This window comes from Anthonomus grandis, chromosome 1 (genome assembly GCF_022605725.1).
Source record: "Anthonomus grandis grandis chromosome 1, icAntGran1.3, whole genome shotgun sequence".
Classification (NCBI taxonomy): Eukaryota; Metazoa; Arthropoda; class Insecta; order Coleoptera; family Curculionidae; genus Anthonomus; species Anthonomus grandis.
The window spans coordinates 27,135,009-27,423,366 of record NC_065546.1 but is presented as its reverse complement, the minus strand read 5'-3'; the positions used below and the strand labels follow the sequence as shown (position 1 = coordinate 27,423,366).

Sequence of the window (288,358 nt, the reverse complement as noted above, 5' to 3'; positions counted from 1 at the left end):
TTCCATGCACTACGATAGCCCAGTTAGTGAATCTGGAATACCCGAAATAAGAGAATTTTGTAATTCTACGAAGTTTGGTGTTATATAGCTTAGACCAGATGTGTGCTAGTTATTCATGCAACGAAGAAGTCGCAGATGGTCTTTTACTGTGGTTTGCACCTTGCTAAATATCTCGAGGGTAAATTCTTATGATATTTTTATACTGGGTAACCTGGACGATAAAAACATATGAAGAACATTTAATATTATTATTATGAAAATGTAAATACGTTAATTATTCTCCTAGTTTTTGTACAATATTATTAGTATTCTGTAGTTAAAGTTGATTCGTAGGGTTTCTTTAGGGTTTTACTTACGTTTGGTTTGTTATTTTTATCTATAGTGTTTAGTTTTTAAGTAGTTCATCTTGTTCGAGAGCCCCAATTTGGGTTATTTAGGTTATATTATTGTAAATCCCTGTAGGTCTAATTTTCTAGAATTTGTATACTTGCTTGCTTTGACTGTCAGTATTCTCCTAAAATTATTGGTCTCTTTGGGCAAAAACAATGAAGATAATTCTAAATATTTCGAAACTGTTCCATCGGGTTTTAAAAAGGACGCGCTTCATGATAATTCATTCAGTCTAATTGTTTAGTCAGTTTTTACCTTGGAAACAATTAAACGACAGTCAAGGCGAGTTAGGTTAGTGTTTTTGACGTTGACAATAAAAGTGTGTTCCCGAATTTCGTTACATTATATTAGTAGAAGCTTTGATAAAAGAACCTCTACTTGAAATGCAGAGTTTTTGTAACGAAAACCGTGGCAACTTTAATAGTCCTTCATAGATCAAACAATGTATACATAATTTAAATAAGAGTGATCATTTTTACAAAATAAGACATTTTGTCTGCTGGATATTTACCCGCATAAAACATAAACTTGTAACACACTATCAACATCTGCAAACTACGGAAACAATGAGAACAATATGAGGGTGGGTTTATCTAAATAAGCCGTAAATTTGCGTCAGAAAATTATATTTTAATGTAGTAATTTGGTCTATGACAAAGGTAACGTTACATTAGGGAGTAATTTAAGTTCGCCTCGTATTGTTCGTGGGGGTCACTTAAGCCCGCCGACACCGCTACGATTTATTTTAACTTTGACTCCCTTTAGGCTTGAGTGTTTTTGCCTCCCTATTATACTCATTATCTTGACCAACTTTTACTGGTTTACCACCTGAGAAGTTCATTAAGGGGTTATTAATTGTACAGAACTTTCTTAAAATGCATTCAAAAGAATCAAGTTAAATTAGTTTCCATACGCTTTGCCGCGGTTATTAACTGTCACTGAGCTTACTAAGTTGGAAACTATTTTAGCCAACTTCTATATATCAGCTTAACCACGTCAGCCGCCCTTAATGGAGCTAATTTGACGTGGATATTGAATAATTTCTTCTTACCCCCTCACCTTCTTTTTTACGTAAAAAAAAGGAGTTGGGGAAGAACTGATGTTTAATTAATTAGCTGTCCCTTTGCAGTGAAATCCAATCGACGAGCTGTAAATTATTTAATTGCCTTTACAGTAAAGGGCGCAATTGATTGATAACTGAAAGTGCCTAATTAGTTTTAAAGAAAATCTGCTTTTTTTTCTTTTTTTCATTAAAACGGTGCATAATTTCAATGGAGGTTCGTTTCCTATAAATTTCTAAATTCATTTTTAAAATCTCAATTTAATGAAGTTTAACATTAATGGTCCTGTAGGGCCAGGGAGGGAATTGTGTAAATCACGATAGAAGGCAATAAAACCGTGATGCTTTTAATGCCTATAAAAAGGTTATTGATGTATCGTAAAAGTCCTTCGGTTTTGTTTTCGTTCAAATTCCTTTTTATAGTTGACAAAAGCGTCATTCGATTTATTTATTTTGCGGAAATAATTTACTATTATGTGAGGGTTTTGTCCCGATAACGGAATTATTTTTCAAAGGCCATTTGACATACGTTGGGAATAAGAGATTTTTATATCGCAAGGAATTGTTTGATTTATGAGAAATGTTTATAAATAAAATATGGAAAAATTGGGTATTTTAAATTTAAACTTACGTTCGACAAGCGAGCTCCACCATATATACAGCAAGAGATTGAGAGTACCATGAAACAAAAATGTTTACGATTCTCTAAACTAACCCATCTAATAAAGATTAAGTTTACTCACCGGGGAACCTCGATCCCCTTGATTCAGTCATGCCAACAAACATCAATATAGTTACTTCATATTTGCTAATAATTCAAGGTAACTTTTTGAAGAGACCAATCTGGCAAACTCACGTGCAAAGTTTCAAAAAATTTTAATAAGCGAATCTTGAATTATTCAATTAAATGTAGTTGCAGAATTAGCAAATTTTCGATTTAGGTAAAACCAAACGTGCACCAGTAAAATGAATATTGTCATTGACGTGAGGAAAAGTGTCAATAAATCAGTGACAGTCGATATTTGAAAACAAGTATGAATTATTCAATCGACGAAAAAATAGCCAGAATTAAGTGGCCATAAAAAGTAATGTTAACGTGTCTTACTTTGAATGTATGGTTGTAAGATTGATAAAACAAAAAAAACATTTCTTGTATTCGGCTGTACGTCAGATTTGACAAAGCCTTATAACAAATTGTTTGCTGGTGTCTGGTTTTACCTAAACCGAAAATTTGGTAGTTTTGCAATTACATTTAACGAAATAATTGAAGATTCGCTAATTAAAATTTTTTGAAACTTTGCACGAGGGTTTGCCAGATTGGTCTCTTCAAAAAGTTATCTTACATTTGTTCTGTAAAATGTACAGGGCCAAATATATTGACTCCTCTAAAATTTACATGGAATTTCCTATGTTCCGCTCGGCGACGCACCACCCGGTATATACATATCTTCTTACCTAGTGGCCCCTAAAATAGTTAAGACTACCGCAGACGCTCCACGCTAAGCAGTAAGCATCTATAACTCACAAGACCAACACGAAGGAACTGCGCGCCAGAGTGAATCCCAGTCGATTGCTACATAATCGGTAATAGCTCGCTAAACACCGACAAACTCTGGTATACCATAAGACTCTAGCCATTTACTGATACAATAACAATATAAAATATTACCCACATGTCTACATGATTTACCTGTGCACAAAACAATCACAATCATCCACCTAGTGGACAAACACCACAACGCATAGTAAACTACTCTATATATATGATTCTTTATAAACCATAGTTTTAGCACTCACTGCCCCTTTTACCTTTTGAGTCTCTCTCAATCTCTGCTCATATTATTATTTATGTTTAGGGTATAGATTTTCAAGGATTTAAGATCACTCTCGGGCGGTTGAGATACTTTTAAACAAAACAAAAATAAACAATACAAAGTGCTTATAAAATATACGTTTATTAAATTACCCTAGGATATTTTACAAATATCTATATTAATTGCCTGAATATGTATTTAAAAAATTATTACTTTAAATCTTACAGGTGTAATACATAGCTTTTTTTATATAATAATTTCTTAATAGATTTAAGATTATGGTCGAAACTAAAACCAATAAATAAAGCCCAGACCATTTATTAGCTATGCAAAGTCGCACCAAACCCATATAGCACAATGATATCTTAAAGAAGTGTAAAAGATATCTTATTCAGAACATGCGAGACGTCTCTAAGATGCCTGGTATTTCCGGAAAGATGACTTTAAGATATCTTAAGAGGACGGATGTTAAAAAGCCGAACATCTTTAAGATTCCTTTTTAGAGTGCCTTTAAGTTGTCTTTTTTATAGTTTTATTAAGACTATGTATAAGTATAAGTATAAGTTTAGAACTCACATTCAAATTAAAATAGCATGTAAATAAAACGAAAAAATATTTACACATTTTTTAATGTTTTTCAACATACACCGGTAAAAAAACTTTAAAATATATTTTTTAAGTCTAAAAAATAAACGGATATACAGAAATTACACAAAGTATATATTAGTATAAACACAAGTATCATATTAATATTCATACCAGCAATTTTTTTCTTTTCTTAACCAACTATATTTTAGAGCTCACTTGTAATTGATGACTCTCGATATAAAGTTATTTATATAGAGTCATCATAGTTGTAGGGCTTCAAGCCTCCTACTTTAACAAGTTTAGTTACGTTATAAATAAATCAATTATATAAAGTTTCCTTGATCAAAATATGGAAACTTACTATATCATTAAAATTTGTAGCATTTTCAAAATATTGTTTAATTTTAATTGTTCTCAATGTTTCAGTCTCAAAACTGGACTGGACGGCTGTATTATTTTCAGACATATCAACATTTAAATGAATTAAATTTGAGTTTAAGTTAAAAGTTGCTACTTTCCTTAAATATTCAACACTCATTTCACCAATTTTTCGTGAACCACCTTCACACTCTTCATTGCCTTTACTTGTTTGATTTCGCCCTATAGCCTTTTTAGCTCACATGTAATATTTCAGCACATTACTTCTCTTTATTTTTACTTAAGGCTCGTTTTCATGCGACATAATAATGTCATGACAGTTAAAGTCATGACAATATGACATTTTTTGTGAGTGTTTTCATGTATTCAATGTCTTGACTTTTGCATTAAACTAAAAATGGCGTCGGCTGAAGTGATTGCGGCAGCTGCACGAGTGTTAAGTTTAATTATAAGTGAAAATAAAGAAAAAAAAGGAAAAGTGAAAAAAAAATCTGGGTAAGACAATGGATCCAACGAAGAAATAAATTGGGTGCATGTAACACGCTTATACGAGAACTTGCTGCAGAAGATCCTTCAAGCTTTTTGAATTTCATGCGCATAGACCAGGCTATGTTTAATATTCTACTTGGGAAGGTTCAAACTAACATTCAAAAGAAGAATACTGTTATACGAGACGCATTATCAGCTAAATTGAAGCTTCAAATAACTCTGAGGTACTTGGCTACAGGAGACTCATTATCTTCTTTACAGTATCTGTATCGAGTCCCGAAATGTTCAATAAGTATATTCCTACCTGATGTGTTGGTCGCCATATATGCAGGATTGAAGGAATTTATAAAGGTAAGTAATTTATTAATGTAACCAAATGTAACATTGAAACACGCTAATATGAAAACAAAACATTTATTCTGTGATCCCTCATAATTTTTATTATAAACGCATAAAAAAAACACTAACTCATAAAAATGTTTATGTAACATAATTTGTATAAGCGCGATAAAACACGTTGCTTACACTATAATTGCTGAAGTGACCAATTCGAAAAGTATGTTTGTAGTGGAGAACTTAGTGGTGGCGCTATATGTGTAGAGTCTATTGCGACTGATTGATTGGTTACACCGCCTTCCCCAAAATTTTGTGCATATTGGGTTGTAGCTGGAGTATGCACGCTACTTGTGCTAAAGGATGAACTGGGACGAGAGAAATCTGATAAAGAATTCTGCTCTAAATATTGTAAGCGAGTTTGTGTAATCAGATTTTGGATTTCACTCTGCAATTTTAATGCTGCTGGTAACGGTAGCTTTTCCAGTTGCATACCAACGGAAGTCCCAAATGCTATAAATTCGTTGTTTGCGTGAGCATTTGAAATTTTTTCTAAGGAGGCTACAGCATTATCGATTGATGATATTTGCTTTTTGCGACATCGAGATGTGAGTGGCCGTTTTGTGTCTACTCTTGCTGGATTTGACTCTGAAGTATTGCTAGTTGATGGATTTAAGATACCGGTGGTGTTTGCATTATTTAGAGTAGCATTGTTGTCCATAGACGGATTCTCAATCGCTGTACGAGCAGCTTCATCCTCCTCCTCTTCTTCATCCTCGTCATCATCCGGTTGCTGTAAAAAAAAAATATTTAGAATTGAAAATTAGAAAAATGATTTTTTTAGTTGAGCTTTACAGTACCTAGTATAATAGTTGATTATTGTTTTAGATACCAAGGGACGAAAACGAATGGAAGAATATAGCACAAGGATTTGATAAGAAATGGAACTTCCCAGGCTGCGTGGGAACATTAGACGGCAAGCACGTGGTAATTCAATGCCCACCCAATACGACATCTTTGTATTTTAATTACAAGGGAACATTTAGCATTGTCCTGTTAGCACTAGTCGATCACGATTATTGTTTCACATTAATAGACATCGGGGGATATGGAAGTCAATCAGATGGCGCAATTTTCGATCATTGTGCATTTAAAACTGCACTTGAATCAAATGCACTAGAGATTCCACCAGAATGTGTTATCTTAGGAGATGATGCCTTTCCATTAAAACCGTATCTCATGACTCAATACCCTCGACGTCCAGACATGCCATACGAACAGAAGATCTTTAACTACCGACATTGCCGTGCGAGGCGCATTGTAGAGAATGCTTTTGGTATACTAGCCAGTCGATTTCGTATATACAGGAAACCAATATGTGTAGCTGAACGTACTGCAGTTAAAATAGCAAAAGCTACTTGTGCCCTACACAACTGGATTCGAAAAACCATTGGACCCGCTAATGATAGCATAACTTGTGATGCAGAAGACTTTGTGCAGGGTAAAATTATACAAGGATGTTGGCATAAGGAACCTTCTGAGGGATTAGTTAATCTAAGGGCTACAAAAAATCGAAATTACCGCAACGAAGCCCGTGAAAAAAGAAAAAATTATGCGACATATTTTGTTGGAGAAGGGGCTGTAGACTGGCAAGATCAAATGATTTTGTGAATATTTCTCATTTTGTAATAAATGTATTAACTATAGAAAAAGTATTAATTCACTTACCAGGTTTGATTCCGAGAATATTTCTGTTGTTGGTCTTAGGAATCTATCAGCAACTTCAAACCAAAAAAGCTTTGGGACATACACATCTCCCGTTCCACTTCCAGTTTTTCTACTGTCTTTAATTTTCCGTACTTCTGTATTGTATGTACCACGAATACTCCTTATTTTTTTGCGCAATGTTTTTACATCTTTAATTCCAGTTCTAGCTAATAAATGTTCTTCTGCTTTGCTTCTTGCGATACCGGAGTAATGTTAGCAACGGAATACCAGCAACGGCGGTTGCCGGGTGGTCACGAGTCGCGCGCTATGTCGAAGCGGCGCTTATGAAAATTTATAGTTTATTCAACACATGCAAAACTTTAGATGCATTATAACTTCCATTAGATGCATTTTCTCAACGAAAAATAAATCCTCTTTACTAAATTTGTTGTTACGGCACAATTAAAAAAATTATGAAAAATTTTATCGGAAAAAATTATTTTAAACTCGATATAAGTCGTTTAAAAAGCAAAAAAACACCGTTGTTATGGTCGCAAATAGAGGATTTTTTTAGGGATGACAACTCAATATCTCTACTAACTTACTGGATATACCGTTTGAGAAAGTCAACCAATTTTAATAAAACTATAATTTTTTTACTATGATAAAAGAATAGACCAAATTCGGGGTTTTCGACATTTGAAGGGTAAAAAAACACCGTTGCTAGGGGTAAAAAATTATGATTTTTTTAAGAATGATAACAGAGTATCTATAGATACTTACTATATATGCCGTTTGAAAAAGCCGACGTATTTTAAAAAACTAGAATTTTTTTAGTTTGATAAAAGAATATCCAAATTTGGTATTTCCGACATTTGAAGGGTAAAAAAACACCGTTGCTACAAGTAAAAAATTATGATTTTTTTAAGAATGATAATAGAGTATCTATAGATACTTACTATATATGCCGTTTAAAAAAACCCGACATATTTTAAGAAACTAGAATTTTTTTAGTTTGATAAAAGAATAGACCAAATTCGGGGTTTTCGACATTTGAAGGGTAAAAAAACACCGTTGCTAGGGGTAAAAAATTATGATTTTTTTAAGAATGATAGTAGAGTATCTATGGATAATTACTATATATGCCGTTTGAAAAAGCCGACGTATTTTAAAAAACTATAATTTTTTTAGTTTGATAAAAGAATAGACCAAATTCGGGGTTTTCGACATTTGAAGGGTAAAAAAACACCGTTGCTAGGGGTAAAAAATTATGATTTTTTTAAGAATGATAGTAGAGTATCTATGGATAATTACTATATATGCCGTTTGAAAAAGCCGACGTATTTTAAAAAACTATAATTTTTTTAGTTTGATAAAAGAATAGACCAAATTCGGGGTTTTCGACATTTGAAGGGTAAAAAAACACCGTTGCTAGGGGTAAAAAATTATGATTTTTTTAAGAATGATAGTAGAGTATCTATGGATAATTACTATATATGCCGTTTGAAAAAGCCGACGTATTTTAAAAAACTATAATTTTTTTAGTTTGATAAAAGAATAGACCAAAATTCGGTATTTCCGACATTTGAAGGGTAAAAAAACACCATTGCTACAGGTAAAAAATTATGATTTTTTTTAAAAATGATAATAGAGTATCTATAGATACTCTATTATCCGAATTTGGTCTATTCTTTTATCATAGTAAAAAAATTATAGTTTTATTAAAATTGGTTGACTTTCTCAAACGGTATATCCAGTAAGTTAGTAGAGATATTGAGTTGTCATCCCTAAAAAAATTCTCAAATTGCGACCATAACAACGGTGTTTTTTTGCTTTTTAAAAGACTTATATCGAGTTTAAAATAATTTTTTCCGATAAAATTTTTCATAATTTTTTTAATTGTGCCGTAACATAACAAATTTAGTAAAGAGGATTTTTTTTTCGTTGAGAAAATGCATCTAATGGAAGTTATAATGCATCTAAAGTTATGTGTTGAGTAAACTATCAATTTTCATAAGCGCCGCTTCGACATCGCGCGCGACTCGTGATCACCCGGCAACCGCCGTTGCTGGTATTCCGTTGCTAACATTACTCCGGTTCTTGCGATTCTGTCTTTCAATTCACGATTAATCTTATTCCACAAACAAGGAACTCTCTCATATTCCTCCAAAAAGTGAACGATATCAAAAAAACCATTTCCTTTTTCCATTATTTAAACCTTGTAAACTTATTCTTTTTAACCTCACTTTCACACGCGGGACTCGTAAAATTGATGCCACGTAATCACGACAATGCGGAATTGCAGTTTTCACAAGGTTTGTTACTTGGAACTAACATAAAATGTCACAAAAATATCAACATGATTTTGATATCGCGACACTAATGCCACGGCGTCAAATTGTTGTCACGACGAGTTGACTTTGAAGTTTACATGTTTTAAAATGTCGTGACTTTTAGTGTCATGGCACTAAAGTCGCGACATTATCGCCACAAGAAAACTGACCTTTATACCTTTCAGTAGACAATTCAAAAACATCGTTGTCCAAACTGGATAAAGTTAAGTAACAAAAACACGCTAAAATGTTGGATAACTTCTAATAAACCACAAACACCGCACTCTAAACAATCGCTACACGCGAAAGCAAAAATCATGGGTTAGGTTTTGTCAAATTTGAGGTTAAGATGAAAATATTGTGGCGAATATACATAACATGTTAATCCCCTAAATCTGATTGGCTGCAGAAGTCCGGCAACAACCAGCTGTTATCTGTCTTGTCAAAGGTAGACGGCAAATTCTCCCGCGCATTCCGACCGACGACACGTGTCGAACATTACTCGTGTTCTTTTTAATAATTTAAGATAGTTTTTAAGTGCAATTAGATTATTAGAATAGATTTCTTATTAAATTTGTTGGCCGTTTAGTTTAATGTTTGTCTTTGATCAGTAAAATGGCTATTCAGTGTTGCATAGCTAAAAAGGGATTCTAAAAACTATCTATTTTTAAGGCGTGACAATCGAAAATCTGATCCAAGAGTAGGATTTTGGTGACTTCCACTAAAGTGCCAATATCTCGAAAACCATCGATTTTTTACTAAGGTCATTTTATGTTTTTCTGGGTGCTTATGAGTTGCTCCATCAGCCCCTTTAGTATTATCGTTGACTTTCCGGACACCCTGTATAAATTGTAATGCATTAAAATTTTTACATTTACTAATTTTTTTTGGCAGCCAAATACACTTTAACAAACCTTTATTCCGAATAGTGTTTTTAACATCTGTGTGGTATTGGCTCGACTAACTAAGATGAAATCAGTACGGTTTCTACAAAAAAAGTATAATAGTTATGAACATTCATAGAGCAATTAAACCTGTCATAAATGTAGGTAGATATCATTCTATTTTTGACCTATTTTTGATATACATATATATATATATATATATATATAAATTATTTTTTTTATTTATTTATATTTTTTTTTTCACAGAAAAACTTTCTAAGACATTTAACATCGTTTTCGCAGGTGTATATTTATTGCAATTCAGGATTACGCTCATTGATCTATTTTGTACTATCTGAAATTGTGTGATTCTATAGTTGGATGTATAATAAAGTTGAACAATATTGCAAATATGGGGACAAATCCTGAGCAATTGTAAATTAGCAATTTCGTACACGTTATTAAATTTTTGTGTAATAAAACCCACCTTTTGCGAAAATTTTTTCAATATATAATCACAATGAGCATAAAAGTTCAACTGAGGATCTGATAGAATTTAAAGGTATTTCATATGTTTCTCATACGGTTATATTGTTTGAAGTTTAACGCCATTTATATTGTCATTAAAACGTTATATATTTCACAAAACTTAATCTATGTTTTTTGCCCTACACACAGAATTTCGGTTGTGTGATACTAATGCTAAAATTATTTTTACACAGCCATAACAACACTCGACTCAAGTCATTATTGATATCTTGCTGCATTTATTCGATATTGTACCCATATTCTCTAACTTATCAATAATTAAAATACCCCTATCAACAGTCTCAAGAGTTTCTTCTAAATTCTAGAAACACAGCTGAAACTAGATTAGTGTTATCAATTCGTTATCGTCTCATTAGAATGTCCTACTCGAAATTTCGATTGATCATAAACAACTTGACTGTCTAGAGAAAACCTGATTTGATGAGGTAAAATCTATTATTTTTGCTGCCTTATTTTTTTTAAAGCAAATATAGCAGGAAACACTGCTACCACAAACTGAAAAGTGACTTTCAATATCCGAAAAACGTTTGCATATTTTTTATTTTTTCTAGATAGGTGATAGAAGCCAAAAAGAATAGAAGAAATCAACAGTAATTTTGGTTGCTTAAAATGTGACTTGTTGTCTGAAAAAAAATTAACTTTTCCAAACATTCGAAGCCAAAGGAAATTACTTCCAAGAAACAAAATTGGTTTTAACTCCCTAGGATAAGCAGACCATACATAATAAATACTTAAATGGATATGATACAGTATATCCTATAAAATTTAGTTACGTTCCTAAGTACTGATAAGTAATTAAACGAAAAAACCACGCTTTCAACTTCAGAAGTGAGTAAAGTGTCCTTAGGGCGACAAATTCAGCAAAATGCCAGGATATGAGGACGAGTCGAAAATGTCACGAACAAAAGCAGGAAAAATTGACGGGAAATAAGAGACGACGCTGTGAGAAAAAAAAAGGCGGCGTCAAGATTTTTAATGGTAACAATTTCGCTAGATGAACTTATCAGCAACGAGTTGACACAGTTAAAGGCGAAGTACGTGGAAAAAGAGGATCCCGAGGATTTTCCACAGGAGACGTTTCTTTTCTGAGTTTCACGCTGTTTTTATTCCTTTTCTGGAACTAGGATCTAAAGCTTCTTTATTTCAGGATATAATAATATAAAAGCAAATCTTCCTTAAGTGGGTCAAAGGATGTTTAATTTATTGCTGTAGCCTAGAATATTTAACCGCGATGTTCACGTGATTATCGACATAACGAATGACATTTCCGTGCTGGAAATAATAGATTGCCATCACGTGCATTATTGGGTCATTGATTCGTACTGAATCGGTAAGAATTTTTGATTGCTAGGTTTGATTTTTAAAATAAACGTCAATAAATGCAATTTAATTCAATATGGTACACTTTTTCTTATATAACTCCTTAAATTCAATATTGTACTTCAGAAAGAATCTACAGAAACAAGCAAGCTATTTTCTTTCAAATAAAGTTTATCTCATCATATCTTTGCTAGATAATGAGATATGAGCTGTAGACTTCCAGGTGAATGTCGTAAGGTTAATAACTCCTGCATGGCGAGTCTTATATAGATAAATCTGAAAAGATAATCACGTGATATACATCTATCCATAAATCAGGAGGAAAAAAAAGTTATTTGCAAGCGTTAAGGAAAACAAATAAAGTACCGTTTGAATAACCCGAGTAACAAACCGAAGCCGTGTCCCTTTTTGATTCATGAATGTCACGTGATCTAATAGTAAACTACCGGTCACGTGATGGTTCCTTCGAAATTGAAGCTTCACCCGCAATTCAAGATAACCGCTCAAACTTACCTACCAGGGACTTACATAAAGTATTTTTCTTTTCTTTTTCTTCCAGGCAATAGAAAAATATTTAAGCTGCCTGGAAGGAATAATAATTATATCAGCGGATAGACACTACCAGAAATATGTTGGTTAATCTTTGAAAACTTGTGGCCTATAGCGTACGAAAGCCGTACTACATAGTTCTCTAATTTAGTGATCTCGAGAACGAAGCGCCGAAAGATAATTAACTTATAGCTAGCATTTTAACAATATACAGGTTGGCGAATAGAAGACTACACATGGCATTATAAATGGCACCACCGCTTCTCGTTTACTTTCTGGTTGGTAAGCGGCGTGGCGGATTCAGATCATCTGATTTGCTATTTTTGGCACTTACTCTGAGTAAATTTTGAAAATAGACCGCTTCCTTGTGCTAGAACTATTTTAAATATCGTGTCAAATTTTGAGACATCTTTTTGCCTCCAAGAATGTAGAAATTGTCACATCAAAGCTCCATAACCACCTATTGACAGGGTCCAGGAGATATAATGGCGGGAAGAAATGGTTCGTAGTGCTTTAGTTTTAGATTCAATACGATCGATCGAAGTGTTGGAGAGGAACTGGGTATGCACCATAAAACTGTGACGAATATTTGGAAAAAATATGGATATAAATTTGAAGAAGTAGTCCATTCTTGCAAGGGAGTTAATAGATCAATGGGTAACTAAAGGTATTTCCGTCATCCTCCAAAAAATTTATTTAAAAAATATTAATCCGACATGTTTCGGACATATAACATATCCATGATCAGGGATAACAAATTAAGGGATTCTGTCAATACATCTTATAGTTCTAGTGCCTCAGACAAGGTTAAAAGAATAAAACGAAATAAGATACATGAGAATGGGACCAAACATGGCTTTACAAAAACTTTTATTACGACAATACGACAAACAACTACATAATTACGACAATAGGTAAATAATAATAAATAATAATGTATTATTATTATAGTTTCACAAAAGTTTTAAGTTTCCGGACTCAGTACCCTCAAAAGTTGAAATTTTGGGCGAGCATATTATTGGGCCATTTTTTATTGATGGTACTTTGAACGCCGAGAAATACCTTAAGTTGCTACAAAACAAAGCTCTTTCTACCGTTCAACTCCTGCCTGATATAGACCTGGGATCAGTCTATTTTCAACAAAATGGCTGTCCTGCTCATAATGCGGTTAGAGTGCGTAATGAATTTTTAACAAATATTTTTCTTAACCGCCTTATTAGTGGGACTGGCAATATTTAATGGCCTCCAAGATCTCCCGATTTGTAAACAGCATAATATTAGAGCAACGAATTTAGAGGAGTTGAGAAACAACATTGTTAAATGTGCCAATTCCATTTTACCTCAAACTCTTTTGGAGGCAAGAAATAGCTCTTACTAACCTTCGTTTGGCTAAAGAAGGTGATCTTTTTGAGCCTCTTAATAGAATTATTTGTTAGGTTTATTATTTAGAGTTTTACTTTCTGTTTTTTTATAATGTTTACATTCTATTTTCATTAGAGTTCATATTTTATTTTAATAAGAATGCATAAAAATGAACAGCATAAAGAAATTGTAACTACGAATCTATGCAAGTTTTACACCTGTAATTCCTGCATTAGAAAAATATACCAACGCCGCGTAATATTTTTTTAAAATTTTGCCGCAAGAGATACAGCCCCCATCAACGTCAGACGATTACTAAAATAAAATTTAAAATAATCAATAATTGAGCTTCAACCTCGAACATCAACGTACTATTACTGCGCCGGTGTTGCAACATCTCACCTATTAGGAACTTTATATGTGTAGTGATCCATTCGCTAATCTGTATATTATAATGAGGACTTAATTTAATATTAGACCCACAAATATCGGACCACTACTTTATGTCGTCTGTCAATGTTAAATGTCATTTGGAAACTTCATTTACTTCGTACGTCTTGCTGGTATATTATTGATTATTCGTTGGACGTTGGCAATTTGCATTTGAAATTGTAAAGAGCATTTTCTGACTTTGTTTTCTGAACTATTACTTCTGGATCTATTATTTATCTATAGATAATATATATCTTGATGCCTTAATTAAGTCCTAAAAATGAATTATACTATACTCCATCTACAAGTAAAACCAAATAATAGTCACTTATAATGCCAAAAATTAAGTAAAAACATTATCGAACATTATCGAAAAGCTAGAGAAACTGTTCCTTCAAAATGTCTTGAACCTTCAGACACTGCTGTAGATAGTTTTGTTTGTTAAGAAAAGCCTTCTGGGAGTGGAAGTAGTTACTAATATCTCAAATGAAATATCACATACCCCAGTAGTAGCAGTATTAGTGGTTTGATGGAGATAAAAGTGATGAAAGTGAAACTAGTGACACTAATAATAAGTAAGTTAATAAGAATCTTGATTTGGGTCAGGTTTCGGATACTGAATAGCAGAGCTTCAATAGATCCTACATTATCTAAGTCTTTAGCAAATTGGGCTGTTCTTTATAAAATTCCTCAGGTTGCATTAAATCATCTTTTAAATATTCTAAAACCAGAATATACACATTCATGAGGTACCATTGGATGTTCATACATTGTTAGAAACTCCTAGAAATTATGTGTTTAAATGAGAAAGAGGTTGTACATTTCATTGCTCTAAGTAAAAAAAAAACAAAAAAGATAGTAGTTTATAATATCTTTTCTTGCTTTCTTATATATTTTATAGTATAGTTTTTTTTCTCTTAGTAAAACTTTCACATTTGCACAATTATATAATTTTCCTTTCTTTTAAAATTAATTTACAACCACTTTTTGACTGTATAAATATAGAAGTGGAGCTGTTTTCATGCAGGTAAATTTGTGAAGAGCTTGAGCTGCTGTTTTCTTTTATTTATATTTTTTTTCTTTGCTTTTGCCTTTTGCAGTGGTTAGGTGGGATTAACGTTTGTAAATTTGTTATAATATTTATTTAATTAATAATTAAATTGACAGCTACTAATTTTGTAAGCCTATCTCTGGTTCAGTATAGATATAAATAATATTGATAACATAATACTTCTTTTATATTACTTACATATATACTTACATCTTTTATATTACTCTTATATTACTTCTTTTAAAACATATAACATTTCTGTTTTTGTTTTGATCATTTTTTTTAATTTAACGCATTTACTCCTTTAGTTGCATAAGTTTCATTTGGTAATGAAAAATGTCACTAATATACTTGTATATACCTATGTTCTCTTATAAAGCATGAAGGTTGCACAACTCAATGTAAGATCGCTTTTCAATGGTTTTCAAGAGTTTACCTCATTGGTTGTTGAACATGACTTCGATGTTGTTATGTTAACCGAGACGTGGCTAAACAATAATTTATCTGTTAATGCACTGAATATCCCTGGCTACTGTTTTTATCACAAGGATCGATCTGGTAGAGGTGGGGGAGTTGGTGCCTATGTAAAATGTAATCTAAAACATACAACTATTCGTTTTAATTTTCAAACATCTGATCAACTAGAATACATATTTTTAAAAATTACACTTCCAAATAAAAATATAATAATTTAATATAATAAAGGAGCTTTTTATCGACCACCTAACACAAATATAAACAATATGATAAATGATTTTGAAAACATAATATCTGAGACATTTCTTCAGGCAGATATACTTTTGTACCTGGGAGATTTTAACATCAACTTTTTTAATTTATCTAATCCTATACTGGATACTTTTGAGTCTTATGGTCTGCAACAGCTTATAAATGAGCCTACTAGAGTGACGGAGACCTCAAGCACTCTTATTGATCCTATATTTATCAATAATTTTGACATAGTAAAACAATGTGGAACGATATCTTCAAATGGAATTTCTGACCATAATTTAGTATATGTTAATATGTCTCTTAATATTAAAAAAGCACCTCCTAGAATATTCTCTTTTAGATCATTTAGAAATTTTAATCAACTAAATTTTGAAAATGATCTTTTAAATATGTCGTGGCATCAAATTTTATGGGAAGAGAATTTAGAAAGTAAACTAGAACTTTTCAACCATTTCATTATAGAACTTTTTGATAAACATGCTCCCATAATAGAGGTCCGAGCAACAAAACCAAAAGCTCCCTGGTTAAATGATGACATTCGTCACCTAAAAGTATTGAGAAATAAAAGTTGGCAAAAGTATAGAAAGACTAGATCGGACGCTGACCATTTACTCTATGAAAATATTCGTAACCAGACATTATCTGCCACTAGAGCTGCAAAAAAGAGATATATTATAAATACTTCTCAATTAAACAATACAGCTAAACTCTGGAAAACTCTTCAAGCTTTAAATGTTCGCTCACAAAAAAAACACATTATACCAAGTAACCTCTCAAATCTTAATGAAATTAATAGTTATTTTACATCCTTTTTGCAATCCATATCAAATCCTTCAAATAATCAAATTTTATATTATAACACCCATATATTCAACCCAGAAATAAACTTCAAATTTTCTTTAGCTACAATAGATGAAATACACTCCGCTCTACATAACATCCGAACTAACGCTGTTGGTACAGATCAAATTAATGCAAAAATGCTAAAAATATGTAGCCCTTTAATAGATCATATAATTTTACACATTATTAACACGGCCATAGAGAAGAAACAAGTCCCAACAATCTGGAAGACCGCTCTGGGAATCCCACTACCAAAGAATAGTCGACCCTCCCATTTTTCTGAGTTAAGGATCATAAGTATTCTTCCCACCCTGTCCAAAATTTTTGAGCGAATCCTTTATAACCAAATATTCACTTATTTCACTGTTAATAAAATCCTGCCTGATAATCAATGTGGATTTCGAGAGAATTTTAGTACAGTATCTGCTTTAGCATCTGTGCTTGATGATATATTCAGGGCCTGCGATGAAGGCTACATAAATATTTTGGTACTTCTAGACTTCTCCAAGGCCTTTGATACTCTGGATCACCGTCTCCTATTAGCTAAGCTAAAATATTATGGGTTCGACGCGGACTCTGTTCAATTAATTAATTCATTTCTAAGCAAACGGTCGCAAAAGGTGGTCTATAACAATATTACGTCGAATGCATTGGATGTTCTGTCGGGTGTGCCACAAGGAGCTATTTTATCACCCCTTCTATTTATTATTTACACTATTGATATACTTCTCGCACCTAAATACTGTAAAACACAAGCATACGCGGATGACACACAAATCTATGTCTCTTTTGATTATAACAAATCGCAAGAAATGGTCGATAAAATAAACGCTGATCTTCAGGTAATTAAAGAATTATCTGCTGAACATAACCTAAACTTAAATTCTGACAAAACTAAACTATTATGTATTGGCAGCAAAATCAAAAGAAACTCTATTAAAAATAACTTAAAATTAAAAATAAATGATACTACATTAAAATTTGTATCCAGCGCAAAAAATCTTGGCTTAACTATCGACGAAGATCTCAGATTTAGTGCACACGTTCAGAATATAACAAGAAAAAGCTTCTGTGCGCTGAAATTATTATATAATAATCGGCACATTCTTAACTACTCGTTGAAAAAAAGTTTATGCGACACATTAGTACTCTCACATTTCAACTATGGTGACTTTATATACGGTCCATGTCTTACTGCTCTCGACAAACAAAAAATACAAAGGGTACAGAACGCATGCTGTCGATTGATATACGGAATTAGGAAGCATGACCATATTACTCATAAAATTGTAGAATCTAACTGGCTAAATATGGAAAGCCGTAGAAAACTACATCTTTCAAATTTTGTGCATAAGCTTCTCAATACCACTAACACCTCGAATACTCTTAAAAATAAATTTCTGCCAAGGACAAGCATGCCTGGACAAAATATTAGAAACAAAAACAAATTCTCCATCCCGTTACATAAAACATCTATGTATAAAAGATCCTTTTCATATAATGCAATCACCTTATATAATTCCATACCTGATAATTTTAAAATATTTAATATTAACAAATTTAAATACAAAATGCGTTTGTTTTTATTTAATCAACAAATTCGCCATGAATAAGAAAGGATTTTTTTCTTTCTTTCTTACTAAAGACAAAAAGACACCTAAAATGAGCATGTTGAGGCAATACTTAATAAAAAAATAAAGGGGTAAATTAAAAAAAATGGGAGAATAACCAGGAAAAGTGTATCAGACTTGTGTAATAAACCAACCTTATAATATATTTGAAGAATTTATAAACAGGTATTGGCATTGTATGCTGAACTGGACTAGGCTTTGAAATTATTTCAAAATATAACTATCTACTTTTTAAAGAAAATCTCTGCCTGCTACTGGATAAAGCTATATTACGGTCTTTTGTATCGCACAGTTTGTCGTTGTGTATAATAATTCTTTAAGTAACTTTTCTTTTCTTTCTACAATATGTGCGTACATTTAAAGAGCTATTCGCTAATAAGTTGCATGTATTGTTTTATTTTCACTTCAAAGGGATTAGGTAGGTTAAGTAAGAGTAGCCACATGGCTAGACTTCGCCTCTCTTATATCTCTATAGAAATGTATGTATAATAATCACAACTGTAAACTATTTGTTTGTTAAATAAAAGACGTTTATTATTATTATTATTATTATTATTATAGTACTGTTTTATTTAGTTTACGGGGATATAGCAAGTAATAATTAATAGTCAATTAGGCATTTTTTAACAATCCTTCTCTCCTACACAACAAATGATTAATGGGCTTTTATATTAATAAATTTGTTTTGGCTTTATATATTTTTTAATACGACAACCTATTTAAGAAAATTTTCCCAGTTTTAGATTTTCATAATTTACATTTTCTTAATGCATCAATCCTAATCCAAATAATGTGTCCATTACGGGACAAAGAATGGACGTCCAATAGTGTGTCGTTTGACTGTCCGTTGGACTTCATTTCGATCATTTTTGGATATCCATAGAATAGACAGTATATCCAAAAGAGGACAGCCATTGGATATCCAATGGCTTATCAGGTGCTATCTATTTATCTGCAAAAAATTAATAACAGTACAGCGAGATCATGATCAAATTATCAGCCAGAATCGGGACAACTTGAGATCCACAATTTATAATCGCGTCTAGAATAACGAAATCCTGAAAAGGAAAATTGAACAAGCGAGCAAACGCTCGGATAACCGATGTCATCGTCAAGTCAGCGAAAAGCCAGAAACTTTCGCAATAATTTCTTTATGTACGTAACACGTAGCGCCAAAAAGTTTTATTGGATCAACGGCCAATTACCACGGAAAGTCTTTGGGGGGGAGGGGGTTTACTACCAACTGACTTTTATTGGAATGTAATTGGAATATTATCTGAGGGAACTGAATTAAAATTATAATTAAAGTTATTTTATTTAAAATCTCAATTTGACGACTTTTTGGGTGCTAACACATTCCGGTTCATTTATGCGAAATGTATGGATTCAAAAAAAAATTACTCGAGTCAACCCAAAATTAGGATTTATTGCTACCAGCCATTACGCGTTATACGAACAAATGAAGCATTTGATTAATACATCAGTTTAATTTTGATTACACTCACACCTTTTGAATAATACAGTTCAAATATTCATCGAGTATTAATACGGATTAGATTAAAACTACCCTTATATGAATATTCATCATAAGCGTAACCATAAATGTGATTTTTGTCGTTTTGTGAATAGTTTAATTTGAACAAACAAAATGATATTGTTTGAATTAAACGCGTGTTTTGAATTAATATGTTCGAAATATATAGAATTGTTAAATTTATTATTTATTCCAGGCTTTTGAAGGCAAATATGGTCAGTTTTTATCCCTTTCAGACAGTTAAAGTCTTTCAAACTTCCGAGTGAATTCAAGCAATTTCTTTTAATGTCCAAACGTCAAATTCATTTTTCAAGTTACTCTAGGTGATTAATTTTGGGTATTTTAAAGGCAATTAAATAATTTCTTACTCCTTATAGGGACTTAAAGATCAAAGTTTTTAAAACTGGTAAAAGCAATTTGTATTCCTTTCTCAGAATCTATCGATATTTTAATGATTTTATCAAAATTCTTCTCCTGCCTATTTATCTTATAGCGTTCCATACCCCCTGGAAAATGTATCGAATTGAAAAACCGAAAAAACTTCTATTACAGGGAAACTTTAAAGCTCTCAAACGTACTGATAAACTTTATTTAATAACATTTTCATTTTAAAACCGCATTTATATATTCACTGATGAATAAAGATTTTCCATATCATATTTCCACCAGGATAAACGGATAAACTTCAAAGGATTGGGAAATATTGTAAAATTAACAAAAAATTCCTTTTTAAATTCATATTGGGGACGCATTATATGACCTTTTAGGGCCTAAAAATAGATGTCTATTATTAAAAATAAATTGGGGCATAATTTAATATACTATGTCCAGAATAAAATATAGTTTTACCTAAGGGCATATCTAGGTCGAATTTATTAAAGGTATTAATTTACCGATATCATTCCCAGAGGGCGTTTTATTGCTTACCCAAAACTGGCAAGTATATAGAAAATTTAAAAAAAAGGCAATTGTGCTATATCCAGAATATTCACCATTCGGGCTTCCCTTACATACATTTCCTATTATGGAAATTTAAAATAATTTGCAGGTGCTACGCTCTACCAGAGGCACAAGGTGCGGAAATGATTAGATCCATATTTCCACTAAAATGGCTTTTATTCTACGTAAAATACAGTTAATCTTCTGCAAAGTACATTCTTGAAAGTTAATAACTTAATAACTTAATTGGATACAAATCGTCAATAAATTAAATAAAAATTTAATTTAGTAAAGTTATAATGTAGTTTTGCATACGTTTACGGTTTCGCTCGCATGCATGTAATCGAGTGCATTTTGGGAAAGTGCTGCTGGAAACCTTGGAAATTCCAGCAGCCCTTAACGTGGCAATAAAGGCGTGCACTACTCGACTGAATGTTGATGAGGGGTTCAGCTAACGGTTAATATTATCGTTTAAATTAAATGGCTTTCCAGAGAAATGTGAGTAATAAAACCATTGTTGTTGCCTGATTTTTCAAGAATTCAAGAATAGTTGAAGGCTAAAGAAACTATAATTTATAGTTACCAAAGGTATAAATGGTCAGCATCAAATGTCTAAAATATTGTTTTAAAAAATTAGATTATTTATTTGGTTTGAAAAAAGGAAAAATTATTAATCTTCAGTGTTTAAAGGAGGTTAAATTTCACCTATGCCTCGCAAAGCAACTTCAGTTACCTAAAATGAACAAGAAATGCCTTTAATTGCCTTGGCGGTAATAATTTTTTTGAGTTACTTATTTTAATGGGTATTATGTCACTTATAGCAAAAATGAATTTAGAAATTACTGTCTCACACGCTCAAAAAATTGAAAAGAATAAGAAAATAGACTTATTCACGTATTTAAAAGAAATATGAAAAGAAAAAATTGCCAGATTATTTCTTGACAAACTCTTTAACTGTTGTGAAGCCCTTGTGTGTGACTTCTAGACGATTAACTCATAGGGGGTTTTAGCCCGTAAGGATATTTAGATGAATACTACTGCGGTCAGTTTAGTACTGTCTTTAATAACGTAATTTTCTCCTATTTATACAAACTTAACTATATACAATATGTGACATAATTAGTAACAATGATTATAATGCAATAGATAAAAACTGCTGACTGCTGCGGACTGCGTACCTGGCCTCGTTCGGTTTGCTATGTTATAGGTGGTTCTATTTTTCAAGTTCAAATAATAATTATGGTATAAAATATTATTGAACTATTGTATAGTTATCCCGATTTTATGTCTAATATGAGATTAAACAAATATGAACTCAAATCTGAAATGATACCGTTCGATATACTTAATTTAATTTAAGTTTAATAAGTTTTAAATACAATAATTTACTTGAGGTATAATAGATTTTTTATATACCTAGGAGCTGAGGTTTAATATATTAATCTCTGAGCTTATTTCTGACCCGGTGCTTTGCCACTTTTTACTAAATTAATAGCGTTTTTGGACTTCTGAAATTGTTATAACCATCTATGACAGGATGTTACACCTCGTGTAGCTATGGCATGGTTAATTGAGTCATATGACGTGTTGTGATGACATGTTGTGTTTCCTTTAATGTCTAAGAAGACTCCTAGCGCAATTTCTTTGTTTTTCAAGGATTGCTCGACCCTCTGGGTTATCTAGTAGTTCACATTCTATAGTTCCCATACCCAAGACTCAAGCCGAATTTAGACCAATTAATTTACTACCTGTAGTTAATAAAATTATTGAAACTATAGTATGTCAACAACAAAGAGAAGATATTTTGAAAGTAATCAACTATTATTTGTGGGACAGTCTGAATTTAGGAGTAAACATTCTTGTGAATTGGCTCTACAATATGTGTGTGCAATGTGGCGTAAGTACACAAATAAGGATAAAGTGGTACTTAGCATGTTTGTCGACTTGCAGCGTAACTTTGAAACAATTGATCGTGGTTTCCTTATACGAAAATTAGAATTGTATGGTGTAAGTAGCAGTGTATTGGTTTGGATAAAGGATTATCTAAGTGACAGGTATTTAATGGCCAAAGAGTGTGCTGGGCCATCTACTCTTTATTGCTTATGTTAATGACATTTATGTAGCATTAAAAAATCATTTGTTAATTTATTTGCAGAATAATTTATTTGTGTAGCAGGCAATAATTTTAGATAAATATCAAATACTCTTAACAACGAGTTGAAAATCATGTATGACTGGCTTTGCCAAAATAAATTTAAACTGAACACATCAAAAACAAAAAGCATGGTAATAGGTTCAAACAAAAATTGTAAAAAATATGCCGAGTTGGGATTAGTCCTCAACATAAATGGCTCTAAAATTGATTTTGTTTCTGAAATAAAGTATTTAGGTATTTTCTTCGATCCCCAACTTAGTTTTTCTAATCAGGTTAATTATATATTTAAGAAACTTATTGTATAAAATAAAAAATGTTTTTTTTTGTCGTATTTCAAAATATTTGTCACAATAGACAAAAACACTTGTATATAACACAATTATTTTACCACACTTTATTTATTGTTGTTCGTTATTAATATCTTGTACTCAGGAAAATATAGATTGCAAATACAGTAAAATAATGTAATGCGCATTATCCTTGATTGTAATAAATATACCCCAATAGTAAGCATGTTACAGGTATTAAAATGGTGTATCGGGCAGGTTATTAAAAAGGCGAACTTGGTTTTAATATATAAAATAGAGCATGAACAATCGCCAAGATATTTTAACGATTTTCTAAAAAAAAGATCAGGTTTTCACGACTATAATATTCGTTCAAGGCAAAATGATAACCTACAGTCGGTTAAAACGACAGCTGATTCTTATTGGATTGCTGGACTGTATGCTTGAACTTGTCTAGATAAATCACTTGGTTCTTGTATAAAATAAATAACTTTATTAATCAAAATTGACAAATCAAAGTGAAATTATTGTTCCGACCCGCGCACACGTAAAGTCGTCGTTCTAGTCTCGCTTGATGCTTTCTTCCTACTACGTAATTTGATGCTGGGATCGAGCGTTTAGTTAGACAGTTTTCCCGGTTGTATCATAGTGTCTCTTTATGAAGAGTCCATATGAAATTAGGCAGGAATAATCATATTAACCGTTTGAAGAAGGTAAAACATAATTTTGCCTTGAAATATTACTTTAAATGTCTGGAATAAATAAACAAAAAATTAAAAAAGGGACTTTAGAATCTTAGAAAGTTATTTCAAATGCCTGGCCTTAACTGACATTAAATTGACCATATTTGCCTTGAAGAATGATGTCAAATGCCTGGAATAAGTAAAGAATAACTAACCTTAGTAATTTTGATAAGTGAATTTAAGTGCCAACAACTGACCTTACCTCATGAATAAACTACCCCAAATGCCTGGAATAATGATTTCGTTCCTTAAGGAGTAATAATGCAAAGACACTGCCTGCAAAAATTGATAAATTCAGAAATATTTAATGTTTCCTCTTAAAAACATGTAATTTTCTACCCTCTAAAGTCTGGTAAGACGCACTTTATTTAATAAAGTTTTTTTTCAGATGGATGAGCCCACCCAAAAACCGAAATGCTCCCTGGGGATTTTATGTGGGAAAACCAGTTTATTCGTGCTCACGTTTGGTTACGCCCTGTTGGGCGCCATTTTATTTAAATATCTCGAGGGTGACGGCGAGAAGCATCAGGTAACAGATTTCCGGAGGAGTCGCGAAGATTGTCTTAAGGAGTTATGGATAATTACTGGTGAGTTTTATAAATATATATTTTTTAATAAATAAGGGTGGTTTTGTTACATCGCAGGGTGTAATTAAGGTTTGCGTGCCGTGCAATATGCCTATTTTATGTTTCGTTTGATATGGTTTTGTTGTGAAGGATTACATATTATGGTCGGATGTTTCTGGGGTGTAATTTAATATTTAAATTAGATGTATATTTTTAGTTGCGTTAAGGAAAATGTAGTTTAAACTAAAAAGTGTATAAAAAATAAAAAATGTGCAAATATTGACCCGATTCCTGCAATTTGTTTGAAAATTTTAATGAATATACAAGTTAACATTTTATTTTGTTTTGTCTTTCTTTAGGTCATTTCGGAATCCTACTCAATAAGTACTTATTAAACATAATAATTATATTTAAAAGTCTTTTTCTTATTGTATAGGTCAAGTACGACACTCAGTTTATTAACTATTTCGATTCTGGTGATGTGAAACTAGCTTTTTACAATGTAAATAAGCAGATCGATGCAAAATATAAATCGGAAATATCGCTCTAAAACTAAACTGTTTTTTATCGCAATTGTGTCAACGGATTTTGATGTTCTTGCGATATCGGAAAATTGGCTGAATGATGAGGATTTTTTCGTTGGAAATATTTTAGTCTATATAAGTTGGTTTTTGAGTTCTCTATCTTGTTTATTATTTTATTATACAGAGTGTTATATTCGATTCGAAGCATTCGATTTTTTTACAGTGTGATTTATTATTATTATTATTATTATTATTATTATTATTATTATTATTATCATTTACAGCCAGTTAAGGCGGCTCACACTCCCTCTAAGGAGAGGGGGATCATTTACTTATCCCAGATACCTCCGATATCAAAAGGATTAAGCTCTGTGGTCTGTGGGGGGGCCTTTTCGGTGCCCTTAAGTGACCTGAAATGTAGAGTTATCTCCTAGGAATTTTCGGGTGCTGCGAGCAGTTGCCAGTAGTACTGCCTTTTGCATGTGCTTATATAGATGTTCGCCAGTTCCTAGTTGTTTAAGGTATTCCAGTAGACTCTTTGGTATTACACCCGTTGTCTCAGTGTGTTTCTCTTGCAGATTATTGTTGGTCGGTATGGCTACGTCAATTAGAGTTGTTTTCCTGGAAATTTTATCTATTAAAATAAGATCTGGTCTATTATGCCTTACATGTTAATCGGTAAGTACACTGCGGTCCCAATATAACTTATATCGGTCATTTTCCACTACGGGTTCTGGAGTATATTTATAATACGGAACCTTCTCTGTTGTAATAAGTTCCAACTTCATTGCCAGCTCTTGATGTAAAATTTTCCCAGTTGAGTCGTGCCGTTCTTTGTATTCTGTCGCTGCAAAGGCCTGACATCCTCCTGTTATGTGTTGGATTGTCTCTGATGTTTGGCATCCATACCGGCATTTGTCGTTTTATACGGACGGATCTCTGACGATGTGCTTGAGATAATTTCTTGTTGGTATAACCTGATCTTGGATGGCGAGTAGAAAGCCCTCGGTTTCTGGAAACATCTTGCCTGATACCAACCAATAGTTCGACGAAGCAGTGTCGACATGATTTTGGCTGATCTCATTAGGATGCTGCCCATGAAGGAGCTTCTCCATCCAGATGCGGAGTTTTTTCTGGTCCGTATAATGGTAGCTGCGCACTTCGCTCTTAAGTTGTAGAGGAGTGGAATCATCTATTTGATTTATTGCGCGATGCAGCGTGGAATTTTCTCATTGCCTGTAAAAATAGGATCTTAAGTTAGTGATTTGTTTTTCAAGTTGTTTACCCAGATCTATGAATCCTCTTCCTCCAAGGTGGCGGGAAGGCATTGTTCTTTCAGTGGCACTTCGAAGGTGGTGGTTGTGCGTTTTAGTAAGTAGGGTCCTCACTTTTCTTTGTAGCCTTTGTATGTCGGTCCTACTCCAATTAATTACCCCAAAAGAATAACTAAGAGCTGAAGATGCGTAGTAGGTTAAGTGCCTTAAACATATTTTTGCTGTTGAGATTGGTTCTCAAAACTTGTCTTACCCTTTTCACAACTCGTTAGTCAGTTAGCATTTCATTGTTTGTTGTTTAATCGTTTGTGATTGTTTCATCCCCAAGTATTTGTATATTTCGTGTTCGCCCATGGCCTCGATGGTCTGGAAATTCTGCATCTGATATTCTCCTGGCTGAATTTTTTCTCGGATTGTATTGAGAGTACGGCATTTATCTAGTCCAAATTGCATGCCGATGTCGTTGGAGAACTCTTCTACTATATGCAGCATTTGGTTTGGCTGGTTCCTAGTTGCAGCCATTATTTTTAAGTCATCCATATACAGTAAGTGATTTAACTTTGCAATCTCGGTGTTATTATCTCGGATGCTAAACCCATAGTTGGTAGAGTTAAGACGGTTCGAAAGAGGGTTCGTAGCAAGGCAGAACCATAATGGGCTCAGTGACTCCCCTTGGAAGATTCCTGTTCGAATTGGAATGTTGTTTGTACTTACTGCGCTTTTACCCTGTACTTCGAGCTGGATCGTTGTTCTCCAACTTGTCATAGCGCTCTCTAGAAAAGACAAAGTATTACCATCAACTTTATATATTTTTAAAATGTTTATAAGCCATTCGTGTGGTACTGAGTCGAAGGCTTTCTTATAGTCGACGTAGGCAGTAAAAATATTTCTCTTGTTGTGATATGCCTGGTTGTTGATGACAGAGTCGATAATAAGTTGTTCTTTACAGCCCATAGAACCTTTAGCGCATCTTTTTTGTTGTGCGGCTATGATGTTGTTTTCCTCACAGTGTTGATAAATGCGCTGTGTTAAACATGAAGTGATAATTTTATACAAAGTAGGTAGGCACGTTACCGGTCGGTACTTAGACGGATCTTGTGTGTGTGTTGTTCTGGTCTTTAGGCAGTAGATAGGTTACTCCTTGCGTTAGGAACGCTGGTATTTCCTGTGGGTTAAGAATAACGTGGTTAATTAATTCTGAGAGTTTAGGATGCATACTCCGTAGTTTCTTTAGCCAAAAGTTATGAACTCCATCTGGGCCAGGTGATTTCCAATTATGCAGTTTTTGGATAATCTGGTTGACTTCCTCGATAGTGAATGGTCGATGTTCCATCTGGCTATATTTATTACTGTTTTGTTTCTCTTCAGTAACCCAGCTTGCGTTGATATTGCATGTTGTTTGAGTTGCAAGTTGTTTGGCCCAAAAATCTTGAATTTGTTCTTTCGTGGGGTATTGCTTATCTGGGTGATCTGATTTTGAATTTACCTCTCTATAAAATTGCCTTTTAAAATTATTATTATTATTATTATTATTATTATTATTATTATTATTATTATTATTATTATTATTATTATTATTATTATTATTATTATTATTATTATTATTATTATTATTATTATTATTATTATTATTATTATTATTATTATTATTATTATTATTATTATTATTATTATTATTATTATTATTATTATTATTATTATTATTATTATTATTATTACTATTATAATTATTATGGTTTTTTATCTGCATAATTTTCTAAATAATGCCAATTTTTGAACGAATATTGGTTCCGTGGGCTTTATTGATATGAGAAATTTGAATTTCTTCTTAATTTAGCTCTTACTTGTAGTAAGAGCTAAATTAAGAAGCGTATTTTGGTATTTTTTCTTGGCGTATTTTTTATGACTTTTTCTACAACCTTGTTAGATGTCGCTTGGGCAACCGTTTTCGAAATATTTGAGTTTAAAATAGTCGATGCAGGTGTTTTAAAAAAGTGAAACAATTTTAATAAAAAAAAGATGAAGTAGGCTAGTTAATGTTTTTTTGTTTCTGTTATCATGTAAAAATTTAAACATAATACAAGTTTGGCGTATAGTTAAGTAGTAGATAATCGATAAGTGAGATTATTTTTTTTTAGAACATTAAATGCCTAGAATAAGCCTAGCTGCAAATCATAGGCGAGGTTGTTTGAGTTCACCATCTCTCAGGCAATGATGTTCGCAACCATCTCAAATCCGTTTATGTCATATATTACAGAAAAAAGTTTAATACAAATCTTTTGGAAGTTAACCTTTTAATTATTTTTTACAAAAAAACTTTAGTTTGTCCCGGTTTATACCCAGTATAAATCGATTTAGTTATCTATTGTTAATATCGAGACAAAAAATTATTAAAACTCCTTTGGAATTCCAGGAGATACGGGCATTATATTGATTAAATAATAATGGGCGCCGACTATAAATATGTTGCTGGCAAACGACATATGATGCGTTCTCAATTTTGGTTCCTGGATATCCAGCGACGAATAGACCAGATACCACCTTCATTTTTACACACATCTGGGAGCATTTCGGGTTCGAATAAGCAATAAATTTGCTAGATCATAATAATAAACTTAATTACACATTTTTATTAATATTTTGGTATCCCATACTTGATAGATACTTTACAAATATGCCGTCTTTGCGTCTTTTATAATATTATAACCTAGAATAGCATACGTTAAAAGACGAATATGCCCAGCCAATGAGAATAGAGGACGGGACCGAAAACCGATTGATCCCTTCCTTTACGTCCGTAAAATTTGGCGCGCGAATCGAATGGTATATTACTTTTGTTTTGTTTTCCCTAACCTAGATTGCAGATTTTATTTGCTTTGCTTCCTGAATGATTTAATTATCATCGATAATTATTATTGTAATAATTTTGCGACTATTTGAGTGCACAACAATAATAGTGTTTAGTGCTGACTCCGTTGTCTATTATATTCGGTTCGACGCTAATTTTGAGTTCAAAAACACACATTTTAGTGTTTGACTTTCAATTTCTAGTAAATTTTCCAGTGATTTTTTTACTGTATAATTTCTTTTTTAGCTGCTGCAATATCTGTTTACGATAATTATGGCAAGACTAAGCAAGAGTAAGATATATTTTTTGTAGTTCTAATCTGAATTATTATGTATTTTCTAGTCGATAAGAAGCAAACATCTTAAGAAGTTTCACATCATTATATTTCATTACATATCAAATATGTACCAAGAGTACCCAGGCATTTTCTTATTTTAATAGTTGAAATAAACATTTGCTTGATATTTACAATAGAATCATTAAACAATCATTTTTAAATTTTAGTTATTTTAAATAATATACCTCTCGGAGGGCGCAAGTAATAGGGAGATCGATTATGATTGTCAGACCTGAAATAAATTTAAGAATGGAGAAGAACATAATATATTATACAATTGTAACAGGAGCGACGTCAAAAGTAGTATAACCTTTTAGTTCTCAGACATAATTGTATATTTTGTTATTTACTTTTAGGATTCAGTAGCTCATGTAAAAAGAGAAATGACGCAATAGAAAGGCTAAACTTGCTAACAAGAGGTAACCTGGCATATTTGATAAGGAAATATAATGTTGACAAGAAAAGAGATGGGTTTGATATGGTAGCCACTGCTTTGAAAATTAATGAATGGAATAGCCAAGGGAAAAATTATGCATTTGTTTTCAAGAGAATTGGTATGTGTATATGTATGAAGATTACCATTAATACTACTAATCACAAATTAGAGAGTTTTGGGTGTTTTAATAATGATGTAAATAATGGAAGTGCTCATGAATATGGGGGTGATCCATCATAAAGACAATTTTATTTTAGTTTGTCAGAATTCAAAAATTACTACATACAAATAATTGCATGAAAAATTATTTTCATGTAGGTTGTCTTTTTAAAAATTCCATTTACACATTGATGTCACAGTTTTTAAAGTGATTTTTTTTGCAATAAATGTAGCAACTAGTCAAACTAATCAGCTTGTATCAACTTCGATTGAACTTGTTCATTAAGCTTTAATTTTTAGGGGATTCTTATCCGGGACTGAACAATTTTGCTACATGAATTGAATTATGGAGAAGAAATTAAAATAATTTAAAAGGATTATTGTATAGATGGAACAAATATGAATTGTTGTTATGGCATGGCTATATTTTATCTTTGTAAGTATGTATGTAACTAAAATATGATGGTGTATTATTTAGTATTTAGTGTTCTATTTAACTGTAGTCGTTAACGGTTTTGGTGCAGGGTCAGTAGATATCAATTTTAAAGCAAGATTGTAAATATCAATTTTAAGAGATTTGAGATTAGGTGTTTGGTTTTTACCTATATAGGTATACCTATATTTTATCTTCAGACTATTAGTAGAGTTAGCTTATTTTATTTTATATTTAAATTTTTAAGTGTACTTAAATTTGGATTGCTATATAAGTATAATATTTTTAGAGCGCCGAAAACCTAACTGAATTGCTTCAAAATGGAGATGGAATGATAAGGGACTATATATTCTGTGAATATATTTAATTATATAAAATGTATAAAGAACAGTAATTTTTTTTCTTTCAGGGTACTACAGAAAAAATCTGTTGAATGGAAGATGATAATGCTAGCTAAAGAAGTGCTAATCTACAGACCAAGCATGATGGATTTAGTTTCTTCTCTACGGTTTTAGTTTTAAGATGTTGATATTATATAATACTTTTGTCATAGTGTTACCTAGTGTCGATAGTATAGTTTATTTTAAAAATTATTATTATAAAATATGTTATTATAAAGATAAGATTAGATATTAAGGTATTTGATAAATATGATAAGAAATTTTTAATTTCAAAGTAATATCACTGTCATCACAATTATTTAAATAATTTTCAAATTATATATATTACACACATATTTTTTAGGATTATTCGTTATACATATTTTGATTTTAATTTTTGTTAAATAAAAGTTTATATGTTATTTATATGTTTTTTTTTAGCAATTCATATACTTTTAGTTATTCATCGCCTAGCAATCTTTATCATCTACCCACTTGATATTTTCTGATCCACATATTTTAATCTCCTAAGTAATGATTATTATATTATGAGACTTATAAATTATAGGTACCTATCATAGGAATATAACATGTAAGAGGTTTTTTCACACTAAATCTTAATAAAGGGTGATTCAAATTGAGCTTCCACATTAAAAATATTAAAAAAAAAAGAAGAAATTGAAAATTATAGAAAAATATTTATTTTCCTCTTGAAGGTAGTTAATTACAATTATGTATGAAAGATGACATCATGTAAATGACCGCCGCGGCTCATGTGGCATGACGTAATCCGTTTGGAGAAATTTTCGACTACTCTGTGGCACAAATCAGGACCTATGTTGGTAATTTCGCGTCTAATCTCTTGTTTCGGCTCCGCAATGGTGTTCGGGTTATTCTTGTAGACTTTGCTCTTAAGATACCCCCATAGAAAATAATCTAAGGGAGTTAAATCACAGGATCGCGGCGGCCAATTGATATCACCGTTACGTGAAATAACGCGACCTGGAAACTTGCCGCGCAGTACTTGGATCGTTTCTCCTGATGTATGACAGGTGGCACCGTCCTGTTGAAACCAGAGATCTTCGATGTCCATATCTTCCAACTGTTCCCAGAAAAATTCTGTTATGATGTTCCGATAGCGAACGCCATTAACCGTAACAGCGTTCTCCGCATGATCCTCGAAGAAAAATGGACCAATTACGCCTCCGGACCAAAAGGCACACCAAACAGTCACCTTTTGAGGATGCATTTTCACTTCAACAATCTGTCTTGGATTTTCTAATCCCCAAATACGGCAATTGTGAGTATTTACGAAGCCCCCAAGGTGAAAATGTGCCTCATCGCTAAAGATGATTTTCATTGGAAAATTTGCCCCTTGTTCTCTTATCCATTCGGCAAATACACGGCGCTGTTGATGGTCCCTAGGCTTCAATTCCTGCATTATTTGGACTCTGTATGGGTGTAACTGCAAATATTTTGTTAAAATCCGCTGTGTAGTGGAATATGTAAGGTCCAGTTGCTGCGATCGATGACGAATCGATGTTCTTGAATTTTCGTTCACACTTTCGGCAACAATAGCAATATTGTGTTCCGACCGACCTCTACGAGCATGCCTAGGAGTTTTGATGTTAGCGACGGATCCAGTTTGCTCGAATTTTTGTACCAAATTCCAAATTGTCTTCTCACAAGGCCGATTTTGTGCGCCAAAAAATTCACGTAAAGCACGAAATGTATTTTTCCTTGATCGGCCGTTTTCATAATAGGCTTGGATAATTTTAACACGTTGTTCGGTCGTATATTGATCCATGACTGTTTTGTTTATATTTTGACGTTAGAAATGTCACGTTGCCGTTGACAAATTCAGTAGCGTTTCAAAAAAAAAATTGTAATGTGGAAACTCAATTTGAATCACCCATTATAATACCATAAAAAGGATCTTTAAAACAAGCTAAAATACGAAACAAAAAATACAAACTTTGAAGTGTTATCATTAATAATAATGCCATATTTTTTGGATTGTTTAATGTGTTTTATATATACAGTACTAACTCGTGCACTTGTACTTATTTACTAATTAACACAGCAGCCCCACCATACTCGGTTCCCTATTACCCACGTTTAAAATTCAACTAAAGAATCCTAGAAATACTTAGTGTCCTGAGGATGACAGATTTCTGTTTTTTTTTATTTCTGACCCCATCCAACAACTATCTCCAGTAATAATGGCTATTGCTTTCATATCGCTATCATAATAAAATGATTTCAATAAGGTACTAGATATCTATAAAAATCAAATTTGGCAACTATTTATAAATTACCCATTTTCATATTCTTACAAATCTTGATTACGCTGTAAATATGTATAAAAAATCATTAATTTACTAATTTATAACAGCTACATATTTATTTCTTTATTTAATATATATTTCTTTATTGAGCGTCTTTTATATGCATATCGCATTTTCTGTTTCCATCTAAAATATAAATACCTAACAAAACAAATTGCTATATTAGCAAATATATAAGTAAGAGATGCCAATTCTCGCTGTTAAACTACATGCATTGAAAAATTCGTGTTTTGAATTTTGGCGGGACGCAAGCCACGCCTCTGCGGTGCCGGAATGCTCTCATTGGCTGGGCATATTCGTATTTTGACGTATCCTACCTAGAATGATGACACCATTGACACCTAAAGGCCGATTTACACGATGCCAATAACTGGCGCCAGTCTCACTGGCACGCCAGCGCTGGTATCGTATAGACACTATTCTGTGCCAGTCCAGTGCTGGCCGACTGCACTGGCGAGAATAGAGGGTTCGCCTATTTTTCATGCCAGTCGATTTCACCTCTATGCTCCGCAACACCCGCGCCAGTACTTAGGCAGCGTCTAAACACGTTGCCGCCAGTCAGTAGCATACTTAGGAAGGCTGTCTTGAAAGTTGAATTATTTAGTTTATTTTTTGTAATTATTTCTGGGTGTTTTTGAAAAAATGGCCCGTAAGTTTAGTGCAGATGAAACTATAAAGCTTCTATAATTGTATAGAGAGCATGAATGCTTATGGAATATTCGATGCCAGGAATATAAAAACAAACAAAACCGAACATCGGCTCTTTAACAAATTCGGACCGAAATTGGTATCGAAGATATTACGATTGAGGACATAAAAAATAAGATAAACAGTATTAGAAATATGTAATGTAATGTAAATTATTCCGAATATATTAAACATACTTTGCCTTATTAAATTGTTTTAATGCTCTAAAAATTGCCCGACACACTTCTGGTATTAACTGTGCTATAGCAGATTTGGAAACACGATAAAAGTGACTTATGCTTCGGTAAGACATTCCTGTACCTAAATATGTCAACGTTATTTCTAACTTTATTTTTGCGGGTAGTGCATCTCTCATTATGGTGTCTTGACGCTGAATAGGGTGTTCTATAAGAGAAAGTAACTCGTCAAAATTTTCGGCTGTAAGTCGTAACGCCAATCTGTACTTAGAGGGATCTTCTAATCTAAGCTGTTTTAACAGCAAAGCCGAACCTCCTGTTATTGATCTCTCACTGATCCATTTTCTCACCCATAGTCGCTTCTTTTTTTTCAATTCTCTATTTAACATATTACTCAATTCATCTTTTAGTAACATAATTACGGTTCTTATTGTTCTTTTTTTGAAAAGTTCAATTTTTCTCGAATTCATTTTTAAAAACAACACAGTACAAATTCACAACTGACTTGAACTTACTGACATCGTGTAAACAACTTTAGGTACAACACTTGGCCAGTAAAAAACTGGCTTGCCAGTGAGACTGGCGCCAGTTACTGGCATTGTGTAAATCGGCCTTCTCTTTAATACTAATACTGTATGAAAGGTGCACCATTCAAAAGTAAACAACGAGCGCAGTTGCCAAATATCTTTATAGCGAGAATATTTCTGGGCAAAATCTACAGCGTTGCCGCTGTATGTGGAAATTTGGTGATTTAATTATTATTAGTGTAAGTATAGTACAAAATAGTTTTGGTTATTAAACGAGTTTCACTCTTTCTTTTGCTTTATAATAAAGAATGTAACTCAGTTTCTGACAATTATAATATTTTATTATATCACTTTCTTTTCTTCTGTTAAAATTGAGTAATCACTAGTAATATGAAATACTAAGCATGTTTATACCCTCTGTTTAAGTTTTTTTAAATGGTAAATTTTACCAATGCTGAGTATGTTGACATACATTCTACGTACGGGCTTGCTAATGGAAATGCTTTTAAAGCTAAAGACCTGTATCAGAAGCGTTATCCGAATCGCATAAATCCAACTTCAACTTTTTCAAAAATTCACATTTGGTTAGGAGAAACAGAAACATTTTTGAAAAAGCTAGTCACCTGTCGGGTGCAGCTTGGGCGGTGAGAACATCAGGTATCCTAGAAAAAGAAGAAGAAGAAAATGTGCTAAAGGATGTCCCAATAGGAACGCACGTTTTAAATTACGCGGCATTTTTTTTAATGGCAGTAGGTCACAAAATAAAAATTAGAAGAATAATGTAAACAGGTTGCGATTAGTAGCCATGGAACGATATACGGCCGAGCAACGCGTTATTATTATTAAAACACACTATAAATATGGAGAATGTTTTGCAAAAGTTCGTATATTGCGTGGGATTTTTGGTCGACACAATGCGCCAAATCACACGACCGTTCAAAGACTACTTGAAAAATTTGAGCAAAAAGTTAAAGTTAAAAAATTTGGTTCAGTCGTAGACGTAAAAACACCAGTGCGTCATCGTACTAGTCGGTGTGTTGAAAACATTGGAGCTGTGCGTAAAAGTGTTGGCGAGAATCCGAAAACATCTATCAGCATCGTGCACAGCTTCAAAGAGCACTACCCATCAAATTCTCACAAAAGACCTTCACTTCCATAAATATTAGATTCAAATGACTCAGGACTTAAAGCCATTGGACCATGCGACACGCCGTACATTCTTTTCTTGGGTATTGCAAAAAGAACAAATGGATGTTGATTTTACAAAGAAAATTCTGTTTATCGATGAGGCACACTTTCACCTTAATAGCTTTGTTAATAAACAAAATTGCCGGATTTGAGGCGAAGAAAATCCTAGAGTTATTCATGAGAAGAAAATGCCTCCATTAAGAGTCACTGTTTCGGGCGCACTTTGGACAGATGGTTGCCCCATACTTCTTCAAAGACGAGGCAGAAAATGCAGTTACTGTCAACAGCGAATGCTATCGTAACTTGCTAACTGAATTTGTATGGCATCAGTTGGATGGTATGGATATAGAAGCTGTGTGGTACCAACTGGAGGGTGCGACATATCATACTATGGGCGAAGTTATTCAGTTATTGCAATGAAAGGTTTTCGGTCGTGTCATTTCACGGAATGGAGACCAGAACTGACCCGCAAGATCGTGCGATTTAACGCCTTGAAATTTTTTTCTTTTGGGTTTTTTAAAATTCCTCGTATATACTAAAATATACGGTAAAATAGAAGCAAATAAAATATAAATCCAAATATGCTAAAATATAAAGTGATTTTAATTTGCGTTTGAACTTGTTAATATCAAATGTTTTTTTAAAATGAAGAGGATAATAACTTGTAAATTTTTTTACTAAGGTATATGATCGAGTTTCCGGTAAGGGAGGATGTAGCGATTGGTAGGCGAAAATCATTTACCTGGTGAGTCATATATCTAGTGTCAGAGGAAGATTTAGGATACTTATGAATAAGAGTAGCTGTTTCCAAGGTAAAGAGAGCAAATAGAGTTAAAATTTTTTGAGATATGAAGAAGCGTTTACAGAAATCTCTTAACCCAGCAGAACATTATTTTTTGAATCACAAAAAATACCTAACCCCTTGTTGTTTAAGTCCCACAAAGGCATGCCATAACGAAGATGAGACTAAACAAGAGAAAAGTACACTGAACTCCTCCCAGCTCATGTCTTGTCATTTTTACTGTAAAGTATCCAGAGGATAATTTTGATGCAAGATTTAGGATATTGCAAATAATCTTAGAATCGAAGGCGACCATCAATGGTAATACCAAGGAACTTGCAGTTTTCTTTGTTTTTCATGTTGCCTTGGACATCGCACTTAAACCCCAAATAAGTAAATTCAACATTCAAAAGCCACATTTAACACAAGCCTTTTTAAAACACACCACCCCGATGAAATCTTAAGATCCTCGAAAACCTAAGCTCTAATGTAAACAGAAACTTTATGACTCCTCAATATGGTAATATCATCGGCAAACTGAACCACTTTGCCCTGTAATCTCAATGAGCCAAAGTCATAGAGGTACTCCAGACTTAAGGCATCTAGAACCAGACCAACACCCAGATACTGTAACTCTCTGAGTACGATTTGATAGATAGTATTCCAGCCATTGCAATGCCACACCCCTCAAACCATATTTATTGAGCTTAGACAACAGTAGTCCATGATCCACACAATCAAATGCCTTGGATAAATCACAAAACACTGCCGCCGTCTCTCCAGAATCCAAGGATACACAGACACTTTTCAAAAAGCTAAAAACGACATCATGAGTTCCCAGTTTGAAATCCAAATTGATTTGTAGGTAAAATGCTATTATGTTGTAAAAAGGACAAAATTCTGCTTTTTACAAGTTTTTCAAATATCTTGGAGAGGTTGGATAAAATAGAAATTGGACGGAAATTACAAGGCTTATTAAAATCCCCAAACTTATGAAGAGCGATAATCATTGCCTCTTTTAAACATGAACCAAAAATGCCATTATGCCAGGAATTGTTTATGACAGAAACTAAGGCATTCAGTGCTGAGCCAGACAAACAGAGTAGTAACTTTGATGATATTCCATCAGCTGCATTCGGTAAGATCAACAGGAGCAAAGTAAAAACACCTGTTGGACTGAAACTTGCTGAATATAATGTAAGGGTACATATATATAATGTAACAATATTACTACTCACATCCTTGAGCAAGAAATGAGAAATATTACAATAAGAATCATTAAAAATATTTGGTCTCACCTCTGGTTCAGATTTTTTTATGAGAATGCCTAAAATGATTAATAATTGACCAATACTCTCTCTACCTATTTGATAACACATTTAAGGGCATCACAATATTTAGCCTTTGCTGCTTTATGTGTCTTTCTGTATAGTGTTAGAATTTAGAAGAAAAAAAAACTCGAATACAGTCTATAAACAAAGTTTCAACAAGTCGGATCACTCTCATGTTCTCCTCGAAAAGCCGCGATTTTTTGCATGGAGTCGTAGATCATGTTTGTGTGCATCCATCGATAGGATACAAGATGCGCAAAGATTTCATCAAATGTATTTACCGAGAAAAGTAATATTATTTTAAAATTATTTACACAAGTTTAATTTTGGTTAATTTATTACTGTAATTGTATTGCAAATATGGTTGGTATTTTTAATGCGCATCCTCAAACAGCACAAATGTGTCGTATGGACATCCAAAGATTTCCTTTTTGGAAATATAAATGTCCAACAGATATCAGTTAATTTCTTTAAAAAATCCTCGGATGTCCGTAGGATGATACAAATGTCACAAAAGTAGATCGCCATAAGACCGTTGTATAAAATTTTAGACTGGACAAATAATTTGTCAATGCAAAGATATATATAAAATAGCATGTCTAAAGCCCTTTTAGATGAAGTTATTCAGTAAATGAGGTAAACTTTGTCATATCCATAATATAGGGTATTCAAAAAATTTAGTTTGTATATCGACATAATTATGAAACAAAAAATGGATGGAGATCCTCCCGGATGCGTATTTACATACTATACTATAGCACAGAGCACCATAGAACTCGACGGCTTCGCACCGCAGTGTAATATGTAGTTGAGAAATGCGCTTATTTATCACTACATACTATACTACGCTATAGAGCATTAGAAAGAAACATGTTTTTATGTGATTTATTTGGTACTGTAAAATTGGTAGTATCAGAGTGAATAAATGTGTAATTATTTATCTTATTATTATTATTGTTTCTTGTTTCATTTTTGTTGATGATTTGAATATACAAGATGAGGCATGTTAAAATTTTTAATGAATATATATAACGAAGGTGTGTTGTATTTTGGGTTTTAGAAATTCGATAGTGCTTTGTTTTTAAGTTTCTAAGGTTTTTTGTTATTATGTATATGAATACAAAGTATTTATCTAAATAAGTACATATAAATTGTTAGATTATAATAAAGTACTACCTATTTAGTTTAGATTTGAAATTTAAAGGGCCTAATGAATAAAAATAAAGCAATTACTTTTGCTTAAAATATTTGCGGATTAGAAATGGTAGAATTAGAAGCATATTTTTGTGTGTTAATGAGACAGAATGTATAGGAATATACAGTTTTTTTTTTATTTTACTCATATACTTAATATTGTCTACCATAGATTGAACATGTTACCTATCTATAGACAATATAACCGAACTTAAGGAGTTTCTACGAACACCACTTAATCAGTAAGAAAAAGCTGTAAGAAATCATTCAATATTTTATTAGATCTATTTTATATAAAAAAATAAAAGAGATGATACCTAGTATTCATTCAACAAAAATATTAAATTCAATAGTACCTATCTTAAAAGAAAAAATTGAAATATTTAATGATATATTGCGTTTTGACAATTGTAGGGCACAAGTTTATTTAGTGACCTTGGAACCTTAACGTCTTCAAAAACATATTATTTATTGTCTTTAAAGTTAAATTAAAATTGCTTGTTTTTACCAAAATAATATAAAGCTAAAAGGTGTTTTTTTTAGAGGCGGAGAACTTTAAATTGAAATTAAACACAAAATATTTTATAGATATGAACGAATTTGCTTTTATATCAAAGAATTTTTTTTGGCATTAATATTTAAAAATGATTTCGGGCAGGTGACCCCCATGGCTGGCGCGTACGTGGCGTAATCTAGAGGTCCAATTTTTATACACTCTTTCCAGTACTGCAGGCTGTATTTCGGCAATCACGCGTCGTATGTTGGCTTCCAAGTGCTCAAGTGTTAGCGTAGACATGCAACTTAACATAGCCCCAAAGAAAATAATCTAATGGCGTCAAGTCGCACGAACGAGCTAGGTCCATTCCTTGAAATTATTCGTTGCTCGAATGTCTCTTGCAGTAAATTAATTGTTTGGCGCGCTGTATGGCACGTGGCATCGTCCTGCTGAAACCACATTTCTGCAACGCATGCAACGACTTCAGGCACAAAAAAGTTGGTTATCATGTTTCTGTATCGCTCACCGTTTACTGTAACGTTCTGACCATCAGCATTTCTGAAGACATAAGGACCAATGATTCGACCGGCCCATAAAGCGCACCAAACGGTTAGTTTTTCTGGATGTAACGGTTTTTCGCCAATAGCTCGTGGATTCTCATCCCCCCAAATTCGGCAATTCTGCTTATTTACATAGCCATTTAACCAAAAGTGTGCTTCATCACTAAACAAAATTTTCATATGAAATCGTGGATCAACAGCAATCTTTCCTTCCGCCCATTCAGCTAATGTACGGCGCAAAAGATGATCCTGGGGTTTGAACTCCTGGACAAGTTGAATTTTATATGCTCGCAATCCGAGATCTTTGCGCAAAATTTTCCATAAAGTGGATGGACATAAGTTCACTTGTTGAGAACGACGACGAATTGACACATTTGGATCATTATCAACACTATGCTGCACAGCAGCTATCGCTTGTTGCGTGCGCACTGTACGGCGTCTTTCGGGATGCGTATTGTCGACTAGAGTAAAAGTATTGCGAAAACGATCAACAGTTCCTCGAATTAATCTCTCTGAAGGACGATTATGAGCACCATAAAACTCACGTAATGCCCGATGTGTTTCTCGAGTAGAACCATGTCTTTCAAAATAAATTTGAACAGTTTGGAAACATTGCTCCGGCGTAAGTCTGTTCATGATGAATTGCCAAACCAAACTAATTTAAAAATAACCCAGAACTGTCAGGTCGGCTGTCATAAAAAACAGTGTTGCCAAATGAAAGTTCTCCGCCTCTAAAAAAACACCCTCTATATTATAATAAATTCTTGTTGTATTTACTAAATGTATGTATAAATATATTTTTCTAGAATCAAAGTCCTTATAGAAGTCTTCAAAAAGCATTTTAGTTTGGATATAGAACAATAGTGGACGTAGCGATAGAATTAAGACTAAAAAAATCTAAGGAATAGTAATAACAGCAAACCACTTGTTAACAGATGATATTTATATTCAATAGTCGATTTATTTCCCACACAGTAAGCTAAGTTTACACCGCGAGTACCAACTTATACTGTGTTAATTTTAATAAATTCTTAGGCTTTTACTCCAACAAAGTCAAGACTATTATTTTAATCCCTTTGTTTGGCCCTAGTTATCAGCTTCAACTTTAGTCCTTGAATAATGTTCATATACATTATACCTATATGTTTTCGCCAAAAAAAACTAAATTTAGTCTACCCTGTTTGGCATTGACTAAATTCCTTTATTAAATTTTAGTACGCGGTTTTTTGCAAGGAAAAAATACAAGGTACATCTTCTAATTCTAAACAGTTTGCAAACTTTTCTGAAATTGCAAAAAAATTTAAAGCAAACTTCAGAAGAATACTTAACGTAGTCAAGCTTAACCACTGAAGGGGTTTTTAATTTAATTTTTAATTCATATGACTTGCAGAATAATATAAATCAACTTTTGCGGTATTACTATTTTGTGGTTCAATATGTGGCTACTTTGAACATTTCTACCAACATAAGGGCATTTTTCGCTATTTCAGGAAAGTTTACCCCAATGTAGTATCCATACAAGCAGGTTAATGATAAAAATATAAATCACTACATTCTGAAGCGAAACCTATATTTTAAAATTAAACCAAATTTAGGAATGGACTAAAAAATTACATTTTACGCGTACGTATTTAAAAGTTGAAAAAAACCTTTAAAAGCCCACAAGCACATAGTACAACACACCTTCACAACATTAGGTATTTGTTTTCAAATTGTTCAGTCGCAACATATTCATTAAATATTTAAACACCCTTTATCTTGTATATCGAAATCGCAAGCAAAAAAAAACAAAATTCAATAATAAAAATAATAACAACATAAATAATTACACAATAATTAAATGTGTTATTACCACTTTTACAGCACCAAACAAATCACATAAAACATTTTTCGTTCTAATGCTCTGTACCGTATATAGTATGCAGTGATAAATAAGCGCATTTCTCAACTACATATTATACTGCAGTGCAGAGCCGCCAAGTTCTATGGTGCTCTGTGCTGTAGTATAGTATGTAAATACGCCTCCCGGATAGCACAGAGATATCTTTTAAAAAATCTTAAAGATATCTTCTAATGATTTTTGTAACTTTAATTAATTTTTTTTCCGAATTAATTAAAATTATAAATAAAAACTAGGCGATTTAAGAATGTTAAGACCTATTATCTTAAATTTTAATACGTATTTGATATTTACTCAGTTATTATCAACAAATTACTATTTAATAAATTACAAAATACTGCTTATAAAATGGATAAAAGTTTCTTCATTAATTCAAATTATGTTTTTAAATTTCACAAATCAATCGTACGCCGTGTATATTTAAGAAACATTTTTCGACGAAAGATGAACATCTTATATGTATCGTTAAAAATAAAAGTCCACAGATCTTCAGAAGAAAATTGATCCACTCGACTCCAATAAACTAATTATACTTTTCAAAGCATCCTTTGGAAGGCAATAAAATTCCATTAGACAAAATTATTCTTTACGTATAATTTTTTCATATGCTTGGAATAAAATAAAAACCTTCTTATAATACCTAAAATGCAAGAAAACTTCCTTGCAGTACCCCAGAGACAAAAAATTACATAAAAGAGCCTAAAATAAAATGAAAAATAAGTGAAAGATATTTTTTATACTTTTCAGCCTTCTGGTTTCATAATCTTGATGTCTTCCAGGCAATGTTAATGACGTTAAATGACTGAAACAAATAAAAAAATATGTCAAAGCCTCAAATAACATTGAAAATGTGTTAAAAAGTTGAAAGGTTACTTACAATAGCTGAAAAGCTTAAAAAATATTTTAATACCCACAGATATAAAAAATTATTCTTTTACTACCGTGCGTAAATAACTCGCTTTACACACTTCCCAATGTTTATAAAGTCTTTTTAGGCACTAAAGCGTAAAGTACTTTGGTATTTCTTTATCTTCGATAGTAAAAAAAATTTTGTATGTGACACATGTGTAAAATCCCCTTTTTTATTCATGAAAATTGTGGAATTTCACATTATTTCGTCGTATTATTCAGGGAGGTTAAGCTAGAAAAACTAATAGCAAAAAAGGACGATAATTTATTCAAAAGCATAATTTAAATGCGACTAATACACTTTTTAATAAATAAAAGCAAATTTCTACCGCCGATGGAAATGGCCTTTATTAAAAATGGGATAAATTTAAAATGATTTATGGGCGGGTATCATGTTATTTTCGAATTGCATTTGTATTATTTTGTAATCGGAAATATGAAACAAATATCGCCAATATGAGCGGCGGGTTATATAGTTTTCGAGTGGAAATTCTATAAAATAATAACACGAAATGTCATTTTAGAGTTCAATTAATACTTGCCAATTCAACGTTAAAATTCGATCTGATTTGGCTTTTTTTTCGGCTGACGATTTAGGTAAAAAAATGGGTGTCATACTCGTTTAAATTACACATTACAATTGGCAAAAGGCAAATCGAAAAAAAGATCACGTTATATCAACGTCAATCGTCAGTTCAAACGGCATGCACGCACACCCAGATTGTTGTTCTTCTAACTGACAAAACGTATTACCACCAGAAAATCAAACAATTAATCACTGGGAAAAGCACGTCCGTTTTCCATTTCGCGTGTTTATCAATCATAATGGAATTTCACCCGAAATCCTGTAATCTGCACCCAGTTCTTCTAATTTTTTCGGAAATGCCCGTTAATGGACTATTAAAAGCTTTATGTTATTGTTGTCGCGTTTAATATACATTTGGCATTTTATTTTTGACATTTTTATGGAGTTCTGAGTCATTGTTGCATGGATGGAAAAAGAAAATGGCTTTAAATACTTAATACAAAAAATATAAAAAGTGCATGGAAAAATGATTTAATTTTTATGAAAAAAAAACGAAAAAATAGTTTTAAATATATGAAAGAAACAAAAAACAATTTTCTGGAAAATATGAAGTCCCTGGAAGAAAGAAAAATTAAAAAGTATTTGAAATTACTGTTGTTGTTGCCTAGAAAACTACTAAAATTATTTTATTCCCAGATTGAGAAAATCACCGTAAATACCTAGGAGAAATATAAAATGATATTTGAAAAATTATTAAAAAAGAAAGTGCCTGAAAAAACAACAAAATAGATTAACTTCCATGGAAGAAAAAATTCACATTTATGTGTCTCTAAATATTACGAAACAGCCACTAAACTTGTCGAATATAACTCACATCAGTGCATAAAGCTTAAGCTTCCTTTAAACGCCGTAAGCGTTGTGATCCAAGCCATAATGATGCTAATAGCAAGCAATCTCGCTGGTTATTAGACTTTGAAACACATAGTCATTACAGGAACTGTTTACCTATATGAACTACCGGTAAGTTCCTTACGCCCTGAAATTTTCCTTGGATAATTTAATTATTTTTATTGGCAATAGGGACAATCTTCAATAAACCTCGTAATACAATAGAAACCTGAAACAAAAGAGATTCATTCCCCATATACCCTGACAGCAGCTTCATGTATAATGAATACTTGGTCTGGGGAAACGTGTCGGACGGTTTTGTGCTAGGACAACCCGTCACCGTCGGTTTAAAGCTTATCTAAGCTTAACTAGCTTCGCTTATGTGCTACGTAAATTGCCCTGTTTAAAAACTGTTTAAGAATGGGGGTAGAAAACTGTCCCGGGAGTCCCACTTAACATTTCGCAGCTGAAATCTCGTCTCAATTAGCCAGTCTACTAGCAGAAAATAATGGTAAGGGAGAACTTTTATAAAATAAGGAATTCACGGGTTTTTTTGAAAAAATTTTAACGCAATTGTATGTTATAGCGTTGATTGAATAATAGGTTTATTCATTCAACGGTTATAGCTTAATTGTCCTTCACACTATTCATACAAAAATTGAGTGAAGAATTTCAAAATTTGATAGTACATAACAGGAAAACTATAGAATTTATAAATATGGAATTTTTGAAGGGGTCAAAAAAATTGTCAGAACACTTTCTTCGGTACTGTTGAGTTTTTACCGTTCGTTACGTGTGAACTAAATACTCGATTGCACAAACATCATCTGATATGATCACATATCAGTTAAACCTCAGCCAATATCCCGAACTTTACCGCACTGAAGCATCAACTAACTCCCAGCGGCGACGCGGCTCCTTATACAGTGTGGCCCAAATTGAGTGTACATGTATGGGTGTATCTTGGAAACTATAAGATAAAACTATAAGTTCATCTTATAGTTTCCAAGATACCCATACATGTACATCTAATTTGAGGAAGATTCGCTGACCTTCGAGACATCGTGCGGTGTGCCACTTGGGTCATTCCGGAGTGACGGAGAATCACCTAGTTTCTCGGTGTTTACAATATCGTTACAGTACTTAGTTTTGTTTTTTTACGAAATACACTGGCACAAAAAGGACAAACCCTATGGTATTTGAGTATCACGAATAGCGCCAGTGCTAGGTGTCTGTAGATATCTTTTTTTTTGTGTATAAGTACTGCAAATTGTAATGTTTAGGAAAGACGTGTGTGCAATCTCATGGAAAACACACTGAAATTCAATTCGCTATTTCTCGTACTTACATCTTATTTTCATTTAACGCCCAAATAAAACCCCAAATGCTAATTTTATACATTTATTACACCACTTATTTGTACCAATACTTATTTACATTTATTTCAATACTTGGAAACCCCATTTAAATGCAATTTTTTTTGCTATTGAGCCCTAGAAAAGATGTGGGATCGACTGACATGTAGATTCCGCCACCTCTAAAAATGAACTAAAAAACATCAGGGTTGCCACTTATACAAAGACGATAGGTGGTCCGGTGGGGCGGGAGACGGTTCCTAAAATCTTAGTTCGGCAGTTTTGCCTAAAGAGGTCGAATTGTATTATCTGTTCGCCACAGACGGGCAGGGGCGTACCAAAATATATTATTATATTAATTTTTTTTTTAAATAATTTAGTAAAATTACGGAACAACGTGCTTTGGGAGTTCCGATATAGCGACGTTTTAGAATGATCCGGGTAATTCGGAAAAATATTTACCATGCTAGTAATGGTTAAACAGAGTAAGTCCACCACCTTCCTTCTATGCGCCAAACTGTCCAAGGTTCAAGTTATCTCTGGATCTCCTATAAGATGTTGGCTGTGCAACTCTACTGTATGCTTCTCACCCGTATTAACTCGTACAGGGACTGTTAACCTATCCAGAGGGATATAAACTTATTGATTAAGTGGTGAACATTAAATAAGTCATCTATGAAGATTAATAAATGTCACTTAATATACTCATTAATAAACTTGGAGGCACACAAGACACTATGAAGCATCTAAGAGCATGCGATTCCTTGTCAGACTGGCCAAAACATTGTACTTCGCATTTGTGAGTTTAAAGTTGGAATGTGCCTCAATATTTTGGTCTCCATAATATAATACTCACATAGAGAGCCTTCAAAGTGAAAGCAAAGGCTCTTAAAATTCTTTTATTTTAAGACTCACGGATATTACCCTTCTCAAAGATATCTACAGGAGAAATTGCTTTTCATGTTTCATATGCAATCCCTGGCAACAAGAAGAAACGGCTTTTCGCAATTATCTTTGTTTAAATTGCTGAATAGTCAGGTTGATTGCCTTGATCTCTTAAATGAAATTTACTTTCATGTTTCACGGCCTGCTTCACATCGCTATTAGTTTTTGCTTTGCCAAGAGCACGAAGTAATAATCTCACCTAAGTATAATAATAATAAAAAAGTAGTCTAGGGGTGTAAGATCTGCGTTTCTTGCTAGTCTAGCGAGTTGGAAAAGTCGTTAGACTAGCCGTTAGATTTAAGAATCTCCTTACATTAACTCCAAAATGAGGAAGGGTGCCATCTTGTTGAACTCATATTTGATTAAAATTAGCATTAGCTATATAGATATTACTATCTGATTTTCCAGCAAATCTAGATATCGGGTGGCACTTAATTTATCCTCAATAAAAAATGGGCCTATTATCCTAATACCAAATATATCTGCATAAACATTTATGTTTTCAGGATACTGGGTATGTGTTTTACTCATCCAATGCGAATTTTCGTCTGACCCATATCTGTCGATTCACTGTGCCATTCAGCATAAATGATTGTTTAAATATTTTGTTTATATCGTTTCTTTTTTTATGGGTTAGTATTTGCATGTTTCATTTATAATAAATTTTACATAATAATTTTTTAAATTATTGTATCTTTTAATTGGTTGAAGCTAGGTATATCATATGTTACATAAGGTTGTGTTAAAAATTTGTGTTGAATCGGCAAATGCGTAAAAAAATATATTCTATTTAAAAAAAGGTAACTGTGATCTCTATTACTGCTGTGACTGCCTTGAAAGAAATCTATAGGACATTTTTACGGCATACATAGATAGAGACTCTCTCCCTCCTCACACAGCCGATCTGGAACCAGTATTAAATGAAAAAAATAAGTATAGAATTTTGGTTAATATTGTTGTTAGGAACCCCAGTTGAATACTATTAAAAAAACATGATTTGTTTTACCTTGGCCAGTTTTGATTTGAAAATTGGAATGATATAGAATGTCTAGTGAAGTCTGCGATGGTTGGTTTAGTAAAATTAGATATTCTTTATTTTAATATATTTTAATTGTAGATAAAATGTAATGCGTTTTCACTTGGACAAAGTTGTAAACAAATTAACTGTCAAATCTGTTGTTTTTCTTTAAATTTTATTGTGTCTGATACCTAGAGATTTTACACTACTACCTAGTAGATGCTAAAGATTTGTTTCGTCGTCACATGCTTAAAGTAATTATAATTATTAACTTTAATTTAATTCTTTACTTGTATTTAATAATTATGCATTCAAAAATGCGCGTTTTGCTAATAACTTATTATATTAACTTTACATAATTTGCCTTGCATCTTTTCCTTTTCCCACCTTTTGTATATTCCTGAACTATACATATCTGTCGTTATATTAAATACAAATGCGCAAAGAGTGGGAGAAAAGGAGAAGAAGGTCGTGCTAAGCTGTGAAAGTGAATTGAGTAGCAGCAATTTTGGCATTGACCGAAGACCCGATCAATAAGTGTCGACACCGTTTTACGCGCGTATTTTTCGGTACGTGACCTACTACTCCCATCCCCAAAATATCCAGGGTAAGTTACTTTACTTACTAGGTTACTCTCTCTTGTTTACGTTTACGAGTCAGCAGGTGAGAGTTTTAGATTAACGGTTGCATTCGAATATTTTGATACATGAGTCAGTGAAACCTGTGTCTTAAGGGTTTTTACTTAATTCCCTCGGGATATACATATTTCGACGGAGTTAGCACAAGATTGTTTAAATTTTGGAAAGATTTTAAGGTTGAGAAATGACTTATACATGATAAAATCTGGGGGAAACTATTTTGACCTATTAAGTTAATTAAAGACTCCAGATGGTTTCGCTAGTTGTAGATTTAAAAAAAAAATGAACCTTATCTCAGCCCATTTATTTATGGACATTAGTTCATACTCATGAAGCTTAATTGTTAAATTAATAAATGAGCTAGAGAGTTAATAGGGTCTCTTTAATTAGTAAAAAAAACAATTCAAGAAAAGCTCACATTCCATCACCGGTAAGTTAGCACATATCACATGTTTAAATTAATTTTTAAGTTTTCTCATTTGCATTACTTTTTATCCACCTACTTCTCGGTTTGTTTTAAAACATAATACATATAACTTTTTACAGAGCAAATTTCATTCAACTAAATTTACTTACTCAAAAGAAAATTCTATGAAACATACATCCATGCTAAATCTCACATGTGGTCCCCATTTTTAGGCCTGCTTTTCCCTGCCTTTTTTATCTTTACTGCTTTTCATTTTCTTTTTTTCTGTTACATTCACCACATCGGTGTTGAGCAACTTAAGATCCAACGATTTTCCAAAAAAAAAGTCCTTTAGAAGAAAGGAGACGATCTATAGAACCTATTTTAAAACGAAAAATATTTTAGGTGAATTATATTTGGTACTAAAAAATAAAAAATAAATTCTTACTAAATGACGTAATTTTCAAAACATTGCTATGCGAAAACTCTCGAAAATGTCAATTTTTAACAAGGATCTTTGGCAATGTTGCCATACTTGACAAAAATCCATCAGGTTTAGGTAAAAGTCGGTAGTTATTAACAAAACTTTTGTAACAATGATAAATTCTGGTTTTCACTTGGTCAAGTGTTATTTTAGGGGAACTTCCTATTGTTCAATTTGTTTGTTAGGCAAGAGACATACGTTACTATTACTTGTATAAATAAATTTGATTTTGAAATGAAACTTTAAACAAAATATATCATCTCACCTGACACCTTTATGTAATAAAATAATATTTAAATAATGAAAAGTAAATAGCTTTACAACCGGCAACGCTGTAGTGATTAGTTTGATTCTCCTGAATAGTTTATGTGCGTGAAATGTCAATATTCTGACAGTTAATAATAAACGTTAACGTTCCTAAATTATACAAGGCAATTTGGTAAACAGCTTTAAAAAAGTGTTGACTTTTTAATCATTATATATTATTTATTTAATATAGGAATAAAGTAAAAATATTTAAGATCAATATAAAAGTGATTAGCCCGTGATAATACCATATAGTATATTTTCAATATTTGTGTTCATAAGTAAATATAGGAGCAGAGGAGAATCGTCATCCATAAATAACATAAAATTCCGTTTTTTATTTAAGAAATTGCTTATCTAAAAATTTTTTTGTTTTAATATAATAGATTTAAGGTATGCTTCCCAAACATACCAAAAAATATATAAAAATCGTTGGGTAATAATTTGCTCAATTACCCATCCAGATATTCAGGTTGTATGGATATCTTTGTATTGGATATCTTGGTAATAATGTCAGCACCAATTTAGATATTAATAATTAATATTTTACTAGTGACATTTAATTTTAATTGAATTTGTATATTAGTTTATAGTTGATACTTATCACAATAAGGAGTATGCGAGATAAAACCTAAGTTATATAATGTTTAATTAAGCGTAAAAGTTGATTTTTTAATGTTTTTGATCCATATTAAAATTAAATTGTTTTTTTTCTTGTAATGCCGGATATTAAGATCAAAGTGAAAATACTTCGACAACTTTGACCTTGTCACCTTTCAAACGTTCGATTGAACCCACGATTATGTATTGCCACAAAAACACGCAATAACCGGTATTATATGAAACGTCAAATTTGTCAATAAAAAAGAACAGGAAAATGGAAGAGAATTTTGTTGTTGTTATTTATATAAAAATAAATCACTCATTTAATAAGATATTGAATTTTTTAAGTCAATTTAGGTCTCAAAATTTCCACTTTGGCACTTGCGCTCCTATTTCTACAGATTAGCACATATGTCGATATAACTTGATATTTTCGTGACCTATAGAGTAAAATCTGCCTCCTCGTGCAGTTCATTTTTGATAAAAATAATTCCCATATATAAGACTCTTTCTATACAGCCAATTTAAAAAAACCGGCCGGCGATGTGGATCCAACTATCATTTGTCAAGAGTATTCGAATATTTTCATGGCTTTGTAAAATTTTATTTGAAATCTAATGCATACAAACTAGGGCTGCCCTTATTCGTCTTAGAATGGCTTGCAAATCGAATTTGGGCCATAAACACCCCTAAGACAAATGATGAAGAGACAACCAGAATTAATATATTCAATATGTTATCACTATAAATACGGTATTGATTAATTATTATTAGCAAGCTTAATTATTACAATTGATTATTATTTGTTGTTGATAATAAGTGTATTACATTGCCGAAATAGGTCGAATATATTACTCGAAAGCTATTATTTGAGTATTTATGTCCCTTATTGATTTTAATATAAATTATTAAAACTTGATAAACGCAAATATATAATCCTCGTCAACTTGCAATTTTTTATGATCATATCCACTTTTCTGTTATAAAATTCTAGGATTATTCCGGATTGAATGCGCTATCGAATGTATTTTTGAAACGCTTATATCTATTTTTAAGAATATACTTTCTCGGTTTTTGAGTTATGAGAATTATAGCAAATTTAAAAAAAAAATCACCTGAATCATTAGAAAATAATTTTTCTCAACTTGTATGTTTTTCAAAAAACGCTGAAATAGTTGTCCGACCATTTTACTTAAGCAATTTTCACTTTGCACAAATTTTTAAAAGTTTAATTTTTTTGGTTCTTCAGTTATGGGCACGTTGACAAGATTTTTCTCGAAAAAATCATCTTTTTAACAAAAATCGTAAGATGTTTTTGTGGACTCAATAAACTTCCAGAATCTGATAAGCCTTTATTTTTACATTTCCCTGAAACATTTAGTTTCCTTGTCAAATAACATACTTTTTCCACTCACCCTAACGTACCGTTTGAATGGGTAAATAACGCCTTATATAAATACAAAATATAATGTCTGAGTTACGTCTCGTTGGTTTTACTGTCCCGAGGGTAACTCGAACAATAAAGTGCCAGTAAAGGGCCATCAAAAAAAAAGAAAAAGAAAAAAGGGAGTAAAGAGGCGCTTTATTTGTCATAGAAAATGGGACACGCATGTGTATTTTTAACAATAAAGACGGATTATATGGCAGCTAAGTTGTTGAGCCTTCAATTTTAAACATAGTTGTTACGAATTCATAATGAGTTGAAATATTTACTTGAAATATAATAAATTTTTTTATAATCCCAGGGGCTGAGGCTTTACCTATAGACCTCTGAGCTCGTTTCTTTTTTCAATATTTTACCTAACTTTATTTTGAATATTGAAATTGAAAATAACGAAAAACCCATTTATTGAATTAAAATACTTAAACTAAACCAAAATTTCGGTAGTTAAATCTACTATTGTTATCAAGGTAAATAAAATTAAATTAAAAATAAAAAACGATTTTATAATTTGGCCGTTATTTGACTTTGACTGTTTGACTAACTATTTTGAAAAGTAACAAAAGAATACAAAGGTTACTTTTTCTTAAAGAAATGGGGTGTGATCCTAATGTAATTTAATGATAGAGAATATATGAACAAAATATATTTCAAATTATCCATTAAATAGCAACATCAAGCAAAACTGTTTGCACAATAAATATTTAAAATAAAAAATTAAATTATGCCAAGCTTAAAAAAATTATAGTATTTAATAAAAAATCCAAATATTGCTGGTGACGCCCTCTATGACATAATTTAAAAAAAGGTTATTTTTAAGATTTGCCATACAAAACAAAAGCTGTTTGTCCAAAGTCTTCTTACTAATGCTCAACTTGACAAAATTATAAATATTGTTAAAAATAAATTAGAGAATGATAATAATTTGACTGAACGCAGAACACTTAATGTTAGTACAATTTTAAAACTTTTAATTTATAGTGTAAAAAGCTACTTATTTCCAATATAATAATAAATTTTATTAACAAAATTTTGGTACTGGGTTCTCCTCTTTCAGAAATTTTAAGTAATATATTTATGAAAAATTTTAAATCTGAAATTATTAACACATTTGATAAAGGATCTAAAATATGGTGGCAATATATTGATGTTTTTTAAGTAAATCACCACAACAAAATACTAAACACATTAACTCCAAATAATCTACTAAAAAATTTACTCTCGAAAAGGAGGCTGATGGTCAGCTTCCTTTTCTTGATATTTTAATAAAAAGAGATTTACAAAATTTTGAAATTAGAATTTACCATAAACCAAGTCATACTAATAGATGTCTTAATTTTAATTCTAATTATCAAATAATGGTAAAGAGAGAAGTGGTAAAAAGTTTATATAATCGTGCACGATTATTTGAAATAATCAACATTTAACAACTGAAAAGGATTTTATTAAAAATGTCTTGATACAAAACAATTATCCAAACGAATTTTTTGAATATTGCCTTACAGAAATTGATAATCCGAGTTAACTTTTTATCATAAATCGTATTTTACCATTTATTCCAAGTTTTTTCTGATAAAATCAAAAGAATTGCTAAAAAAACTAAGTTAGTAAACATTTTTAAGCCGTAAAACTTATTACGATATCTGTTTATAAAAATTGAACCTTTTAATAAAAATTAATTTAGTAAAGATTTAATATATAAAATTCCTTGTACTTACACAACATGCATTGGACAATAACCATAGAATAACCTGGGCTGCTTCCTCAATTTTAGCAAAAGAATCAATTTAAAAATAACGTGAATTGAACGAGAAGAAATAAAGTTCATTTATAATTTTAAATGAAGATAAATGCATAGCTACTGTTATAGTTTTTCTTTACACAACAAAACCTCGACAATTGAATTTTTAAGTTCTTATCATTTTGAGTAGTTTATTGGAGCTTCGGTATTGGAGGAATATTTGCGAAGATATTCGGTATTGCTAAGGTATTATTCGACCGATCACATCCGTGCGTTGCGTTGTGCAGGTGTGGGTTCGCCTTTATGTACTCTTTGCGAAAGGAATTCGTTCAGGAGGGTGCCCGGTAATCGGTACAAAAAACCCCACGTTTCAAAATTAACCGGTGAACTCAGCTGGTTGCGAGCGACGAGGCATCGGGTTAACTGGGATTTTAAGGTGGAATCTCGAATCCTCCTAAGATTCCTAACCTAATCTTGAATTTTTGGCGGTTTAGTCCTTGTCAATTTGTTGTTGCTCATTGATCATTTGGATTTTTTACGGATATTTTAATTTGATAAATTTCTTTTGATAGTCGAGTGAAAAGTATAATAAGTATAAAAAGATAGTAGAAGGATAACATAAAACTTTATTAAATTTTTTTTTAATTTTGTTTGTTTATAGGGATCGACTATACAAGCCACAACTTGATTGCAACAAAAACTGAGACCCTTACAATGGAACCGGGTCATTTTCATTTGGTTTTTAGTTTCTTAAACATCAAAACAGTGGCAACCTTTCTAGCATTTTTCATAGTTTGTTTGGTTTGCTTTGAAGATTTTAAAAATAGGAATATAAACAAAATCCATATTATTAAAGCTGCCAACTGTCAAACAAATTCCAAGAAAATCAACCGAAGCGTTTCCGAATGGTTAAGTAACCGAACACCAACCTGAGATCTACCGAAAAATTTTGATGAACTAGTTAATTCAACCGGTGAATTCTAAAAAAGTGCCCTGTCTAGAATTCTCACTAGTTTTCCGGTAATATGATAATTTAAAAGGGTATTTTTCAAGCCCATTTTTAAGGCCTTTTTCTTAAAAAAATTCCTTTTGAATAGGCATTTGGCTCGACAAACATAGGGGGTTCTCCATCTTACCCCTCAACGTAACCTGAACACTTTAAGGCCTAATATCAATGGATGAGTTAATTGATAAATAACACTATAATAATCATAAAATGTATAGCTGTCTAGAGACTAAATAAGTTCTTCGTTTCATCAGTTTCTAGGCTTTTAGCCTACCACTGTTTCCCGTAGTTTCCCTTCCTCATCTCTATTAAACTTTTTACTTTCTCCATTACCATCTAATTTGATCAAATGTACCTGATGTGTGCCTATGCTTACCATCTTCTGCATTCGCTATACTGGACTGACCTGTACATACTAATAGTTGTTTGGGTGGGTACTGAAAAAGCTGTATTTTACCCTTTATTTTGCGGACAATAGTAACTCTTACGGTTTCCGAGATTCCAATGGTCACCCTCGAATTTGGGACACCCTGTATAATTCTGATAAATAAATAAATTGTGATGACCTTTTAATGACAACAAACTTGTTTTATTGCTGTGGTAACTTGATCACCCCTTCTGACTCACAAAAGATCCTGAGGATGTTAAGAGCTAAAGTATGTTATAACGGTTTTGCTTTATTTTGTATAACTCTTAACTTGTTACATTTTACCCTTTAAGGTTTTTTTATGGAACACTCCTTATTCGGTTGATTTTAATAATACATGGATTCTTTAGCTTAAAAAAGAGGTAGAATGGGCACTCTTAAAATTAACTGATAATTTGAAATATATTTTATTTATATGTCAAATTATAAAAAAAGTCTATTAAAATTAATTTTGAAAAAAGAAAAACAACTAAAAAAAGATAAGGATATTTATATTTTTAATTTATTTTAATTTTCCTCTATCAAAATTAAATGAAGCGCTCGGAAAAACAAGGTACATAAGCCACATTTGGTCTTTATTGAGAATAGTTAAAATGAAACTTTTGGTTAAATCCTGAAATCAGAGATATGTTTTCAAACAAATAATTCTATGTGATCTTTATGGAAGATGGGTTTATTTATTAATTTCAAAGAAAATAATATTTGGTAATTTGTTTTTAAAAAAGAATATATTTCAAAAATGGAAAAAAATTGTGGCTTGTGACCTTTATGTTATCAAAAACATATGCTATATTTTTGCAATAAAAATACATAGAACCACATCATAATAGCAATAAAATATTTTAAGTAGCCACAATCATATTTTTTTTCCAAGTTTTTTAAAATTCCATAGGCCTGTTGGCAAAGCCTATTTCCGCGTTTTCCGATATTTACTGGTTTAAAATTACCGTTTAGTTCATGTTTCACCAACATTACATTCAGATTTTGAGACTCGAAGCGGAAACATAGTACCCTATTAAAATGTGAAGGTTCTTTATCATCAGTAACGTGTTTCTTTGCTATAGAGATGCTTCCAAAAGAAAAAAAATCACTTTGTTCCATAATGACTACTTCCAATGGATTTACCCGTTTGCTTTTTTGCACAGCTTTACACCAGTCTTCTGGAGAATAAATTTGGCCCAGTCTCTTTTATGCTACTCTATGAGCGCAAAGTCACGATCACATGGTAGATAAGTGTGGCCGAAAATAAGAAATCTATGCCCGATGCTTCTAAATTTATTTTCTTTCATGAGCTGCGACCAGAGTGATATGATTTGCCAATTTTTATTCTGGTCCCCGCAATTATCTGTAAAAATCACAAGATCTTTTTGGCCAGTTATGTTTTTGGAAGAAAAATATTTTAGCAGAATACTAGCGATTTCTTCACTACCTCGCTTTGCCCTTGTTTCCGGCCACATGAACATGGCTGCTTTTCCACTTACGCAGTCATGGACACCTAGATTGTAGGTCCAAGCCTTCCGCAGATAAAAGGCAGGACCAACAGTTAGGTTTGGTGTAGGAAGTGTTTGTTGTAAGTCAAAAGTAATCACAATTTTGTCTTTACTAATTTTGGCCGATTCCACTTCCTCTTTCAGGCTGTTCTGCATGGCGGCTACTCGCCTATGATGAAGTTCTAGTTGAGTTTTTCATTTTTTAACTTCATCGTGTTTATTAGTTTCTTTGGTCTTAATCGAAATATTTAGAGAGCCACATGTATGACAAGTATCGCTTTTTGGCAGTTTAAAACCTATATTGTATTCATTACAGAATATCCTTCGATACATATCTTCTTTTACTGATGTAATGTTTTTATCTTGACACCAGTCAATGTAAAAATCTTTGTAGAGATGAGATGGAAATGTCGTGATCTAAATATACTCTGTTGGGATTCTTTTTCCTGCTGTAGTGGCTAACATACTTTGGAAAAGCTTTGATGTGGTCATGAGCAGATTGTACTTGCTCATGTGGAATCCTATTGGGTCTGTTGTGGTGCTTCCCACGTTCGTCATTTTTGGGAACACTTCTTCCGTCTGCAATCTGTTTGCAAATAAGTCGTACCCTTTTAGAGGAGTTTTGTAATCCATGCACTGATAAAAACTCTTCCTTACAGAGTTGTAGATCTAAGCCATTTAATTTTATAAAATATTGATAATTAATTTTTCTGGAGGATTCTTGCCTTTTTGTTTTTTTTCTACAGTGCTTTCATTTCAAAACGATCCACTCCTAATACCTTTCTTAACAAAAAAAAAAAAAAAAAAAAAAAACACGTCAAATTAGATATACAGGGGACGTTTAATTATGCATTTACTGAAGTTCTGTCAATCACCTTCTCACCTCCAGCTAACCTCACTTTAATATGTCAAATGGGAACCCCCATCGTGTGATACATCATAGTAAGCAGCGTAATTCTCTATTCAAGGGTACCAAAAAAAAAAAAAAAGAAATCGGTAAATATATATAAGCAAATAGTTAGCGAAAATGTCTAGAAATATAAATACTTTTAGTGTGGTACCTACATCATTTTAAAATTCTTACATTTTTTATAATAAATCATCAAAAAAAAAAAATACAAGCAATTTAGAAGTTAAAATGTGTGGTAACAAACAGTACATTTAGTTCAAGCAAATTATTAATTTTTTTAAATAAAGAATGTGTACCGTTATTTGCTAGAAAAAAGAGTGTCTTCAAATTTTTTGCAAAAATCTTAGCAGTCTTATAACTTTGTATGTGTATTAATCGAGGAAAGTGGATTGGCAGACGTGGTGCAGTCGAATGGCCTGGGCGGTCTCCGGACCTAACCCCACTAGACTTTTTTCTTTGGGGCTACTTAAAAAGCAAAGTTTATAAAACCCCACCTGAGAGTATTGAGAATTAAAAAAATAGAATATTTCAAGAATGCAGAGAAATTAGCGGGCAGACCCTTGCCAATGTTTCAGGCTTTTTTATTGTCTTGCTAATAACGGCGCGCATTTTGAACATTTAATAAAATAAATTTGTTAAACTAATTAAATTTGTTTTTCTACCCTACCGATTTACACTTTAATTGCTTCTTGGTCAATCAATTTTATTTTGTTTTACAACCATTGATAGCATAATGAATGCCCTTTAAAATAATGTATCACACCATGGGGTAGCCATTTGACATACCAAAGTTTGGCGTAAATAAAATATTCCTTATTTCTAGACATTTTCGCTAACTATTTGCTTACACATTTACCGATTTCTTTTTTTTTTGGTACCGTTAAATAGCAAATTTTACGATAATCTGCTTACTATGATGTATCACACGATGGGGGTTCCCATTTGACATATTAAAGTTTGACATATTAAAGTGAGGTTAGCTGGAGGTGAGGAGGTGATTGACAGAACTTCAGTAAATTCACATATAAACGTCCCCCTGTATATCTAATTTGATGTTTTTTTTTTTTTTTTAAGAAAGTAATTAAGGGTGGATCGCTTTGAAATAAAAGCACTGTACATGAGCGTTTTTTCGGCACAGCTTTAATACATCCAAATAAATAAGTGTTTTGTCCTTTATAAGAACCCAAATTCCAAAAATCGTTAAAAATTTGGTTTTCCTTTCCAACCATCTTTTCTCTGCACTTCTTCTGACATTTACAGGGAGGACCAATCATTCTATCGTCAACTTTCTTTCCTCTACTGCTCTCATAGCAGTTTCCCAGGTTAAGCTTGGTTTTGGCTTTTTCCTTTTTTCTTCTTTGAATATTTTGTTTTCGTGACGGAGTAGCTTTATCGGGTGTTTCTAGGACGCCTCTTGATACATCCGCTTTATTATTTTGGGAATGGGACTGTAAAACAAAATTTTTTTAAGGAAAGTTTTTTTGTCATGCGTTGATTAATATAGGTACCTTTTTAAAAATTAAAATGGGAAAAAAAATTAACATGACAAATACTGAATAATATTTTTCGACTCAAAAAAGTCATAAGCCACATAAAATGGGTAATACATTTTTTAAGAAATAGGCCTAGCTAAATAAGGGTTAAGGTGTTCTAAAATTTTATTTCATTTAAAATTTTATTATTATTTTCTGACAGAAATAAATTACTAGAATTGGCTAAATCCAGAAAAACTAAATTTATTACAGTATCGTAGTAAAAAGGCACATGCCACAACAAAAAAGAGCAAGACGGTCATAAGCCACAATATTGTTTACTTACCGATAAATAAATGTCTGATATTTTAATTTGGCAACAAGAAACTACACTTTTGGTGGCGCCATCTCTTAGCATATGTTAGAGATATTTTCATTGTGGGTTGTGACCTTCTTAAGAAAGCATTCTATAAACAGATCTCATTTTTGTAAAAAATGTGGCTTATGTAGCTTGTTCCCCCGAGCGCTTCAAATATAACGGAAGGTATCCTTAAAGATTTAAGATCATGTTCTAAATATGTGAATAAGGCTATTTTTTTCTGCTTTTCAATATTTGGGCGCACGAAATATTTTTCTAAATTGATTTACTATAACAGTGACGTAATACATAGCAAAATTAATAACTTATAGCATTTGTTAATAACACATCAGACAGGTTGATACATTATATAACACCCAGTTTCCCTCCAGAGGGAAAGAATCACACATCAATTTTTCATCAACATCCCGCGCCGCTCAAATACTTCAAATTCCTTCAAAGAAAATTGCTTTCGGCACGCATCAACGCATTTCCGTATTAAAAATTAATCGTTCAACAATGTAAAAAAACGGGCGCGAAAATCGAGTTATTGTGTAAAATTTTATCCGGTGCGCGCCTCGTGGTTTTCCGCCCGGTGCAAATTTTCCACTCTAGAAATCACCACCATCTCCCCTATGTGAACAATTTCACTTCGTTTACATTCGAAATAGGTCGTTATGAGGGAGCAAATGAGGTTTTTTACAGGGAGAAGCGTGTGGAATCGCGAGTAACGTCTTGAGTTCTCCAAACACGTCGCGTCATCTCTCTTTACAGATCTGGATGGTGTATCGTTATAGAGTAGTAAAATTCGGAATAAAAACAGTCAAATTTATTTACTCGAAAAAGAGTTCTTTTGGCGCAGTTGATAGGAATATGTAGAGGAAACAATATTTTATTACCATCCTTTGTAAGGCATCAGAGATTGCGATACTTTTCTAACTTTTTTTGTATATTAAAAATAATAATAAATTATTTGCCAGTACATTTCAGTTTTACAATATACAAAAAAAAACTAACACAGATTTTAATAATCCACAAAAATAGAAATAGCAAAAAGGAGGTTAAAGATAATTTTAAAAATATACTATGTTTAACCTCCTGATAAACTAAAGTAACTAAGAAAATATAAATAAATTAAGTAAGTATACAAAAAATTACCAGATTAGAATCAAAAGCTTTAATTAAATAACAATTCTATAATATCAAAATATGCCAAAAATAAAATATGCGCTCCACCAATTATTTTATGTGTATTGATTTAAACCTAAATATTCTATTAACCTAAAGTCTACAAAAACGAAATCATAACAAAATGCGGTGCCTCCTAATTTAAAAATTCTCACCTTCTAAAGGTTAGCGCAGCAAACATTTTTATTATGATATTTAAATCTACCCATTGATAATTCTTTCGTTTTTTACCATTCGATAGGTGACACACTCGGTGTCTCATTAGCCAATTGATTTATTTACACACTTACACTACTAGAAATGTTTATTTACCTTGTATTTATTTAGTACCTTTTATGCCCAATTTAAATATCGCGCCAATATTCTGAACTGAATTGTCAACTGGCGCTCCAGCGGTTACGCGACTCCTTATTCAGGGTCTCAGGTTGGCAAATTTCGGACCGGAAGATACAGACCAAAATATGTGAATTGATCCAAACATACCTTACAGTACAGAGTACAGACTCGTTCAAACTCCTAAAAATTTTCAATGAATATAGTTTTAATTAAATTCAAGAGAAGAAAGAATTCAAAAAACTTGAAGAAATTAAATTGATGATATCCACACCTTCAGGGGAAACTGTATCAAATGGAAATCCAAAATTATTGATATATAACTACAGATATCTGGAATTTGAAGAGGTCTTGAAACAATATTGGTAAATTTTCTATTATTTTTTCAACATCTATTTATAGCATCAGTATTTAAGAGATTAATAAGCGCCAAGTTTGCCACTCAAGTAAATCTCCGCCCATTACGGCGGAAAGATCAAAAGGATAAACATTAATGGAAGTTTTTCTTCGTTAGAATCCTTTTACCGAACGCGAGAGTTCTCTTCTTAAAGAAAACCTCGTTACGAAACTTTTCATTAAAGTTTCACCCTTACGTTATTAGCTAAGACTATTTTAAGATCAAGTGAAACTTTATAGAAATACTGACAAAGAAATTCAGGGGCCTTAAAAAGGGGCATTTTAAGGTAAATTTACGTTAAAAGGGCAATTTTGTAAAATGTGAATAAATTCGATATAGTTTGCTGAACTGGTTGGGACCTTTACGGCTTTTTTTTATTATTGATCCTTTTGCGCCTCTTTTCTTTTAGATCCTAAGGGAAAATCACGTATTTTTTCAAATTTTACCCTAATAATTTTCCATCTAGGTTATAGTCGAGAGGCCACTTTCACCCTTAATAAAGCATCAAAAATAAACCGGAAATAGGAAATTAAAAGGGAGTAAATCCCAGCAAAGCATCGCGATCAAACAAATTATTATTATGTTGATTACACAACCCCTTAAGGGTAAGTTGTGGGGCTATTATTCATATGGTACAAACAATACCTCGGGGTCGAAATGAAATTAACCTTCATAATCAAGGCGGTAAAGTGTATTATACGCTTTGGTAGACGACATGGCGAACCAATTCGGAATTGAATTTCGCGAAATTTATGGGCGGTTTTGTGTGTTACGCTCCCCAATAATCCCCTCGTCGATGTTTTGTTCGGGGTGTACCATAACCCTCGGGTTACGTGTAGATCTATGGATCCTGGATGAGATTTTATTTCTTTTTATTGTTTTTTTTTTATTTAGGTTTAATAGTGGCGGTCTGGCTTGGTAATAAAATAAAGAGGTTTCTGCTACGTAATCCTCTGAGCAATCACATGATGTAGAAAAAAGTTAGAAGGATTCAAATTTTATTTACATAAAATAATAATATGTATTTATTTGTAATGATACATATTTTTGGTTCTAAACGATTTTGTTTAAAACGAATGGAATGGTACAATAAACAAGGTGTTTTCTTAATATTGCGACAAAATTAGGAGCGTATTCCTCGGACGAAATCAAACAGAAATAATCCTATGAACATATAACTTACGTTTTAGATTTTACACTACAGGGGGTAAAGTTGAAAGAAAAAAACTTAGTTTTTTTCGATAAATTTGATATTTTTCCTATAGAAAATTTTCTGGCATTGTACATTTTTTGGTATAATGTATCAAGTGTTGTAAAGCTCCACTATACTTTTTTTTTGTTAGTAATATTAAGCAATATTAATATTTCTGGTATGAAAATATGGCAACACTGTCAACGTTGATTTTATAAGTAGTCTTTTGCTGTCAATGTTCAGAGTAATATGTGTCGCGTCATTACAGTTTCGTGTGTCTTTTATAATACTGTTCAGTCTTAATTTTTAAACCATACCTAAAGTGTTTTCCCTAAGCCCTAAACATCACACTGTGTAACAGGTTATGGACCCAGTGAATGTTTGGTCGAAAAATCGAATTTACAGTCGATGTATCTACGACAAAAAAGGAAAAACAAAGAGCAAGCACGAACTTAACAACTATACCTGGACTGCTAATGCATGTGGCCACGATACCCAAAAATGACCACTGCCTGGTGGCCGCCATTTTATAGTGGTTGTGTCCTTTTGATGTTGGTCACCCTGAAAATTTTTGGTATTGCCAACAAAAAATATGTATAACGGTAATGAAGTAGACGACGCTGACGTTTGAGTATAGCGGATTGCCTAGTTTTTGGCGATTTGTAAACGACGTTTGAGTATATCGTCTGCAACAGGCGATACATCTTCCTCCTTATTTAAACGTTTTTGGTTTACTGTTTCTTAAAACCGAATTATTGTGAATTGTCTGTCTGTGTTGTTTATGATAGAATAATATATAGAGTTGTTTATTCTTACTATATAAACCCTTACCAATTACAAACCCTCATAAAATCATCTATATTTTGATTTTTATAGATGGTTGTCACTTTCATTGGCTGGAATTGCTGGTTTAAAAAGAGAAACAAACAAGGAAAGGGAGGTTCTGGAGTTTTGCAAGATGGTGCAATGTCAAATGCTTTTATGGGCGTTCTTGATATTATAAATACACCAAAGGCTCAAATTATTATTAGAAGATGCTAAATTAGACTCTTTAGATTGGTGCTTGGATAGCGGGGCAAGTGACCACATGTGTGCTGATCCAGATCAGTTCCAATCTATGGAAGCAACAAATGGAATCAGGAGAGTAAAAATAAGAGATGACTCAGGCTTGGAGGTTAAAGCTGTTGGTAAAATTAAATTACGGGCGTGTAGAGGAATAGAGTGGATAAACACCGAACTAAGCCAAGTGTTGTATGTACCCGAACTAAAAGTAAACTTGTTCTCAGTATGAAAAGTTTTGGACAAGAACCTGGTGATAAAATCAGACAAAAACAAATGTGAAATAGTAAACAAGAATAAGGAAGACAGGGTAAACTTTTTAAAATGTGGTTTAAAAGTACTGATGTGGGTTATGCAAATATTGTGGAAAATGTTTTAGATTGGCATAATAAGATGGCTTAATATCAGTATTTATTCCTAAAAATAAACGGAAAAAATTGGATCGCAAAAATGCAATGGGAATATTTGTTGTTAACAGTGAAACTGTAAAGGGATATAGATAGGATAGGATATAGATGGATCCGATGGATGGATATAGATGCATGGATGGAAAATAGGATAGGATATAGATGGATATTATTTATCCAAATAAAAACAAGATGGAGATTAATCGAGATGTAGTATTTCTCCGAAATCACGAAAAGTTTAAGCAAAAACCAGAAAAAGCAGTACTATTAAACTTAGAATATCAGGACGAAGGTGAGGAAAATGTGGATGAAGATAGAATTTTTAAGCAGCCGAAAATTGAGGAGGAGAACGAAGTTGAAAGTGATGTTTGGGATGGTGCAGCCAACATAGAACTAGAGGATAAGGAACCCAATAGAACTGAAGAAGAGGAGCAAGTACCAAGAAATGGACGAGGTAGACCTTTAAAAAAAAAACAGAATGGATGGAAAGATTACCATATGTATGACAATAGCTTCTTGTCACTTAAGGAATCAACAGCTCTAGAGGAGGGAAGGAACAGTGAGTGTGAAGTGAAAAATTGTAATTGAAAAGGAGTTGAGTGTACTAAAAAAGAATGATGCGTGCGAATTCTTAATTGTAGCTAATAAATTAGGATTGCGAGTTTTCCATGGATTTGGAATGGATGGAAAAAAGCACACTGTACATCCATTTCCAAATGTACATCAATTTCCATTTCCAAATGGATGTACAGTGTGCTTTTTTATATGGGGAAATAGATGAAGAAATTTATATGTCTTTACCAGTGTTTAGTAAACAACATAATACATCTGTTTGTAAGCTAAACAAGTCAATTTATAGCTTAAAAAAAACTCCCAAAATGTTGGAATAGTAAATTTGATAGACTTATGTTAGAATTAGATTTTACAAGATGGGAAAATGATTTTTGTTTGTATTATAGGTATCAAAACGGAGGTAAGCTTTTCTTATTATGTTGATGATTTACTCATTATGGGAATAAATATTGATGATATAAACAGTTTAAAAAGTAAGGCCCCAGATACATTTTGAAATGAAAGACTTGGGTTGTGTTTCTGACTATATAGGTATATATGTCAATCAAAATATTGATCAAAATTTTATTGAGTTAGACCAAAGTAAATATTTATTGCAAATTTTAGAAAAATATGGAATGTCTAACTGCAAAGCAGTAGCCACTCCAATCGACAATAACTTTGATTTTAATTTACTAAAAAATGTCGAGTGTCAGGAAAAAGACAAGTTTAAAAATGTATTTAGAAAAATCATTGGTTCTTTAATGTATGTAGTTTTGGGTACCAGACCCGATTTATATTTTAGTATAAGTATGTAGTGTAATGTTAAGTCGTTTTCTTGAGAGGGCCTCATTAGAGCTGTATATAGTACTTAAAAGAGGTTTAAGATATATTAAAGGTTCTTTAAATGTAAAGCTTAGGTTTGAGAGAGTAAGTGATAAGGTTATTCTATAGGATTTGTAGACTCAGCTTGGGGAAGAGATGTAAATGATAGAAAGTCTACTACAGGGTTTATATTTAAAGTATTTGATTGCCCAGTATCATGGATTAGTAAAAACAGCAGTCGGTTTCCATCTTTCCATCTCTTCCACTGAATCTGAGCATTTGGCTCTTTCGCTAGCGGTAGCAGAAGCTTGTTGGTTAAGAAAACTATTATGCGATTTTTCTTCGAGTTAAAGGAACCAATATGCATCTTTGAGGATAACCAATCAGCTATAAAATTAGCAAATAATCCTGAAAATAATAGGCGAATAAAACACTAAGTTATTAAGCACTTTTTTATTAAAGAGAAGATTGGTTTCATTAAAGTGTTGTATTTAAAAACTCAAGATCAGGTCGCTGATATACTGACTAAAGCAGGTACTGCAAAATTATTAAAATATAGAAGGCAGGTTAATTTAATTTAAAGGATGTATTAATTCAGGGGGAACAGATTTGTTGTATACAAAAAAAGTGTTTTTTTTTTAGTTGAAATAAGAAATATTATATTAAGGGGGAGTATTAGTAATATTAAGCAAAATTATTATTTCTGGTATGAAAATATGGCAATACTGTCAACGTTGATTTTATAAGCAGTCTTTTGTTGTCAACGTTCAGTGTAACATGTGTTGTGTCGCGTCATTACAGTTTCGTGCGTCTTTTATACCGTTCAGTCTTAGTTATTAAACCTACCTAAAGTGTTTTCCTCAAGCCGTAAACATCACGCTGCGTAACAGTTTTTATTTCGAAAAGAAAAACATTGTTTTTCAACTTTTACAGCTGTACTTAAACTAGTTTTAAATTGCGTATAATTTTCACAATCAGTCTGAAGTTTAGACTTGAAATTGTCGAAACAGTGGGCTGCCAAGGCAGTTGTGCATATAGGTCTTCTGATGGACCCGTCATGCCCCACCGGGAGTTATCAGAGCCCAATGGCCTTAGAAAAACCAATAAGGATTTCTGGTCTGAAGGACTTAAAGTCATTCGGTACACTGAAAGTGTTACCCAAGTATTTGAACCTGGCGCGCGTGAGTGCAGGGCACTCCCCGACTACATGGTCAACGGTTTCATCTTCCCCACAGCACCATCGGTATTCCGGGTTGTCCGTAATACCGATGGTATGGAGATGGCTTCTTAAGTGCCAGTGACTGGTTAAAAGACCTGTCACTAGCCGAATTTCGCGTCTTTTTAGGCGTAGTAGATTTTTGGTGAGACAGGCAGAGGGCCCACCTATGTACGCTTTGGCCTGTCTCATACCAGGGGACTAAGTCCATCTTCAGTGGGTCCACTTGTCCAGCAGACCTTTCATTGACGCGACCGCTACTCATTTGGCGATAACAATTATGGGTTCCGGCCCCATCGGCACATTCGCGGATCCCAGTCTGGCAAGAGAGTCCGTTTCCTGATTACCTGCATGGCCTTCGTGGGCAGGTATCCAGACGAGCTGGACCCTGCAGCCAACCTGCGCCAGTTTTTTCAGGACTTTTATGCACTCTAGTATAAGCTTGGAGCTTGGAGCCGTGATAGCCTTAATGGCAGCTCTGCTGTCCGAGCATATTGATACGACTGTATTGCGGTGTCCGCAGCTAAGGATTTTTTGTCTGAATTTTAATACAGCAAATACTTCAGCCTGGAAGACAGTGGCGTGCTCCCCCAGCGAGTATGCCCTACTGGTATGTGGGATCCCACCACAAAGCCCTGATCCAGCTCTGTTATTCATTCTGGAGCCATCTGTGTACCAGATGGTCTCCCTATTTAGCAATGCAGGTCTGTTGGAATGCTGTCACTCCTCTCTGCCTGCAATGTGCGTCACGAATCCCTCGCAGTCCACAGTCACTGGAGCCATGCAGTCACTGCCCATCAGAAGGAGAGGGGATTCCTGTATGGCCCGTGACCAAATTTTTGCGTGACCGGTCTCGCCAGCACGTAGTTCGCTAAGGACGTATTGCCTGTACGCAGTACTCATTGGCTCGAATTGCACAACGAGGTCCAGAGGCGGAAGGCTCAGCAGAGTCTCAAGCGCTCTAGTTGTCGCCGTTCGCATGGAACCCGTTATGCTGAGACATGCAAGACGTTGGACTCTGTCCAGTTGAGCACGAATTTTCGCTTTCTCCGTACATGGCCACCAAACGATAGCCCCGTATGTGAGAAGGGGTCTCACAATGCGCGAGTAGATCCAGTGGAGGATCTTAGGAGACAGACCCCAGGTATGGTCGAAAGCCCGCCTGCCCATAGCGCGTAGGTGGCCTTCTTCATTCTGGTGTCTGCATGATCGTACCAGGAGAGTTTTGGATCTAACTTGATTCCCAGAAATCGAGCTGTTAAGTTAAAAAATTTGTTAAGTTTAGACTTTTTATATTTATTAAGAGCTTTGGTTTTTGAACATATTAGTATTTTCTAGTCTAATATTTTCCGTCAACTAATGAGGTTGCTGCTTTTTTACTGCCATATATCTGCAAAATAAAATTAGTAAAATAATTGACTTCATAACGCCACTGACTAATATATTACAAATAGATTGTAAGGTAAATTATGTTTACGTAATCCTTATAACTATGACAGAAAGACATACTTTCGAGAATATCCAGACCATAATTTCAATATAAAGCGATGATATAGGAAATAATTGAAATTGTAAGAAGTTAAAATTTCATATATCGCCATCTCAATCTAATGTGTTATAAAAGATTGTATTAAAATTATGTTTCCTCTATCTAATCCGATTTTTTTTTCTTTTTAAAAAGATTCGCAGCGTAATATAAAAATAAAACGATTATAAATCGCCTATTTAATCTGATGTATCTGATATATATAAATGTTGTTCTTACATAATCCGATAAATTATGCCAGCCAAACTTAATTTCCATAAGATCCAGACACAGAAAAGGGAAACTTTACGACAAAATCTTACATAACGACAGACAACGTGTACTCCACATTACAAATACTAATTCAGCTTCAGAATTTCATCAGTGATTTCGGAATTTATTCCATGCAACCCTTCACGTCAAATTAACGGGTCGTAACTCGCATGTTTAGAGCCATTTTAGGGTCCAAAATGTCGGATTTCAGACAGAATCTTCCCTCATTTGATCCCCCACCGTTCAGGTATAAAGTGTAACATGGTTTAAAGGAGTTAAGCGCACAACATCCTTCGAACAAGACTCTCGTTTTACAAGGGAAATAGTTTAGCAAAATTTAATATTAAATTGTGCCAAGGCACTAATTAATGATCGCTGATTCAAACGTTCCGAATATGTATAGTGCGTGCTATTTCAAAGGCACCCAGAGCCGCATGTTTCAGTCGAATCCAGACAGACACACATACAGTCGGTATAATTGAATCAGACAAACCCCATTTGCCAACAAAAGCATAAATAATCAACTTTTATACAGAGTGTTTCATGATTTATAATAAGCGAAACGTCGTTGATGTCAACGGTTCTTTTGAGATTCTTTTGGAAGTTGTTCAGAATATTTATTTTAAAGACATCTTAATGCTCTTATAAAAAAACCTTCCAGGAATTAAACTTATTGCGTCAATTCGATTTAAATAAATAAATAAACGTTTATTATGCAACTTCCATGCTACCTGAAAAATACAGTATTAGTGGATAAAATATTCAATTCTTCTTAATGCTCATTTCTTAACATTATGTATGTGTGAATCTGGCACCAAAGCCTTGTATTTCTACTTGAAACTAAAAAGTGAGCATGACCTTCTTAAGTTGTATACTTCAGAATTTAACAAAAATACACCCTGACAGTCGTATTTGAAATCTTTTACTGTTTCTTAGGCTGGAACCGTGTAAATCTTGTGCTGCTGTGAAATAATGTTAAAGATATTTAAGGTACGTCGGTAAATTCTACAAACTGACCAAAATATATTATTTTGAACATATGTTGGTGTTACGTGGTCGAATTTTCGTATGTTGAAAACAAATCTCATAGAGGCATTTTGAGCTAACTGAATTTTGTTTTCTATTTCAAGAGTGAGGTAATGAGGAAAAAACAACATTGCAATAATCTAACTGTGAGGAAACAAGCGATATTTTTGGGCAAATTATGTTTAAATTAATACAAACTTTGAAGTAAAGCATACATGCATGATACATTTTTATAGACATGTACCTGAAAGTTTAGGACCTCCCTTAATCTAAGGAGGAAAGCCGGATAACAGCTGTGTGAAATCTGCATAAAGATTTACGGAACAAACCCGAATCCGCTCTGGAAGATCGCTAATGTAGATGCTAACTAATAAGAACCCGAGGATACTATCCTGGGAAACTCCCTAACCAGTAACAACAGGTTCAGATCTTGCTCAATCAGATTTCACAATCTTTTTCCTCAGTTGAAGGTAACTTTGGAACCATTTGCAACAACTCGCTCAAAAACCGAAGAAAAGTTGGTAAAGGTTTATTAATAGAATGTTTCCATATTAGTAGAAATTTTCCCTATACGTAGAGATAAATTAAACAGCTTTTCCAATTTGATCAATACCCATACTTTTAAATTTTATTGTTTTAAAAGACATGTAGGGCCAAGTGGAGTAAAAATGAGACATTTTTTAAATCTTTCATATTTTTTAGGTCTTAAGCTTCTTTGTAGGAATCGAACAAAATTTTATAGGATGTAAGTGATAATTAGAAAACAGAGTTAAATCTGGCGATCTGGGTGGCCATTCAATTAACCCTCGCCTACCTATTTAACGATTTGGAAAAAATTTAACTAGATAAAAAAGATCACGTTGGTGGATGTCGGATTTTTCCAAATCCGAATACAAAGTTATTAGAGCGGGGATAAAATCATTTTTGAAGAAAGTTCAAATATCTCTCACCAGTGTCATCAAAAAAGTAAGGTCCTAAAACTCTTCCTTCCACTATACCGCACCACACATTGACTTCTTGAGGGTGTTGTGTATGACATTCTGTGAACCAATGAGGGTCGCCAGTATCAACAATTCTGTCTGTTCACATGGCCGTTTAGAGTAAACGTTCCTTCGTAGAAAATATTATCCGTTTTACAAAATTATTGTTATCATTACATAATTGCTGGACTTGCTCACAAAATTCATTTCGGCGATCAAAATCTTCCGATAGCTCTTAAAGCAAGAATATTTTATAAAGTTGAAACTTTGCTTTGTAATACTTTATGCACAGTTGATCGCGATAAATTAACATTAGAAGCCTTGCCTGTGATTGTGATTTGGGATTACCTTGGACCTTTAACAGAACGTTAAGCATCTTCTTCAATTATTGAACCCCGACCAGTTTTTGAGTATCCCCAATATGCCCGAATTCATGAAACTTTGATTCAACTGTGCTTACCATGCTTTGGCTAATAGGCGACCTATCAGAATGAGTTGTATTAAACAACTGAATCACCTCCTTTTGAGTACGCGACATATCTCCAAAACCAATCATACACAAGATTTCGATTGTGATGAGAGTTTCGCCTCTCAAAAGGAATAAACACCACTTGCAAATGTAAAAGCACTTTAAATAGTTGCACCAAAATACATTCACTTTTTGATACTGACAAGAACGACAACAACAACTAAAACAAAAAAAAGATACCTAGGTGTTTCTTTAATTTTACATTTCATGATTTTTCGTTTAAAATTGCTTATGTAACCACTATTCACTTGTATCATAGCATTTGTAAAAAATGCGTTCTTTCTGATTCTGCATTAAAAAATGATGGTTTTCATTTAAAAAATATATTGATCATATCTTTTTTTTTGAGTCACCCTGTATATTTCCACGTAGAAAAACCCTAAACCCAATATTAAAATGGACGGGTTCGGCCATTTTTTTTTACGTCTATTTCATTTTTTTGAATTTATCCGCTACTTTACGGATGCACTGTACATTTTCTGAGGTTTCTTTAAAAACAAGATCCACATTATTAAGCTTCTCTAGCCTTACATCATGATAGCAATTCAGTAGCAAATTATTTATCGGATTATCGGAGTCGCTAACCGGTATACATCTGCAAAAGCGTCACTTATTTCATTGACATCTTTCAGATGAGTAGTATTCCACAATTTTTATTATCCCTTATATTCCAATTTTTTAATTGATGCCAAATTCTTTTTGAATCCCTTTTATTTTTTTTTGAAGTTCAAATGATATGTATGCCTTTTTTTTTCACTACGAATAGCAAAAGACAGATAGTTCTTTATATCTAAGTAGAAGTCTTTATGTTCAGTTTGAGCAGTTTTTTTAAACTTATTAAAAGCAGCTTTCTTTACTTTAATGATTGGTTTTATTATATCGATAATATAAGACTTGTAGTTTTTCTTACTTACTGAATGTTTTAGGGAAGCATTCTTATTCAAGATTTCATTGACATTATTACTGAAAAAAGTTACTTTATCATTTAAAAAGGGTGGCTGCAAAATAGATTCACAATCTGTATGCTGTACATCTAGCTCAAGCTGCCTCTTATCAAAGTTTTTTAAATCTATATAGATTATAACTTATTTTAGGAAGATTGATATAAATTACTGAGTAGACAAGTCTATCGTCTCTCTATAGTCGATTTCTAAGTGGAAACCTTAATAACGGATTAAACATGTAACAGTAAAGATCCATTTTAAAACCGAAAAACAATCGGATGGAAAATTTAATATTTGATCCGATGGTGCCTATGCAAGTTTTTGTCAAGATTTAATCAGGGAAAACGGTCCCTCGCGTAGTAATCCGACCGGGAGAGATTTAATTTTCGCGCTAAAATATTCCTAATTGCTCCGGTTCGTTGAAGGAGAACAGCAGTACAAAAAAAAGAAGAAAGGAAAACGGGAGCGTGGGAGTGGGATAAAACGTACTTTTCTTTGAAATTGTGGCCGTAAAATTGGTGTCTTTGCTAACGTTATTTCGAAGACGAGACGTTTCAATTTCTTGTTGAAGCAAATTTGTTTTAATAATGAAATTTAAGGGGGATGAACTGAACGTTTGGTGAGGAAATATTAATGATTTTATTTTAGTGGCTTTTGGGGCGTTTAGGTAATATTTACTACTTTTTGTGATACCTCAGAATGTGATCTATTCCACTTTTTCCTATACTATTCTTGATCTGAAAGCAATTTTCAAGGAAAATCTATTTAAAACCCATGACAAGTGGCCTACCTTAGATCCAAGATGGTGACAATCCGCCATTTTTAAACCTGGAATGTTAATTTTCTGTCATAAATTCTAGTTGGATCTTTTAATGGTTGTTCTAACGTTTTTAAGAATTGGTTATAGTAAAATATATCCTAAGTACTCTGGATTATTAATGGCCATATGCACCGTGGTATTTAAGCTCCGCTTTAGGCTTAAACCTTCGATTTTACATGTAAAATCAGTGGCTTAAGCCTAAAGCGGAGCTTAAAGACAACGATGCATATGGCCATAAGATCAGGCATAGCTTAACCCGCCATTTGATATTCGCCTGTCAATTGTCAGCACCTTAACCTAAATCTGTCATAATTGTCAACAGTGTCAAATAACTATTGGTAAGGGTCGAATTTGAAATGCTTTGAGTGTTTTATCCCATCTTTATCTACTATATATTGAAATAAAACATTGGAAAAATATAAAAAAATAATAATTTGAATAAAATTTTAATTTTCTCATCCAGTAAATTGCAATAATCATCTGAAAAGCACACAAACCAGGCGATTACACAACAATTACGATCCATTTTTCAACCGGTGAAAATTATGGGAAAAATGAAAACAAATAAACATCTTTGTGCACTTTGAAAGCAATAAAATTCCCTGTATGTACGGACAATATAATGAAAACTGATTGAATAGGTTTTTGAAAAAATAAAAAATCCACCCTATTGTGTATTAATTCCTGCTAAAAATAACATTTTGAGAGCGGAAAATAGCTCGCGTGTGCAATATCAACATTTAAAAGCCATTTTTAAGGTGGTTTTTTAATTAATATTCTACGTCATTAATTAACATAAATAGATTTCCCAGTAAAAACTCTTTTAAATGCATATAACAATGTGCCTACCTTATAACCAAGATCCAACCAAATCCGCAATTTCGGAAGCTGGAAATTTGGTTTTGGAAATCATAGATTCTTGTTGAATCTTATAATAGTTTGTCTGAAATTTTACTTGAATCAAATTTTTATTGTCAAACAGGAAACAAATTTTAATAATACAATAAATTTAGAAATGTAACAAATTAGAAGATTAAACTGACTAATTGGTACAATATAAAACTCCAGAAGTATCTCCTATTTGGCATGTAGATCAACATCAAACCGTAACCGAACACCATTGAATTAGTTACATACTCTCCCTTATTTGGACTCTTTCTGATCCTATAACTATTTATTAACACAAGGTTACCAACCCAGATTACCAACAACCAGGTTATAACAAGTCACAATTTGAAAAGTTTGGTATCCAAAGTCCAAAATGTAACCAAAGTCAATCTTATTTTTGAGCAAAGAAATTTATTTTTTTATTACATTTCTGAAGTTTAAGTAGGATTTGCACACCATTTATAAACTTATCAAATTCTGCTTGCAGCTGTACGTAGTCATTACGATTCTTCACAACACGAAAAATGTTCATGTCATCGGCAAACATTACTAAAATGCAAAAGTCTGCAATTTATGCTATCTTTATAAAAACCATGCTTATTACGTAAAATAAGATGTCTAAGTTTTTAAAACAGCTATAAATGCAGATCTCAAAGGCCTACCCTTACCTTAGTTGAACCAAATAGATATTGGGCGATACTTTTCCGCCATATTTCCTCTTGGTTTTTAAAATATTGTTACAATATTAATATTTTAAGAAGCAGATTGTACATGAATGAAATTGGCAGATTGAGAGGATCTGTTTGCTACCAAAGAAGGTTTGATTTAAAGTTTTTTAACAATTTCTATTGGTTGCCGCTCTAAATAATATAACAAAAGAAGGATGATAAGCATCCTCTGGGAACAGTGAAACACCACATCAATAATGAAATTAATATTAATAAATAAACACTATTCGTGATGCATTTTTCCAGTGTGATTGCCTGTCTGCCTGATCTTGATTAAATTGTCGCTGAAAGACACAAATTGATTCCCTCTATGTACAGAGTTTTTTCCCATATATTCACCCCCATCTACAGAGATTGGGTGAAAAGTAAAAAAAATTATACAAAACTTTTAGGGTTTGACTTAAAATTTTTCCGAATCCGATGTCAAAGATTTTTTTTCTTTTAGGAATATGAAATTTTGACTGATGGTCAGTTTTTTCTTTTGGAAAACCACATATATATTTTTTTTAAATGAACTCATAATAGTTTTGGAAATATCGAGGGCGTAAAATTTATAATGTATATGGTAAGATTTTTTTTTATAAAAAAGTAGATAAATGATGCTCAAACAGACTTGCGAAGACCGCATATCGATATCTTGTTTGTCTTATCTATTTGTAACCTAAAATTTAAGCCAAAGAAAATTTTATACGAATGTTTAAATAATTTTTTTTGAATTTTCTTTTATCTTAATTTGTGGCCCTAAAAAGGACCGATTTAAAATAAAGGTTTTTAATGCCTCCGTAGTTCAAAATGTTGACCATCTAGCCTCTCATGGCTAGACAGAACTGCAGGTTATGGGTTTATTCCTAATTGTATTGCAAATCCGGTTTTTCATATCCTCTCTGGTTGAATAGGTTGACTCTGAAACACGATGTCCTTTATTCGACCCCATAAATAAAAATCAAGAGAAGTTAAATCTGGTGATCGTGGAGGACGTTGCCATTTAGGGATTGTTCGAGAAAAGTATGGCCCAATAATTCTGCATCCCAGTATGTCACACTACACATTTAAGCTCCGACGACCTTGAACTTCACGGAACCAATGCGGATTTTTTGGAGACCAGAAATGCATATTGTGCAGATTGATTCTACCGTCGCCATTAAAGGTGGCTCTTATCGGTCCCAAGAATTTTGAATAAAATTCTCTATTTTCCCGAATCGTATTCAATGACAATTAATAGTCCAACCTTTAATCCGAAGTCTTTAAGGCCTGATGCACAAAACGACATGATATGGGTGCATTCTAAAATTAATTAAAATTACTAGTAAAAATGAAAATAAATATTAGGTAAATTCGAATAAGTCAGTATATTGTGACGGTCATTTAAACATACCTACGGTCTTTCAAAATATTTTCAACCGTGGTTCGCGATATGTCAAACTCAAGGGATAATACTCTTGTGCTAACATAAGGATTTCGTTGAATCTACTCTACTTTAAAGGTCAAGTATTTTTTTATTAGGTTGATACATCGAAATTCACAAAAACTTTACTTTTTCAAATTCAAGATTTTAGAAATTTAAAAATATTTTTCAGGATTTTCTCTTGGCCGTTTTAGTTAATAATATTTTCCGCAAGCCTCTGCGATGAGTACGTTCCGAGTTACAGTACCTTGCATCCTTAGTTGGCCACCCTGTACGCAGGTATTTAAATTAGAGATGAAAAAATATGCAATTCCGAAGCATTGACATACAGTGGCTCAACTTATATCGGAATTCGCTCTGCGAAGCATTCGTCTTCTTTTACAAGTTCCCGTAATAATTATTTCAAAAGATTACCTACTTGAGCTTCCACAATTTAAAAACCTAGCGAAAACTACAGGAGACTTGGTTAAACCAGTTGTGATCATGAGAGTCCATGAAGGGCCAAATGAAAACCCACGATTTTCTTAAGCCATCGATTAAGCTATTTCTTATTTCAAATCCTATGACACTATCTTCATCGCTTCAGTCACCAAATTGTCGGACTGTCAAACAATTGACGCAGAACTCGAGCTGCAGAATTAGGACTCAAACCACAGATGTAAATAGCTCCGCACGGAGCTATTTACATCTGTGCTCAAACCTCGCACATGAAGGACATATTTTTACTGATATTTGGAATTCTCTTGATATAGAGAGTAATCTAGTTGTTGCTGAATACATTGATCCACATAATAGTGATTACAATAATAAAGAATATAATTAAAAATTATTCTGTAAAAATTGTATGTTTAAAGTGAAAAATTTAGCGGAAAGCTGAAGAATTGAATGACATCGATGCAGTTTTGTAAATCAAAAGTACTTCAGAATCATTCGAACAAATGAACGAATGAAATTAAAATCAATGCACTGCTCGGCAGCTAATTTATTCGTGAAGAAGTTAGAGAGTGATTTTGCGAAGCATCATAAAACGCGTCACGTAGCAAGAAAAAACTATGAAAATCCAGAAACAGCTTCCAACCTACAGCTGTGCTGCAAATTTTTAATAGTGGCATCAAAGACAATCTCAAAGAGACTTTTTTGATGTTCATTACTAATTAGAAAATCTTTCAATGGGTTGTAAACAAAAGCAACGTCACAATAGAAATCGTTGAATCGATTGTACAATTAGAGCCTACATTCTTCAAAGAGGAACTAGAATGTTTGCTAGCTGAGTTACAAATTTTTATCGCATCATGTGATCAATATACAATTTTTCTAGATGTTGTTAAAGTGTGTTTAAGTTAATAGGTATTATCTCGCTTTCATATAAATTTGTTTGTAATAACATGACTGTTCCGGTGATTGCTTAATTAAGATTATAAATTATTAAGTGCGTTAATGCGGCTTAGTTCTGCAGAGGATAAAATAGATGCAATTGATCTGCGTTCAATCGCTGAGAAATGGTCGACTTTGAAACACCGCAAGGTGAGGGCACTTTTATATCAAGTCACCTATCTCATGTTTAACACCTTTGCTACGCCCCTTTATACAAAGCAAATCTCAGATTGACTCATAATATTGGCCCAATAGAATGATACTGTTAAGTGAATTTAAAACCTTTAAGACAATAGCAGAAAACTAAAAATAGTACATATACAATTCAATTACAATGAGAGAGTTCTAAAATAGACCAAGGATCTTAGCAGAAATATTTGCATACCATAGTTACCTGAGCAGTCAGATTAACAATGGAGCAGAACTTAAGCACGCTATACACTTTAATTGTTTATCAACCTTCTTCTGTGGATATTATTGAGTATGAAGGCACAATGTCGCGAACAACACGTCCACTAGACAGACTTTCAATGGTGCGACATACAGGTATTAAAACCGACTAGCAAAAGCAAAAAATATAGAAAGCAAAATATATGTCTTATACTACACTACAACTTTCTTTTAAAATCTTATATACCAAATTGTCCATAAGGGAATATTTACTAATATTTCTGGGTAATTAATACTAAATAGGTGTCCTGAAACGCAATTCGACAATACCCTTAACCTAAATATGTCATAATTGTCAACTTGTAATTTAATAACTGGCAACAGTGTCAATGAAATGTCGGTAAACATAAAAAATGCCTAACTTTTTAACGTTTTCTAAATAAACATATTTAAAACCCTAGAAGCCTTAAGAATACGCCGCAAGCCTTTGCTATAAAATTAAAAGGGTAACTTTTTTTTATTGAAACTCCAATAGCTTTTTAATACACAATATAGGGGTGTTATGATGACATAACTAAATACTTAAACTTCACTCAAAACTCCATTTTTCCCTTCACCGAAGCTCTCCCATTTGATTTTAATAACTGCAGATTGCAAAGTATACGAGAGAAGTTGCGAATAAATTTCACGTTAAAGTGGCAAATAATGCGACGACGTCCCGCGCACATACAGGAACCGGTGTGACGGGTACAGATTTATGTAAATCATACCGTGGAAAAATGGCAAAAAATTAGGAATTTACGTTTTAAAATGCGGAAGGGCATAAAGAAAGCGATCAGGGAAATGGAAAAATGCGGTTAGTATATGCAAACCTTAATTATACTTAGTTTCCTATGGTGCACCTCCAAGACTCTTTTTTGTTGGAGTTTCATGCGAAAACCCATTTTTTATTTTTTTATTAACACTAGAACGACTATAGTTTAAGAATATTTGCGAATAATCAAATATTTCCGTTTTTAAAACATTTTGACGTTTAACAATAGCAATATTTTTTTAACTAATTATTGTCCATTATTCTGTTCACAAGGAACTGCCAATAATACAACTTACGAGTAATATTTAGACAACTCCAGACTTCGATTTTGAAATAGCGATTTCCATTAGAAAAAAAATTGTTGCACTAGGGCGACACCGACACTGGTTTGGTTCAGGTACACTGTTGCATTGCCAATTGTTTTTGGCTTTAGCCTTGAGGGAATAATTCAAAAATTGGCTGTTGTTACTTGAGGTTATGTTTTACGTTACTTTCCCTTAAAATTTCGTTTTGTAATAATTGCCATGTTTTCTACTTACGAGATAGGAACTAGAGCCGCATGACCTCCCATAGCCTGTGCGGAACTGGGTGCATTCAGGGCAAAAAGTGCCACCTTGGTGTCCCAATAGATTACACAAACCTGCACAATGGTTTGTATGTAAATTTTGCCCTGGCTCCGCACTAGTATTTTGACAACTATGACAAATAAGCAGAAGTGTGTGGTTTGTTAAGGTGGATCCTCACCAAACGTAAACTAGACCCTAGACTTATTAACAATGTTTATAAGCCTTAAATTAAAATATCTATATTTATATCATTGATTTCTTAAAATTATAACGGTCAGAGTCAAAAAGGGAGTATCAAACGATATTTGAGGGAGCGAGCGAGAGAGAAAGAGAGAGTATATGTATGTATCTTTTGATAAATATGGCAAATGACCAGAAGAGTCCATAAAGCTCCATCTTGACGTTGACATTTTTATATTTACATGAATGATTTAAATTTGATGTTTTATTTTAAGAATTATTAGGTGAAAAATAGAGTTTCGAGGCAAGACAACGAGTACTAATTTTAAGCCATATTTTAGCGAGTAAGCGCCTTACTCGGTTGCCTTACGATCTCGTAAGCGTTACGTCATCATATGGTTGCGCTCGAATGACGTCATATCTAACAGCTGTCAGAGTCTAAATATTAGGTATACCTTTCATCAGTAGTACATTCGTTTAGAAGACTGATATAAACCATGAAAACACCGATTTGTCTAAGTTTTCAAAACATTTTAAGTCTAAATCCGATCTCATACATTTTTAGAATCAGATCTAGATCGTAACAAAATACAAATTAATTTCGCCCTGAAAACGTTTATAAAGGGCAGACATTTGCTCAAGAGGAAATACAATAAACAAAAAAGTTATTGGCGTAAACATAACCTCACTCATATTTTTTTCCACAGAAATAAACACACAATTTGGATGTCTTAACTGTCTCATAAATATTAATAATAAATAAATTAAAACTAATACTAAGAAATATAATGCTTCTCAACTCTAAAAAAGCAAAAAATTATATCAATATTTGTTTATTATTGTTTGTATAGTTTCCCTTTGACTTTGACATATCAAGTTTGTTAGCGGTCTCCTGAGATCGCTAATATCGTGATATCATGTCTTAATCGCTCCAATGAGATGTCTTATAGACGCTTATAACCACAGAACACCAATATAGCTATGGCAAATATAGCTTATAACCGCTTACTCGCTAAAATATGGCTTTAGAATTCAAAATCATTTTGACAACTTTGACAGATAAATGATGAAATACAGTCTCTTAAGGTGCGTATACATGAGAAAGGGAGAGAGAGAGAGAGAGAGAGAGAGAGAGAGAGAGAGAGAGAGAAGAGCATGTAGAATGGGCCTTGAACGTTTTACGCGAATTTAACAATGTTTTCAGCCTCCTGTTAAAATTCTCTGAATATATATTATTTTTTTATTTTATTTTTATTAAAGTTTACAACATTTTCAGAATAGAAAAAAAAATTATAAAGAATTTTATAAGTAGCAGAAAATATTGAGATTTCCTGCATGCATTGAGAATTATTTGATTTCGGGTTGAATAAGATGGAACATGGATTAAGAATAAGGCAATGTAGTCCGAAAACATACATCCTAGTATTCCCTTCTCCTTGATAAGAGATTTAGTAATAGCTATGAGATTTTGATCAATAGAAACAAATATATCTATTTTTGAAAGGATAAATCTCGTCAACCTGACAAATTTGTGCTGAACATTACCATGCCTATGTGACACAGTGAACAGAGATTTTTATGCAAGAAACGCGTTTAGGAACATCCTCTATCTTTTGCGCCTTTTTGACATAGCGTCTCTGATTATCTTTAACGTTTTGAGTAATAGGTTTTGATTGACCATATTTGAGATTTTTTTATTAATATGATTGACTTTTTCGAAATATTTGAATATGGAAAATAATTTATAATTTGAGACAAGTCACGAGTTGTATTAAGAATCTTAAACTATTTAGACAACTATGACAGATAAATAATAGGATATGATCTGTACGTGCACAAGAAAGACAGAGAACATTATTTATAGTTTGTGATAGATGAAGAAAAAGGCATGGTCATAAGGTATAATCATAAGTACGTTTTAACATAAGGTAAACTGACGCGCTCTACGCATTGATTCGATAAACAAATAGTTTGCAAGTTTATTTATCCAAAATCTTTGCTTATCGAGCGCCTATGGGGATGATTTCTTTGACTTTCCGTTTATTCAAACAGTAGTAGTAAAGGGAGCCTTTTTCGAAATCGTTTCGAAATCTTCTGTCAATTTTGCAAATTTGTTTTGTGCCTCAATCCCCGACGGGAACAAAGTTCTCCTCGCTATACGCTTGTCAGTCGAAAAGTTAGATTGACATTCAACAGTTCAATTTAAAACTTAAATTCAATTCCGCGTATTCTTGCCACTTTTGCCTACTACGGATCAAAAATCTTAAACTCGTCATATTTTTATTATTTGACTGTTTTTTTTTTAAATTTATATAAGTGCTTTTAGGGTTCCTTAAGGAGCCTACATATAAAATCGAAAATTGCTTTCAATATCCAATTTACGACCCCTATAACCTCCGCAAAGATATATGAAAAGGTATATAAGCTAGTGTAATTCGAGGAGCCCAACGAATATGATTTATCTGACATTTCTACGATTATCCCCCAAGATACGAGCATTTGGATTTGACAATTTAAATCGACTTTTAGGAATAAGAGACGTGGAAAATTACTAAATAAATCACATCCTACTTATGTAATAAATACTGCTATTATATACAACATGCATAACGCATATATATATAGGAAATATATCCTAATCTGTTGCAATTAGCAGATCCCTTATGGTTATTGCTGATAAGTCTGACCTTGAAAAGCATAATCTTAATTGTTTCTGTGAATTTTAAATTCACACGAGTTGCTCATAAAATTTAATAAATAATTTATTATCTAATCACTTTATGTGCCTACTAAACTACATAAACCTTGTTCCAAAAAAACATCATTATTCACTACTAAAACGTACATAAAAATGAAGAAACCTTTAGTGTTATTTCTACTATTGGTAAGAGAGAAAAGCAGTTTTGTAAACTAATTTTCCAGGCTAAAAAACATAATTTTAGGCAATTTTTCATCTTATTTATCAACACGCGGAAACTCAAGAAGTGACCACAGAGGCGGCAGTAACAGGCCCGACCACTTGCAGCAACAACTCCCAAAAATGGGAGGCAGCCGCCTGCAACCAGTACTATCAGTGCTATCTAGCTCTGTGGAACTACTATGTCGTATTAAGGAACTGTAGTACTGGTCAACAGTACAACGCGACCAGCGAAGCTTGTGAAGCAAACTCTACTTGCACTTTATAAGTTGGACAGTTACATAATTTGTATGCAAGTCTGTTACACTTGCGCTATTTTATTATAATATATTTTATATTTGTTTCATTGATATTGGTCTAATAAATGTTGAACTACTCATTTATTACTTGTCTCTCTTGACATTATTTAACTCTCATTAAACTAGAGATGGATGCTATTCGCATGATTCGATATGAATCTCACTTGTTTGTCGTTTCATACGAGTCCTAAAAACTTTTTCAAATTGGTATAAATTTGTATCGCTTGCAGTTGTGTTTTTGTTCAACCAAGGATCACAATTCGTATCAGCATATTTTCGTATTAATATATAGGTTCAGTATCGTATTGTGTAAATACAATTAATAGTATTGCGAGTAAGGAGTAAGTTAATAAAAAAGTTTATTATAAAAAAATATAAGCATAATGTAAGTAAAATGAAATTTTTCGCCGATATTATATATGCTGCATTTGAGACCAAGGGACTCTTGAAGGAGGTCTTTTCGGTCACTTAGAAATCTGATAGCTTTTTCACTTTAATGTTTATCTTCAGTATGCTTTGTAAAAACGCCAGTATTTAGGCTGTTTGCTGACCAGTGTCAGCAAACGGCCACAGGTCAAATGCAAAAGAGGCATATTTAACTTTATCAATGTAAATAAAAAAACAAGAGAGGTCCCAGTACTGACCCCTGCGGAATTCCATGATCCGCACTATAGTTGACGCGCCGAATAGATGCACCAAGGAAAACGCGTGGTTGGCGCGTGATCAGCGAGTGTTCGATGCGCGATCCATTTTGTTGTATTAGACGAGTAGATTTCGAGCGGGTTTTTAAGTCTTTATAATTATACGATAAATTATTTTTATCGATTAGTATTATTTTTATTTTTTATTATTAGAAATTTATTATTATGGATATTTAGGTCACTGGAAGGGCTTATTTTAAAAATTTCTTATGAAACACCGTGTGAGTTTTGATTTACGCTCACCCCTATACCTTGTAAATGATATAAATTTACTATAATTTGTTAACTATTTACAGTAAATACATAATATTTCAAATGTAATGATATAGGGTAATTCGTTATTGTTGCACAAAAATTTAATGGTGGATTCTTTACAAAAATATATGTAAAAAATAAACTAATTATCAACATAGGTTTGAAAATGCTTTCTCTCTAAAATAAAGGGCGTTAACATTTTTAACAACTCAAAATTCCATAATTCAAAAAAAAACACAGTCAGGTACACAGGCCTTTAAAAAACTAATCTTTCTCAGAATCTGAAGAAGTTGTATGGTGATCTTCGCCAACATTTATAATAAGGGGTTCCACCTGAATTTCCATTAAATCATCCAGAGTCCACATGCGTTCTTCTTCTTTGATAATGTGAGCAACAGCATTTTTCCAATTTTGTGGACTGACACTTTACACTGCTTGATCAAAAAGCGGTTTAAGGTCTGCAAATTTAAAAGTGACATTTTTCCGAGCTACTTCACCCTTAATCTGCGCCCATATCAGTTCGATTGGGTTGAACTCGCAATGATATGGTGGCAATTAGACCGTTCGGCCGGTAGCTTTAGCCATTTCGTCCACTACAAATGTGTCTGCGTGTCGGTTTTCTTTTACTAATTTCAAAAGTTCTGCCTTTATCATATCTTGTTCATAATGAATTTGTTTGGTCATTAACCAGTTTTGAATATCCCCTTTCTTTGTGGCAGATGTCGGGGTTTTGTCAAGCTTTCGGGTATGGTAGGATGCATTATCCAATACAATAACACAGCCATTTTCTAAGCTAGGTAAAATTTTTTCGAACCACTCTTCAAAAACTTGAGCATTCATCTCCTCGTGATAATCTTTCGTCTGTTTTGATTCAAAAACTAGTTGACCGCCCTGAACAAAGCCATCTTCTGACCCAATATGTAGAACTATCAACCGTTTCCCCTTTCCTGCCGGAGCTTTTAGCCCTGTGGACAATCCATTGATAAAAGCGTTTCTAGCGGTGGTTACGGTTTTATCTGTCCATACTTTGGAAACCGTGTGACCCGCGTTCACCCATGTTTCATCTAAATAATAAATGTTTCTATTTTCTTGACGAGCCTTTCTTAAGGATCGTAAATAACGTCGCCTCCAGCATATTATTTCATCCCTTTCTTTAAGCATACTATTTCGACTTCTCTTTACAAAGCTGTAACGAAAAAAATTATGTGAGCTTTTGTGTTTTTTTTACTCAAATTGTTTTAAATCTTTATTATATGGCAATCTGCCACTTACCGAAAACCAATTTCTCTGAGTAAGCGTCGAAAAGTTGTTTCCTTAAAATTCGGAATTTCTTCATTTTTCTCAAGTTCTGATAAAATCTTTTTGACAGTTGGTGGCTCATTTCTTAGGAAAAACGAATGGATTATTCTACGGATAGCATTTTTTGTTTGCTCATCAATGTTATCCAAAATAGCTCTCGCCCTATGATACTTTGTTGGTGGTTAAAAGGTATGAGTATTTTCATAACTTTTGACTATATTATAGATACTCCTTTTGGAAATACCTGATGAAATTGCATTACATTTTTTATTTTGTAATTAATTTAATTTATTTATTTTTTCATAAAACCATTTACTTTTGTGAGTGTATTTACAATATAAAAAAAACATTGTAAGAAACTGCTGGTCAATTGAAACGCATATAGTTTTTTTTTGGAGTATTTTTGACTTTTAATATTTCCTACACCGTGAGCCAAATTAGAATGCTGTTTTCAATGTTCGTTTGCCCAATGTGTGTAGAATATACCTTAGTTTATTTTAGTTTAATTTACTTTAATTTATAATTATGTAGGTAAGTAAAGACTATTTTATTATATCATACTTACCTGCTGCATCAGCTGTAAAAGATACTTTTTGTGTCTTGCTGTAATCTGGATCATTTACTTCACATACTTTATACATATTTATAATTGCCTCCTTTTCAGAAACCGTAAAATGTTTCTTACAAGTTCGTGTTTTAGGGGGTGAATTCAAAAGATGGCCCACAGGTACGTCACCCATTTTTCAAAACAAATAAACAAAATAATACACACAAAAGATAAACAGATTAACTTACGACGCAAACAAATTAAAAAATAATCAGACCGTATACGCGCGCCAAAACTCCTGCTCTAAAATTCTCCAGTATTCTCTGGTACTCGAACACGCATTTCGTTTTAACTGTCGCGTGCTATTCACGTGATTACTGCATCTTTTCGGCGCGCCGACTATAACAATATCTGATGTTCCATTGTTGCGTACTGGTCGCTGTCTATGGCCGGTGAGGTAGCTCTGCATCAAATTCAAGCTACTTCCATTTACACCATAGAATATAGTGACCTACGATGGAAACACACTCGAATGCCTTTGAGAGGTCACAGACACTGCAGCAGCGTAATGTTCCTTCTTTAAGGCACTAAACAGGTACTCCAACATATTTACCATCAAGGGGAGGTTGATTCTATTTACTCGAAAGCAATTTTTTTCTCAAAATATTTGTACGCTTAATTTTTTAATATATGATCATAGACTTTCGCAAGAGAGAGCATTAATGTGGTTAAAATTATTCGAATCTGACCTAGAATACTTCTTAAAAATATAGACAACTTTGGAAACCTTTATACAACATAGAAAATGTTCTGTCGATTTTTTATCTTTTTAATAATGATTACATTGATACAGTATATGTCACCGCTTGGTTTGTTTTTTAGAGAATCAAGAAAAGAACTAAATGGATCGGGTTATTTGATTATAAAATGAATTTAATGAAAGTTTTTTATTTGAAAGTTTGTAGTTGTAACTTGTATTGTTTTTCAAATTGTTTCAATTCTCTCCGCAGGCCAGTTGGGTCCCTGTTAAAGAGTTAGTGTAGAAAGCTTTGGTTCTCTTTCATATTCTTACACTTTTCATCAAACTTGTGGTTGTGGAAGTTGGTGGTATTATTAAAACTTATAGATAGTGAAAAGGTTTATTAATATAAAACACGTGCAAAAAAAATAGGTAATTATTATTTTATTATATACCTTATTCCCGATATGCTAGAAGAGAAAAAAATTCTTTTTCACTTACTGACATCCGACGACCGTCAAAATAACGCATTTACGCGTACAACACCACCTACTTTCAACCAATACTATTAATATAATTTTTATATATTTTTTCTAAAAAAAAAATCATAGAATTAACCCGTAGAACCGCAAAAGAATTGAAATATCCAAGAATAATAGACTGCACTTGCCCGGTGAACTTACTTTTATATGATTTCAACTTTTCTCTGCTTACTCTTCTCCCGATAAGTGCGGATAACGGGCCGCTAATGCCCTTTTAAGTTCTGTCCTTATCTTAAAACCATATTTGCACCTAATGGGCTGGAAACTCTGATACGGACCCTTTAAATCTTCTCTCTAGAGTAGCGTTCTCATGTTAAGATTATAGTTTTTGATATAGTGCCACAACAAAATCGGATAAAAACATCATTTTTTCCAGAATAAAGTGAAAGAAATAGGATTTTTTCTTTTGTAACAGTTTAACACATTCTATGTGGCAACACCGCTTAAACGCAAGAGTATTTCCTTGAACTACCAATATCACGCATGCGCCTTATAGGCATCGTAAAAGCATATGAGGACCTAGCTTATTCGCGCTACTAATAACTAACTGCCATAATATGTAAGAAGTAGTGAAATTCCTAAAACTTCAGTAATTAGTAGTGCAATTCAGTAATGCAAAACTGATTTCATTTGACTCTTTCTTGAGAAAATACGACAACATCCGCTTTATTTTACTTTGGTTAGTAGAGGGATCACTAGAACTATGCGCTTCGAGAATACTATTATTGCCATATGCCACGAAAATTAGTAGAGCTAAACGACTTTTAAGGTGTTGACTCTCTTTCAGAACGACTGAACGTACTGTACGAGAAAAATTGGACCGCATTAGTAACGGAACAGCTAAAGAAATTCGAGCGATCCGTCGTGGAAAATGCGGCGAAAAACGACGATTTTCACAACGTTTCAGGCCAGAAATGGACGTTTGGGGAATCCCTGCTCTACACCGTCACCCTCTTAACCACAGTAGGTGAGCGCACTCTTCTGTACATTAGCTACAAAGTAATATTTGCCAACGCTGCCAAGTTTAAATGTGTTTCTTAGGTTATGGGAAACTGTCTCCAAGAACAACACTGGGGAAACTGACGTCTTTATTTTACGCTTTAGTGGGAGTTCCGTTAACGTTAATCTTCTTATCGGAACTGGGACATTTCTTGGCCAAAGCGGTACGTCGCGGCTACATAAGAATGTGTCTCCATAAAACACCACCGTCAGAAAACTTTAGTAGATACACGGTGGAGTTTCAAAAAGCGGCAAGGTCGCCGATCAAGAATAATCTCAGTATTGAAGGTACATAAATAAATAAATAAATTTAATTTCCAAATGATTTATATATCGTCGACTATGTGACAATACCTGCGAACTGCAAGTCAGTTATGGAACATATAACCCCTGACTATAGTATATTTTATTCCTTAGTTTATAGAATATGATCTTTTGCATTGTAATCATTTTTACTTTAGCTAAAAAGTAATTTGTATTGTTTTAATCATATAGATTTAAGTCATCTTAAGTCACAACGCTGTAACGTTCTTAAAATAAATTTTTAAAAAAGCCTTTTCATCTTTCAAATCTATAACTGGCGTAGTCGACGGAGTTCTAAGTCGAACAATATCTGACAAAAATCGCGGAATTGGTCCGTTTTTACGGTTTATCGGCAATCGCGAACCTTGTGAATTTACGAAGAGGCAGCACCCAGGAGGAAGTCAAACTTGGACCAAATCTATTGGGAGAAAAGCGTTCAGCAACGGTCCAACTTCGACCAACCCTAGATTAGGCTTGGGAACACAAGCAGCGGCTCCTATAGGCAACGTAGTCTAAGAGAATGCAGCTTTTCATCGCTGGATTTTTGCTATTGTAAGTGCTCATTGTCCTTTCTTTTTCCTTTGTTTTTAAATTGATTTTTTAAAAAGTTTTTTAAAATTGATTAAATTGATTTTTGATTTTTCCGTTTTTGCACAATTGCAAACGATAACATATACTGTTGTTTTTACGATTGGCAATTTTATTTAGGTTAGATTTAGAGTTACAATTTATTCAAGTTTTTATTTTTTCTTTTAGTCAAGTTACGTAATTTTGCGTAATTTTTTATTAATTTTATGTCTGAAAATAATTCTGAAATTATTGACGAATTACTTTCTCATTTGGAAAGGTTATCCGTAACAAATACTAAAACGGATCCGCCTTATTTAAATCAAATTGTTTCTGATAATACCGCTGATATTAATAATACTTTACCTGCCTTACCGGAGGAAGAACTCGAAGTAGAATCTGTATCAGTTGTATCCAGAACCATGCCTACTGATATGCCACTTTTAAAATACCAAACGGATAACATCCCACATTTCGATGGGAATCCAAAGTTATTGCAAAGATTTATTTTATCGTGTGAAAATCTTCTAAGAAATTTTCAAAATAGTCAAACTCGTGAAGACCCTATTAATTCAATTTTAATAGACTCGATTTTAGGCAAATTAAGGGGTAGAGCAGCTGATTTAATTGGCTCTAGATCAGAATTAAATACTTGGGCTTTAATAAAAGAAACCTTAAATTTAACATTCGCAGATCAAAGGGGTATTGACTGTCTAATACAAGACTTAATTTCTATTAGGCCTTATAAAAATGAACCACCATTAAATTTCGGCATGAGAATACAAGATGCCAGAAGTCTTTTGTTTGCTAAATTAAGTACTTTAATTGTTGATGAAAATGAAAAACGAATTAAAATCGCCCATTACGATGATTTTGCTTTAAAAACCTTCTTAGCAGGGCTCAAATATCACATGCAGTTAGTAATTAGGCTGAAAAATCCAATTAATTTAGAACAAGCACTATCATTTGTCGCCGAAGAAGAAAACTTTATAAATTTCAGCCGAAATCAAAACACAACTGTAAACCTACCACCACAGACTAAAACACATCCACATCAACATGTTAGAGCTACAAATAATAATCAACAAACATTTCCCCATAATAATAAGCAATTCCCAATACCTTTCTCACAACCAACATTTAATGCCCAATCATCCCCAGAAATTAATATTTTCCGCCCAACACCACCCTCAAATAATGTGTTTGCATTAAACCCCCAACAGCCTCCAATAAATAATGCATCTTTTGTACCAAGGCCCCCTCAACCACAACCGTCAAATAATTTTCAACAAAAACCATTTTTCCAAAACCCAAATTCAAATTTTCCAATAAATACCAATAACAGACCAAATTTTAATCAAAGTTCATCAATTAGAAGCCGCAGTGCTCGAAGCAATTTAAATAGGCCGACGCCAATGGACACTAGTTCAGGCACAGCCATAATTCATCATCCAACACCCCATAAATTAAATTACCAAGAATTTCATGCACAACAAATTAACGACAATAATAATTATTGCTACAATAATTCCCAAGATGATTATTATTACGATTTCTTAGAGCAAAACGAATCTGACCCATATCCCAATGAAAATGCATATTATGCAGATGTGCAAAATCTTTATCACTACAATAACACTCAGACATCCGATCCTTGCGCTTCAAGTGAAAATATAAAACCAGATGAAAATTTTCAACAAGTTCAGGCAACACAATACCCAACGTAATTAATATGCATAATTACAACATAAGATCAGATTTACCGTACGTGTTTATTCCCGAAATCACAGCACATTTTTTAATTGATACCGGCAGCTCTAGAAGTCTAATGAAACCTTACCTTGCACACAAATTTTATAAAAATTTTATTAATAAAGAGGTATTTAATATTCAGACCGCCCACGCAATGACATATCACGATGAAGTCGCAAACATTCCTATTTTTAGTTTATTTAATACCAATGCCTATCACAAATTTTATCTTTTCGACTTTTCTCAAAAATACAATGGTTTAATTGGCGCAGATTTATTGAACCAATTAAATGCTAGTATAAACATTAATGCTCGGAAAATAACAACTTCTAATGCAGAAATACCAATAATTTATGAAAAACGTGACGATAAAATCCCGAATGAAAATTTTCAAAATTACAATTTTTCAGTGACAGTATCTCCTAGATCCCAACAAATAGTTAAAGTACCAGTAACCGTTGAATATGGCACCGGATTTTTAGATTATCATAAATTTGAACATAATTTAGAAATACCAGGTTCTTTGGTTAATATCTCAAACTATTTTGCCATCACTTCAGTCACAAATCCTCAGGATATCCCTATAACCCTACATTTGACAAAACCTCTAGATATTGAACTTCTTGACATTCATAATATAAATTTTGTTGAAAAAATGGAAGTTGATGAACCTCTTTCCTTAGAGCAAAATAATCTGCTTAAAGAAAATTTAAAAAATATTCGCTTAGACCATTGTAACATAAAAGAAAAACAAATGATTTGAGACTTGTGTCTAGAATATAAAGATATATTTTACTGCGAAAAAATTCCCCTTACTTTTACTAACCAGATTAGACATCAAATAAAATTAGACAATCACACACCGATTTATACAAAAAGTTATCGCTACCCAGAAGTCCATAGACAGGAAGTAAAACAACAAATTTCAAAAATGTTAGAACGAGGCATCATCCAAAATTCATATTCCCCTTGGTCCAGCCCCATCTGGATCGTTCCAAAAAAAATCGATTCTTCCGGAAAACGCAAGTGGCGACTTGTTATCGATTATCGTAAGCTCAACGAACGAACGATTGATGACAAATACCCTCTTCCCCAAATTACAGACATTCTGGATAAGCTTGGCAGAAGCCAATATTTTTTAACACTTGATTTGGCCAATGGTTTTCATCAAATCGAGATGGATCCCCATGACATCCCAAAAACCGCCTTCTCCACTGAAAATGGACATTACGAGTTCAAACGAATGCCTTTCGGACTTAAGAATGCCCCATCGACATTCCAGAGAGTCATGGATAACATCTTGAGAGGTCTTCAAAATGAAATCTGTCTTGTATATTTGGACGACATTATCATTTTCAGCAGTTCTTTGGAAGAACACATTTCCCATTTAAGACAAATTTTTGACAAACTTCGTGAATCCAATTTCAAAATTCAGTTGGACAAATCAGAATTTTTAAAAAAGGAAGTCCAATATTTGGGTCATGTTGTTACTACTGAAGGTGTTAAACCTAATCCAGACAAAATTTCAGCAATTAAAAATTTCCCAATCCCAAAGCTCTGAAGTCGTTTTTAGGTTTACTTGGTTATTATCGTCGATTTATAAAAGATTTTGCCAAAATAACAAAGCCTATGACGATTTGCCTTAAAAAAGATCATAAAATAATTCATACCCCCGAGTTCATTAAATCATTTAACCACTGCAAACAACTTCTCACCAATTCCCCCATACTTCAATATCCAGACTTTAGCAAACCATTTGTTTTGACAACTGACGCTAGCAACTATGCAGTTGGAGCAGTCCTTTCCCAAGGGAACATTCCCAATGACAAACCCATCGCCTACGCATCAAGAACCCTTAATGACACCGAAGTAAAATACTCCACGATAGAGAAAGAGTTACATAGTTTGGGCATGCAAACATTTTCGACCTTATCTTTTCGGTCGCAAATTCAAAATTTACACAGACCATCGACCTTTGGTATGGCTTTTTAATATGCGAGAACCAAATAGCAAACTCGTAAGATGGAGATGTAAATTAAGGGAATACGATTTTGAAATTATTTACAAAAAGGGTAACCAAAATACCAACGCAGACGCACTCTCACGAATTTGTATTAATGCAATTGAAAACGAAAGTATCGTAAATAATTCAGGTGATATAAATCTAGATATTGACCAATTCCTAAAGTCCTATGACCCCAATAAACTAAACCCAGCAGATATAACATCAGTTTTAAAAGAATTAAAACCTCCCTGTCCAGAACCAAAAATTAAAATATTGCAAAATATTCAGTTGGTTCCTCCAAGAAATACAAAACTTAATATTCAACCACCCCAATATAATTTCCAAAATTTTAACGACCCACCCCATCAGTACGAAACACAAACTCTTAATGATTTCTCAAACTTAAACCTTCAACCAGATAATGTCAATTTACCACCACCAGAGTTTCATTCCCAAGAGACTCCAGAATCTTCTATAAATACTCCGCATTCTAGCAGCAACCATAACACATTAAATGATGGAATCTCCATACTGGATGATATTATTAACAATAAATCATATCAAATAATTATCTCCAAAAATCCACACAATAAATTGACTGTCAACTGGGAAACATTCGAGAAACATAATATATGGCATGTCAAAATTCCAAAATCTAATCCCAAACTTATATTAGAATTCCTAAAAACATATACCACCGATAAGAAAACTTTTTACCTATATTTTCATGATGATTCCATGTATATCGAATTTAATGATGTTTATATGCACCACTTCCATCAATCTGGACCAAAACTATTTAAATGTACAAAACTAATAAATTCTATAAAAGAACCTGATGAGCGAATCCTTATTATGAAATACCAGCATGAAGTTAAATGTAATCACCGCGGAATAGCCGAGACTTTAGAAAAACTTAAAAGGAATTATTATTGGCCATCCATGAAATCCGACATAACAAAGTATATAAATGATTGTAGCATATGTCAAACATCTAAATATTCCCGTAAACCACCGTATGTTCCTCTTGTACTAACAGAAACCACTGGAAAACCATTCCAGCTGCTTCATATAGATATTTTCAAATTTGACAACCAAGACTTTCTTACACTCGTCGACACCTTTTCAAAACTAGGTCAAGCCATTCCTATTCAAGGCAAAACTTCAGTCGAAATATGTTCAGCTCTCATCCATTATTTTTCATTTTATGGTCTTCCTGAGAGAATAATTATGGACAATGATCCTGAATTTAAAAATACCACCGTTCAAGAAATCTTAAAGACTCATAAAATAAACATACATTTCACAACACCTTTTCACCATGAATCGAACTCACCAATCGAAAGACTCCACTCTACACTTATCGAACACCTTCGAATTTTAGGAGACCGTTTTAAGGACGAAGAAGTTAAAACCTTAATGAAATATGCCATAATAGCATACAATTGTTCGATCCATTCCTCGACGCAGTTTACACCCTTCGAGCTAACATTTGGTCACACAAACACAAGAGACCCATGTGAACTTATAAATACTGGCTATTATACCGATTATGCCTTTAATCATAAAGAAAAGATAAAACACCTTTATGATGAAATAAAAGAAAAATTAGAATCCCAAAAACAAAAAATTATCGATAAAAGAAACGTTCTAGGTCCAAATCAATATCAATTTAAAGTAGGACAAATTGTATATAAAAATAACGCCAACAGAAATAAAAAATCTAAACGATTCTTAGGCCCTTTTGAACTAATTGAACTACTCGAAAATAAAAAAGTTAAAATAAAAAACAAAAAGAACAATAAAGAAGAGGTAGTCCATATAAAAGAATTAAAAACCCCTGTTGTTGCAGGCCCTCAACATCAAACATGCAAGACCTGACGTAACATTTCATGACGTATCCAAGAACCCCGGACTTTTCCAATGAAATTAGGAAACTCGCAAAACATAATTGATTACTGGACTTTCATTCAAATTTACGACATCAACCCTATTATCAGTCAATACCTCATAATGCAAAAAACTATATACGACTTAGAAAAAAACATAGAAAACTGTTCTTTATATAAAAAAGAATATTTTAATTCATACAATTTAGCTTCAACCTTAAAAGAAAAAATAAAAAATCAAATACTTCAAATAAATCCATTCTCTCTTAAAACTCGCGAAAAAAGAGGCCTTATAAATGGATTAGGCAGTATTGTCAAAAGTATAACCGGCAATTTAGATAATGAGGATGCTCAGCGCTATGATTCAGCAATAACTTCAATTATGCAAAACGAAAATAATATAAAACTTTTAATGCAAGAACAAATTACCATAATAGATAATTCTAATAAACTTTTTCAAAAACTCTCAAAGAATTTAACTTCCAATCAAAATATTTTGGAATCACAAATAAAAGAAATTCAAATAGAGGTCCAAAGACTTAACAAAATCAGTTTTGAAGATAAGCATTTCTTTCTTTTGCAAACAATTCTATCTCATGCTACCACATTCTTACAAGAAATGTATGATGTCTTAGAAGATCTTCAAATAGCAATAACTTTTTCAAAACTAAATACCTTTCATCCATCGATCATTAGTCCAAAAGACTTATTCAAGGAAATTCAATTAATTTCTACGAGTTTAACATCCGGTAAACTCCCATTTGATCCAACTTTTAAAAATGTATTTCTTTTTGAGAAAGTCCTTAATATAAAAAGTTACGCAAAGGAAAACAAAGTCATATTTATCATTGAAATGGCGATCGTAGAGAAGAACAGTTATCTATTGTACCACCTTTATCCTCTACCTACACCTTCAAAAACCTTCCACGATGTAATATTTCCGCAAACCAAATACCTAATCCTTAATGAGCTGAAGTATGCAAAATCCAACCAACCATGCAGGAAAATCACCACCAACGAATACGTTTGCCAAGACTTTAACCCCTTGCCTATAGACGAAGATGCATCTTGCGAAGTACAGATGCTAAAATTTAGAGAATCAATATCCCAATTCCAGTAGACGAAAATCCAAATTACCACCAACAAAGCAGAAAAACTGGAAGAAGGAAAATGGATGCTAATCGTACCTCGACCTCTTGCAGCTATCCAGACTTGTGGTTCCAATAAAGACAATATCCCATTAAATGGCACCTACATCGTAGAACTGGATTCTACTTGTGAACTTCGTGTCGGAAACATTGTCATCAAAAATTACAAGGATCCAGAAACCCATTACAAAAACATCGAACTACCTCAAATCAACCTATCACCGCCTAGCAATGAAGCTACACCAATTCTCTTTAATAATTTGGAATTAAGCTCACTGGACCTAAATGAAGCCAAACATCTTCATAAATCCATCGAGATTCAGCATCAAAGACTTGACCGGGCCCTGAACCAACCTGTATACTACCACAGAACCAGCATTTATACCGTATTACTTTATATTCTGCTAGTAGCAATAATTAGCTACTTTATGGTGCAGAAATTCCTGATGCCAAGAATATCTAAGAGAAGCCTACATCCAGACGAATCTATGACGAAATCCTGTTCAGAAATCGTCATATAACCACCTCACCACTCCTGTACCATCCGTAAGCTCGTTTCTTAGGAGGGAGGAGTTATGGAACATATAACCCCTGACTATAGTATATTTTATTCCTTAGTTTATAGAATATGATCTTTTGCATTGTAATCATTTTTACTTTAGCTAAGAAGTAATTTGTATTGTTTTAATCATATAGATTTAAGCATTAGTAGAGTTAAGTCACAACGCTGTAACGTTCTTAAAATAAATTTTTAAAAAAGCCTTTTCATCTTTCAAATCTATAACTAGTCAAGCCTTTTTACAGGAGGCAAAAAAACTTTATAGAATTCATGGAATTATATTCCTTTGATATGTTTTTTAAAAATAATATCAGCTGTGAGTGTAGTAACACGTTTTATAAATGTATTTCCTTGTAAATTTAGATAGCAAATTTTGTATCTTTTTTTTATGACGTTATCAGGTATTGTTACATAAAACGACATATTGATAATTAATATTTTTATTAAACAAAATTTATTAATGAGTAATATAATAGAAATATTAATTCTCTTGAGATATTACTGATTTTAAATCGTAGGTGTTTCCATTTTTTTCTTTGATAGGTCAAATAGGTAGTACCTAATTTCTCGGTCAGCTTCAAAAAGTTTTAAAATTATCTACAAAATCAAGCTTTACTTTTATTTCTCCGTTTGCGTCATAGTACAACGCTTTTATATCTGTTGCAAGATGTCTTTTATTTGGCTTTATACTGGGGAAATGTAAGTTTTTTATTCTGCTGTATTTATTAAAAAAATCTTATTGAAACTAAATAAATTCATATGGCTCCGGTTTTATTCTGGCCTTTCTTGAAACTTTGATACACTCACTTGGTAAACCAATTACCCTATGATTTTGTTTTCTTCTATTACTACTATATAGTGAATCGCATTCCATTTGAGTTCCTTAATAAGATAATTTCGTAGTTGCAAAATTTACATAATATTTCTGTATGTGAATGTGCGTTCATCTTAATAGATTATAATAGGCAAACCATTCAGACATGATACAAGTGAATAGGCTTGTATTCCAGTACCAATTTCCGTAAATTAGTAGTATGTAGAGTGATGGCTAGTAGAATTATAAATTGTATAATTGTCGCAGCTTAGCTTAGTCTTAAATTTTGGTAGCATCTAGTGAAGGAGCAACTTTAACTGCTTTAAGATCCATACACAATAAAATACATTCGTTGTGTTTTAATCTTATCAATGTGTGTTTTCCATGTCTGCTCATCACAGTTTTTAGTTTTATACTCAATACAATAATTTATCTGCCTGGAAAACTAAAAAAATGAACCCAACTGCCTGAAATAAATTAATTGATACTATTTAGAAAAAACAAACTTCTAGGGAAAAAAACCAGGTTCATCTACGATATACAGGATGCGCACAATTATTTTCCAAAGTGAAAAAAAGTTTAAAAATTCATAACTTCAGAATGCTGACAGAAACCAAAAACTATACAATTTAAGTTCACGTGGACTCTAATCGATCCATTAAATTTCATTCAATTCGAAGAATCGGTGCAACCTATATCGAATCCCGTGTACAAAAATCCAACAAAAAAAAATTGACTTCTAAGGCGTCCTTTTGTTCGACAAGTCCCGATTTTCGGCGACAAATCTGAAAAGGCTCTCCCTTTTGTTATAAGAGCGAATTCGTCGAATGTTGCATTGATCACACATGTGGTTGTTCCGATGAGTGGTGTTAGTGTAGATGGTATAGATGGTCATTACTCAGTACGTATTATTTATGTTAACAAGTTTTAAATTTGTAAAGATACGCACATCATTCTTTAGCACTAGTTTTACACTCGCGTTGTGTACATAGTTCATAAAGTTACCCTCATTAATGTTCAGAAAGCACGTTGCGAAATAAAAATTAGCTTCGATTATAAAAATATTAATAGTGATGAAATAGGCCATACTTCCAGTGGAGTCGTAGGTTAAGGTAAAATGAAAATCCTGCAGTCTCCCTTCACTTATTTATTAAACATTTAGTTTAAAATTGGTATTGGATATACGCCCCAGGGTTTGATTCCATGTCAAAAAAACCCTCTATTTATTATTATTGTTTTTTTTTTATTTTATTTATTTACATTCTGTTGTTGACAAGGACCAAACAGTGACTGTTCAAGTGATACATAAGCGATTAATATATTTGTAGGAACATGATTCGTAGGAATATGTATTGATACTATTTTTATGTCGCGAATGAGTTTGTAAAATCATTGAGTCCTACTACCGGAATAAGATAATTAATGCTGAATAAGTTCTTTGTTAAAGCCGTTATACACACCCGGTTTGACAAAAAACTCCATTTGAATATCGTTTTTTAGTTCCTTACTTATGCGGGGTTGACGTTTCAACGAAGCTGGAAGCACACTTACCGGACTTACTTGAACAGTCTGAACTTCTTCATCAATGTATTTAATATGACTTACATGAATTTCTTTTTGTCGAATCGGTGGATCTGTGTCATTGTAAAGATGAATTGTTTATTTAGTAAACAATATTGAACAGATGTAGCCCTTGTCGATTTATTCGTCAGTCTAAGTTACTTATTAATAGTTCTTCTATTTTTTTTAAGATCTTTAATGAGTTTATTTTATATTTCTATAAACCTATTCAGCTCATCTTCATTTTTTGTCGCTTCTTCTACTATTATTATGATTTTTGTTTTAAGTTTTCCTATCTACTTACTTTTATCCAAACTTTCCTACTCAAACAACAGTTATTTCACCAAGTGTTTTTTTTAGAATACCAATTTCACTCTCAGTATCGTCATATCTTTCTTTACATTACAGTTTACCAAATTATCTTTTGCTCATTGTAATTTTAAATGTATGTAGGCAGTACTCACACGTAGCTTAGAAAATTCCTGTGGTCGCAACTTTTATTTACTTCAGTAGACATGATTCTATTTCATTATTTAATACTAGAATGCAGCTGCCTCAAAAATGCACATATTATGCAGATTTATTTTTTTTAATCTAAATATTTATTTATAATTTACATAGATCTGTCTTCCATGCAAATTGCCTCTGTCCATAACACCCCCAACCATATCCGGAGCAGCAGCACCACCAATCGCTATGCGGAGTACCCCGAAGTACCCAAAAGAGCGGTTTTAGCTACTGTTAGGGCAAATCATACCAGAGGGCGCTGTAGATCTGGACCAGTGCATCAAGTACTCACAGGTACCGCACCATTGCTGTTGCAAATTAAAAAAAACTTTAAAAGTTTCTCTCATGGTTGATCGCACTACCGGTATTGCCATTATATGGCCGCCAAATGGAAATTTATGATTTTTTTTTAAATTTTAGACCCAAACTGTCCCGCCCATCGGCACAATCATGAAAATCCCCTGAGAAACTCGTCTATCGTGGGAATCTCGTCGGATATCGGTGAATTGGATGAAGTAGATGAGAACGACCAAAGGTTAGTAAAGGCAAAACATATGAGTTAAATAAAGATATAAACTGATATATCAAATGAAAAGTATGTTGCAAAGACGATCCCAGAATTGACTTACCAACCTGATGACGTCTTTGTGTTTTAGAAGAATTAGACACTTGTTAGCATAAGCCGTTACTAGGATCTTCCACCTTTTTTTGTCCTTTAACAACTCGCTGTTTTACTCTCTCCATCCAAATTAACCTTCTTCGCCCCTTAAATCTCACCTCTCCAATTACCAAAAATTCCTAGAAGAGCCAATTATATCCAACTTTTTCTCCTCCAAAACAGCTCCACATTCCTAAACAAACTCTGGAATCCAGGTACCAGATATAGAATCCATGGTTTAATTAAGCACCCTGTAGATCTTGGGCAAAAGCCTGGACTGGAAAGTCAAAAGAGATCCTTCAGAAGAACAAATTACTCCTAACCATTATTTTTTTTCTTTTCAACCACCCTTTGAATCCTCCGCACAAAGGAACGAAAACCAGTTCTTAGTTCCGAATTTAATTCTGAATCTGCATCTAAGTCTATCTCATGCTAATTTATGAGCACTTCTCATGCTAATTTAGAAACGCTCTCGTTCTTTTTCAGTGAGTGTATCCAGCATGACACGCCATCCAGAATCCCACTGATCTGGAAACCCCCGGATCAAAACGGACTTTTGCCTTCGAAAGAAACGATAGCAGCAACTGTGATCGAGCCTTCAGTGCCAATGGTCCTGGTGGCAACCGTTTTCTTCGCTTATATTACTCTGGGAGCAGCAGGATTTGCCACCTCGACTTCCTGGACCTTTTTGGACGCTATTTACTTCTGTTTCCTCGCAATTGCGACCATCGGGGTCGGCGATCGGCTACCAGTCAACTATCAAAACAATTTCGAAAGTGAATTGTACTTGCTCGCGTATTGCTTGTATATATTCGTCGGTTTGGTGGTGCTCGCCATGTGTTTTAATTTGCTTCAAGAGGAAGTGACGATAAGGTGTAGACAGTTGGCGAGTAACTTGGGGTTTGCCAAATAGTTCGCGTGGGTTTTAATAAAGAATATATTTATAAGATTTTTGAAGTTTTATTTGAGGAGTTGCACTTGATTCCGTACATAATTTCTTTTAGTGGCTTAGGAAGGACGGACGACTTTTCTCCACAAGTGAAAATGCCAATCTTTTTCTCAGAAGTTATGCATTTCGATCATTTCACTTATCATCATTCAATGAAATATCAACATGGTATTGTATTTGACTTACCTGATTCAATGATTGTGCTTAACGTGTACGTGTGAAATAAATTAATTCAATATTTTTGTTCATCGAGTGTTTTAATTCACACCTTAAGGAATGGTAAAAATGCTACAATACCACAATCTATTTCTCTTAAATGAAGGATATGATCATTGTTGGATAGTGCCAGATACTTAAGAAACAAGTTGTCTTTAAATTCTTTCAATACTGAAACTGAAAATTTTACTCTAGTACATTAAGCAGGTAGTACTGATGAAGTTTCTGTTAACTCTTTCCAGCCCAAATGATTATTTTTTCGAAAAAAATTTGTTTTTAGTTTAGCTATGTAACAGGGACTGTATCTAGATAAAATATAGTGAAAATTAATTTTTTCTAATATTTGGTAAGAAAAAAAAATATGATTCCATATGGAGTCACTAGGTAAAAATTAAGTAACAATCATTTTTTTGCCATTTATTGTTATCTCAGAAAAGAAACTTGGAAAATTCTTAAAAGTAACAGGCTAAATTCTTTAGTCAAAGTAATAAAAAAAAACCAAAAAGCATACCCTACATTGTATGAAAGTCTATAGAACAATTTTTGTCTTTGGTCAGACATAAAGCAACTTGACATTTACTACATTGAACTCTACTATAAGCCTTGATACAGTTTCGACATCTCTTTTTGGGTTCAATATGTCTGGGCCAGTGATTGATGTTATCAAACCGTAGGTCATCAATTGGATTAAAATTAACCTTTCTTTTTTTAGGAGGCTCAGGAGTTTGATTTCCAAAAAGTATTTCCTCCCTCTTTTTCTGATTATAGGGTCTTGATATATCGGGGCTTGTGCAATTTCGGATCTAAATACCAGTAACCTCTTAAAGGCTAATATATTCTTTTGATCACAGTGTCTTCTATACAGCAACCAAGCATTCACAATACTCATATCAACCAATTGAAATATTATTCGTAAATAATATCTCCTACCGTACCCTATTATTCGTAAATAATATCTAACACCGAATCTAATTCGATATAATGCCACAAGCATGTCATTTAGGTCTATACCCCCCATATTTTTATTGTATTCCTTGATTATCTCTGTCCGTTCAACTTCAACATATTTCTTGTCAGCAACAGACCATCTTTTTACTCGTTCCAGAGGTTCGATTCCCTTGTAATTTGAGGCAACATGCAGAGGTTTATTATCATACCATTTGGCGACTATTATATTTTGATTGGTATCCATTTTGTAGTCAAATGAACCTCGGCCTCTTAGTTTTAATTCTTTGTCTGATATAAACTCACAGCCAGGCATACGTGCAACTCCCACAGTTCCTATGGCTAAAAACCCCAATTCCTTTAGGTGGCATAGAAGGTCATATGAAGTAAACCAGTTGTCCATAAAAACCTTAAAATTTTCATTTCTAGGCAGCTTCTTACACAGCCACACTACAATATCACCACTGACGCCCAGAGTACATTTCATTTTTTATCATACCCTTTTCTACATAAACCTCAAAATCATATACAAATCCACTGCTACCTGCTATGGCGAACATTTTTATTCCCCATTTGTGAGGTTTGTTTTGTACGTATTGTTTCAGCGAATTACGACCTTTGAACGGAATCATGATCTCATCCACAGAATTGAACTCTTCAGGTTCTATCTTGGAAAAATTACTTCGCACATCGTGAAGAAAAGGACGGACTTTGAAAAGTTTATCGTAGCCTTCTTGGTCTCTAGTCATCATTTTGGTATTATCATTAAAGTGTATATTATTTCTCAATTTATCAAAGCGATTTCTAGATATCACATCTCGTATTGGCGGATATTTAGTTTCCTTGGCCCAATACATTCTGTAGCTTGGTATTTTTACTATACCAGTGAGAATTTGCATTCCAAAAAACATTGAAATTTCGGCAGAAGTAGTTTTCAAAGATACACCGTTTTTTTGCAACGAATACATATTGGTTTGTTCTACGATATTTTTTATCATATCGTCATTTATAAATAATTTGAAATAGCTCAAAGGGGACATGATTTCATCCTCAAAAATACTATGATTTACATCGCATTGGTTATTACTTTCACTTATGTTCTTCTTTTTCCATATGGGCTTAGACTTTTTTTTTACACCATTGTTCTTTGTTTGGACAGAGAATAGTACAGCTAATTGTATGTCATCTTCTTCATCGAATAGTTCTTCATGTGTATGCTCATCAGGGTCTCGTTCGGGGTCTTCTAATTCAAAATGACTATCATTTTCTGACGTCTGTGGGGTTGGCTGTTCTTTATCTGGGTCGAGAATTCGTTGCAACCTGCAAACTTCATCAATTTCATTGTCATCAAGGTCATCGTTGTCACTTATTAAGTCCGCGTCTGATTCATCACCTTCCAGTAACAGCAGTACCCTCTTTTCATCTTCCTCTGTCAAACCAGTTCTAGACATCTATAAAAATACATAATTACCCTTGAAGCCCACTGACGCCAAATGGAATCATGAGAAAAAAAAATCACTAAGACTTACAAAAAAGTAATTGAATTATTAATTTATTTGTAACAGATACTGGTATAAATACACTAACTACTTATATTTTTTTTGTCATAGAATCGTTCAAACTTACCTTGGAAAATACACACAAACTTCACAGAAACTCTGCAAAAATTACCGGCATGACCGAACAAATCAAAATAATCGTCTTGTATTGATTTATTGGTTATTTTGCAAGAGTAGCAGCACTTACGCCATCTATACATAAAGGAAAACAACCAAACAACAGATGAACTGAATCTTCATTACAGATTTCTGTACGTAATGCGCAAAAGTTAAATATGCCATATGGCATCATTGGGCTGGAAAGGGTTAAATACTTTGGAATATATTTTGAATTTTGATTCGGGTATAACTTGATCAGGGTATGTTATAGTTTTTTACATAAGTTATTTTGTGTAAAAAACATCGCCATATACGTTATAAGGAACTTTTTCATATCTGTGTCAACACGGCTCATGTTGCCAGCCTATGGATGCTTTGCTTCCTGACTTTTTTGTGCTATTCTTATGTGGAGGAAATCTGGACATTTCCAAGAGAGTGTTTGGTCTTCAGCCTAAGTGCATTCAGATAATGGCTTACCGTATCAAGCTGGCTGTAGGGAAAGCTTTATTGTACTCTGAGTTATGACTGTATCATCACTGTACAGGATGTCCCATTTTGTATAATTTTGCGGGCTATTTCCTTTCGAAGTTAGTGGGATGCGGTTTTCGCGACAGTGTGCTACTTTTTCGTAAAGCTAAAGATACTGTTAACAGAATTACCATGGCCCTTTTAGTTTTTAAGATCCAAGGCATTTTGAAAATGTTGCATTTTGAAACTTTTCTTGTATCTCCGTTATCCTGCAACTTATGGAAAAGGTAAAATACCATTCTTTTAGATTTTTAGTTTGGTTACATATATACCATTTTGGAGTTATAACCCAGACTAATTTTTTTTTAATGGGATATTCTGTATATGTTTAACGTTTCAAACACGTATAATAGTGTGCACTTTTTTTTTTAAATACGTAAATAAATGATAATTTTCTAAAATTAAATTCATAATTTAACAGCAGGTCAGAAATAACAATCATAACCAATAGATACGTACATATTACTAACAAAGAATTGAATATCTTCCAAATAGGTATAATTCATAAAAGCATTGATAAAATATTTAAAGATTTTATTTTTATAACAAGCCATCTAACAGGTTCATTGGTACTTTGTTACGTTTCGGTGCCAATGTTACGTAATCCCAAATTCAGAAATCCCAATTTAATCTAAATTCACTCAATTAGCCACCGCTGATGTAATTTTTACTTTGCTTGAGAAAACATGTGTCTCTGACATATATGCTGTATTTTTTAATCTTAACAAACCGAGTTTGAAGGTGTAACAATTTCTCTTTTTTAAATTATTTATTATTGTACAAACATTTATCTTTTATTCTGCAAAAAAATCAAATCTACACCCTTTTTCTAGATATGCAATTATAGTTTTTCTCTTAACTTTATTTTAGACGTTAAAATCAGATTTAATCCTTAAATATGGAAAAAATATATTGCGGACAGAACTTATCTAGGCGACTGTAAAAATTTGATTTTCGTTTCTGATTCTGTTGCTTACTTCCATGACGTTCCAAAAGTACCATATTTTTAACTAGTTTTGAAGGATTCGAGAGATCAACAAATATCCACAATATTAAAGATGATCTTTCAATTGATCTCAGAAAATAAAATTCAGGCAAGAAATGTTCAAAGTGCAAGATGAGATAACCAACCAACAATCAACAACAATCATCAGACTTAAAGACGTAATGAAAACGAAGGACAAGCTACACAAAAATATATGCAAAAAAATCACCAAAGTAGGATGTAACATTTTTACCTACATTTTTACATACATAGTACATTAAGAGTTTAATGATTATATTATACTGCAAGAAATTAGTTTACATTTTTGATCTACCCTGATTTAGTTTTATGGGAAATTTTAAATAAACCAGACTATAATAAACCTACCCAGCTTTCAGGAAAGTTATTATCAAGAAATGATATATCTATTATCAATATTTGGTTAATGGAATATTCCAGTAGTCCGAGAATAACTTCCTAATGTGCTGTAGGACTTTATTCAAAAATCATATGAGCTATTTACATTGTCTGCCAAACTAAAATATGATACCGCAAGTCCGAATCATTTTTATCGTACCCACTCAAACACTAAATGCTGATTTTCTGTATGCCCGTTCCTTGTATTGTGATAATTAAAAATCCCAGCACTTGAAAAAAGGCATTGGTCTGACCAGATAACAATTTTTCCAAATAAATCGTTAGCAACGATATGCTGCAAATACCACTGGCAAAACTATTTGTATGGATGATATTTAAAATTGATATTTTTTTAATATTTCTTCAAGATCCGTTGAGCGTTAGTTTTTGGCACATCAATTTCTTTCTCAATTTTTCTATATGATGACGAAGGTGTTGCTTTTAGATGTCCCAAAATATCTTTCCTCTTTCTTTCTCTATTCTCTTTGTTGTATGTTTTAGGACGCGGGTGAACAAAGGTTCCGTGTTTAACTAAATTTGCTTTTAAACGCGCAAATATCTCCAAAAACAATTCCCTTTTTTCGGTTATTTAACAACAGCTGACTTACCTTTCGAAATATATTTTTCTTAACTCTCCTATGCTGCCACAATTTGAAAAACTTGGTAAATGTCAATTTAAAAAAAAATATCAAAAGAATAAAAATAAACTGGTTCTCTGTTATATTATTTTTAAAATAATTATATTATGTTTAAAATTAACTGGATTTCCGTTATCTTTAAAGCTTTTATAAAAGTAAAAACTCATTCTTTTATTCTCTAGCTTTTCAATAATATATAACAGTATGGACTTATTTTCAAAAATAATACGCAAATAACTAAATTAAATGCATAATTTTATAGTAGGTCATGAATAACAATAATAGACAAATAAAAAGTTACAAAAAATAATAACGACAAATGGGGAATTGCATCATTTTTTTTTGTAATAAAAGAACATAAAAAACAAATATTTAAATTTAATAAACACTATAAGAAAACAACTATAAGTATAACAAAAAAAAATGTAACAAAACAAAAATTTTTCAAGAGATGTTCAAAATGACGACCATCTTCTCTGATACAAAATTGACACATCTTTGTTACCCTTTGAATAGCATTCAAAATAATAATTTGTCTCCTTCTCAGATTTTGAAATGCTAAATAAATTGCGTCTTGAAGTTCTATTAGATTATTGCATTGTCTTCTATACAGTTGATCTTGTATATACCCCCATATAAAATATCTAAGATCGAGAGATCGGGGGACTGTGGAGGCCATCTAACAGGTCCGTTGGTACCTATCCATCTTTGAGCAAAGTTTAAGAAATGCCCTTACTAGCCCAGAGTTATGACTTGGGGCACCATCTTATTGTAGGTAGACAGTGTTATATTGGGCTAGAAGGATATCCTCAAGTATGTCTAGGTACCTACGTGCTGTAAGACCCCTTTCAAAAATTCGGTATACTATTTGTTTTCCCAAAATAAAACAAGACACTCCAACTCCAAAGCGTCCTTTTTGTGCCCTTTCAAATATTAAATGTCTATTTCTTACATGCTAGTTTCGAGTATTATGTCGGTTAAAAATGCCCGACCTTGAAAAAAAGCATTCATCAGAACAGATAACGTGTCTGCCAAATAACTTGTTGGAATCAATTTGCTGCAAATACCATTGGCAAAATAGCGTCCGGCGCTTGGCATCGCCAGGATGTAAATGTTGAACTATGTTAAATTTGTATGGATAATACTTATATTTTTTTAAAAGCCGTTGTGCATCAGTTTTTGGGACTCCAATTTCTTTTTTGATTTTTCTGCATGAGCTCGAGGGTGTCGCTTTTATATAACATATATGTCTTTTTCTTCCCTATTTTCTTTATTGTATGGTTTAGGACGCGGCTGAACAAAAGATCCGTGCTCAACTAAATTGTCTTTTAAACGAGCAAATATACCAAAAAACGGTTGCCTTCTCTCTGGATATCTAACAAGCATAAAATTACAACATTAGAAATTGTTAGATTGTCATATAACGGCTACTAACTTACCTATGGAAATATAGTTCCAAAGATTCTGCAGCATTTTCATTGCTTTGTATAAAACATACAACCATATCATATTTTTCAAATGCTGCAATTTTTTTGGCAAAATTCACAAATAACGAAAATAAATGGGTTTTGGAGCATAAACTCAATCAAAAACACAGAGATGTCAATCAAAACCCGAAGATTTTTATTTATTTATTTGTCATTTTTTTAATTCTTGTTATAAATAGCCATGTCCTCCCATTAAATGATCATTTAAATTTAGAAAATTGTTATTTATTTGGGTATTTTTGAAAATAAGTCCATACTATTATATATTTTTAAAAAGGTAAAAAAAGGCCAATATTATGAACTATATAGGGTGTTGCGTTAAAAAAACATAAGTTTTGGTTATATAGCTCAAAAACTATTAATCAAAAAAAATATATGTCTACACCATTGGATTTTACGGAAAAAAATCTATAAGACGAATTTTTACTTTTACAAAAACTTAGATAAAGATAACGGAGATACGATAAGGGTCCCAAAATGCAAAATTTTCAAAAATGCCCTGTATCTTAAAAACTAAAAGGGCTATGAAAATTTTGTTGATGGCATTTTTAGTTTTACGGAAAAATAGCATAGTGTCGCGAAAACCGCAACTCTCTATCTCTAAAAAAAACGAAGATATCCCGCAAAAGTACCCAAAATGGGACACCCTGTACACACGCACATCCACACGCCCCAGCGCCGTGTGGATGTGTATGCAAAAATGTGGTATAATTCCCATTTCCTAACTATTATCCCATTCCCTAAATAGCGCTCAAACGACTACCTAACCCACTATTTAGCGCCAACCAAGGTTCCAATCCCTTTTTGCATGTATTATTGCATATTGCATATATTATGATTATATAAATAAACAAATATACTTATCTATAATGAGATATGACAGAAAATTACGATAATCGTACTAGTACAGTAGCCACTCCCAATAAATATTAAAATAATATTTGCTGACAATTGACAAGTGACATTTAACAGTCTTTTTTATTTATGAATTAATCCGTATTTTCATATTTGATATTTCTGATTTGCGTGTGAAAATTTGTGTTTATGGCCTAAAGAAGTGATGTAAATCCTTCTAAGTTACAGAATTTGGTTACTTAAGGCTTTAAATTTAAATTAATTACATATATAATGATTACCGTGATAGTCGCAAATAGATCGTGTAGTTAAGCTGGGTGTAATTGTGAATTTTTAAAATTTTGCATTTTTTACTTCATCCTCACTTTTTTATGAATAAAATGTTCAAACTCAATATTCTAAGTAAAAATTTAAAAAAAAATCGGTTTTTAGACGTCTCTTTAACTTTACCGGATCCTTATTTACTTATTTTATCGAGTATTACGTCACTATTTCAGTAAAAATCAATTTAGAAAATACTCTGGGAGAAATCCTTTTCCTCTTGAAATTCTATGACATGCGTACTGTCATTTTATGTTAACTTAGGTTTTTATTATTATTTTTTTAACAAATATTTATACAAAATTAAAAAAAGTTAAACATCATTTCTTTTTATCTGTTGTAGAGGCCTGAAGATGAATTATATATAATTTAAAACGTTGGCAAGAAACAAATAGTTTTCTTTAATCGTACACTCTTAAAATACGACTTCTAATAGTAATTATATGTATAATTTTGACGACCTGTATATTTAAATATGCTTATTAATTAATTATTTATCTTATGCTTTATATTCAATTTATTATGCTTTGTAATCACTTTAAGCTTATATATGCTCATGTAACCTATTGTTTAACAACTATTTTGCTCGTATCTCTTGTAAGTCGGTCACACCCTGTCATAATAAAAGTTTTTTAAAACACCCTCGTGTTGGAAACTTATTTAACTGGCGCAGTCGGTAGGATCGGGGCAGTTTTGGCAATAAAAATTCACGTCATCGAGACGATTATTGCTTCAGAACGTGAGTTTCAACTCTTCAGCACCGAGACGAACTCCTGGCAGCCGTGGTTGGCAAGCAAGCAGCAGAGTGTTCACCCGATAGGAAGAAGACTGAAAATTACCAAACGGTGTGCCAATTCCTATCAACCCTTTTCATTTTCTCCGTTTGAGCAGGTAAAAAGTTCTGTTAATTTCTCCGATTGAGCAATTAATAGTTTAGTATTAAGTTTTATTTTATTTTAATTGATTTTATAAATTGGAAAAGATATATTCCAAATTGATATTGAATTGCACATTTTATTTAACATTTTTTAATTTTGACGATTTTAATTTGAATTTTAGATTTAAGATATAATAGTTAAAGAAAACATTTCTAGTCAAAATAATATTTTATGAATACTAATTTTGAAGATATTGATAGTTTAATCAATACATTTTCACAAACATTAAGATTAAATCAAGAAATTATAAGTGAAAGTATTGAAACATCAAATCCTTCAAGTAATGTTAATTATACTTTATTAAAAATGTATGTAGACACTATTCTACCATACAACGGAAATCCAAATACCTTAAATAGCTTTATTTCCGCCGCTGATTTCTTATTTGCAACTTATGGAAATGAAAATGATGTAGTATTAAAAAATAATTTAATACGCACAATCCGCATGAAATTAATTGAAAGAGCTCAAATTTTTGTAGGTTATAGATTAGAACTAGTAGCATGACTTCAAATTAAAAACGCTTTATTTGACTGTTTTGGCGACAAAAGAAACTTAGAGTAGAGGATGTTTTTATGGTAACTTCTTATAAAAATGAACCTTCCTTACAATTTGGAAAACGTTTACAAGTTTTAAGAAGTTTACTAGCACAAAAAATCAATGGTTAACCATCTACTCAAATGGATGAAGGTACCAAATTAATCCATTTAAGACAATATGATAACGTATGCTTAAGAACCTTTATACGAGGACTACCAAATCCCTTACAAAGTATAATTCGACTCAAAAGTCCAGATTGTTTAGAAAATGATATAAAAATGATTGTAGAAGAAGAAAATTTCCAATATACCCAAAATTTAATTAGACATACACTTATTCATAACAAACAGCAACCCCAACAAAAACCAAATCATAATCATACTAGACAACAGTACCAACCCAATAATATTAATTATCATAGATCAAATAATCAGAACTATAATCCAAATTATAACAACCCTAATTATAATAATTACAATCCAAACCCAAATAATTACAGTAACCAGCAATATCTAAACCAAATAATCAAAGATTTAATACTAATCCCGAATTTCCTAGAGGCCCAGTAGATATTAGAGCTCGACAATTACCTCAAAGACCATTACCAACAAATAGACAAGTTTTTGGCCCTCCTCAAAATGTATTTAACCTACAGGAGCATTCCTAAAAATCAACCAGAACCTATGTAAGGACAAGTTACACTATGCCTTCTCAAAGGAGTTTTCAAAACAAGAATAATAATAATAACAATCAAAATCGTTTTAGACAAACAGGTCCAAGAAACTTTATATATGAAGAACTATACCAATTCGAAAATAAACGAGAAATTGATCCTAATGAAGAAGAATATTATGCTGATAATATTCAAAATGACTATTATTCTGATAATATATCTAATCAAGATCAATATTATTCTGGTAATAATGATCAAGTACATAATAACCACTATGAATCATATAATTGTAACGATAATCCCGAATATGACCCCAATTATGATTATTCATCATTTAATGATTTAACATTAAATGAAAATCATAATGAGAATGAAAATTTTCAGATAACCAACCCTTCAGAAATTCACAAATGATTTTCGATATGAATGTAGAAACAATTAATAGCCTACCATATTTACAAATAAACCAACCCCCTATTAAACTTTTAATTGACACAGGATGTTCTCATTCTCTACTAAGACCATCAATCGCAGAAAAACACTACCCGGACAAAATATATCAATTTTCCTCTACCTTAAAAACTGGCGTAGGACAGAAAGAAATTTTATTTAAAGCCGATATTCCAGCTTTTCTCGAATTTAAAACAAATAAAAATATTTCTTTTATCTTATACGACTTTCATAATTATTTTGATGGCATATTAGGATTAAATGACTTAAAGAACTTTGGCTTTAATATAAATTTAATTAACGAAAGACTAGTCAGCAAAAATAATTCATTAACCTTATTTTATCGACAACCCGAGCGTGAGAAATTTAAAATTACTGTTAATGCATACGAAGTATTAAGTGCCAAGATTCCAGTAGCACATGATGACATGAATATAATTTTACCAGAGACAACAATAGGTAACTTATACTTTCCCGAGACACTAACAACAGCACGACATAGATTCGCACGCGTTGACATTTTTAACTATAATTTTTCCATATAGAAGATTTGAAAAATAAACCTTATAACGTAAACAAATCGATACCCAATTTTGATATAAATAATTTAATCCGACACAAACATCTTAACCTTGAAGAAAAAAGTAAACTTTTTAAAATAATAAAAGAATTTTCAGATATTTTTTACAAAGAAAGTGACAAATTAACTTTTACTAACAAAATAAAGCACGAGATTAAAACCAACGACGAAATCCCCATACATACAAAATCTTACAAATACCCTTTTATACATAAACAAAGACAAATAAATAAAATGTTAGATGACGGTATATTATCAGACCAGGCTCAAGTCCATGGAGTAGTCCAATTTGGATTGTTAGTTAAAAATTAGACTCCAGTGGAAAACAAAAATGGAGGATAGTAAACGACTACCGAAATGTAAATTCCAAAACTATAGACGATCGTTACCCTTTACTTAATATTAACGATATCTTAGATAAACTAGGACGGTGTACTTATTTCTCAACAATTGATCTATCATCCGGCTTTCATCAAATAGAAATGTCTCCTAATTCAATTGAAAAAACCGCTTTTACAGTAGAAAATGGACACTACGAATATGTTCGAATGCCATTTGGTTTAAAAAACGCACCGGCAACCTTCCAAAGAATAATGGATAATATTCTAAGAGATATACAAGGAAAGTTTTGCTTAGTTTATATGGATGATTATATCGTGTCCTCTACAAGCCTTGAAGAACACATAAAACACCTAAAATATGTTTTCGAAAAACTTAGAGACGCAAAGTTACAAATTCAATTAGACAAATCCGAATTCCTTAGAATCGAAGTAGAATTTTTAGGACATGTAGTAACAAGAAATGGCATAAAACCAAACCCCAAGAAAATTGACGCAATACAAAAATTTCCAATTCCAAAAACAGCAAAAGAAATAAAATCTTTTCTAGGATTTCTAGGTTATTACCGAAAATTTATAAAAGGATTCGCTAAATTAACTAAACCATTTACAAAATGTCTAAAAAAGGGAGCTACAATAAATTTGACAGCAGAATACATTGAAGCTTTTAATATATGTAAAAACATACTATGTAATGATCCAATACTTCAATATCCCAACTTTGAGAAACCATTCTTACTTACGACAGATGCTTCCAATGTTGCTATAGGAGCTGTACTTAGCCAAGGAACAATAGGCTCAGATCTACCTATTGCTTATGCATCTAGGACACTAAACCCCGCAAAACTTAATTATTCAACAATAGAAAAGGAACTCCTTGCTATTGTTTGTGCAACTAAATACTTTCGACCATATCTTTTTGGAAGAAAATTTACTATCATCACTGACCACAAACCTTTACAATATTTATTTAATATGAAAGAACCAAATTCACGTCTCGTAAGATGGAGACTTAAATTAGAGGAATTTGACTATGATGTAAAATATAAAAAGGGAACCCAAAATACTAACGCAGACGCACTATCCCGCATAGAGATTAATGTAATAGAAAATCAATCACTTTCAGGAAACCCTGGCGATATCTCAGATGATATAAATCAATAAATGTCTATCTAATGAATCAGAAGATGTAACAATTGAAGAACTAGATCAATTAGAAAATATATTTGACCCAACCAAAAAGAAAATCCACATAATATCAGACATTCAAATTAGACCCCCATTTAACCTTCAAAATATTCAAAACCAACAATCTGATGGAAATACAGTCCATTCAGCAAATGAAGATCCGATACTAAATATACCCACAACAGAGAACTGTTTGAACACTTACACAAATCAAATCATTATTACACAAAAATCCAATGAAAAATTTAACGTTTTAAAAACAATTCATTTTAATAATAAAAATAGGTATCACTTAACATTAACAAATAATTATGAACAAGAAATTATTAAATTCTTTAAAGAATATGTAAATCCAAAAGTAGTACATTGTATCTACATTATGAAATCAGAAATTAATGATTTAGATTATAAAATAAGTGTAATACTACCCAATACGTTTAGACATAATTCTTATAAACTTATCATGACAAAATTATTTTTAAATGATATAATAGATAAAGATATGCAACTAAAACTAATAACTAACCACCATGAGAAAACTTGTCATAGAGGAATAAACGAATGCTTGATGTCCCTAAAAACATTATATTACTGGCCAAATATGAAGAATGATTTGACAGAATATATTAATAATTGCGAAATTTGTCAGCAAGCTAAATACGATCGACATCCACCTAAAATTAAATTTGCTTTGACACCTACACCCTCTGAACCCTTAGAATCTATTCACATAGACACCTTTCAAATTTGTAACACAAAATTTCTTACAATAATAGATGTATTTCCTAGATATACTCAAGCATACCCATTAGAACCAAGTTGCACAGCAACCATTGTGGTAGATAATTTATGTACTTCTATTAGTCATCACGGTTTACCACAACAAATTACTTGCGATAATGGTACCGAATTCAAAACATCACTAATGCTTGATTTTTGCAAATTACATAATATAAAAATACACTTTACTACCCCCGGTAATTCAAACAGTAATAACCCTGTTGAAAGAGTCCATTCAACCCTTATAGATTTATTTAGAGTTTTAAAACAAAAAAAACCCAATGCCTCTACCAAACAACTTATGTTATACGCAGTAATAGGCTATAACCTTGCATATCATAGTATCACAAAACAAAGACCATTTGACATCATCAATGGCCGTGTAAAATCTTTAGACCCCTTCGATTTAACCCATGAAATAATTCTCAATAAATACATTACTGATCGAAGAGAACGCCTAAAAATAATATATGACATTATATTTAAAACATCCCTAAATACTAAAATAAAACAAAATCAAAAACAAAATGAAAAACGTGAAAACCCCGTTGACATTCCTTCTGGTAGTAAAATTTATGTAAATGACAAACAAGCTCATAGATCGAAAAATAAACCCAGAAAGAAAATAGAAATTGTAAAGAAAGATATCGGAACTAAAGTAATTTCAAATAAAAAGAAAGTCATACATAAATCACAAATTCAAAAACCTAAAAGACTTTCTTTTCCGCAGGAAAATGAACCCCCTGATGATGACATATATCGCACTACTGATAACTGCACCGACACAACAGATGACGGATCAGACTAAGAACGACTTATCAGTAACCCCTATAAATACGCCCTTACTCCCATTCCACCTTGGTAATGCACGAGTAATAGAGAATAAGCATACATTTATAAATTTTATAGACTTAGAACCCTTATTGTTAGAACTTAGTAATTTAGAAAACGCTTATAATATTTTAGATGCTTCTTGCAATAATACCAATATAATCAATTTAATGTTAATGCATCATATAAATACTTTTAATTTGCTTACGCACGCGAAATATTTAATTAATTAAATAAAAATTAAATTAAATAATATCAAACCGCATAGAACGAAACGTGGACTATTAAACATTGTAGGAAAAACCTCAAAATGGTTATTTGGTACTCTGGACTCAGATGATGGAGAGCGCTACGAAAAAACTGTTCAAGAATTGCGTAATAATCAAAATACTTATAAAAAGGAATTAAATTTACAAATGTCTTTAACTAAAGAATTAATCAATAATTACAACAATACTATAAGCATATTAAATAAAAATCAAAAATCTTTACAGGCACATGTTGATCAATTCGAAAATCAAATGAATAAAACGATAACGGATATTTCAATACTCCTAAAATTACAAAATACTATAAACCATATAGTTATTAACTGTCAAAGTTTTATAACAATTTTAGATAACATTGAAGATGCAATCTTATTTGCAAAATTAAATACTCTGCACAGCACAATACTGTCAGCTTCTCAACTTGAACTAATAGTCTCAAATTTATCTACCCTTTATGGTATCGATAAAATATTAATGTTAGAGGACCTTAATTACTATTATCAATTAGCAGAACTACAAGTCAGCTTTTCAAAAAATAAAATAATTTTTGCAATTCATTTTCCAATATTCGTAAAAAATCATTTGAATTGTTTCACCTGTTCTCAGTTCCTATAAATCAATCCTTAATTGTACCCAAATCACCTTACCTTTTGATGGGCACTTATTCAAAATAATATCAAGATGAAGCTTGTCCCAAGTTTGAAAACCTCTACATATGCCGAGATGCCTTAAATCCAGAACTCAATGATTGTGTTACTACCCTCATCAAGAAAGCTGAAATGACGAAATGCCAATTACTCAATGTAAACGTAACCACACCAATAGTACGCCCTATTACCAATCAACATATTTTGGTTAAACCTACTTCTACCAAGATTAAAATTCAGAAGCTGTGCCAGAATAAAGAAATCCTCTTCGTGACAGAACCGAGCCTAATTTCTATACCTTATAATTGTGGTATTAGTCTACTTGGATCCAAATTAATGAACAAGGAAGACACTGTGGAAAGCAGCCCTTTCTATCTACCAAAAATTAATTTCGACAATATTGAATTTAAACTTCACTCTGATGCTATTCAACTAGATTCCATTGATTTCAACCATGTCCAAAGACTACAGGAACAAGCTAAGCTACTGAAGACTATTCCGGAAGATGACAACCCGGTCCACCCTGTTACTTGGAGTTTCGCTACTACCCTTGGTTTATGGCTAATTGTTTTTACTATTGCCTTTGCAGCATACGAACTCTAATTAAGAAGAAAGAAGAAAAAGAAGAAGAAGCTAACAACCCTACCAATGGTAAATCCGAAAACCGCCCTTCATCCCTGTTGTTTTCGTCTTAGGCGGGAGGAGTTATATGTATAATTTTGACGACCTGTATATTTAAATATGCTTATTAATTAAATATTTATCTTTTGCTTTATATTCAATTTATTATGCTCTGTAATCACTTTAAGCTTATATATTCTCATGTAACCTATTGTTTAACAACTCTTTGCTCGTATGTCTTGTAAGTTGGTCACACCCTATCATAATAAAAGTTTTTTTAAAACACCCTCATGTTGTAAACTTATTTAACTTAGTTTAATTTTTATTTTTTTAATAAAAACTTAATTGAATCCTTCTCAGCTAGGGAGCTAGTTTTAACATCATAACGCAAAATCCTAAAAAAAATGAAATAGACTAATATGACTTTTTGATTATAAAAAAGTAGCCAAATAACATACGAAGAAGCCTTAAAAAACTTTTTTCAAAATCTCCTTCATATCTTAAATATTGGCAAAATAAGATTAGTGGATCTTTAAAGGCCAAGGATCGCACGGTTAACTTCCTAAAACTCTTAAAAATGTAGCTAGACAATTCTACACAATTCATAACATGTTAAAGAGGCATTGGTGAGTATAAAAAATATATAAAAATATAAAAGAAAGAACAAAAAAAATCCAAAGGGACTAAAAGCATGCTGAAATTATTATAAGTAATACGACGAACGGTTTCTAAAATATAACTAATATGAGGAACAGTCTTATTGGGTCACTCGGTAAATACAGGTTGTAACATAAGTGGTGACTTTATTTTAAGGGGTGATTCCTTGTCATTTTTTAATTACAAGAAATCTTAAAGAATTGTAATAAATAATATCTAAGCTTAAAAAGTTCATATAAACATGTCCCGAGACGCTTTGTTTTCAAGATACGTGGTGTTAAACTTTTTTTATTAAGTCGATGTTTCATTAATATCTAAAAAACACTTTACCAATTTTTAGTTTATCAAATTTGTTGAAATTTTTACAGTTTGTTAATAACTTTATAAGGTATTCTTTACCTTATTTTTAGGTGGATTATTTTTTGTGAAAGATAATAAAAACTTACTTGAGGTTTCAATATCATCAAATTTTTATTAAATCAGATGCTCGAAATGAGAACCATGACTTTCAAGACAAGTATGCAATATTCTTCCCATCAATTGTCGCACACGGTATATTGCTGTAATATTGCATAAGGTATTAGAAGAATCTATAATTCTGTTTTATTTCATCATTTTCATCCACAACTGGCATCGCATAAACAAGCGATTTCAGATATCTCTAAAAGAAATAATTAGAGAAATAATAGAGGATTCACATCTGGAGATCCTGCTGGCCATAGCTTAGCCCTCCCGACCATTCCATTGCTGAGGAAGAGCGCTATTAAGATAGTTTAAAGCGACAAGACTAAAATGAGCATGTCCACCGTAGTGCATAAACCACATTGTATTTCTTGTTGTTAGTGGTATTTCTTCTAACAGAGCTGGTAATGTTTCTTCTAAAAATTGTCTCTAAGTGTCACCACTCATCCGAGGAGGAAAAAAATGAGTTCCGATGTGATCACCAAGAATTCCTGCTCAAACATTCACCGAAAACTGCTGTTAGAATCCACTTTCTCCAATGGCTTTCGGATTTTCGTAGACCAAAAATGATTATTGTGGAAATTTCTGATGGCTTTCCATGAGAACTTGCCTCATCTGTGAATAGAATTTTAGACGTTAAGTTTGGATTCTGCGCATTTTAAGAAATCATCGACAGAACTCTAATCGTGCAGGAAAATCTCTTAGCAACAGTGTTTACATCTGCTGAATCTGCTATGGATAAAGTAAATTTGAGTGCAAAATCCTCCAAACACTTTGGTGGCTAATGTCAAATCGTAAACATAATCTTCGCGTACTAGTTGTTGGATCGTCTTCCACTGCTTGCAGAATTGCTTCCTCTAAGTGTTGAGTCATTATTATTCTCGGCCGACCAACGCGCTCAGCATTAGCAGTTAAAGATCCAGTTTCGCACAGTCGAGCATGTAGTTTTATAAAATTTCTTTCTGATGGAATTAATCTACTGTGAAAGCGTTCTTGGTATAAGGTCGATATATAAAGTCGACGGGCTTCTGCAGCATTTCCATATGCAAGTCCATAAATAAAATGCGTTTGATCTGATTCGACGTTATTCATAATTATTATTTAAATTACATAATTATAATTTATTCTGCGCAATAAAACACTTTTAAGTACCTGGTAAATGTTAATGAAAAAATATCGGAATTTTCTTATCGCTATTTTCATACATATACATATGATATAAGATCCAAATAAAAACAATTTTCAAGCATTTTATTTTTTCTATGGAGGCCAGAGACGTGCTGAGGTATAGTATTTAATTATTTTCTCTACGAACGAAGCAAGATATGTAGAAAATTTAAGGGACAAAAAAGTTTTATTTTTAATAGTCTTATTAAAAAAAAATAAATTTAACACTCTGTATCTCAAAAACGAAGCGTCTTCGGACACATGTTTATATAAACTTTTTTACTTAAAATAATACAAGCAATCCAATACACCTTGTATATGCTTGTGTTTTGTGAGCCAATACCACACTTACTTTGAGTTGTACGGTTCAGAGCTTACACAGGCTCACAAGGTCTAGGCATGACACTGGTTATCTGGGTTTTCTCTTTGGAAATAAAATCTACAAATGATTTTATTTATTCCCAAATTCTTTCTAAGCAATACATCATATATTATTATCATTAAATATACATTTATTCAACGATTTTTTAGTAAATTTTTGGTTTTGGTATATTTATCAACCGTATATGCTCAAGGTATATTTATTAAACTGTAGAATATACGGATATCATATAAGATTCTGTTTACAAAAGGCAGAAAATATTGGTATTTAAAAAAATTGACACGGCATTTACATATCTAGTTTTGAAACTCGATTACTACACCTCGAATATTTGATGAATTTCTTCTGAAAAATCACTGTTTTTCGTCTATATTATTCGATATAATAACACTGTTTTTATACTAAATATTTATATATAAAATTATATCATATCAATTAAATAAACAGTGTTATTAAATTGAATATTAAATATATATTTTCTGCAAAAAACATTATTTTTCAACACAAACCCTACCCGTCACCCTCCCAAAACATTTTCCCAGTAAGAATTTTTTTTTGAAATATTACCGTTTTTCGTCCTTAATATACAATATAATAGCACTGTTTTTGTATTAAATATTTAATAATATAAATATATATAATTATACCAAATTTAAATAAACAAACTGTGTTATTAGATTAGATAATAACGACGATGCTGTTATTCATGCGTATTATTTTGGAAAACAATGATTTTTATAAACAATATTTAACTGGTAATTTCTGAGGGTGTGTTATGTCATAAATAATAGTCCGGCAAGACTAACCGGTTTACAGGGACTATTTCTAGGAAGTTGAGTTTGTTCGACAGTCTTGATTTAAAAGTTCTGAACAACAAGAACAACTCCCTAGATCTGATAGGTTCCAGAAACCCTGTCGAAGCCGGTCATATCAGACCGGCTTCGTCGGTCCTCTGTATGGTCAGTTGTCTCAGTCACACTCAATTACTCAGTAGTAAAACACATTAATTCAATTTAAATAGGATGTTAAGTTAATGTTTTAATTGATCAGAAACAATGAGGTAGAGACAATTGTAAGGCAAACAAAATCTACATGGAAAGTAAATATACATGATGGTATTAAAAATGTAAACAAAAATAAAGAAAAGAGATAAAATCATGTTAAGTCATAAGATAAAGAAATTAAAACAATAGGCAGATTGTAACAATGTATGGTTTATTTTTATTGTAGCAAAAACTTTTTGTCTTACAAATTTCGTATTTTCCTACCATATTCTACAAACCTTTATAAATGTTATAAGAGACTTAATTTTTTATTTACTATAGTATTATTTTAAAAGTATCAAAAATAAAGCAGGCATGATTTTGGTACAATTTACCCCGCCCTTAGGGTAAGTTGTACAATTTTGGGGGTAAGATGTAACATCAATTTCTACTTTAGAAAACTAGCTTAAATTATAGTTAAAGCAATGAGTATGAACATTTTGCTTAACAGGAAAAAAATAAAATGAAAATAGCTACTAAATAAACATTTATTTTTATTAAAAAAACATGTAATAGTCTAACAAAAGAAAACAAAAATAAAATTCTAACAAAATTTCAATAATATAATCTTCTTATATCAATAGCTTTTTCACGTAATAAGAAAAAACATAACTCAAATAAAGATAAAGTTCAAAATATGCATATGCATTTGTAGAACCAACAAACATTTTATTCGTCGTCTGAGTCACAGTGATGACATATACAGTGCTTTCATTTCAAAACGATCCACCAATAATAACTTTCTAAAAAAAAAAAAAAAAAAAAACACGTCAAATTAGATATACAGGGGAACGTTTAATTATGCATTTACTGAAGTTCTGTTAATCACTTCCTGTAAGCAAATAGTTAGCAAAAATGTCTAGAAATAATGAATATTTTATTTACGCCAAACTTTGGTATGTCAAATGACTACCCCATGGTGTGATACATTATTTTAAAGGGCATTCATTATGCTATCAATGGTTGTAAAAAAAAATTGATTGACCAAGAAGCAATTAAAGTGTAAATCGGTAGGGTAGAAAAACAAATTTAATTAGTTTAACAAATTTATTTTATTAAATGTTTAAAATGCGCGCCGTTATTAGCAAGACAATAAGAAAGCCTATTTTCAAACTCCTTACGAACATTGGCAAGGGTCTGCCCGCTAATTTCTCTGCATTCTTGAAACATTCTATTTTTTAAATTCTCAATACTCTCAGGTGGGGTTTTAAAAACTTTGCTTTTTAAGTAGCCCCAAAGAAAAAAGTCTAGTGGGGTTAGGTCCGGAGACCACGCAGGTCATTGCACCACGATTGCACCTCGTCTGCCAATCCACTTTTCTCGAAAATTTTCCAACCACTAAACTTGAAACTATTACCACTTCTATCGTAAGTGATCCTTTGAATTTATTTCCTTTTATTAATTGATTTTATTGATATATTTATCTGATTTGATTTTTATATATATTGTTTTATAATTCCAATCTGGAAGATTCGTATTTAGAATATCTATTCACTTTATTTAGTAATTTAAGTTTAAAACCCGAATTCGATAAAATGGCACAACCCAACTATTAATTGATTCGATACCAAGCAGATAATATTCCTTCTTATGATGGTAACTCAAAAACTCTTAATCGATTTATAGCATCATGCGAGCATTTTTTACAAAATCATCAAAATAGAACAGATCCCAATAATGCGATCAATATTTGTTTGTTTGATACAATCATAGGTAAATTAATTGGTAGAGCAGCTGATCTTATAGCTCCTCGTACTGAACTTGATTCATGGCAAAAAATTAAAGATGTTTTATTAATAACCTTTTTGGACCAAAGATCTGAAGACTGTCTTATCCAAGATATTATAAACATGAAAATCGAAAAACACGAAAACTTATGTTTTATGTTGGTCAACGTATCCAAGATGCTAGATCACTATTGTTTACAAAAATTAATATTTCCAACAATACCAATGAAGTTAAACTTTTAAAAATTACCCAATATGACGATCTTTGCTTAAAAACTTTTATAACTAATCTTAATTATCACATGCAACTGGTCGTTAGACTTAAAAATCCAGACTCTTTAGAACAAGCCCTTTCATTTGTTAGAGAGGAAGAGAATTTCCTTCAATTTAGAAATCAATCAAATCAAACTAATAATAATAATAGTTCTAGTAACTCTAGCCAACGGACCAATCATCAAAAACCTAATAATCAAAAACCTGTTTTCCTATAAGTTATAGTAATGCCTTGAATAGATTTGATAATTTGCAAAGAATTCATAATAATTATCAACCTAATCAATATAATACCCAACGATTTAATCAACCCCAAACTTATTCTTTCCAGTTTAGACAACATAACCCTAATTTTAATCAAAACCGATTTAATAATCAAACTTTTAATGCCAGACAAAATACGCAAAATAATTATCCAGAACCAATGGATACATCCTCTTCAAACTCGAGACTAAGATCTGTACAAAAACCTCAACAAATATTTAATAATAATTTAGAATCGATTGATTATTCTGACGAAAATAATTATTCTTCTGCGAATAATTTAGAGGAAAATCCCTTAGAAAATTACGACCCTAACTTTGATTACAACCAATATTACTACGAAAAATTTTCTGAAAAAGAGAATGAAGATCAAAAAATTTCCCCTTCAGATGAACAAGATGATTCTAGAAATTTTTAAATAACCCAGAATACAGAAGATGTGACGTAATATATTTAAATACCTATACAGCAACAAATTTACCGATTCTTTATATTCCAGAATTAAATGCTAGATTTTTATTGGATACTGGAAGCGGCAAATCTTTTATTAAACCTTCTATTGCTTATAACGTATACCCCAATCACATTTTTAACGAATATTTTACTGTAAGAACAGCCCATGGTACTTCAATTCATAACGAAGTAATTTACATACCAATTTTACCTTGTTTTAAAATAAATAAAAATCATTTCTTTTATTTATTCGATTTTTCTGAAAAATTCGACGGCCTATTAGGAATAGATTTCTTTATGGATGTAAACGCCATAATAAATTTTAAAAACTCAACCCTTGAAACACCAAATGTAATTTTACCCCTACAACTTGACATTCCGAATAATTCCATTGATTTATCAATAAAAAAAACCCCTATGAGTAATTATTGTTCTCCTTTAAATTTAACAAAAAATCCAAACAATAATATTCCAAACGTAAGCTCAACCTTGCACTCATTTAACCCACCAGACTTTAAACGCAAACACATCATTTTAGAGCCTCGTATGACACAAAAGGTTCAACTACCCGTAAAAATAAGAAACGGCATTGGCATACTTAATTATAAAAACTTTAATGGTGCTGAAATGCCTGAAGCTCTGGTTACCATAGAAAATTATCATGCGACAACAATGATAACGAATTCCAGAAATAAGTCTTAATTTAGAAATTTTAAAGCCCTTTGATATTGACCTTGTTAACGAATTAGAAAACAATTTTATTGAAAAAATAGAAACAGATATAAGATTTGACAAAAATCTAGATAACAAATTAAAATCTAATTTAAAAAATTTAAGGTTAAATCACTGCAATTAAGAAGAATATAATGCTATTCGAAATTTATGTTATGAATTTAGAGACATATTCTATTCAGAAGATGTTCCTTTGACTTTCACAAACCAAATAAAACATAACATTAAATTAACAGATAATTCACCAATATTTACTAAAAGTTATCGTTACCCTCATATCCATAAAAAAGAAGTTAAGACTCAAATGGAAAAAATGTTAAAAAATTGCTATATTCATTGTTTTTAAGAAAACGCATAATTATACAACGTAACATTCCCGATCATGACGAAATAATTGTATAACTATATTTTATTGATTTGTATTATTTTATATATTTTAGCTTATTGGTTATGAAAAACCACACCCTAAAGGGTATGCTTTTATTTTAGGATGGAGGAGTTACATCCCTCTAAGATGTCTATTTAGCACTTTAAAATGTCTATTTAGTATTTAATTATTTTTATACTTTGCTTATTCAGCTTCTTAATAGAAGCCTATAAATATGTGTGCTTTAGCTTATCCGAGTCAGTTGTCTTGTAACCTTAGTAGTCGCTTATTCTGTATTAAATAAAATTGTTTTTTAAAAACGATTTTTGTTTTGGCCACCACGTAATTAAGACTGCAAAGATTTTTGCAAAAAATTTGAAGACACTCTTTTTTCTCGCAAATAACGGTACACATTCTTTACTTAAAAAAATAAATAATTTGCTTGAACTAAATGTACCGTTTGTTACCACACATTTTAACTTCTAAATTGCTTGTATTTTTTTTTGATGATCTATTATAAAAATGTAAGAATTTTAAAATGATGTGTGGTACCTACTAAAAGTATTCATACAATACGTAGTTTGGCGTAAATAAAATATTCATTATTTCTAGACATTTTCGCTAACTATTTGCTTACACATTTACCGATTTAATTTTTTTTGGTACCGTTGAATAGAGAATTTTACGCTGCTTACTATGATGTATCGTGGAGGTGAGAAGGTGATTGACAGAACTTCAGTAAATACATAATTAAATGTCCCCCTGTATATCTAATTTGACGTGTTTTTTTTTTTCTTTTTTTTTTAAGAAAGTTATTACGGGTGGTTTACGGTATAGAATCCGACATAACCGGGAGTGCACTCATCGTGTGCGTACTGCTTACATGTTTTGCATTGAATTCATCCTTCTCCTGGTTTGCTATTAGAAAATTTCGCGTAGCAAACAATGCAAATTGTATCGTCTTCATCAGATTCATCGTCAGAAGACTGAAGAACCTTTCTTTTGGCTGCTTTAACCTTTGGCGCCAATGCTTTCTCTTTTTTTACAGCCTCCAGTTCGGGCGTATCAGTTAAAATAGCAGACTTTCGTTTTTTCCGGCCTCTAGTTGTTTGTTTTTTTGACGCAGACTTTGGAAATGGTCTTACTGCTGCTGGAGAAAAACTCAGCATCGAAGTAATTTCACAGGAAACGTGATTAGATGGTACAGCATGAGAGGTAGAAGGCAAGTCTTCAATTGCAGGTGTTAAACCAGCCAGATGAAGAGCTTCATTCGGAGGATTAATGGGCAAAGAACTTTGATTTCCTAAGGCACAACCATCATCAGGTACGGGCGGGACATCAGGTGGTACTTCTTCATGTTGACGGTCGATCAGTTACACTGGATGGTAAAAAATCATCTTCCCTAAAAATGTTCCTGTTAAATGGTTCAATTCCAGTATATTGAAAGCCTTTGGTAATGTTATTTTGTGAAAGTGCTAAAGGAGGTGCCTCACGAGCAAGTCCTGGAATATCATATATTATCATAGATTTTCCAGGATGATTATGCATCCAGGAGTCTTGTTGGGACGTCATATATTTTTTTAAGGGACCATAAACTGACCGGTCAAGAGGCTGGAGGCGATGGGAACAATGAGGTGGAAATGATAATAACACAACTCCATTTTCTCTGGCAAATTTAACAGTTTTATATGCTACGTAAGATTCATGGTTATCCAGTAGTAGTAGGATTGGTTTTTCGGTAGAAGGTCGAACATGTGAAATAAAGTGTTGAATAAATATAAAAAAGTCATCAAAAGTCATTCAACCTGATCCATTGCCAGCTCCAATGCACCCTGGCGGACCATCTCGAAAAAAGTGATCCTGAAAGCGCTTTCGAGGAAATAGAAACATCGGCGGGACGTGGTTACCAATAGCGCTTACTGCAATGCATAGAGTTACTAGAACCCCTCTTTCACTGGATGTTATACCCCCAACTTGTTTTGTGCCTTTTTCGGCTATAACTTTTCCTAGCCTTTGAACTGTAGTCAGCCCAGTTTTATCCAGATTCCATATGTTTAAATTGAAATCTGTCCCGGACATTAGCAAGTTTGTCATAAAATAAATCAACTCTTACAAACAAAGTCTTATTAAAGTTTGTCACACGTCCAATACTCGGGAAATCGAATGGATAAATTAGGATGTTTTTTAAGAAAATTCGTTAGCCAATCTTCGCCCGCTGTCTTATTTTTAAATCATCACTCAGGCACTTTAACTTTAAATGCCATAGCACAATCATAAGCTCTTTTGGAGAGAGACCAAAATAAATTTTTGCGCACCGCTTAATATAAAGCTCAAGTTCATTCATTTGGGCATCTGTAAATATTTGTTTGTGTTTACTATACCCAAACTTTTCTAATGAGACTTGTGTAATATTATTATTATCGTTTTTCTCTTTAATTTTCTAAACATATCTGCTAAGTGATCTTTTGCTACTGATCGAATGGATTCATTATTTAAAACTCTGGTTATAGCTTCCTCCATATCTTCTTTGGATGTCTCGCCCCTACTTGTTTTCTTCTTATAGTTTCTCATGCTAAAATTAAACAATAAAAAACTATTATCTTAACCGTTGCAATTTTTGGGGTAAGTTGTAACACGTTACAATTTGCCCCGAGCTAAGTGTTTCAACTTACCCCAGCAGACATGTGTCCACCATTTTATTTTATTTCAAAAAACTAAAAGCTGTAATAATCGGCAACACTGTAAAAGTGCAACTATATACCCTAACAAACAGCACCCCAACTTAAGTTGAACAAATGGGAATTCATGCAAAAAGATATTCAAATTATATTCCTACCTTCAAATTTTACTTTGATGTCACAATTTTCCTAAACTGCACTTAAATTTCAAACGGAACGTACGCACTCTTCGAAAGTTGGTGGTTGACTGAGAGGCCCCCAAGGCCTGCTTGTATATGCAATACGAGATTTGCCGAGTAGCGCCAACTTAAAATTCGGCTACTGTTTCAACTTACCCCGTGTTGCAACGTACCCCGGTCTCTCCTATGGTTAAAATCAATTAAAGAGAAAAAAAAAGACTAGTAACCTTACGGGTCAAGTTCCATGGTGTTCTTCTTTCGGGGGCGAGAGCCCGCAATGGGCTATTTCTCACCACATAGAACTTAAGGCACGATGTAGGTTGACAGGGCTAAGAGCGGCGAAATTATCTGCTTTTTGGCTTCAGGCCGAAATCCTTATCACTGCTGGGTCTTGGCCGGCGGTTTAAAACTACATATTTAAGGAGCCCTAAGAGAGATTTCTCAATGGAAACACAGAACACCAAATAAAATGTCACCAACGGTGAAAACTACTTACACACTTTCAAGAGGCATCGAAACACTAAGTAACTAATAACTAATGAATTTTAGTGTTTAGTGTTAATTTAGCTAAAAATGTGCTAGCGGAGATAGATGATTTCACGACAGGATTAATCTCTCTCCGTCACAGCGGACAGGTTCACCATTGACAGACGCAGGAGCTGGAAAGACCCCCCAGGCCCACATGCGTCGCGGAACTGATTAAGTAGTAGCACAGAACACAAATATAGTAGTAGTCCAAAAGACGCCTGGGCGCAAGACCGGATATTGAGGAACTTACTTCGCTCGTTACTTTTTGGGCTTAGCCACTATGGGCTCAACCAAAACCCATACATAGATCACTAATAAGTAAACCCATATTTGTGTTCTGTGAAGCAAACCATAGAGCTATATTATTATTAGCTAGCTATATATTTGTGTTCTGTGCCATAGAGTGCCTAGTAGAAAATACAAATACGGGCCAAATCGAAATAATTCGACACGCGGCGCCACTGGCGTCTGCTTTAGTAAACCGGTTGACCAATTCAATTGCCGTGAAATTTTCTCCATGCACAGTGCACAGCACATTGTAAACAATAGCAAAGAATTAAAATGCTGATAATATTGATAGTGGTTCAATGAAAAATATTGACGAATTCTATTAAAAATCGAAGGCAATTGTAATTATGGTGGGTGTCTCAGTCAGCAGTCTCGTACTTATAAAGTTTTGAAAGAAAGATTTATAACAAGGTCATTTTTAAATATTTCAACCAAATGAATAAAAGTTAGGATTCTCCAGATCCCGTCTAAAGCGTATTTAATCCTGTAACAAGTGGGTGGAGGCATAAGAGTAGAGTTAATGATAAACGTTTTTTTTGCAGAAAATAATCATGCCTGAGAAAAAAATGCTTTTTAAGATAATTATAAGTGTTAAAAAAATATATAGTTTTGTATCTATACTTTTCTCACATAATGTTAGGTGGAAATTCAGTTTTTTTTTGAAGATAAGTCATTAAGTTTTCAAAAAAATGTTAGTTTTTTTTTGCTCTAGACAACTTTTCATTATCTAAGTTCAAAAATACAGTTTTCAAATTAATTAAATTAAAACTATTGATGTGTTTAACAACCGCATATGATCAAGCTTTATTTATTAAACTGTAGAACATACGTATATCATATACGATTCTGTTTACAATTGGGAAAAAATTTCGGCATTTAAAAAATTGTAATAATAACATATAAAAATAAAAAATAAATAAATGCTCAGCATAAGTGTAGCATATCTGTTTGCTTAACCGAGCATGCAAAAGGAAAATTAAATACAATTAATCTATATATAAGCATTAAAATATCTAAAATAAATCCAATGTAAGTAATATACCTAAATATTACTCTAGTTCTCAAATTCGATTACACCACCTCAAATATTTGATGAAATGACGCCGACATCACATATATGCCACTGTGTAGCATACGATATACTTTTCATACACGTGTATTTCTTATAGTGTGGTAATAGAATATCATACACAGGGAAATCTAGAAACAGTAAGAAATGCATTAACGTCTATAAGACAGAATAAGTATACCAAATAAGATTAATACAAATAAAAAAACCAAAAGTACAAATTTGCTCAAAACTAAACAAGGATTTAAAGAATAAAATTTATTTTAGAAAAAGGCAGTCGTGTACCTAATTTTTTTTATTAAATAATATTTATAATAAATACCTTATGGACGCCATTGATAAAAATAACTTTTTTTTCTCTGTACGTCTAAAAATTTAAAAAATATCTACATTGGTAGTAAAGTTATTTAAAAAGAATCTTTAATAAAATAATCGTTTATTTAACAATCGTGTGTTGTTTGAGTTTAGTACGTATATGGGCTTAATGAAACAATATGCTGCTGATCATATTTATTAATTCTCACGTGCAAGTTGACAAAGAAATATGATATAGCTGCAAACGTTGGTGCAAATCATGATGATCATTTTGTGATCAACAGAGAAGAATCCAGCCGCGTCTAGTTTTAAATCATTCTGGAAAGCTTGCTGGGCGATGCGGATGTAAAGTCCATTAAGGTCTTTGTCATCTTTTAAGATCCGATAGATTTTGTCACATTTTTCGGTCATATCGTGGCAAATCGCTGTGGTATCTCGGGATTTTTGAGCCAGTTGCTCTCCGGCCATTGCTAGGGATATCATATGGAACTGAAAATAAAAACGGTATAGTTGAAAGTAATTTTTAACAGGAAGAACGAATACTTACCGCCATATAAGACGTATCTAGCAAAATTAAATTAAGGTCAGCTCGAGTACCGTATTTCACCTCATCAGCAAACACGTAGAGCAAATTATGCACGACAAGAAGGCAACAACTCATATAAAAATAAAAAATGGCTACCCCAAATATGCCATTAACATACTTCACATATCTGACCACCACTAAATGTTGTTCCTTTAAGCCCCTTAGAGTTACATAGTCAGTACTTACCGCCAATTGTCTATTAATGTTCCCTAAGTACTTGCTAACGTTCCAGGTAAGTACCCCAGTTAGGACCGCAAGGGCTTCCAGCCGTCTCCTGGTAAATACATAAATAAGTTCTGCTGACCAATAAATTACCCTTGCGCTGCTACTGCTTTCAACTATAAGGGATATAATCCTCGTTATAGCCAAACAGAACCAAATCAGTAACAGCCCTTGCAGCTTAAAAGTGGGAAACCGCTTGTACTTCAGCTTTTTATTCACCAGTCTTAAAGCTCTTAAAAAGTCCCGAATCTCCGCACTTTTGCTGAAAAGATTCACTAGAACGATAATGTTTCCTATCTGCAAGCACATATTACTCATCCCTATTGTATATTTAACGATTCCTTTTAATGGAAATGGCATTAGGGCGATTAAAAAATTAAGTTCCACGATAACTATGGTGCTAAAGACAATTATCAGGAAGGTTACATAAGCTATTCTTCTTCTAAGAGATGAAATCTCTATTGGAGGGTATAAGAGGAATATGAAAGCCAAAAGAGATTTGTACAAGCTAAACATGCTGACCACTGTGAACAAAATTTGAGTATGGATGAAGCGCATTAGGTCTAATGTGCCCTTGGTTAATTGCTTAACAGAAGTTTCCATTAGTTTTCTCAATTATTTAGGCATTAAGTGCGTTCATCGCGTGTTTGACCGGGTTTAGTGTTAAAATGTATAGTTTTTTACCTTTCGAATAATGTTCGTGTGGTTTTTAGCTAAAGTATGTAACAAAACTGGCAGTTTTAAGAAATAAAAGAGATGAAGGAGAATCAAAATTTTCAATCAGATTAGGACAAAAGTCCCAATAACTCGTTTCCTGTTTGTTTTTAGAAAAAATATATAATGTACTTTTCGATTTGTGTTCAATGGAAGATTCCATTAGAAAAAACAAATCTTTTTAATTTGTCGTATGTTTTGAAAAATTTTTCTTTTTTTGTTTAGAGTTTCTGTCCCACTATATGAAAAATATGACTGATTGCCTAAAATTTTATCATTACAGTTTTTTCATTGTATTTGCTGCACTGTTTTTGCTATATGGCAAAAATAATTAGTTCAATGTTTCAATTATTCTAAAATTTTCAGCCAGTTTTGGTCAAAATCCAAAAAACCCTAATAACTTCTTTCGTGTTCGGAAAAAAATATAAGATATTTTTTTATTTGTATTCAAAAAAATAATCGATTGCAAAAGTCAAAAAAAACATTTTGAGGAATTTGTCTTTTTTTGTTAGAGGTTTTGTCCCACTGTTTAAAAAATAGGGGAAATTGTTGTACCTTGAACTACTTTTCAACATTTTTTTTAACCGCAATTTTGCGTCTTTCAATACGTTCAGCTGTTGTTTATACCTTTTAGAATAGAATGGCATTGGAAAGAATTAAGACAAAATATCATTTGCTTAATCTAGTTTTGCAAAAATCGCACAAGTACGTCATCCACTTGCCACAAGTGGATGCATTTTTTGTGCAAAGCACTCACACCACTCTTCTCCACTTTCGTCACTAAAGTATGAGGAAAAGCAGTATCATTATCATATCGTCATTAGTATCATCTCTTCATCACCACTGTCTTCATTATCAGTTAATAAAAAAGGCATCACATCAGAGTAAGATAAAGGATTTGATACTTCTTTACTCGATTTAACTTTTTTTGACTCTCTTTTTCGGTAATTCTTTTTTTCTTTGTTGTGCAATCTCATGGAAAACACACTGAAGTTCAATTCGCTATTTCTCGTACTTACATGTTATTTTCATTTGAGGCCCAAATAAAACCCCAAATGCTAATTTTATACATTTATTACACCACTTATTTGTACCTCCACTTATTTACATTTATTTTCATACTTAGAAACCCCATTTAAATGCAATTTTATTTGCTATTGAGCCCTAGAAAAGATGTGGGATCGACTGACATGTAGATTCCACCACCTTTAAAAATGAACTGAAAAAACATCAGGGTTGCCGCTTATACAAAGACGATAGGTCCGGTGGAGCGGGGAACGGTTTCTAAAATCTTAGTTCGGCAGTTTTGCCTAAAGAGGTCGAATTATATTATCTGTGCCCCAGACGAGCAGGGGCGTACCAAAATATATTATTATATTATTTTTTTTTTAATAATTAAGTAAAATTACGGAACATTCCGCCGCCCTTGAAAGAACCCTCTTTCAACACATAATCATATTATAAAAATAAAACCGTAATTTTAAAACTACAACCAAGTACAAAAAGTTAAACAACTTATTCCTAATTTTAAATCCTAAATTTAATTTAAATCTAATGGTAAAACACACAATTTGGCTACCGCACGCTTAAAATCTCCGCGATTAGTTTTTACCAGAACAACACGAGTTTTGTTATCGGTACCAGAAAACAATTGCACCACGCGTCCGAGAGACCACTTTAAAGGCGGTAAGTTATCATCCTTCATTAATACCAGGTCTCCTACCTTTATTGATTGCTCACTTGAATGTTGCCATTTAGACCGCTTGATCATTTCACTTAGGCACTCTCGTTGCCACCAATTCCAAAAGTCTTGTACCATTTGTTTTAAAAATTGATACCTATTTAGTCTATTACGGTTCAACTCGCGTATATCAGATTCAGGAAGAGCCACTAACGAATCACCAATTAGAAAATGTCCCGGCGTTAAAGGAGTTAAATCATTTGGGTCATTTGAAAGTGCGCTAAGCGGCCGGGAATTAAGACAAGCTTCTATTTGTGTACAAACAGTTGTCAACTCCTCAAAAGTATGCATAATTTCCCATAATACGCCTCAAATGATATTTTGCTTATTTGACGCTTGCCTCCCACAAACCACCAAAATGCGGGGATCTGGGCGGTATAAACTTCCAATTTATACCATCTTGAGCCAAATAATTTACTATTACATCGTTAAAATTATTACTTTTAAGTTTATTTAAAAATTCCCGCATTTCATGATTCGCGCCTATAAAATTTGTTCACAACTTGTTGATAGGTCTGAAACAACCTCTAAATGTACAGCGCGAGTTACAAAACAAACAAAGATACATAAATATGCCTTTAATATTTTACTGTTTCGTAAACTCCAAGACTTTATATTAAAAGGACCGGCATAGTCCACGCCACAATTATAAAATGCTCGTGCCGGTGTGACTCTCCCCTCGGGCAATTCACCCATCAAAATATTTATACTAGATGGATTTACTCTGAAACAAACTATACATTTACGAAGAACTCTTTTTATTAAAGTAATTTCTCCCAAAATTCAAAAAATATAGCGCAAATTAGCCAGTAAGTTTTGCGCACCCATATGTAAATTTTTCTTGGCCTCATAACTTATTATAAGTTTACTAAAATTATTATTTTCCAATATGATAGGAAATTTATTTTTATATGAAATTGCGGCTTTACTAATTCGACCCCCAACTCGTATATCATCCGCATTTATTTCATCTTTATTTCATCCGCAAAGTCACACAACTGAGAAATTCTACATAGTACCAACAAAGCATTATCCAATTCACTAGAAGTCAAATTACCAAATACTCGGTTCTCTTTCTTCACTTTTACATTGTTACAAAATCTCAAACACAAGGCTGTAACTCGTTTTAAACGCCAAAAACTTGAAAATTTATTAATTATATTAAACCTTTCCACAACACTATGAAAGGTAACCGTCTTTATTCCTTTTAATTCTGGTAAATCCTGTGAATCAAAATCATGAGTACTATGTGGCCAAAAAGAATCATTTTGCTCTAACCATTCAGGCCCTTGCCACCACAACTTTGATTTCATTAAACTATTTACATTACATCCCCTGGAAATTATATCCGTAGGATTTTTTATTACTTGATACGTGATTCCATGCATTTATCAATTTATTGCCTTGAATTTCGGCAACTCTATGACTCACAAACGTATTTAATTTTCCTGGATCGGATGCTAGCCAAGCCAACACAATCGTTGAGTCTGACCAACACCAAACACTATCAATTTCCATATTTAGGGCATTCTTGGTCTTTGTAATTAAACGAGAGAGCAATAAGGCTCCACACAATTCTAACCTTGGCAAGGTTATCGATTTCAATGGGGCTACCTTTGATTTTGCACAAAGAATATGAACATTCACTTCCCTATTTGAAGATACTGAACGTAGAAACAAACAGGCTCCATAAGCCTTCTCCGATGAATCACAGAAACAATGCATTTCTATTTTTATTGAATAAGGGTGTATTGCCTGTCTGGAAATTAATATATTATTTAAGTGAGGCAAAATTCCCTCCACTGGTCATAAACACTCTTAGGCAGTTCATCGTCCCAATCAACCTTGATTTTCCAGATTTCCTGCATAATCAATTTTGGAATAATGATTATGGGACCCACTAACCCAAGGGGGTCAAAAACTCTAGACAATACAGACAATACATTTCTCTTGGTGACTTTCATCGGAGAATTCAATGTAACTGCATACTGCAAATTATCCTGTCGTATATTCCATGTAAGACCCAGTGTCTTTGTTATATCCTTATCTACTATATATTGGTCTATTCCTTTATTTTCATTATTCTCAAAAACTTCTGTTTTATTAGAGAACCATTTTCTAGTTTAAAGTTTCATCTTTCTAAAATCTTCGAAATTTCTTCTTTCAATTTGATTATTTCTTCTATTGTAAATCCTCCGCTAAGATAATCATCTACATAAAAATTCTTTGTTATTTCAAAACAGGCTCTCGGATAATTATTTTCTACTTCCTTTGCTGCTTCATGTAGACATCTTATGGCCAAGAATGAAGCAGGTGTGGTTCCATAGGTCACTGTATTAAAGTAACGCGGTAGTGTTTGATGTCTTTATTGGGAGAATCTCTCCATAAAATTCGTTGCAAATTTCTTTGGGTAGGATCATCCCAGACTTGACGGTACATTTTCTCAGCATCAGCGCCTATCACAACATTGTGCTTCCTAAATCTTATTAATATGGAGTAAAGATCATCTTGAATTGTTGGTCCTGCCTTCAGAAGATCATTCAAACTAACACCTGTATCTGTTTTTGCACTTGCATCAAACACTACTCGCAGTCTAGTAGTGCTACTATTATCCTTTATTACCCCATGATGAGGCATATAGTATACTGATTCGTCACAATCTATTTCATGGCTTGGTATGTCTGACATGTGTCCTAGAATTCTACATTCTTGCATAAATTTGGAATATTTTGCCTTCAAATTATTATTTACATTTAATTTCCTTTCCAAATTTAAAAACCTCCTTTGTGCCATTTTCATCGAAGCGCCAATACTATTTAAATTTCCTTTCGTTGGTAACTGTACCATGAATCTACCATCACTGGAATGTTTGCAAGTTGCCCTAAAGAATTCTTCACACTCAATTTCTTCCTTTTTTAACATTGGTGCTGCCTACAGTTCCTTAATTTTCCAAAATGTCTCAATCTGGTCATCAATCCTCTCATTTATTGAAAAATGGCACATAATTTGACAATTACTTATTTGCTTGTTCCTAATTCCTAAATTTATATCATTAGGATTTTCAATGGATGGTACACTGCCTGAAATTATCCAACCGAAGCAAGTTTTTTGGAAAGTAGGCATATTTTCAGCCATTTTTATTCGTCCATTTCTAAGTCATAAAATATGTCAGCTCCCAGTAAAATATCTATTTCAGTCGGTACATTAAAAGAGGAATCTGCTAACACTATATTGGAAGGAATTCTTATATTTTTCACTTCAATTGGCAACATTGGTAAGGCACTAGTTATTTTATTAAGCACTATACAATTTAAATTTACTGAAAAAGAATTCAATTTTGATTTAATTTGGACATTTGCAAATTTTGACACTTTAGACACTGCACCAGTTATTCCTACCACTCTCATATCCACTTCATGAGCATCTAAATTTAACCGAGACACTAATTCATTGGTGATGAAGTTGGACTGCGAACCAGAATCTAATAGCGCCCTTACCTCATGCGCTTTACCTTCAAAATCCATTATCAAAACTTTGGCTGTCGACAATAAAATTTCATTTTGATTAGCATATGCACTTACCATGGCATTAACCGAACTAAAAGAATTTGAAATATTACCCTGATTATTTGGATTATTATTTTCGACAGTATTTGTATTATTAGTTCCATTATTATTTGCTAAAACATCAGGACTATTATTTCTATTTTGACTCATAGTCGAGCCCAAACTATTTTGATTACCCAAATTTTTTGAAAAATCAATATGTAAAAGGGTATTGTGTGGCTTGCCACATTTTCTGCACCCCCTATAGGTACATCTAGTGCTTACATGATTTGACTTAAAACAGTTGAGACACATGTGCAATTTTTTTATTTCATTTACTCGCTGTTGTTCAGTAAAATTAAGAAATTTTGGGCATTGATATATTGGATGTTTACTAATTTGACAAATTAAGCACTTATTATCATATGCAGTATTATTACTTTTTTCATTACATTCAAAAAATTTTGAGAATGTCTTTGAGAAATAAAATTATTTTTTGAAACACTAACATTAGGTTTGCCTGTAGGCAACGAGTTTGAATTTGTTATTGTTTTATGAGCATTTAATTTTCTAAAATATCACATCTTTCGGTGAGAAATTCTAGAAACTCAAAACATGTTACATGATCCTTTTTAACAGTAAAGGATTCCCATTCTTGCCTTGAAATAATATCAAGTTTACCACTGAACATATATAACAACAATGTGTCCCAACTATTTACAGGTTCTTTTAAACTTTTTAGAGCCCTTAAATTTTTTTGGATATTGTCAACCATATTTCGCAGTTCAACTAAAACATTCTTACCTATAGCAGGTGAATCTAACAGACTTTTAACATGGCTCTGAATAATGAATTTTTTATTTTCATATCTGGCCTTCAATACTTTAAAGGCTACTTCATAATTTAATTCGTTTACTTCGATGGAGTGAATCACCCGAGCAGCATCACCCCTTAAGCAGGATTTCAAATAATAAAGTTTTTGTACATCAGTGAGACAGCCATTAGAGTGAATAAGAGCCATAAAAGTGTCAAAGAAACCCAACCAGCAATCATAACTGCCACTAAAAATGGGTAAATCTAGAGGTGGCAGTTTTACTATACTTTGATTTGATACGTTATTGTTGCTCGATACTGTATTTGACAGCAGTGTGGATTCCATTAATAATTCCTTAAAAATACAAATGGTTTCGAAATATTTTTCTTCAAATACTAGCCTCAACCAGTGGCGAAGCGTACGAGTAGACAAGGTAGATAGATACTGTCTACCCAAAATTAACCAGTTATTTGTCATTGATTTATCACGTAATTATTTCATGTACTTGTTGAATTAAAATTTAAAAAAAAAATTACACAGAACGTAGTTATAATCGAACCAAATACACATCAAGCAGGCTACAGAGGTCCCGCCGCATCAGCATTCAGCCTATTACGTATGCAAAATTTACTCGCGGGAAAGACATTCGAGCTTTTGTCTATCGAAGTCGACCAGTTATTTTATTATGCTGTTGAGGTTTATTGTTTATGGACACGGTCGATCTGGTCGGCCGCAATACATCTTCAGTTTTGTTTCGTTTTGATGAATCTGCATTTGGTGGGGGCGCGTGCTATAGTAATTTAATAATTAGTATTTTTATTTTTGGGTGTATAGAAAAGGTTTTTTTAGTGGATATTTTAGTGGTTATTTATGAACGACTGTTCGATATTGGCAATTGTATTTTTGTTGTGTTTTTTTGTAAGTATTATTTATTTTTATCTATCTATCTTTTAATGCTAGTAGTATTTATTTTTTTCGTTTTTATATTACTACATAATTTTTCTCTTTGAGTTAATATTTCATGCGCTTTCATTCTCTATTTCATTAAAGTGAATAATATTGAATACACATTTTTTTCTAATTAACGATTTTTATTGTTTGTCTACCCGAAAAAAAAGTTCACGCTTCGCCACTGGCCTCAACTCACTCTCCGATTCCTCATGATACTCAATTTCGATTTGAATGATATTAAACTTATCCCAAAGATTTTCGCACATTAGGTATCTTTCATTTATTACAATTTTACTAGTAAGATTATCGCAATTAGAGGCATACTCAGAAAACCTATCAAGTTGATCACTTTTTAACTTTTTCAGTAATTCTTTCTTTTCTTTAGTGGTAGCCATGATTAAAGGCTTTAATTTTGTAATAGAATTTTATTTAATTAAAAGAAAAAATTATATTACCTTATTTAAATTTATTTGTTTACTTTTTTAAGTATATATTATTATTTTACACATTTGTTAATTATTATTCAACACAGCTCTTACTTAACATGCACATGCAAATAAAACACAGGTTCTTTTGTTTATTTCAAAGGAAATTGGAGGTGGATGGGGGGAGTACCTATTTTCTACTAAGCTATATTGTTTATTTGTTTATTTATTAGTTTTCTTGATGTATTATTTAATCTTTATTGTATTGTGATATTTATTTTATTTTATTATGATTTTTATTTTTATTTTACTTCTATTTATTTTACTAAATTTTATAATTTTTATTTATATTATTGTGTTATTTAATTTTTATACCTGAGGCTAAGAGAAGAAAATATCATTTGAAGACGTTCACAACCACAACTATTATTGTTCTTAATCGATTATAATATAGCCGTTACTACAACATACATTATTTTCATTTCAACCGTTTGAACTGAATCGCGCCAAACAGCCGAACCAACCAGCAGCCAGCGTCACTATCCAATCCGATGCTCTGATTAGTCAGGGCCAGGTCCAAGCTTGGGTTGCAGGATGATGCAATGATCTTAATTCATAAAATTGCCTTACGTTTTGATCCAAACCGCTATTCTATGGTCCAAAACGATCTTGGATTACAGGATTAAGCATCATCACGTCGGGGTCACCAAAAATATGTGCAATCTCATGGAAAACACACTGAAGTTCAATTCGCTATTTCTCTTACTTACATCTTATCTTCATTTGAGGCCCAAATAAAACCCCAAATGCTAATTTTATACATTTATTACACCACTTATTTATACCTCCACTTATTTACATTTATTTTCATACTTAGAAACCCCATTTAAATGCAATTTTATTTGCTATTGAGCCCTAGAAAAGATGTGGGGTCGACTGACATGTAGATTCCACCACCTTTAAAAATGAACCTTAGAACATTTCAACATTGAAAGCTTTTCAATGTTCTAAGAAATAAACTGAAAAAACATCAGGGTTGCCGCTTATACAAAGACGATAGGTGGTCCGGTGGGGCGGGGGACGGTTCCTAAAATCTTAGTTCGGCAGTTTTGCCTAAAGAGGTCGAATTATATTATCTGTTCGCTACAGACGAGCAGGGGCGTACCAAAATATATTATTATATATTTTTTTTTTTAAATAATTAAGTAAAATTACGGAACATTTGTCTTCTATTTTATTTAAAGTTTCTCAAATTTATAATTATTTTTTTTTCCTTTTTTCTTCAGTTTTTGTTCTTTGATTGCGTTTTTTTCTGGCATATCAGTAACAATCATAGTTCACTCTGGCTGTCTCTCTCCTGTCCTCTTATTTTATTTGGGATCTTTAGCTTTGGTGTAAGGCTGACCGTTTTCTGGGGTAAGAAATGTCTTTGTCTTATTTGTACTCCGATTTTGGCATCTCAGGAACTGCAGATGAAAGCAAAGCTGAGAAACAACAAGTTAAAGTTGAGAGCCCAGGATTTCAAGAAGTATCAGTAACTGGACATAAGACTTAAGAGGCAGATGGCACAAGTGAGGATAACGAAGAGGCTACTGACCTACATCAGAAGTTACATGAAAGCTGGACAAGTCCCTTTAGTCTTTACAGGCCTATCGGTCACGTAGGAAGAAAGGAAATGCTCGTTAGTAAGGATGTCTGTATTAAATGGAAATATTTGAATAGAAACGTATCATCCATTTTTCTCTAAGAGACCAAACGAAAGCAAAACAAAGGTAAGAACACAAAGTCACGGTCTCATCAAATCCATATAATTTTTTCAAAGCTACACGTGTTTTGCTCCTATCGGAGCATCATCAGGCCTAGACCTACACAGATCTCTCTTGAGATGTGATCAACAACATTGTTGTATTGTGATCTGTGTAGGTCTAGGCCTGACACATTGCAACATTACAACATTGTTGTAATGTGATCTGACCACATCTCAGGAGAGATCTGTGTAGGTCTAGGCCTGATGATGCTCCGATAGTAGTGAAACACATGTAGCTTTGAAAAAAAATTATATGGATTTGATGAGACCGTGACTTTGTGTTCTTACCTTTGTTTTGGAAATATTTGATTTTCGAAAGCTGGACAAGATATAATCCGGTGTAATGGCACTATTCTTAAGGATCCTGCAACGTTGCATATATAATTTTTTTCCTTCATTATTTATAACGTTGAAAGCTTTTTCCTTTTTTGTTGAAAAGCCAGGCTTCAACGGCTTGTTGTTATAGTTCTTCAAAGATCCCTAGACAGGGAGGTCTAAAGGCTGCAGTCTGTGTAAAGTATGTGGGGAAAATGTAACAATTATAATATTTGCATCAAATGCCTGATCAAGAATTCCTGAACTAAGGTGGGTTTTATGGTTGTCTAGAATTAATAGGACGCGATTCCTTAGCGCTTTTTATAGAATTTTCGTTTGACCAACCTGATGCTTTTGATGTGTCAATAAATCCTACTGGTGGTCCAGAAAGCATCCTTACTTTAAAATGAACTTGTGGAAAGATCAGCATATGAGACAATGAATTACCGATTTTATTTACGGCACCAGTCACAGTTACGAGGGTTAGTTAGTAATACAGTCCAACAAGGACTAACCTTGTTGACAAGTTTTTCATTCGGATTAAATTAGTAACCCCTGATTTCCGAACTAAAAGTGTTTTTTCTTTGTATCCTTTTAGAAATCCTCTAATCCATTCTTTGCCGGCGATTTCATTATCTTCGTCAAGTATCTAGTATGTTTTTATTCTTATTAACCTTTGCATATCGAAAAGCTAACGTTCTAACACCCTTAATATTTATTCAATTTAATATTAAATATTTACTCAATAAGAAAAGTTGCATTCGTCTCTATTTTATAGTGATTTTTCTTGAATTTGTTAAACCTAAATGGAGTGACAGCTGACAATTGACACATGACAGTATTGTCGCTTCCGTTGAACGTGTCACAAAATATTGTCGGAGAATTCCTTGTATAATCATAATCAATGCAAAATCAATATCACTATAGATGTTGAATTTGACCTTTGATCTTCTAAGGTGAGTTTCCAAATTTTTATCACCTTAGGTGAAAAACCCTCCCTCCCGTTTAAACAAACAAATATTGCAAAAATCGTTGATCTTTTTACTACGCTTAAAATTAAAGTTTTTTTTTTGTTATATTATCTATTTTGATTGTTATCGATTAAAAACAAACGTGATTTGGCTATATATTCATTAAAATAATAAATTTTTTGGTATATACCAGTTCATCAAAATAGTCAAATAAATACCCCAGAAGTGGGAAAATATATATTTTTTTGGAACCATGTTGAAATTACTCTTTGTACTTATTTGGTTGGTAAGTACAACAAATATATGTTGTTGGTGAAAAAAATTAAAAAGAGAAAATCCCTAGATAACAGAGAGCAACTCTAGTGCGCCGATAATATCAATACGGGATGGTAAGATCAAAGGGGAAATATATATTACAAGTAATACCAAATCATATTACGGTTTCCGAGGCATACCATATGCTCGTCCACCTGTTGGAAACTTACGATTTGAGGTAAGCAAAAACCCATTTGTGCAGTATATGTCTACTCCAATTAAATTCGAAAGATTATTGGTGCTGTCTGTCTTTGATCATTTTGTGTGAAATTATTAATAAGGAGTGAGTGATATACGTTATACACCCAGTTAAATTCAGACAAAGTAGTTGTAGACAAACTGGACCAAAAGATGATTTTATTTCTAAAATGTATACTTTTATAGTCATAAATTTTCTTTTTCACTTCAACATTCATGTTCATTCTTTGTTTATTTACTTCAATTTTGCATTTAATATATTAAATTATATCTGGCTTACGACACTTGAGCAACTTTAGCGAAATTCAAACAAAACGATCAAAGACAAACTGCACCAGTTGGAATATTTTTATTTTTTATTTCGGGCTTAAATAATATTCTTAATTTTTTTTATCATTTCAATGTTCATTAAAGTTATTTAATTTTTTCTTTGGTACCTTTAAGATTTTTTTTTTCAAAGTTTAGAGCTGATGCAGTTTATCCTGGATCATTTTTTCTGAATTGCACTTGATTTTTTACGCACGTGTAGCCTTAACCTTAAATTCAGACAAAGTTGTCACAGACAAATTGCATCACACCATGATGACATATTGGCTTAAAAATTACTTGGATAGATACATTTCGCGTCAATGCCTCTTGGGTAAAACTAAATTCAAAAAAGATGAAAGAAATTGGTGCAGTTTGTCTTTGATCATTTCGTACGACTTACAAATTTGACTTCACCCACATACCCAAATTCAGATAAAGTGGTTATAGACAAACTGCACCAGGTCAAAGGATAAACCTTAAATATGAGATAAATTTGGTATACATATTTTTGTTCTCAAAAATTTTTCAAATCGTTTTTGTTTTCTTATATTTATTATAAGAGGAAATTAGTTTGGTGCAGTCTTTCAGTTTCTCAGTTTTTCAAATCGTTTTTGTTTTCTTATATTTATTATAAGAGGAAATTAGTTTGGTGCAGTTTGTATCTGACCATCACGTCTGAGTAGCATCCGTCTTCGACATTGACTGAGGTCAAGTTCAAACAAACAGGTTTACATATATGCAGACAGGTAAATGTGTATAAAAGTTCTTGCTTTTTAGAGCCCTCAGATGCCAGAACCTTGGGAAGGAACCTTAAACGCCCAAAACGACTCCAAATCGTGCATTACCAGTTTCTACATTTTCAACGAGAATAAAGAGAGCGAGGACTGTCTCTACGTTAACGTCTATACTCCTACGATACAGGTACCAACTATTTTTATTGAAAAAGTCCATGATAGAAGTGGAGTGAATGATAAATAATGAAGACAATTCTTGGAAGAAAGTTTTTTTGTCCACAAAATAAAATATGAATCTTGGTTCATGAGTGATGCATTTCATGAGACAACTCATTATCATCAGACGCAACACTTATTGTTTCATTGATTACAAACATATATAATCATAAACATAAATATTGATGTTATAGATAAAGACTGCGTTCTAAGAAAGAATCTTCCATATTTACCAACCATTTTTCTCACTTTTGCGGAATTACTTTACTTTTGAATTAATTTTCTTCCACAGGAAAATGCCAAACTTCCCGTAATGTTCTGGATCTACGGAGGAGATTTTATCACAGGCAATTCGAGCAAAAACTATTACGGTCCCGATTTCCTTATAGAAAAAGACGTGGTTTTAGTTACTTTTAATTATCGCTTAGGCCCTTTTGGGTTTATTGCTACCGGAGATGCCATTTTGCCTGGAAATTATGGATTAAAAGACCAAAATCTAGCCTTACAGTGGGTGCGGGAAAACATCGCTTATTTTGGTGGCGATCCGAATAAAGTGACCATTTTTGGCCAAAGCGCCGGATCCGCTTCTGTCTCTTTTCATCTTTTAAGTAAAAAATCATCCGGTAAGTACTCGTACACACGCTTTTTTTCTTATCTGAAATTGTAAATATTTTGATACTTATAATATATATACTTAAAATAGAAATTATTTATTTAATTGCCACTTGAAAATGTTTTCCATTGTTTTTAAGGTTTGTTTAGGGCGGCAATAATGGAAAGCGGATCGGCGTTGGACATGTGGGCGATCAATCGTGATCCGAAGTCTTACGCCCTAAAGTTGGCTTCAGATGCAGGATATGATGGAAGTAACGTTACAACGGAAGTGAAGGAGTTTCTTAAACGGAAATCCGTTTCGGATATCGTAGAAGTCACCGATTGGATTGTAAGTAATGGGGATTTGAAGGTTTAGTAAGCCTATTTGTGCAGATGAAAGATACGATAGTATCGCTTCGTACGTATGGGTCCGTTTTATTTGGATTTAGCCGAAATTGATCTCTAAGCCAAAGGGCCATTTAGACGTGAAGCTAAGGCATAAACCGCACGGACCCAGTTTTCATTTATTATATATTTTTTAAAACAACAATTTTTCAGTGAAAAAAAATATGAATAACAAAATATTTAAGCATTATTCTATACGCTGATTCAGTTTGTCTAAAACTGTCTTGTCTGAATTTGCTATTATTTGCTTGGCATTTGCTATTCATACAAAATAGTCAAAGCGCCAGTTTCTAACCAATCTAGACCCTTTTGAATTTAATTTTATCCCAAGAGGTATTTATGCCTATTCAAATACAAATTAAAATACTATGCCATTATAGTGTAGTGTAGTTTGTCCGCGACCAATTTGCCCGGACCTGAGGTTAAGATAGAAATAAAATTGTAATGGAAAATTGATTTAAATAAGCCTATTTGTGCAGAATATACCTGCCCCGATAAAATATATCAATCTTTGACCACTTTGAGTTGTTATCTGATCTATTTTAATCAGTCAGATAAGGCGAGTATAGACAAAAGCGACTCACTTCTATAGCGCATTTTTCATAAAAAAACGGACATAGACAAACATCCTGCATAAATGTCTTTCCGGGTAAAATGATTTTAAATATAAAATTCCTAAGTTTTTTATGATCAATGTTCCTTAATTTTTTGTTCGTAACTTCACATCTTCAAGATTTTTTAAAATTTGGAGCTGATGCAGTTTCTCCCGGACCAGTGTATCAGAATTGCATTTGATTTATGAGAATTCAACCTCGAATTTAGGCCACAAACAAACTACACCACCTTCATACTATTTTAATTGTAATTTGGATGGAAAAAATAAAGCTTAAACATACAATTTTTAAATTTTCTTTCAATGTTTATTCATTTTTTGTTTGGTATCTTATATGTCAGGATCTTTTTTTTTAAATATGGCATTGGTGTTTGGCATTAGTTTGTCCTGAACCAAACTGTCTGAATTTCAAAGAATTTAAGTTTAACCTCCAATTCAATCAAAATACTTAAAGACAAACCACACCATAATGGCACTTCTGGATAATTTGGGAGAATATAAATTTATTAGTAATAGGTATTGGTCAAACTCAGTCAAACGTAAAATATTAATAACATAAAAAATATAAAATATTAATGCGGCTTTCAAATTTTCTTACATACGCCATAGTTCAAAAGAAATCTTTATTGTTTAGTTATTTCTGAATTTATTGATAATATGCCCCAAGACTACAATTTAATCCCATATCATTGAATTGGTAAATCCAACGTCCAGTAAGCCAAAAAATTGATATTTTGATAGTAGCTACTACATTTTTGTCTTTAATTCAAAACTAAAGTATTCATTTGGAAAAAAAAATTGTTACTTCTTCAACATACTACACTTGGCTGGGTAAAATCTGTAAAATCTATAAGCTGAGTTTTAACTCTAATGTTGCCACTTTAATTTGTTCAATTTTTCCAGGAACCTAAATATTCAGTCACAATTGGCATAACTTCGGGAGTTGGAAGAAGTCTTAACTACATAAATTCTTCCTGTAGAGGAAAATGAAGCAGAAAATCGCTTTGTTCAAACTCATAAACGAAAACCTGATGGTATCTATACCTTTAAAGGAGCATATATTAAAATTGGAAAACTCAAAACAATTGGCAACACGGCAGTCCTTTAATCTTGAAAGAAAACTTTCATTAAACATTAAACTTAAACAAATCTACTCAGATTTCATAAACAACTATAAAGAACTTACATTCAATCGTTTCTATCACCATGATCAGATGATGATTAATATTTTGCACCTTATCATGAAGTTTTCTGTGAGGACAGTATCATAACAAAAAAACGACATTCGAACAAAATAGTAGATCAAGAACATGTATATTTCACACTGCTTCGTTTGGGACAATATATGTATATAAGTAAAATATACATGCAGGTCAAGGATGCTGATAAATATAAACCTTCACAAATGTTTTTATGATGTAATAGTCCAGACGAGGAAATACAAACATATTCTCTAATTAAACAGAGTAGCATTTAAGTAAAGCGAGAATCCCACAGTCTTACTCCATTTGTTTATTAAACATACTTAATTCTGGTTTCAAATTCCCAACAGGTTTCGGACACAGTGGTGTTCACCATCAGGGCATAAAGAGTTCGCAAGTGGCACAAGTTACACACACCAGGGTTTGAGTTTATGTCAAAAAAGTTTTTATTTATTATATATATATTTATATTCTATTGTTACCGAAGTTGAAAAGAGACGTGGATGTGGACAATAATTGGAATGAAATGAAAAATGAAGATATATACGTGGATGATCTCCCTTCTGGAGTTTAATTATTATTTAGGCGGGTACATCCAGCACAAATGTCCTTCGGGATAAAATGAAGTTTATATGTAAAATTCGGAAACTTATTTCAATGTTCATTTATTTTTTGTTTAGTATCTCACGGATTCAATTTCTTTTTAGTATAGAGTTGGTGCAGTTTGTCCAGGACCAGATTGTCTGAATTGCATCTGATTTATGAGTCACAGATAAACTATATAAAGGCATACTGCTTTAATATTGTAATAGGACATAATTGTTATTTCTTACAGACACTCTTGGAATAAAAAATTCTAATTTCTTTAAGAAAAGACTGAAAATGTCTTCAGAGTAATCCATAAATCAATAATTACAAAATTTTGACTACTAGAGCCGTAAAGTCATTGACGTGACGATAAGAGATGAATTATTTTGTTTTTTACTGGCACTCTAGGAGAAGTCCAGTTTCTGAATTTTTAGTTAATGGATTTTAATTATATCTTAAAAAAAGTCTAAAAGAGTCTTTAGAATAGTTCACAAATCAATAATTACCAAATTTTGACTGTTAAAACACAAGTTATTTACTTGCCGAATTACAAATTATTTTGTTTCTGATAGGCACTCCTGGTATTATGTTTGTGAATGAATCTTAGGGGTTTCTCTAAAAAAGACTAAAACAGCCTTTAGACTATTCCATGCTGCACTATTTTGACTACAAGAATCAAGATATTCACTTGGCCGAAGAGATGAAATTTTTTATTCTTACTGGAATTCTTGAAATAAAAATTTAAGCTTCATTACTTTTACTGATTTGATTGTAGCTATTTTCTCAAAAAAGGTTAAAAAAAACTTCAGAGTAGTCCATAATTCAAGAATTGCAAAATTTTACCTACTTAACCCCAAACTATCAGGGCACGTCCTGCACAATTTTTTTTTAGGATAAAATGAAGTTAAGAAAATATAAAATACTTAAATTTTGTATCATTTCAATGTTCATACATGTTTTGTGCCGTAACTCACAGCTTCAAGATTTTTTTTATACTAAAATTGCAGCTGTGTATTTAGTGCAGTTTTATGCAGTAATTGCATGTCCTAAACTAGATATAATTTTTAGAAATTAAATTGGCCAGTGAAAGAGGTGGAGCATGCAGACGCCTTCATCCAGGACCTCAATTATGAATTATTCAAAAACGGAAATTTTAATCGCGTCCCCACGATCATCGGCATGTGTTCCCAAGAATCTTTGGCATTTCTTCTTCGTAAGCACGTAATCAACTGCAAATAAACAAAAATAAATATTCAATTTTTAGAACCAATTGTTGCTATGTTGGAAGCCCTGATTTACGATAATACACAGGAGCTTCTGCTGCCCATAGACTTCGCTTCTAAGAAAAATAACACGAATGAAATAATAAAAGAAATAAAAAGTATATATTTGCAGGAGAATGATACATTTAGTCAGAATTTGACTTCGTATGCTCAGGTAAGAACTTGCTTTTTTATAATTTTTTTTAAATTAAAAAGAAACATTTTGTTTTAGTTTATTACAGACACATTTTTTACCAGGGGAATATTGAAACAAGCAGAACTACAATCGTGGTTTAATCCAGTGTATTTATATCAGTTTTCATACGAGGGACGTACCACTTTAAAAGGGTTCATAAAGGGTAATATCACATATTCTTGAAAGCCTCTCTATTTTTGAAATATCTTCGCGATTTTTGAAAAGAATATTGCTTTGAAGTTTAATTTTTTCAAATTCTTCCTCTAGGTGCCGGACATTCCGCAGAACTGCCATTCCTATTCAAAATGAGCAATATCGCCTGGAACGACACAGATACCCAAAACGTTTTAATCCAAGACCAAATGGTCAGGATGTGGACCAATTTTGCGAAATATCTGTAAGTTACTTTGCACGTGCTTAGCGTATATTTGAAATGTTATTTTCCAGTGATCCAACGCCTGTAAAGTCTGAGTTATTTAGTAACATTACCTGGACCAGGTTTAACCCGCTGTTTTATAATTATTTAAACATTGATAGTACGTTGCGAATGGGATTTTTTCTACGTCAGCCGGCTTTTGGAAAATGGAAGAGGATTTTTGAGGAATATGCGCTACAGCCCTATAACACTTTTTAGCCATAATTTAGTGTACGATTACTTGCAGTATTATTATAGTTAGGTCTTAAGTTGTGAGTCTTGTGAACAAAAATCATAAATACTTAATAAAACTTTTTTTTGATAAATGTTTACTCTTGGTAATTTGGTTCTCCGCAGGATAATCTTGAGTTTTAAACCTGGAGATCAGATATCATGAATTTCCTGTATACAATGGGAATATTGACAGCAACATTTGCGACAATCCTAATAATTTCTGGCATTTTTTATGTCAAAAAAATCTGCTGGGGGCATTCGGGATGATGTGAAAAGGGGTTCTGAAATGTTTGAGGGATCCCAAGCTGAGTCGGAATGCCTTTGCTCATTATTTTGCATCTATTTTTACTCAGTCAGATATCCGTAAACAAAGTGATTTTTATGGCAGTTTCAATTTTTCCTACACGACAGAAGATGAAATAAGAAAAGATAATAAGATTATTACAAGCTTTTAATGACAAATTTGCTATTCAACAACATGGGTTTTTACCTAGCAAATCCACTGTAACAAACCTTTGCATATTGACCGATACTGCCTCAGAAGCAATTTGTAATAATAAGGCTTAACTAGATGTTGTTATGACTGACTGTGGCTTTTCTGAATTGGCATGTGGCTTTATGCAGTCTTATCTTCAGAATAGAAATCAAAAGGTAAAAGTGGGCAATTTATTTTCAAACACATTTGTTTCTACATCAGGAGTGCCTCAGGGTAGTAATCTTGGGCCTTTACTGTTTGCAATTTTCATTAACAATCTACCTGTGTGTTCAATTTTCCTCAAGCCTAGTTTTTCCTGATGGTTTTAAAATATTGAAACAAATTACTTCTCTTAATGATTCTAAAGATTTACAGAAGGATTTAGATAATACCAGCAAATGGTTTATGGACAATAACATATTGTCAATATCAGCACGTGTCATGTAATCAGCTTTACCCGTAAAAATAGCCCTATATTATAAGACTTTAAATGAAATAATATTGTAATTAGTAGAAAGACTAAATGCCAAGACTTGCGAGTTTATTTGCAATTAAACCTAAAATTTAGCACCAGGATATTATTATGAAAAAAGCATATAGAGCAGTAGGTTTTGTTATTAGAAACTCAAGGTGGTTTAAAATAGATACTGTAATTAGACTGGTCAATGCAATAGTTGGACCTCACCTTGAGTATGCAGCTATATAGTTCAGTTCAGAGATCTATTAGAATCTTTGATGTGACGTGAATAGTCCGTCTGCCGGTGTTCCTTGTATTGTCACATGACATGCATGTTTAAATCGCAAAATTTTATGTGAAAAGAGTCATAAAGTAATATTCTAAGCGATATTTAATCATTCCATTAAAAAAATAAATTTTTTAAGCATTTTTTTAAGAATTTATACATTTGATTCGTAAAATTGGACTACTTGCGCCCACAAACTATTTTGTTAGACGTCTGACCTCAGTGACATACACTCAAGCGTGAAAAGTTGCACAGCTCCGGCCTTAAAATTTATTAGTATTTAAAACTTTATTATTCGGGATTTTTGGGTTTAGTTTGGGTTAAGTTAGAAATTCAGGATAGTTGATTTATAGATTTTCAGATAGTTCGGTTAGTCTTCAAATTTTATATATTTCCTTTTTTTGGGTATTGAGATTTATTTTTACTTGGTGGTGATTATTAATGGGGATTTTGACTGCCATATTCAATTTCCTTTATTATTGTATTTTTTTAATTAATACATATTATGATATATTATTATAATAATATACTTATGAAAACCTCCAACTCTATATTAAGTACTAACTTCTTTTAATAAAAAATAATTATGTAATCAGAAAAGTGGAAATATATTTTTTAAAATAAACTTTTACATTAAAAATCATCTAGCTGTCTATATCTTATGTGTGTAAAAGACACATGTTTTACTTATAAAAAAATACACTTTACATCCTGAATGTAATAATTATTAATTTGTTTGCCTCATATTTAGTTACTGTGCATATTAGGAGATATTAGATGAAAATTAACAGAAATAAATGCTTATACTAAAAACTAAAAATCTTATACAAAACACTACATTTTAACTATAGTGGATCCTAAAACTACAGTGAGGATACTAAATACTTTTATAAATTTAACCACTCCTTTTGAATCTGGCCCAAATAGTTAATACAATTTTCTAAATTCTGTTTTTTTGCCTTTGTTCTTTAGCAGTTTCTTCCATTAAGAAAAGAAACAGTTTCTCTGTTGCCGCTATGGATTCCAACTTCATCTCGCACATCAGCATATGGATACTAAAGCATTACATTATATATACTTCATTGTATCGCTGAAGGACAAACAGGGGCAGAAAGCTGAAAAAAACTAAATTTGTTTAATTAATAAAAATAGGGTTTTCTTACTATGGCAAAAAAGGGACTTTTTCCCAGAGAATGGAAATCATACATCAATCATAAATATATCATACCATGTTTTGGCTAAAATAATATATGGATCATTCTTACTCCCAACATTTTTTAACTTTCTTCAAATATTCAATACACTACCTGACAATTCCATTGCTTTTTTCTTAACCATCTTAAGATTAAATCCAAGTTTTATCAGGTATCTCCGCAAGGTTGAGACTGAGAAATGTTTGTCCCTTGCCGATAAGGTGTCCCTAACCATCTCTATGGTCAGAACCTCATCGTTATTGTATTTAGAATACACACCTTTCCTTAGCAATTTGGCAATATACATGTCAAGTCCCTTTGATTGTCCTGCATCTTTCCTTTTTATTCTGTCTTTAATCCCTTTTTTTACAGGCATATCGTACTATAGGGAACCCCTGTTAAAAACGCTGTTTTTTGCAAAGCACTACAATCATTTGTGAACTGAGGATCATTCCTAGATTGTTATAGACCTTTAGATAAATTTGCTTGGCGTCTGTACTTAATCAATTACGTTTTAAAACTGCTTGATTTTCCCCTGTAGCTTTTACTTCCCTTGCTTCTTTATGCTTCTTCAACACTAGAAAATGAACTATCCGAACTATGTAAGTCTAAATCACTGTCCAGATCACTCTTACTATTTTCATCACCAATGTTATTATCTTTCTTGTGCGCCCACGGTCTCCATAAGCCCGCACAAACACTTTCCTCTTTATTTGCCAAATTTTCCTGCCTATTTTCCCAGGATCGAAACATTTTAAGGTCTTTGGGTATAATACCAAAACAAATCCACAAACAGAAATAAAAAAAACACAGTTCCTCACAGTAAAAACTGCAAAAAATTTAGACGAATACAGGCCTAATTCTAAATTCTCTACTTTTATAAGCGTGTAAAAAGCCAAACCAGCCAAACCCGTCAAATCATAATAACCTCACAAGACCCTCCTCCCAACTATTAAAGGTGATAGATCCATCCAACAACTATTTTAAAGGCGATAGACTCATCCTTACAGATCTCTTTAAAAACACGTCGAAAGTAATAGAAAAACATCCCAAAAATTTATCTGGGCACGGCCCCGTAATTCTCAACATCAGTGGGATAGAAAAACACAATCACTTGCACAGCCTAAACTAGGAATCGCCAGAACGCAGGTGTTTTATCTTTGTTTAATAGACTGGCTAAAAAGAGGTGACAAGTCTGTGAGTGCTGGTAGTCTTTAAAATATTTTGTAAGATCCTTGGATTTTAGTCCGTGGTCCATTTTTTGATATTATTTTCTTTCTAAAATTGGACATTTTCGAAATAAAAAATAGTATATAACATGGGGTTTTACGTATATTTAAAATGATTTCATAGATAAACAATATAAAATTTTACCATTTAAACATGTATATCATGCGACAATAAATACGGCATAGGCGTACGGACTAGTTAGTGCGGCATCTGCGACACATCAAAGATTCTAATAGATCTCTGAACTGGACTTTAATATGGTCACCTCAAGAAAAGGTTCATTGTAATTGTTGTATTGAAAAAATTCAGAAGCGATTTTTAAGGCATATTTATGTAAAACAATATAATATGTATTTCAACATAGGATCTTTAAGTCAAAGGACAGATCCTCGGTTGCTCAGATTTTAATATCCCCAAGGAAGCCTTTATATCTACAAACACTAAATTATTTAATGTGAATTCGGCTAGTCTATCACCCCTTAAAATCATGCTAAGGGCAATAAAGTGATGAAACTCTGTGATATAGATATTTTTAATATAAATGTTTTAACTCTTAAAGAGAAACTACTTAGTATGAAATTAAATTAATTTTATAATCCGCTGTAGTACTCTTATTATTATACTCAATCTTATTTTATTTTGGTGTCTTAGTACTGCCTTTATTGACCATGACTTTTCCCTATAACTTAATTTTATTGTTTCTTTTTTATTAGGTTAGTTTGGGTTTGTTTAATTAGTTGGTAGTCACTCGCTCATTGTAATTACATTATTAATGTGTTTTGATTGGAGTTAATAAATAAATAAATTCTTGTATTTTGGTAAAGTAGCGTATTTCTGAACTAAATAAAAGGCAGATTTTTTTTGGTGAAAAGTGTTTATTTCCTATGTAATAAAGCTTTCTAAATAAGTACTGTTCACTCTTATGATTGTACTTAACATTTATAATTAATTTAACAAATCCGAGATTAATACTATTGTAAGCAAATACACCTTTTACAATATAATCTGGCTGTATAAACATAAATCTCGGTAATCCCAAGTTAACCTGTTTTTATCACTCTTCTAAGTTTTCGCAGTCTCATTTCATAAAATTGTCACATTTATGGTGTATTTGGTTGCTTACAGTTTAAATACTGATTTTTTTATTGTTATCGAACGATTAGATTAAAAAAAAAAACAAATAAATTACTTCAAAAAAGAAAAACACTTATTCAAGTTAAAAAAGTGTGAAAATTTAGTCTAATAATAAATGCACAGTAGTTAATATGAATATATGTAATGTATTATAAAATAAATAGCTAATAAATAAACAATAACATTTTTTTAAACAAACGTAATTATAAGAAAAATATGTATTTATAACAAGTAAATAATAAACAGTCAGTGGAGGGAAAATTATTAGTTTAAATTATTACAAACTAGAACCTAAAAAAAAGTTTAAGCTAATACCTTAACAGTTCAGTATACAAGATCCAAGGAAATAGATTATAATCGACATAAGGGGTTATGTATAAAAATATATTTTAAAATGACTTTTTCCAGACACCTGGTATAAGAAATTTAACAACCAAACTTATTTTTTATAGCAAAGACTAATAAACAGTTTCTTTTTAACGATTAAAGTTGGATGTAGAAGGCAAAGGAAACTTAAAAGAAAGGTAACGCCCTGATGATCACACAATAGGGCAAAAAGAATGCATTGTAGCGATTTGGAAGTTTCATTTGCCTCCATATGTAATTTAAACGACTTTTTCTGGGTTTAAAATCCATAAACAGCCATTTTTGACTTAAACACCTTAATATTATCAACCTTACAACTGAGGCCGTTTAACATACTTCTTAAGCTTGAATGTATGGAAATTTTAGTCTCTGTTAGACTTAAATATATTATTAACGCTTATACTACCTAAACGAACAACAAAAATATTCAAGATTTTCTGATTACTTAAAAATAATCTATACACGTATTCCGTTAAGCGTTATATTATTAGTATTATTATTACAAATGCAACTTCTATGTGCACAACCTTTTAAACTTATATCAATAATAACGATAATTCTTTTATACATTCGCAAAAGTGTTTTCTTAACTATAAGTTGAACATGCGACGATGGTTCTTTACCTTTGGCTCAATTAAGGGACAAAAATTCGATAATTTCACTTACGCATCATTTCCGTTTGGTCATTTGCACGGGACTCTCGGGGGGCGACTCGGCTTGTTCCTGTTTCAGTGATTTCCTCGCGTTTTTCAAGTTTCCCAATTTCTTTAATGCCCGCGGCGATATGCTCGACTCGCCACTCGAAGTTTCCGATGGGTTTAACCACGATATGGTTCGCGATGGCTCATTTGCTGACGCTAAAACCGTAAAATGAATTTTTCACTTGTTGCATGTGATACATAAGAAAAGATTAAAAATAATACAGAATTATTATTAATGTGTTGGTAAAGGAGCGTGCCTTTTTTATTATATTATTGGGCCTTTAGGATCGTATTTGAAAAATGACTCCAAAGAGCGAAGGAGTCATTTTCCAGGCAGTTCAATTTTTTCAAGGCAGTTCAAGTACATGTAATTTAAAGTTTTTTTCCAGAGATTTCTAACCATTTTTTTCGACTTTTTCGAACATTTTATATATCCTTTGATATTTAAAATCATGTCTTATATATTCTAAACTATTTTAGTTATTTTTCATTTTAATGCGAAGTAATATTTGATATATTAAAAATTATATTCTGTTGGTATTTTAAAATGTTGACTTCATTGGTTAAATTTGAAGAATAGTCAACAATAGGGCTACAAGGGTACTCCACAGTCTTATTTTTAAATTATAGGGATTAGAAAAGCTTTATCTCTTTTTACTACAATTTTGAATTAAATGTGGCGGACAAGGTTAAGTGATCGTTCTATTAATAGTTTTCTCTCTAAAAGTCTAGAATCGGAGTCCTAAAGTGCGTTTACTTATGTGTATACTTTTGGTAAAGGAGGGCTAATTAGTTGAAGTAATTAGTAAGATAAGGTATGAATAAAATAATACAAATAATGAGCAATTTTGTTAAATTAGACGTAAAGCTTCATAAAACAAGGTTGAACTTCATAAAACGAGGTTGCTCTTGATATGATGTTATGACAATATCGGTATTTACTTAAATCGTCTTTTTTCCATGGTGTTCAGGTCATTAATTTCCATGGTAACAGTTCACAAAAACACTCAAATGCGTCTTTATCAACCAAAAACTAAAGAAAAAACACAGAACTCCACAAATGCCGAATGTAAACACAAGGCCGTTTGTCAAGATGATATTAGCTTTTGCCTACGGTGTTACCATTTCAAATGCGTGTGAACTTGACAACAGAGAATCGATGAATATGTTTTTAAATAAAACGCCCTGTAGTATAATAATAGAGGCTTTAAATTATATAATATTATTTAGAATTAAATTTATCATATAGTAGGTTATTTATGTTATTTAGCATATAGTAGGTACCTACATACGTAACATTTTAAGTTACTATAATTACATATATTAGTCAATAGCTTAGTCAGGGTTCATGCCAGTTCATTTGCAGAAGTATGTCAAATAATGTAACAATATGTTTATTAATAATTGTTTTATGTGTAATAGTTTAGCTAAGTAATTTTGGATTCTTTGTACAAAATTATTAAATTAAAATATAGACTTATTTTAGACATGAGAGAAACAAGTTGTTTTAATAAAATATAATTAAACCTCCCGTTATCACATGGCGATCCTGCCACTAACGAATTTTTTAGAAGTAAATACAATATATCCAATATAAAATGGGCGGTCAACAATTAAAAGAAGAAGTAATTATTATTGCACAAGCCGGTAATAGTGAAGGACAGACCAACACGACAAAGACAAGTTTTGGATCTATTCAAGATATTTTAACCGTAATTTTGCTGATCTAGATGATTGCTTTTCTGGGATGGTGCATATTTATCCGTTGTAAAAGGTTTTTTTAGGTTTATGGGTTAATGGATTCTAGGCTGTAAAATTGTAGTATGGTAATAATAATTATGGGACTAAAATAATAATGGGACTATTATAAGCTTGTATATAGAATGTCAAAGGAAGGAGATGAATTTATAAATTTGCTGGAGGAACTGAAAGTGGAGTACCGAAACTTAAAAAAAGGATAACACAGAACAACGAAGCACTATCGAAATAACAAATAAGAAGAAAAGGAAAATTGATAGTATTACGTCAAATTTTAATAGTATTAGGAATAATTTTAATAGTGAACTGCATGACCCAAATATTTTTAATTCAGTCAAATTGTATGTAAATGAGATAGATAAGTATTTTAATGCAGTTGATAGTATTCTTAACGATAAATTTATACAATTTAGTTCTACCACTATAAAATCTACAGCAGATTTTGAACTTAAATCATCCGATTCAAAAAAACAAGCAAAAATGTCGGAGAAATTTGATTTGAAAACTGCTGCAGGTTTAATTCCTGTTATGAATGGCGTTGAAAATATAACTAAACAAACCATTGAAATGTATGATTCATTCTTAGATGCTGATGGAAAAAAATTGCTAACGAATTATGTGCTAAAAACCCGACTTTCTCAAAATGCAAAAATTAGACTACAACAAACATATGCTTCTATAGTCGAATTACCGAACAGATGGAGTAAATGATGTGCGCAACATATAGGCCCGCCCATCGATGCAACCTTGGCAGATTTAGACGAGGAGAATTATGCCTACTTATTTTAAATTATTTTACCGTACAGCTTTGCTTTGTAATCAGCTTTTTTTAAAATATAATATGGTCGCCTGTAAAATGGGTCCAAACTGATTTTGAGGTTGTGCCAGGTAATGATATAATAATCCCTTTTAAGTATTTTTTTATGCAAAGTTATGTTAATATATTGGGGTTTACCGAAAAGGGATAGGTAATCCTTTTAAGTAATCGTGCCAAGTCAAACATTTAGGGTGTAATTGGCCAGGTTCATCAGAACCAAGCGCTACCTGAGCCCTGGAAGTTAAATTCGCTCATCCTGGGACACACTGTATATTTAAAATATGTATTACCTGCTGCTTCTGCTGTAAACTGGACTTTTTGCACTTTGCCGCTTCTAAAGCCGCTCGACTAATAAAATTAAATAAAACCCCAAGTCATGAACCCTATCGAGGCTCTAGGCCACACCTCCGGCGCAGAACGATCACGTGACCACTCCATCTGTTCGGTAACCCAAGTAAAACGCTCTTTTAATTTAAGATTTGAAAAAATATTTTATTTCAAAAAAATCAGTTGCAACACTATCTTTTAAATTAAATAGCGAAAAGCAAAAATCAAAATCTATAGATGAATTTGGAAGGTCACTTGAGGAATTATTAGTTGATCTTACTTTAACACAAGCTGACGGTAACGAACAAAATATGCGAGTTTTAAGACCCGTTAATGAAAAAATTGCAATTAATTCTTTTGCAAATGGATTAAATAATCATGAATTGAGAACCATTATTAAAGCTCGAAACTATTTAACTTTAAATGATGCCATCAGCGGTGCTATAAATGAAGAAATATGTTTGACTGGTTCTAAAGAAATTTTTCATTTAAGACCAGCTAATAATTCGATCTCTCATAGAGGCTCTTATAGGGGTGATAGCTATAATAGAGGCAACTCACAAATTCGGGGTTCTTATAGAAATTTCTCAGGGCATAATAACTCGAATGTTAATAGGTCAAATAATAATTCAAATAGCAATTTTTATAACAGCAGAAAAAACGACATATTTCTAATTCACGCAACTTTAATAGATCAAATTTCAATAATAGACTTAACCGAGGAAATAGCCGTGTAAGCCACAATAATGACCAGCGCGGATATTTTATGCAAAATTCTAATACTACAAATTCAAGGGCACAATTTAGTGAAAATACAAACTGAAATTTAAATAATACAAATCAGTTGTTTTTTCCAGACTAAGGGGAATATAGAAAATCATAAACCAAAGTTACTACTAAATTATATAATAGTTGGTTATCATGGTAAATTTTTAAAACTTTTACTACATGCCAGTGTTAGCGTAATTTTTAAAAATCATATAGATAAATTTGAAAATGTTAATTATTCAGAAAGAATTAAAATAAATGGAATTTCTGGTTCTCTTATTTCGCAAGGCTCAGCAAACGTATGTTTCAATGTAAATAATACAAATGTATTGAAAGAATTCGTCCATTATCTCAAAGAGACCTACGTAACTAGAGAAAAAAAAAATGAAAACTCCAAGTCTCAGTCTCAAAATGTCTTTTTAATTATTCAGGTGACATGTTTCGCTAATGAAGCATCATCAGACCTACAATAAACAGAAAAACACACGTAACTACAATAAAACCTTACACTAAAACAAAATCAATATTAAAAATTAGATAAAATTACCTTATAGCTAGATGACCTCGATGTCTTATAAGTCTGGAATACTTTAACACCACTAAATCTAACCTATACCCTATGAACCCACGTACTCCTGTGCTCTATGGCTTACCTAAGATTCATAAGAAGGGAAACCCGATAAGACCAGTAGTTTCCTTCGTAAACTTTCCTTGCTATAAATTATCCTCTTGGCTTAACAATACTTTAAGAGAAGTAACTGGTTTTCGGAACGAATTCTCCATTAAAAACTCAATTGAATTTGCTAATTATCTAAAGCAAATAGATGTTCCAAACAATGCCATTTTGCTTTCCTTATATGTAAAGAACTTGTTCCCTAGCATACCCTCGTCAGATTGTTTAACACTGGTTAAGATCCTGCTAAACAATAATAGTACTTTGCCAAAACTGGTGGTAGATAATCTTATCCACCTTTTATCAGTAGTTTTGGAACACAATTTCTTCAACTTTAATGATCAATTCTTTAGGCAAAAAACTGGTCTCGCCATGGGTTCTTGTCTTTCACCATTTTTGAGCGAGGTCTTCATGAGTCACTTAGAGGAGAAAATCATGAAAAGTCGTTTGGCGGGCTTTTTGAGAGCTTATAAGAGGTACGTGGACGATGTGTGCGTGTTGTGGGTTGGTGACAAGAATGATTTATTAGATTTCTTGTCATTTATTAACTCCCTTCATAATCAAATCTCTTTTACGCTGGAAAGAGAGACAAACAGAAAATTACCCTTTTTAGATCTTCTTTTATACCGAAATAATAACAGTATTTCTTTTGAAGTATATCGCAAACCTTCTGCAACAGATAATATAATCCAATCTAATTCCAATTCCCCTTATCAACACAAATATGCAGCCTTTAATTCAATGTTCTACCGTTTATTTAAATTACCTCTGTCCAAAGACGCTTTTCAAAAAGAACATAATATTATAAAAATAATTGCTGTAAACAATAATTTCTCACTTCACAGCTTGAACAAATTATATTACAAATTTTATAATAAATATAAACTGTCCTATCACATCGTCCACCCACCGAACAACATCACCAACAATAATAATTTTAGATGCCTTAGTTATTTCGGCGGCATTTCTCAACAACTTGCAAAATTTTTTAAGCCTTTCAGCCTTTCCATAGCTTTCAAAACGACTAACTCGCTAAGAAAGAACCTAGTAAAGACGTTGGATAAAAGTGATCCTCTATCTAAATCGGGTGTATATTGTCTTAATTGTAAGGATTGCCCTGCCGTTTATGTAGGACAATCAGGAAGGAGAGTATCCACAAGGGTACAGGAACACCTAAGCCTTGTTAATAAGTTCAGGGACACCAACACCACAGAAACTAAGTCAGCATTTGCTAACCATTTATTATCAACGGGTCATAGTTTTTCCGTCCCTGAAAATGTTTCCATTGTTCACGAGTGCCCTAAGAGTAGAAAGTTGGATCTCTTGGAGAAAATGGAAATCACCAAAGCCAAAAAGAGTCCAAATTTGACATTAAGCGTTAATGATGTTTTCACCTTTGAGCCAGGACTTATCTTTAATAATCTTATCTAACCTCTTGTTTCTACTCACGATACGCATATATACCTTTGACTCTAATATTCATAGGCAGGGCTGGCCGAGTGGTTAACGGTCTGATGTTTCACCGAGATCGACTTTAGAGCGTGGGTTCAAATCCTAAACGTGTCACGTTTTTCCCTTTTTATATTTTTTGTTGAATTTTTGTGCCGTGTTATTGTTTTTTATTACAAAATATGTGGGTATTCTCATATTTAAATTATATTTGTCAGTACTTAGCAGGTCATCTAGCTATAAGGTAATTTTATCTAATTTTTAATATACAAATGTATGCCACACATTTTTGCTAATTGATGCATTTGATAATAATATTCATGGTGTCATAGGTTTAGATTTTTTCTTTAAATTCTTTGCCACTATAGATTTTGAAAAGTTTGTATTTTCTTTCTATTACAGTGACAATATTATAAAAATACCTATGCAAAGTGAACATGAGATGTTGACTTTAATTCCAAAACGAACTGAAATAATAAAATATTTTAATGTCGAGAATAACCATAAAGATTATGTTGATTTTGCAGATGAAGCAAGTGAATGTATTTTTATAGTGAGTGCAGTAATTCGCCCTGAATCGAATATGATACCGGTAAAATTTCTGAACGTCGCCCAGGATATTATATAAAAAAAAATTAAACCCAAAATTGATTTACTTGAAAATTATGATTTATGTAATTTTGGAGATAGCGATGATTCCGTTAGTAGAGTAGAAAAATTATTAGAATTAATTAATTTAAATTATTTAAATGAAAAAGAAAAATTTGCTTTACAAAGGATATGTGCTAAATATTCTGACGTATTCCTTTTAGAAAACGATCCGTTAACCACCACTAATATATATAAACAAAAAAATCATTTAAGTTACAGGATGGTATTATTGAAGAAGCAAGATCTGAGTGGTCTTCACCTCTCTTGCTAGTTCCAAAAAAAGTTGACAATAATGGCAACAAAAGTTTTAGGGTGGTAATAGATTATCGAGCTTGTAATTCTCAGTGACAGGATGAGAAGTGGCCCTTACCCTGCATAACTGATATTCTTGATTCCTTATCTGGTGCAACTTATTTTTCACATTTAGATCTGTCACAAAGTTATCATCAAGTAGAACTAGATAAAGCTAGTAGGCCATACACAGCATTTACACTAGACAGTAAAAGACAATACCAAATGACTCGTCTTCCTATGGGTTTAAAAATAAGCCCAAGCGCTTTCTCCAGAGCAATTACGATAGCGATGTCCGGTTTAAATTATGATCGATGTTTTGTTTATTTAGATGATTAGATTTATTGTTTTCGGAAAAAAAAATTATGAGCATAATATAAATTTGGTAAAAGTACTCCAAAGAATGAGAGAGGTTAATTTAAAGTTAAACCCAAATAAATGTGATTTTCTTAAGAAGGAGCTTTTGTACTTAGGCATAGTGTATTCAAAAGGGGTATTACCTGACCCTCAAAAAATAAAAGCTGTCCAGCATTATCCAGTGCCTACGGAGCAAATGAAGCCAAAAGATTTGTCGTTTTCGCTAATTATTATAGAAAATATATTAAACATTTTGCTGAAATTGCTGTAACTTTAAATTGGTTGTCGAGAAAAAATGTCCCATTCAAGTGCACGTCTGAATGTCAAAAATCTTTTGAAACACTAAAAAATGCTTTAGTTATCCCTCCTGTCTTACAGTATCCGAACTCCAGATAATACTTTCATTTTAAGGACAGATGCTTCCGGTTATAGTGTAGGTGCAGTACTCTCAAATAACGATGATATGCATATAGCTTACGCGAGTCCTTGCCCCTGTCAACATGATGAACTCAAACAAAATTGTAGCCTTTCAATGTTCTAAGTCTATATGCAAACCAGAACTGAAAGAAACACTATTTCTCAAACAAAATGCAATTTCATTAGGCAATGACATCCTGTATAGGACTGTGCGACCTGTAAGGATGATATTGTAATATAAATAAATATTAACGTGATAAAGAAATATTACAAATAATTATTGCATTTATTAAATAGTTCTCCAGAAATGGTTTTACTATGAAGGCACCTATTTAAAAACATTCAAGTGTGAAATTAAAATGTTAATAACACAATAAGGGTAACCACGACTAACCTCTAAACTTCTGATCCACCCTCTGGCCGCTTTTATGAGAATGCCCGTGAGCAGAATCAATCAAAGCCGCTGCTAAAGTCGAGGAATTGTTGGCGCAAGAGACAGAATCCGTGCAGGTGAGACTGGACGCTCCTGAAGGACAAAAGGGACTTGGACTCGGTACCGGACTGTACACTTTCGATATGAACTCCTCAAAAGTGGCGCTGCTCTTGTGTTTGGACACGACGGTTTCCAATGATCTGGCGCGTTCTTCGTAACTAATAAATAAATAAAATTGACATTTGTTTATTAGAAATTAAGTAAAATCAACTCACTATTGCTGATAATACTGATAAGTCATTCTTTTAGCTCTGCTGGCGCATATAGCGGTCGCCCTCACCAATCCGGCCAGTATGTTGCTCTCCACGATTGCCTCATTAAACAGTACACCAAAATACGGCACCTGAAGAGAGTACTTTAAGAAATTAGGATTTAACTTATAATGGTTGGACTTACATCAGCCTTACAGTCGACAGTAACCCGGTTCAAATTATTCCCTAATGGGTAAATCACTATTAAAATATCACAGAATTCAGTGGGAATAATGTCTCTACGGTAGTCGCGGTTGTGTTCGGACCATACGATGTGCACTTCGTCGTTTCCCAAATGTCTTGTCTACAATTATTGTTAATTTAGTACTTACCATGCTTTATAGAGACGGTTCGCATTTGTACATACTTTATTTAACACCGCTTCAGGGCTTTCGCCCGGCATTCGGGTCGCAACATGAAAAATCGCTTCCATGAAACTGCTGGCGACATACGGGGCCGTCAATCCGGTGGAGCCTTGTTTCTGTAGACCGCCCAAGAATCCGGTGTGGTACTCCAGCTCGATTTCCCACGCTAGAGAAGCTAAAAACTGTTCGTAGGCCGCGCTGCCGCTTTGGTTTGATAGAATGGAGTTTTTGTCTTCTTGGCCCGGTGCGACGTATATCACAGCGAACTACATATATAAGTACATTATATTCAATCACAAATTACTTCGGTAAAAAAAAACATCATACGTTTTTCATCAACAAAATAGTATAGATGAGACGAAAACGACAAGTCTTGGTGTCAAACATAGATTATATTAAACGAGTAAATGCCTGAAATAACACTTAACATATATTTACTCTGTTTTCCTGATACGATTTCAAATCGATTTGAATTAGTTCTGAATCGATTTAAATCCTTACATCTTACCTGTAACTTATTTAAAAAAGTGGCAATTTAAGCTATTACAACATAAACAAAAAACTTCTTTGGTTATATCTTACTTTTAAGCTTATTATTAATTTAACATATTTTTTTTACCAAGAGGCAGCTAATCAAATAAAAAGCCAAAGTGATATAAGTAATACATACCTTAAAATTATAGAAACAAGTATTGGTGAGGAAAAGAAAGAATAAATGACTGGTGGGAAAGGTTTGCGAAGCAAAATTTCTCTGTTAAAGACTTTATTAGTAATCTCCAGATCTCCAAAATATCATTTTAATTTATCTGTTTTCAATTGGAAAAATATTTATGCTTCGAATTTTATTTTTATTAGAGAGCCATTAACTGTTAAAAAAAAGTTCTTTGCCATTTATGAATTATCATCATGTGATGAATACGGGGTTACTGCTAACCAATTTGGCAACAATAAGTACATCTTTCAACAGTCTTTATGCATCTAAGCAAGTATTCCATTCAAGTACCTTACCATACAAAATAGGTAATGGAGAGATTCTGTACCGGAAAGGTTGGCCTCCGTAAGTATAATATACATTTATATACATATTTCATTTTAAAATATTTTTATATTGTAGATGAAAATGGGTTTACCAATTTTTCTGATGCATTCACTGTTCAATAAATTTCTGTTTTTCTTGTAGTTTTCGATATGCCACATGTAAACATCCTATTGCAAAAGCTGTCATGATGCTAAAGTGTTAAAAGACTCCAACCTATACATGTAAGTTGACAAGTTTCTCCCAAATTTGAAGTTATAAGTGAATATTATGTAAGTAGAAGTCCATTCTTGAAATGAAATGGCTATAATATAGCGGGAAGACTTTTCTCCACAGCTATGTAGAGTGTAAGAGTCTGATGGTATCTGATGAGTAAACTCATCAAATATAACTCCTGACAAAAAGACTGGCAGTTTCATTTGTGGAGAAGTCTTCCCGCCCTTCCTAACCCGCTATAAAAGTGAATAATGTGGACACACTTCATAAACCTTTTGCCATGGTAAATAAAACCATATAAAGGAAAAATCTCAGGGAAAGAAGAGTCATACCTATGTTGTAATCATTATAATGTTATTATTGTCATCGGTAGAGTTGTTCTCAAAAATGCCTTGGGCCGCTTGAAAGCAAGGTTCAGACGTATTTCAAAAGATAAGGAGCATTAATTATAAATTTGTTTATACATGTATGATCCGACATAACCTAATAAGGATAAATAAAGATAGAGGTATCTAGATGATATCCGAGAAGCGGAAATAATTTTTTCCTACGCCCTTAACTCTGCAAGTCCTTTGACGTTTCATTTTCAGCCTCAACGAATACAAAATAATTTAATGCAAAAAGGGTAACACAAACTTTCACTACTTTAACATCCAAAAGCTATGGTAGATATGTGATAATAGACATCATATTAAAGTTATATATTTACCTTACTTATTATGTAGTTAAAATTAGTAGTATGCTTTTACATAAAGCAATTAGAAATGTTCCACTCCAAATTTATTCTTTTCTTTCTTTCTTAATCTGTGATCTCACTACATCTTTATCACTCTCATACTGCTCATTTTTTTTTAAAATTTGATTGTAAATGTTTGGATTAGGTGGAATGTAAATTAATGGAAGCAAAAAAAGATGCCAACATGTTTCCATTGTTGCTATTTAATTTTAAAGGTGCATATATATAAATCATAGGATTAGCAGGAGCTGCAGGTTGATTTCTAACATTTCATTGTGGCAGTGCAGATAAATCTCTAGATGTCGATAAAAACTCATTGTCTATTTCCAATGATATTATCAAGCAGTTCAAAATAAATACAATATTTTTGTTTAAATTTAAAAAAAATTGTGTTTTTAAAACTTTTTTTAATAAAAAAATAGTTGTGATTATTTTAATAAATTTGTTAGAACAGTAAATTTTTATTATAATTAAATCATTAGTGGTTCCACTCACTTTTAATAAGCAAAAAGACCATTGTAAATGATAAGCATTTTGTGACGTTTACTACGCTTTTATGATTTTACATTATAAAGTTATGAAAAAAAAAGGTATTTACTTTTTATTGCCCTGAGGATGGCCTAATGTAAGCTGAAACGTCAGCAGTATATCCAATTCACTTAGCAAGAAACATAAAAGATTTTTGGGTAACAAAGAACCATATTTTTTTTGGACTCATTTCTAACTATAGGTATAATTATCCTTTATAACTATTGTATATCTTACAATAAATATAGTAAGCAGTTTTAAGCGTTTCATTTGTTTTTTTATTTGTTCAGTATTTTTGTTAAATATACCTTTTTCCCTTAGAACATTGAAAGGCTAGAAGTAGCATGCCGTGGAACTATGGGCAGGTTTGTTTGCTTGCAACATCTCTGATACAATGATGCCAAATGCTTATAGAGAAATGGCAAAAATCACTTTATAATATCATAAAAGTTTTCAGTTTTTTCCGAAAACTTAAAACAATACTACTGCTCCCCTTTAATAAAATATCAAGCATTTTTTAAAAATAAATTTGATAAGATACTCTATATAGAAGCCAATATACGTGAAATATGAAAATAAGTACGAAGAAACGAGAAAACGGTAATGGCATCGCAACGCCGCTCGAACGCATTGTGGACGCCACCGATACAAGCACTCTCTACCAGGGACGTCGTCAACAAATATTTACCTGATAATTTTTTATTAATTATTATAGAGTTTAAGTATAAGTAATATTACCATTTATGAGCTATTTATGTGTTTTTTTAACGGACTTCGTTAGAGGAAGGTCCTAATAAAAGGCAGCATTTTTGTCATAATTTTATTAATATAATATTATAGATTTCTTAATAGATCATGTTTTAAGACACAAATTTTTAACATTTTGCAAAATTTTATTATTGTTATATTGGACAAAACTCAGTTTTACATCACTTACTTTAAATCACATAATATATACTTCTATGGTGCTGACTTTTTCAAAGGGCTTTTGCTTCAGAGGAAAGAGTTAAAACTACAAGGATGTTCAAATTGTGAAGGAGTTACAGGTTTTTTATAGGTTATAAGATTTTTATTATGAGTATTTGGCCTGTACAATGGTTTTGAGATATTTAACAGTGACCTATATAATACCTAATACCAATTATTATATCAGATTAATTTATACTAAAAAACAAAGCTTACCTAAGAATAAAGACTATGTACAATAGATTAGATTAGATAGTTTGATAGTAGTAATATACATAAAAATATAGTAATACCAATATTAAAAAGAAAAAATTAAAAAAATGTATTATGATAATCCAATTCTAAAGTCTGGCTACTGATAATATTATCTTCCTTATATAATAAATCACTTCTATGGATGTGATCTGAACAAATATATTCTTTTTAATTGTGTTGATTCCGATTAATAAAATCCATTGTTCCCTTTGGGCATATATTAGGCAATTTATTAATAAGTATTTGATATTTAATCAAAAAGCAAAAAAAATTACAGTAATAAATTAATATATGGTGCCAATTACTATATATATATTATTATAAGTTGCAATATGGTAAAACAAAAAAAAATTATCGACCAAATTTTAGGGAAAGACAAAATTAACTATACATAGATATCAATATCTAAATAAATTTCAAAATTCTTTAAAGGCAATAAAAAATTAGTAATTTCATCTATCTACCTAATGTCTATATTAAAAAACATAACTATATATAGATAGGTATATGGGTATTATGCCATCTTTCTACCAAAACAACAAAAAAAACATAAAATCCTGCAATAAAACTAGGGACAAAATTCTAGTTTTATATTTTTTATAGCCTATTGATAGATGAATATGTTCAAAAATATATTTAGATTTAGAAATATAAATATTTTGGTATTTTAACCACACTTTCACATTCCAGTTTTTATTAGGTTTATATCTATAAGATCCCATATTCTACGTTTATGATGATGGTTACCCTATGATGTGATGTTATGAAAGTATCGGTACTTACTTGTGAAAAGATCGGCTTGAATCACCTTTTTATCATGATGCGGCACAAACGACACAAGTTTTTGCCATCCTAGCAATTTAAAAAAACACTAAAATGTGGCCTTTTTCCTTTTGAAACCAAAAAATTAAAGAAAATACACGAATCCCGAACATAAACAAAAAGCCGTTTGACAGATGACACTATGCGTATGGCTCAGGCGCTTAAGTTCCGGTGTTGTCGCTTCAAATTTTTTAGAAACGGTTTTAGGGATAAGAATGTTAATAATTTTGTTTTTTTTTGCTTAAGGATATTATATTTATTCTTAAAATAAGTTAATTGTATATTTATATTTTTTAATTTAAATTTTCCTATAAAATACAACACAAGTAAGTTAAATTAACGTTATAATGGTTGTTAAAATATAGCAAAAAATTTCCTCCGTTGGAAATTCGCGTCGACTTGACAACAGAGAATCGGCAAATATGTTTGTAAACAACACACCCCTCTTGCCCCTGTGCACATGTTGGACTCAAACAAAGTTGTTGTTTACTAATTCTAGCCTTTCAATGTTCTAAGCTTTTTCCTTAATTCTAGTTGCAATTAATTTCTATATTTCTGCATTCTTGTAGCCTTAGATCATTGAATACACTAGAATAAACATTGGCTGCTTTGGATTGAGCGCAACATCTACACAGGGGGCAGAGGGGATATTTTGTTGATAAACATGCTAAGTGTTCCATGTTGGCAGTGATTACTCAATGTTAACAGAAGAAAATAAAGTGATATAATAAATTATATAATTAATAAATTATAATTAGCAGAAATTGAGTTGCATTGTTTATTATAAAGCAAAAGAAACAGTGAAACTCGTTAAATAACCAAAACTATTTTGTACAATATTTACACTAAACACTAATAATAATTAACGTTTTAAAAATAGATTCTTTAAATCGCCAAATTTCCACCCGCAGTGGCAACGCTGTAGATTTTGCCCAGAAATATTCTCGCGATAAAGGTATTTGGCAACGGCGCTCGTTGTTTACTTTTGAATGGTGCACTTTTCGTAAAGTATTAGCACAGATGTAAATAGCTCCTCACCCGATAAATACTCCAATGTTAAATTTGCGGACCCTAAAAGGATGCTGGCCTAAGTGAGCTCTAGCATCCCAAGCCAAAATTATTAGTCTATGTTGCCAAATCGAGCATCCCGGTTCGTTGCGTGCCTCTACGTTACGGCGGGTAATAAAGGATTTGGATCTTGGATATTTAGTACTTACACACTAAATTTATACATTTAGTGTGTAAATTTAACATTTGGGGTATTGACCAAGAGGTTTTTTTTACATTTAACGAAGTTTACATTGATACTTGATGAAAGAAACCGCAAAATAGATTATTGATATTATTGAGGGAACTATAGATACATACTTAATGTATATGTATGTCAATTGAATTTATATTTCAATTAAAAGCTAATAAGTCCTATAGTTATAATAACAGGATAAATTTAAAGCATCCTTAATTATATTTTTATTTCATAAAATGTATATCAATGTAGAAATTGTAAATGTTAATTATACAATAGTAATTATACAATAAGCATGATCAGAGAAATACCCAAAAACCCAATTGGTCTACGCAACCTGAATGGTCTATTTTTTCCTTAGTGTGTTATTATAAAAAAATATTTTCGCAGTTGTGTCTTGTTCGGCTACACTTTAAAGTCTTAAATTAAAAATGGATAAATAAAGTGCTAAAAAACGTCCATGTGGAAATAAATGTGAATATTTTAATTGTAGTAATTCACGCAGAAATTCTACCGTTAGGATGTTTAGGTTTCCAGTGAAACTTAACATTTGCTTACTTACATTTGCAATCAATGGATATTAAATTTGGGTAAGTAAAATTATAAGAAAAAGTACAAGTTCGCTTCTTGTGCTATTAATATTTAAACAAATATCTTTTCTAATTCTTAAAAGACAATTATTTATTTCTATTCTAAAATATCAAAAAATATCCTTAAATAAAACTTTTGTAAAATATCTTTCAATGTGCGCGTGCCCTTCTTTAAAAAATCAAAAACTTTAAAGGAAAAATGTACCTATTTGTTGCTATATTTATGACCAATACTGCAATCAATTTGCAGTTTACCCTTTATATTTTGTAAAAAAGCAGAAGCCCAAATCAAGGCTAAAAATTTAGAATTATTTAGATTGTTTCTTAATTTCTATCACAACTAAACTCATTGTAAAAACGTATTTAAATAGTTTTCACTATTGTTTTATTTGCCCGTCTATGCTTTATTAACTATTTAGATTTTTTTAAATATTTTAGGAAATGCTAAGTTGGCTGGAGTTCCAGTTAAAGGCTTACGTGGTAAATACATTTGTAGAAACCATTTCAACAATGAGGACTTCCGGGCAGAAAACCAAAAATATCTTAAATGTAATGCAGTTCCTCAAAACTATACTGCTTTCTTTAGCAACCCTTTTGCTTCAGATAGCGAGAAAACTTTAAAGGTGCGGACTCCAAAAAGAAAATATACTGCAGGTGAAAACAATTCAGCTTTTAAGACTAGCCCACTTATCTCCTCTAAGAAACGCCTCAAATTTGAACATGAAAATACATCCGATAAATTTATTAAGAACTTAGTAGAACTACCGGATACTATTACGACACAAAGAAAATTAAAACTAAAAAAAAAAAGTAAAATTTTTAACAAATAAAAATAAAACTTTAAAATAAAGGGAATAGGAAATTTAATATAGGTAATAATTTTTCTATGGCAACAAATATATCTATTCTATATTATTTAGTTTTATACTTTATTTTAAATATATATATTGTTATAAAAATATAAATACGTAAATTATTTTTATAGTTTTTGTATTGTTTGGATTGTTATTTTCTAGTTAAGATTCACCATGTTATGTTTATTATTTAGAATCAAATTATACCTAATAAGTCTTTGATTTCAAACACTTTCTGCAAAATAGTACTATTTATGTTATAACTAAATTGGAACTGGTTAATATTTCTAGTGAAAGTTATAAACTCGCATTTTTTTATAGATATTGAGACATTATCTATATATAGATATTATTTAGCTTTTAAGTTATTTAAGCTCATAATATAGACTGTACCTACAATAAAAGCATTTTTGTCTGTTTTCATGACCAGAAAATTGAAATATATATTATACTTATCTATATACCCCTGTGTATTATTTAAATAAAAGAATCTAGACAGTTTTTACTTTTTTATATTTATTATACTATGGTGAGTAAATCTACATAAGCCCGATAATTATATTAAGTAGATGTACCTAACTAAATCACTTTTTTCTATGGAAAAGCCGCGATAAGACTACTTTTTTTCCTAGAAATAGAAATTCTATTGGAAATTAAAAGGTGCACGTGTTAAAAGTTTAGCATATTATAAAAATATTTTACTGTTTCTTCTACTTGAACAATATAACTTGCATGTCCATTAAACTTATTCCCTTTAATTAGGAAATTGTGTTCATTTTTTGAGCATTTGAAACTACTTAAAAAAACTTACTATATATCTAATTTCGAATTTAAAAGGATTCACACTGTATCTACATTTATCATATTCTGTATTTTTAATCAGAACGCTTACACAATAGATTTTTTTAGAAATTGCATATTAATACAAGCGCTTTATATATATTAAAGATTTAGTTTTAAGTTTGGCAACATAGCGACGTCTTTACAGCAAAAATAAGCAAAATATTAAGCGTTTCGACTGGTGCGCCGCCTGTCGCAGAAATTATTTAAGGGCCGAATTCGGCTATGCGAATATTTATCTGGTGCGGAGCTATTTACATCTGTGGTATTAGTATTAAAAGGATGTTTTGAGTGGTTTCAATGCGTTTTTTTAATTAATAATAAGACTAAAACTCCCTTTTTGCTGAAAAATTATAAAGAAGTTTGAAGTGAGTCACATATATCGGAAAAAGGGGAATTCAAGTCATTCCTTTCACAGGCTATCGAGTGTAAATGAAATATTGGATACCAAAATATTAATAAAAATGTGCAATTAAGTACATCGTTATAATCTAGCAAATTTATTGCTTGTTCAATCCCGAAATGCCGCAAAATTAATGTGTGCAAAAATCAAGGTAGTGTCTGGTCGATATCCAGCAACCAAAATCGACAACGCAGCATATCTCGTTTGCCAGCAACATATTTATAGTCGGCGTCTATTATTATTTAATCAATATAATGCCCGTATCTCCTGGAATTTCAAAGGAGTTTTAATAATTTTTTGTCTAGATATTAACAATGGATAACTAAATCGGTTTATAGTGGATATTAAACGACACAAACTAAGGTTTTTTTGTAAAAATTAATTAAAAGGTTAACTTCCGAAGGTTAGTTTAAAGGTTAACTTTCCGAATTAAACTTTTTTCTGTAATATCTAATAAATATCTAAACGGATTTGAGATGGTTGCAAACCTCTACAAACGAAAGTTTTTTGAATAAAAATTATTGAGTTAGATGTTATAAATGGCTATAACTGCCAAAGGATATGGATAAAACTTTTCCTTATAGCCGTTAGGAGTTACATAGCCCTTTATATTAAAAAAAACAATTCAATAATTTTTTACCAAAAAACTTGTTTGTAGAAGTTTGCAACCATCTCAAATGCGTTTAAGATATTTATTATAGAAAAAAGATTAACTCAAATCCTTTGGAAGCCTTTTTCATTTCTTTAATATTCACTATAAATCGATTTAGTTATTGATTGTTAATACCTCGACAAAAAAATAATAAAATTCCTTGGGAATTTTGGGAGATACGGGCATAATATCGATTGCGGAACAGCGGGCGCGGACTATAAATAGGTTGCTGGCAAACGACATATGCTGCGTTCTAGATTTTGGTTACTGGATATCGATCGGGCGCTAGCTTCAGATATGAAAAAATATCTAGAAAAACAACACGAAGTGTGTATACAATACGTGCATTGTAAACATAGAAATGTTCTACGTTGCCAAGTTGCTTTTTTTCATTAACTTTTTGGTCAGGAATTTTTTTTGTTATTCTGAAAAATTTATTGATTACTCTCTATAACTATATATTATTAGTCAGCAAATAAATAAAATTTTTAAAGAGTACATTTTTTACATGTTCCAAAATACAACAAATTAAAAAAATAATATGTAGTGGATTAAGAAAATTATATATTGAATGAAAAAATGGAAAGTCGATTTGACATCATTGTCTGAGAGATGGTGAACTCAAACAACCTCGCCTATGATTTGCAGCTAAGCTTATTTTAGGCATTCAATGTTCTAAGCTTGTAGCGCTTGCGACCAAACAGCTTATGTATTTTCGATTCCATCCTTATATATTGGGATGTCACTTTTTCCTTCCTATTCACATGTAAAACAACCATAGATAACTATTTGATCAACTATAACTGGGGCGCTTTTTTAAATATTTTTAAACGTTTATTCGTTGATTATAAATATTCATATTTAAGAAAACAAATTTGACAAGATGCTTTGTTAATTTTCAAATTTATTGACAGATGAAGTTTGCGAACCTTTTTCAATTCAGTCAAGTACGATCCTAAAAAAATGGCTTGACTTTGAGACTAAAATCGATTTTAATGCCAGTTTTCAAGGTTTTTCAAAACCGAACCAGAAATCAAAATTAAATCGATTTCAATCCTTCATGGAAACGTAGTGTAATTATGTTTGAGACTGGAACTTTCATGTTTACTATTCTTTTACGTGGAAAAAACACGAATCGAATTTGGTTTTCCATAGTAAGTGGTTGCAGACAAACCGCATATATATAAGTATCGCTTTTATTTAAATAAAATAGACCTGTTCTAATCACAATACTCACTAAACTAAGTAAAGGATAAAACAGTGAGTGTAAAAACGTAGACCGAATAAGGATAATTCTCTTATTTCACATAAGATGGCGTGTAATATGGGATGCCTATTGCTTAGGTATCTAATAGTATTGTTAACGAGACTTTGACACTGGGATAAAGTAATTTGTGATTCAATCAACAATAAACCTTCTGTTTACCTTATGGGTTTCTCGGCAGCTTTGATTGTCCAGATTCCTTAACTCTCTCAGAAGCCGATCATTCTTTTCCAAAAGATGCACCTGTTTTCTGCGATCCCAGCCAGATAATCCCAGTTGGGAGAAGAGGAGGCGGCATTGCTGGAATGCGTTTTGTTCGAGGTTCCCGAACGAATCTTAAAAAAACATTCAAATTTAGCAAACATTTCCTAATTGCTTAAAGGACATTTTAGATTCTAATATAATTTGCATATACAGAAAAATGAGAAATCGATTATAAATCCTTCAATATATTTATGGTTTGTTGATATAAAAGCCTATGGAGATTAAAATGTATTATGATATGAACTATATAAGTAGAAATTTCTAAATTTCTATTTTTTGCTATTTTTGGAATCCTTAAGATTCTCCTCAAAATAGTCAAGATCTTTAAATGTCTATCGCCTTCTTTGGTATTTTTTTCTACAAAAAAAATGTTTTTTCAAATTTGAGCTAATTACTAGCTGCTATTCCAGGTATTTGATCGCTTTAAATTAGTTTATAAGCTGCCTCCTGTTATTCTAAGTAACTTTTTTTACATTCCAGAGTTATTCCAAGTATTCAATAATTTCAATTAATTTTTAAGCTTTGTTCTGGAATTTCAAGTATCTGAGTAGATTTTCACCATTACTACATGCATTTAATTGCTTTATATTAATTTTTAAGCTGCTTTCTATTATGACAAGTATTTTTTTTACATTCCAGGGTTATTCCATTTAATGGCTTAAAGTTAATGTTTAAGGTTTGTCCTGGAGTACGAAGTGTACGAGTACGAGTAGTGGTTTTTTTCTCTATGTCACAATTACATTAAATTCGCATTGTTGTAAAACTGACATATTATGTTGGATCGCGATAATATTTACAGGAGTTGTTGCTTACTATAACTACTTGAACATACATACATATGCATTATGAGAAGCATGAACGATATCATACTTAAGATATATCATTATAGCATCAATAAGCTAATCGAAGTCGTATGAATCATAGTAAACTAATTATTCTTATTATAATTGTAATCATTAATATATGCTCTATGGTCAATAAAAATCTATGCAGTCATTACTCGTTTATCGCAAGTCTTAGTGCACGGCCAGACTGAATTGCGGGCGGGCATGAAGCGGGCGATAAGCGAGCGAGCGATTTTTTCAAAAGCTAATGCACAGATGCAAATAGCCACACCGACGCTTAGCGGGCGGGCGAAAATTGAGCGTGCAGCGTGCGATAAAAGAGTAATTAAACTTGTTTGAAATTCTAGCGAGCGTGTTTGGATAGTTTGTTGCTGTGTTTCTCGTAAAACAGATGTAAATAAAAAGAAATAAAATGTGTAGCAGTAATAAACATGAACAGAAGGAGCTCCTGATATCTGAAGTTCATAACAGAAGACCTTTGTGGCAAGACAGTCACCCTTTATATAAAAGTAAAAATGCTGTTGATAAATTATGGCAAGAAGTGGCCGAATCATGTAATTTTAATGGTAAGGAAACACTTTTTTTGAACACAGGTCTATATTAAACTTATCAATATGAACGTATATAATTATTTAATTACACACACAATCACATAATTATTTAATACATAGTAGATGTGTAATTAAGTTGCCAAGTGGAATAAGTAGTCAGCAAGTTTTTCTCGAATTTCAATTGCTCTTGAACTCCCTCGATTATTCCTTCTTCCATTAAAGGCAGGTTAATTATTTTCCTGATATTGCTCCGATATGTGACGATAGTGGAGATTACTGTCGCCATCTTTGTCTCTTACTAAATTATGCAGGATGCAAGCACACTTAATAAGTATGCAAGCTTTGTCAGGCAGTGTTTCTATGTCTTTATTTAAAAAACGCCATTTGGCACACAGTATTCCAAAAGCACACTCGATACATTTTCTAGCAGTGGAGAGGCATTTGTTAAAGTATTCTTTTTTGGGATTAAGTCCGCGTCTCGGATAGGGCCTCATTAAATATGATTTTAGAGGGTACACTTCGTCACCTATTAAAAAATGTGGCAATTCTATATTTGTGTTCGGTAAATTAGTAGGACGAGGGACATTAAACAAATTACTTTCTAACAAATTAAATATTGTCGATCCTGCAAATGTTCCACCGTCACTTTGTTTACCACGGCCTCCAACTTCAATGGTTAAAAATTTTTTGTCCGCATCTGCTACAGCTTGTAGCACGACAGAGAAATAGTAGATAATTAAAATAATGAGATCCAGAATTTGGTGGGCATCTGATTTGACATTGTTTTCCATCTATCGAACCGAAACAATTTGGAAATTTCCAAAAGATTAAAGTAGTCAGCTATAACTTTCTTTAAACAGTTCTCAGTTGGATTTGGCATAAATTCTTCCACTAGTTCTTCCCAAATAATTTGGCAGGTTTCATAAACTATGTTGCTTACTGTAGATTTTCCCATTCGAAAAGCAAATGCTAACGATCTGAACGATAAACCCGTTGCCAAATACCTAAAAAAATCTATAAATAAGTATAAACATCACCAAAAGTTTTGTAAATATAAAAATCATAAATTAGCTATAATAGTGTTTAAATTATATTTTCTTTTTAGTTACGGATGCCAAAAACAGGTGGAAAAATTTAAAAGATCAGTTCAGAAAGGAGGTGAAAAAAATACCCATTCCCAGATCGGGAGCCAGTGCACCACCTATAAGACCAAAGTGGCAGTATTTTGAACAAATGTATTTTTTAAAAGATTTCGTTACTCCTTCCCCTATACAGGGGAATTTGTTTTTTTGCAATGAAGATTCAAATGAAATCGAAGAACTTCATTCCGTTGAAAACTAATGAAAACAATGAAGCCAGCGATCTATATTCACAACCTTCTTCACCCTCATCAATGCCGCTACGAATACCATCTAGAAGCAGCTCAATTTCTCAAGTACGTAAAAGTACCAAAAATGACATCCAAGAAGAATTTTTAAGTTTAGAAGCTAAAAAAATTGAAATGTGGCAAAACAATGCGAAAGACAATGATAACGGCGATTTTACAGTTCCTTAAAAGTCTATTGCCCCATATGGCTGATTTCACAGAATTTGAAAAACTAGAAATTAAGTCGGATATCATGTCATTAATTCTGAAGAAAAAGAAAAAAAAGCTGCCAGAGCAGCAGCAGCAGCAGCAGATTTTACAACTTCCGCTTTTGGAAACTGGTAACTCGGAAAACCAAGCAGGCTGCAGTAACGACCCAGGTTCATATTTAACGTATAATATTATCTAATGTAGTTTTTGTTAGAAAATTTGGTTAATTAGCCTGTTATAATAAAATTAAATAAAAACTTTTATTTCTATAACTAGCATTTCATTATTATATATTAAAAGAATATATTCTTACCTTAATGTTACTACCAGTCTTTCTTCTGCTGATATAGGAGATCGATAATTTGTCGTAATTTTCGTAAGGCTCCTATTAATTTTACTTAATAAAAAATCATATGTGCTTATGGACATTCTTAAGTATTCAAAGAATTTTTCCGGGTATTCTCTTAATTCGACGTATAGGTGGTGAAATTCTCCAAATTTTTTTCTGCTCTTATTAATAGGATGTATTCCATATCTACGAGACTTCTCCAAAAATAATTTCCACTTCATATAGGAGTTACTGTCTATTAAAATATTTCTTTTTAGTTTTGATAAGGGCGCCATGTTTAATGCCGACAGAACACCACTAATCTGCGATTTTCTATTTTTAGTATGGCCAAAAAATCGCCTTGCAAAAAATCGCTCGCTCGCTTATCGCCCGCCCGCAATTCAGTCTGGCCGTACACTACTTATTGCAAGTTTTCTTAGTTTTATAATATATTTTATCTTGTTCATTACGAGCTTAACTTATATATTTTTTATTTTATTTTAGAATCCTATCATCATATACTATAATCAGTACATACATAATTGTAATCAAATAAAATTTATTTACATTAGTAAGTAGAAAAGACAGCATGCATCTATGAAAAAGAAATGTGCATTTCGCGCGTTCGTTAATTAAAAATCATAACGATTCTTCTCTCATCGGATTAATTCGATATTTGAATATGTTGAAAAATACATAATAAGCTATTGGTTTCCAAAATTTAATTAATTTTCGATTGAAATTGTTTCTGCAGTTTCAATTTCAATTCACAGAATGATGGAAATTATTCCAAAAACCAAGGGGTTTGAGCACAAGACCTGATCAAAACAACCGAATGTCATTTCAACGACCCCAAAATTCCCTAGAAAATACATTCAGAACTTTGCGCCAAACAGTTTTTTTTTAGATAACAGTATACGCCAAAAAACTGCTCTCCCTCTGTCTCATATTTAGCACCAAGAATCATTAGTTTTTACCTGTATTGAGTGTGGAGTCGATCGAACTAATACTGCTCCTCCTGCGGCGTTGCCTCCTCATGGGTCTCCTCACCGGTTTCCCCATCATGAAACACGAATGCTGCGTGATCCTCGACTCTTCGATTTCCACATTTTTCTGACTGATGACCGATGCGATCACCTCCTGTTCGAGCTCCAAATACAACGGGGGCGCCCCGGGTTCGTTCAACTTAATATTGGGGCATTCGAGGCATTCAGGGCTCGTGTGTCCCAAGTATTGTAAAAGCTAAAAGTCGATATTTAATTATGATTTTTTTTATTTAGATATATACTATTGCCCATAGATAAAGCTACTTTTAAAAAACCTTATTTTTTCTGTCTTTTTAGTTCTTTTTCCAAAAATAAGTCTGCTAATATATGTAATAATAAAACAACGTAAACGTAAAAATATTTCACAAAATGTATGGCTCAAAAATGAAACAACTTAAACATATTTTTTTAAATAAGTTTAAATTTTATTTAGGAATAAGCATATATATCCTTTACTTTTAATGACTGCTTTTTTTCTCCTGAAGTTTTTTACACAATTTATTCTTTTTTTTTTGTTTTTTTGACGGATTTCTCGATCAAATTCATCCCACAAATTCTCGATTGGGTTGAGATCTGGCCTTTGGGCTGGAAAAAGCATAACGTCAGTCTTAGGCACATGTTATATGTTCCCCAACGTAGCTCGTTTTCAAATATGTTTTGGTATAATAGAGAAGAAGGTGGAAATATGAAACATGCTTTTAATTTGGAATCTTTCCTTTATTTTAAAATAGCCAGTAACGTCTACGTGTAATGCGTACAATTATTCTCAAAGTTGTATAAGTTATATAATTTGTATAATGGCCGCAAAACTATTGACAGCATTGGCTCAATCACTAATTTTGCGGCATGTAGTGAAGTTAGAACATGTTATTTTCGAAAAGTGCTGTTTACAAAGTATTTTATCCTCGAAAAGTAGTTTCATTTTAAAGTAGTACATATTAAGTTTTGAGTACTTTACTAATTTAATGTAGGCTTTGTTTTTATTGTTTTGTCAATAAAATATATGTATCAAAATACTCTTTCCATTGAGATAATTTTCATGAAAATTGGGGAGAAATTAGAGAAAATATTTTAGTCTTCCTACTTAGGAATCTTATAAACTTAACACATTTTTTCATATTTCATTTTTAGTCTGAAAATTTTCAGTTTTTCAAAATTTTTATAGATACACTTTTTGTTCAAAATAAGACTTTTTCGATAGAGTTTATTTTGGGAAGTTAATACAGTTTTTAATATGGACCTCTTTTGCTGGTATTATGGAACCGGTTCCGTATGAAAGACAATATATGTTTGCTATAAAGGGTGTCATTAAAATTGTGTAAAAAAATTCGGGAGGTGACAGTGCTCCTAAAAATAGTAAAAAAAGTTATAAGTTAACTCCTATAAGTATAGGGCGGAAAATGCATATTAACTAAGTTAGGGGCACTGAAAGGGTGAATTTCAAAACCGGCTTTTTTGAAATTGTTGGCTTAAAAAACAAGATAAAATTTAGAAAAAAACCCTCTGCCATACATTTTGATTTTCGTGGGTAGGGGGTTATTTCGTGCATAACTCTTTCCTTATCTTTATTTTTGTTTTATATTGCTTACCAATATTGAAACATGTCCCAACTGTTATTTAACTCGATGGATCTTGCACAAAAAATCTCTTGATATTTCTATCCACCACACTCAGTTTTTCTTTTGAAGCTCTTTCCAACGTACGCCTTCTATTAAAATTAGAAATGGTTCTGGATACTACTGATGTATATAAATTTAGGTCTTTTATTATTTTACATTGCATTTTACTATTTTTCAGTTTTTTCCAGAATTTTGTCTTTTATTTCCATAAGTATATAATCCTTGACATGTTGAATCTTTATACTTCTAAATTCACAAAAGATAAACTCAAGAGTACAAACAAAACTGAATAAGAAATAAATATAATTTAGATTAACTGCTAAAAAGAAACAAAATTATCTGCAAAGAATGGTATTTGTTTAATATCAAATATGATTGTCTGAATTCCTAAATATTAAGGTATTAAGTATGTTTATTTATTATATTTTAAAAGTTGCTCTGCATATGGGCGATAGTGTATATAAAGAGTGATAAGGGTTTTGACGTACGTCATCCAGTTGGTCCAGATCGGGGGCAGCATTGGATACGTCGGGTAAAACGTTGGGAGGTCTATGCCTCATTGCTCTTTGTGGTAGATTTTGAGGTATTAGGCCTTCGGGCATAAGACTTTCCGGTTCCATGCAACTGCCTGTATCTGATAGGTCATAGTCTACGATTAGGTCAGTTTTCTGGAAGTTTGAACAGCGTTAAATTTTTTTTACGAGTGCCTAGTTCACTTTGTCCCTTTTTGGATCTGATTTTTGGGGTATTCACGACCCTGTATCACTTTTTTGTAAAACTTTTAAAGCCACAAAGAGAAATATTCTAATTATTTTTGTTCCTGAAATACAGGGCAAAAACGAAAATGTTCACTTTTCGAGATGATTTTCAGGCACTGTATAAGATGAACTAAAATGAAAACTGCTTCTAATAGATATTTTTACATAAAAGTCAGTGAAAAGTATTTAAAAAAAAATTTGAGCACTGCTTTTAAGATTGGGCACAATTTAAGATTGTTATTTTTTAAATGAAACGCCCTGTATATTTAAATGTCAAATTTTGAAACTTTTTTTCTGAATACATTGATGTATGACAACCTAATCGGGAGGGGAAAAACATGGAATTTCAACATTTTTAGGATATTATAAAATGTTTAAACCATTTTAATGAAAATGTCGAAGCATCGGTGAAATTATATTTAAACAGGTAAATAATAAACTGCCTATTTTATTTTGGTACAAAATTTAAAATATAAAAAAGATCTTATTAGGTTTCCAGCGAGGCGTCAGCCATCTTGGGGTACGGTATTCCGGTTAAAATCCAATCTTTTAAATTATGGCTGCTATTCAAATTCTAGGCAAAGTCATGTTAAAAGAAATGAAGCTGGGAAAATAATTGTTTTAGCGTACGTGAAAGCAGCACCCCGACATTTCTGTAGAAAATAGTGGAAGAAGTAGGAGTTTCAAAAACAAAAGTACAAAAATTTAAATAAAGCAAATCTAAACCGTATAAGCTAAAAATTGTTCGAGAATTGCATGTTGACGATCGGATTGCAATTTTGCAAAAAAGGTAATATGATCTGAGGAATCTTATATAAGCAGCAGCATGTTTAATAGGCAAAATACAAGACATGGTATCAAGAAGACCATCATATTAGTTTTAAATGGCAGCAACAAGGCTGATTTGGTTTTAGTGTTTCATGTTTTCTATTGGGCACTAAAATTGTATATACAATTTTTGAATAGCTAAGTTTAACTGCCCAACTATACCTAAGTATATAAGCCTGTTATTACAAAATAACAGGCTAGTGTTGCTGGAGAACATACAGGGTCTTTCCCCATATATTGACCCTCCCCCTACAGGGGTAATGCGAAAAGTTAGAAAAAAATTTTTAATACAAAACTTTTGGGGTTTTACTTTAAATTTTTGAACCCGATGTCAAATTTTTTTTTTGTGTAGAAACGTCAAATTTTGACAAATGATCAGTTTTTTCTTATGGAACACCCTGTATATGACTTCATAGTTAAAAAGAGCCGAATTTTCTGATTTCAAATATTATATAGTTTAACTATGTTTTATTAAACCGTTTCGGAAATATCGGGCTCCAAACTTTAAAAAAATAATATATTTAAGATCTTGGTAAGCGCTGCATTGTTATTGTTTGGCGTTTTTTTAAGATAAATGAATTGAGTAGAAACAATAAAAACAGAAGATTTATTATTACTAAGGTGATATTTAGCATCTTTTTGTTGACAAGGATACATTATTTTAACAATTGTTAAACTTTAATTTAGACGTAATTATAACTGCTCTATATGACCACCACCATTATCAATACAGTTTATATAATCCTGCTCAATTTTGTGTATTGTATTCCTTATAAATTGTCTATGATTTTGATTGATATCATCTATCGCGGTAATAATTTTTCTGCGGAGCTCCTTGACATTTTCAGTTCTCTGTTCGTAAACTTTATTTTGCAGGTAACCCAACAGAAATGAATCAAGAGGTGTCAGGTCTGGACTGTTTGGTGGCCAACGAATTGGCCCAGTTCGTCAAATCCACAGTTATATCATTCATTTAAAAATCTCAAAACAGGTAACACATTATGCGGTGGGGCACCATCTTGATGCCAAACTATTTGCTCGTATTGCCTTATGGGTAGATCTTCAAGTTTAGCTTCAATTTGATAAGTAAGCATCTCTAGGTATCTCTCTCCCGTCAAGTTGCCATTATAAAAAATAGGTCCTATGACCTGGTCATTTAAAATTCCACACCATACATGTAGAGATTGCCTCCTTTGAAACTTAATTTCCCTTGTTATTCGGAGGTTTGTTCTTGACCAAAAGCGAAAATTTTTTCGATTGTAAATGCCCGCGGTTGTAAAGATGCACTCGTCGGTCCACAAAATTTTTTTTAAAAAGTTATTATCTTCTTCTTTTAGCACTAGCATCTCTTGACAAAATTCCACTCGTTTATTTCTTTGCTCTACACTTAAAGTTTGAACAGGTAATATTCGATAAGCAAAATATTTATACTTTTTTAAAGTTGAATAATTTTTTTGGCCGATCGATCAAAGTAAATTCTGGTATCTTCTATGAAATGATTTGGGTGTTCTAAAAAAAATTCAACATTTTTGATGGGCAATTTGAGGGAGACAAAGGCCCGAACATGATAGCGTAGATCTAAATGTGTTCAAAAATTAGTAAAAACTTACCTACCTTCGAAATATAGCAAAATATGTAATTCTTCTTCTGGATCGACAAGAACTGTCCGACGTTTTCTTCGTAGAGTTTTCCTGATGCAAAATGCTCGTTCTATATTTTTAAACGTATTTTTTGCCGGAATGGCACGTAAAGAAAAGGTTCGACGATATTCCCTCCTTATTTTCATAAAATATACGGATGATGTCACATTTTTCTTCATCACTGTACGGCATTTTTTAACATTTATGGGTCAACAAACAAGAAATAACAATGTCATCTGAATGATTTGTTTTTTAATAAATGTCAAACAATAACAATGCAGCGCCTACCAATATCTTCAATATATTATTTTTTTAAAAGTTTGGAGCCCGATATTTCCGAAACGGTTTAATAAAACATAGTTAAACTATATATATTTGAAATCAGGAAATTCGGCTCTTTTTAACTACGAAGTCATATACAGGGTGTTCCATAAGAAAAAACTGATCATCTGTCAAAATTTGACGTTTCGAAACGAAAAAAAAAAATTTGACATCGGATTCAAAAATTTTAAGTAAAACCCCAAAAGTTTTGTATTAAATTTTTTTTTTAACTTTTCGCATTATCCCTGTAGGGGGGGGGTCAATATATGGGGAAAGACCCTGTACCTTTGGCACAGCGACATGAGATATATTTCCAGCAAGATGAAGCGCTCGCTCATAACTCAAGGGTAGTATTTCAGTATTTAAGCTCATTTTGGTAGACACTGAATTGTCACACACGGGCCATCGAATGGCCCCCAAGGTCACCGGATTTAACTATTATTTGCTTCCATTTAAATAGTATTGGGCGAGAAAAGCTTCGATTTGAAGCGAAATTGATTGTGCAATGGCTTTCGTTAACCAATTGATGGTTCTATTATACAGTTTTTTCATTTAAAAAAAAATGTCTTAGATCTTTTCTATAAGTTATTTAGGAGAAGGTGATTGATTTTTTTGTGATTACAATAAACAGCACCTTCCAAAAACCCTGTAATAAGCTGATAGACAAAAAAGCCACCTAAAATATAATTAAAATAAAACTAGCTATAAAAATATAAATTTTACATGAAAGAGTTGACGATTGGTTATGCAACTTCTTAAAGGGATTTTTGTAGAACCGTTATGTCGGCGTCTTTTGGTTAAACTCCGTTTTATTTTGTTTACGACTAACTATTTGAAAACTAAATACTTAAGCTTTTTAATTGTGTTTAATATTATATTTGTTTAGGAATATAATTACTTGGCACAAATATCCGGAATTACATTAATTTAATGTTATCTACTAGCTAAGGATAAAAAAGTAAAAAGCCCTATGCAAGCAAGTTTAATCAGAAAATTACGTTTGTTAAATGTTTTTTTGAGACTTTATATTTCATCACGCAAATTCCTCAATGATCATAGTTTCTGCACTGAAATTGAAACCCTTTAGAAGTTTCTTAGTGATGCGAGGCCTCGGATTACACATAAGGCGCAAATTTAAAAAAAAACTCTTAAGTTGAAGGACGAAATGATTAAAGAATTTTGTGTCATTTAATAAAATGTACTCAAAACAACTTAAGCGTGGCCATAAGCCTCGCACCACCACGCAATTTCTTTAATTATCACAATTTTTTCATTTAAATTGAAACCATTTAGAAGTTCCTTAATGATATTCATTACTAAATTATGGAATACTTGAGGCCTTGAGGCGGTAGTTAATGTAAAACGTAGTAAAAAAATCCCGAGACAGTTATACGACTAACCAAAACTCTTTATTTCACTCTCGACACGTGTTTCGCTAACGATGTTAGCATCTTCGAGAGAAGTTTAAAACTTCCGACAATTTACTTGAAACTTTTAAAAAGAATTTTAAAGATTTATTTTTAATCGACGGGAGAAGATCATAAGTTAATTGATCCATTATTTTTTAAGTTATGATTTTTTTCCAAGTCCATAAATTATTTTAGTTCAAGTCTAAAAATTCGTAAAAAATTAAAATTAAGAGGAATTTACATAAAACTTCTTAGAATTATAAAAAAAATTATTGCTAATCGATCGGAGAAGATTGTAAGTTAATTGGTCTATTATTTTTTAAGTTGCAAATTCTTTTCTTAAAAAAGTCTAAAAATTATTTTACTTCAACTTTAAAAATTTATAAAAAATTTAAATCAAAAGCAATTTACTTGAAACTTTCTGGACTCATAAAAAGATTTATTTCTAATTGACGGAAGAAGGTCATAGGTTAATTGGTCTATTATCTTTCAAATTATTATTTTCTTTTCCCAACATGTCCAACACAAACAACAACTAAAATATTATGCAAAACTTAAAACTTGAATAGAAATTGCAGAATATCTTGAAAACTGTCAAAGTTACAAGAACGTTTTAAAAGAGTTTTTTAAAGTAAATTTAATTTACTTAAATTCTTGTAATAAAATGACATTTCATAAGAAAAACAGCACCTGAGATATTAAATAATACATAAAACTAAGTCTTTGAATACTACTTGCACTTCCATTAAAAAGATTTTTTTAAATATCTTAAAAACTATTTGATCTCCAAAAGAGGACATTTTCGTTTTTGCCCTGTATTTCAGAAACAAAAGTAGTTAGAATACTTCTGTTTGTGACATTACAACTTTTTGAAAAAAGTGATACAGTATCGCAAAAACCGCAAAGCTATATTTTAAAAAATGACAGAGGTAAAGTCCAGTGCAACGATATATTAGAATGGTCACCCGTCAAAACACCAGCATTCTACCTGCCAAACAATGTCATCCACCTTCTATTTGCATTGTTTGAGAAGTAAAATGCTGGTGTTTTGACGGGTGACCATTCTAACATATCGTTGCACTGGACTATACCCTGCAATCTCATCCAAAATGGAGCATAGTGTACTTACAGCCTCCTCTTCAACGCTCTCTGGAGTCCGGTATAAGATCGAGGCGTCCCAGCTAGACTTCCCAGAAATATCCCGTAAAAGAACGCGAACTTGTTTGTCGGCAGTGACTAAGCCTGCAGTGGCGCCCCCTCCCGGCGACACGAGAGTCGGCAACTCTATTAGGCTCGCAATCACGTTTTTGCTCAAAATAAACAGCTAAAATATGACAATTTAAATAAAATATGTTAGCAGCATGATGCTTTTTTTTGTAATACCTGTATGTTAGGCACCGAAAATATGACGTTAGACAGATCGTCCGAGGACAAACAGGGGATGTCGTCGTGTTCCGAGACCAGAGAGCTAAGTCGGGCGGCCCCGATGGCCAATGGGAAATGCCCCAAATGGTTCACCAGATGGGCTAACACAGTTTCGGCGCACAAGGCCACCGCTCTTTGGTAATGGGTGCTCTTTGATTGGGTTTTATTTGAGATGAATGATGACGGAATGCTCCCCTCTGAGATTCTGGCATGGTGGGGTGGGTCGTCCGCGACTATGGTGGGATCGAAGTCCTCCGGGTGCATCATGGTCTTTTGGGTTGATTGGTGAGGTGAGCCAGTGATTATTTTATGTAGAACCTAAAAAGAAATTGTTGTAGTAATAGTTTTTTATGTAGGACCTCCTGGTTTGTTTCTTGATGCACACTTAAATGCAACAATAATTTAAACCTAATAAAAAATGTTTAGCTATTTTCTTAGAATTTGTCAATTTGCCGATACTATGCGAAAATATAAAAAAAAGAAAAGCGAAATATTATTATTTCATGATAATTAATAATAATAACACAGTAAACTACGGATTTTTTACACTCCCTTTTGCTTCTTAGTACCCTCACTCCCTTAAATACTTTAAGCTATTGCATTAACACACGACGACTCGTTTCTAAGTTATTAGGGATTAAGCACCTTAACTTGCTCACTAGAAGTGTAAAGATAGAGAGAAAACGTCTTGGGTATTGGGGGAAATAGGGAAAAGTCCGTGAGCAACTTGTATGACTCACGACTTGACTCACACACTTTCTTCGATAACAAGTTAACTCGACTGTGTATTGCAACTGTTGGACCAGTAACTGATTTTCAAATGACACGAGTGAGAGACCATGATTAGGGTTTTAAGAGAAAAGGGAATAGGGGTATCTCGTGAGCAGCTTTTCATTTCGACAACGACTACGACTCGCAGCTGACTCACACAGTACAGTATCTCGACGACAGTGACCCTACCTGACTGTAACACCAACTCAAATCGACTGTAACAACTTAAATCAGCTTGTTTTACTTAGTGGGTGTAAAAGTGCTCAATAGGTGCATATTTCATCGAAAAGGGATGTGAAAAATGGCCTAAGATCTAGACAGTTTCATAGGAATTTGTATTGGCGTTTAAGATTACCACTTGAAAATAATTATTTTAGATGTCTTTAAAATTCTGAGCAGAAAATAAATAAGAATAAATTGATAAAGAAAATTGATATTGGGTCTAATGACACCAAGAGCAAAAAAATACCCATTATTTAGAGAGAAATAAATTAAAATACCTTTGCCATACAAATGTCATTCTTATATCTGTGCCTTTTATGATTTTAAAAATTAATAAGTACAGGGTGTCCCATTTTCATGCGTTTTATGGGGTATCTCGCTTATGCGTGGAGATAGAAACTTGCGTTTTTTGCGACAGTTTGCTACTTTTTTGTAAAACTTAATATGTCGTTGTCAAAACTTTGACAGCTGTCATAGTTTTTAATCTACAGGGTCTTTTTAAAAATTTTACATTTTCGAACACTCCTCGTATCCTTGTTACTGTATAACATATTGAAAAAGTAAAAAATGGTTTTGATAGGATTTTTTCCGTAGAATTTGATTGCGGCATCCATTTTATTGTAAGGTTTTTTATTTTTGAGAAGAAAAATATAATATAGTTTTCTTAAATGGAACACCCTGTATATTTATAGATCCTTAAATTGGTCGTACTTTTCCCTTTTAAAAAATATACAGGGTGTTCTCATTTGAAAACTTCCCACTACGGATTTATCGAAAACCAGTGTTTAAAAAAAAAACGCCGAAATACGTCAAAACGTCTGTCAAGGGGGACAACTTTCTAACCTTAAATTACTTCACCCCCTTTCAGCCTCTGACCCCCAGGATCATCCCCTTAAAAATTTTAAATGGCAAGGGGTATCGAGTAATAGCTTGTTTAAAAGGTCTTTCGAAGTCTTTTATTTTAACGTTTGATTTTTTTAAATAGGTCGATTCGTTTTCGAGAAAATTAGAAAAATCTCTGTTTATCTTAATTTGTTCAGATAGAAAACAAAAACATGAAAATATCAGTTTTTATTTCAATAAGTGTTCAAAATGTTGCCCGTTTTTGGCCAAACAATGATATAGGCGATGTTCAAGTTCCTGGCGGACATTTTCAAAAACGTATTGTGGGATATCATGGCAGCTGTCGATGATGCGTTGATGAAGTTCATCCAAACTTTCAAGTTGGGGAGTCTACACAATAGATTTCAAATGACCCCATAGAAAAAAGTCTAACGGCGGTATATCAGGAGATCTAGCAGGCCATTCTATAGGCCCCCTTCGCCCTATCCATTTATCTGGAAACTCGTCGTCTAGCCATTGCCGAACGGGAAGAACATAGTGAGGAGGAGCGCCGTCTTGCTGGAAATATATTTCAGACGACGAGTTTCCAGATAAATGGATAGGGCGAAGAGGGCCTATAGAATGGCCTGCTAGATCTCCTGATATAACGCCGTTAAACGATCGATTTAAAAAAATCAAACGTCAAAATAAAAGACTTCAAAAGACCTTTTAAACAAGCTATTACTCAATACCCCTTGCCATTTAAAATTTTTAAGGGGATGACCCTCGAGGGCAGAGGGCGAAAGGGGGTGAAGTAATTTTAGGTTAGAAAGTTGTCCCCCTTGACAAACCTTTTGACATATTTCGGCGTTTTTTTTAAACAGTGGTTTTCGATAAGTCCGTGGTGGGAAGTTTTCAAATGAACACCCTGTATAACACTATGCACTTTTTTTCAAAAATAACCAAATAAATAATGATTTTAGAAATTTAAATACAAATTTTAATATACGAGTAGTAGGCCATGAATTAATAATAAAATATTTAAAAAATAGGTGCTTATAATCGTATATTGGTATCGTATGTATCGTAATATTTTAAAAATTTTAAATATTTTTCTAGTTGGCTGTTGTGAAGGGCAAAACAAAATACTAGTTTTTAATAATTGGTAACCATGGAGATGATTGACACTTTAATCAATACATAATTTAAATTTTTTAAGACTCAAAATTAATAAAATGATAGATTTGTGTTTATCAATTTTTAAGCGATAAAATAATGGCTATGCAAAATAGATTTGAAAATCGTCATAAGTATGATATGATTTCTTGTTATATCTAATGTAATGACAACGCGGATGAAGCAGCTGAACTTTACTTCCAGAGGTAAGATTTTATTGTTTAATTTCGAATTTCGTGAAGTAATTCTAATTCTATTATTTTTTATAATATAGATATCCAGAAAGGCCTCAGCCTAATACAAAATTATTTAACTAAATTAAAAAGAATTTAATACAATATGGTTCATTTAAAAAACCAAGACCAGAAAATTATAACCTACAAATTGAAGAAGACACTATTAACGTGCTATCAACTGTTGCTGTAGATCCGGAAAACTCTTGTAGAAAAATAGAGCGTGATGTAGAAATTTCGAAATCGAGAGTGCAAAGAATACTCAAAACAAGTAAATTTAAGGAATATAAGTTTAAGCTCGTTCACAGAGAAATTGTGGAGAAGCCTAAAGACGCGTTCAATTTTGTCATTGATTCGTAGACCGGTGCCGTACCAGAAATTTTGAGAGACAAGTTATATTGTCGGACCAGGCATTTTTCTCAAGTAGTGGAATTTTAAATAGACATAATTCACGAAACTGGGCGCAAGAAAATCCGCATATCATTTTTCCAAGAGAACGTCAGGGCAGCTTTGGGTTGAGTGTCTCATGTTTTATTTTTGGAAGAAAAATTACATATGTTATGTATGAAGGTAGCCTAACAGCTAATCACTACATTATTAGAGAACATGTAATTTATTTAATATTTTATTCTAAATTACAAGTTTCCTTCTTTTTTATGTAGAATTAGATATATTTAATACAAATCGGTATAATTACGATTATAAGCACCTAATTTTGATACATTTTATTATTAATTCATCGCCTACTATATCAAAATTTGTATTTAAATTTCTAAAATCGTTATTTATTTGCTTATTTTTGAAAAAAGTGCATAGTGTTATATATTTTTAAAAAGGGTAAAATATGACCAATTTGAGGGTCTATAAATATATAGGGTGTTCCATTAAGGAAAACTATATTTAATTTTTTTTCTCAAAAATAAAAAACGTTTTCAATATGTTATACAGTAACAAAGATAGGAGGAGTGTTCCAAAATCTAAAATTTAAAAAAAAACCTGTAGATTAAAAACTATGACAGCTGTCAAAGTTTTCACAACGGCATATTAAGTTTCATAAAAAAAAGTAGCAAACTGTCGTGAAAACTACAAGTTTCTATCTCCACGCATAAGCTAGACACCCCACAAAACGCATGAAAATGGGACAGGGTACATGGCTGGGTTAAATTTCTGTGTACAGGACGATTTGTTTTATTTAGATATTAATGATGATTATACTCCATTAAAAAAGAAAGTAATTTGTGAGACGCTAATCCGAAAAATATCACAAAGACATGGTACAAATTTGATCTTTATCGATCTACTTGACTGTACTTGCGAATTTGACAAGTAAATTCTGAGTAGTGGTAGTAATGTAGTAAGACATGCAGTAACGCATACTATAAGTTCCAATTTTCTTCACCTCTCTCAGACTCCAGTAGGATCATAGCAGCTTATAAAATTAATACGATTTCTTTTTTTTTGCTAGACTTTTCCTTCTTTTGAAAGTCTAGCCTTTAAGAAATAAATCAATGAATTTTACCTTTCTACTAATTACAGCACATTGGCTTAAGGAAGAAGAATTTGTCTATATCCCAAGTTATTTGTTCTTTTTGTAGATGAATATGTTTACATGGTGGCTGCATGATCTCAAATGTAATTTTTTAGCTATACTCGTTTAAGCAATAACAAGATTTATTGATCTTTTGTATGAAGAAAAGCTTTGTTGTTTTCTCGGAAAGTTTGAACTTATATGTTGTGTGTATTTATAGGTCACCCGCTATAATATTGCTGTTTTTTTAAATAGATTAGAAGCTTTCTTGTCTCTGCTACCTATTTCTTCAATTGTGATCAGATCATATTGCTGCTTTATGTAAAATTTCTATGATTTCTCTAAAAAAAAAGAGTAGGATATTGCAGGACGTTAGGTACAATTTTTAATTTATAAATTACAAGAGGTTTAAACAAAAATATAAAAATACTTCTTGGGATGTTTTGCAAATACTTAAATCTTGCTATCGAAGCTATTTTTAATTTTATTCCAGGTACTTTTTTAGGAGATATTTTAAAAATTATTTTAGAATTTCAGGTTTCTTACAGGAATATAAAATATAATGCCATTTCTTATATATTTCACGCATTTAAAGCTATATTCACTTTTACTCCAGGCATTTGATGCCATTTTCAAGTTCATTGGGACACTTCTTACGTATTTCAAGTACTTTAAGCAACTTTTTGAGACAAGACATTTGACCCCATTTTAACTATTACTTCCGGCATTTACATTACTTTAAAGTTTCTTCCAGGGGATGAAAGCTATTTTTTATGTTTGTTGGGTAATTTTTTGAATTCTTGAACCTCTAGAGTCATTTCTTACCTATTCCAGGCATTTAAGCAATTTTATATTTTATTTCAAGCAGTTGAAGCCACGCGGAAAAAAGAAAACTCTTAAAATTGTTTTAAAGATTGATTTAAATATTATTCGTGTAAGACCTATTGATTTAAAGATACATACGTTTTAAATGAATATTTAAAGGTTCTATTTGAATATTGAGACATTTGTACTTATTGAAAATTGTATTGTTTTGATTAAATATTTTGAATTTGAATTATTAATTTTTTCTAGTAATGTGAACCAAAATTTAAGTTAAAAATATATTATTTTTTTTTAAGAATTTGATAATTGCAAATTGTTTTAAATTTTTAAATAGTTAACTTTTTTTTAAGCTTCAAGATACTGAAATACAGCCTTTGATCACCTTGTAAAGTGATCATATAATCCAATTAAAATAGTATTTATTTTTGTATTGTTCCAGGCAGTTGAAGTCGTTTCTGTCGATTTGAAGCGATTTTCATAGGTTGTTAGTTAAGTTCTTGTATTATTCGACCCTTAAGGCCATTTCATATAAATTCCAGAACTTTAAAGCAATTTTTATGCAATCAGATCCAAATTATTTATTAGCAGAAAAACATGTAAATAATGCATATGCTGTTCCAAGAGAAGTACTTGTAGTACATTCTAATAAACTTCCAAATTCAGGGAGAATCAGGGAGAAAATGTTCATGTAACAGGATTTAAATGATAGCGATGTACAATTTCCTGATTTTACAAATTTCCTGAATTGGAAATATTTAGTTTATACACTATCTCTGTAATCTTGACAATTCGTATCTGAAAATTCTGATTTTCAATCATGTCTCCCTTCACTAACCGAAGGTTTCCTTAGGACATCCTGTATACAAAAACCCTCCTAAAATAAGCAATAACCGAATCACCCCCCATCAGAATAATAATTAAATGACACGCCAACCCGTATATAACCGTAGTAACTAGTTTTGATTAATCGATACAACCTTTCAGTCTAAAGTTAAACGTAAGGCGAGTTTTCCGATGTCTTCTAAGCACATTTTAAGAAATTTACCCACAAATTTCGAAAAAATAAAGTCGGAGACCCGCGAGAGGAAACGCAATATGTTGTATTTAATTCTGGGATATTTGAGCGATAATGCTTTAGACCAAACTGCCGAAACTTTAATTACCGAGGCGAATTTGGATATGAATTATCAGGTGTGTGAAAACGTGGAGCTTGATGTGATCCTGCAAGAATATCAGAGCTATTACTACACGAAATTCCAAAAATACCCGCGGATAGTACGGAAATTAGAAAAAGACGAGAAGGGACCAACTGTCAACAGACGAGGAAAAAGCGCCAAAAGGACGGCAAAGACTCCGTCGCCGCCCAAAGAGAGTCCTCCATCCGAAACTGAAGACTTCCAGTTCGAAATTATCTCCTTGAATAACAACTGTACCACCCAAACAAATTGCCCTCCCAAGCCCAAACCTTGTTTCCTAGAGTTGGAAAACTATACAACTGACAACAAAGAACTGATAAACCAAATTTCCAACCAAGTGATCGTGCGGGATATAAACGCTCAATGGTCGGATTGTGTCGGCCTGGAACATGCCATAGAACTGCTGAAAGAATCTACGATTTATCCAATAGAATATCCGGAACTGTTTATAGGATTAGAGCCCTGGAGAGGAATTCTGTTGCATGGCCCCCCTGGCACTGGAAAGACCTTGTTGGCGAAGTCTCTGGCAGCGGAAACACAGACTACATTTTTTAACGTTACTAGCAGGTACTTTTTTTATGGGCCTTTTGACTGTCTGGAAGAGATTCAAAAGTACTTTTCCAGGCATTTAAAGTAGCTCAGATTTTTGGAATAAGAATGACTTAGGTCCTTGGCTCAGTTAGTTTACTATTTAACTACTTAGAAGAGTTCATAAAAGACACATCGAGAAAAATTAATCGTTCAAATCAACATTCTTAGGTTTGTAATTTAAAAAATGGTTAATTCAACAAAAAAACTTTTAAAAGACAGTTTTAAAGACTTTTGAAAGACTTTTAAATATTCGAGCGTTACCCAAACTTTAAAAACATATTAAAATTTTGTTGTTGAGTTGGAACATTTAAAACTGTATTAAAATTTTGCTTTACCTTTAAGAAAACTATTTTTGTATATTGATTCAAATACTTGACAAACATTGATTGCTAGTTCAACATTTTATTTTCCTTAGTACAAAATATTCAATTTATAATTATAATAATTTAATGTACATGTTTAATTATTAATTTACTTACAAGCTTTGTTAAATCAACATCTAAAGATTATTATTATAACTTTTTAACATGTTTGATATACTATAGCACCGCATACCAGTTCGAAACGTCCTCGGTTTCTTAAAATACCTTTAATTATGGATATTTGATCCAATTTGATGTTGCTACTGAGACTAAAAATTAATTAGGAGAGCTTATCTTAATTTTATACATTTTATATTCATGTAATAAAGATAAAATATTAAATAAAAGATTAAATATTTATTATTATTGGCTAAGCTCAAAGTAAGTAAAAAAATTGGTAATTCAAATTACGATCTTTCTTATAAATCAATTCTGTATGGCCTTGTTGATTGAAAAATTTCGTTCTGTTAAACAAATGGTGTTATTTGGCATTTTTTAATATTTCGTCAAACATTTGAAATGTATTAAACATATTTAACGTTTAAAAAGTGTTCAAGAAAACTCTAAAACTAACAGCTAAACGTTTGATTTAAGTGCTCAGATTTCTGAAATAAAATTACTTAAGATTTCTACAGTCCCAGGCTGAGCCAGTTTATTCAAATTTCTTGCCATTAGGCAATTTCTTCACTTTACAACCCTAATAATTAAGTCTGTTTTTCTCATTTCCAGCACATTCATAAGCAAATGGCGTGGAGAGTCCGAAAAACTAATAAAAAACCTGTTCGATGTGGCGAAACTGCACGCACCCAGCACCATTTTCTTCGACGAAATCGACGCTCTAATGCCCCCAAACAAAGAGTCCCAACATGAGGCCTCTAAACGCTTTAAAAGTCAACTGCTAGTGGAACTGGACGGCCTATCGTCGGAAAATAGCCGAATATTCGTGCTGGCCTCGACAAATTCCCCTTGGGAGTTGGACAATGCCCTTTTAAGGAGGTTTGACAAGAGGATTTTTATCGATATGCCTAGCAGGGAAGCCCGTATAAACATTCTGAAGAATAACCTAAATATGCCGGTCAAATTATCAGTGGAAGAACTAGGGGAATGTGGAAATTTAACCGAAAACTTCTCGGGTTCTGACGTAAAAAATGTGGCTAAAGAGGTTTGCATGTCTTTAGTCAGGGAGAACATTAAAAGATTAAAAGGCGTCAATAAACGTATCGAAACAAGACAGATTACTTTCGGTGATATTAAATTAGCATTACAAAAAATAAGACCCACAATAAGCACCGCGATATGTAAGAAGTATTATCAGTGGCAAAACGAACATGGAGCAATATGAATAAATTGTTATAAAATATTTCGTTGTAATTTTATTTGTTCTTACCGAAAAGACTTGCAATAATAAGCAGCTACTGCGATGCTCTCCGTACTCGTTAGGCTGCAATAACCGTTCAGTTCCTAATTTCATACACCATTCGCCTAAACAGAGAAGTAAGGAGGTGCACAAGGCTCTGTCACTTTCTGAAGCTGTTGCACCTGAAATAAGGAGTTTTAGTCATATTTTTATAGTACAGAATGTTTCATTTCAATAATGTCAAAAGTTGGAGGTTTTACAACATAATGAAAATACCCAAAGTCTCGGTCTCAAAAACTACATAATCAAATAAATAATAGGTAACATGTTTCACTCAAAGAGTCATCACACACGAAAATTTTCAAGAGCAAATATTTTTTCTTGCAATCATGCTCGTTCTATGCTTTTCTTACGTCGTAATTTAATGAACGAAAAAACATCATTTGGTGATACCTCAGACTGAGATCGAGAATATAAAATAATAATTGAACTTATTCTTCGCTAGAGATAAATTTAACTCGATTTACCTAAAGGTGCATGAACAAGTAGCGCAGCGCACAGTTCACTTATCACAGCGTTTCCTAACCTGGGGTATCTCGTCCATAAAACCGCTGCATGACTGCAAAGCAAGAACAAAATATCGCTGGCCAGCTGAGCGATCATTTTATTGCTAAACTGTAAAAAAATACAAATTATTTATTTTAAAATTACAAGAAAATATAAAACTCATAAATGTTTATATCAGTTTAAATTTTGTTCGTGTTGATTTTAAAAATCTGGACACATTTTGTTTGCTAGTAAAAAGAATGTAGGGAGTATGGTACACAATGGCAGTTTTCTTTCGGTTTTGCCTCCTTGTAGATGCCTACTTTTTCCTAAGTAAAATGAGGACTCTCCTAAATTTGTTGTCTACAATCAATCTTAACAATTCATAAAAATATAAAGATAATATTTTATTAAGTACATACAATATCAAAGCTAAAGCATTAACAATCTACCAAAAAGAAATTATACAATTGTAAAATAGCCTGCTCAATATGCCCTTCAAGGCATTTTGCGAATGAAATTTAACCTTAGCATTCTATAAATTGGTACTTTTCACTTCAAGTAAGTTGTTTTTGCTTTATTTAGAGTATTATATTATTAACAAAACTGCATTTTTTTAAGTGGATAGAAAAAAATATTGTGACGGAGAAAAGCGAAAACTCATAGTTAAATTAAAAGATGATGGTTTATCCATATCTGGCATTGCTAAAAATTCAGTTTGCTACAATAAAATGGTGTATAACGCCCTGAAGCTCTACAGAAGCACACAAAGTATGGAATATAAAAACAGAGCTCCTTATCCGCGAAAAATATAAATAAGTCCAATCCATTTTTAAGTTTCAGCATACGAAGGCAAATTGTAAATGATTATGGTTTTAATTTATCGGCAAGAACCATAAGAAGAAGGTTGGGCGAAGTAAAGCTTAGGGTCTGCAGCGCGAGAAAAAACCGCTTGTTTCCAAAAGAAATATCAAAAAAAGATTAACGTTTGCTCGTTAGCACCTAAATAAAAATGTGAATTTTTGAAAAAGCGTCTTATGGAGTAACAAAATTAAAATAAACAGATTCGAAAATGATGGAAAATGCCATGTGAGGCGTCCCCCAAACTGTCCATCCAATCCACTTTACATAATGATGTGCCATGTCATGGCAAGGAGTGGCGCCCATCCACAGGATGCATAACATAATAAACCAATACGTTTACAAAAACATCCTGCACAATGTAATGGAACCCTATGCTGAGGAGTTTAAGCCGATCACGTTAAAATTTATGCAGGATAATGACCCCAAAAACTCTGCAAGGCCAATAAAAAAGTGATTAACAGATATTATGGAAGATGTTTTAGATCTGGCCCCCACAAAGATACTGTGCCCCCCATAATAGAGATGATTTAGCATTTTTCAAATACGTATATTGTCTGTTAATAATGAAGAAATAATGTCCTTGGAACAAAAACAAACACTGAAAAACTTTAAAGTAGATTTTAAGATATTTAGATTTAAGATTCATTGTCCAAGGACTTACCAATGCACTTTGTTTCTAAAAAAGTAAATGTTTGGTTTGACTGCTTGATATTTATTTAAAATAGGAACATAAATGCTTCATAAATTGCCGAAAAAAGTGGATAAGCCCAGAGAAGCAAAGCCCAATTCTTATTAATATTGAATATATTATTCCTTTATTTTTGCCCTATATTATTCCAGGGAATTTCATTCTCAAATCAGGCCTTTGAAATAATTTAAAAATTCTTCGAGGATTTTTTTTTGTTTTATTTAGATATATTTTGCATTCTTGGAAAGTTTATTCCTATATTCCAGTATTTTGAGATAATTTTCATTCTTATTCCAGACATCTAAAGTATAGTTGGATCAATGGATCTTTGCGTTCACGTCACTAAACTATCATTCAACTCAACACAATTGTTTCTCATCCGCTCTCTTTCTAATTTAGGCAAATCAAATAAGAAAGAGCACAGAACGTAAGTCTTCAAAATTCTCGACCTACGGTCGGAGCGACAGTTATGAGTTAGACAAGGACAAACATCCGATCGCCTGTCTATGATAAACTTTCAACATCATTGGCTCCCCGTCGGGTTTTAAAATCGATTATTTCCTTCCGGGAGGGTGCCCGTTTTCGCAAAAATGTACTAAATATAATACATTTTTTATATAGAAGTATACTGGTATAATATATGTTTGATGCTAAAAAAATAACTTGTTTTCTTCTAATGAAGAAAGGAAACCACGGCTTGTAAATAAAACAAGTTTTAATTTAGAATTAGCTGTAAAAACACCTCATGTTTAGTACATTTTGTGGAAAGTTCCTTGTACATCTTAGATCTTCGTCTGCAATCACAAGCAACCATGTTTGTTTATGTTCTCGACTTTGCTTTGCCTTGCCAAAGGGATTAGGAAAGTTTTAGGGAAATTTGATTTGTTTTGTTTTCTTATTTACTGTTCATCGTTGTGTTTTGTGTTTGGTTGAAGCTCTATTGAAATAGTTTTTTGCCAAACCTTTTTCTGTTTTACAAACAGTTCTTTTGAGAAGAAGACCGAAATGAGTTGCCCTCAACACCAGGCAAGGACCGGCCACGGAGGAAGGAAAAGACTCAAGATCTTAATGAATTTACAAAAATGGATGTTCGTAGTACATTGTATGACATGTATGCACAAAGTAAGTACAACATTATTACACTGCGTCATTTTATAGCTAAACATTTTATTTTATCTTTTCAGAAAAACAAATTACAATTCATATGCTAAAGGAAGAGCTACATCGACAAGAAATTCTTCACATTAGTTATGGAAGCCTTCGAACACTCCTCTTTAACCTGGGATTTGAATACCTTAAGGATGATAACAGACGTGCATTAATGGAGACAACCAATATATCTTCAATGAGGGCAGCTTTTTTCAGAAAATAATATATGGAAAACAAAAACTCATCATTTGCACGTCAACTTGTGTTTTTGGATGAAACTTAGATCTTTTCTAAAGGCAGCAAGATGAGATTATGGCAAGACAATAGTGTTAAGAGTGTTCGTAAGCCAGGTGGTTTTGATGGAAAACGTTTTATTGTGTTGCATGCTGGACATAGTGGAGGATTTATTAAAAATGCCAGTTTAATGTTTGCCTCCAAATCTAAAACATTGGATTATCATGGAGAAATGAACCACGAACTATTTATGAAGTGGAACGTTCATTAATTATAATGGATAATGCTCCGTACCATTCTGTCCAGCTAGAAAAGCAACCTTCATCTTCATGGAAAAAACAAGAAATTGCTGAGTGGTTAGTGAAAAATAATATACCATATAATAGACAAATGTTTAAGCCTGAATTATTAAGCATAGCAAAAATGTACAAAGGCTAAAGCAATATAAAATAGATAAAATATTGCAATAAATGGACATGAAGTTTTAAGATTGCCACCCTATCATTGTCAATTTAATGCTTTAAGATGCAAATGTACTGGATATGTGAAAAAAATCATTAGAGAAATGTACACCAGAAGTATGGAACGCTAAGGTTTGCCACACTGAAAAAATAATCAAGGACTGGTATGATAGGGAAGTCATTATTGAAGAGATACCCCAAATTCTGATTAGTTTAAACAGTGAAACTAGCTCGGAAGATAGTGACAGTGATTATTCATAACTGAATTTTCTATCTCAAACTTATTGATATTTTTTTGTTCAATGAGAAAAAACTTGTTTTGAAAAAAATGTTTTGGTGTAAGAATATTTGGGTTACGGTATAATATACGGGTTGCACCATTTCTTTTAGCATTGAATTGACGAAACAGTGGGCTGCCAAGGCAGTTGTGCATATAGGTCTCCTAATGGACCCATCATGCCCCGCCGAGGGTTACCACAGCCCAACAGCCTTAGAGAAACCGATAAGGCTCTCTGGTCTGAAAAGCGACTTAAAGTCGCTCGTTACACTGAAAGTGTTACCCAAGCATTTGAACCAGGCGCGCGTGAGTGCTGGGGACTCCCCGACTACATAGTCAACGGTTTCATCCTCCTCACAGCACCATCGGCATTCTGGGTTGTCCGCAATACCGATAGTATGGAGATGGCTTCTTAAGTGCCAGTGACCGGTTAAAAGACCTGTCACTAGCCGAATTTCGCGTCTTTTTAGGCGTAGTAGATTTTTGGTGAGACAGGCAGAGGGCCCACCTATGTGCGCTTTGGCCTGTCTCATACCAGGGGACTCAGTCCATCTTCGGTGGGTCCACTTGTCCAGCAGACCCTTCATTGACGCGACCGCAACGCATTTGGCGATACCAACTATGGGTTCCGGCCCCATCGGCACATTCGCGGATCCCAGTCTGGCAAGAGAGTCCGCTTCCTCATTACCTGCATGGCCTGCGTAGCCAGGTATCCAGACGAGCTGGACACTGCATCCAACCTGTACCAGTTTTTTCAGGACTTTTATGCACTCTAGTACAAGCTTGGAGCTTACCTTTGCGGCCGTGATAGCCTTAATGGCAGCTCTGCTGTCCGAGCATATTGATACGACTGTATTGCGGTGTCCGCAGCTTAGGATTTTCTGTCCGCATTTTAATACAGCGAATTCTTCGGCCTGGAAGACAGTGGCGTGCTCTCCCAGCGAGTATAGCCTACTGGTATGTGGAATCCCACCAATAAGACCTGATCCAGCTCTGTTATTCATTCTGGAGCCATCTGTGTACCAGATGGTCCCCCTATTTAGCAATGCAGGTCTGTTGGAATGCTGCCACTGCTCTCTGCCTGCAATGTGCGTCACGAATTCCTCGCAGTCCACAGTCACTGTAGCCATGCAGTCACTGCCCATCAGAAGGAGAGGACATTCCTGTATGGCCCGTGACCAAACTTTTGCGTGACCGGTCTCGCCAGCACGTAGTTCGCCCAGGACGTATAGCCTGTACGCAGTCCTCATTGCCTCGAATTGCACAACGAGGTCCAGAGGCGGAAGGCTCAGCAGAGTATCAAGCGCTCTAGTTAACGCCGTCCGCATGGAACCCGTTATGCTGAGACATGCAAGACGTTGGACTCTGTCCAGTTGAGCACGAATTTTCGCTTTCTCCGTACATGGCCACCAAACGATAGCCCCGTATGTGAGAAGAGGTCTCACAATGCGCGAGTAGATCCAGTGGAGGATCTTAGCAGACAGACCCCAGGTATTGCCGAAAGCCCGCCTGCAGGCCCATAGCGTGCAGGTGGCCTTCTTTATTCTGGTGTCTGCATGATCGTGTCAGGAGAGTGTGGGATCCAACTTGATTCCCAGAAATCGAACTGTCCTGGAGTAATGCAGCTGCACGCCACCTAGAGATATAACAGGGGGCGTGCCAAAGTTACGTCTCCTCGTGAATAGTAGGAGCTCTGCTTTTTTGGGGTTAATCCTGAGACCCCCCGAGAAGCACCATACGTCCACCATACGCAGGGCTCTCATCATAGAGCCCTGCATTGAGACGGCGTCTTTCCCTAGGCAAAGGATTACCAGATCATCAGCGTAGGCCTGTGTGTATAAGCCAGCATTGTTTAAAAGATTTATCAGGCTGTCGACCACAAGGCACCACACGGTAGGGGACAATACTCCTCCCTGCAGGCAGCCCCTGGCCGCCAACGTTTCAACAATCTCGTTGTTGAGCTGGGCAGATACATGACGTTTCGAGAGCATGGCCTCTATCCAGCTAACCAAACAGGGTTCTGAGCCGCGGCTCTCGAGTGCTTGGCAGATTAGTGCAAAAGGGGTGTTGTCGAACGCCCCTTCAATGTCTAGAAACGCACCCAGACAGGCCTTGCCACTACCCAGAACACCCTCCACCTTCCTAACGAGGTGGTGTAGGGCCAGGTCCGTGGATTTGCCCGCCTGATAGGCGTATTGGTGCACATGCAGTGGTTTGTTGACCAGGATGCTTTCCTTAAGATATCGATCAATCAGCCTCTCCATCGCCTTCAGCATGAAGCTGGTAAGGCTGCTATAAGTGCCCGAACAGAATGTGGTTCCTGATTAGCCGCGGTGGATGGAATTGCAGTGACTGTGCCTCACTGCCGGACGAAGTCCGCAGTATGGCCTCAGTCACCGAGTCCACGAATTGTAGCAGCTGTTCGCCAGTGAAACCGACCTCGGGCTGTCCCGTTCTGCACACTGCCAGCTGCAGCTTGGCTTTAGCATATTATCATAATAAGTATCTCTTATTAACTTTTTTTTTAAATTCTTTATTTGTATAACTTTAAATTTACAGCACTATTTTATTTAATTCTCTAAACAGTGCTTTAAGCTCTGGCCTCGAGAATATTAACTTAAGAAATACACAGTGTTGGATTGTTATACATTTTCTACTATACACCTAAATACATTTAAATTTTTTTTAAAAACAACGTGTAAACTTGGATTTCCTTAATGTTTTCAGGAACTTTATTATATGTGTCACTAGCTTGTGCGATTGCATTGCGTAAACCTATGTTTGTCCTTACGGTAAAATTATGGATATTAACTTGAGCCCTAGTATTATGACTATGAATATGAATTGAGTGTACAATATTTACATTAGATTTTTGTTGCTTAGTAAGAATTTTTTTAATTAGTTTAATTTGTTCTAGTTCTAATATTGTATTGAGTTTTGGGATCCCCAATTCTTCATATAAAGCTTCGGTATTAGTAAACCTATCATAGTTATATAATACTTTTAGAATTTTATTAAACTAAATCTCTTGTTTGTAAAAAAAAGACAATTTTGAATGGAGGTACAAATGATTCATTTTTTGTTTTTTTGTCAATAACTTATTTTTAGAAATAGGACTGCAATAAAGTAAATAATAATGATTTTGTTTAAAACGCTCATGAAAACATTATAATTATGTCTCAAACCTTTATACAAAGTGTTAAAGCTTTTCATGAGCTTTAAAGGAATAAAGTTCATGGAAATTTATTATTATATAATATGTATACTATCTATTTTCGATGAAAATCTTTCTTTATTAAAAATTGTTATTAATACTTTATTGTGAAGTAAAAAAAATCTTTATGAGGTCTAACTTTTATGAGGTCCTAAAGGACACTGTGTATGAAGTACCTATTGCATTTATAAGTAGAAAAGACGTGAGTAATTTAAAGAAATATTCTACCAGTAATAAAGAACAGCTGGTTGAAATAGACAGCAAATAGCTATAAATAAATTAGCTGCCCTAAAAGTGACAATATACTAAAAACAAATTTCAAAGAATCGCAGATTTCATCTCTGGCGAAAATCGCCGCCACGGAAATTGGGCATAAAAGCCTATTATTTTTTTTAAGTTTAAAAATTAAATGCCGCCGCCACTGATGCTGGTTTGACAACTGATTGATTCATATAAACATCGAACTTGAACACGTGATGACGTAAACGCAAAGATCCATTGATCCAACTATAATATAATTTTTTTATTATTAGGAAACTTCTTGCATCCTTAGACCTAATAGACCAGGCGAATTAGCTCAAATTTAATCAAAAAATGCACAAATTGCTATCCGGAAACTGACTGTTGGAGTTGGTAGAGGGGTTCATAACGAGTGAAAAAAACGAAAATCCAACAATGGGGTAGTAGGGGGTTGTTTTGGGGGGGTGAAAAGGGGTGGAAAAATATTCTTTTGCAATTTCCGGCGAAAGTTGACGTCCAATTGAAAAATGTTCAATAGAAAAGTTGTAGATCATAAGAAAATCTATAATTTTTGTAGAGGTCACTTTTGAACATAACCTCAAAATAGCCAAGATAAATGCGAAAAACCGTTTTTTTTTCGTTTTTTTCAATTTTAATTTTTTATTTTCACAAAATAGTTCAATCTTTGTAAAAATTTGTGAAAATATACCTTTGTAGGTCTTAAATAACCTTAAATATACTTTTGCCGGAAATTGCAAAAGAATATTTTTCCACCCCTTTTCACCCCCCTCCCCCCCCCCACCAAAACAACCCCCTACTACCCCATTGTTGGATTTTCGTTTTTTTCACTCGTTATGAACCCCTCTACCAAGTCCAACAGTCAGTTTCCGGATAGCAATTTGTGCACTGTTAAAGTCTAATTCGCCTGGTCTATAAGTATTCTTCTTACATTTCACCATTTCATTTAAAAAAAATTTCGAAATTTAAAGTAACTTTTCCTGACCCCTAACCCTTGGAGCACTTCTCAACTCTGTGAACTGCTAACATAATTTTTATATATTCCAGATTTTTAGTGTAATTTTTAGTTTTATTTAAGCAAGTTTAGTTTTTTTTGAAGCAATTGTAAAGGATCAGCAGATAGTTCTTTAATGTTATCGTTAAGTACATCAATTTTAAATAGTCATATTAAATGCAAATTAAGTAATATTTTAATGAGTGCGTTGGCACACGGTGTTTTTTCCTTTTTTATTTTTCGGACACGTTAATTAGCATTATCACTTGCGGGTTTTTTTGCAATAAAATTTTTCTAAACAGGGTAACTCGAGTAGAAACTATTGCGTCAACATTATTTTTTTTAATGGAACAATATATATTAATCTACAATATATTCTGAATACTTTGTGTATAGCCTACCAGATGCGGTTTCTCAAATTTGACGTTATAGACTGATGAAACATACGACATTAAAAAATAAAAATGTATACAATATTGATTGCAACTGATAATCAAAATCTAATGGGGTTATATCCGGTGACCTTGGTGGCCACTCAATCGGTCCTCTTCGTTCAAACCATCTGTTAGCAAAAGTTGCAAATCAAGAAGTGTTCCCAAAATAATAGATCTATTTACTTTCTCAAGAAAGTAAATAGATCGAAGAAATCACAGAAAAAATGAGGCACTTGAGGCACCCTGTACAGAATTTTTTTATTAAAAAAAAACGTGCAAGTGACAATTCTAATCAATCGATATGTCCAAAAAGTAAATGAAGAAAAAGATACCTGAATTTTACATGAATTTGTACCTTTCATCGTGAATGCACTGTACATTCCAGACTGTTATTTTTTAATTTTATTTTAGCATTTAAAGCAATTTCAATTTTTATTACAGGCATTTAAGTTAAGTTCCAGGGATTTAAAACAACTTTTTCTGGTTGATGAGATACTTTGCGAAAAATCTACTAGATCCAAAGAATTAAGATCAGACTAATTCAAACTGTTTTTTTTTTTTAATTTTTCTTCATATTACGAATATTATCCATATACTAGAGTAAAACTGTAATAACTCGATCCCTAGGGCAGAAGATTCCCCATCTAAAACTGTGTACTGAATGAATCGAAAATATTTCTATACAAAAAGTAATTGAACAGCGTCACAGTTACCCAATTAGACACAAGCCACGATATAGCTTGTTTTACAAAAAGCTGCTGTAAAACTACATAGGTCGACTGAATATTGCGACCAACTATTAATGTTTTTAATAAATAAAATTTAACATATTTTGCTTTAACATAATTTTCCTAACATCAATTCCTTTACATGACGTCGCGACTATTTTTTGTTCGATTTTAATCAAGTGGTTGTGATTTTAAAGGTTAATCCCTATTGAAATCCCTTGCCAATTGACCGACGTAGACTTAGAACAATGAAAATAATCGCATTTGGTACCAAAATTTATCAATAAATCCAAATACATACACAGGGTTTGTTGATACATATATTTGGATTAATAAAGGATCTATTAAACTGATATACGTTTACATAGCAACCTTGTATAATATTATTACCTTTATCGAGTTCATAACCATTACCTTTAAAGCCATAAGTAGGACGGTAACAGCCTCCACGATCTTCGGATGAAAAGTCTGATTACTCAACTCCTTATAGACGAACATGCCTAATCGAGAAAGTGCGATACATCTTGCTTTTCCCGACGGCTCCCTCTTACCGGCTCTCAGTAAAATACTCACAACTTGCTCCTGCACGATAAAACGATTATAGAATTAGGTTTTATTGCGTCATGACTTGATCGTACCTTTATATCCTGACAATTGGACATAATCCCGATATTTTGTTCCGGCTGAAACACCGATATGGTTCTAAGATCGTCCGGGAGGCTCAGCAGATTGGCCAAAATTGAAACGGCTTCGGTCCTAGGGGCGGAATCCACTTTCTCCGGAGTGGTGTGGAGGACGTCGTTACACGCCTGAACGATGTCAAGGAGCAGGAGAGTGGATCCGGGCAGCTGGAGTGACAGGAAACGCGGTCCAAGGTACTTTATCGCGGTGTGTTTGGTTGCTCTGGACGGTCCGGTTAGGGCTGAAATAATTGGTGTAAGATTAACTAAATTTTAGAAATTCAAATTCAAGTTCAAATTAAAATTATTAAAACCGATACCATCTTACTCAAAGAGAAACGCGGTGATACTACCATATAAAATATCGTAAGCCTTGAATTATCAAAACAGAAAAAAACCAGATTGATAACACAAACGTTGCTGAAATTACCTACATAATAAAATACAAAATTGATTAAAGGAGATACACAGGAGGCAGCGGGGTTGAGGCAGGGTCAGAGAAAATCCACGAAGCAATGCAACACAGAGAGAAACTTCGATGTACCGCACGTTTCATTTTTTTAAATTTTCCAGAAAATAAAACAATTACAATAAATTTTATTGTGACTGTAACAAATAGGTTTTAATTTAATTTGCGTTATTTTTTGACATATCTTTAGCATTCCTAGGAAGGCTATTTCATAAACTTATTGAGGTATAAGGATCATATAATATGCCATCAAGAGAATTAAATTAATTGTATGTAGCTCCCATGCAGAAAAAATCGAATCAGTATTCTACTATGAAATAGTCGTGTTTTGCCCTAAAACAAATATATATACTTCAGCATGTTTTTAATGGAAGAAAGATAACAAGAATATAATAATAAGAGAGTAATATTATACCTATACTTATATACTAGAAATGTCATCACTACAATATGTTATCCCCTATATCCATATTGATTTTTTTTCGAGGCTGTTTAGCATAAGTTTATCAAACTGCTTGCCTTTAGGTTTACTGGTAATATTTCACATAATAAATTATCTTAATAAATAAAAATATCCTTCAAACACTAGACACACTTCATACACTACATTGCAGTCAGTTGTTTTTCTTACATAAACTTGCTAATGGGCAAATTAAGTCTACTAAAATTCTGAGCCTTCTTAATTTTCATGTTCCAATAGTCAGCATACTAGAAATTTAAATCTACTTAAAAAGCTCTTTCATTGTACCAATTGTGGATACAACACTGTACATCCAATTTCTGTAATGCAAAGACTTTATAATGAGATATCTAGACAGATTGATCTATTTATATTACGCAATAGGTTTAGTGTAAAATGTAAGGAACTGTTTTGGTTGATCATATTTTCATATATTGTTCACCATTCATTATCAAAATTTATATTTGGTTTGCTATCTAGGTTTAACATTTGATTTTTCTATTACACTTTTCCTATGATAGATTTGAAAGATTAATGTAATTAATAATAATATAATTGGAATTTTCGAATTCACATAGCTCAAAAAATAGAAAAATTACCTTAAATAAACTATTCTAATAATCACTCATCCCTCCCATTGCTAGGACATTTATACCTTTTAACATTGGAAAACTTACTTATGTCATCTACACTTGTAATGCGTTTTTGGTTATTGGTATCGGTTAACACTAATGAACACGGATTCATTCAATTTCCAAGAATACTTTCTTCCGACTTCTGCCCAGGTTTTTTTTTTAAATAGCGCTAGATTGTCGCTGCGTGGCATTTCGCTTAACATGATACTTACATAACTGATGTCTGCCTTACTTATTTGCTATGCAAATTTTATTTTAAGCCTTTACCTCATTTTGAGTCATATATGATACGTACCAATATCTGCCACTAACTAATGAACGTGCTGAAGTGGTTCTATTAAAACCGCCACAAAAATTAGCAGCAATTCCAGCAGTATACGACAAAAATGTTTGAGTGGTATATCAGACATTATGCACTAAAATTTTCCATGATACAGCATGTAATAATGAAAGTGACGATCCTGTCTTGTCCGACAATGAGGACAATAAAGTATTCGTTCTTGAAACCGACAAAGAAAGTGAACATGAGAGATATGTGATGAAGACACTATACCCGAGACACGATCAAAATGACATAAGGTTTTTGAGAAATTAAAACATGCCTCCTAATTGTAATTGAAGTAATTGATTTGGAAACGCCAAATTACTTTTTGAACTTTTTATTTCCAAAAGATTTGATAGCAGAAACAACTACACAAATGTGCATTGTTCCCAGAAGCGAGTCAATTGACTGGCAAACATTTCACAAAATTAGATAGAGCAGTTTATTAGCATGCGTTTATATATGTTGGTAATTCAGTTATCATAAGTAAGAGATTATTAGTCTGCCTATTTGGATATCTTCTGTAATGACGTATAACCAATGGGAAAAAATAAAACGGTTGCCTCGTGGCGAAGACGGTTACGATAAATTGTTCAAAGTAACTCCTTTACTAAGAAGCATTCACTAAATGTCGAGGTTGATTCTAGTTGAAGAACATATAGCATTAGGTGAACAGAGCATCCCCACCAAATCACAATCAACAATAAAAACAACTTAATGCAAAAAACCATATAAATTTTGGGGATTCAAGGCGTTCGTCTTAACCGGAATTTGAGGGTTTAGTTATAATTTTTATATTTCCACAAAGTAATATTGTCTTCAAGGTGCTGCAGACTTGGGAACTAGTAGCAACGTGGTTGTAAAGCCTGCTGAAATCTTTCCAAAATCTGTTAAGCATAGAATATTCTTTGATAACTGGTTTACTTATATACAACTGATGGTATATTTAACTAAAAATTATATTTTTCCTTTTGGTACTATGCGTTTGAATCGTGTATCCAATATGTTACCAGACAAAAAAATTGAGAAAACGAGGCCAAGGAGCTATGGAAAAAAAGACTGCTATCAAAGATGTATCAAAAACTACCGTTTGAAGGTATGACAACAAAGTTATTACAACGTTATCTACTTATGTAGGATCATAATCAACTGGAGTAAAAATTTAATTTTTTAGAAGTAAAAAATTCAAGATGATAAAATTGCCTTCAGAGTATACTCAAGTATAACGAATATATGGGAGTGCTTGACTTATTAGAATCCATGTTGGGATTGTACCGAATCAAAATAAGATTTTAAAAAAATGATACTTTTCCACATGCTAGATATGTGTATAGTAAATAATTGGATTTTGTTTAGGAGAATCGTCAAGACTTAAATGCCACTCGCAGATTTTAAAATAGGCGTTGCAAAAACCGGGTTCTAGCGTCGAATATAGGTAATATAACGAACAAAAAAGAAAATGTAGTGCAGCGGCTGATATACCTTACATAAAAGTAAGAAAAGATGGATTTGGCCATTTATCAGAGTGGAAAGAAAATGACTGAAGTGCATCTTTTTTACTTGACACATATTTTTAATAGAAAAAGAAAAATTCATGCTCTTAGAATAATTTCTAAGAACCTAGATGTTACATTGCAAAAAATACTTATCATACCCTTGTGGAGTCACATCTTCGCTATAGAAGTTTTGCAAAAAAGAGCATTTAGAGCCCTTTGTGGAGTGAGGTGTGGTGTATCCCGCATCTTTTGGTGTAAAATAGAATCTTGACTTTGTTGCCTATATATGCTTGAAAGGATAACTATGGTATTCAAAAAACCCCAGCAGAAAATTGTAGGAGGCAGCTGGCTTAGAAATCGTCTTATATACACCCTTCAGTTGCCCATTCCACATTCAGAGCAAGTGAGAAGTTGTTTTATTTACATGGGTAAAGAAATGTTCAATCACCTTTCTCTTCGTATAAGAAAACTTAACTTTTACATTAAATTAAAATACCATTTAAAAAGATTGTTAGTTACTAAGGCATATTATATATTAGACGAGTTTTTTAATTACATTTTGTCCTGATTACCAAATAAGTCTTACTGACTGATTTAATAAGGCTTTGTCAATAACTCTGTTTGGGACAATAAAGCTACTTTTTGAATTTGAATTTAAATAAAGAGTTAATAATGGTTAAAACTAAGGTGTATGGATCTGATAATCGTCTAATAACGATCTATAACGTCTAATAACTAATAACGATCTAATAATCGTCGTCCTCTAGCATTCCATGAAGAATCAAGAAATTTTGATTTATTTTATTGGGATGCTCGATGCAACCATTTTTTGTACCTCGGAACTAGTCTTTTGAGCGCTGCGCTATTTACATGACTTTTAAGTGTTTGAGAAAGATACCTGTTCCTGAAATGTTGTGATTTTGTACAGAAGGTTCTCCTCCGAATTTGGATTCATCGCAACTGGATAGTTCGTTCGTTTTAAATGCCAACACTTTTCTCTTTAACGATTAAATCATCGTAGTATAACAAATAAATATATAGATTTTTCACCCGTCTTCAGATAATTCCAACAAATTTTAATAATGCTTATACTTACTAGTATATTACCTACACCAGTACACAAAGTTTTTTTTCCTTTCATTTTGCCTTTAAATGTTTAAAAACTTTTAAATGTTTAGAGCAAAACAAACACCGCCTTCCGTTACTCGATTATGCGTACCATCTCCAAATGTCAGGTATAATAGAAAATCATTAAAAGTTTTGTGGATAGGTTTTGTGGCTTGAATATTATTAAGTTAACTCTACTATTAGTCCAACTCTTACCTGAATGTATCGCGGCATAAAACTGCGACAAACAGGTCCTATACTTCGGATCACAGTTCAACATAATCGAAATAAGCAGCCTGAGAGCGTTCAGCTTTCCGGACTCGTAGCTATCAGGTAAAGTGAGGGCCCCGAAACACCAAGGCAGCACCAAAGTCACCGGGGGGATCAATTCTGGAGCCTGCGGAGTGCTCAGATTATCCAAGGACACCCCCTGATTATTCTTGATTCTTATAAGAGTGTCCGTCAGTTTGATAAGATATTCGAAAACTTGACAATGTAACTTGGGATCGGATATTTGGTTAATATCCCCCAGGGCTCCCAACATGCGTTTCCATAGTATTACTGCCACGTCTGGAATCCAGCCTCTAACCGTACCGCCGCATACTACTCCTCTATAATAAATCAGATGTATATAAGTGAGGGTAATTTTGATTTGAGTTTCATGTAAAAGCTGAGGAGTTTCTTTACGAAACAGGTCCTTATAAGTTTCATTCTAAATATACCCATCAATTTTGCAACGCATTGGAAAAAACTTAAAATATTAAGCTTTTTATATTTCAAAAATTCACATAACAATTATATTGATTTTAGTTTCATGAAAGCTGACGAGTTTCTTTTCCAAGAAGAAGTTATTGACTAGTTTTTCAAAGGATAAATAAGATAATAAATCATATTTTAAATTGGATAATCATGGTACCTTTGCTCATCGGATTGTTCGCCATTATGGTTTTCCACCAGCACGTCCAACTGTATTGGAGAATCTTTAATGGAACTGCTCTCGATTCCGCTAGAGGGCGCCGGGGACGGTGATCTCGTACGATCCGTGGACTCGGTATCGGCTGGAGGTAGCAGCTCTAAAGATTTCGACCTCCTATGCTTGTTATTCTAAAATATTAATAAATTAGACTATATACTTGCAAGGAGAAGAACGGATATATTCCATTTTAAATATGCTACTTAAGTGACCTTGAAAAGTTGAGACAGAGGGTGAAAAACCGTTTCACTCTATCTTCAATAGAACAAAAAAAATTATAATTCTGACTAATTTCTTGAGGTGGTTTATAATTTTATTTATGACTAGAATAAACAAGGTGAGTCTTACGACTGTAAATTAAAAAAAATGTTATCATTTATACCCAAATATATAAAAACCTATAAATGTCAATAACGAATAGTGAAAATAGTAATACATTAAGTGCTACTGTGGACATTGTAAACAAAATATTTATCGATTTGAAAAAGACTTTTTGAAATGGTAAGTTTTAAAAAAACTGGATATTAGGGGTCCTAGTTTTAACTTAAGATCATATTTATTTAATAGAAAATAACATGTTTCGTTATTCGTCAGCTTTCTGGAAAATACTGATTGTATTGTGCTTAGCCTTAGACTCGGTGGATTAAAAACATTATACTACTCATTTGCTGACGATACTGCTTTAATCTATGGTGGAGATTGTGAAAAAACTTTAGATTACAAATAAACTCTGATTTACAGAAATTCCTTAATTGGTTATTAAATAATAAACTGAAAATGAATATTTTTAGTAAGTTCACAAAGTAAGTAGATAATTTTTAAACACAAAAAATAAAGTAGTTAGACAGCCTATTCTGCCAAATTAAATAATGTGCAGCTAAAAAGAGTTCAATTTAGGACTAATTAGGGACAAGAACTTATATTAGAACGAACATATTTAAAATAAAATAAAATCAATCGTATCAGCTTAAAAAAAACACAAATTTAATATTTACAATGCTTATTTTGTATCATTCAATTCCAGTATGGAGTTCCTGTGGCGTTACAGAATTTCAAAAAGTTCAGGTACTTCAAAACAACATCTTGAAAGTCTTATTAAACTATGATCGGTTTACACCCACAGAAATCTTGTATAGGAGTTTGGGAATTATGCAGTTAGATAAATTTTTAACAATGTATAATAGCAAATATACGTAAAATTTAATACCTAATAACCAAAAATCAAACAAAAAACAATTCAAATACAAAAATATTCATATATATCATTTTACGCTGAGCCATAACGATATTTATCAAGAATTTAGCAGAACCAACAAAAAAATTTATAATCTCATACATCAGGCTTCAAAAGAATATAACAAATTGCCTACAAAAATTAAAATAATCATGAAATTTGCAAAATTCAAAAATGTTAATTGCCATCGTTATTTGCTTGAAAATAAATAAATTGGGAATATTCATATGCCTTTCATTCATGGATTGTATATTTTTTACCTTTTCATTTTTGTTTGTCTGTTTTTTTGTTGGAGATAGCTCATGAAATTTCCTTTATTAATTTACCAAAAGACACTTAGATCATTCTATCTCTCTGTTCCTTTCTCTATTTTAATTTCCTGGAGGAGAGTATGTAAATAATATTTTACTGAATATTTTTCAGTTTTTGTGTTTGGATAGGTTTCTATTTTAAATGCCAGGTAGAGATTCAATTAGTTTAATTCGATTAATAATAAGACTTTTTTCTTTCTCTCTCTCTCTCTCTCTGTTATAAAGATGTCTTTCAGGCTTTACTAATTACTAATTTCATTTATACTAATTTAAAATGAAATATATATATATATATATATCGTCATTTTTGGACTACATCTAACTAAATCAAAGAATACCGATTTGCCTTGTAATTTTAGTAATCCAGAAGCCCTAAATAATTATTTTTCTCAATGCGTTAACCAAATTAACAATAATATATCACAAACCAAATTAAATTTTCACAATGAAAATAAATGGAATAATAGTATTCAAGAATTAAATTTAAGTCTTCTTGATGAAGAAAGGATTAACAGTATAATTAAGACCATAAGATCAAATGCTATAGGAGCTGACGGACTTTGTATAAATGATATCAAGCTTTGCCTACCTTTCTGTAAAAAACCACTTCTAAACATTTTAAATACTTGCATTCTTACAAACGTATATCCCGATATCTGGAAAAAAAGCACTTATAAGACCCATTTCAAAAATCTCTAATCGAAAAGAACTAAAAGACATAAGGCCTATAAAAGAACTAAAAGACATAAGGCCTATAAGTATTTTATCAGTAGTTTCTAAAATTCTAGAAAAGCATATTCACCAACAACTTTATAATTTTGTTAACTCATTTGGTATACTTCCAGATACGCAATCGGGATTTAGGAGGAAGTCTGGTGGGAATGTTAGATATTATAAGATTTAACGAAGAACATAAACAAAGTACTTGCATGGCGGTGCTTGATTTTTGCAAAGCATTTGATACAATAAATCAATGCTCCTTGCAAAGTTAGGATATTTTGGTTGTTTCGAATCCACAGTTTCTTTTGTTCATTCCTATGTTAAAAATAAATCACATTCGGTGTTGTTAAAAACCAACAATGGAAGTTTGGAGCACTCAAAGTATCTCGACTTGGAAATTGGTGTTCCTCAGGGGTCCATATTGGTACCTCTTTTATTTTCGATTTATGTTGCGGATATGCATAACTGTATTGAACATTGTAAATTACAACAATATGCTGATGATTCTCAGATATACATGCCATTAATTTTTTTAAATTTTAATATTTCTGAGCAAATAATTAAAACGGATATACTAAACATAGTTAATTATTCCAATGAGCATAACTCAAAAATTAACCCTGCTAAATCTAACATCATTTTATATGAAAGTATAAATATTGAGATTAATGGAGAAAAAATTCCAGTTATCAATGACGTGAAAATATTAGGATTGACTTTACATTCTAACCTTTGTTTTGAGACTCACATTAAAACCAAATTAAACCTAGGCTATATGCGTTTTAGAAATCTGTACAGATTTAAAAATGTCTTAAAGAGTAAAACCAAATATTATCTCTGCAATAGCCTTATTCTTTTCTTACTCGACTACGGTGATATCGTATATTCTAATTCTATAACATCTGAGCTTTCTAGATCTATACAAAAATTGCAAAATAGCTGTGTAAGATTTTCTTATGGTGCTGCCTATCGGGAGCATATCACACCTTATTTAAACATAAATTCTATTTTAAATATAGAAACAAGAAGAAAATTACACATATATGACTTTATACAGGGTGTCCGGAAGCTAGATGCAATCCTTTAAGTAGCTGACTTAATTTCAAACATTTAAAGCTAAATATGTGTAGGTCGAAATTTGTTTATAAATTTTTTATGGCAATTTTTGCATTTTTCTCAAGAAATACCAAAATTTCACACTTAAACGGTAATAGAGCGCAAGTTACAATTAGTATCGGAGTTTCAAAGTTTATTTTATTTTGTCTAATGTATATTAATAAAAATACGATCAATTTCAAGCTTCTGTGTAAACTTATTAGAAAAAATAGAGATATTGAAACGTAAAAAATAAATATGGAGCTAAAATAAAAATGCTTTGTTTTATGTTTAAATAATTGTTATGAAAATGCTTTCGTCGTTCAAACCTCTCTAAAAATATGCCTAGCTTCTGCCCTTTATTTTAAGATATCACTCATGCCGATGCCTGGCCAATTCTCAGAATTATGTCCTCTTTTGTGCGGCAGGTCATGTAAACAAAACTTACTGGATTGGTTTTCTATTATGGGACAGTTCAGGTAAATATTCAGGTAAATAAAAAGTAATAAAAACAAAATTAAGCAGAGGTACCTAATAGTAGATACTGTAGGGTAAGGGGTACCTAGTAGGTTCTTTGGGGTGGGGGTTACAAGTTAGGTACTCGCTTAATAAATAAAAACGTGTGATTTTAGCCTCTTGTTATTTAGTTTTACTCTCGCCTCTAATTTTGTAAGATTATCGACTTCGTACTGACTGCATCCACTGTTTTTTAAATTGAGTTTCTGCCCGTTGTATTAAACAGTATTGTAAAATGGAATTTACCAACCAAGACTGGATACCAACCAAGTACTGGACCTTTGGCACGGCGCTTGTACCAGGAACGTTATCCAGATCGGAGGTTACCAAACTTCACGGTGTTTCAAAACACCTTTCGCCGTCTTACTGAAGTTATAATACTCCGGCACGTGGAGTCAACCCTGGCCATAATAATGTAGAGATTGAGGAGCAAATACTGGAACCTTTTACCGCAGACCCTACTGCAAGCGTCAGAAAAGTAGCTGAAGACCTTGGCCTTTCTGGATGAAAGGTGTGGACGACCATGAAGAAAGATGGACAGTATCCCTTTCATGGTACGGGGGTGCAGGGCTTACAAGAAGAAGACCCTGCAAGACGAATTTAGTTCTGCCGCTTTTTATTGAACATGGACATCGAGGACCCGTTATTCTTAAGAAGTATCTTGTGGACAGACGAGTCCAATATTTCCAGGGAGGGTATTACCAACTTCCACAACCTTCACGAATGGGCTGCCAAAGATACAAATCCGCACTGGAAAAAACAAAAATCATTTCAGAACAGATTTTCGGTCAATGTGTGTCGGAGTAATAGGCAGGACTATTATTGGGCCACATTTTCTAGCAGAGAATTTAAATGGTGCCAACTATTTAGATTTTCTACAAAATGATATCCCCGTTCTTCTAGACGAAGCTGGATTATTGGAACGAGAAAGACCAATAATCTTTCAGCAAGATGGTTGTGCAGCGCATTGGTCCTTGGCTGTCAGGAATTACTTAGACGACTGTTTTCCTTGGCCTCCTCGATCGCCTGACCTAACTCTGTTGGATTTTTTCATATGGGGCCGGGCAAAGGAGCTTGTATATACCACCGAAATAAGAACAAGAGAAGAGTTGATTCGCAAAATTTGACAGGATGGAAGAAGATACGACCATAAGAGTAACCACCACCGTTACTTCGGTGGGCTCATGCCTGTATTAGAAATAATGGATTGGGCATTTTGAAAATGAACAATAAATAGTTTAAACAAAATTGCGTTTTATTTAACATTAAAACCTAAAATAACCCCACAATCGGGGCTCTAATGCTTATTAGGCTTATGAGAGGTCTCAGTCTACTAATTTTTGTTTACATAACCTGTCGCATAAAAGAGGCCATAATTCTGAGAATTGGCCAGGCATCGCCATGAGTGATATCTAAAAATAAAGGGCGTTTCAATGTCAAATCTCTATTTTTCCTATAAGTTTACACAGAAGCTTGGAATTGATCGTATTTTTATTTATACACATTAGACAAAACAAAATAAACTTTGAAACTCCGATACTAATTGTAACTTGCGCTCTATTACCGTTTAAGTGTGAAATTTTGGTATTTCTTGAGAAAAATGCAAAAATTGCCATAAAAAATTTTTAAACAAATTTCGACCTACACATATTTAGCTTAAAATGTTTGAAATTAAGTCAGCTATCACCCCCTTAAAGGATTGTATCTAGCTTCCGGACACCCTGTATATAAAATAATAAAGTCGGGTCAACCCCTTCTTTAAATAAGTGATTTACTACTCTCTCGTATTTATACAATACTCGTAATGTTGGAAGTTTTAGGGTACCTCAACATAGAACAAGTAACTTCCACAAGTCATTTTCGGTTGTCGGAGTTACAATGTGGAATAACTTGCCAAATAATATTAAAGATTTGTCACTTAAAAAATTTTACACCAAGGTTAAGCAAATTCTTCTCGACTCCCAACGAGATGCCTAGTAGTATGTTTAATATAAACTGCAAAATCAACTAAGACTAAAGATAAGCCGACCTGTTCAATATTTCTTTTGTAGTTCTCTTTTGTCTATTCTTGTTGCCTTCCGTCGCATGCCAGCCAAATTACTTTGCCATTTTTTGTTTCTGCCCTTTTTAGTTTTAGTTTTGTTCTTTTTTAGGTTAATTAGGAATTTTTTTTTGTGTTTATTTATAATCTTTTCAGTTTCAATATGTTGGTTTGTAATGTCATTTTCTTGTTAAGGCCTGTTTCACGCAAATTGCGCTATCGGTTTTATAGAACCGCGAAACAGTTCCTTTATTTTTTTTTCTCATGTAATTATATTTATAACTATTTTTTTTGGTAATAAACTTGTATATATATATAAACCTGTATATATGCAGGGTGTTTCCTAACTACGATACGAAACTATACAGGGTGAATCGTTAGGTCGTTTTATGAAAAAAAGTTCCTATGAACGTATGTCGGGAGTTGCTTTGTTTCTGAGATACAGGGCGATGAAGGTTCAAAAAAATAACGGTATTTTAAAAATACTATAACTATCCTTAAACCGATTTGGTTGAAATTTGGTGCAGTTATTTGAAGTTATAAGACGCTTATTTAGCTGTAACTAGATTGAAATTATTAGGTCCAGTGGCGTGTCAGTGGGCACCACATGCTTATTGTTGAGAAAAAAACAAGGCCAATAATTGTTTTGCAGCTTTTTATTTATTTTTGTATTTAAGCAACTAAAAATATAACTTTTTCGTATCTTATATTATCTTCATATCTGGTTTTGTTTTCGAGAAAAAAAAATTTAAGTATCTTTAACTCATTCTAAAAATTATCCATGGACGACAACATGAAATAAAAACCAATTAATTCGATAAACAATTTCGAGCTTAAAGTAAATGAGCAAAATGCCCACCTTCTGATAAAATACACGACTGCAAACGATTTGTCATTGAGTGTCTGACACGCTCAAAAATACCTGGAGTATCCCTTATGATATTGCAATTGACAATTATCCGATTCCTCAAGTCATTCACATCTAGAACAAGAGTTTTATAAACAAGAGCCTTCAGATGGCCCCATAAATAGTAATCCAGGGGATTCATATCAGGACTGCGAGCCGGCCAATTTTGAGGTCCTGCACGTCCAATCCAGCAATTAGGGTAGATGACGTCGAGATGCTGACGAGCAAGAACACTGAAATGAGCTGGAGCCCCGTCGTGCATAAACCACATGTTGACTCTTACTTGTAGGGGTACTTCTTCTAATAAAGTGGGTAAATGGTGTTGCAAGAAATCTATGTAGGATTCACCTGTTAATCTTGCCGGTAAAAAAAATGGGCCAATTAGGTAGTCACCAATAATTCCTATCCAAACGTTCAGCGAAAATTGTTGCCGAAAATGAGTTTCTCTAATAACGTGGGGATTTTCGTCAGCCCAAAAATGATCATTGTGGATGTTCATAATAGAATCTCTTAAAAAATTTGCCTCGTCCGTAAATAAAATATTTGGTAGGAAATTATTATTGTGTGCCATCGTATGAATCAACCACCTGCAAAACATTAATCTTGGATGAAAATCCCGAGGCAGTAGAGCTTGTACCGGGTGTACAACTAAAGGAGGTCGCCGGCCATATCTCAGTAACTAGTCATCCCACAGTATAGGGAAAAAAATATTTCTTATAAAAGCGGCAAAGAGAAATAGTTAGAAATTATTTATAAGTTCGTACGATGACCGCTAGGGGGCGCAATACAACATTGAAATAGAAAAAATTGGTTTTATTGAAAATATTCAAAGTGAATCCTAGAGAAGAATGATGCCATTTTAAAGCATGATAAATTCTAAACATTTTTTATTTCAAACTTTTTTTTCTAATCTGTCAAATAAAAGGAGGAAGGGTTGAATATTTATATCTAAAATTCTTGATAACTTTGGATTGGTCTAACGAATTTCAACGAGCTTACTTTTGTTTTCAAGAATAATTATCAAGCTTTTATGTGGTATAATTACTTAGCCGTTTTAGTTGTTTTGTTGAGCGCTAGAGGGCGGTTTGTGTTATTTTGGACTTTTTCAGCGATTTTCTGGCAAATATTAAATACAACGATATAATTTTTTTTACTTAAGCTAAAAGAGCATGAAAAAACATAAAAACTGGCGCAAACCGCAACTCGATATCTTATTTTATTCCGAAATTATTAATTAAACTGTTTTTGAACAATAAAAATAAAACTCCAGAACTCAAATTTTTGTAATAAATAAATTGTTTTATATTTTTAATGGTGTCTTAGATGCTCAAACTATTTTTCCTCATTTTCAATACACAGTCGAAGTCGTTGCGTCGTTGACAAAACCGCTGTCTGGATTTATGCTGTGGGTAAGGAATTTATTGCATTGCGTATTTGGTCCTACATGTCGTTGTGTGTTTTGGGTGGAGTGACAAAAACTAAATCTTTAATCATTCCCCGCAGATAAAAATCTAGAACAGTCAGATCTGGGAATCGAGCAGGCCAAGGAAAAATACTTCCTCTTCCTATCCACAAACGATATTTTTCTAGTTAAGTATTGACGAACTTGAACCGCAAAATGTGCAGGGCAACCATCATGTTGGAAAATTATTTGCCCTCTTGTTTCCAAATCAACATCTTCCAGTAACCGGGAGATCATTTTGCAAATAAATTAAATACACATTTCCAGTAAGTGTTTGATTGAAAAAGAAAGGACCAATAATTTTTCCGCCAATAATTCCGCACCACACATTTACAGTCCACCTGCCTTGGTGTTGAGTATCGCAAATCCAACAGGGATTTTGTTCTGCCCAATAATGCAAATTATGCAGGTTTACACCACCATCACTGCTAAATGATGCCTCGTCCGTCCATAATATCTTCGAGATAAATCGGGTATCTTCTCTAACCATGTTCAACAGCCAATAACAGAAATTGAGTCTGTTATCAAAGTCTTTTTCGAGAAGCGCCTGGTGCAGAACCACGTGATATGGATGAAGTTTAAGTAAAAAACAATAAATATAATATAATAGGATGCTTATTAGTGTTGTAACAAATAAAAATAGGCACCTGTGCTCTTTCAGAATATTTTCTACTGTATCGAGGAACACTCCCAATTCCCTACAAATATTTCGGATGCTTAGTTGAGGGTTTATTTCAATATATCACTAAATATTTATAACGTTTGCCTCTATGCGCCCTCGCCTTCGTCTTCGATAAATATTGCCGCGAATAATTTCAGTATTTCTTAGCCTGGTAGCTAAACCGGTAAAGACTCTACTAAAGATTATTGTGTCTTCTGTCAGGATATCTTTGGGCTTATATACGGGCTGCAATGCGTGCATTTTGCATTAACTCAAAATACACTGCTAGCTACGTTTGGCATTTTTTAAAACTTAAATGATTTCAACATCTGTCTTCGACGTTACATTTGACATCGATCATAAACGTTTTATCATGGCCACGAAAATATTTATCAAATTTATTTGTTTCCAAAGCTTACTATTGACTATGTGACGCAATAATGTCAGCGCGGCGACAGATTTCATTGTTCAAAAACATTTTAATTTATAATTTTAGAATGAAATAAGATATCGAGTTGCGGTTTGCGCCAGTTTTTATGTTTTTTCATGCTCTTTTAGCTTAAGTAAAAAAAATTATATCGTTGTATTTAATATTTGCCAGAAAATCGCTGAAAAAGTACAAATTAAAACAAACCGCCCTCTACCGCTCAACAAAACAACTAAAACGGCTAAGTAATTATACCAAATAAAAGCCTGATAATTATTTATAATAATATTTATTTATAATATTTGACAGATTAGAAAAAAAAGTTTGAAATAAAAAATGTTTAGAATTTATCATGCTTTAAAATGGCATCATTCTTCTCTAGGATTCACTTTGAATATTTTCAATAAAACCAATTTTTTCTATTTTAATGTTGTATTACGCCCCCTAGCGGTTATCGTACGAATTTGTAAATAATTTCCAGCAATTGCTCTTTGCCGCTTTTATTAAAAATATTTTTTTCCCTACGCTGTGCGATGAGTAGTTACTCAGATATGGCCGGCGACCTCTCTTAGTTGTACACCCGGTACACACTGTATGTGATATGGATGCAGGAGGTTTCTTTTTAGAACTTTCCAAACGATTTTTGAACTGACTGCAAGCTGCAGTGCAATCTTCCTGATACTTGGAAGGATCTTCTTCTATCGCATCAAGTATAGCTTCTTCCAGTTCAGGCGTTGTTATAGTTTATGGTCTTCCACCACCCATATTTTTATTAAAACTCCCAGTTTCACATAATCTTGCATGTAGTTTTCTAAATGTTTTTGCACATGAAATTACTCTGTTAGGATATCTGTCCTGGTAAATTCTTCGTGCTTCTTCCGCATTTCCATTTGCTAATCCATAAATAAAGTGCATGTCGGTCATTTCATGGTTAGTAAAATTATTCATGATAGAGTAATGAATCACTGCTAATTGACAGCTGAATTTTACTTATAGCAATTCTATCACTGTCAGCTGGTCTCCAAATCAGGTAGGTACAAAGAAGGTACTTGAATGGACTTGCCAATTATTTGTCATAAGAAGAAATGTATTTGTTATTTTGTTGTATTTCAAAAATCTGATAATAAAAATCGTAGAAGTTGAATGATTATTATCATAGTAAACAAGACACAAGAGACCAAAAAGTCGTGCATTGGAGGGTGGACATTTTGCTCATGTACTTTGAGGTCGAAATTGTTTATCGAATTAATTGGTTTTTATTTCATGTTGTCGTCCATGGATAATTTTTAGAATGAGTAAAAGAGACTTTTTTTTTTGAAAACAAAGCCAGATATGAAGATAATATAAGATACGAAAAAGTTGTATTTTTAGTTGCTTAAATACAAAAATAAATAAAAAGCTGCAAAACAATTATTGGCCTTGTTTTTTTCTCAACAATAAGCATGTGGTGCCCACTGACACGCCACTGGACCTAATAATTTCAATCTAGTTAAAGCTAAATAAGCGTCTTATAACTTCAAATAACTCCACCAAATTTCAACCAAATCGGTTTAAGGATAGTTATAGTATTTTTAAAATACCGTTATTTTTTTGAACCTTCATCGCCCTGTATCTCAGAAACAAAGCAACTCCCGACATACGTTCATAGGAACTTTTTTTCATAAAACGACCTAATGATTCACCCTGTATAGTTTCGTACCGTAGTTAGGAAACACCCTGTATATATACTAATGTTATTTAATGCTATACTTTACTAATGTTAATAGTTTACATAGCTATAAAACCAGACACCAGAACCACATATATATACCTCACTTTAATACATATATGGAACTTAAATAAATTTGTTACAGAGGAATTAAATTATATTTACAAGGTCTTACCATTTTCCATTAAAGGAATAAAAGACAATAATCGTTTTCCGGTGTCAAATATATCAATCTTAATGCTTCTGTAAATGGGGAAAAAATGTGTAATGTTGGCTATATGCAATTCACATTTTCTAGATTTGTAACACGGGACAACTCTAATTCTGTACAAATTTCTATTAGCTTAACTATATGTAATAATATTTGTATTTATACCTATAAATGGATAAGTTTAAATTAATGCAATGTTAAGTAATAGTTATTTTCTTAAGCCATATCTAAATTAAATAATTACTTTTTTAGTTGCATATAGGCCTGATTCATAGTATAATTTTTTTTTTGTATATTCCTGTTCGGTCAATAAATGCTTTCCACGATAAAAACGAATATTAAATTAATTGCCTAAAAGACACTTTATGTTATTCAATATATTAAAGCGACTGAGAGACCTTAGGTTAACTTACATAACTTCTCCTGGCCGCCGATCTCATTTTAATATTCAAGCTCGCCTCGCTATAGCTCCTCGACAAACCGGACTTAAGCCTCTTCGACGTAAAAATATTCCCGTCAGGCAACGAGGAGTCTTGCCTGGAAGCCGATTGGTGCAATCCGTCGCTCGGATTCCCACCGGAAACGGAAGAGGACGCGGTGTCCGTGCGGACAGTTAGTCTTCGCGTTCGTTTGTTTTTATGATCGTTTAGTCGGTCCAGCGGGAGGTTCATCAGGTCTAAATTGTAGACGTGTCTTGCCAGTACTCGAGTTAAGGTTTCCATTGTTTTCTGAAAATCATAAAGAATAAAGTAACATTCATTAAATTGGCCAAATTTATTACTGATACTCAGAATTATATAAACATAAATCCTTAAACTTACCGCCCATTCCTTGATCAGTTCCTCCCAATTGGTAAGTGACGTAAGCACATCTAAGAATCTATCCCAAAGCTCTCTGGATATGGAAACGTTCAGGTTCGCCTTGATCCAGGTCACTATTAAAGTTTGGAAAATGGCTGGAGCCAATTTCCCGCCCAGGGTCAGCGCTTTCTTTTTTGGGGGCGTCTCGCCAAGCACCAGCGAAGTTATTTGGAGCAGAACGAGTAGCAATTGCTCCCTAAAAGTAGAATCCTATAATAATTACAGTGTAATGAAAGATTTCCTCTTAACTTGAATACATTTCCAAACAAAGTATATCGATTGAAAGATGAAAATATTCAAAATTCCAAAATTCTAGTGAGTTTTATACTTATCATGAGCTAGAATTAATTAAAGTGCCAACCAGGATCATTTACTGGCCGTTAAGTTTAGAAAGTTATGTTTTATATTAAAAAAGTAAATTATTATACCTATTTTAAAAAGTAAATATGACTAAATCCGTTAAAGAAGTAAGCGCACACCGCTACGCTGGCCAGTGTGTTTAACCTTTTAATGGTGGAATTTCAAAACCAAAACAAAGTAGGTATCTACTATTTGGTCACTACTACAAATCTTAGTGAGGAGTTTCTATATTTTACAACTATGTTTAATGATAAACATCAGTCTCTTAGGGATGGTGTATAAAGCCTTACTGGGTATCTGATATCCAGTACGTGCATAAGAATAATTTCTTTTTACGTCATTAATAGGTGGAAAAATCTAATTCTCATTTATATATCCCTTTCTGAGTCTAAAAATTAAAACGGGGACGAGGATGGGAATAAAATAATATTTATCGGGTATAATTAGACATATTACGAGAGCAAAACACTAGTCTAAAAGTTAGAAGAGAATGGGAATAAAATGATGTTTTTCGGGTATTAGCCACATTACGGGAGAACAACACTATTTGCAGCCCCTATTTCAACCCTTTTAGATTACACTAAAGTCTTCGATTCTATCATATTAATTTTTTTTAAACATTGTTTGACAGGAAGAAGTCAGCATGTTAGGATTGATGGATTTTTATCTAGTTCACAGGATAATTTCTATGTGGTCCTTCAGGGGTCGGTTGTTAAGTCCATTATTGTACGCTATATATACATCAAACATTATTAAAAACATAAGATTCACTGTTACGCAAATGATACGCAACTATATAACTGGATTTTTAAAAGTCAATCTTGTGAGTCGCTTTAATTTACTAATAAATATGTAGAAAACTTAAGATCCATTTCTCTACAGGATTCTCTTTACTTAAACCCTAGAAAATGTTATTTATTAATATTTAGTCCTAAAAATGATGTGTAAATTATAAAAAATCAAATTAGTGTTAGGTTGGGTAACACGTCTTCGGAAATGAAGGCCTTGGTCTTGTTTTTGCAGGCAAATGCGATTTGACCAGCACGTATCTTATTGTATCCAGAAAGCTTATCTTACACTTTATTATAACGCAAATTATTATAGAGCATTAGACACATTCTATTGCAAACAGTTGAAAAAAAATTGTGTAAATCTCTCGTTCTTTCTGTATTTGACTATCGAGATATCGTTTACAGAAACTGCTTGACCCAAATTCCAACCCAACCCAAATTCTACGGAATTTGTAAATATGAAAGAATTTCTTATAAACTCTCTACAACAAACTGACTTAAAATGAAAACCAGACGTATTGTTAATGTTTATAAAAGGTTATTATTTTATAAGATATATATCTTTATTTTATTTCAGCGTATTTCCCTCATAAATCACAATAAACGTAGTACTTGAACCTGATATATTGGTGAAAGTACCATATTCAAAGAAATCTGTAAAAAAGTTTTTTCCCACCATATCGCGCCGCGCGCAGCCATCCTTGACTTCAGTGGCGTCCATTTTCATTCTTGATTCTGGTGTTGGTGCGAGTATAGTTTCTCGAGTTTTGTGTTAATTTTTGTGTTTTTTTTGGGAAAATTATGGCCAAAAGAATTATTAGTGATAGTTCTTCGTTGTCTTCGGAGGAGGAAGCCGAAATGCGTTCGCTGCAGGCGAAACTTCGCATTATGAAAAATACAAAGAGACGCCGAGTGGAACCCAAGCCTACCAAGGCTTGGTTCCCAGGATCGAGTGACCACCAGGTCGCCGATCATATAGGGCTTATTGGCCCTATTCCTCCACCTCCGCCTCCGCCATTACCACCGGCGGATGGCCCCTCAACCTCAGCGAACTTTGGGGCAGACACCAGTCACCCCTCTTACATAAATTCGCCAAATGAGGATTGGTTTTTACAGGAGGATTTGATGGAGGAAAATAGTAAGTCTCGTCACAATTTTCTTTTTCTTGTGCAATGCAAAAGTCGTTGTCCGATTTTTCACTTGGAAATTTATTCTCAAGCGCCGAAGTCAAGTCAAAGCCATGCCCCATTGCTCGTTTATTAAAAATTCAAAATGGAGGTGGTCCTTCATTTGACTTACTCTCAAATTGACTTGCGGCGTTTATACGCTGTACGCGCCACCTACTGGAAGGTGTGCGAACTTTCCGACCGTTAAGCTCTTCAATTTGGCGGACATGGTGTAATCACGCCATCTATGATAGCATGGTAAGTAACTGGTAATGGCGGCGCTTTTACCAAATAAGGGAAAAACTGTTTTTCTTTGATTTGGGGGCTTGAGATGTAACATTTTGAACGATTAGTATCGCTCAATTTGTTTTCAGGACATTCAGATGTAGAAAATCAGGATCCTGAATTGGATCCGCGATTTGTAGCGCTCCTTGGACTTGAAGAACCCGTGGACGATTCGGGAGAGAGGATCCATCAAAGTTTGGTGGATACATGGTCCAAGATTATTGGGAAAGGGCTGTCAAAAGAGACAAGGCAGACCTTAAGAGGGCGGTCTACCTGCGTAAAACGGGGTTAGCTCCTGTACCAAGACAAAAAAAGTTAGAAAACTCAAATTTTGTGTAGGGATTGTTTATTGGATTATCTAGGCGGGATGCTATTTAAAATTTTGAAAATCAAAAAAAACAATGTTGAAAATTTTTATTTTTTATTAAAACAATGTAAAATTGACCATCCCCTGTTCCTTAAATCTAATAAAACATAACACACGAAATATATATGTTGTAAACATTTTTGGTTTCTTTTAAAACCTAACCCAAAAAATAATAATAATTTTGGCTAAAAATTGGGTCTCCATAGGATATTTAGGCAGATCTGGCAACACCGTTCTTGTTTCTTAGGACGCGCAATATTTGCCGGTCAGCTTTCATTGGTCGAAACGGTTTCGATAAACGGGTAGTGCTAAGTAGCCTTGATTTTATTCTAAGTGATATTCGCAATTATTATTTTCCTTTATTTTATTAGTGCATTGTGTTTTGTACTTTCGTGATTGTGTACTTTCATCGTTCTTTAAAAATTTTCGTTATGGGTCGTAATAAACGAAACGGTTTGGATAAAAAACATTTAGGTTTAGCTACTTTTCGTAAAAGTAAAAAAACGTATTTCAAAAAACGCCAGGTATAGTTTAGGTGAAGTGACTTGGTCAAGCTCCAAAATTGAGTATGTACAAAATACATCAACATACTACATATACGCATTAAAATAAACTGCAAAATATATTACGATATTTAGTGATCGATTCCCGTATATATTTAGGGTGGATTCGAGTCTTTCCAGCCCAGCCTCCGGCGCCCCGTTCAACAATCAATATTTGTCAGATAAAGATAGGCAAGTTCGGCGCGGATAACGTGAAACAGACGAAGATACGAGATTCTCTCGATGATGCTGGGATTGAATTGTGGACGGGCGGGAAATAGGAAACACAGTCGCGCGCTTAAAAATAGGAAATGCAATTATTTTATACGTTTCATTATTTTTATTTTACAGTTTTCTTCAAATAAACAAATATAAGCAAAATATTAACTTTTATTGTGTTCCATTATTTATAAACGTAATTTTTTATTAGATATTATATATTATACGACGTGTTACAAATTCCTGGCTCACTATTGCGATCTCGGTAAATATTTAGTTTAGGTTCGTTTCGGTTTCGGTAAAATTTTAGAGTTACGAAGATGGTTAAATTTAGGGCAAAGTTTCGCATTTTTGAGCCTAAAAATGTGCCATTTGAAAATTTGTTTAAAAAATATTTAAATTTATATTTCTTGTTGGGGCGCTATTGGACCACCCCTTTTGTACGTGGAAATAATGTTGCGAAGAATCAACCATTTCTTAAGATGCCTGCCATAATATATAGGTCTGTATATGGTAGTGTGTTAAAATTAGCATGGTAAAGACTTGGCTCACCCTAAAATCAGTTTCGCCTTTATATTATACTGTAGTTCCTGTTGTTATTCTATTTGTTATATACTGTTGATGTTTTGTTTTATTTACTTTCGTCTCAACTTTTGAACAATAAAAATGACATTTTTGCGGCCTTTTGATACTAGTAGTGATAATATATCGAATAGTTGTGGTAAATAGGTATTTTTAGGCATTTCATAATCTTATAGTTTATGATCGTTTTACCGATCAAATTTTAAGAGAGCATCAATTTCTTAACACGTGTCATTTTTGACCTGAATATATTTTAAACCTGAATTATAATTTTTAAACATAATGTACGTTAAAAAATATCATTAATATTTGCTTAATAAAAAAAAGTACTGTTTTTTAAGATAAAAATTCAAGGTTAAATTAAATTTTTGACATTAAAATTAACGAGTCACTTGTTTTGGGTATTATGTCACTTATATTAAATATCAATTTAGAAAATACTATCTCATACGCTCAAATATTGAAAAGAAGAAGAAAATAGACTTATTCACATATTTAAAATATATTTGAACCTAAATTTTTAACAAAACCTGTCGTTATATTTACTTTAATGTAAGTTCAATAAGTCTTAAATACAATAATTTAAATAGATATAATAGATACCGCGAATGAATCCAATTATAATTCATGCCAATGACGAATCCAGTTCTGGAGAGATGGATAGTGATGCTAAATAGATAAGCATTTTTGGACGTAAAAAAATGTGGGTGCAAAATTATGAATACATAGTTAACTTCACTTATATTTGATTTCGATAAGCCCAAAAATTTCATTTTCAATTTCATTTCAATGAAAATTCATTGTTCAGCGGAAATTTTTGAGCTTATCGAAACAAATATCAGCGGAGGCAAGTATAACAATATTCTATTGCAGCACGGCCACGACATTATTTTATACCTATGTAACAACAAACCACCCACCTTTTTGACAATTTTTTTAATAATTAAAAAAAAACTGTGTAAAAAATATGTTTCAATAAATCTAACCACGACTTTTGCGTGACTTGATAAATGTTTTTGTTGGTTGTAAAATAACTTTTAACTACATTTTTACTATATATATTAAGCCAGAGAAACAAAAATTATATGCACGCCAATGCCCTATAAAAAAAACGCCGCGTGCTAAACGTTTTTAGTTTTTATACTTGTCCAAGTAACTTCACCTAAACTATAAATATAATGCTTTTTTTTGTAATTAATAAGTGTACAAGGTGTCCCAATTTATGGGTCAACATTGGAGAATTCGGGAATCGTCGAACTAATACATAACTGGTGAAATATGGACAAAAGTTGGGGTTTTAAAACAAAATACAAAGCAATCTTCTATAAGTTTGAATAAAACTCCAAGGTAGCAGTCTCAATATTTAATTAAAATTTTATAGTAGGTAAATGTTAAAATTATGGTTTACATTTACCTACAACAAAACCCGTTTCGCTCTTTTACGAGCATCTTTTTGTATCACTGTCAGTTTCTTTTCTTTAATTTTCCATATTATTAATTTGTATATGGTCTAGAGATGCTCGTAATAATAGCGAAATATGTAACCGATTTTATTTATTATACAATTTTAAAGTTATTTGAGACCGGTGACTTAGAGTTTTATACAGTTTTCGTGTTATTGGTAGAGGGCGTTCGTCGCGTTAGTTTTTACTTTTTTAGAACATAATCGCACTTTTAGGTTTTCATAATATGTGAATAACTTAAATTTACAAGATTTTTAGCAATGCAATCCTAAATAAAATAAAATTAATACCTAAGATTATTTTTAAAAAAATATTACGACTTTTGTTAATTCTTATATCTGCCATATTTTAAAAAGAAGATCCTCATTACTTTTTAACATATTTACAGATTTTACAATTACCCGCAATGGAATTAATAACCGACACAATGAACATCGGTAGTCAGATGAAAATCCTCATGCCACGTTTGAACAAAACGGCCAACAATCTTACAAATAAACTTCAGAACCGATTATTTCTGAAACGGTCGAGAATCGGATTAAAACATATGAGTTAATTTATCTTATTTTGACCTTCTGAACATGTTCCCAAAATATTTCCTTTTCCTCCCGAAACACCCTGTATGTACCGGGTGGCCAACTAAGAATGGACGTCGGCGATATCTCAGGCCCTAATAGTCGTAGCGCCTTGAAAAAAAAAAATTTTGTAATAAAAGTGGCCAAAAAAAAATGCTGAAAATTATTTTGAAGTTCATTGGTCAACCGCAAGAGGACGCCACAGCTTCTTTAAATCTTAAAATTGCATTTTTGCCAAAAAACCTCCAATATTGGACACCTCAAAATATTATATTATTATTCTAGGAAGATTTCCTCACAAAAAAGTTTCTACAAAAATTTCTGTCAGTTGTCAAATAAAGTAGTGGGGGGCGTTTTTAGCTTCAATAAAGAAAACAGCTGAAAATCAGCTATGACTGGACCGATTTTTTTTAAACATATTTTTGTTTTAAGTCTATTGTTGCCTTATTTTTTTAACCAAAAGAAAAATCAATTTACTTCTCCTTAAATCCGCTAGAGGGCGATGACTTGTGACTAACCCTTTCTGACGGATTATTTCAAAAAACTCAAAAGCAACTATATATATTTTTTTACGTCATTAAAAGCGGGGAAGAAAGCCAAAGAAAGTGGTGAAAACGACACTTCGATATCACTTGTTAAACTAAACTTATTAACAAAATAGTGTCCATTCGAAAATAAAAGTGATAAAAATGGCCATAAATTACTATTTGCTTAGACAAGCTGAATAAACTCGTATTAACTAAGTATTTAAAAAAAAAAAACTCAGTAGTGTTTTAGAAAATCCGAGATATAGAATTGATCGTTATACGTTTATTTATACAGGGTGTTAACTAAATAAAGTTGGCCAAATTGGCCTATTTTGGGAAAACTGTGCATACAGTTTATAGTTGTTCTATAGGAAAGTTTTGAAAATTTGGCACCATACCATACCATAGAAAAGTTAATTAAAGATACAACAATAATATAATTTGACACTTGTAACAATTTTGATGATACCGGATGTAGATGAAAACTTGCTTATTTTAAATAGAACACTCTATAATATGTTATTTGATATTTAAATTCTACATACAATTTTAAGAAATCTTAGGTGGTATAATAAATAATATGTTATACACATAATTTATTTAGTGCCTCCCCAATTGTTCAAAATGCATTCCATCATTTTCTATGCACTGAATCATCTTTTGTTCGGTAGACAGAACTGCAGTCTCTACCTCAGCAAATAAGAGAGTCTGCATGCAATCCCTAATCCGGCCAATCATATTTTGTAGCTTCGTAGGTCTTGTTGCAAAAACAATTTCTTTAACTCAACCCCATAAATAAAAATCCAGGCACGTAAGGTCTGGTGATCTAGCCGGCCATGGAAAGGTACCGCCCCGTCCTATCCATCTACCAGGGTAGGTAGCATCTAAAAACTCCCGAACATTTCGGGCGAAATGTGCTGGACAGCCATCGTGCTGGAACATCATTCATTGGCGAATTTCAAGTGGCACATCCTCTAATAAAATTGGAAATTCTTTCCTTAAAAACTGCAAATAATTTGCACCATTTAGTGCGTTGTTAAAAAAAATGGGCCGATAATTCGATTTCCTAATATTCCTGCCCAACAATTTAAAGACCAACGGCCTTGATGCTGAACTTCTCGCATCCAGTGCGGATTCGTTGGTGACTAGCAATGAATATTGTGGAGATTCACGCCTCCATTGCTGTGAAATGTAGCCTCATCTGTCCACAATATGTTTGAAAGCACCTGAGGATCCTCTGCAATCATACCCAAAAGCCAGTGACAATGGTCTAGCCTTCGGTCAAAATCTTGTGCACTTAATTCTTGATGCAGGACTAAATGATATGGATGAAACCTGGAACAAGATGATGACTGCTGATTCAACAGAATAGACCAATCTGGTGCTTTTCGTGTAAAATTTAATTAATTTTACATTTAAAGCATCATCATCAAAAAATGAACTCTCATTGGGAAAATTAAGTCTCATCGCGTATAGTGAAAATTAATATCCAAAAGATCGCTTACCTGTACTCCTTAAGAATATTCTGAACAGTAGTTCGACTTACTCATAGGTCGTGCGCTATTGTTCTAGTACTTAAGTGAGGATTAAACTCGACGTAGGCTAAAACATTTATTATGTGTATGTCTTCGGTGCGTCCCCTGCGTTGTCTCCGAAACACGGGCAGCCGAACGTTTCCAGTCGTTCGCAAACGATGTGTGATTCGAAGAAAAAATTTTGCAGTAGGATGGCGTCTATCAGGATACTGATGCGCATACACCCTTGCAGCAACTGTGGCATTTCTCATACATTCAAAATAAGTACCTATTATGTCAAACGCCTCTTCGTTTGTGTAAAGCATTGTTAAACAAAGCAATACGAAAAACAGAGATAAAAAGTTAAGGAACAAAAAACTTGAACAAAACACAAAAAACCGAAACAAAACAGGAAAAACTGGAACAATACGAACAACTGGCACAACACGAAAAAGTGAAACAACACGGAAAACTGGAAAAACAAAGTTCACAATACGGCGAACTAACAAGAAAACTATTGGATGTTATTAGCGAGACTTAAAAACGCTTTAACAATTCCAAGAAGAGACTTTGCTTCCATGGTTACCTGCCACTTTTGTTTCCATAGCCTACTAACTCAACTTTCCTATGCACAGTTTTCCCAAAATAGGCCACCCTGTATAAATAAACGTATAACGATCAATCCTGTATGTCGGATTTTCTAAAAGAGTACTATGAGTTTGTTTGTTTAAAAAAATACTTATATAAAAGGAGTTTATTCAGTTTGTCTAAGCAAATAGGAGTTTATCGCCATTTTCGTCATTTTTATTTTCGAAGGGACACTTTTTTTATAACTTTTGTTTAAGAAATGATATCGAAGTGCCGTTTTCACCAGTTTCTTTAGTTTTCTTCCCCGCTTTTAATGATGTAAAAAAATACATATAGTTGCATTTGAGGTTTTTGAAATTAGCCGTCAGAAAGGGTTAGTCACAAGTCAACGTCCTCTAGCGGATTTTAGGAAAAGTAATTTGAATTTTTTTTTGGTTGAAAAAATAAGGCAACAATAGACTTAAAAAAAAATATGCTTAAAAAAAATCGGTGCAGTCATAGCTGATTTTCTGCTGTTTTCTTTATTCAAGCTAAAAACGCCCCCCACCACTTTATTTGACAACTGACAGAAATTTTTGTAAAAACTTTTTTGTGAGAAAATCTTCCCAGAATATTAATATAATATTTTGAGGTGTACGTTATTAAAAGTTTTTTGGCAAAAATGCAATTTTAAGATTTAAAGAAGCTGTGGCGCACTCTAGCGGTTGACAAATAAACTTCAAAATAATTTCCAGCATTTTTTTTTGGCCACTTTTATTACAAAATTTTTTTTTTCAAGGCGCTATGACTAATAGGGCCTGAGATATCGCCGACGTCCATTCTTAGTTGGCCACCCGGTACATATGTAAAACTTTATAACATAAAAAGTAGTTAATAAACCTAACAAGAAGTAAGACCAGTTGACTTGCGTCCCTGGTAATCGAGATTCGATATATCAGGGAGAAGGGAACGGTGGAGTGGGTAATTATGGCAGCCAGTGTTGCTACTTTCAGCGAAAGCTGCACGGGCCACGAAACTACTGTCGCGCTTCGAAACCGATTTTGTCACGTGGTGGACCGCACTCTTAATTACCAAATATCCTCCTCCTAAAAACTGTTTGACAGTGAATGCTCCGAAATTAAACCCGGAGATTAGGATTAACATAAATCCAGTGGCCGAAAAGAGAGATGCCAGAAAAGCAGATCTTCAAAACCAGTTGGGGGCAGCACTCTCAGGCATCGCAAAGGCTCTCACGAGCTTGCTGGACCCAAGGACCATTTCAGATGAAGACAGGCTCGTTTTGGTAGAGAGGTTGAGCGATGAGGGGCATTTATTGGCTGATGCCCAATTTGTTGAATGAACTAGCAGAAAGGCTTTGCTATTAAATATGGGGTTTAAAAAGAAAATTATAAGGAGATCCTAATGGCTTCTGAGGTGGACCAGTTTTTGTTTGGCAACAATTTAGCCGAGGTTGTCGAGAAAAATAGAACCCTATATAAAAATAGCGAAGGGCTAATGGAGACACGAGGGTTCATTATCCCTTCAGGAAGCAAGCAGAGGACCAGGTATACAGGTCCTTTAAAATCCAGGGGCCCGTCTCCCTACCAACCATCAAAGAGGGGAGACGGGCAGTGGAGGGGGAAGGTAGACAGCAGGGTACCCAGACAGAGGGTGAGCTACCGTCCGAGGCAGCAGCAACAACAACCACAGCAGATATACAACAGGCCTCGGACATACCCAAAGAAAGGGGAAAGGAAGCTATATTAGAGCTGGTGAGTAATTTTGCTGGTCGGTTAAAATATTTTAAAAACGTTTGGGAGCCTTTTTGTAAGGATAATTCCAATTAAAATTCCATTTATTGAAGAAGTGGTTCAAGTTAACACACCAAAACCTCATAATTGGTCCCCATCTGAAAGGTGTAGTATTCTTTATTCGCTACAGCATTTAGAGAAAATTGAGGCAATTTCATCATGTAAAGCTGTAAAGGGACAATTTATTTCTAATATTCTCTTAGTCCCCAAGTCGGATGGTACTCTTATTTTAAATTTAAAATGTTTAAATATGTTTGTTAATACATATCATTTTAAACTTGAGGACCGAAAGTTGGCGGCAAATTTAATGTCAAAAAATTGTTACATGGCCACTTTGGACCTTAAGGAGGCTTATTTCTTAATCCCAATTTCCTCCGAGTACAAAAAATACCTAAGATTTTATTTTGACTTAAAACTGTACGAGTTTAATTGTATGCCTTTTGGTTTAAGTGTAGCTCCATGTGTCTTCACGTTTAAATGTTTGGGTTCAATTTTGATTCTAAAAGATTAGGCTTGGGCCTACCTCTGGACAAAATTATTAGAACTTCTAATTTGATAAGTAAGTTCCAGAAAATTAAGAAATGCACAATAAGGGATTTTGCTAAATTTTGTGGGGTTCTTGTATCCGTTTGTCCTGCCATCCCATACAGTTGGCTATATAAAAAAGAATTTGAAAGGGAAAAATTTCTTGCCTTGCGAAGAAATAATGATAATTATGACGCTCATATGCTTGTTTCGCAAAAATTGTATGCAGATTTTCAGTGGTGGCAGGACAGTTTAAAATATCCATTTTGTAAATTAGCTTCTTTTAATTTTGTTTTGGAGATTTATTCAGATGCAAGCATGTCTGGATGGGGTGCGGTATGTGGAAAGGATAGAGCAAGAGGAGTTTGGAGCTCTGTAGAGAGAGATATGAGTATAAATTTTCTTAAATTATCAGCAGCTTTTATGGGCCTTAGTTGTTTTGCCTCAGAATCCCAAAATTGTGAGATTTTACTGAGGATTGATAACACCACTGCGATATCTTACATTAATCGAATGGGAGGGGTTCAATATCCTAGTTTAAACAAAATTACTCGTAGGATATGGCAGTGGTGTGAGAGTAGAAAAATTTTTATATATGCCTCATACATAAGCTTTCGGGAAAATTTTGAGGCAGATTTTGAATCTCAGAACCAAAAAGAAAATACAGAATGGGAGCTCTCCCAAGAAATATTTGATGATGTTATATCTAAATTAGGGGTACCCGAGATAGATTTGTTTGCCAGTAGGATTAATAAAAAATGCAACAAATTTATTTCCTGGTTCAGAGATCCCGATGCCTTTTTAGTTAATGCTTTTACTTTCTTGGGAGACATATTATTTTTATGCTTTTCCTCCCTTTTCATTAACTCCCAGAGTTTTAAATAAGATTAAGGCAGATAAGGCAAAGGGAATAGTAGTAGTTCCTTATTGGCCCAGCCAGGCATGGTATCCTGAATTTAAGAGTTTATTAGTTTCGGAACTACTGATTATTCCGCCAGCAAAAGAACTTCTTTTTTCGCCTTCTAGAGATTCTCATCCCCTGTGGAAGACGCTTTCCCTATCAGCAGGAGTATTGTCGAACAAGCCTTCATAATTAAGGGCATTCCTTCCGACGCTCTGACTGTGATGAGAGCTTCAATCACTGAATCAACGTGGCGCCAATACAACTCGGCTCTGAAGGTATGGTGGGAATTTTGTAGAGGGAAGCAGGTACCATTTACAACATGTTCAGTTCCCTTTCTATTGAATTTTTATACGGAAAATTTTTATCAAGGGAAAAGCTTTGGAACCTTAAATACTTTCAGAGCAGCTATAAGTATTATTTTGAATCCCAGTATTGTTAATTATGTAATAATTAAAAGATTTTTTAAGGGTATTCAGAACTTAAGACCCTCTAGACCAAAGTGAAATGGATCCCATGGTGAAACATGGGATCCAGAAATTGTCTTTTCATATTTAGCAACTCTTTACCCAAATAGTGACCTCTCCTTAAGAGATTTAACCTATAAGACAATAACATTATTAGCCCTTGATACTGCGCATAGAGTACAAACATTATCTCTGATTGATGTTCAAAATATTAAAAGAAGTGAAAATGGTTTTCAAATTAAAATTCCCGATAGGATAAAGACGTCGGGAAAAAACAAATTACAGCCTCTGTTAAGGGTTGACAGACATGATGACCCGAAAAGATGTCCGTATTTAACCTTATCAAACTACCTAGAGAAAACTGGCGTTATTAGGACATCAAATAAAAGACTGTTCCTCTGTTTTAAAAAACCTTTTGGAGCGGCATCCCCGCAGACCTTAAGTCGTTGGATAAAAGCTGTTTTAAAAATTAGCGGGGTCAATACGGATATTTTTACGGCTCATAGCACTCGACATGCTCCCAAAATATTTGTTATAAAAAATTGCTTCTAAGTAAATGAAAATGGACGCCACCGAAGCCAAGGATGGCTGCGCGCGGCGCGATATGGTGGGGAAAAACTTTTTTACAGATTTCTTTAAATATAGTGCTTTCACCAATATATCAGGTTCAAGTACTACGTTTATTGTGATTTACTTCGGGAAATACGCTTCATAAAATCAAGATCGAACTTCACTTAAGGTAAGTTCGTTTGATCTTGTAATTTTATCTCTATAGAAAATTTTTTATAGATCGCATATATATAATGTAAAGGAACATTGAAAGGCCTTTCAATGTTCTAAGGGCGAGGCGAACGGTAGTTATGAAGGAGATATGAGTTAGTGGAGATAGAGAGATAATTTTTTTTTCTTAATATTATTATTTTCTCCTGCTACTTACCATGTATTGCTGTCCATCCGCACGTTCATCACCATATATCTGTAAATATTTAAAATCCGTTTACAGGCATCAGTTTGTTCTTCCAATAGTCTCGGAATATGCGGGTTCACTTCCAATAAAAACACGTTTGCCGCATGGGTCATGAACAGTTGATACAAATTCTGCAAAAGAAAACATAATGTTCTACTGATTTTCAATATATTTCTCGGCATTTTTAACCTGTATTCCAGCTCTAACAAGCACATTTTCCTTATGTATAGCCCCCAAGTAAGAATCATTCCTTAACCTCCCAGCTCTTCCGTTATCAGCCATTTCATGGCGGGAGATTTCGTCAGGGGGTTCCAAGGCGAATAGCGGTAATTCCGTGACGTTGCCCTGAATAATGTCCTTATAAACCAGAATTATTTTCCGGATGGCCACTACATGACTAAAGTTTAAAAGGAACGCCTGACGATAAATTTCGTGGATAAAATCCACGTTTTCTCTGGTTGAGCAAAGTACATCTCGCACTATTTGGTGCGCCACCTCTTCGTCGGTAGCGGTTTTGTTGGTTTGGTTGGAAATTGCTGGAAATGGAGAGAAAATAATAATGTTAGGTAAAAAAGTCATGGATTTTGGTCATATTATTACACTTACTAGAATCAAGACTATGGTGGGCAGACTCTATATCATCTTCATTCCCAGGCATACTAACACTTCCCTGGACATTTCCATGACCTGGAGGATCGCCATGTCGTTGATTAGGCAGCTGCTGCTGCTGATGATGATGATGATCCCTTTTCCCTTGGTGAATATAATTGGTGACCCACATAATCAGAGAGACACGGCAAAACACGAATTCCGTTTCGTTTTCCATTTTTCTTAACAAGGGCAGCTCTAGAAGTGAGGCCGATGAGGCAAAAGAAGATATCTCTATTATGATTTTTACCTAAATTGGGACGATACAGGGACGTATCGTAATTAAAACTGGAGCAAATCTTTGGTAGGTAATAAATTTTGAATTGTTCAAATAAGAAACTAAAGCAACGGTGATGGTGTGAGGACTTGTCTTGCCATTCCAGTTTCACCACTGTATGCACCATGTGGTCCAGCAGAGCCTCTAGATAAAACCTATATAATAAATATGTAATTACGTTGTTTTGCTATCCAGTGGCGGTTCGCGGATAAGATTTGCAACAACAAAAAACTTCTTAAGTTGTTCTAAACTCAGAGATAGAGTTTGTCTAGCTAAGGAAAGGTACACCATCTGTTTCAAAGCTGCGCCAAGTTTTGTCCCCTAATAACGCGCGATCAGCGCGCCTTTTATTTAATTTTAATTTGAAAAAAAACATAAACACTAAAAGGCACAGAACACAAATATAAGAATTAACGCAACGGCACTGTTTATATGAAAATCGGGGCGATCGATACCGTTGCTTTGGCAGCGGCGTAATCAAATTTACTGCGCAACCGAGCCGAACAACACGTGCTGTACCTTTCCTTAGGTAGACAAAGTCTATAAGGATTACTAAGAAAAACTTGCAAGTAATTTTTTTTTTAATTTTATAGAAGAAAATAGGGAATAGGTAGAATTTTATTGCTTCTAAAGTAATATAATATATACTTATAGCAATAAAGTACAATACAAAAATATCTTTAAATAAAAACAAATTATTAAATAAAGAAATAAATAATTTTATAGAAGAAAAGAAATGTATAATCAAATAATTTCTCATGGAGCTTAAAATTAAAGTCCATGTGTTTGTTTTTATGACAGTCTTTCTTTATTTATAGACCTCCGCAAAAAAGTCGTTATTCTATTCAATGGTGAAAAGCATAGTTCACCTTCGATCGTGGTAAAATATAAATTTTCCGTTGACCTTCTAGGTCGTTAAATTTGAACGCTGTTTGGCATATAGAGCAGTTATTTTTCTAAATATCAATTAGATATTGATTATTGAACATAATCGGTCTCAAAAACTTTCACTCAGGGATTCTACAACAAACGATGCTGTCCTCACTATAGTTTTATTATTGTGTATTTGTATTAACTTTAATTTTCGGGCCATTTTTATCCATTAGGAGAAACAAATCGATTTTATTAATTGTAATTACATTTATATTTGAAAGTGCAAACAAGCTTCAGTTTACTTTAGCATTTGAGTAGTAGTGTAGGGTACTTCCTAAATATGTCTAACAACAATAAATTGCAGCGTGAATAACCCTGGGTAGTGTTTGGATAATAATTGCAGAAAATTAACTAAAAAAACCAACGAAATTGTCGCCGGTAGTGGCGTACTGAGTTATATAAAAAACGTTCTGGCTTAGGGCTTATGCAGGAAACTTATGTCGTAGCTCTCATATTAGCCGAGAATTTTCAATGTGTTCTCATTCCCATAGTTCTGCTCGAATCCCGTTATAACCTAGTGTTTTCGCGATTAAGGTGACGGAAGCAAGCCGCTAGTATAGTTAGATCAATTTTGAAAAAAATAAATTTTTGGTGAAAAAATTCGATACGGCAGGGCGTAAAGCAAGTCTATATTGCGAAGAAAAAAGAACTGCTGCTTAATCTAAATGGATTGTGGAGTTTTTCGCATGCCCGAAAATAATATTTTAAATATTTGTAACAATACCTATGTCCCACAATATACCAAAATTAATACAATACTAATCACATACAAATACTAATTAAAACGGATAATCCATTTTACGGAGTTAAATCAACATTAATTCTTAACATCCCACCTACATGATCCCATATACGATTCTAAATTTGACTAGTTTGACGGTATGCGATAAAAAAATTAAAGAAATTCAGACTTTATTTCAGAAATAGTTATTAAATGGATATTTTTTTTATATTTAATTCGGAGGTGCACATGCTCATGTGCTCCTACAGTTAGAACCGCCACTGCGTTTTTCTAATTTATTTTATTAAAGTATGAAGCAATTTTACAATTAATACCTGCTGGGATGATCCGGGAGCTTTTCCCCACTAGACGGTGGTAAAATCGGCAACATTTCCGGCGCTGAAACCGGATTCTGGGGATCGTGGAACACACTGGCGCTCCCCTGGGACGTCACCACGTCCCCTTGATTATTAAATCCAGGCACTAAGGACGCAAATAACTTATGAACGTAATCAGGAGCGTTTTCATTTAGAGCCTGGTACCACATCAGGAAATATTTGATGCCTTGTCTTCTCAGTCTCATAGAGTTGCCGGTATGTAGCAGTTTGGTCAACATGCGGCCTAAGGAGTGCAATTGCCACCTGCGGTGTATTAATTCCGGTAGGAGACATATGACTTGCTCTAATATCCATAGGGTACAGTCCAGTTCTTCCTTATGAGCTTTGTGTACTAAAATTGTAAATATGATGTATGGAGGCTAAATAAAATTTGATTTTTATTATGGAATGTGCAGCGGCAGCTCATAAAAACTGTTTCATATAAATTAAATAGTATAATTTATCATCTTATCGTTCCCTAGTTTAGTAGAACGTACTAAATAAAGAAAAATATTCTGTCACCTTTTATTTATGTCCCTCTGATTATGAAACAAAAATCATGAAATTTATAAACTGCCTGAATAGTCTAATAATAATAAATTAGTCTTCAAACCAGATACATGCTAAAATCATGCGTCATGCTCAATTTATTGAAAGCAAGGAGGCAGCAGTGCAAAATTTATTTAATGCATAGGTATTGTCCAGCAACTGTAGCTTTTAAGACTTTAAATGGCTTAATGGGCAGTTAGGTGTAATTTTTAAGTAAAATTATTATAAATTGCTTGACATAGTCAAGTACACAATGTAAAACAAGAACAACTGAAAAACTTGAGTCTTAAAAATCTAAAGTTTTTTTACTTTAGAATTCAAAGTGCTTTTTTATATCACACATGACTCTTGTTAAACATTGTATATCATTTCCTTAACATTCATTTTTTGCTGGATTAGTTGATGTTATTTGTATGATTAATGAATAATTGACAACAGTTTATTTAAATTTTGAAACCTTGCAATTGTACAAGATGCTGTCCAAGAACCTGCCAGCAACACCAGTTCTGAGAGCAAAGCATTATTCTGCTCAGACGGAGCTGTGGTGCTAAAAATAATTTTAGGTCTATTTTAATCTCAATTATATTTATTTATTTAATTTATACATGACTCTGAAACAGTAATGTTTACTGATAACAGAGCCTCAATTTTACAATAGATATAATATATGTGATATTACAATAGATATAATATATGATATAATTCTAAATATTTTTTTGTTTAATATAAATAAATATATATCAATATATCAGATATAATATTGATGATAAATCATTGCGAATAGACCTTAAAATTATCAGAAAGTTGGTCTATATTTCTTGTTTCTACTACAGTATTTGGTACACTATTGTATGTTTTAATACTACTGTATAAGGGAGATCTTTTTGATGTAACAGTCCTTGAATATTTATTTCTAAAGTCATTATTGGACCTTAGTTTGTGATTATGGTAGTTCTTTGCTTGTGATATATTTAAATTAGTTTTTTAGGTTTTCATTTTTGACAGAAAAATTAAACTTAACTTGTTCATAAGTTCTAAGTTTTTCTACAGGTCATATTTTGGATGCATTGTACCAACATCTCCTTAAGAACTAAAAGTAAACTAAAGTATACTGGATTGAAACATTTTCATATTAAAGGATGGTTTTTAATAAAGGGTTGTTCCAGAAATTCTGAAAACACTATTGAAAATTTGACTTTTTTTTTAAGCTAAAATATACACCGACCCCTATAATAACATGACCAATTGTTATAGATTCAAATTTAAAGCTACAGTCATTTTTATATAGCCAATCTGTTTGTGTATCAATTTATAATTTTAAATCATCAATAAATACTTTGAGTCAACTAGAAAGTATCATAGACACAATGATATCATTCCCTTTGAGCTTACATAATAATCTGGCCACTGAGTTTTCAACAACTAGTACTAGTGGTGACACCGAAGACAACACATTGCTTTCCCAACCTGATTCTTCAACTTGAATCCAAACTTTACAGATACTCTACAATTTGTTCCAGAACAATTAACTTTGCTTAATGCTTCAAAAGAATCATATATGTACTCACCCAGTACAGTTGTCTTATGCTTTATTTTATTTACTATTAGCCCTCCTTCATACAAATATTTAAGAAATCATGTTCCTATTACTTTACCACATTCTGACACTATCAAATCTATATGTAATAAATTTTTGACCAATCCACATATTAATGAAAGAAATTGTTTTTTAACTTATGCTTAACTTATGTAATATTCATCATAATTTAACAGAAAAAAGACAAATATGTTTGTTGCTCTTCAATGAAATTTGCATTAGGTTTTATTTAGATTACAAAGCTGGAAATACAGTAGGAACAACAGGAAATAATCATAATTTAGCAAAATCTGCAGTGGTATTTATAACTAGCCCATGCTCAAGCCTTAAAGAAGTTATTCATATATCTCTTGTGTCTGTGATAAATTCTGAAATGTTATATGACTATAAAAATAATAGTAGAAAATTTGAAAGAGAGTGATTACATAGTTTTTTGTGTAGTAAGTAATAATAATGCAATAAACAGTAAATTAATGAGTAATTTTTCACCCTTTAATCAGTTAAAGTATTTCATATAAAAGTAGTTTTTAACATTTGAAGTTTTAAATGTAAGTTATATAGTTACAGATCTTACAAATGTTTAAAAAAAATAAATTTGGTCTACTATTTAATTTGATAAAAATGAATCTTAATTTTTTATATAAATATGTTCATTTGAATATAAAAATATGACATAATTATCCCTTAAAAGAGTTGGGTTTTTGGTTTGAAATTTCGATGATTTTAACGACTAAGGGTTTAGTTCATATGTGGCAGCCCTGTTTATACCAGAAACCCTTAATACCTATTAAATATCCCATATCAAACTCCTTTTATCATATATATTATCTTAGTGCTCGTTTATAATGCTTAATAATATCAGGCTACATTGAATGACGTCATGCGCAAGCTCTGAGGCCTTTGTTCTTAAGGTGTTGATTGTACCCTTCTTCAGTTAGTGTGTGATAATCTCATTTAAATATGGGCTTATAGTTTTGTTTTGAGTTTTTTTAAGTTTATTTAATTGGTATCCTAGAAACTTTCCCCAACATTGAATTAGGTATCTGATAAGGGCAAGGGTAAAACTGTTGTAAAGTAAAATCTTGACTTATTATTTAAACTTTATGTGCGCCCTTTGATTGCACCAATTATTTTAGAATAGACATGTGAACTCAATAATTTAAAAAAATTATTGAGTTCACATGTCTATTCTAATTAAGATTATTTTATAAGTTTAGGCCTAAATAATTATAATCTGGAATTTTGATGAGTCCCACATTCAGTTTATATCACAGTTTCGACTTATTTTTATGCTTTATAATCGTACAATATATACAGTTCTACTTGTATGTACACTTAGTTTATTACAATACAGGCATCTATAATACAGTTCCAAATCCTTATTTGCCACATGTTCAAATTCAATTTAAATAAATGATAGATATTTGATAAAACTAAGACTGTATCATAAGCAAATACAAATTATCTTGCTATAGGACCCAAATATTTTATATTTTGAATATTAAGTAAATATTCTAAAGTCCCAAGCAGTGAACACATCATCATCAATTAGATTTTTATTTACACTTTTTGATTTATTTATTTCTGTGTAATGTTTTTGATTTTTTAAGTATCCTGTTAGTTGTGAGCAATTCATCAAAATCTTATTTTAAGTAGTTTATTGAACAAAATATCTATATCAACAGTGTTAAAAGCTTTCTGTAAATCTATGAATATGAGTAACATATTTATTTTTATAATATTATAAATTATTATTATTTAAGTCTACTGATGCTCCTAAAGTACCAGTGTTTTTTTTAAAGCAATATTGGTAAGTGTCAAAAGTATAAAAATTTTCTATGAAGTCAGTCAATCTTTTCTTCACTTTTTCTAATATATTTTGAAAAAGTGTTTAGGACTGATATGGGTCTGTAATTTTTGGGTACAATTTGAGGACCTTTTTTATGTCAAAAGGTGATTTTTGCTACCTTTAGTTCCTCCACGAAAACTGCAGTCCCCAAAATATTATTCACAATAATAACAATTTTATTATCAATTACATCAAGAACTCATAAAATAACTTTTTTAGTGATGCCATCGCCTAATGACTTTTCAACAAGGTTCTTCAAGGCATGTAAAAGATTTCATATTTCTTCTCTATTTGCTAGTTCAAGATATACTTATAGTCTCTTGTATTTCTTCTTCTTTAAAGTTATTATCTACAACACAGTTTATATTTGAGTAAAGATATTTGTGAATAGTATAAATTTAACACCTCTTTCACCTTTGTTATTTGTTTTATTTTAGAAGTTTTTGTTTTTTTCAGGCATACATTACTGAAAACTCTTTAAATTTTGCCTCATTCTTAAGTTTTTTAAAGTTTCTCTCAGTCCCTTGATTTTTAACTAATTTCCATCCTTTGTATAGGTTATCCTTTTGTTTCCCTTTTCTCATAAATTCAGCATTAGTCCAGTAATTATTATTATAAATATTTATGGAACATTCTTAAATTCAAATATGTGGTACATGTTTTAAGAGTAGATTTTTTTTAGTTTTAAAGCCCTGTATGCATAAAAGAAAAAAATAGAAATCAAATGAACCCTTATATGATTACATAAAAACACTTGAATAACTACTTACTACCTAGTAAATACATATGAAATTATATTAAACTACTCCTAATATTTACTTATAACCCAAAAAATGAATAAAAATGCTGGCATAACAAAATGATATGAGGAAGCTGATTTCAAAAAGAACAAATAAAATACAGAAATTTCAACAAAAAACCCTTAAAACTCAATGTGTTATGGACTTACCTAAGTGAAAAGACAGCTCTGCCAGCCCCAAAAAGAAACAAAAACCATATTAGTATATTATATTAAAAGTTAAAAGAACAGATTCATTATGAACTTAAACTAAAGTATGTACAGATTATAAGAGTATTATGGACCTGATATTGTTTATCCACAACCATTCGATAACAGATTATTAAAATTAGAAATTCCATAGAATATGCATCTTTCACCACCATATAGAAATATTTCTGCATAAATAACCCCATCAGTAAAGATATTTTTATATTCTAGCAAATTATTTATCTCCTATAATTACAATACATGACCCAGAGACACACTAAGTGCCATTGTAAATAAATATAGAGAAACCTATTAATTTGATACTTTTTATCACCAAATATTAGGTTAGCATAGTAATTATATGAGTCATATTAACTAATTTGTAAATATAACTTGGTAAATAGTCAAATGCTATGTAAATGAAGACATATTGAAAGTACCACAACCAAATTACCTCTTTGGCGAAGATTTGATTCCATTTGCAAAAAGCTTTCATACAAAATATTGTAGATATGACTGAAATTGGCCTCAAAGAGCCCCTTAGCTTCAGCAGTATCAACATTGTCTAAAAAAAGATCAATATATATGAGTTCCAGTTAATCTTGAATGTCTTTAAAGTTTATTTATACCCAAAATTAACTTTAAATGCTTGATACGATTGGCCAAATCCTTTTTGGGGTCTTGGATCTTGGCAGTGGACTTCTTAACATCAACCAAATTTTTCTTGCTGAACATTGTAATCCAATGATGTATTTACGTATAATTTTCAGGGTATTTATTAAGTAAAATTACGGTATTCATCACAAATTCACTTTATTACACCACAGAGGGGTTTCAGCCACCTACATTTTTTGAAGATTTTAGTTTTTTTAATTCTTTCTGGTTTAGTTGACGACTCGCTGAATAAAAATCAAAACAGTGTCTGACAGCTGTTGACATTAATGACGTTTCCGGGTTCTCTTCTTCTTCTTAGGTCCACGTTGACATTTTACGTTTGAATTTATAGGAACTTTAAACAGTCATAATTTATTAATTATGACTGTATAATATAGTGTTGCCAATTTAGCGGATTTGCCGCTAGATTTAGTGGAATTATTTTTACCCTAGCGGAGAAAAAATCATTTTAGCGGACAGCGGAATTTTTAGTGGAATTATCCTATAATTAAGTGGATTTTGGCGGTTTAATAAATTATATCTTTCCCATCTTACTCTTCGGACGCCCATGCTAAAGTGTAGGCACTAGTCAGCGGGAAAAAATACATTCGCCCGAGCAATTCGTTTCGGTCAATGCGCTGGTGTTGAGCGCCCTCTGAATATTTGAACAACAAGTGTTCGGTGATTCCCCTGGTCTGTTTATTAAAATTGCACTATTGATTTAATTTTGTTCTAAGAATTGCGTTTCCACATGGTTAATAAATAGTTAATTTAACTTCTACTGAGTTAAAATAACGGTAAGTTTTGGTAACAATGTTTGGAACTATTATACATTTTATTAGTTGATAATATATTTTAGTTAGATCCTATATTTTGCAATGGCAAATACGTATAGTCAAAAGTTTAGAGAAGTTTGGATGAAAGATCCCATTTTGTCGCCATGGTTAACTTTCGTTGAGTCAACCAACGGTAAATTAGCAAAGTGTAATTTTTGTATGACCACAATTGGAAATAAATACTCTCTTGAAAAATCAAGCAAATACCAAAAGGCATAAGAACAACGCAACGATTGTTTTGGGAAATATCAAATTGCCTTTTAAGCCAGAAAGCCAACTAGACTCAGTAAAAAAGGCCGAGGGCAAACTAGCAATATATATAGCATGTCATTCTTCGATATTAAGTATCGAACACTTGATTGCCACTTGTAAATTCTCATTTAAAGGTTTTTTGAGTGTTACATAATAAAAATACGTTCATTTATTGTAATCTTTTTTAGGTTTTGAAGCTGAAAAATTGCAAATGCAACGGACCAAATGTTCTGAAGTAATAACAAATGTAATTGCACCTTTTTCCGTAATGAGCTTACAGAGGATGTTGGAGATCTACCTTATAGCATATTAATTGATGAGTCCAATGATATTTCTTTTACCAAATATTTAGGTATATCTATTATATATTTTAGTGCAAAAACCAATAAAATTATTTCAACTGGCTTGGGACTAGGAGAATTGGATTCTGGTAATGCAGACGGGATTTTGCAATGCCTTTTGGGTATGTTAAGAAAATATAACTTAAAAATTCAAAATTTACGTGGCCTGTGAACAGATAATGCAGCTGTAATGACTGGTGTAAACAATGGCGTTCATAAAAAGTTATTGGCCTATAATCCCAATATTATTTTAATTCGTTGTATATGCCATTCATTACAGCTTGCTGCATCAGCTGCAACAAAAGAACTACCACGAAATTTAGAATTTTTAATTCGTGAAACCTATGACTGGTTTTTAAATTCCTCCATAAGACAATCATTATGTAATGAATTGTATAAAACAATTAATGACGGTGCTGAACATTTTAATAGTGCAAGCTTGGGCAGATGGTTGTCTATTGAGCCAGCTGTTAGTCGCATACATACTCAGTGGTTAGAGTTGAAAACTCACTTTCAAACAGCTAAATTAAGTAACGATAAATGTTATACTGCAGATTTGTCACATCAAATGTACTCAAATGACTTCAATGATGCTTATACTTGTTTTTTAAAACCAATATTAATTGATGTTAATAGAGTTAATAAAGCTTTTGAGGCAAACAATGCCGATCCAACTAAGTTATTAGATGATCTGATGAATTAAACTGACCTCATTAGTTAATAAAGTTGTTACACCAAACTCAAAATTTAATGTATTCACCGATAAGCTGGAGGATCATATCGATAAAAGATGTTATCTCGGATACCTCTTTGAGAATCAATTAAAAACTATGGTAACAAAAGGTTTTAACGCCGAAGACGGCCTACGCGATCGATGTATAAGGTTCGTTCGTAGCGAATTACCGAAATCAAAAGTCGAGTCCCTGACAATATAGAAGTTTTAAAAATTATGTTATTATTTTCGGTTCAAAATTGTTTAAATCATAATAAGAGAGATATTATAGACTTAATAAATAAAAATAACGAAGAAATAGCACTGATTGACAATCAATGGAAAAAACTCCATTTACTTTCATGGAAAAGTATTGACCATACGCTGAATTTTTGGTTCGAAGTTTTTATGTACAAGGATTCTCAAAATATTGTCGTATTTAAAGAACTGGCTCTGGTAGCCGTAAGGTTTTTATCATTGTCGCATTCGAATGCCGAAATACACGACAATTCAGCCAAATAAACACTGATAAAAATAAGCTTAGAAATCACATGAACTACCATTACTTAATTCAAGTCTCGCCATTCGTAATGGACTACAAAAAAATGGTACTTGATGTAAAGATTTCTTGCTGCCAAATGATATTATTAAAAAAATCTCTCCCAAGCAATAGGCATCGGTGACACGGATGACCTAGAAAATGATTTTTTTTTTAACTAAAATGACTTATATTATTTAAGTATTTGTAGATTGTAGTTTTAAATACAAAATGCGAATTAATCAGATTTCGTTACTCTACTCATTTATTTGTTTTATTCTTATAACTAACCAAATAAAAAATATAATATACGTTTTAAAACATAACTTTTTTGTCCACCCCCCCCCCTGCCGGCCGCGACCGTTTAACACCGTGTTTTAGGGTCTAGCGGATTTTAGCAGAATTTCATCTCATAAACAGCGGAGAAATCATTCAGCTAGTTAGCAACACTATAACAAATAAATTTTATTAGCACTATTTGAAAATCATTGGATGAGGAAAAATAGCGGTTTTAGTATTTATTGATATAAAAAAGGCTTTTGATGTGGTTAGTTGAGATTTGTTATTGAAAAACTTAAAGGAATTGAGTCTAGAATCAATCTTTTTAAAGTCTATAAGGACTTATTTTCAATTAGAAGTCAATATCACAGTCTAACAAGAAAATCTTTATACTTTGTCAATATGTTAACTTAAGTGCTGTTAGAATTGAGCTGTGAACAAAGAAGTATTGTGTCCCTCAGGGGGAAAATGAACAAGATCTAAAAGAAACTATTAATAATTATTTGGGCTTATAGCTTGTAGGTGGCTAATTTTTAATAAACTAAAAATAAATAGTGAAAAAACCAAGTTTTTGCTATTTAACAAAAAAATAAACAGGTAGGAAATATAGGTATTAGAATTAATAACGGCACGCTTTATAAAATTTCATGGTTTAGTAATAGATGAATCTCTAAATTGGCAAATACATATAAATAATCATATAAATAAAATTATACTGAAAATGTATTATCTTATACCATCTTTATATATATAATAATAGGAGTTATCTAATCCGTAAAACAAAAATGAATATCTATAATACACTTTTCTTATTACATATAAGGTGTGTTGTGGGTTACATGTTATAAAACAAAATTGAGCAATGTTCAATTAATACAAAATAAGGTGCTTAAAATAATGCTTAACTACGATAGAACTATAGATGCCGAGATATTGTTTAATAAGTTAGGAGTTTTTAACCTAGAAAAACGTTTGCTTCCTGAACAATATAAATTAATATATGAAAATCCTTAACAACCAAATAAAATGTATGATATGTATGTATAATATGTATGTATGTATAATTCTAGTTTAATATTTGCCAATGAAATGAACAGCTACAATACCAGACCTCAATTTAAATTTATATCGATGGTTTGGTTCCAAATATGGCTATGTACAAAAATTTAATTTTTTAGCTTACACAGTCTGGATAAAAATAAGTATTTCTAAAAAATCTTAGAGGTATATGAACAAATTTAAATTTGGCGCCAAATGTGCATTTCAAAAAGTATCTATCTACTGTTTAACCGATTTTGTTAGGTCTAAAAAGATTTTTAATATTCTGCCCAAACGAACAGCTTTAGAAAGTATTGGTTTTTTTGCCGTCCAAAATTTAGATATTACTGGTATTGATAATAGTAGTATCTATAGTATTGTTTTTATTTAACTTAAAAAGTGTATTTTATGTAAATATACTTTTAATTATTATTGCAATAATGTTTTTACTAGATAATGTTGGAATATAAATTTATGTTTAGAAAATCTTAATCAGACACTATTTTAGTTGGACCACAAATTTATGGTAAATAAGTGCATACTTACAGTAATAATTTCAGAAAACACTAGATAATCTTAATTTTTAGGAGATCAGAAACCTTTTGATTCAGACGACTCTATTAAGGATGCAGGCTATGCTCCACATTCCAGCAACCTATCGGGTTAGTGAATAAGAACGGCAATCACTTAAGATGGTAGTAAGGTTTTTTTTTAATTTTAAATGATCGTGATTCAGACAATCAGGTAGCACTCATAAGCACTGATCGTATACTAAATGATACGGAGTCTGAAACAAATAAAAAAAGAAAAGATGTCCAACTTCTTGGATAAAAAATGTTCGCAGAAACAATAAAAAATCAGAACTTCCGTATAAGAACTTGAAAGAAAATCACATTCTAGATGAAGCATGCAATATTTCTTGTAGGTAGGAATAAAATTCACACTTCTTTAAACTTAACAACAACAACAAAAGAAGATCCAATTCTATGAAATTTTATATTTTATAGAACATTTTTTAAAACAACATATTAAAAAACGCACTGTGCTTTCTCACTCTTCTTTTTAACTGTGGAGATGATACTGGAAAATGCTTAATGTAGTCTAAATTAGAAGGTGAAATAGCATCCTGTTTATTTCATCACCTAAGAGCCTTCCAGCAACTATCCAAAATAAAAGGTTTTTTAGTAGGCACTTATGAAGACCAGTAAAAAACCAATTTGTGACTGTCATGTTTATCTATGTTCTCCTCCAATCGAAATAGCAGTCAAAATTTCCTAGTTTATTTGCCTCATCAAAGCGGTAACTATCGCTCTCGGTAACTAAGTGCTAAAAAAATGACTTTAAGTACTAAGATACATATACTAAGGTAAATTGGCACCATATTAAGTGGATCAGGATTTTGATGGAGTATTATGATTCTTCCGTGCAGAGGGCGACGAGTTACTAGTATAGAAAGATCCACTCTTAAACCCCTACATGAAGAAGAAAAAAAAGTTTCGACACTAAAGCTTCGTTTAAGAGAGATTTAAAATTCTGAAAATGTCTTTAATAACTGTCGGTTTTTTTTAGTTTTCTGAGTGACGAAAGCATCGAGGATAAAACTGTGGTTCCAAATGTAAATGACCCTGAATGCCAAGAGTTTTTCTTAAAATAGTTTTGTTCATTCATTATTATTATTTTTATAATCTTGTCTTTGGGTTAGCTTTTTGTATCACTGGAATTTTGACAAAATATGTTGTATGAAACATGGCTATCTGCTTTTCTCTTGTTTAAGTTAGTTATTATATGCTCTGTTTTAAAATCGAATTGTAAATGTGTGAATTGGAAAACAATCCAGAAATATACAAGATGAGTCATTAATATTGCACGAAAATTCAAGTATTCCTTGTAACCGTTCTTAATGAACGACCTCGAATAGTTGCAACTGTAGAACCGGAAGAGGCAGTGTTAAACCAAATTCAGGAGGATCCTACAACAAGTCCAAGCAAGTTTGCTACAATACTAAATATTAGTCAATCGACAGTTTCCAGAATAGTAAAGAGGGTGCTCTTATATCCGTACCATTTACAGCGAGTGCTCAAAGACTCGCATTGTGTTGATGACTACAACAATAAATAGAACAAAATCTCATAGTACTCAATTTCTGGTACGAATACTATTCATAAATGAAGCAAATTTCTGAACAAATGCAATTATGAATATATGGGCATACCAAAATTCGCATGGAATTATTGAAAGTCGGTACTAGTAAGATCTTTCGGTTAATTGACTTTTGACTAAATTGTGCAAATATACCACAAATGAAAATATCCTTGTATATCATCAGAAATACCGTAGTCTGTACAGAAAGACAATTAAAGCAGCAAAATCTAATTATTATAGGGATCGCTTAAATATGTCATCAAATAGGCAAAGAGAGTGTTGGTCGATTATTAATGATTTTAGACATTGCCATAGAAAAGTATCGGAACCGGAGTTAAGACCTGACATTTTAAACGACTATTATTGTGATATACCTAATATCTTGCTCAAGGGCATTCGAAGTAACATTGATCCCCTACACTATCTTCAACAAGTGTCGGTTGAGCATTCATTTTTCTTTCATCCTGTCGAACTTACCGAAGTAAAAAATGAAATCAAACGCCTAAAGAACCATAAATCATCTGGAGCTGATGGGATATCTTCGAGGTTGTTACTCTTTTTGCCTGATTCAGCCTTAAATGCTTTAGTTTCTGCCATAAACAATTCTTTACATAATGGCATTTTTCCTTCATGTTTAAAAGAGGCAGTGGTTATCCCTCTTCATAAGGGTGGAGATTTGGATCAGCCTTGTAATTTCCGTCCCATTTCTATTTTGTCTACCCTCTCTAAGATAATTGAAAAACTTGCAAAAAGCAGAATTTTGTCCTTTTTACATCATAATGGCATTTTGTCTGCAAATCAGTTTGGATTTCAAGCCGGTAAAGGGACTCATGATGCTGTTTTTAGCTTTTTGGAGAGCGTCTATGTGTCCTTGAATTCTGGAGAGTCATCGGCGGCAGTGTTTTGTGATCTATCCAAAGCATTTGACTGTGTGGATCATGGAATACTGTTATCTAAGCTCGATAAATATGGTTTTAGAGGCGTAGCGTTGCGATGGCTTGAGTCCTATCTATCAAATCGTACTCAGAAGGTTTCAGTGTCTGGGCGTTTGTCTGCTTCTAGATCCCTAAAATGCGGCGTTCCCCAGGGTTCAGTGTTGGGACCACTGTTATTTTTACTGTATGTGGATGACTTGAGTTCATTGAAACTGCAGGGCAAGGTGGTTCAGTTTGCTGATGATACCACCATACTATGGAGCCATAAAAATTCTGACTATATTAAGACTTGTATCCTTGAAGACCTTCAGATTTTATCAGGGTGGTGTGCTTCCAACAGGCTCGTGTTTAATGTAAGAAAAACGTCTATTATGGGGTTTAAGTGCGATGTTCAGGGTCTGATGTTTGACGAAAATTCCCTCTTGCAGAATAAAGAGTGCTGCAAGTTCCTAGGAATTACCATTGATGGTCGCCTTCGGTTTGAAGATCATATTTTACATTTAGCTGGGAAATTATCTTCTGGATGTTTCGCAGTAAGAATGGCAAAACAAGAGCTGGGAGGGGTGGTTGCACGTTCAGTGTACTTTTCACTTATTGAATCTCATATTCGGTATGGCTTGCCTTTTTGGGGTTTAACCAATAAGGGGCTACTTAACATTATCTTTGTTATTCAAAAAAAAGCAGTTAGATACCTGTGTTCTGCTAAGTTAAGAGATTCTTGCAAACCCCTCTTCATTTCTGAAAAAATCCTAACTCTTTTTTCACTCTTTATCTTAGAAACAGCTGCTCTTATTCACAAAATTCCCAAACTACCCTCTGACACTGGCCATTTGACTCGTCGTGTAAATGATGTTCCCCTACCTATTCCTATGTCTTCCCTTACCAAAAACTCATTAATTTACATAAGTAAAAAAATTTACAATCATGTTCCTCTGTGTGTTAGACATATATCGGATGTTAAAAAATTTAAAAGAGAGTTAAAGTCGCTTTTATTGGCTAAGGCATATTATAACCTGGATGACTTTTTTAATGATAGGTTTTAACCTTGGACATGTTGGAAAGTTTTCTTTTTTTTTCCTTTTTTCTTCTCTAGTTTTGTCAACAAGTTTACATTTATTTAGTAATTGATTGTTTTATTTAGTTATCTTTAATTTAAGTATGTTCAAAAAGTTTTGTCTTCTTGTGTTTAATTTTGTTAATTGTTTTGTCAATTTTTGAAATTGTATTTGTGTTTTGTTTTTTTAGCTTGTAGGATGCTTGTACACAAGATTATTCTTACGTAATATAGCACATTTTCTTTCTTTCTTTCTTCAATGTATAAGTCGTAATTATTGAAGATAACTTGTTTGATCCATTTTTTGTTAGAATGATTAACTGGAGATGTTTATCAGAATTTTTTCGAAGAGGAACTGCCTGCATTATTAGAATAAGTCTCCCTTGGGCTAATATACCAAATATATTTTATGTACGATAGTGCTCCAGCGCACTTTAGCCTAATTGTTCAAGAATATTCAGATGGAGAATATCCCAATCGCGGAATAGGCCGCGGAGGTCCACAACCACCAAAAAAAATTGTTTATACTACTCCTATTAAAAATGTTGAAGAGTTAAGAAATAGGAAAGTGGCAAAATGCGCACAATTCGAAACACAGCAAGCATTTTTCAAGAAGTGCGGCAATCAATGGTTCGTAGGGAAGGTGCTTGCATTGAAGTTAGAGGGCAACACTTTAAACACCTTTTATAATCTCTATTCCTAGTTTGTGTTTTATGTCATGTTAATCACTTTTTCCTTTTGTAAGAACCTTTGATTTTATAGGAATTAAATTAAATAAATAAAATGGTTGTTCATTGTTCATTTTTATATTTAAAAACTCAAAATATAATATGTGGCGCCCGATATTAGTGACATCAGAACTATGGAAAAATTTAAATTTACACCTTAGAAGACCTCCCTATACCAAATTTCATATAGTTTCATTATCTCGTTTACCTTCAAGTTATTTAATAAAATTGAAAATGACATTAATATTTCAATGCCTTGCATCTCTGCAGGGAAACCTTTTCGGACGAAGGTTTATAGGATTTTTTTCAATATTTTGACTTAAAAAATACGCCCTTAAATTTTCGTGCAATATCAATGACTCTAGCTGTATACTTTCAAAAAAATAATAATTTTTAAATTTGACGCATATCGCATATCTGCATTAGTTTAACAAATAGAAGGTAGGAAAATGACAACCAGTTAATTGACACAGGTCAAACTTGTCATCAACGTCAAATTCATCTATCATTTGCGATCGCCATTTCTTTTGCCGAGTTTGTGAAGCCGTGTAAACACGTGTTTTCTGACTTTTTTCCCAAAAAACGGATAAAAAGGTAAGTTTAAACCCTACTAACACTCAATTAATATAAAACTAACCCCCACGTAACCGTTTATAGGCAAAATGGGTCGCGTACGTACCAAAACCGTAAAGAAGGCTTCCAAAGTAATTATCGAAAAGTACTACACAAGATTGACTCTCGATTTCCACACCAACAAGAGGATTTGCGAGGAAATCGCTATCATTCCCACGAAACCTCTGCGTAACAAGATCGCCGGTTTCGTTACTCATTTAATGAAACGTTTGAGGCACTCTCAAGTCAGAGGCATCTCTATAAAACTCCAAGAGGAGGAACGTGAGAGGCGTGATAACTATGTTCCTGAAGTGTCTGCTTTGGAACATGACATAATTGAGGTCGACGCCGACACCAAGGAAATGTTGAAGATGTTAGAGTTCAACAACATCAGCGGTCTCCAATTGTTGCAAAAGACCAACAACTACACCAACAATAGACGCACTTAAGTTTGTATAACATTAAGGAAATAAATTTTAATTTATAGATGGGTCAATTTTATTTCATTATGAAGAATTTTTCCAGTTGGGGAGTGGATGCTGCATTAGATGGGATTATCCCATTATTCCAAGTAAAAAATATTTTTTTTATAGAGTTATTTAAGAGTAAGTATAACTGTTGCTTAAAAAAACATTCTATTAATTTCCTGACCTATTTTAGGAAACAAAGTTTTTATTAACCAGATGTAATGTAATGCCGCATAAGGCAGCTACACTACATTTTTGCAACCAGATATAATTAAACCTTGGAATTATGGGGTGTTAATAAAATTAAGTTAAGTGCATCTCGTAGCAGGAAGGGGGTTAAAGGTGGCCCTATTTTATTACAATTTTTGCACATTAGTAAATTTCTTAGTTCAAGTTAATAGAGAGCACCTAAGGAAATATGAAGGGATATAAGAAAATTGTCTATTAATCATATATTCATCTTAGGCTATTTATTCATTAAATTAATGTTATTTGCCTAAATTATGTTTGGAAATTTATTACATTTTAGGCACACTTCCCAGCATCCTGCTTCTCCAGAAATAATCTGACCCAACCACTGAAATGCATGTACCTACCTAAGCAATTTTATGTGTCATTTTAATACGTAAATTATAATAAAATTAAAATATTTTACTTTTTTATGATGACAACTACAAATGTCTTGATTAAAACAACTGTTTGCCTGTGGTATAGGCGAGACAAGTCTTTTAAAAAAGTTAACCAACCTTACATACCTATTGCCAAATTTTAAATACTTAACAATACAAAAAAGAAAGAACCTATATATAGGTACTTGAACAGTAATGTTAAAACCAAAAGACACTTACATGCAGTTATAAACCCTCAATGGGGATACCAACTTAGATAGGGAATTGCTGTAAAAGCAAGATGATAATGTTGACAAGAATTTTGTCTTAGTTTATGTGTACTTTTGAATCATACATATACCACCAAGAAATCTATTACCAAGGCTTTCTGTTCTCCACTTTTCTCAATTTTCTGCTATGACTTAAGCAATGTTCTTGGTGATTTTGGTCTGTTCCTTGTGCAGTAGTTTCCTGATGAGAAATCAAGTGTTGCATCAAACAAGGACTTTTGACTCCACAGCCCTCAAAAAGCAGCTAGATTTAGTAAATTATCTGCTAGAAGCTTCAGGTTTAGGATATTTGGTTCACTTTACCAGCAAAAATCATGCTTGATTTTTTGAAATACCCAATAGTAAGGACAAAAAGAATGCATTTTTAGCAATTGCTCATATCGCTTGCTGAGAACCATAGTGGTGAAAGTAAAAAAATGCACATTTTGAGATAATGGACTGCAAAGTATTGATTATTATTTAAAAGAAAATTTTAAGCTCATAAAATGGGAATTTTTGAAAACTAAAATTTGCTTTTACCTTGTTTTGTTGCGATTATGGATATTAAATTGAAAAAAAATTTAAGTGTATAGGTCAAATTTTGATTTTGTTTTTTCACCACTATGGCAAAAAAATATATTTTTTTATTTTAAATTTTAGTTTAATAATGACTTATGAAAAGAAAAAAAGAAACTATTATAATTGTTAAATGAGAAAATTCAAAAAAACCTTTATACAACAATGATAGTTTATAAATAAAATAAAATAACAAAATGAAAAAACTTTATTGTTAAAAAAACATCACTTTTTTGTCACTTTCAACATTTTTTTCTTATTAATAGTAGGTACAACAGTAGTAGCTTAAGCGGTAAACAAAAGCAAGTAAACACATTTAAATTTTAAAAAACCTAAAATAAACGCTTATTGACTAACAACTTAACAATTTAATAAGCAGTCTTATAGTTGCAGAGATCAATAACACATTTTGTTTTGTTTAACAAAAAAAGTAGACTTCTGTTTCAGTACAGATTTATAATTTTCGTGGTGAAGCCTTTCGAAAAAGGGTGCATGCGCTCGAGGAATGGATTCAAAGTCAAAGTCAAAAATAGCTTTATTGTTACGTAACATCATCTGTTGTTAACAAAGCATTATATAAAATCTTAAAGATAGTTGACAACATAATCTTTTACAAAAATATAAAAATTTTAACAATTCTTACATATATAGAATATAGAACACACCCAAAGAAAGGGTAATAAGAATTCACATTACGCTGCGCAAAACTCTTCACTGTCAAAAAATTGTATTTAAAAACTCGTCTACAGAATAAAATGCTTTAGCAAGCAAGAGTTTCTTTATATTTTTCCTAAAACGTTTTTCACAATTTATTAGCCTTATATAAAGGGGTAGGTGGTTAAAAAGCCTTCTGCCCCCGTACACAAAAGAGGACTTAATCTGCTCACTTTTTGGGATAGGCAGAGGTAAAGAGAAGGTTGTTCGGAGATTGTAACCCGAGGAGGGGGGGCCAAGTTGATGGCGATATTTTTTGTGGATAAGACAAACAGTCTCTAAAATAAAAAGGCATGGCAATGTCAGGTCAGAGTGTTTTAAAAATAATGGCCTACAGGGGCTACGAAAGGGAGCTGCACACATATAGCGTATGGCTCTTTTTTGCAAAATAAATAGAGAGCTGAACAAATACTGAGAGCACACACCCCAAAACACAATACCGTATCTCAGATAAGACTCTATAAGAGCATGGTAGGCAATTTTGGCCACATCAAGTCCCAGAGAATGTGTTATTACTCTAATAGCATAACAGTTGGATGATAACTTCCCTAATAAAGAGGAGATATGATTTTCAAATTTTAATTGCTTATCAATCGTCAGGCCCAAAAATTTGCATGTTTCAGAAGGACTTATTGTTTCATTTTGCAAAGTGACAGTTCCAAGGTTACATTTAAAAGTTAAAATATTAGTTTTAGAAATATTAAAGGTTAATCTATTAGATTCACACCATGACTTTACAAGAATTAAATCTTCATCAACAATATTCCTTAATCTCTTGGTGTCAGTGTCATGTCAAAGTAATGTTGTATCATCCGCAAAGATAGTAAATTTGCCCCTAATTGGAATTTGAGAGATATCATTGACATATAGCAGGAACAATATTGGTCCAAGAACAGAACCCTGGGGTACACCAGCGTCCATATTTAGACGGGATGACATATCATTGTCAAAGAATACCCTTTGTGTTCTTCCAGATAGGTAAGAGCGAAACCAGTCGAGAGCAACTCCTCTGAATCCGTAGGTTTCTAGCTTCTGTAGCAGTATTCTGTGACTTACACAGTCAAACGCCTTAGATAAGTCACAGAACACCGCCGCCGCACTCTCCCCAGCGTTCAACCCCATGTACAGACTCTCCAAAAAATTGAAAATAGCATCAGATGTACCCAGTTTCATCCGGAATCCAAATTGCTGGTTAAGAACATTATGCCGTTTCAGAAATTCCATCATCCTAGTTTTTACCAATCTTTCTACAAGCTTGCCAAGCGTGGGTATTTTTAATAAGAGACTGAAGATCGTCAAATTTCTTTTTTCCAATAGGAATACTTTGGGTATATGCGGGCAATAAACTAAATCCCTTTATGTCTTTTTGAATCGATTTTCTAGTTTTTGTAGCATTGTTAATAATCACATAGCGAAAGTTGATGTCGCTATAAGATGTTTTAAAAAAGAAACGATCTACGTGGTCCTTTTCAAAGCGGATAATAGAAATATCATTAAAGTTAAACTTTTCACCATTTGAGTCTCGGTTAAATTCTTTATTTGCAATGTCCTCCTGTAACTTTTTAAGATCATAAAAATCCCCATGTCCCAGTTCATTAACAACAAATCTTGCACCCTTTTTCTTTGCGTTGTTAATAATGGTTGCATATCGTGCGGGTACGTAAATAGGACCATTTTTAAGAGCTTTCTTAATTGCTTTTTCTATCACGGAATGACTTGCATCCCCTTCATTTTGCCCATGCCCGACAAGAAATTTGTGAGTAATGTTGTTTATATTATTAAAATTGGCAATAGCATATAAAAAAGCCGATATGATAAATTTATTTTTTCCTTGGCCCCTACAATTATCAGAATATAATACTATATCCAGTTTTTCAAAATCACTAGCAGCCTCAGAGGTTTTTTTTTAAGTAATCTAAAAGGCACGAGCCAATTTCGTTGGAACCACGTTTTCCTTCCCCTTCGTGCCAGAAGTAGCATTGAACTGGTTCCAATCCTTTTTGTTCCAGTTGGCAAACAGTAAAGTTACATGAATTTAAACATGATTTGTAGTAGAAAGAATTGATATCCCCTTTTGGAGTGGGTAAAGCGGCCTGCAAGTCGAAGCAAGCGACTTTATAATTATCGTTGATGAGTGTCTTATTTTTTTTTCTCTCTGGAAAGTTCTTTTTCTTTTATATGCGCATTGTAACTGACATTTGCTTTACACATCTCAACATAATCCCTATACAAATCTGAAAGATTTTTTCCCCCATCGATGAATTTTCTCTGTGTATTTGCCCTAACGTAATGACTTTCGACTGCTGGAATGGAAGCCAGATGCTCTCTTATTGTATTCTTTAGTTCCTGTGAAAGCATATTACTTGGTTTTAGGACACGTTTTTTCCCCCTTTAGAAATCCGTTGTCATTTTTAGCCTTTACAGTTCTTACAAACCTTTTAGAAATACCTAATGTGTTTCTAAAAAATTTGAAGCACACAAGTATCTGTTCATCATTTTTTTTTGAAAAAATATGAGTAGTTAAGATTATCTTCCAAAGTTTTGATTCCTGAAGAAATAAAAAGTTAAAATGCTTAAAACAATAATAATTGCTATTCCTAAAATGCATGCATGCATTTCCTAAAATGTATTATGAAAAAACCTACCGTCTACAATGGGACTTGACTGGGCCATAAATGTTTCTTCATTACATTTCTCAGGTAGAGGAATCTGTAATTCAGGTTCAACAAGAGGAACTTGCGATTGCAATGTTGATTCCACTATAAAAGTACTCTTTGATTTCACGACAAGAGTACTCTCCATGTTACCAAAAACGTTTTCCTGGCCCCTTGTAATAAGATGCGGGCTACCTAAAACAATATTGGTACTAAAATAATATTGACATTAAATAATACAAGTACTTCTAACGTCCAACTTGGGAGGAACAGTATGTTGAGCAACGTGTGTAGAAGATTGAGCAATTGTCGAAATTGCTTCAAAATCTTCAATGGAATATTCAAAAGTATCCATTTCAGAGTTTTCACTGCTGTTAATAATATCTGAAAAGTAAAGAACTAAAACGTATAAACGATTGCAAAGATTGGTAACAATATGCCTAATAAGTAACAGAAATAAAGATTTAGGTACTAAATTATATTTGGTTGCATACACCGACTCACCATCACTTGTGTCTTATCACTACTAATTCCTAGATTTTCGATTTGTTCAGACACCGGTGGTCTGTAATCAAAAAATATTTATCTAAATTATAAAGGTTTTTTCTGTACATAAACTGGCCTTAATTGTTTATATAACTATATTATTATAAAATACTAAAAACGTAAAGTGTAAAATGTGATAAGAAAAACCTACCCAATACCTAAGGCATCAAACATTTTTTTTGACCGCTGATTCATCTTCCTGCAACGATTTATAGCTAAAAACAAAAACATTCTCATAATATTTATAAGATCCCATGTATGTATGTATGTATGTTAAGCTTTTATCTAGATAATTTAATTTCTTTAAACAAGTGCCTATTTTTTTGCAAATTTTCCACTTTACTTCTTTAACCTTGATATTGTACAAAAACGTAGTAGACCATCTAAAACCTCTTTTGTTTAGGAAAGGCTAAAAATAAATTGCAAGCCTCAAAATATTATAATGCTGAGTTTAATGATTGAAACAAAACAAAAACGTCAGTTAAAGATGGTGCTTTATTCACTTTTGTTTTTGTGGAATATTTATAAAAAAGGTATAAAATTTTAAAGCAATAATGGCGAATAATTTTTTTTTATCATAATGGTACCAATAATTAACAAAAAACTTAGAGTAATAACGACGAAAAATCACACTCGCCGAAAATCAACCAAGTTTTTTTTGGGTAATTTTAAGCATTACCGTCGAAAAATCAGTTTCGCCACCTCCGTACAAAAAGTTTCAATATAAAATAAAAATTTAGTCAAAGTAACTTTCCTTTCGTCACTAGTTTTTAATATTACTCCTTTTAATTTTGTGCAACAAAAACAAATCTACCTTTTGGCCACTTAAGAATGAAAAATGGTAACCGTTCACCTCGACTTTTGGCACAACTCTGAATCATAGAGTAATTAAAAGTATGTATTTAATATTCATTTCTCTATGTATAGCACGTAATTGGCTGATCACTTTCTGCGCTGCCATAATGGCGGGTGGCGCCTCCTGGTGAGCGGGTAAAAAAATTTCGATTCGCCGATATTGAATTTAAAAGAACGTTTAATTTAGAATATTTTAGATTATTTTCCCGATTTTTACATTTTTGTTGTTTCGCCACTATGGTTCTCAGCAAGCGATATAGTAAATTGCTAAGAGGTTAAGTGTAGAACGCTCTGAGAAATTAGTTAATATGCATTATTCTTAGAAATAATACAAGATAAGTGCTGAATACCTACTTTCTCGCCTCTTCAGATTATCTGGCGGCCTATGCTACAATTTATACGTTTTGGATTTCTTTATTTATATTTATTTTATATCTGTAGTTTGTCATTATGTAACTTAATCTTATTGTTAATTTATGTAAATTTCACTTTGTACTTTCTTCACTTTTTGCTTTCTTTAAATACTTAATTATTAAACCACTTTCTAGACTACATTTGTATTACTCAATTATGTCAAAGGCTTATGTAAATAAAAATCTATTGAATACTAATAATAAATAATTTTTATTAAAAAACATCCAATTGCATATAAAAATCTAGCAAACTACAATATCTATATTATAAACATTGTAAAATCATATAATATATTATAAAATCATTGAAAACTAAGAACTATTTTTAAATTCCGCCGGCACTGCAATTGCCCTTTGCAAAGTCCGAATGGAAGGATACGGAAACTTTTGCCTAAGTACTTCTTCATAACCCTTATTCCCACAGGCCAATTTCAGTTTTAACGATGTCGCTATCGTGTCATCGCTCCATTTTGTGTGCGTTATCGACTTGCCACGTATCATTTTTCCCAAAGCCCTTATTTGATCCTCATTAAACAGATAATTCAGTAACTTTGTATGTCGATTTTCTTTCACTAGACTTTCTAACGTCTGAATTCGTTGTTGAGTTGTTCTGAGTCTTGATCGGTACCGTCGTACTGCCGCCTTTAATTTATCGCATTTTTTCTCATATTTTGTCACGATTTCTTTTTTAGTGAGGTTAGTAGACTCGTCGCAATCCTTTTCACTTCCTAAATTACCCTCCTCTCCTTTATCACATATAAAATATATTTTTTCTATTAATTGAGCATCACTATCCTTGTCACTATTTATTTCATGCTGCTTACTGGCATTTTCACTACTTTTTCCATATATTTCTTTACTTGCATTACCACTGCTTGCTTGAATTGTTCTATGGAGACTATTTATATTAATTTCTTCTATATGAGAGCTATCGCAGGATGAACCTAAATAAAAAAAAATACTTCATTTACAAGCTGAAAATAGGCTTTTGGGTTTAATAGTGTGTGTAAAGTATACATGCCCTTTAGATATCACACTTACCATCAGTTAATTGATACTCATCATCATTGCTAGAAGAAGTGTTAGCATATGATAATGGCGAAGCTATGTGAAACTCCCCATTACTAGGGGACAAGGCTATAAGTTTAGCATGTGATGCCACACTATTTTCATCATTTTCCAATATATTACTAGAGTCAAGAAGTTTTGTATGTGGAACCAATAAAATAGAACAATTCTGGACTAAAAGAGCTGCTTGTTCATCTGCAATATTCTCTAATATAAAATCGATAGTATTACTAATATTGACAATTGGGTACCTTTAGATATTAATTTGGGATCCTGCAATAGCTCTGATGTATTTGAGAAATTCAGTTCGTCTTGGAGAAGTTTGTGGTTCTTACAAGAGATTTCTTCATCCATATTCTCTTCCTCTATATGTATTTCAATTAATTCTTCTTCAGAACTCTGACTGAGGCAGTTTACACCAAAAATGGTTGGTACAGCACTCAGCTTCAGTTTTTTTGAACCATCCTCCCTAGTCTTCTCCCACATTTCTGCAGTAAAATGCACCTAAAAAAGAGCTTATACGTTATATATATTGATAAGATAATTTAATGATGAATGTTAAGTCCATTAACCAATCTAATACTCACACATACATTATCAAAATTAAATTATTACAAAGAACAAAATTTTAATTTTATTAATATAAATACAGGGTGGTCGGTAATGAATCCGCCAAAAAACATTTCTAGGTTAAACTCATGAAAATATTGATGCTGAGTCAAATATGACTTAGTAAAATGTCGCTCATAATTAAAATACAAGATGGTAAAATGTATTTTTGGAACCTGTTGTTTTTTAGAGTTTGACGTAAAAACGGAGAATCGAGGATTATAAGGAATATGATATTATTCTATTTTTCTATTTTTTTAAATAAAGTATAGAGCGCACCATAGTTACACTACATTTTCACCTGAATTAAAATTCGATACTACGAATTTGTATTTTAAAAAAAACTTATTTAGTTAATAACTATAATGCGAGTAAAATAATATTAATAATACATATATAATATGGTATGTTTAAAACAATGGCTTAGCTCTGACTGAATTGGTAAACTAAAAGCGAAAGCATAAAAAGTAAATGAAATTGCTTATACAGCTAAAAATGAACTTAACAATAATAATGATATTATAGGGTGAAAGGGGTATGTAACTCCTGTTTTGTGTCACAACTTGTTTACTAGTACAGTTTTATTATTTCCTATTGAAGTAACTGATAAAATTATGATTTTTAAGAAAAAAAGATCTATTACATTTATTTTCATTAAACAACCCATTTTCGAAATTGTATTTGGATTTAAAGGTTCTGTTGCACATTAAAAACACTAAACACGGATAACAAATTAACGTACTCATATCTGCATACTTAAGAATCATTAAACTGATATCAGGCATATTGACATTAGTTTTGACATTTAATGTAACGTTAATTAAAAATGGATTAACTTTAGGAAATTATAATACTAGGCATTATGAATATTTCAATATTAACATGAGAGATATAATTTGCATCTGCGTTTAAGTACATTTTAACATGGTCTCCGCGGTGCCCGGATCTTAATCCTTTACTATTGCAAAAAATTCATGATTCCGCCAATGCTATCAGGAATAAACAGGAACTTGATTACAAATAAGGCATTTAAGAAAGTTATGGTATGAAACAATGAATGTGTGAGTATGGTGTAACTATATACCCTTTATGTAAAAAAAAATAGAATAAAATCACATTCTCATCCTCAAAACCCCTGATTCCCAATTTTTATATCGATATCTCAAAAACAATTTGAGCTAAAAATACAATACAGATTCGAAAATTAACTTTTAACATTTTACTAAGGCATATTTGGCTTGACATCGATACTTTCACGAGTTTAACCTATAATTGTTTTTTGGCGGATTCGTTACCGACCGCCCTCTATACCGGCTGGTGCGTGGCCGAGCCGGAACATAGGAAAACCCATCTAAATTTTAAGGGGGTCAATTATTGGCTTCCCTGTACATTTTATAGAAAAAATGTAAGATAACTTTTTGAAGAGACCAATCTGGCAAACCCTCGTGCAAAGTTTCAAAAAATTTTAATAAGCGAATCTTGAATTATTCAATTAAATGTAATTGCAAAATTACCAAATTTTCGGTTCAGGTAAAACCAGACACCAGCCGCCAGCAAACAATTTGTTATAAGGCTTTGTCAAATCTGACGTACAGCCGAATACAAGAAATGTTTTTCTTTACGGAATGGGCTTGGTGGAGAAATAAACAGAAAACATTTCAGATACTGCTCTAAAACTGTTGTCCCGCATAATGGCACTTAATTATGGCTATTTTTACGTCGATTGAATAATTCATACTTGTTCTCATATATCGACTGTCACTGATTTATTGACACTTGTCCTCACGTCAGTGACAACATTCATTTTACAGGAGCCCGTTTGGTTTTACCTGAACCGAAAATTTGCTAATTTTGCAATTACATTTAATTGAATAATTCAAAATTCGCTTATTAAAATTTTTTGAAACTTTGCACAAGGGTTTGGTCTCTTCAAAAAGTTATCTTACATTTTTTCTATAAAATGTACAGGGAAGCCAATAATTGACCCCCTTAAAATTTACATGGGTTTTCCTATGTTCCGCTCGGCGACGCACCACCCGGTATATAAGGTACCTGGAAATCCCAATTGATGTATGTACCAAAATAACCATAACACTAAAAGCATAACAATGGAAACTAACTGGATAAATATTAAAAGAATTGGTGTGCACCATTTGATCAAGGTCATAACAAAACTTAAATAGCTTGATTTTGAATTGAAATTAAAAAATATATCGATGGTTTAAAGCGCAAATATTGTATGTCCAAATTTATAAATTTTGCAGAAATACGAATAATAGATTTTCTTTCGCATTCAAGTAAATTTCGTGATAAAATAACAAAATATTTGGTATTTTTTAAGCGAGTTCAGGTATTTGTAATACCAATATATTATGATATTACAAATTGCTATCATCATTTTTAATAAAAATAGTTATAATTTGAAATATGCTGGACATACAATATATTAAATTTCCTCGAGTGGACATACTACAAATAGGCTTAATAAAAAAAACAATTTATTTATTATTACAATTTCAAGATTTTATTGAGAAAAACACATTCGGTGACAAACTAAAGGTAGAACAAAGCTTATCGTATTATCGGCATTTTAATCCTCTTCATCGTCGACGTTAGGATTTGTTTTATATGGAACAAGATCTTTGGCTTTCTTTGAACTCTGTAAACTTTCAAAATAACTTTTGTAAGCCATGGGAATAATATGCTTACCAAGCAAATAAAGTAAGTCTTTTTTTTTGGCTTCTGAAATTGGCAATCTTTGTTTATATTTTTGTGCTATAAGTCCAGAGTTTCCCATGATACAGTTTTCTTTTTTCTTCCTTGCAAAACATCAAATTCTAAGAATTCATTATCAGCCAATGAATATTTATATTGAATGATGAATGGTTTAGATTTATCAAATCTTAGCCATTTAATGTGAAGCCATTTTATTTGTTTCTTAGAAGTATTTACTTTGGTATTTTGCATTACAAGTGACGCAAGTTCCTGTAAGTTATAAAAATCTGGAAAAGCAACTTTATAGACCTTATACGGACATGGTTTTTTTCTTTCCATTTCTATTAACAACCCCCATTCTTCGGTTGTGAAAATTTTGCGATGTTTACGTGCTCGTTTAATAGTGGCGTGTATTGAATCTGCCTCTAGATAGGAATGGCCGGATTCCATGAACTTTAGATCTACAATTTGTAAGTGTTTAATTTTATTGACAGCAAACAACATCGCTGCAGTAACAAATTGATTCCGATTTTGCCCTCCGCAAGTATCAGGAAAACTAGACATGTGACACAGTCTGAGGTAAGTTATACAAATACTTTAAAAGGCACGTACCAATTTCTGAAGCTCCTTTAGAGCCATGAGTTTCATCCCAAAGGAAACAGTGACCACTGTGATCAAAAGAATCAAATATGGTGAAATTAAAAACAGAAAGCTTACGCTTGTAATAGATTTGAGAATCAGCGGAAAAAGGGACTTACAAAATAGCTTCTAAATCAAAAGAAATTGCTCGGTAGATTGAGTCTTCTAATGATCATTTTTTATCTGCATCTTTCATCTCCATTGCTTCTTTCTCCTTCTTTTTGTGAAGTTGCCAGCTTTCTTCCAAATTGGTTTTGTCTGTAGCGCTATAATACACATTGCATGTGGAACATTGGTCCTTTTAGGGACATGGAACGACAGTTGTGGATCATAACTATTAAATATTTTTCGGTAAACATTAATAGAAACAGGAGGGATTGATTCACCTGTACCGGGTGGCGTATTCACCGACCATCTAGTGTTAAGACCGTAATGAGGATTCATCGACGCTGATTGGTCAAATTTAATTTGAAATGACGTATTAGACGTATGTCGATACTTAAAACTCGAACTCGTGTTTCGTGGTTCGTGTCTCGTTTTTCGTTTGTTCGGCGTTGTAGGGTGTTGTTGTTTTTAAAATCTCAAAATGTATGATTTAACAAATGTAATTACGAAACTAAACGGGACGTTTTGTTTTGTGCTAGAGAAGTCCGAAAAAGTATGTGCTACTTTACGGGCCAACGTTAATTCTGAAGAAGAGGTTCAAGCATTTTTGTCGGTATTTAGCGACATAACCAAAACAAATTGGATCGTACATCATAATATACCTTCTCCACAAAGGTAGGTGTATTATACGAGGGCGGGTCAATAAGTCCGTGACTTTTTGGATAAAAGACAGGTTTTTATATAAAAAGTTATTTTATTTTTCAACATAGTCTCTTTTGAGTTCTATACACTTAGTCCAACGTTTCTCCAATTTTTTTATCCCTTCGAAAAAATATGATTTGTCGCGGTCACCAAAATAGGCATTTGTTTGAGATATGATTTCGTCGTTGTCAAATCTGTTTCCGCCGAGACATTTCTTTTAGTTTGGGAATAGGAAATAGTCACTGGGGGCTAAATCTGGAGAATAGAGCGGATAAGGAAATAATTCGTAACCTAATTCATGGATTTTTGCCATGGAAACTGCACATGTGTGGACCCTTGCATTGTCCTGGTGGAAAAGAACTTTTTTGTTGGCCAAATGTGGTCTTTTTTCTTTCAGTTCCTCATTGAATCTATCCAATAACTTGGTATAAGATTCTCCATTGATTGTTTTCCCCTTTTGAAGATAGTCAATGTGGATTATACCGCGTGCATCCCAAAAAACGGTCGCCATGACTTTATTGGCTGAAAAACCCACCTTTGCCTTCTTGGGCGCCGATTCACCCCGAAAAATCCACTGTTTTGACTCCTGTTTAGTCTCTGGCGTGTTATGGTGGATCCACATTTTGTCCACGGTGACGAAACGATGCAAAAATTTGTCCATATTGCGGTTGAATAACGCCAAACACTCCTGGGAAATTGTCACACGGTTGCGTTTGTGGTCGATTGTGAGCAAACGCGGCACCCATCTTGCGGAAAGCTTTCTCATACCAAAATGATCATTCAAAATTGAAACTACTGAACCATGTTAGATGCCTATGGCTTCCACAATCTCTCTCACTTTCAATCTCCGATCGGCTAAAACCATATCGTGAATTTTTTCGATTGTTTTGGATGTAGAGACCTCGACTGGCCGTCCAGAACGTTCGGCATCTTCCGTGCTTGTACGGCCACATCGAAATTCAGTAAACCACTTCTTTACCATGGAAATGGATGGTGCAGAGTCCCCATAATATTTATCAAGCTTAGTCTTGGTTTTAGTGATGGTTTTTTTCCGTAAAAAATGAGCACACGAAATTCACTTTTTTCCATTTTCTTTTCAAAACGAGTGGTAGTCTGCTATCAACAGCTGTCAAACACAAACTAAATGACGCAGCTTGTTCAAATTTTGACAGGCGTCAACTGACAGTTCTCTGTTGACAGGAGCAGAGTTGTCATTTCCATTAAAGAGCGGGAAATTCAAAAAGTCACAGACTTATTGACCCGCCCTCGTATTATTCCTTGTCTATGGGTAGGTGCTTGACAGCATACGAATTAATTTGGCTTTTTGTATTTTTTTAACGATTTTTTTTATACGCATTCCTTACCTTACTAATATCCTTTTAGAATGATGTTTTACAAAGCTTGGTTATGTCATCAAAGTTATAAACATAAGTCCATCCACCAGAAAACAGAGAGAAATACTGGATGTAGCGCTGCATTGGATATTAAAATCAAGTTGAATACTGTTAATACTTGCCGCAGTGATAAATATTTGGCTAGATCTGCACCACTTGCGAATGTCATTTTGGTGCACAGGGTCGTTTTTGTAAACATCAGGCTTTTGTGTATAATTGTTTCCAATGTAGTTTGCCGAATTTGCCTTTAGTGTCTGCTAGTGAAAGATACAATTTAGGACAATTAGCATTGGGACAAAAATGTCCAGCTTTCATTCTTTTTAGGTTTAAGCGAGGACATCCCTGATAATAGCGATGGCTCTTCCATCTCATCCAGTAACTGCAATCGAATAAATATAAAACAAAGTCAAATTTTTGAGTGCGAAGAAAAAAATGGCAGAACCGAGTGAAGTTTCATCTGAATATTATGAACAAATTTGTAGTGAGGTTGTAAAGTTCAGACCATTTTTACAGAACTTGCCATTGAATTTGAAAAAGAAGTTAAACCTTTGTATAGCAAAAATACACACCCAAGAACAGTTTAACAGTTTTGTTGCTACTGCGGTAGCTCAGGTGTCTCGGAATTTCACAGGTGGTGCAGCTATTCGCGTTCAACCAACTTTTATTGCACGAAGAAGAAATGGAGTCACCAAGGGCTCAAAAATAATAGCTGCTGGACGCCCTCCAACAAAATTTAAGCCTAACAGAGTTAAAAAAAAGGCCAACCCACCCAGTGCCAAATCTCATGGTAGGTAACTAATCAATAGATTGGTAGATGCTAACCTTTTTATGTATTGACATTATCTAATTTTTCTAATATGAAAATAAGATTGTTAATCAAACCCAATGTTACGTTCTGTGTTGTTATGTATCTTTGAAATGTGCCAGAGTTATCTACCTTATTTTATATTTTATTTTCAATGTATAAAATAAAGAAGTTCGATAATATAACAACTTTATTTTATTTATTGTTTTTATACAGTTTCTTACAAGTTTAACAAAATAAATCATTTATTTACTGTCAGAAGGATCTTTCACTCGCTTTACAACGTAACATTCTTGATCATTGTCAATCTCAAAATTTCATTCTTCATAATAACTTCTTAAAAAACCACAATCAATTAAATATTATATTTTTTATAAAATTTCACAATATCTACATCTTTACATCAAAAATACGGATCACGAGCAGAAAAAAGTAGTACCTAGTGTTACAGTTTTTTTTTATAAATGATTAAATTTATCTAGTTATAGCTGAAATTAAATTGAGTAATGCAATCTTATGCCTACAAAATCATAAAGATTAAGAGAAATAATTATTTAAATGTACAACCCCTAAAATAAAACTCAGCCTATTCAATTTGTGAATGTTTATTGATTATAATAAGAAAAAAATAAAAGACAACAACAAAATGAACAAAATGTGATTCACCCTAACAGAACACTTCTCGTCACATTAACACAGGTACACATACAAATAGTTAATCATGTAATGGTATATTGTTTTTTTAATTGAAATTTACCACGAAAATTAGTCCAAAATACTTAAAATTCAACTATAAAAAACTTAAATTAGATGTTCACTCAAAAATTAATTTGAATGAAAATAGCAAACAGCTGTTATACCTACCTAATCGATACTCAAATCTTGACCAATCAGCGTCGATGAATCCTTATTACGGTCTTAACACTAGATGGTCGGTGAATACGCTACCGGGTGGCCAAATAAGCGAGGTAAGCGGCTGTATCTCAGGACCTGTACATCTGGCAATAGTGGATTTTTTTTAATTATTATAAAAGTGAAATTGTTTTTAAGTTCCGTATTTCACCGCAAGAGGGCGCAACTAAAAATTAAATTAAAAGAAACGTCTTTTTCTCCGAAAACTTAAATTACAACTTATACTTGTGATATTATTTTTAGTAAGCCTAGAGAATTTGCTATAATTTTGGTTTATGAATTATTGACGTACGAACGATAGTAGGGGTGGGGGAAGCTATTGAAAGTGGGATCATTAAAATCGGTGTAAATTCTAAACCACTTATTCCATTTGAGCAATTCAAAATTTATTTGCAAGATAAATGTAGCTGCTTTAAAACTCTGATCTTATCACTACCCTATAGTTTCTAATAAAATCGCCAGAGGGCGCAATTTGTAATAATTCAAGTTTTTTTCATTTTGCTCCAAAAATTCAAATTAAATGGTATATTTTTGATATCCTATTTAAAAAGTAAATAAAATTTGCAAAAGTACTGTGAAAACCACACGATGATACCTTTGCTCGTTTTGAAGTTATAGCGAATTAAAGTTTTTTAAGCACCGGGCCTTAACTTACGTACCGCCATCTAGTGTCCCGCCTAAAAATCTCTAATTAGTATTACCACAACTAGGATACCATGATGTTGTCATAATTAATAAATTATTAAAGTAATAATTGATTGATAAATTATAAATTAATAATACCTATGCTGAGAATAACTGGAAGTTTATGTGACTTTCTTAAGGCGAATAATTTTATTAACGAATTTCTTTTTATATTTAAATTATGGTCCTGAAAAGGACCGATTTTAAACCCAAACATATTTGGTATTTAATGCCTCGATAGATATTCAAACTGCTTTCCATTACATTCCAAACATCTTCTTTGGGTGGATAAAACTGCTGTTTCGATTTCAGCAGCTGATATTTCATTTATTGCACCACGGATTCTATTTTCCATATCTTGTCTTGTTGTAGGTGGAGTTTAGTACACAATATCTTTTAAACGACCCCATAAGTAAAAGTCTAGGCATGTTAAATCGGGTGACCTGGCCGGCCAAGGATATAGACTTCCCCTTCCGATCCAGCACCCTTGAAAGTAATTATTTATATGATGCCGCACCAAACGGGAGAAATGTGCTGGGCATCCGTCCAATTGGAAATACATGGTCCGTCTTACTTCCAATGTCAAATCTTCTATTAAAATAGGCAAGGAATTTGTTAAAAAATGCAAAAAAACATTACCGGTTAATGTGCCATAAAAAAAATAAGGACCAATAATTTTCATTCCGATAATGCCACACCACACGTTTTGCACTCCAACGGCCTTGGTGCTGGACTTCTCGCTTCCAACGAGGATTTTCAATCGACCAATAATGCATATTATATTGCGGAGGGTTGTTGAGTGGGGTCAGAAATATTATTAATTTTAACATATAACATAATTAATATATAACAGTGTATTAAAAAAATTAAGTTTCTGGTTTTGAACGTATAGGTACATACATCTTCCTTATCTACTAATCCTTAACTTATCAACATAACATTGAATCATAAAATATTAAATAAATAAACGCTTGGAAGAATAAAAACATTTGTTTCTTGGCTTATTGTTGATTCTAGTTTGCCCACAATAACACCTACAATTTAATCCATGTTAAAAATAATTCTACGCTCCTTTTATAAATGTGTTTTAATTATAACTAAAGAAACTTAGACTTAGGTAAGAGATGTAATGTATAAAAAATTAATTTTTATATGGTTTTTTTTATAAAATTTTTTTAACAGATTGTACCTGAATGTAATTTTAACTGTATCGTGGTTTTTGTTTTTTGTTGTTTTAATTTTTGTACACGTAAAGAACATTTATTTTAATAGTGTTTTTTATGTACTTGAAATGATTGAAGTCATTTAAAATTGAATCCATTTCAGTGTCCTGAGGATGACTTAATATAAGTCGAAACGTCGACATTTAAGTAAACAGGTTTCTGTTTTATTTCTGACCCCACCCAACAACCCTTCGCAATATTGAAGATATTGGGTCACAAACTCGAAACTGAAAATGCATATTATGCCTGTTGACTTTCCCATCGCTACAAAAAGTGGCTTCATCGGTCCACATAATCTGTGACCAAAAATCCCCGTTTTCGCGAATGATTGCTTGTATCGATTGGCAAAAATCAATTCGGTGCTCAAAATCATGTTCGTTTAGAGCTTGGTGTAGGATTATATGGAAAGGGTGTAGCCTTAAATTAAAAAGAAATGCCTATATTCGAGAAGAAAATTATAATAAAAAGATGTATTACCTGTGGTCTTTAAGTATATTTTGAACAGTAGTTCGAGCTAAACTCGATTTCCAAATCTAAAGATAACGCACGAGTTCCAATATGCCTATTAAACCCTACGTAGGCCAACACATTAATAATGTTTTCTTCAGTTCTTCCAGTAGAGCGACGCCTTCTAAATTTGGGCCGACTAAAACTCCCAGTATCGCGTAGTCGCTGTACCAACCGTGGAAAAATTCCTCTGCCATAATGGCGGCGATCTGGATACTGAAGGACATACTGTCTTTCAGCTGTTGCTGCATTTTGAAAGCACTAAAAGAAAACCGCAATCAAATCCACAGCTTCATTATTTGTCAAAGGCATTTTACAAAAAATCGAGCAAAGAAAATTGAAAATAGATTTAAACTGGCCGTCTAATAAATATTTGACGTTTCCATACAATCCTTTTTAAAAGTTTCTTTTGTTTTTGCCGCCTACTATACGTTAACTAGACATTCTAAGGCCGAGCCCTAGATGGCGGTACATAAGTTTGGACTCGTAAGTGGTGCGTAAAACAACTTTAATTCGCTGTAACATTAAAACAAGTGAAGATATCATCATACGGTTTTACCAGTATTTTTGAAAATTGTATCTACTTTTAAAATATGATGTCAAAAATATACCATTCATTTTGAATTTTTGGAGCAAAATGAAAAAAACTGGAATTAATACAAATTGCGCCCTCTGGCCGTTTTATTAGGAACTATAGGGTAGTGATGAGATCAGACTTTTAAAGCAGCTACATTTATCTTGCAAATAAATTTTGAATTGCTCAAATCGAATAAGTGGTTTAGAATTTACACCGATTTTAATGATTCCACTTTCAATAGCTTCCCCCACCCCTACTATCGTTCGTACGTCAGTAATTCATAAACCAAAATTATAGCAAATTATCTAGGCTTACCATAAATAATATCAAAAGTATAAGTTAATATTTAAGTTTTCGGAGAAAAAGACGTTTCTTTTATTTAATTTTTAGTTGCGCACTCTTGCGGTGAAATACGGAACTTTTGAATAATGAAATTCTGAAAAATAATTTCCAAAATTTTCTCATGGCCACTTTTATAATAATAAAAAAAATTCCATCGTTGCCAGATGTACAGGGTGGCCAAATAAGAATGCGAGGTACTGTATCTGGGAAACTATTCATCGTAGAAGCTTGCGATAAAAAAATTTATTACTAAAATGGCCAAGAGAATGACCTGGAAAATATTTTCAAGTTTCTAAAATGGCCGCTAGGGGGCGCAACTGCAATCTTGAATCTAGAAAACTGATGTTTCTGTAAATTTTGCTGAATAAACCTGACAAAAAAATAGCTGATTATTAAAGTAGAGACTAATTCGAACCTTTTTTATTTGAATAGTTTTGCTGTATCTCTAAAAATAAAGTGGTTGGGGGTGTTCAAAAGTTGGCTTAAAACACACCCTGTATACTAAAAACGCCTTAGCCGATTTTATCAAACTTGGGCTCGTTGAAAAGAGCTATTATTAAGCTACGAATATTATTATATTTCATGTTTTTTTAGTTTTACATCTCGCCGCTAGAGGGCTTTTTTTTCGGCTTTCTGACACAAATGACTAATTTTCTCAAAAAACTTAATGCAATGGTATAAATTTTTTTATACAAAAAAATAGCTTAATGACGCCTAAATATGCTTCATCTTAACCTAAAATTTAGGCCAAAGAAAATTTTATATGGAAATCGCATAATATTTATAAAAACTACAAAATAATTTATTTTGAATTTCTTTTATAATGTAAGTTGTGGCCCTATAAAGGACCGATTTTAAAAAGAAAGGGTTTTAATGCCCCCGTAAATGCTCGAAATTCTGACCATCACGCTCTATGCATTGCTGAAGCCTCTCTCTCTTGCTGAAGGTAGATAGAACTGCAGCTTCAATTTCGGCTCTCGGTATGGTATGTATTGCATTACGAATGCGGTTTTTCATATCTTCTCTAGTCGTAGGCTGAGTCTGAAATACAATGTCCTTTAACCGCCCCCATAAATAGAAATCAAGTCTGGGGATCGCGGAGGCCATGGAAACAGGCTTCCTCTTCCAATCCACCGCTGTTGAAAAATGTTATTAATATGCTCTCGCACATTCCTAGCAAAATGCGCTGAACAACCATCCAACTGCAAAAACAAATTTTGCCGGACTTCCAGTGGCACATCTTCCAGCAACAACGGTAATTGATTTACCAAAAAGTCGAAAAAAACATTGCCATTTAGAGATTGCTCAGAAAAATATGGTCCAATAATGTTGCCTCCAAGTATACCACACCACACATTTTAACTCCAGCGCCCTTGGTGCTGAACTTCACGCAACCAATGCGGATTTTCTGCAGACCAATAATGCATGTTATGCAGGTTGACTCTACCGTCACTATTAAATGTGGCTTCATCGGTCCAAAGAATTTTAAATAAAAAATCTCTGTCCTCGCGTATCATGCCTAATATCCAATAGCAATAGTCCAACCTACGGTCAAAGTCTGCTTCTTCCAATGCCTGATGTAAATTAACATGATATGGGTGCATTCTATAAATATATTTAAAAAAAAGCTGAACTTAAATAAATCCATATATGGCGATGGCTATTAGAATTTACCTATTGTCCTTCAAAATATTTTGAATCGTTGTTCTTGATATGCCTAATTCAAGGGATAATTCTTCTAATTCTTGGCCGTTGAAACCTAGGCCGAAAACTACCATTGGCTCGTAAGTTCGCCACTAATCGGGGAAAAAATCTAATATCGCAAGGACTTCGATTTGGATATCGAGCAACATAAACTCTTTTTGCTACTGCAGCATTTTGAAGACATTCAAAATAAACCGCAAGCATATCAACAGCTTCATCGTTCGTAAAACGCATTTTGCAAAAACAAAAAATTCTCAAGTAACGTAAAACTTTTGACAACTTACTATTGACAATTTGAGAAATGTTTATAATTTGAGTAGACATTTGTTTTGTTGCATTCCATGGCCTGCTTTCTAATAATTATTTTTTTAGTATTATATCCATAGTGAATATATAACATAAAATAGGTCTGATTTTTGATATAAGCATTGTTAATACTTACCTTTTAATGATATTAGGTAATATTTGCAAAAATGGAAAATTTTGTTTTCAAAAGTAGTAAATTTTAAAAAATTCCAAAATAATTAGTATAAAAAAATTAAAATTTAAGGGTATAAAATATTCTTTGGCCTATATTTTAGGTTAGAAACAAGATATCGAGTTGCGGTTTTCGCAAGATTATTTAGACATCATTTAGCTATTTTTCTATGAAAAAAAAATCATATCAACGCATTTAAGTTTTTTGAAAAAATTAGTCATTTGTGTCAGAAAGCCGAAAAAAGCCCTCTAGCGGCGAAATGTAAAACTAAAAAAACATGAAATATAATAATATTCGTAGCTTAATAATAGCTCTTTTCAACTAGCCCAAGTTTGATAAAATCGGCTAAGGCGTTTTTAGTATACAGGGTGTGTTTTAAGCCAACTTTTGAACACCCCCACCACTTTATTTTTAGAGATACAGCAAAACTATTCAAATAAAAAAGGTTCGGATTAGTCTCTACTTTAATAATCAGCTATTTTTTTGTTAGGTTAATTCAGCAAAATTTACAGAAACATCAGTTTTCTAGATTCAAGATTGCAGTTGCGCCCCCTAGCGGCCATTTTAGAAACTTGAAAATATTTTCCAGGTCATTCTCTTGGCCATTTTAGTAATAAATTTTTTTATCGCAAGCTTCTACGATGAATAGTTTCCCAGATACAGTACCTCGCATTCTTATTTGGCCACCCTGTACAGGTCCTAAGATACAGCCGCTTACCTCTATTATTTGGCCACCCGGTACAATAAATTTCAACATACAAACGATACATAACAGATAAATTCAAATCAGCTGCCAAATACAATTTTTTCATATCGCGCCGACTGTAGTGACTTTCCATACGAGGAAAGCTGTCTATATGTTTTTTTGTTGCTTTTTCGGATGTAATATTGGCAGGAATTTTTCCTTTTCGTCCATCAGTACCAATATAAGCTCCACCTGGACCACGTTCAAAGCAAGGTCAATAATTTGGAAACTTATGCTAAAAGTTGCACAAAAAAATTTTAAGCAAACTCGCACATTAGAGCCTTGTTCATCAGGTAGTGAATATACGCGTGATTTAGTTTTTGTGATATCGCTTTCTGGCTTTCGTTTCCTGTGACGTTGAATGGTATTTTCTGTGACCAACGAGCATAAGCGTGCTTTTTGACGATCGGCATCAGCAAGTCCCCAATACTCTTGATGCAAAATTTGCTGTCTCTTCAAAGATATCTTATCAGAACATTTGAATCTGCACCTTGAGGAATTGATATAGCTTGGCTTTTTTTCTGGCATAACGATATTTTTTCTGGTTTGATAGCTCTTACCAGACATTCTTTTTATTTTTCGTTCGGTTCTTTTCCATGTATCTGGTTCTGCTTTTCTTTTCCGTGTTTTTTTTAACTTCAGGTACCAAAACTTCTCTGGATGTTGTTGGTTGTGGAGGTATTTCTATAGGATTTGTTTCACCATCTTCATCATTGTCACTTATTGACTCGTTTTCTTCCTCTTCTAGGACATATTCCTCAGAAGTAAATGAACTTTCACTCGGTATTTTATTAGTGAGTAAGTCTTTATCATTCTCGGTTTCAATTGTATTCATTGTATACTCGAACAGATTGAATTCGTTGACCGAATATTCGATGTTTTCTATCAAGTTTTCTGGAACTCGTGGTTTTTCTGCAAATTCTTCGCAATGGTCCACAGACACACCACAGGGGGATTCGTCTCAATTGACTCTACCAAATTTGCTAGCACTTGTAACGATGCCGATTGTTCTTCTGCAATGTCTTCGCATTGGACCACAGAAACACCACAGGAGGGATTCGTCTCAGTTAACTCTTTAGCTGAATCTGTAACAAGTGCGTACAATAAAATTTGATCAAATTTTATTAAGACTCCTAATAAATGAGGCTTTGTTCAATGAGATAATTATTAAAATGAAGCAATAGTTATTTACCTAATAAGTGCGGAAAGTGATACTTTACCGTACACGATAGCAGTTGACCGAACGATGCAAAGCGAAGTTCGGTCAAGCCATCAAGGGCGGTAAAGGCACTTTCTGTATGTGTTAAGCACAAAATTTTACCTACGAGCATTAAAAAAGGCATTATTGACTTTGACTTTTACTTTAATTTTCAATTTTGACTATTACTTTACCGCACACTATGCGATAAAGTAACTTTACTGCATTGTGTGCAGTAAAGTGATACTTTCCGTCTTGAAAACAGTGCTGTAAAATGCACTTTATTGCAAGCGAGTAGGTAAAAATATTAAAAAAGAAGATTTACAATTATCAACGATATGAGTGTGGTAATTCAATGTAACGTACCAAAAGGAATAATCAAAATATCTGATTGAGCAGAATTTAGATCATTTGAAGAACTACAACCCTCGCGAAAATCGGTGGACTCCTTGCAGGGAAATAATGTGTGCATATCCTATAATTTTTAATTTTGCACCAACCCAGTAATTTTTAAATAATAATATAAGGACCAATAGAATACAATAGTAATTATTAGTTAAGCTGGATTTATACAGATAAATAACATAAAATAGCAAATAAGATAAAAAATTAAAGAAAGGCCTTATTTGACAGTTCCCATTTATACAGGTAACAAAATAACAAATAAGAAAAAAGGGTAACCAATCACATTATCGAACACACATCTGACTTCTTATTTAAGCTACTTCTTATTTAACTAACAGAACACTGCGACGCCAATAATCATCATTGAAAATAAAAATATAGCAAGTCCAAACAAGTCGAAAACGGAGGGCTTCTGTCAATAATACTACAGCACACATTTATGTTATGTCCGGTTATACAATATTTGAGCTCTTGTTAATTGTTCTACAAAAACACAAATATTATATGTCCAAACTTACTATATTTGTGCTTCGACAAGTTGTTGTGCACTGCTTTAGAATCCATTAGATACTATAAGTGTGCTTAGACAGAACTTATTAGTCTGTGGTTTTACAATATGAGTGAAGTGTTGATCCCCACCTTACTCATCATTCTGGACATACAATATTTGTAAAGATTATAGATCCGCCTCACTGGGTTCAAACTATACCTTTACCCCGAAATGGACAAAAAGTGGACATACAATATTTGTGCTTTAAACCATCGATATATTTCTTTGAATTAAGGAAAACTGGTTAGAATAATATTGAAAACTTTTCGAAATTATGAGCTATAAAAGTAATACATTTCCTATTAAAAGCTTTTCTGTTCCTTGTCATTCTTTCTTTTCCGGGCAAAATGTATATTTATAAACTAACATAGTGAAGTGACCTAAGGTTTAAGTTGGTAGTACTATTGAGAATGTGTAAGTTTCTGTCAACATTAGTAAACCCGGAAGAGTAAGAATGACTAATAGGTACAACACCTATTTCAGGGTTTTATACTATTATAGGATATCTCACAAGAGCTTTTAAACACATATAGTTGTTCATTTATAATTTCCCTAATTGTATAAAATTTCTGGATTAATTTTCTAATGTTATTAGTTAATCTTAACACATGTTTTCACCTGAGGTTCTGACGGATAATTACTCCTAAATGTTTAGTAACTTCTACCTCCTTTATTTCATTATCAAATCCATTTACATGTAATATTGGAACAATTGGCATTTCTTAGAAAATAGCCATGTAGTTGGTTTTGTCAACATTATTAATGTAACTCAACATTATTAATATAAGTTTGAAAAAGTTTAGACAATTTTTGCTTAATTTTAAACCTAAAGATGTTTTTTCACTCAGTAATTTTTGACCTCAGTCTTTTCTCCATTCTTAAAACCAGGCATAACAAAACTGTTCTTCCATATGTCAGGAAATACAGAAGTTTTCAATGACATATTTAAGAGGTTTAAAGATTGTGCAAATACACTGTTTGAGAAGTATATTTCATATACAATCCTAGTACCTATATCTATTAGACATTATTCTTGGGTATTTTTTTTAGGATATATTACCTGATTACTCTTACCTGACATAGAACAGAGTTTCTGGTAGGTGTAAAACCAGGCCTCTTCATATTTTCCACCCATTGTTTTCTCCTTGTGGGGTCTTTTGGGAAATATTTCATTATGTAGCCTTTGTTTCCGGAGTTCTTGCAGCCTACTGCTGCACACCAACCTCCCATTATATCTTCCTTTGCAATTTGAAAAATATTAATAAGCTTTTTTTAAACATATGGCTAGCGATAGGGAACAGGCTTTGATTTACAAAATCTAAGTTTTTTTTTCAATGGAATTTTCAGTTTTTTTTTCTATTCTATTGAAGTTAATGTTTTCAAAATGTTAGGTTAGGTAGGAGTGGTAGGACTACACACTAACAGAGGTTGTGACATATTCACCTAAATGTTATATGGTTAATTCAAAATAATAAACACAATAAAAATTCGGAAAAATTAGGAATAGTTAATTTAAAACAAGCAATATCAAAACAATAACAACTTTTGACTACTTCACTGTCACCTATCAAGTCATTAGTGTCACAAACAGTGTCAAGTCATATGTGCATCCCATACAGGGCTGGGATTCTAAAATCACGACTCGATCTCGATACGATCACGACTTCGAATTCGATCGCGACCCAGTCGTGACGACAAGGGTGATTCTAAATTTCAATCGTCGGCTAAACTCGTTTTATTCGATTTGATTTAGGTTTCTTGGGATATATTTGTTATTTTCCCTAATAATTGACAGATGGAAGTGTCAATTGTCTTTTCTACTGATAAACACAAGAGTTTCCTATGAGACGAACTCTATTTCCTCTGCCTCTATTATTAACAGAAGGTTGTGGAAAATAGGGTCGAATTAAATCTATTAATAATATACTAATGAAAACCTGGTATCATAGATAATATATAATAACTAAAAATGCCTGGGATGACTATTGGTAAACAATAAATGAAACAAATACGTTTAAAAAAGGATGCTGCTACATTATGCACGTATTAAAAAAGGAAGAAGCTATATCGGCTGGTGTATACGATATATCCAAGTGTGTCGTCGACAAATCGTTAAAAACTAGGCAATCCGCAAGACACTCACGACTGAAAATTTTATTTAGAATCAGTCATATCGAGTAATCGTGTCGAGTCGTAATTTTAGAATCCCAGTGCAGGAACTTATAAAATATACCTGAGCTGGGATTCTAAAATCACGACTCGATCTCGATACGATCACGACCATCGAATAATATTGAGGGGAATCACGACTTCGAATTCGATCGCGACTCAGTCGTGACGACAAGAGTGATTCTAAATTTCAATCGTCGGCTAAACTCGTTTTATTCGATTTGATTAAGGTTTCTTGGTACATATTTGTTATTTTCCCTAATATTTGACAGATGGAAACGTCAATTAACACTACTACGTTAATTAATACAACAGTAAACACTAAGAATTTTCATTAATTTTGTTCGCATTCGTGTTTTTTTATTCGTTGTGGCTAGAAAACCGTTAACGGCTGAGCATATTTGACCGTTATTCTATGATGTTACATCATAGATGACGTCATAATACCTTAATGGCAATATATATCCCGGCTGAATAGGTGTCGACCGGGAAAAAAGTGAGGTTATACAAACATTACATATACACCGGTTAAAAATAGGTGATATGTGACTGGGATTGTAATAAGGTAATCTAGGACGTATTATCGAAGCCACCGTAATATAGAAAGCCAGAACCCTCGAGTCGTGACGTCACGTCGAACGTCTGATTATCCCGTATCGTTCGTATGTTATAGCCGTATTTATTCAATACTACCGCTGTTAAAATCAAAATATTATCATTGTCTATCGTTTAAATGATAATATTGTTTAATAAAATTAATAGTGTGTTAGTAGAAAGAAGTACAAACGACTGAAACATATATATATTTATAAATATTAAAACAAATACAAAACTCTTAAAAAAATAATAAATATAGCTACTGTAAGATGGTTTAAAACAAATTTAATAAAATACTAAATAATTATTTAATAAAATGGATAGATAGTTGGTAGTAGTACAAAAGAAACAAAATAATATTTTTTATTAAAACAAAACAACATAAAAAAAATCTAAAATACTTCAACAAGCTATAAATATAAGACAAATAACCCATACAAGTTTTTAATAGCTACTAAAGTATATTATATGTATGCACATATATAGAATAGAATAAATTGAAACATAAATACAAAACTCTTAGGAAAATAATAAATATAATATAATGTAAGATTGTTTAAAACAATTTTAATAAAATACTAAATAATTGTTTAAAATTGATAGTGTGCTGGTAGTAGTACAAAATACATAAAATCATATTTTTTTATTAAAACAAAAATATCATAAAAAAATATAACATTCTTAAACAAGGTATAAATATAAGGCAAATAACCCATACAAGCTTTTAATACCTCCCGAAATATATATTTATAATAAATTAAAACATAAATACAAAACTCTTAAAAAAAATAAATATAATTATAATGAAATAATAAATATAATAATATGAAAGTTGGTTTAACACAAATTTAATAAAACACCAACAGAAATAAAACTCAAATAGCTAGATAAAAAAAACTCGATAAAAACAGAATAAAAAATGTAATAAATTAATTTTATGAACTGGAAAGTTTTTTATATTTTGTGGTCTTTGGTTCTGGTTTTTGTTTTTTTTTTTTTGATTTGGACACATTTTGTTTTTCTTTTTTCTCTATAATTTTTTTTAGTTTGGCGGCATGGATTGTATTATTTTGAACTGTTCGGTAATTATTTAATAAAATGTTTGAAAACTTAAATACCGCATTTTTTACAAGATCTGACATAAGAATTTCACAGTCACATGTTAATTCAGGATTGATATCTGAATTGTCGAAAATAATTCCAACAGCAAGCTTGGTGAGGACGGCTCTCTGAGATGAGCAGTTTAAATAATTTTCTTCTTATACTGTTATATTGTCCGATATTAGAGATTTAAAGATGTTAAAAGTTATTATTAATACTTCCTAATGCCTTCCTACCGAGCGCATACCTAATGCCGGGCCGGGCGAGGAAGTCAAGTCATTCGGGCAATAGACGTTCGACGTGACGTAGCTGCTGGAGAGTGGAAAGATGTTTCTGGCTTTCTATATTACGGTGGCTTCGGTATTATTAAGGTGTTAAAACATAATAATTACGTACAATAGAATGCTTTTATTAGACTTATAAAGTCAAAATAAATTAAGGCTACAAAAGCATGCCGGACAACACCAATCGTTTCTGACTTTTTTTGCCAATACATTTTATGTGGTATCTTCCGAGGCAACTGGAACATATAACTAAAATTTGTTGTATCTTTTTCAGCACCACAACATGAACATACAAATTTAATTGTTTCTTTCTTTGAAGATATAATTTGAAGGATCTCCTGGAAAGCCAGGTCGGTAAAGCAATATATAAAACAGATACGAAGTAGATAATAGGTATACTTTATTACATTATTATTATTATTATTATTTATTGTATTTTTACTTTAATGAACGTACTTGACTAAATGGAAATTTATATTGTCATCAAAAATTTTGCAGTTAAATTCCATTAAATGAACATCATCTTTGGTAATTTTTTTAATATCGTCATTAATGGACGTAAATTCGTTATCCTCTATATTTAGCAACCTTAGAATAAATCGTTGTTTTTCATTAATGCTAAGTTTGGCAAATGGCGTAAGTTTTTTATTAATTTTTCTTCTTCTAGGCAAGCCAATGGTTGTCAGAGCCTCACCTTTTACTCTACCTCTTTTTTTAATTTTCTTTGGCATTTTTATTATCCAACTCCTAAAAAATTAAAATATTTTTATATTGAAGGTTTTTTACTTAGATACCATGTTTTTAGTATTTTCATTATTTAAAATTTGACTAGTACTAGGCAGTACAATATTTTCCAGTATGACAATCTTATTTGAGAAAGATGCATCCAAATTTTCAATTTCATCATTATTTTCAACTACTAGTTCTTCTACAATCACGTTTTCTGCTGGAACCCAGACATTATTTTCTAAGTGCTCCGTTTCTAAATTCCAATTATTATTGTTACTAATGTCATCAGAGGACATATCAGCCGACACTAATTGACTCTCCTAAAAAAACATTTCATAAAATTAAAAATACCTATAGTTAGTGAAAAAGATACCTTGTCTCTATTAGGACTATCTATTGCACTGACTGGTAAAATTTTTATATCAATATCTTCTTCCCAATTTTTCTTAATAGTAAGTAATCATTGTTTTCGTCTTTCGTATAACATATTTGACCGCTGAGCGGCTAGATCCGCAAGACTATTAGTTATTGGTAAGATATTCCGTCGTTTCTGGCCATATGAGACTATATGTTTTGGTTTTGCTATGGTAATAGCAACATTTGGAAAAATGTTTTCAGTTTCATTTTCGTCAGGCATCGATTCTGGGAATAACACTGATTTGTTGTAACTTACGGTCCATCTTTTATCTGGCAAGAGGGGATTAAATAAAGGCTGATTTAATAGTTTTCTGACAGCAAATATATGACGACACGGCAAAAGCATGAAAATAAAATACAGGGTGGCCATTTGAAAACGAAACAGAGCCTATTTTGGGCCCCTCAGAATATTTGCGAAAAAATCCTCGGACCCGCCAATTTTTGATGAGTATGCTGCAAGGGTTCGTCAATATTTGGACCAAACGTTTCCAGGACAATGGATTGGAAGAAGAGGAGCTATTGAATGGCCTCCTCGTTCCCCGGACTTAAGCCCGTCAGATTTTTTTTTATGGGGCCATTTAAAAACTAAAATTTATGCTAGTCAGCCAACATCGCTAGACCATTTGCGACAAAGTATAATTGATGAATGTCGTCAAATCACCCCAGAAATTTTGCATAATGTACGGGAAAGGTTTGAACAAAACCTGTATTATTATATGGAAGTCGAAGGCCAACATTTTGAACATTTACTTAATTGATTTTATCTTTAAGCCCTTTATTTAAAATTATACTTTTTAACATTTTTTTGTAAATTTTATTAGCCCCTGTATCGACTAGTCAAATAGTAACGATTTAAAACTTTAGGGTTATAATCCACATAAAAATACCTTCAAAATAAGGTATCACTCGACCCCCCGTTCCATTTAAAATTTTGGGGGCCCTTGTCACCCCCGCTAGGGCTTTCCCCTCAGGGGGGCGAAACTAGCAAAAAAATGGTTCCCCCTTGAATCAAAAATTGACAAAAATGTTCTGAGGGACCCAAAATAGGCTCTGTTTCGTTTTTAAATGGCCACCCTGTATGAACAAGAGCACTTATAAATGTCCGTATTAATCGTCCCTTCTGAAGATTTTATTAAAAAGGAATTATGAAGTGCTAAATCCTGTTGTATATCTTTTACCTTTCGTGAAAATTCTAGCTGTTTGATTAATTGTTTTCCAGGTTCTTTTGTCAATAGTTTTAAATATTGAGCTTCAACACTGTCAGCTTCAAATTTAGTGACAGTCCGTTTTAATTCACTATATATGAACTTATGGGCGCGTTCGGAATTCATACTAGATGTTATTTTAAAGAATCCTATGAAAACGTCTTCAAGGCTGCTATTTCTTGAATAACATATTTTATTTTACCGTTAATTGATAGACAATCTGTTATTAGTATTATTAAGAAAATTATTTTTGCAGAATTCTTTATGCATTGACCACTGATGCTTAATATCATGCCAATTTTTCATATAATAGCTTAAGACCACTTTTGGTGCAATTTCCTTAAAGCTATCCAGGGTTTTTGTAAAATCTTCTTCAGATTTGGTATAATCTAAATTTTGAAAATACTCTAAACATAGGTTTTTTTGACTTTCAGTTATACCCATTTTTTCATACATTATTTCACGACGGAAGCTTCTCATTGTGTGAAAAATACATAAAATTAATAAAACTTTAGGAAACAATTGCTTAATTACATTTCGCTCGGTCATATCTTTATCTGTAATAATACATCTAGTTTCTGTGGCTTTCCCGTTAAGTTGTTTAAAAGTGCTCAAAAACCAACTAATATTTTCTTTACTTTCCGAAACCATTAAGCACATGCCCACTATCTGACTTTGACACTGGTCATCTTCTACTAGCATTAAATAAACTGGAATACCTATATTTAAGAGGTTGTATGTAGCATCAATTGCTATAAATTCGGGAAAATATTCAAAAATATTTTTCATATAAGAAGTTTGGGCAAACAGTGCTTGGAAATTTGAATCATCATCTTTTAGAACAGAAACTCCACACTCTAAGATAAAAAGTAAATTTTATAATTTAAATGCAGGTATATTACGTACGTTCTTACCATATTTATCCTGTATTAGCTTAATGCAGTAGGCCAAATTATCCCTCTTCACATTTTTAACTGATGCCAAATTAGACGCGTCTTTCATTAAATTACTTTTCCAGTTTTTTCTATCATTTTTTCTTTAACAAGTTTTTTATTTGCCTTTAGTACTAATAACTCTTTTGTAATATTTTTCATATCTTCAGGCATTTGTCTTTGAACTGGGTAGTGGGCATAATATTCCTGTAATTATTATTGCTATGTTAAATATTTATCAATATTATTATAATTATTACTCTTATTATTATTATAATTTGTTTTATTAATATCGTTAGTAGAAAAAAATAAAAAGTTTGATTAGATTTTTTACCTTTGAAATTGTATGGTTGTGTTCATTGTTCATGGCTATTACTTCTAAACTTTTTCCATTTTTGGAAGCCCTAAATCTGATAAAAAAGGGACACTCCTTTCTATATGTTCTACAACATAGATCATTATTATTAATGGATTCTATTCATTGCAATTACAAAAAATATTATGAAGTATGGGGATAAATACTAAATATACATAGGTACTTACGACGATTCACGTATGCCCTTGCTACAAGAAACAAAACCTCTACCTTCATGTACACAAGCATATTTTAGTTCATAATAAATAAGTTTATCACTTAAAAAACGCTTAACTTTACTTGACTGAATTGTCCTGGCATCCCGTTTCCATAAAATGATAAATTTCTTTTTGAATACTCATCAATTGCCTTCTGAACTTCCTCATAGCTTTCAAACTGAGATCCTATCTCAATATTATTACTGACAACATCAGTCGACATAAGGTTTGTTCTCACTGCAAATTTCTTATAAGTTTGAAACTGTTTCCAAACCATTCTTGATGCGCATGCGTAAAATATTACAACTTCTGATCGATTTGAAACCGTCTGTGCGAAGTGCGAACATCAAATACGGGTTGAGTGGAGAAGAAGAATAACCTCACTTTTTTATGCCAGTGGGAAATGGGAAAATAAATAAAACATAAACAAAACAAAATTTACACTACAACCTTAAAATAGCTGTATATTATTAATATACAGCTTAAGTTTAAGAGTTTAAGATTGTGTGATTATTTGCTACTATAGGGCTTACTCTAAAATTGAGAAATTCTATTCTATTATATTGGGACACAGTTTCATCAAAATAGTATTGATTTTTGGGCCTTATCCTCTTATCTTCTTTAAAAGTCTGTGTCGGAATCAACAAAATTCTGATAAGATTCTTCCGACGATTCAAAATCATTTCTTTAAAGTGTATTATTAGACTAATCCAATAATTTAAAATACAATTTTTCAAAGCGAATATCAGGGACTATACAAAACGACAAAATACAAACAACAATTTAGAGGTTATGTTCATATTCCGAAGATCGGCGTTGACAGGCTACACGAATTCTCTGACACTTTGCTTGAAATAAATCCGAAAACAAGTCTAACTATCAGATGACAATCAGAAATTTGTGTAAGAACATCAAACTTTTGATTTGAAACCGATCAGAAGTTTCTGTGCGAACGCATTTTACTCTATTGCGCATGATTATTTGTCAAAAACTTGTTTCTTACTGCTGTGAGAACAAACCTATCATCTTCTGTATTATACAGTACAGAGTTACTAAGTATTTGCCTAGAAATTTTAATAAAATAATATAGCAACTACCTATAGCATGTATACATATATTGAACGAATTACGCAGATTAGGTACCTACTTACCTATTTTTTCGCTAATATCTGTTATAAAAACACTAGTAAACTAATATTTAATCTCAACCACAAGTACCGCAAAATTCACAGAAAATAAACAAATAATAAAAGAAAATAAAAACCTAACCTCATTTTTTTCGCGGCTAGATTTTTTCAGCCGGTAAACGTGTCATTTGTGACATAACAGATGACGTCATATCTATTTTACCGGCTGAATATCGCCAGCCGTTAACGGTTGACTAGCCACAGCGTTTTTTATTTAAATATATGCCTATATTATTTTTATAAAATAAAAATCGTTTAAAACCACCACTATCCATTGGAAAATAATAATTCAATTTATGGAAAATCACAAAAACTTGTTGTGTTCATCCACTTTTGGTTTTAATATGGCAACATGGGTGCAATCAATAGGACCTATAACACAAGAGAAATTGGATCTCTCTATAAATGTTAATTTATTAATTTGTCTCTCATCTCTTATATTTGAAAAATGAATGAATGAATCAGTATTCAGTAATTTTATGGATCCATAAAATTACTGAAATTATTGACAATCACCTTGCCGACCGATTCATTAATTTTCGAAATATAAGAGATGAGAGACAAATTAATAAATTAAGATTTATGGAGAGATCCAACTTTCCTGGTGTTATAAGTCCTACTGATTGCACCCATGTT

At 32.6% G+C, this 288,358-nt stretch overlaps 6 protein-coding genes and 4 long non-coding RNA genes across 19 annotated transcripts in view; 7 read left to right on the top strand and 3 right to left on the bottom strand.

Moving 5' to 3' along the window:
- The window catches only part of LOC126740697 (uncharacterized), a 230,480-nt gene extending 130,668 nt beyond the window's left edge, over positions 1 to 99,812 (top strand). For 3 of the 6 annotated variants that reach the window (XM_050446852.1, XM_050446831.1, XM_050446846.1), the window contains exons 2-7: positions 24,492 to 24,690; positions 86,890 to 87,069; positions 87,144 to 87,389; positions 98,320 to 98,499; positions 98,626 to 98,740; positions 99,350 to 99,812. In XM_050446852.1, coding sequence (XP_050302809.1) covers positions 24,492 to 24,690; positions 86,890 to 87,069; positions 87,144 to 87,389; positions 98,320 to 98,499; positions 98,626 to 98,740; positions 99,350 to 99,776 — 1,347 coding nt within the window. In that variant the 3' untranslated portion in view covers positions 99,777 to 99,812. Of the gene's footprint in view, positions 1 to 23,878; positions 24,074 to 24,130; positions 24,431 to 24,491; positions 24,691 to 77,886; positions 78,100 to 86,889; positions 87,070 to 87,143; positions 87,390 to 98,319; positions 98,500 to 98,625; positions 98,741 to 99,349 lie in introns of those variants that run through there. The other 3 variants (XM_050446827.1, XM_050446837.1, XM_050446859.1) reach the window with 3 other exon arrangements.
- Positions 29,852 to 31,286, top strand: LOC126740931 (uncharacterized). Its single transcript, XR_007662064.1, has 5 exons — positions 29,852 to 29,952; positions 30,009 to 30,206; positions 30,548 to 30,683; positions 30,970 to 31,033; positions 31,090 to 31,286. It is a non-coding gene; the product is annotated as an uncharacterized LOC126740931 (long non-coding RNA).
- Positions 81,364 to 82,103, top strand: LOC126740899 (uncharacterized). The gene is made up of 2 exons (XR_007662048.1): positions 81,364 to 81,687; positions 81,746 to 82,103. It is a non-coding gene; the product is annotated as an uncharacterized LOC126740899 (long non-coding RNA).
- Positions 99,813 to 140,514: 40,702 nt separating the features above from the next.
- Positions 140,515 to 147,765, top strand: LOC126740680 (juvenile hormone esterase-like). The gene is made up of 10 exons (XM_050446811.1): positions 140,515 to 140,678; positions 140,736 to 140,885; positions 141,992 to 142,135; positions 142,457 to 142,787; positions 142,917 to 143,107; positions 146,635 to 146,779; positions 146,831 to 147,003; positions 147,061 to 147,187; positions 147,292 to 147,421; positions 147,472 to 147,765. Exons 1-10 carry the CDS (start codon positions 140,646 to 140,648, stop codon positions 147,656 to 147,658), a joined length of 1,611 nt encoding a protein of 536 aa, XP_050302768.1. The 5' UTR covers positions 140,515 to 140,645; the 3' UTR covers positions 147,659 to 147,765.
- A 4,404-nt stretch (positions 147,766 to 152,169) lies between these two features.
- LOC126740590 (probable Rho GTPase-activating protein CG5521) lies at positions 152,170 to 244,864 on the bottom strand. 3 transcript variants are annotated; one of them, XM_050446680.1, is made up of 27 exons: positions 244,573 to 244,864; positions 244,398 to 244,508; positions 243,905 to 243,922; positions 239,967 to 240,056; positions 238,919 to 239,312; positions 236,903 to 237,084; positions 236,611 to 236,850; positions 236,194 to 236,540; positions 235,975 to 236,135; positions 222,337 to 222,571; positions 221,929 to 222,243; positions 210,166 to 210,353; positions 209,466 to 209,860; positions 204,719 to 205,002; positions 204,495 to 204,662; positions 194,761 to 194,908; positions 194,264 to 194,415; positions 185,109 to 185,468; positions 184,855 to 185,049; positions 179,258 to 179,437; positions 177,082 to 177,346; positions 172,703 to 172,875; positions 162,135 to 162,398; positions 161,913 to 162,071; positions 161,732 to 161,859; positions 161,418 to 161,674; positions 152,170 to 153,671 (listed from the first exon to the last, which is right to left on the bottom strand). In XM_050446680.1, the coding sequence occupies exons 1-27, from the start codon at positions 244,676 to 244,678 to the stop codon at positions 153,484 to 153,486; spliced, it is 5,703 nt and encodes a 1,900-aa protein (XP_050302637.1). In that variant the 5' UTR covers positions 244,679 to 244,864; the 3' UTR covers positions 152,170 to 153,483. The 3 variants fall into 3 exon arrangements, with proteins under 3 accessions (XP_050302637.1, XP_050302646.1, XP_050302652.1); XM_050446689.1 differs by lacking the exon at positions 239,967 to 240,056; XM_050446695.1 differs by lacking the exons at positions 239,967 to 240,056; positions 243,905 to 243,922.
- On the top strand, positions 179,839 to 180,365 carry LOC126740937 (uncharacterized). Its single transcript, XR_007662066.1, has 3 exons — positions 179,839 to 179,954; positions 180,019 to 180,047; positions 180,106 to 180,365. It is a non-coding gene; the product is annotated as an uncharacterized LOC126740937 (long non-coding RNA).
- LOC126740725 (katanin p60 ATPase-containing subunit A-like 2) lies at positions 191,691 to 194,236 on the top strand. Its single transcript, XM_050446874.1, has 2 exons — positions 191,691 to 192,490; positions 193,606 to 194,236. The coding sequence occupies exons 1-2, from the start codon at positions 191,742 to 191,744 to the stop codon at positions 194,216 to 194,218; spliced, it is 1,362 nt and encodes a 453-aa protein (XP_050302831.1). The 5' UTR covers positions 191,691 to 191,741; the 3' UTR covers positions 194,219 to 194,236.
- Positions 244,865 to 253,927: 9,063 nt separating the features above from the next.
- On the top strand, positions 253,928 to 254,550 carry LOC126740886 (40S ribosomal protein S17). The gene is made up of 2 exons (XM_050447057.1): positions 253,928 to 254,046; positions 254,110 to 254,550. The coding sequence occupies exon 2, from the start codon at positions 254,115 to 254,117 to the stop codon at positions 254,511 to 254,513; it is 399 nt and encodes a 132-aa protein (XP_050303014.1). The 5' UTR covers positions 253,928 to 254,046; positions 254,110 to 254,114; the 3' UTR covers positions 254,514 to 254,550.
- A 6,808-nt stretch (positions 254,551 to 261,358) lies between these two features.
- LOC126740738 (THAP domain-containing protein 5-like) lies at positions 261,359 to 280,108 on the bottom strand. Of its 2 annotated transcripts, none has more exons than XM_050446899.1 (4): positions 279,603 to 280,108; positions 262,486 to 262,738; positions 262,208 to 262,429; positions 261,359 to 262,110 (listed from the first exon to the last, which is right to left on the bottom strand). In XM_050446899.1, the coding sequence occupies exons 1-4, from the start codon at positions 279,756 to 279,758 to the stop codon at positions 261,479 to 261,481; spliced, it is 1,263 nt and encodes a 420-aa protein (XP_050302856.1). In that variant the 5' UTR covers positions 279,759 to 280,108; the 3' UTR covers positions 261,359 to 261,478. The 2 variants fall into 2 exon arrangements, with proteins under 2 accessions (XP_050302856.1, XP_050302863.1); XM_050446906.1 differs by lacking the exon at positions 279,603 to 280,108 and adding an exon at positions 264,358 to 264,572.
- A 2,954-nt stretch (positions 280,109 to 283,062) lies between these two features.
- On the bottom strand, positions 283,063 to 287,036 carry LOC126740925 (uncharacterized). Of its 2 annotated transcripts, none has more exons than XR_007662060.1 (3): positions 286,297 to 287,036; positions 285,945 to 286,169; positions 283,063 to 283,426 (listed from the first exon to the last, which is right to left on the bottom strand). It is a non-coding gene; the product is annotated as an uncharacterized LOC126740925 (long non-coding RNA). The 2 variants fall into 2 exon arrangements; XR_007662061.1 differs by lacking the exon at positions 283,063 to 283,426 and adding an exon at positions 284,854 to 285,887.
- Between the last annotated feature and the right edge of the window lie 1,322 nt (positions 287,037 to 288,358).

Bases quoted from the DNA above. Each gene is read 5' to 3' on its own strand.
- LOC126740886 (XM_050447057.1), top strand. From the start codon at position 254,115: ATGGGTCGCGTACGTACCAAAACCGTAAAGAAGGCTTCCAAAGTAATT.
- LOC126740725 (XM_050446874.1), top strand. From the start codon at position 191,742: ATGTCTTCTAAGCACATTTTAAGAAATTTACCCACAAATTTCGAAAAA. The intron at 192,491-193,605 runs GTACTTTTTTTA...TCTCATTTCCAG, and splicing joins TTTTTTAACGTTACTAGCAG to CACATTCATAAGCAAATGGC.
- LOC126740738 (XM_050446899.1), bottom strand. From the start codon at position 279,758: ATGGGAGGTTGGTGTGCAGCAGTAGGCTGCAAGAACTCCGGAAACAAA. The intron at 262,739-279,602 runs GTAAGAGTAATC...GCTCTTTTTTAG, and splicing joins GAAACTCTGTTCTATGTCAG to GTGCATTTTACTGCAGAAAT. The intron at 262,430-262,485 runs GTACCCAATTGT...AGAATATTGCAG, and splicing joins TCCCAAATTAATATCTAAAG to ATGAACAAGCAGCTCTTTTA.
- LOC126740590 (XM_050446680.1), bottom strand. From the start codon at position 244,678: ATGTTCAGCAAGAAAAATTTGGTTGATGTTAAGAAGTCCACTGCCAAG. The intron at 237,085-238,918 runs GTATTAATTGTA...TTTATTATATAG, and splicing joins CTCCCGGATCATCCCAGCAG to GTTTTATCTAGAGGCTCTGC. The intron at 236,851-236,902 runs GTAAAAATCATA...CCTCACTTCTAG, and splicing joins CCTGTATCGTCCCAATTTAG to AGCTGCCCTTGTTAAGAAAA.
- LOC126740680 (XM_050446811.1), top strand. From the start codon at position 140,646: ATGTTGAAATTACTCTTTGTACTTATTTGGTTG. The intron at 140,886-141,991 runs GTAAGCAAAAAC...CTTGCTTTTTAG, and splicing joins TTGGAAACTTACGATTTGAG to AGCCCTCAGATGCCAGAACC. The intron at 142,136-142,456 runs GTACCAACTATT...TTTCTTCCACAG, and splicing joins TCTATACTCCTACGATACAG to GAAAATGCCAAACTTCCCGT.